Source organism: Podarcis raffonei, chromosome 5, assembly GCF_027172205.1.
Source record: "Podarcis raffonei isolate rPodRaf1 chromosome 5, rPodRaf1.pri, whole genome shotgun sequence".
NCBI classification, from domain to species: Eukaryota; Metazoa; Chordata; class Lepidosauria; order Squamata; family Lacertidae; genus Podarcis; species Podarcis raffonei.
The window spans coordinates 33713732-34000085 of record NC_070606.1 but is presented as its reverse complement, the minus strand read 5'-3'; the positions used below and the strand labels follow the sequence as shown (position 1 = coordinate 34000085).

At 42.2% G+C, this 286354-nt stretch overlaps 12 protein-coding genes across 31 annotated transcripts in view; 7 read left to right on the top strand and 5 right to left on the bottom strand.

Moving 5' to 3' along the window:
- The window catches only part of CISD1 (CDGSH iron sulfur domain 1), a 6665-nt gene extending 6510 nt beyond the window's left edge, over positions 1–155 (bottom strand). Inside the window, exon 1 of the mRNA XM_053388593.1 lies at positions 17–155. Coding sequence (XP_053244568.1) covers positions 17–47 — 31 coding nt within the window. The 5' untranslated portion in view covers positions 48–155. The remainder of the gene's footprint in view (positions 1–16) is intronic.
- Positions 156–1752: 1597 nt separating this feature from the next.
- UBE2D1 (ubiquitin conjugating enzyme E2 D1) lies at positions 1753–27213 on the top strand. Of its 3 annotated transcripts, none has more exons than XM_053388590.1 (7): positions 1753–2024; positions 17968–18031; positions 18123–18154; positions 20401–20478; positions 22071–22176; positions 22508–22601; positions 24384–27213. In XM_053388590.1, exons 1-7 carry the CDS (start codon positions 1947–1949, stop codon positions 24427–24429), a joined length of 498 nt encoding a protein of 165 aa, XP_053244565.1. In that variant the 5' UTR covers positions 1753–1946; the 3' UTR covers positions 24430–27213. The 3 variants fall into 3 exon arrangements, with proteins under 3 accessions (XP_053244565.1, XP_053244566.1, XP_053244567.1); XM_053388591.1 differs by having other exon boundaries at positions 1756–1970; XM_053388592.1 differs by lacking the exon at positions 17968–18031 and having other exon boundaries at positions 1756–1970.
- Positions 27214–30221: 3008 nt separating this feature from the next.
- TFAM (transcription factor A, mitochondrial) lies at positions 30222–38413 on the top strand. 2 transcript variants are annotated; one of them, XM_053388583.1, is made up of 7 exons: positions 30228–30385; positions 32757–32890; positions 34191–34261; positions 34432–34581; positions 36067–36162; positions 36771–36827; positions 37665–38413. In XM_053388583.1, the coding sequence occupies exons 1-7, from the start codon at positions 30321–30323 to the stop codon at positions 37917–37919; spliced, it is 828 nt and encodes a 275-aa protein (XP_053244558.1). In that variant the 5' UTR covers positions 30228–30320; the 3' UTR covers positions 37920–38413. The 2 variants fall into 2 exon arrangements, with proteins under 2 accessions (XP_053244559.1, XP_053244558.1); XM_053388584.1 differs by lacking the exon at positions 36067–36162 and having other exon boundaries at positions 30222–30385.
- A 1477-nt stretch (positions 38414–39890) lies between these two features.
- On the top strand, positions 39891–45611 carry DNAJC9 (DnaJ heat shock protein family (Hsp40) member C9). Its single transcript, XM_053388585.1, has 5 exons — positions 39891–40133; positions 42127–42267; positions 43348–43602; positions 44280–44366; positions 45094–45611. Exons 1-5 carry the CDS (start codon positions 39954–39956, stop codon positions 45211–45213), a joined length of 783 nt encoding a protein of 260 aa, XP_053244560.1. The 5' UTR covers positions 39891–39953; the 3' UTR covers positions 45214–45611.
- On the bottom strand, positions 45483–65953 carry FAM149B1 (family with sequence similarity 149 member B1). Of its 8 annotated transcripts, none has more exons than XM_053388556.1 (16): positions 65794–65953; positions 64003–64098; positions 62908–63040; positions 61480–61622; positions 60945–61064; positions 59414–59584; positions 57850–58037; positions 57298–57431; positions 56733–56786; positions 55284–55396; positions 54352–54576; positions 50332–50449; positions 49713–49843; positions 48668–48749; positions 48430–48595; positions 45483–47160 (listed from the first exon to the last, which is right to left on the bottom strand). In XM_053388556.1, the coding sequence occupies exons 1-16, from the start codon at positions 65841–65843 to the stop codon at positions 47090–47092; spliced, it is 1995 nt and encodes a 664-aa protein (XP_053244531.1). In that variant the 5' UTR covers positions 65844–65953; the 3' UTR covers positions 45483–47089. The 8 variants fall into 8 exon arrangements, with proteins under 8 accessions (XP_053244531.1, XP_053244532.1, XP_053244533.1 ...); XM_053388557.1 differs by having other exon boundaries at positions 45483–47157; XM_053388558.1 differs by having other exon boundaries at positions 48430–48564; positions 49718–49843; positions 65794–65951.
- A 71-nt stretch (positions 65954–66024) lies between these two features.
- Positions 66025–76824, top strand: ECD (ecdysoneless cell cycle regulator). Of its 2 annotated transcripts, XM_053388565.1 has the most exons (14): positions 66025–66039; positions 67004–67212; positions 68021–68138; positions 68460–68547; positions 68857–69035; positions 69777–69969; positions 71739–71867; positions 72161–72286; positions 72905–72990; positions 73828–73934; positions 74081–74264; positions 75607–75674; positions 75977–76194; positions 76410–76824. In XM_053388565.1, exons 2-14 carry the CDS (start codon positions 67014–67016, stop codon positions 76632–76634), a joined length of 1920 nt encoding a protein of 639 aa, XP_053244540.1. In that variant the 5' UTR covers positions 66025–66039; positions 67004–67013; the 3' UTR covers positions 76635–76824. The 2 variants fall into 2 exon arrangements, with proteins under 2 accessions (XP_053244540.1, XP_053244541.1); XM_053388566.1 differs by lacking the exon at positions 71739–71867 and having other exon boundaries at positions 66032–66077.
- Positions 76825–76883: 59 nt separating this feature from the next.
- Positions 76884–92129, bottom strand: NUDT13 (nudix hydrolase 13). 5 transcript variants are annotated; one of them, XM_053388578.1, is made up of 10 exons: positions 91514–92124; positions 89949–90051; positions 88958–89097; positions 87549–87656; positions 86289–86395; positions 84475–84600; positions 83344–83455; positions 81548–81702; positions 80544–80768; positions 76884–77440 (listed from the first exon to the last, which is right to left on the bottom strand). In XM_053388578.1, exons 1-9 carry the CDS (start codon positions 91554–91556, stop codon positions 80574–80576), a joined length of 1089 nt encoding a protein of 362 aa, XP_053244553.1. In that variant the 5' UTR covers positions 91557–92124; the 3' UTR covers positions 76884–77440; positions 80544–80573. The 5 variants fall into 5 exon arrangements, with proteins under 5 accessions (XP_053244553.1, XP_053244552.1, XP_053244555.1 ...); XM_053388577.1 differs by lacking the exon at positions 76884–77440 and adding an exon at positions 77643–78845; XM_053388579.1 differs by lacking the exons at positions 76884–77440; positions 91514–92124 and adding an exon at positions 91369–91500 and having other exon boundaries at positions 80338–80768.
- A 4660-nt stretch (positions 92130–96789) lies between these two features.
- Positions 96790–126702, top strand: P4HA1 (prolyl 4-hydroxylase subunit alpha 1). Of its 3 annotated transcripts, none has more exons than XM_053388570.1 (15): positions 96790–97055; positions 101572–101693; positions 103444–103540; positions 104062–104213; positions 105413–105550; positions 106560–106802; positions 109328–109536; positions 109677–109853; positions 113394–113464; positions 118956–119055; positions 120478–120535; positions 123240–123301; positions 124110–124178; positions 125059–125155; positions 125619–126702. In XM_053388570.1, the coding sequence occupies exons 1-15, from the start codon at positions 96805–96807 to the stop codon at positions 125687–125689; spliced, it is 1917 nt and encodes a 638-aa protein (XP_053244545.1). In that variant the 5' UTR covers positions 96790–96804; the 3' UTR covers positions 125690–126702. The 3 variants fall into 3 exon arrangements, with proteins under 3 accessions (XP_053244545.1, XP_053244544.1, XP_053244543.1); XM_053388569.1 differs by lacking the exon at positions 120478–120535 and adding an exon at positions 120366–120419 and having other exon boundaries at positions 123236–123301; XM_053388568.1 differs by lacking the exons at positions 113394–113464; positions 120478–120535 and adding exons at positions 111962–112032; positions 120366–120419 and having other exon boundaries at positions 123236–123301.
- A 13176-nt stretch (positions 126703–139878) lies between these two features.
- PLA2G12B (phospholipase A2 group XIIB) lies at positions 139879–151754 on the top strand. 2 transcript variants are annotated; one of them, XM_053388588.1, is made up of 4 exons: positions 139879–140434; positions 144510–144586; positions 146900–147065; positions 150427–151754. In XM_053388588.1, exons 1-4 carry the CDS (start codon positions 140197–140199, stop codon positions 150543–150545), a joined length of 600 nt encoding a protein of 199 aa, XP_053244563.1. In that variant the 5' UTR covers positions 139879–140196; the 3' UTR covers positions 150546–151754. The 2 variants fall into 2 exon arrangements, with proteins under 2 accessions (XP_053244563.1, XP_053244562.1); XM_053388587.1 differs by having other exon boundaries at positions 139881–140434; positions 144510–144598.
- A 1285-nt stretch (positions 151755–153039) lies between these two features.
- OIT3 (oncoprotein induced transcript 3) lies at positions 153040–187238 on the bottom strand. The gene is made up of 9 exons (XM_053388571.1): positions 186811–187238; positions 182257–182631; positions 178726–178836; positions 174982–175104; positions 172486–172608; positions 168095–168255; positions 164847–165262; positions 155615–155714; positions 153040–153749 (listed from the first exon to the last, which is right to left on the bottom strand). The coding sequence occupies exons 1-9, from the start codon at positions 186878–186880 to the stop codon at positions 153576–153578; spliced, it is 1653 nt and encodes a 550-aa protein (XP_053244546.1). The 5' UTR covers positions 186881–187238; the 3' UTR covers positions 153040–153575.
- Positions 187239–193927: 6689 nt separating this feature from the next.
- Positions 193928–284278, bottom strand: MCU (mitochondrial calcium uniporter). 2 transcript variants are annotated; one of them, XM_053388575.1, is made up of 8 exons: positions 284013–284278; positions 210691–210760; positions 207977–208147; positions 206965–207069; positions 200446–200606; positions 198891–199094; positions 197813–197929; positions 193928–195888 (listed from the first exon to the last, which is right to left on the bottom strand). In XM_053388575.1, exons 1-8 carry the CDS (start codon positions 284154–284156, stop codon positions 195766–195768), a joined length of 1095 nt encoding a protein of 364 aa, XP_053244550.1. In that variant the 5' UTR covers positions 284157–284278; the 3' UTR covers positions 193928–195765. The 2 variants fall into 2 exon arrangements, with proteins under 2 accessions (XP_053244550.1, XP_053244551.1); XM_053388576.1 differs by having other exon boundaries at positions 193928–195892; positions 284013–284275.
- LOC128413983 (tigger transposable element-derived protein 1-like) lies at positions 271500–274359 on the top strand. The gene is made up of 3 exons (XM_053388586.1): positions 271500–271775; positions 272255–273040; positions 273974–274359. The coding sequence occupies exons 2-3, from the start codon at positions 272516–272518 to the stop codon at positions 274214–274216; spliced, it is 768 nt and encodes a 255-aa protein (XP_053244561.1). The 5' UTR covers positions 271500–271775; positions 272255–272515; the 3' UTR covers positions 274217–274359.
- Positions 284279–286354: the final 2076 nt, after the last annotated feature.

The window sequence follows — 286354 nt, the reverse complement described above, 5'->3', positions numbered from 1 at the left end:
CCTTGCACGCTCTTACCCCGCACGGAGGAATTCGACCCGAGCCCCATGACTGCAGCCCCGGACGCACGCCGCGCGGCCACCCTCTGAGGCTCCGGCGAAGGGCGCGCGAGGCGGGGCGAGGGAAGTGACACCCGGCGGCGACGCGCCTGCGCGCCAGGGCTTTTAACATGGCGCCGGCCGGCCTCTCTGCTTCAAGGGGCGGGGCAAGCGCTGCAAAACCACCCAGCGCGGCTCTAGCAGGAAGGGTGGAGGGAGGTCAGGGGTCGGGAGTGAAATCGCCTGCGGCTGGAGACTTAGAGACCTCGGGGGTGGTCGGGAGGATTAAAGGAGAAGGGGAGGAGGAAGAACAGTCAATGCCACCCTGAGCATAAATGCTGCAAATGCGAGAAGCAGCTGAATAAATGAGCCGGGAAAGATTTGGAGGACAGATTTGCTTCAGGATGAGAACAGAAATCGTGCTCCTGCGGCGCGGCAGCAGCGGGAGGCCCCATTAGCTAAAGTGGTGCTTCAAGTTAAAAAACAGTTTCAGGTTAAGTACGGACCTCCGGAACGAATTAATTACTTAACCTGAGGCACCACTGTGCCCAGATTATTTGGAAAAGTAGATCTACTATTATGTAACGTGTGAGGATGGGCTGAACAACCCCAACTTTCACACATATGCAGCAAAAAGAAAAATAAAGAAAATCAGTAGAATAGCCTATGCAGTCTTCCAATACCAGTTATGTAGTGTGCAGGATAGTGGTATCTATGGTTTCACTGTTGTGGTGAACTAATGCCAATTTGCATATATTAAGAATGAAATCTCATATTTATTATTTTGTCTTCACCGCATGTTCCAAGTAGCCCTGCTACCTCTTTCTTGTAAAAGGTTCTGCTTTACAGATACATGACACACAAATTCCATAGCAGACTTCCTCAGCCTTGTGTCTTCCAGATTTTTGGATTACTATTCCCATCATCCCTCACCATCAAGCTATGCTGGCTGGTGCTGATGAAATATCAAGTCCAAAACATCTGGATAGTACCAGGATGGGAAAGGCTGCTTAATGGAGATGCTGATTGTCTGTCTGCCATGCAATACTGTTGATTATTAGGCAGCTATTTAAAGGTACAGAAAGTCTAGCAGGAAAAATAAGTAAATATTGCTTTCAGAGATTCAAGGGTGCAATTTCAGAACCCATAGGTGCATTTCCACTCACTGTACTGCTTGCTTCAAGACAACTGAGTTACTTGCACAGCGTCAAACAAACTATTTTCTAAGCCAACATCAACTTTTAAATAAAAGTATCACACAGCTCTCTTTGTCTCTGAGGCCTCTGTGTTTTTTTTAGACGAAAAGAATTGTGCCTTGCTCTTTACCAGTTGCTGGTTTCTCTCATGATGCACAATAAAATTCAAGCTCCATCTAATGGCTTCCACCGTGTTTCCCTGTTGACCTGCCTCTTCTCGGAATATCTGCAATAATTACTTATGGAGCTTCAAATCATATTTTGCTGAGGAGGGATGCCTATGATGCCATGTAGCGGCAAGTCAGCCCTAATGCTCTTAACCTTTAAAGTCATCCCCAACCCAGTATTTTGCCGCGTGGGGGGCTGCTCCCGACCAATTCCGGGTCCTGCCGTCATCACCCACCTCCCCGGAGCAGAACCGCGGGGGTCGCCGCAGCTGCAGCCGCCGGGGCGCCTCTGGAACTACACGCCCCAGAATGCAGCGCGGGGGCGTCAGGAGGCGGTGGGCGGGGCGTGGAAGTCTATTAGTAGAAGCGGAAACAAAAGACCCTTCGATTGGGAGCGGAGAGGCACCTCGGCCTCGGCCTTAACACGCCCCGTGAGAGCCCGGCCCCCTCCTGGAGCAGCCAACGCCGTCGCCGCCTCCTCCTCCTCCTCTCTCTTCCCCCCTCTCGCAGCTTCCCCAGACCGGCCCGCCCGCATCCCCGGCTCCCCATGGCGCTGAAACGGATACAGAAGGTGAGAGCACCCGAGTGGGCCGGGCTGGGCTGCTGGCCGTCCGTTGGGAACTGGGTGAGCTTCGAGCCGCCCGGGCCTCGGGGGGTTAGTAATAGACAGGCGAGGAGCGCGCTTTGGGGCTGAGGGGATGCGCAGGTCTCGCGAGGGGCCGGAGGAGGTGGGGGGAGTGATGGCTGAGGGGGGGATGTGGGCCTATATGGAGGGGCTTAAGGGCGGTGGGGGGCTCGGTTGAGACCACCCTCCGCCCCCCTTTTTTTAAATATAGAAGATGGCATGTATATTTTCACGGACACCTTCAGGGAAGCCGTAAGGGCCCCGTCTTATTTCTGCAATGGTCTAGGCAAGCGCTTGGGGGTCACTGAAAAATCCTTCGTTAAGCTGACAGGCCCCCCCATAGGCAAGCCTTATATATTCGCGTTTGTACCAATACAATGGTATAGCAGCTTTTTTTCCTGGACTGTACCACTTCGGATGGGAGGGAGGCAGAGGGGTACAGCGTGTGCTTATTACCTACCCTCCGCACACAACACACACGCATCACATCAGAACAGGAAAACAAGGGTTACCGTATCTAGTTAGGCCATCGAAATGCTTTAGCATCCAGGATTGCTCTTTGCATTTGCGTTTACGTCATGGTCATAATCAGCCGCCTTGTGCCACCAGTTAGTGGAAAGGTGAGATATAAATTCAACAAATAATAATAAATCCCCAGGAGAGAATTTGCACATACAGAGGCTCCCGATCCACCAGCAATCTGAATTAATGTAGCCCAGGAACAAGAAGTAAAGTCTTAGTGAATTTTCTTATTCCAGGCTGCCAAGTGTGGAAATGGATACAAAAGAATGCTTGGGGAAATGCATACTGAGACGTCATTATGTTGCTCCACAGGCATGTAATAGATTTTTGTGTGTGTGGCTGGGATAGTTTGAGAAGTTCATTCTGCAGCTTCTCCCCACACCATGGTCAGCATTTGGGAAATTGGGCCAATGCTGGCAAGGGGAGTTCAGTGTGAGTTCTTCCAGCCATGTTCTGGACTTCTTCCATTACAAAGCAGGAATAAGTATTGATGCAGTAGTTAGCATGCAGCTAGAACAGTATGATATTTAAACCTCACTAGTTCACATTCAAGCCAATTGTCCTGGAAGGTTTGGAGGACTCACACCAGTGAGGAAACTAGATAAGAACTCAATTGTCTCCAAAACAACAAGAAGCTCCAGATTTCACCCAAACATAACTAAGTTCAGTGCCACCTAGTGAGTAGACCATATAACGACACAATCCACACATTAATTAAAAATGTGTTAAGTGGGTGGGCTCCTGCTCTACCATTTAGCTTGTAGCTTTGTTGAAACACTAATCCTTAGTAGCAATTGGGAGTGTACATGGATACCGTGCTGGCAGTGCTTTCTGGTTGATGTAATGAGGGCAGAGAGAAACTTGTGGCTTGGGATAACAGGGTGTAATTTTGTGTATTCCCCTAAAATGGATGGGGACAGATGACAGTTCCCATCATCCTGACCATTGGCCATACTGGCTGGGACTGATGAGAGTTGGGAGTCTAACATAATCTGGAGGACCACAGGTTGCTCCACCTCTGCCCCCAAATATTAGGGGTCTAAAACCTGCCTCACTGAAAGAGCATTCTGTGGTCCATTTGCTTTGAAATTTCCCTCTGTTCTACCTTTTCCCTTGGTAGTCATCATTGCTGCTAATGCCATTTATGGAGGGAGGATTTCTTGTTTCTAACTTGTTTTCCACATGAATGATATGCTTCAGTACTTGCTAATCGTCTAAAAAAAGAAAGGGATATTAAAATGTCGTCCTCGTCAAGTGAATGTTAATAGTGAAAAGCTAGGGAAGGTGAAGGACTGAGAAACTGAAGGTTTGCCAAAAAGGAGGCAAGCTCTATAGATTTTACAGCTATCAGTAATTGGTGTCACTTAACACAGTTTCTTTGTGAATGTAGATAAGGGGAACTACTTAACACCATTTCTGAAATTGTGTTCAACGTGCAAGAAGAATTGACATCTCTGACTCATTGTCTACCCAAGGTGATGTCTCATTGCAACAGACGCAGTCAGTTGACTTTTGGGAGATTCTCTTTGACAGGAGATCTAGGACAGGAAAAAGTACTTTGTCATACATTGCATATCTAATTTATGGAATTCACTGCCATAAGATGTGCTGATGACCACCAACTTAGATAGCCATACGTTTGTCTCTGATCTCTTTTGACAGCTATCAATGGCACCTAGTTATGAAGGCTATATGCTGTTTCTAGGATCAGATGTAATAGGCCTCTGAATAAGAGTTGCTGGGGAACAACAGTGGGAGAGGCCTTTTGCCCTGTTTGTGGGCATCCTACAGGCTTCTAGCTGGCCACTGTGGGAAACAGGATAGGGTTTGGCTTGATCCAGCAGGGCTGTTCTTATAACTCTTCAGCTTTACTTTGTTGTTCTGGGAGCAGCTTACTGCTTAGGGCATTTTACAAATGTGCCAAGGCTGCAATCCTAACTACATTTACTTGGAAGTAAGGGGACTCACTTCAAAGATACAATAGTTAGGAATGGGCATTTAGAATACTTTGGGTATAGGAAATATTCCCTTGCAGACGTTCTTAATGCATAGAGCAGGAGTTCCCAAACTGTGGTCTGCAGACGAGCTTCATTCAGGTAGTCTGCAGCATGTCTGTAAAAATACAATTTAAACTTGTACAACAACATCTGGCACAATGCACTACAATTGCTATGATAGGCAGGAAAAAAATTAAGTGGTTCACCAAAACCTTCAACAATTTTCAAGTAGTCCATGGGAGAAAAGTTTTGAACTACTGGCATAGAGAGTGAAATAGGTATTTATAATTCAGTTGCACATTTTAACAAGGTATGAGCAGAACTACCTGAGTAAATTTTGGATGCTGGTATGATTTCTACAGTTCACCTATATTGAGGGGTGCTGTGTCTACTAGCTTCATTGCCTTTCAGACTCTCCCTTAAGAGATTTGTGGCACACTTTAAAGACCCACAGTCCAACCAAGGTAAATACCAAGCAACACTGGATTGAGGGGCATCCATCATGTGTGTCTAGCACAGATGGAGTAGCTCTTATTCCAAGGCATCTGATCAACAAAGGAATAGTATTTCCACCCTATGCTGGATTTGAAATGTTCATCACAAGGGAGGCAAACAGCACCCTTTGCTTCCCTGTATTCTGGAATGAGCCTGGATAGTTTTAGTCAGTATCATAAGATTATTCATGATTGGTCTGTAGTATTCTCTTCTGTTGTATTCTCAGCACTTTTCCCATCTTGGTCAGCTGAACTTTAGGGCCTTAGACAGAAGTCCTTATCATTGTAAGATACTTTCTCTTGTTACACTTCTGATAGATTTGTATTTGACCAATAACTGATGACACTTGATCAGTCAAACTTCAATCCTACTACCTGGTCAGTGACAAGGAGCAAACTATATGTGACTGCAACTCTCCATTATAATTTCAGTGAAAGGCTATGGCTGTCATTTTTTACACAACCTCAGGGTAAGTCTAACTGAGACTTAATTCTGAGTACTATGCATAGGACTGTGCTGCAAGACTATCTTAGTTACCCAAGCTTTTAATTAAAAGCATTTTTTTTTACTATAATATAAAGGGTTTTATAAAATAGTATGCTGCATTTTGATATTTGACATGTTTTTATTGTAATGCTGGTTGTAAATAGCCCTGAGGCCTTTTCATAGTGGAAAAGTAGAGTAGGAATCTTACAAGCATGTATTTAAATGGATTTGTATTAAAAGTTGCATCTTTTAATCTGCTTCGCTGTTGGCCTTATGCCTTTTACGCTATTAAGCTAGATTAGAGAGTTTGGTTAATGTATTGGTTCTTAAACTGTGGTCTGGGAAGTGTGAGTAGTTCCTTGTGCTTCTTTAGTTGTCCTTCAAAATACCAGAATAGAGTAAGATTTTGGAAGCTTTCTTTGAAATGGCCTCTCTGCTGAAGAGGCAACTCTTTTAAATTAATACCGTATATATTTAAAGTTCAATTTCCGTTTTGAATATGCATCACCCACATTCTGTGGTAAGCATCTATTCCTGCCATTTTCTTGTCCCTCCGTTTTTCTAGTTGTATTCTTTGGGGTGGGTGCCTATCAGTTTTTGCCTATGTTGCTCTCTAAGGCACTGTGTGTGCTAATAGCATAGTCGAAATAATAATGAATACAGTTGTAGCTTAAGACAAGGTTGCTTTTTGAGTAGTGCAGGTACCTGAAGAGGATGCTTCAGCAAAACTACCATTGTGTGCCTTGCTTGCCCCCCAATTGCATGCAGAACTTCACTGCATTGTGTGACCAGAAATATAGTTAAGTTTCAGTTTGAAAGCTTTTTATTTATCTCCCCATGACATAGCTAGAAGGTAAGAAAATGTGGTGGTCTGTGAAGAACAAGCATATTCTGAATGGTGTTCTTCAGTACAGCAAAGGAACCACCAGCTAGCTTCTTTAGTGCTGAAATAAACAAGATGGATAATATAAAAATCTTGCACAGTCTGCAGCTTGAATGACAAATGGCGGGGCAAATCATTGCTGTTCACTCTGTTGCTTGTAAGACCATGGCAGCTACCGCAGTGTCAGCAATGTTAAATAAATAAGTGTCCTGCTAAAGCAGGAAGGGAGATGACTGGAATAGTGGATGACATCATCAGGTCCAAAAATGGGCCCCTTTCTGCCTCTCATCAGCCAGCATCCCCAGTGGTGAGGGAGCTGCTGCAGCACTTCTCCTTTATTTACCATGGTGTAAGGTGAGAAGTCCCATGTTGCAGATCTTCTTTTTCCAGGTCTGGCCCACTTTCAGAAGGACTGGCTATGGCATGGGCAGGTTGTTGCAGGGTAAGCTTCTCACCTGTGGACCAGGACCAGCCATTTACCTAAGCAGTAGAGGAAGGCTCAGTGATTCACTGGCTCCGGGTAACAGAAGAACCTACTCTGAAAACACTGTTGCTAAGCATCATCTTGACTTCCATTCTTTTCTCACCCCCAAAGCCCTCCTAAACAGGCAGGGCAAGTGACTGCAAGCCAGACTCCCAAGTGATAAAATACTAATGAGGAATGCAGTAAATCTGGCTGTAAAAGAGCAGTGATTTAGACAAAGGTTGTAAAATGGGGGGGGGGGAGACATTTGGAGAGCTATTGTCGATGCAGCTGCCCTTCAGGGTTACGGAATCTTACACTTTCCGGGACAGAATCTTACAAGGCAACACAAGCATCCCTCCTAATTGTAGATGACATTATGCTTTAACACTTGCAGTAAGGCTGACATGCTGCTATCATAAATGGCAAATGCGGTTTGTGTTCAGCCTCCAATGCTTAACTATGGTTATGTTCTAGAGCTGGAAGTAATATAATAATTAGCGCACTTCACCCTCCACCCAGCTGTCAGCTGGTGCTTGAGAAGCTTTGCAAAACAAAATACACTCGGTACCCTCTGCGCCTACATAAACTAATAACAAATTAAAACACACTTTTACAAGCGATGGGAAGGGGAGCCATACCAAAGAGTAATTTGACAGTGAATCCCAAAAAGCATGTGGGGAATGATTTATATCTGAAGATACGTTCCACGTTAAGGTGCCTGTCAACTTAAAATGAAGTGGTAGGATTTCTGAAAGTGGGATGTGTCTCAGCACAGCCATAAGGATAAGGGTTCAGGAGGGGTTGGAATATCTGCTTGATAACCAACAAAGCAGGCTTATGTTCTCTATCTGCTGCCTTAAAGGCAGCCATCATAAAGAATTTGCGGTAAGTTTAATAGAAATACGGTACATTTGTCTTTACCAGTGCTTTCTATCTTCCACGAAGCCTTTCCCTATCTGATGAGGAATGCCAATGTGAAAGGTATAGAACCTCTTCTGCAGTGCTGAGGATACCAGAACCATGTTTTAGGGTGCATTGTCAGAAAGGCATTGGCCAAGCCAGTTGGCCTCACCATCAAATTGTACGCGCAGAAAGTTCCTTATTAACAAGAGGCTTAAGAGAAACTGAGCACCGTGGTTGTCAAAGTATGGGCCACATTTGCAAGGGCAGCGTACGATAAGCAAACATGTAAGTTGTGTGAATTATATAGCCAAACAAAATGACTTTGAATGATTGCATGCAAGTCAGAATAATACTTGGGTTTCTAAATAAAGCACAAGGCTTTTAAAAACAAGGTGGTTGGAAAAAATGTATAGATCCATGTTAAGTCTAGATTGAAGTGTTTAACAAGCACAGAATCTAATAGTTCCAAATTCCATCTTGTGAAATTACTGGAACCAAGTTAAATAATGACTTACACCAGTGTTGGTTGTAAATATTTTTAATTAAGAAGGGAAGAGATGTAGCAGGGAGATGTAGCCAGTTGAGATGTCATGGACAGTGTATTGGATTTGGACTGAGGAGAGCCAGGTTCAAATCTTTGCTCAGCTGTTCACTAGGCAGCCTTAGGCAAGCCACTGTGTCTTGGTCTAACAAGGTGGTGGTGTGGGTAAAATTAGATAACTATTTATATACTCTCCTGGGTTCCTTGGAGGAACAGTGACATACAATTTTAAAGTATAACTGTGGCTCCTCGAATGTCTCACTGTTAAAGAGATGTCCATTCACAATTTGTTTTTACGTTCTATGGGGAAACATTTGTAGAATTCTGGTGTAACACAACTGCCAAATAAACAGCTCCTAGTCATGGAGACTAAACTGAAAAACATAATGCTAAAATACTAAAGGATCTCATAATCAGAGGGTAAGAAAGGACAACTCAAAAAGTTCAAATATCGAGAAGTTTTTCAAGCCATGGTAAAAAAAAATATGCTGGAAGTGAACGATTTTGAGTAATATGTAAAACAGCTGAACATGACTAACAAGTGCGGTTTGGCATCTGCTTCATTTAAAAAAAACACAATGCATATTATGGTTATTCAGCAAACCTCTGCAGATTAGCAGCTGCCCTCTGGCACTTGTTACTGAAAATGTATATGCAACTCTGCTCAACATGTTCCATCTCAGTGTTATAAAAACAATTAATCTTGGAGGAGTTCTGTATTTTAAAAATAGCTGGGGGCATTATAGAGTACATGGAGCTCAAGTCCCTGCTGAGATTAATATTTCTACTAATGTACACGTCTTAACGTGAAGTGCCTGCTGAGAGGTAAAGCTGCAAAGTTATGCTGAACGTTAATCTTTCATATTGTGTTTTGTGTGAGATTGCATTATAGTAAGTTTTTTATGTTTAATGAGTATTGTCAGAATACTTTCAAAAATTGTATTATAGGTTTCTATCTCAGATTGCCCTGTATGAGGTCCTTTTCCAGAAATGGGTTTTCTGTCATAAAAGCACAGCTTTAATACTAATTTGATCCACCTAGTGATATATGGTGTATTCAGGAAAGTCATTATTTAGAAGAGTGAGCTAATATGTGAGAGAAGGTGTGCTGATAATTTGAAAGGACCCTGTGCAACTGGCAGCTGGTGACTGACTTGATGAGGAAATGAAGTAGACTTGTCAGCAAATGAATGCACTAGATAGAGCAGGGTATTATAATCAGCATGATGGCCTACCGAGGTTGGACTCCCAACTCCCATCAGCCTTTGCAAGCATGGCCACGAGTCAGGAATGATAGGACTTGTTGTGACTATAAATTGGAAGCTCCTGTGTGGAACCAATGCAGACCGAAAGCAGCACAGCTTGCATTTGGCACCAAATTTAAACAATGCCCAATGGAAGTCAAGCTTACAAAGGAACAATCAAGAGCGCAGTTTTAAACTCTCAGTTGGTGCTTTCCAGCTGTGGCTTTTACTTTGCCCATGCCAGATGCCATACGACATCCAGATTGGGAGGCCTAGCAAGCCTAATGCCCTCTAACTTAATGTGCTTCTGGCAGTTGTATTCTAGACTGGTTTCTCCTTCCTGTGTAACATAGGTAAAGAGTGCGTGAAACCAGGATCTTGGATTTAGACCAGCTAGCTTAATTGATTTTAGAGTGCAGGTCTTCATGGAAGCCTACTGCTTGCCCAGTTAAATAAACTATTACTGATGTTGCTATTGCAGAGTCTTGAGGGCCAAAGATGATTTGATGTTAAATACATGAATACATTGAACAAGTATGTGTTTTCCTATGACAACATCCCTAGGGGCCCCAATCACAATCAGAACTGCAGGGATTACTGGTTTAACTACACACATACTGTGATTTGATTGAAAAATCTCTTGCCTGCCCAAGATGATGTTAGCCATGGAAGTAATGCTTTCCACTGCCACCAATGGTAGCTTTCCTCCTGAAGTTAATAGCAGCTTAAGGGGCATGTCAGAGGGGAGCATTGAACCCTGTCTCTGCATGCCCCAGTCCTGCTTCCCCCCTGCTTGTGGTTGTTGTTAAAATATAAGCTACACATTAAATACACCAAAATACACTGGGAAAGTGTGTGAAAAGGGTACATCCCATGGATTCCATGCATCATTCTTACACATGGATGAATTGTTCATGCCGATTAATAACAACATTAAGCTTTTCTATAACATCCCTAATATTTTCCATAGGTCTGTATCTGGTCAGAGAGGAAGGTGTAGTTTGTTCATGAGTGTCCAGTGGCTGGGAATTTGATGTGTTGAATCTACATTGGAGGTTTGGGGGAGTGGCAAGAAAAATGGTTGAAAAGGAGGGAACTATAACATTATTGAAGCAGAATCTGTCTAAACAATTTGCAGCCCGGCAGTACCATATATGTTCTCAATCCCATCTCCCTACCTTGGGTACACTGGAAGTATTTTTGTGGTGTAAATTGAAAAAGCGCTGTTGTGTTTTCTCAACTGTACTGAAGTGCCAAGTTGTTCAGTAAACCTCTGGGAACTTTGGAGAGGTTATTAGGGTGCTAATTTTAAACTCTACAGGCTGTATTTGTGGTTGGCAACTCAGTGAATCATTCACACAGCTCATCTGCAGAACCACTGTCTAGGACTCGGTGGGCAGTACACATTCACATTTCTATTACAACTTCTCTTGTTGAAAATGCTACAGCAGAGAAGATGCTTTGGCCATAAGGAGTTATTTCCTTTCTGCTGGAAAGAAGAAAGGAATTAATTTGCTCATAGCTCAAATTTTATTCAGAAATACTTCTTTAAAAATTTCATTCTAGCTATTCTTATCAGGATTATGGGGGAATATTTGAATCCATGAAATATTTCTGGAAAGTATATTTGCAAATAATTATTCATGCTGGAAGTCACTTATTATAGGGAAATGCATTTGATTCTTAGGTGTGAAATAGTCCTGATTTTCTTTATTAGTACCCACCACTGGGTATGTCATTTGCAACACAAAATCCCATCCTTGTGACACAAAACCAGCACAAAACTTTGGCATAGGTTTTGAGGTTTGCAGATAACACAGATGATGACATAAGAAGAACCCAGCTTGATACGGCCAAAGGCCCATCTAGTCTATTATCCTTTTCTCATGGTTGCCAGTCAGATGCCTATGGGAAGCCCCTAAGCAGCACCTAAGTGCAGGATCACTCTCCCTGCTTGTGATTCCCAACAACTGGCATTCAGAGGCATTCTGTACAACATGGAGATTGAGAGCCTCATCCTCCATGAATTTGTCTAATTCTCTTTTAAAGCCATCCAAGGTGATGTCCATCACTTCAGCTTGTAGGAGCAAAATAGCCATTACTTGTTTTCAGGGCACTGCAGAGAGGGCTCCTTGCTTGTGTCAGACAGACCAACTCCAGTGTCAGATAAGAGGATTCTGAGCAGGAATTATAGCTAACCCAGGCACAAGTAGCAGCACTAACATGGTGACAAAACAAACACCACTGCTGTCATTTTTATCAAAAGTGTGTGCATGGGGAGATAGAAACTGAAGCCCTTGGTGATGAGAATTCAGCTGAAAGTGTTACACCATTTCCTCCAAAGAAAGCATCCAGTTTGGATTCAAATGTGGGTCAAGAAGACAGCTGTAGTATGGGCAAGGGAGCAAAAACTTAGACCAATTTTTGAATACTGTTTTTCATATTGTGAGTGGTTAGAAGCAGGCAAGGACCAGAACACACTCATATTTTTGCAAGAATGGTCCTACTCATGATAAGTCATCTAAATCAGCTGCTGTGTCATCCTTTTAAAAAAAACAGACTCTCAAGCATTATGAAACTAGACAAACTCATCCTCCGTCTGTGAAAGCATAAGATCCCACCAGTGCTCTTCTATGAATGTATATAACAAAATTACCTGGTGATTCGTTAAGCAGAGAACATCTTTTCAATGTGGCTTATTTCTTCATTGTGAACCACTCAATGGCTTTGAAAGCATAATTGAAACAGGAGTCATGATAAAGAAAAATAAACAAATACCACTTTGCAGCGTTAGGCCACAATTTCCCAGTGAATCCCCTGGTGATCATTTTGCAAGAGTACCTGAAACGTTGGAAAAACTGAATATCCAGTATAGAAAACCCCTTGGTTAGTTGGCATAAACAGATCATACAACCAATAGAATGGAATGTAGAGTTTGTCTTGTTAAGTTCCAGGATACTGTATCAGTGCTGATCTCAGTTCATTGGTTTGATTATGAGGTTGAATCCAAAGTTGTGCTTAGGTGCCAAGGCAGGTTTCAACAATTTAAATAACTTACAGTCACAAAAATAGGGTGGGTTCCAACAATATACATCTGAGGAGTCAAAGGCCAGGGGAAAGAGGTGTGTCTTCAACATTTGCAGAAAGCTTTATACTGGAGTTGTCAGATGCACCTCAGTGGAGAGGGAGGCATATGACCTGGACCTAGACAATGCTTCTGAGGGGGCTTGAACTACAAAGAGGCCTTCTTCTGCTGATCTTAACACCAGAGAGTGTCTTAAGGGAAGGACATGGTCTTTCCTCCATTTGGGGCCTAAATTTAGGGCTTTAAACAATAATGTGAGCACTTTGAATTTGGCCCAGAAACAAACTGGCAGCCAACACAGCTGTTTTAAAACAGGGGTTATGTGATACCTAAATCTGGCTGCGGCATTTTGGACCAGTTGAAGTTTGAGTCTTCTTCAAGGAACGACCACAGAGAGAGTGCATTACAGTAGTTCAGTCTGGAAGATACCTGAACATGGAGTACAGTAAGCAAGTCATTCCTCTCCGAAAGGAGCCGTAGCTGGCGATCTGGTTGGAGTTAAAAAAAAGCACTCCTAGCCATCAAGACTACCTGAGCATCCATTGGCAGTGTTGAATTCAGGAGTATTTGCGATGCTGCACTCCAGGGGAGTGCAGGCCTGGCCAGAATAGGCTGTCTCCCCACCTCCCGGACGTGAGAACTTGGGACACACAACACTTCGGTCTTCTCAGGATTCCACTTCAGTTTATTGTCCCATATACAGCTTATCAACCACCTCTCCCGCTTCAGATGGAACACAGAGACAGAGCTGAGCGTCATCTGCATATTGTTGGCACTTCATTCAAAATCTGATGACAACTCCCAGCAGCTTTGCCTAGACGTAGCATGGGTGACACAAGACAGCTCTCGTCATACAAAACCGTCTTCCGTGGCTACAATCTGGAAAGGTTCCTGGGGCAACTTTGCAGGGTGCTTAAGGGACAAGATGGCTCAGATTTTTGGATAGTTTTGAGTGCCATGTCCAATCAAGGCATCCAGAGCCTTGTCTCTTCCATTTGTACTGGATCAGCTTGGATTATTGCAGCCTGAGGATCTGAGCAAGCTGCTTGAAGAAGTGCAGCTAACTGCCTGCCCCCTTGAGCTTTGCCTGCCTTGGCTTCTTAAAGCTAACCATAGAGAGTTGATTGGGTGGGTCTTAGGGGTGATGAATGATTCCCTGGAAAAGGGGCAAGTACCATCTGGCCTTAAGGAGGGAACATGACAACCCCCCAGAGGAGAAGACAAATACAGCACATAAAACCTATAAAACGATTAAAAGAGGGTGAACCCTTGTCCTCAACCTGTCCTAAAGATGCATCCCAAAAAGGGGGGGAAAGTGCTTTGGTATCACCCCTTCAGGGCAGCCTGCACCGGCACCAGTGCAAGGTGTGATGGTTTGGGGGTGCCCTGAGCAGCTGCAGGCACTCAGGCAGGTGGTAGAAAGCCTCAACAAGGCCTTATCCTCCCAGAACAATAGCCTCTTGGAACCAGCTGCTTCTGTAGGGAGCCTGCTGGCAGACTCTGTGCCTCTCCCTAACTCTGCTAGCTGCCTCCTTTCCGCTCGCATCTCTAAGCTCATGAAACATCACAGGAGCTATTTCCTTGAATAGGCATTTTGATTCTCAAAATCCATTACTTTCCCTCATGACAAATTGTTCATGCCCATCGGCTACTCAAAAATAAATGGTTAATTTCAATGTACAAATCAGTCTTTGGCTGAAAAGTGCTTCTGAGTGTATATTAACTGTTAAGCCCAATGCAGAAAAAAATTATGAGCTTATTCAGGTTCCGATTAGAATTGGCCAGTTGCCTTTGTATATAATCTTGTTTTCAAGTTCGTGTACCATTATGAATGAGCACTACTTTTCTATAATTATATAAAGGAGCAATTTCTCCTAGCAGTGTATTAGTCAAAATTTACATCTTCACTGTTTAGCATTACATTTTCCCACAATCTGTGTGGTATCCTATTCAGAGGAGGCCCATTGAAATCAATGGTTTATCCACAACTAAAGTCTACGAGCCTACTTTAAGTAGAACTTAGTAGGATACCACCTTTTGTCTGTTAGGCTAAAAATAGTTTTGTTGTTACTTGGTGCAAGCTTTATGTACCTGCTCTTCTGAAAAGGGTCACAACAAAAATGTTTAACAAACCCTTTTTTCAAATTTACTGTTCGTGATGTTAAATGGAAAATGATACGATCCATCAGTTTTTATTTATCGTCTCTGTACTCACCTTGATGCAAACTAGTTTCCTCTTTGCTATGTCCCAATATGGCAGCAGCTGGGAATTATTTTTTTAATTAACAGAACCCATTTAAAGAGCTGTACCGCCAGTAGTTAAAGCCTTTCTTTCCTGAAAGGCAGTGCTAAATTTGGAACCAAAAGTCATGACTAGAGTTTATAAGATGAGCATAATTTGTAACAAACAGCATCAAGACTGAGTTTCAGGCAGTTCTATAATTACAAAAGATAACAGCGCTGTCATCGCCAGCAACATTAGTGAATAGTTATTTAAACTATTTTAAAGGTTTCCCAACCCCCTAATTCTCCCTTCCTCCCCTTCCAGTCAGCTTCAGTTCAAAAGGCAGTACATTTGCTATCACAAGGCACATTGAGCAATTACAGTGAACGAAAGTTAAGTATTTCTGTTGATTTAAACTAGAGACTATCATTGGAATAAAAGAAAATAAAGTACTCAGCTTTGGCTATATCATACCCAGTTTGTAAAAGCTTCCCTGTTTGGTCACCTGGGAATGATGCTTAATTACCATAGGTGAGCAGGACATGTATAAGCCTGACAAAATTTGCACTTCTCTCATACTTATTTAAATTATTTTGAAGAATCCTGTTTTTCCAAATGGCAGCCAGAAAAACATCAGTTTGCCCTTCTCCAAACAATCTTGGGGAAACTATTGGCTCTGTTATCTGAATATAGTAGCCGGCGTGTTACTCTCACATAATAATTTCCTTGACCTTCAGAAAAGAGCTCTCACCTATCTACTTGCAACTAATTTTATTCAGAGAAACGAGTTGCATGCCAGTCCACTGAGGTCATTCGAGTGTACACTTGTCCGAATAAACCAATGGCAAAATCTTTTGGAAGTGCAGTTCCCTTTTTAATCTAAGTGGCTCAGGTTTCACTGAGAGGGGAGAACAAGTTATATGTGCAAAGCCAGATATTACCAGTTCGAGAGAGGATCCACTAGTGTCAGATTTCCAAGCACCATGAGTCATGAACATTGAAGCCAGCAAGCTGTTAAACAAAGCATGAGAACTCGAGGCAGAGGAAGACATCTTTACAGTTTCCAGCTTCAGATGAAACCAAACATCCCTTAAATTGTTCACTTCTCTAAAAACTTAACTGTACTCGGTTGAAGCCCAGAAACATCTCAATTATTCAGGGGTGGCAAGATTCTTTTCACCTACTGGAGCTCAATACCTGTGCAAGCAATGCTACGAAAAGCTTCCACTCCTGTGGGGTTCTCTGCTCCAAATCCTGCATGTTCCACATTATACCATTAGTTATTCAGCAGAGTCCCATGTGAGTCCTACATATGCCAGTGAGTCCAATGCAAACAGTTCCAGGATACTGTTACCACTCCCATCCATGCCTTCTATATGCTCTGCTTGAATGAATATTCCCAGAAGAAATGTTCATGTGAATAATCCTGAACTGTCATTTTTCCTCAAGCATAGCTGGAAATCTATTTTGTACCAATAAGGATGAACCCCTGGATGGCATGGTGTTATGTTTGCTCACCTTCCTGCTGCTTATCAACCGCTGGTTGGTGAACCACATATCCAAACCAACTATTTTGCATTCCACCAGTAACTCATTAAACTTACGTTTGCAGTGGGAGAGCAAAATGTCCAGAGCAGTATTCTGGAGAATTGAAGTCAGCTGCAACATCCCTATGAATGGCACCTTCAAAAATGATGTGCAGAGAATTCAGCTAACTGAAAATTGCCCATCTAAGTGATCAGCAAGTAACTTTGAGAACTTAAAAACCTAAAGTGATGAGGCTAAATGTACTCAAGAAACTGCCTCTTCCCTATATTCCACTGAGAACACAAAAACCTGATTGGTGCTCTTTTGAATATCTATGAGGGCAGACATTTGCCAATGGCCCTAACTAGGTTGGGGTGAGGAATCTTTTTCAATCCAAACGCTGAATTCCTTGTGGAAGCAGAAGTGAGCAGAGCAGTTAATTTGACTCTTGTAGCCTGTCCTTCATACAGTAGGCTACATTTGAGCTGTGCAAATACTGGAGGTTTCTGCAGGTGCGCACACATTCAAGCAAGCAAACACACACACACACACACACACACACACAGACACACACACCACACTTCTTTATCTAGGCTAGGAAGATGCAGTTAAAGGACATACTCCAACCAGGGAAAAGTACCTGTGGGTGCAATGGAGGGCCAGAGAGAGATGTGGCCTGAGGAGAGGGTGTGCGCTCAGATATAGGTGCCTGAAGGTTTGTATTTGGCCTCTGGGCCTGAGGTTCCCCATGTCTGTGCTAGACCAGGGCTCATCAGTGTGGTGCCCTCCAGATGTTGCTGGACAACAACTGCCGCCATCATTGATCATGGTGCCTGGTGCTGATGGTAGTTAGAAGGGCACCAACATTAGACCTCAACAGACATAGTTAGTGAGGAGAGAGCTGAACCAGTGTTTCAAGCTTCATTTGATAAATCGTAACTAAGCAGAAGTTTGAAAGGGGAAGTTCATATTGTGGAAAAGAAATGGAGGTTATTGTTTGGGCTTTGGAATGGAATGATACATTACACACGGAGAAGGAACCCCCAGAACAGCACATGGAGGAAGGAGAGGAGGGATCATTCTGTCTGGCATTCCGCACCATTTATTGCAAGCCATTCTGGGAATCTTTTTGGCTGAATAGCAGAATAAACATGCTTTAATAACGATGCATTGTGTGTTCCTGTTTGCAAGTCACAGACTAGATCAAGCTACAATATTGTGGTCAACTTGAGTTTCAAGTCCACTTACCAATGTCCTACATCAGTTTTTTCCCATTTGAGAACTAAAATATTGTGGAATGCATACTTTCTTGTTGAATAACATGTTAATGGAAATGAAGTGTAAATTATATGCAGTAAAGTATGGTGATCAGCTGCCTAATTTAATTGTAGCGCTTAATGCTGAATTGGTTGTCATTGTATTTGGAAAACTCTGTCTTCATTGAAATTTTTCTTTCCTTTTTGTTGTAAATTGTGGGAGCACTTGATCAAACCTAAAGAGGATCCACATTTGGATAATTAATCTTGGGTTTGTTTAAGTAACATTGCAAATGTTTTCATGTTTCCTGTAGGAGCTAAGTGATCTGCAACGTGACCCACCTGCACACTGTTCAGCAGGACCTGTTGGAGATGACTGTAAGATCTTTATAGTTGATGGCAAGATACTTTTGCCTATTTTGTTATGCTTAAACACTTAATAAAGTGAATAATATTTTGTGTTTTTCAGTGTTCCATTGGCAAGCAACAATTATGGGACCTGTAAGTATGCAATTTATACATAATCTTCTGATTTCTCTTCAGTAATAAGCTTTAATGGATTTCTGTATTCTAGACAATAGATGTCAATGTTTTCTAGATTATAGAGTTATATGTGAGGAAGAAATAGACTGTGATTATTTGTGGACCAGAGATGTACTTTATACACAATGAGAGATACCCTGTCACACTTTATACACGTTGGCCAACATAGGGAATTAAAAAATAAACTCCAGAGCTGGACTGGAGATTAAGCCATTCAAGAACTCTGAGCCAAGGTACTGTCTGCTTTTAAAGCCTGAATCATGTTTTTCATATAAGAGATAAGTCCAAAGACTGTAATAAATAGGACCAACAGATGGGATTGCAGAGACCTATGGTAGTGGAGAGCTATGTGAAATAACAAGTAATAATAATAATAATAATAATAATAAATTTTATTTATATCCCGCCCTCCCCAGCCGAAGCTGGGCTCAGGGCGGCTAACAACAATAAAACAATACAAAAGTACAACACAAACAACACTCTAAAATCATTCATTATAAAATTAATAAGTAAGCTAACAAAGATGGGTTCAAGGACCACTTGTGTTTTTATTTGTGATCAATCTACTACTAGGTTTATATCCAGCTGTGGCAGAGTAATCCCTATTTCAGAATTCCCTAATTCATATTCCTGTACTATGAAGTCATACATTGTTTTATGTAAATGTACTACTTTCCCAGTCCAGGAGTTGCCTTCAGACAAGTGTTCTTTTAGTAAAGCATAAGGCATGCAGAAATTATGCATAAAAATGAATTTATAAAATCAGACTGATGAAAGGTTATTTTAGTTATGGAATACATATAACCACATATTATAGATTTTATTTCTATTGCTGAGCAAGAAACTGCTCTGTTATTTCTCAACACTAAAAAGCTTTTGATAAAATTGAAAGGACTTTCCTATTTCAAACTTTTGAACACCTTCTATTTTGGAGAAATATCTATGACATGAGTGCAAGTTATATACAGAAATCTGAAAGCAAAGTCTATATAAATGAGACTGCTTCAGAAATACTCAGTTTTTCACACAGAGCTAGAAATGATTATCCTCTAGCCCCACTCGTATTTGTATTGACAACAGAGCCATTTGCAATCAAAATGCATATAAGACAATTAGGGGGGTAAAAATTAATGAGTAGGATACAGAATAGAGTTGGTACATAATCACATAGTATCATAACATTGGTTATATTTTAATAGCAAGGCTTATAATTATGGCTTATAGAAATAATTAATTTGCCCTTTTTATATTCCTTTGTAGCAAGAAGTACAGTATATTTCTAATCATTATAACCTTTCTCTTTCAAGTTTCAGCTTGATTACAGTTTATTTTGATTAAGCTTGTATTTTATTGTATTATCTTCAACACAAAAGTAGTATTGATATCATGATAGGTCAAATATGAGCAAATAGAGCCATATCTGGATAGGAATTACATAGGCATGTTTTCAAAACCTAATTTGCTAATTAATATATACTTTCTGGTATGTGCCTTCATAATAAAATTGGCTGTTATTCCTCTTTGCTTTTAAAAACCTCAAGTTAAAAAAATGCATATAGTCAGAAATTTGTGTGTGGTCTAAGGTGTGCAGAGAAGGAAGTGGCCTAAAAAGAACATACTGAGGAGTTGTTTTTTTAAGCAATACACTTGTTTCTCTATGGTTAAAAGTGATATGGCCATTGAGTTCATCTCACACACACACACACACACACACACACACACACACATTCTTCAGTAATTTGAGCTGCATCCTCCTGATCAAAAGGAAGTGGGGAAAGATACTTTAAATCTGCCTCTCAAATGTGCATCACATTGTGGTATTCTTCAGTTTCTATGTGTTCAGTGCTCTGCCTTTTGAACTTCTTTAACTTGTTTTTCTCAGGTAATGGGGATTTCTGCAGAATATACTTTGAAACCTCTTCTGGGTTATGCTTCTATACACACTAGATCTGAGCCTGCAAACACTTTCTTTTTTAAAAAAGTAATGAGCAGAATTTGCAAAAATTCCATGATGACCTAATACTACATTTTAGTTTTTGCATCATGCTCCGCATGGTGTGGGTTCCTGTAACATAGAGTGTGGCGGCCACAGATTATGTCTGTTGAAGAAGAGGAGGACTAAGGCTTTGAACTTGGGCAAAGTGTACTAGGGAGATACTGGTGAAGAATGAAAGCATTACCTTGTTAATTTGCTTGCTTTCCAGCCTGATAGTGCATATCAAGGGGGAGTCTTTTTTCTCACAGTACATTTTCCAACAGACTACCCATTCAAACCACCAAAGGTAATCTTTTAAATGTGATATGTGCTTTTCAGAATTAAGTGTAATGTGCAAATATAAATGAAAATTAAATGTAGCATGCGCTTTTTAGAATAAGGTTTGACATCTGTTTTGATGTATCCAAGCTAAATACATTGGAAGGATCAGTATAGAATAGCATATGTAAAGGTAAAGGGACCCCTGAGCATTAGGTCCAGTCGTGGTCGACTCTGGGGTTGCGGCGCTCATCTCGCTTTATTGGCCGAGGGAGCCGGCGTATAGCTTCTGGGTCATGTGGCCAGCATGACTAAGCCGCTTCTGGCGAACCAGAGCAGCACACGGAAACGCCGTTTACCTTCCCGCCGGAGCGGTACCTATTTATCTACTTGCACTTTGACGTGCTTTCGAACTGCTAGGTTGGCAGGAGCAGGGACCGAGCAACAGGAGCTCACCCCGTCGCGGGGATTCGAACTACCGACCTTCTGATCGGCAAGTCCTAGGCTCTGTGGTTTAACCCACAGCGCCACCTGCGTCCCTTAGAATAGCATAGATAACTTACTGAAGCAAGAGAGAATTAAAGAGGGCCTAGCCGAGAGCCTTGTGAAACTCTTAAAATGAGTTATTTATTCCAGGAACTCTTTCCACACACAGCTTATTGACCATGGTAGGTAATAGGTAAAATAACCATGATGTAGGAAATTCTGTGAAGTGTACAAAGCGTACACTTGGCTTTTGCGGAATACCGATCTGGCCTATTGTTCTGTTAAAACACATTTCTAACCATGCTTGTGATTTTACTATTTTATTTTACTTTGGATGTAAATCACTTCGGGGCTTTTTTAGTTGGAAGTGATGTATAAATTTAATAAACCTAAACCATTGGTCTCTGCACAGAGCTTCTTTGACATTATTGATCTTGGTACGTTTCCAAAGAACCCCATTTTCCTCAAATGCATTTTTAAAAACTATTGGTCTGTAACTCCTTTAATAAGCAAATTGCTTTAATGCATCTTTAATAATAATAATAATTTTTTATTTATACCCCGCCCTCCCCAGCCAAGGCCGGGCTCCGGGCGGCTAACAAGCAATAATAAAAACAAGTTGAATGAATACAACTTAAAAACAAGATTAAAATACAACAATTGAAATATTGAAACATTAAAATGCAGCCTCATCACAGGAGGAGAAAGGAAAAAGAAAAAAAATCTTTGTGCTAACCCATTGCTAATCTTAATTTTTGACAGTCTTAACTTTGCTAGAATTGCATATATAAAGTTAAAATAGGAATTACTGCTTTAATCTGTTTAAGTGATCTGTTTAAGTGGCCGTATGTTTTCTGTGGAGTTTGCATTTAGGTGCTGCTAGATGAATTGGATCGTCATGTTCTACATAGCCCATAAGGCACTTTTTATATCATCTTACCCAGGGAACAGCTATAGCTAATACTCCTTGTGCATTCGTAACAGATTGTGTAACAGAACGTATCACTACTTGTTATCAAGCCAAGGTATTGGGCTTTTAGAGATGTCAGATGGAGAAATAAAATAAAGAATAAGAAAAGGACAGTGTGTGTGATTAGAACTCTGTAAAAATATGTAACCATTCTTCTGTTGCAGATTGCATTCACAACAAAAATATACCATCCAAACATAAATAGTAATGGGAGTATTTGTCTTGATATCCTGAGGTCACAGTGGTCACCTGCTCTGACTGTATCTAAAGGTAACTATTTGGAGAAATACTATGCCCAATTTAACGCCACCATCCCAGTTTCTGATTATGATTTATAGCTGAAAATGCATCTTGTTTAAAGGAAGGCATTATCTAGACAGAGGTGTTTGATCTTCAAAGTTTTCCACAGGATCTTATACCCAGATGCATTGGCTGTGTGACCATGTACATCATCTACTATTTTGGAAGACATATCGTTCAATAAAGTTTGAAAATCTGCATTACTATAAAGGAGAAAAATTTTGCATCTACCTCTTGACCTTTACTATCACATTCATGTCATAAACACTCTTTAACTGATCTTTTTTTCTTTTTAATATAGTTCTTTTGTCCATATGCTCTTTACTTTGTGATCCTAATCCAGACGACCCTTTAGTACCAGATATTGCACAAATCTACAAGTCAGACAAGGAAAAGTAAGTATGGATATATTTTTTAAAAATCTGAATCAGTTGGTTTTTATATTCTTAGCCTCTCACCACACTTCGATTTGACTACTCTGATAGGGTGATACGCAACAGAGGAGCTGCATTGATTTCAGCGGGTGTACTCTTGAATAGGACTCACGTTGGATATCACCCATAAGGTTTTTTTTAACATAAAAATGGATTTTTAAAAAAGCTTACAAACAATTGTACTACTTCAGAATGTTTACAGTGTTCCATTTTGACATCTTGCATACTTGGGCCACTAAGGACATAAGTAGAAAATTTTAAATTTGCATTCCTCAGTTTGAAGCAGCAGTTGGTCTGTAGAATTATTTAACTTGTATACCATGTCAGCCTTGTTCCTTCCTTTTTTCTGATGTATTACTTATCCTAAAGTTCACTGATCTGCCAGCTTGGCTTTAATGTTTGAGCCAATTTCTAGATAACAAACTGCTTTGCAAAGTTCTGGACACCCGCCTTTGTGTCCCTACAAATGTTTGGAAGAGAACCTCATTGAACTTTTTGGGGTGTCATCAAACTGACCTTGTGTTCAGTCATATCATCTTTAGTCTGTGGTTCAGCATACTTCCCTTGCTTTGAGCTAGACCTTAAGCTAATTTAGACTAGCTAAGAGGTTCACTGTCTTTACCTGTGTGGCATCCTAGTTTGTGAGCAGATTGAGATGGTTGTTATTATAGCTGCTTGTTTGACAGGCTGTAAGTATCGTACTCAGCCTAATGAAGGTAACTAGGCTAATTCGTGTACACGTTTGATTCAGGAAGATGGCACGTGTTGGATAATATTTGTTGTAATTCAGTTTGTAAACGTCTGTCTCTTAAATTGTAAGATTGAGAAAGGGGGGAAGATGTTGAGGTATAGCAATATGAATGCATTGTAAAGGTTACAGATTGCTACTCTAAAGTCTGTACAGTACTTCGGAATTATCCCATGTTGTAATCTCTGTGCAGCCCTGTCTGTATCTTGCATAGTGGTGCTGCCCATTATCAGGTTACTGTCCATCAGTTGCAATTCATGTCTTGTAGTCAACTAAATCCAACTCAGAGTAGATCCACTGAAATTAATGAATCTAAATTAGTCATACCCATTAAATTCCACTAGCTTTGGATAACATCCCACATCACCGTGTTCACAGCTTTTCAGCTGGGCTAGCAAACTGTCTATTCGGCTTGTATCCTAAGCTCTGACGGACCAGGAAGGATGCAAATGTACACACTGATTGTGTGCAGACAGCTATGATATTATACAATGGAAGCAATAGGTGTGCATCATGGGGTTCTCTTGCCTTGGAAAATCATTAATTATTAGCTGCATTTCCAAATCACCCTTCCTTCCAAAGACTTCATGATGATATACAAATAATAATAATATTAAAACACAAAATAGAAAATAATAAATAAGACATAACAGTAACCAACACACTTTAAAATACTGTATCTATAAAATGCAGAACCATTAAAATGCACCAAAACCATCTGCTACTCTTAGGTGTTAACATTAAGACTTTGCACCGTCCATAGACTGTTTTGCTTTCTGCTCAGCACTTGCTCTTTTGCCCAAATGTGGGCCTGGGTGCTTGCTGCTTATCACTGCTCAGGTTGCCCAAGTGTGCTTTGAATCTATACTTTGTTTTCTAAGCAAAGATAAGTAACATATAACCAAATAAGATTGTTAAATAAGCCATTGAATAAATTTGTTGGCAACACTGTGACTCCTAAGCTTGTGTGTTTTCACTTTTATTTTATTTTCCAGATACAACAGACATGCAAGAGAATGGACACAGAAATATGCAATGTAAACTTTGAAGACTTTTTCATATATACCAGAGTACTGTAAATTCTAGGGTTTTTTCAAAATTAGAAGTAAATGGAGCACAGTTTACTGTTTCAGTGTACCATGAAGCCCTTTTTGATTTTCACCCATATAAGTGTGTTTCTGGAACAAGGAAATAACTACGAAAATTAACCTGAAGACTGTGATGAGAGTATTTATCCTTTTTGTATGCTTTGCAAAAGACATTTATTATGTTTTTTAAAGATATGTGGACATCTGTCTCCAGCCTACAAGATCCATAATGCAGTTGTAGAGCAACCAAATTATTTTTGCTGAAAAACTAGGTGTTACATGAGAGATATTCTGTGTGTCTTTGAGATGTCAGTCCTGTAAGTCTGTGTTTGAATTTCATTCTTTGTTAGTTCATTGTATAATTTGTATTTTTTTACTGTATAGACTATATTTTATTTACCATGCAAGTCAACTCACTTTAGACTTTCTGCACAGTATTGAAAAAAAAATACAACTGCTATTAAATGAGTGAACTATTCCTCCCCAGAGGAATGCTCTATAAACTGATAAACTTCTTAAAACAAACTTTGCACTCTAATTCTCAGTATACTGATTATGGAGAAACACTTGGTTTTGATTCTGTTGCATACTTAATTTTATTGCAATGTGAACTAATTGCACTACTCTGTAGAAAGAAATGTAACTAATTTTGTTCTATTCACAGCTGACTTTTTTATCCCATAAGGGCAGTATAATCTCTGACCTTTTAACAAAATTGACTTGAAGCTTTTCCATATAAATAAAATGTGTTTTTTACTACTTGTCTTGGCTGTTCTTTAACTCTTGCACATCCTTTACATGTGCTTGCTCTGAAAAGATCAAGTTAATGTTAAATGTGTGAATTGCTATTGGGAGGAATTGGCCTGTGTGTTTGAAATTGCTGTGAACTGATATTATGGTAGCTGTTGCATAACTTTACATGCAAATTCATTGTGTTGTGTATATGATCTAAGTTCTTGGATCTTGTACCCACTACAAAAACTTCTCTCTGATCTCCAAATCTTGCTTAAATTGATAACAACGAATGTTGAAATGTCACTGACGCTTCTTCTCTTCCTCACGTGTATAACAATATATTGATGTTATACTTCCACAAACTAAGCTGATGCCTCTAAACCATTATATGTATACTTCACCTTGCATGTAAGGAGAAAAACAGCCTTGGGGACTTTACAAATAAGAGTGCTTTAATTTTTTAAAAAGTATGTTGCTTCTGAGGTAGTAAATGCTTATTGAATGCATTTATTTTGTGGCTGTAGCAATTCTAACTAAACACAACTTACTTGACTAGGAGGTTTTGCCACCATAAACACCATTTGACCCCTTTCAGAGAAGGGAATAGAGTCCTAGTGTTTGGCTACACCAAGGAACAATTAAACAAAAAGCTCACAACTGGAATAGGTAGAAATGTGGCAAGCATCCCAGTGGCTATTTTTTGTATTACTGGAATTAAATAAAATTAAAAAAAACCTGTGCAGCATTTTAATCTTGAAACTCTTGGATAGTTCTGACAGCCTAGGAAATAAGTCTCTACTTATCGTAATGGTCATCTAGGCTTCAGTTGTTTACCTCAATCTGTACAATCGTAAGATGGAAGCTTTCTGAAATAAGCACTGAAAAAAATTCATTGCATTCTGTAAGTGACTTTGCTTGCTGTGAAAGAAACAATTTCTACAAATAGCCAATAAGTGTTTCAATTTAGTATATGATTGCTTCAATGTACTTGAAAAAGGGGATGCCATAGCTTGAAAAGCAAAACTATTCACCACATTTTGACATGAATACTAAAAAATTACCCCTTGGTAAAATATTCTGATGGAGTGATTTCCCAAACTTTTTTACCCCTATCTGTCTTAGATGTTTATGATAGGCTTGTCCCGGATTAAATAATTTATAGTCCTTTAATCCCTTACAATAAACTCTTGTGTAATTTGGTAGTTTGATTTGCATGCCTGTTAAGTGAAAGAACATTTAATCTTCTGCTTTGCTAAAATTATATGGAGGCTGGTTTGAAACTGTTTAGATGTTACTATGCTTTGAAGTATGCATCATACAAAAAGGAATTTACTTACCATAATGCAAAGTCTTCAGGCTGAGCAAAAGGTGCAGATCAGCAAGCCTCTTATTCTTGCTTCATAAGAGTTATTTGTGAACAAATGTGTTGAGCCCATACTTGTCTCTCTCTTCAGTGACATTTAAACCTGAAGTTCAGAGACTTATTTTACATACTATCCGGCCAATCGTAGCGCCTTTAAGAAGACAAGAACTCCATTCTCTTGGCTTTCTTTAAACCACAGCTTCTGAGGGTGTTAAGCATTCCCTCTTAAGTATTTTTGTATTTCCTGGTAAATGTTCTTTTGCTGTTTAAATGATCCATTGTGAAGGTTCCTTCCCCGCCCCGCTCCTTGTATCAAACATTTGCTCAGTCCTGGTGCTTCCATTATGGTGGCATAAATGTTGTCTGTGCTTCAGTCCCCTCCACCAAATACCAGTTTATACTGTACAATGCCTTAGCGAGGGCACTAACTGAGCCATCTCATTCTCTGTATATTCCTCACTTGGCACTATTGGCATGACTAAAGCAAAGGATCTCTGTATCACTGAAATTCTTGAAGTGTAATCTTTAGTCATTCTAGTTGTTAAATAAGGCGTACTTTCTAGCTACTTCTGATGTGGTATTTTTTTTGCCTAAAGATGTCAGCTGAGGCTTGAATGAAAATAAAGATTTGATTTGAAATCTGAGTGTGTCAAGTTTTATTCTTACCTTCACCCTTTTGAATGAGAAAAGGAGTGGTAGCACTTTAAACTTGCAAGTGACAGTTGTCTGGTGGAGGGTAGGTGTGGTTTTGCTATCCAAGCTGTTAGAGGAGGCTCCAAGTTCTTTTGGAGCCGTGTACTAGAGTGCTGGCAAAACAAAACATTACTGAAAGTGCCAGGTTCTATATATGTAAGATGTGACTCAGTAGCTGTGTTGAACTCTCTTGTATTCCCATGGTTCTTTCCTTAAGGGTATAGCTTGTTCTCACAGACGCAAACCAGGACATAGCTGTCAACATTGCCCTTTTAAAAAGGGAAATTCCCTTATTCTGAATAGGATTCTTCGCAAGAAAAGGGAAAAGTTGACAGCTATGAACCAGGAGCGTGTCACCTAAGGCGGAAACAGCTTAATATATTGGATGCACTTAAAGTAATGAAGACTTCCTGTTACATGCTTGTGGAATTGGGATTAAAGCCTTTCCTACTATATAAGAACACTACTAGTTTAATGTGAAAGTGCATGTGTATGCAGCATTAATAATGCTGTTGTGCAAATCTATGGTGCAGCCATATTTGGAGTACTGTGCCCAGTTCTGGTCGCCTCAGCTCAAAAGGGATATTGTAGAGTTGGAAAAAATTAGAAAAAGGCAACCAAAGTGATCAAGGAGTAGAGCGATTCCACTGCAAAGAAAGGTTGCAACATTTGGGACATTTTAGTGTAAAGAAAAGGAGAGTGAGTGGCGACATGATAGAAGCTTATAAAATTATGCACGGCATGGAGAATTATTTTTCTCCCTCAGAACACTTGAACTCGTGGACATCTAATGAAGGGAATTGCTGGAAGATTTAGGACAGATTTTTTTAAAAGTACTTATTCACACACCGCATAGTTCAACAATGGAACTTGCTCCCTCAGAAGGAGGCAGTGATGGCCACCAACTTGCAGGGCTTTAGAAGCTGGTTAGGCCAATTCAATCAATACCAGTCACTGGAAACCATTGGAGGGGGAGAATGGGCCCTTGTGCTCATGTTCTGCTTGCTAGATTCCCAGACATCTGGCTGGTCACTGTGAGAACAGCTTGCTGGACTAAATAGGCCATTGGCCTGATCCAGCAGGCTCTTACATTCTTATGCAAAGAATAGCTTTGAACCACTCTGATCTTTTCTAAAAACTGCCTGAGACCGCTGGGTATAGGGTGGAATATAAATTCAATTAATAATGTTGTTTAGTCGTGTCCGACTCTTCGTGACCCCATGGACCAGAGCACACCAGGCACTCCTGTCTTCCACTGCCTCCCGCAGTTTGGTCAAACTCATGCTGGTAGCTTCGAGAACACTATCCAACCATCTCGTCCTCTGTCGTCCCCTTCTCCTTGTGCCCTCCATCTTTCCCAACATCAGGGTCTTTTCCAGGGAGTCTTCTCTTCTCATGAGGTGGCCAAAGTATTGGAGCCTCAGCTTCACAATCTCTCCTTCCAATGAGCACTCAGGACTGATTTCCTTAAGAATGGATAGGTTTGATCTTCTTGCAGTCCATGGGACTCTCAAGAGTCTCCTCCAGCACCATAATTCAAAAGCATCAATTCTTCGGTGATCAGCCTTCTTTAAGGTCCAGCTCTTGCTTCCATACATCACTACTGGGAAAACCATAGCTTTAACTATACCTTTGTTGGCAAGGTGATGTCTCTGCTTTTTATGATGCTGTCTAGGTTTGTCACTGCTTTCCTCCCAAGCAGCAGGCATCTTTTAATTCCGTGACTGCTGTCACCATCTGCAGTGATCATGGAGCCCAAGAAAGTAAAATCTCTCACTGCCTCCATTTCTTCCCCTTCTATTTGCCAGGAGGTGATGGGTCAATTAATAATAATAATTAATAATTTGCAAAAGCAAACTTCCTGGGACATCATCCATTTGTCCGGCTTTGCTTTGTACTGGCTGCCCAGGTTCTCCTACCTTAAGAGAATAGCCAGGCTGGGTGAGGAATGGGGTCAGGAAAGGCACGAGGTTGCTGTCAGTTACTTTAGAGCAGGGATGGGGAGCTTGGGCTGCGAGAGAAGGGGGTGTCCGGGTTTACAAATGGCAATGGGCAATATATATTTTTCCCGGAAGAGAGCGAGCTGAGAGGGTGCTTAGTTTTCTCCTGACGCAGCTATTAACGTGCCCAGAGCTGCAACCTGCAGCGCCCAGACACCATCCTTGAGCATCACCGTTATATTACTGCAGATAAGCAGGATTTCCCTCCTTTTTTGCTCTCCCTGCCGCGAATCCATATTGATCCAATATTGCCTTTATTTCTCCCCTTCTCCTCCTATTAGCAGCGAGGAATGAGAAGCGCTCCGACCTCTCATCTGACTCCACGAACCAAACCCTCCTCCCTTCGCAACTAGCGAAAGGCGCGCAACTAAACCCGCCTTTTCCTCACAGCCAGCGAAGGGCACGCTGGCTCCGCCCACCGGCCACGCTCCAATCAAAAACTACCTTCCCACCCGGATTTCCCGCCCTCCCCTCCGCTCCTCAAAACATTCCTCCCCGCCGACGGGATGGACGCGCACGCGCAGAAAAGCATCCGAGCCCGCGTCTGCCGCTTCCCCAAGAGAAGCGGCGTAACGAGAGAATTAAAACACCCGCGGTTCCTGAACTGAGCGGAACAAAGGTTCCAAGCCCTGACTAACTAACCAGTTGCGTCGCAGATAACTCTGTTCTGCTCCCCCACCCCAACATAATGCCTGCCCCACACTAACATGAATCCTGGCTCTGCCCAAGCACACCATCCCTATGTTTATATATTTATACCCTATGCTCTCGTCCCCGCATATGGTGGCGCGCCGAAAGAGAACCGGAAGTGAGGTCTTGCATAGTTGTGTCGCACCCCCTCCTGCTCGAGGTTCGCGAGCGCACGCACTCGCAGGTGCCTGTCATTCTCCCCCCAGTCCCCGCCCCTCCCCCCTCCCGGCTGCGACTGCGCGGATTGCAGATAAGCAGAGCGTGGGGTCGTTTCATCGGCTTGCCCACAATGCCCCGCGCCAGTGGCGCGCGATGGTTCTGAGGCTCGAGGGCTGAGGCGAGTCGAGCGGAGTCGGCGCTACTATGGCGGCGGCGCTGCTGTCCCGCGTGTGGTCGTCGTCTGTCTCTGGACCACGTTATTTCCTCAGGTAACACTGCCGCGGCGGGGCGGCATCCTCTCCTGGCATCTCCCCACTCGCTTTTCTCGATGAAAGAAAAAGCCATTTTCGGTCCTACCCGGTGCCCGCTGACCTGTGAGGTAAAGGGAGCTCTGTGTCCTTCGCTGCTGCTGCTCCTCCTCATGCCGTTGCCAGATCTCAAGGTTTGATCTCGGGGTGTCTGGAGACTCAAGTCTCCCTCTGGATGTTTCCAGGGGTAGGAGTTGAAATAGGAAGGAGGGGAAGCTGTTTTCCAGTTTTCTGCAAGGTGGAGCTAGGATACTTAAAAATAAAATCTGATATTCAGTGAATCGTAGAACTCAAGAGATGGAAGGGGGTCCAAAGGGTCATCTAGACCAGCCCCCAGCAATGCTGCTGCCCCGTATGGGGGCGGGGGGAAGGATCGAACCTGCATCCTTGGCGTTATCATCACCATGGGCACGCTGGTTTGCTGTTTTATTCGGCAACTCTGTATTTCTTTGTCTAGGCTACCTGGTTTTCTTTTTGGGTGTCTACATGCTCTTGTGCAATAAAATAATTATTTTTTAAAAGTTTCAACCACCCTTTGTTTCTCTCCGTTGTGTTCTTACCAGGCTTAGTACCTGTCTTGGAAACACTGGTGAAAGTTGGCAGGCAGGGAGATAGTAACTTTGCACTTGACGTGCATATGAATGAGATCTTCAAAAATCATTCCATGTTCTCTGACCTGATACACGCAATCGTGGGCATTTCCAGTGGGGGGCAGCTGCTCTCCCCCCCCCAATCAAGTAAATAAAAATAACCAATTGTGTCACAGATAACTCAGTTCTGCTCCCCCTCCCCAACATTATGCATGCCCCCCAACATAAATCTTGGCTAATGCCCAGGCACACCATCCATATATTTATCTATTTATATAATCTATATCCCGTGCCTTCAGTATAATTGCATCCTCCTTGGGAAGAACCCACACAACCAGCACATAAATTTGTTTTCAGCCTTTAGTGTCAGAGTCTCAAGAGGCTTGATGACTCTTACCTATTAGAAAATTGACTTGAATTTCTGAGTGCTATGGAGCAGAAATGTATTTCATTTTCCCTGCTCAGAATATGAGCCAGAATTGGCTACTGCCCACCTTGTGGTTATATCTTTTGATTAGAAAGGATTTTTGTTTGAGACTTGGTTCTTGACTGGAGGGGAATCAAAGTGAAACCCATATTTTCCTCATCATTTCAGCTGAAATTTCTCACCTATTTTCTTCTAGCTTAATTCTCCACCAATATGCTTCAGCTGAGTAAGTTGGTTCTAACTTTTATTAAGAAAAAGAAGCCTTCAACAACACAAAGTAATGCTGTGGTTTTTATTAAGGGAGCATGGTAATAGGGTTTTATATTTAGTTAATACAGTGGTACCTCAAGTTAAGAACTTAATTCGTTCCGGAGGTCCGTTCTTAACCTGAAACTATTCTTAACCTGAAGCACCACTTTAGCTAATGGGGCCTCCCGCTGCTGCCGCGCCGCTCGAGCACGATTTCTGTTCTCATCCTGAAGCAAAGTTCTTAACCCGAGGTACTATTTCTGGGTTAACAGAGTCTGTAACCTGAAGCATCTGTAACCCGAGGTACCACTGTACCTTTTTATCTGGTCCAGACTGTACATTTCTCTTGTTCACCTTCAAAGCTGTTGGTCTGCTGAAATTAATGGCATCCAAACAAAAATAAATTATTTTATTTCATAAAATTTATACACTGCTTTAAAAACACACACCTCAAAGCAGTTTACATCATCATTAGCTAACTGTAGTTGCATAGGACTTGTAGGGGGGTAATTAAGTGTGTGTGATTGCATCTGATCTCTAAACTGAGCTTGATCCTATGACAATTTGTTACAGAGGATAGAGGTGAAAGCAGAGCTAGCATTAGCTGGTCTGCTGTACAAACCAAAATCATAGAGGTAACTTTGTGGCAGGTTTTTCTGTTTGTGTCCACTTGACCCATTTGGGCTTGGTCATACAATTCTTAGGTGAGTCTAGGAAAAGTTCAAGTTCAAAATGTGCCCTTGGAAGTCTGCTAAATGTGGGATTGGGTAGAAGATAGATTGATTGCATTTATATCCCATCTTTTTCTCCCAATGAATTCAAAGTGACATAGTTCTCCTCAACCTTATTTAATCACAACAACCCAAGTGGACATTTAAACCCTGCTCTCCCATGTCCAAGACTCTAACCACTATACCACATCAGGCTGTTATTTTTTATATTTGTGAATGTAGCTGCATTATTCATTTCCACTAGATTTCAGGCTATTCTTTTTTCCTTGGAGTAATGTCTGATTTTATCTGAAGCTTCTGTTCTATTAATAGGTATCAATTTTGCTTTTTTAAAGGTGCAGTGCAACTTGTTCAGTAGAGAAATGGTTTTCAAAACAAAGTAGTTCAGATAACCGTCCAAAGCAGCCACTGACAGCATACATTCGCTTTTATAAAGAACAGCAACCCTTTTATAAGAAACAAAATCCAGGTAAGGAATTCACTAAGAATGAGACTTCACTGTAATAAAAGTTTTTGTTGTTTTGTAAAATATGTTAAAAGACTGACTGGCCTTTTATTTTTTTTGCCAGGATTCTCCTAACTTGCTTGAATCGTTGGTTTTCTGTGTGCAGCAAATTAATCCCCAAAGCCTCTTTTTTCATTACATTTATAGCCATTGTGTACACTTGTATTTAGATAATCTGTGAGCTCACATTCTGCAAAAACCGATAGGTTGTACTGTATTTAGAATGCTGGAAGGAAAGAGCCAAGTGGAAATGGTATGTTCCTAAATTTGGCTAGGTAATCATAAGTATACCACAAAATCAGTATGTATATCACTTTGCTGAGTAATATACTCAAAAACAATTCTGAAATTTTACTTTACCCTGTGAATCAGCAGAGAAGAGGAGAGAATGAATGCAAGCAAATAAATAACACGCCTCACTTATTTAGGCTTCATTTCAGTTTCGGGTGAAACAGCCCAGAAATGGCAGGTTTTGAGGAATTGTTTGAAGGAATAGAGTGGTGTCACTGTGCAGCAGTTCTGGGAATAAGCAATATAATGGACATATATATTTAGGGAACCAGAGACTTGCATCCAGAAGTATGGAGAACTTGCACGAGTTGATTAGCTGCTGATATTATGAGACTTCGTGTTGCATGTAGACACATTGAGAGTGGAAGTATGGCCTGTTCTAGGTGTGATTCCACTCCTTCTAAAGGACCAGGTTAGCAGTTTAGGGGTGCTGCTGGATATCCAGGTAGCCTTGCTGTGGCTAAGAGTGCTTTTGCCCAGCTTCAGCTGAAGTGAGACTTTTTTGGTCACAGCCCAGTTATTAAGGTATCTACTGGGGGGGATTTCATCAGCCCCTGGCTTTGGTAGGTGGCCAAGATGATGTTATTTTGCCAAGATTTTGATAGTATTTGATTGATTAATCCTTTTTGAGACTGTCTTCTAAAGTATTGTTTTCACTATTTTTATTGCTCTGTTTCTGTTGTATTAAAATGTATGTTCATAATTGTAAACCACACTTTTGAGAACTCTAAGGCATTATATAAATATTTTTATAAATTCTGTGTTTTGACTTCTGAGTAACAATGGTGTTTAGTACAATGCACACCAAATTTTAGCTTTGTTTCAAATAGTTTGGCTATACGTCTGTCAAACCCAACTTGTATATCAGTGATGAAGTTAATTTGAGTTTGTTTATTCCTTAAATTTGTTTTTCAAATTTGACACTAAATTTAACAGGATCTTCATCCTTGTAGTTGTTTTTTTTACTCTGCAGACGTAAGTGTTGTGGACATCACAAAAAAGATAGCACATGCTTGGAGGGAGCTGCCAGCATCTGACAAACAAGTAAGCATGGATTTTGGTGTTCATGTGAACAGAATGTTATTCTATTTTACTAATAAAATTGCTTCCTTGGTTTGAAGAGACCTCCTTAATGCCTAGGGTTCTGTGTTATTTGAAACAGATATATATGCTTTTCACAAGTTTTAGTAAAATTGTGTTTGCTCATATTCTAGCCATATGAAGCAGCCGCCAAGACTGACAGACAGATCTACAAAGAACAAATGATCAAATACAAAGCACAACTAACTCCTGCCCAGGAGGCAGCTTTGAAAGAGGAAAAGAGAAGGAGAGTGGAAAAAAGAAGAGCAGCAAGAAAAAAGAGGGTTAGTACCTAAATAATCTTTATAATTTTATTATCCACCCTCCACCAGTAGGTCCCAGGGCAGGTTACATTTTAAAATTCAGAAATAAAAACAGTTAAAACAAATTATTCACAGGAACAGGATAGGTCATGAAATATGATGATCCCATTGTCCAAGTACCTGAAGAACGCTTGCCACATTTTATTAAGGTTTCAGTACAAAACACATGATGCTCTCACACCAGTTACACTTGAAGGTGGTTTGTCTTTTGATGTTACAAAACTTTTTTCCTTTTGTATACTTACAACTGGTGCCTAATATTTTATGATTGCTACTTACGAATAGTATAAAGGGAAAAGCTTTAAATTATTCTATTTTTTTATTCCAGAATATATAAACCACTCTACATTCAGGAAGTAAACAAGTGGTGTACAAATACAAATAATAAAATGGTATTAAAGCATAAAAACTAACATTGGGATAAAAGCTAAGTGTTTGAACTTGCTTCACTTCTAAGGGAACAGATTTTTTTCCCTCTGTACATCTACCAATTTAAACTTTGATTTGATTGTGGCTTTAGGGGGATCTCTGTAAAATCATGCAGATTCTATAACATCTATTTTAGTTCTGCTGGGTCTGAATTTTACCCAAAGCCGCTGTAAAAGCAAAATAAAAACAAAAAGCACCTTTGCATGTGCACACCTGTCTGGAGCAGGGAAGTGGGTAGAAAAGCAACCAGAGCAGGTGGTACCTACAGCATCCAAACGTGCTCAAGAGACAAAAAGGTTTGGGGGGCCCTGATTTAGGGCTTTAAAGATTAAAACTACCTGTTTGAATTGGGCATGGAAACACACAGCCACCAGTGCTGTTGGCACAGAATTGGTGCTGTGTGCTTCAATCATAGAATGATAAGAGTTGGAAGGGACCCAAGGGTCATCTAGTCCAACCCCCTGTAATTCAGGAATCTCAGCTAAAGCATCCCTGACAGATCTCTGTGTCATCGTCTTCATGTCAGCAGCGTGGCTGGCCTTTCCCTTTCCCTACTGTGGTTTTACAGGACTCAGCATAAAGCACTGCAACACTATACACAGAAATGGTAATGGTTTTTTAACTTAAACCAGTTTTATTAGGAATCTTTGGATTTTAACAAGATATTCTTTTTAATGTGACTTGGAGAACTCTGATTTCAGTTCTGTCTTGGAAATTGGTACGTCTAGTATGGCTAGGATTCAGATGTGTCTGGTGTTCTCGCATGCATGGGGCTTTTCGGCGTCCACTTCTGTCTGGTGGCCTCTTACACCCCTCCTTCAAAAAGCTTCCACCTGAAAGGTCAGAGGGTCCTTCAGAGCAGCACGCCATAGGGTACAAGTCTAAGTCTTGGTCTATTGAATGTCCAAGTCTGCCATTCCCTGAATCCTAGACATAAATGGGTGTGTGGGTATTTTCTATGGCTGAACTTAATAACACCTGAGAGAACTGCTCACTGATATCCTTTTGTCATTTTAGCAACTAACAATGCTTGGAAAACCTAAAAGACCTCGGAGTGCCTTCAACATTTTTATGTCTGAACACTTTCAAGAAGCTAAAGGAATCTCAATTCAGGTAAACCAAGGGAGGTTGTTCATTTTAACAGCTACAAGGATGAAGATTCTGTCTTTCGTATTGAGAATGAAAATTAGAACTGATTTAAAGGCTATTTCCCATTACTGCCATAATCTGTTGAAGATCCAGTAGGAGTTTTGCGGTATTTTGAGTGGCTCACGGGTTTTCATAGCAGTGTCCCTGACCAAGAGTTTCCATACAATAGCTGTTGAACAGCTTGTCAAAGATCTGGCATTATCAGGCTACATATACTGAAATTCCAAGCTAGCTTGATAGTTGCAGCTAATGGATATGAAAACTTTGAATGTTGCCTATGAGTAAGGGCCCAATTCGTTGGGACAATGGGAGATCCATGGCCAGCTCTCCTGCAGGTATTTTAAAAATAAAACAAGTGCAGCTGTAAAGGGGGGGGGGTTAAGTCTTTCTCAGTTGACTTAAATTGTTTAATAATATATTTTGATTGGTTTATTCTGAGTAAGACTGACTTTATGTAGCACCCATATTTTGCATATCTTGCATTATAAATATATGGCAGGTGGGTGGGTGTAGGGAGATTTCTGCTACAGAACTTCAGCAAATATCATTGTATGTTTTCGTTTCTCTTGTAGGCAAAGATGAAAAATTTATTTGAAGAATGGCAAAAAATGAGCAGTTCCCAAAAGAAGGTATTGTCATAAAAGTGACTTTGAATTCCAATAAATTGACATTTAAATTTAGGAATTTGAATCTGTCATGCTTAAATGTGCAGCCAAGTGTTCTAGTAGTGACAGTCAAGGTGCAGTACAGGTGTGAAATAATTCAATACATGCCATTCACCTATAGTAAGAACTGGCCGTGGAGACCAACCACTTGCGTCCAGATAACAGTTCATTTTAAAATTAAAAGCAAAGTTTTCAAACTCCTCTGGCTCAATAATGACTCAATAATGTAAGCCAGTACATTGAAGGACAACATCATTGTTACTTGTTAAGTCTGAATCAAGTCAGTGTATGAATATGTTTGTGTAGCTGTAGATATGTTTAGAAATCTAAGCCAAATCTTAATACTTACTTACATATGGCTGAATTACTGTTTCAAATTCTGATTCAAATTGTAATATTTGAAATACAAATCAGAATGTCAGTTACCTATTTGGCACTTTGTGCCACCAAAAGTTTAAATGCCTCAGGTTGTGTTCCTGAAGGAACTGTATGAGTAATCATGCTTTCAGGGCTTGATCCTGGCATCACTTTAAGCCATACGTGAAACTGTGTCTTAAAATGCATGTGCTTGTCATAAGGAAGATTATGCGTCATAGCAAAAACAAGGGGTCATAATAACCAGCTTGTGTTTTGCTGCATAAAACAAACATGTGTAAATACTTTTCACATGAAATATTAGTCCTTGAATGTTTCAGAGATTTCTCTAGTAGTGGGAAGTAAATTCCTGACATTTCTGTAGTATATTATCTTAGTACAAACAACTTTTCAGTATGTGAATTCCATTTCTTTGTGCATATCCAGACATATCAGCAACTTGCTGAGGATGATAAGATCCGTTATGAAAATGAAATGAAATCATGGGAGGAGCAAATGGCAGAAATTGGACGCGAAGATCTTATACGTTTTAAAAACAGAAGGAAACTATCAAAAAGAAAGAAAACTGAAAAAAAGGTTGCTTCAAAAAAGAGGGCTACAACATTAAAGAAGCCTTCGGGAAGCAAAGTTGCCTCAGCTGCAGCGAAAAAGAAAGTAAAGGCAAGGCAGTCTGAGGAGTAAGTTGGAAAATACTTGGATTTCATCATTTCTGATTGCAAGTGGAAAGAGACTGAAGTGAAGTCGATTCATTAAAGGAAAGACTCCCAAATCAGAGGTTAGACTTATTTTGGAAACTGTCAAGTAAGTAGAGTAAATCAAGATTGAGAGAATTTAAGCAGTGATTAATCACGAGAGAAGAGGTGCTTTTTCCATAAATGTGTAAATAAGCATTCTCTTATAAATTTTCTTTTCGCAGATCCTGTGATCTGTATAAATTCATAATGTCTAGTTGCTAATTAGAAATAGAAATTTAATGTAGGCTGCAAGTTTATTGTGTGTTAAATGCATGTAATCACTGGAGAAAGCATGTATATTTGCTGATTTCAGCCTTGTAATTAAAGAACTACTGAACTTACAGATTTTCAATAGTGTTTTTCAATTTTTATACGTACCGACAATGCATACTTTTATTTATATTGCTTAGAAAAAATAAAACTAGCAAGTTTGATATAAAACACTTTTTCCTCTCTTTTTATTCAAATCAGAACAAGGTCATTTCTGTCTAAGATTGTTTTCAAAATTCATTTTATTGTATCAAATAAACCCTTATTTTAAACATAAACAAGTTTTAAAACCCAACTGGCATATTGATCCAAACACTTGCACCGGCATTCTTGCTGCAGTCTTGCAGGCATATCCAACTCCCAAGAGACACCGATCTATACTCCCAGTATAAAAAAAACCGGCAGTGATCTACCCATTGTCATTGGAGGGAGGAGCATGCGTGGGGAGGGCGGATTGCCCAGAGTTGTTGAGCTTTTTTGGGGAGGATTTATTAGCTTCCCCCCCATAGCTTTTTGTACACGATATGAATCCTGTGATCTACCAGAATCAGCTGGGGATCTACCGGTAGATCACGATCTACATCCCTCTGCTATAGTATCGGGGGGGGGAAAAAGGAAGCTACATATATCCTGGTATTGTCTACTCTGATGGCAGTGATTCTCCTGAAGTTCAGACAGGAGTTTTTTTTACAGCACTAGCTGGAGAAACCAGGAACCATTGGATCAATGGAGATTCATTCATAGAATCCGAGAATTTTAGAGTTGGGAAAGGACCCAAAGGGGCATCTTGTCCAACCCCCTTCAATGCAAGAATCTCAGCAAAAGAATGTTTAACAGATGGTCATCCAACCTCTGTTTAAGTACCTACAATTAAGGAGAGCCCACCACCTTCTGAAGTAGTCTATATTCCATTGTCAAAGGTTCTTCCTAATGTTTAGCTGGAATCTTTATTGTACTTATTGTTATTTGAATCCGTTCATTAAAGTTTCTGTGCCAAAAACATCATAAAAAGCAGGTAGCAAGAAAATTAGAAGAATGTCAGCAACATATTTAAAAGCAAAAATATATATGGGGGAACTAAACACCAAAACAGGGCTGTCTTCAGATGTCTTCTAAAAGTAAGATAGTTGCTCATTTCCTTGAGATCTGATGGGCGGGCGCCACTACTGAGAAGGCCCTCTGCCTGGTTCCCTGTAAACTCACTTCTCGCATAGGAACATGGGCGTAGGCAGGTGTGTGTTTTTTTTAAAAAAAACCTCAAATTTGCATTGATTTGTATTGCTTTTTACTGATGAGGGGCAGCTGCCTCCGCTTGGCTACGTCCCTGTATGGGAGAATCCCGGCCAAGCATCTCTCTTCATTTTCTTACGGGTACTGCAGCCTATGTGTCACTCTTCACCTTTTTGTATATCTAGGGTTAGTCCCTCCACTTTCCTCCTCCTATCTGCCCCCACCTTCTCTTTAATTCTTGGCCTTTCAAGTTCGCGACATCTCGCGGGACGGCCGTAAAGCAGCGCGGGGAGGCAGGAGTGGGCGTGGCGGGCGGGAAAACGGACGGGCGGACCCGGCTGAGAAACAGCAGCCCGCGCAGCAGCAGCAGCAGCAGCAGCAGTAGTAGGTTGTGTCGGCGGTTCCCTTCGCCGAGAGCGGGAGAGCGCGCGCGAGTGTGCGCAGGCGCGGTGGTGGTCTCTCCGCGCGCTTGGGCTCGGGGATGGGGCTGCTGGAGCTTTGCCGCGGGGCCTTCGGCGCCGCCGACCTGTACCAGGTGCTGGGCGTGAGGCGCGAGGCTTCGGCCGACGAGATCCGCCGCGGCTACCACAAGGTCTCACTGCGGGTGCACCCGGACCGCGCCGACCCGGACGGGAAGGAGGCGGCCACCCGGCATTTCCAGGTGAGGGGAGGCGCGGGGAAACCCGCCTCGGACTCGCCGGCTGGAGGTTCTGCGAGTTGGTTAGCCGCGGGACCCGGGTTCAAATCCTGCTCTGACTCGCTTGGCACCAAGCTCGACTTAAATCATAATACAATGCAGTAATAATAATTTATTATTCATATCCCGCCCATCTGGCTGGGTTTCCCCACCCACTCTGGGCGGCTCCCAACAGAATATTAAAAACACCATCAAACATTAGAAACTTCCCTAAACTGCAGGTGCCTTCTAAAAATCAGGTAGTGACTTAGACCACTTGCACCCTCCGCCTCATTTTGTAAAATTGTGTACAGCCCTGGGTTCCTAGGGTGGAAATGCGACCAAAGTGGGATCCACCAAATAATAAGAATAAGTTTTTTATATATAATAATGATGGTGGTGATGATGATCTTATTATTTGTACTGCACATATCTGATTGGGTCACTCCAGCCACTCTAGCATCTTCCAGTACAGTGGTACCTCAGGTTACATATGCTTCAGGTTACATACACTTCAGGTTACAGACTCCGCTAACCCAGAAATAGTACCTCGGGTTAAGAACTTTGCTTCAGGATGAGAACAGAAATCGTGTGGCGGCAGCGGAAGGCCCCATTAGCTAAAGTGGTACCTCAGGTTAAGAACAGTTTCAGGTTAAGAACGAATTAAGTACGTAACCAGAGGTACCACTGTATATAATTTCATCCATAGATCTCAGGATCTCACAGCTTAAGATAAAAAACAAAAAATGTGTTTTTTAAAAAAACGAGAACAAAGCACAGCTCCATGAGGGTCCTCTTGTTCTAGGCAGGCCTGCAATAGGAGCCCTGCTCTTCCTTGGCCCCAGTAGTCCACCTGCCTGCCTCCTTGCTTACAACCAGTCCAGGGGCTGGTTCTGCCTGTCAACTTCCTCAGCAGGGAGGAGAATGGGACAAAACTAGAAAGAGTTGCCTCTGCCTGCCCCCACCTACTGTTGGTGTCCCTGCCTTCCACCCTATCAGTCTCAAATGGCATTGATTAACAGGTTAATTTACAAGCGTATCTCTACATACTTAAGAAGTCCCCCTCCCCAACTTGTGTCTTTATTGGTGGGATGGGTGTTCTGCTTCCAGTCTGAGAAACCACTTCACCTTCGTGTTTAGAGGGGGAGTGTAGAACCTGCCACATTGTGTTGCAGTGCTCCAGTTCAGGCCTGGTGGGAAATGCATGAGCCAAGAGGACCATTTCTCCCTTTTTTCCAGCCCATGCCCTGCTCTGTGGCCTAGCACAAGATGGGTGAGGATTGGGCACACTGCTAATTCTGAACCTGAGTATTTTATAGCTATATAACAGGGGTGGGGTGGTTAATGGTTATGCATGGTAGAAAAGGGAAAGGTTTACCCAGTGGTATTATTCTAGAAAAAGAGGAGCCAGAACTCACCACAAACGCCTCCATTTTTCTAGCAATTGTGCAAATCCTGAGAGGTGCTGGAACATCCTGTGTTTGCCTTTTCTTTGAAAATTTGGATGTATGACAGCTCATGTCAGAAGTATAGATTTTGGCAAATTCCCTTAAAAACACCTCAAAAACTTATTTTCTTGAGATTTTGCAGAAAAAGCTCAACAACTTTTGTGTCTGGATTTTCACTTTTTGAAATATGGCAGCCTTAGTTCAACCTAAATCCCACTTACTATAAGCTGTTAGGACTTGAGAAGTCCAGTTTCCTCTTGTGTCCTACCAGTTTTGGTTCTCTCTAATGTTTGGTGTTATTTTGGGGTTTTATAATTTTACCCTTCTGTTTGCCTACGGAGTCCCTCAAGTATGTTGAAACCACTGTACAATTTTGGGGTAGTCCCATTTTGTTTGTAAACTTACTGGCACCCAACTACTTGGAAATTCCACTGTTAGAGGGAATGCTAACATAACCTGAATAAGAAAGAAGCCAGTGGGATGACATGGGTTGTGTCTTACTGGAGTAGTGAGGTCTTGTCTCCTCTTAGATCCTGGGCAAGGTGTATGCAGTACTGAGTGACCAGGAACTGCGGGCTCTGTATGACCAGCAAGGGATTGTGGATGAGGAGTCAACTGTGCTGACTCAGGACCGCAACTGGGAAGAATACTGGAGGCTGCTGTTCAAAAAAGTAGGTAGTCTTCTTCAATGTGATGATGGTCCTTATCTCACAACTGGAATGATAATATCTGTAAAGAAAGTGCTATTTCTTTTATCTGTAGGGCAAATGTAACTTCTGTGGGACCTTTGCCCTCATCCCCTTTATTTTATTTTCATCTGCGGGATGGGTTGTTATTTATGATGCCAAATTTTTCTCTGGCTGCAAAAATCGATTTTTGCAAACCTGAACCTTATGTGATTTTTTTTGTGTAATAACAAAATACGACATTCTGTTTTCACAGCTCAAGAAGTTCAGTGCCCTTTCATTATTTCTTTAATTCCTGGATAAATTTCCTTAATGCTGTTGTAGTAAATGGAGTGCAGCTAAAAAATTTTTGGAGATGGCATGGCAAGGAATGATAGCTCTGAAATGCTTTAGTGCTGAAATATCCTTTCAAGTTTGTACACCATGGGTTGTATCCAACAGTGAAATACTCAAGGGTGGACCTATTCAAATCAATACACTTGAGTTAGTCAAGCCCATCAATTTCCCTAGGTCTAAGTATGACTTATGGATCCTTAATCCCCCACCCCCATTTGCAGGCCAACTTTGACAGGTGGGCAGGACCCTTTGGGTGTCAATGATAAGTGGCTGACACCTGCCAAAGTTCAAAGGAGCTCATTGTAACCAGATTGATGGTTTTGGAGATGTTCTTTCAGCGCCAGTCTGATGATTGGTGCTGGGAGCTTGCCTTCGAAGGGGCTCCCAGTACCCACCGATCAGCAATTACAGGGAGCCCCCTTGAAAACCAATTGGAGAAAGCAGATTGGATTCAAGCTATTTTCTCCAAATGAAGCATGTTTCCTCTGCAGATGAATACAACCTGTGTGTGTCCCAATCTGCTTCATCTTGCTTTGCCTCGCTTTGTATACACTTCCTTCCATTAAAAAGGCCCTGTACAGATGAATTTGAATTACAGAAAAGTAAAATTTTGAAGTAACAATGAATTTGGGATGGAAAAATGTATGTGTGTGTGTGTGTAACTTGAGTGTGGTAAAAAGGATTGTCGTTCATGGAATTCAACTCTTTTTGTTGTTGTTTTAAAATTAGATAACGGTAAAAGACATTGAAGACTTTGAGAAGAAGTACAAAGATTCTGCAGAAGAGCTGGTGGACATTAAAGCAGCATATGAGGATTTTAAAGGCGATATGGACAAAATTATGGAATCTGTACTGTGTGTTGATTATACAGATGAGCCGAGAATAAGAGAGATTATCCAACATGCCATTGATTCTGGAGAACTTCCATCTTACAAAGCCTTTACAAAAGAGTCTAAGCAAAAGATGAATTCAAGAAAAAGGAAGGTAGGTTTGCAAGAGGCAAAAGACTGTGACAAAATGTGTAATTCTTACCATCAACTAGAGTTATGAATGTTTCACTGTCCGTAAACATATTTCCTATTTCACGTAATGTACATTTTCAAATGTAACATCCTTTCAGGGGTTGAACCAGTGCTTGAGTTGCAGAGAGAACACAGCCTGTTTTCTTCAGCTACTGGTTTCTGGAAGTTTTATGAAGGGGAAACCACCCCCAGCCCCCATTTCAACCCAGTTCTTTGAGAGAAGAGAAAGCCTGTATTTCTTTATCTTGATGCATTGAGTGAACACGCCAAATTCAGAACATCCTTATGGAACAGAATCCTATTGGTTTTTGATCCTTCTTTTATAGTAGCTAGGTATTAAATGAGTATCATCTAGGATTTTATGATATACTCCCATTTATTTACTATTTATGATGTGGTAATAATCCTTTAATGTAAAACACTAGAATCTACCTACAAAGCAGCAAAACATTTGCTGGCCTTTCTTCTCTCTGGGACTCATAAGCAAATTTTCCTAACATTGCTCAAGCCATCCTGCAAATTTGTTGAAAATGGCCGGGTAGAAATGCTTACAATATAATATTAACAAATAAATTGCTTGCTGCTGCAGTAGGTTAAGAAAATTTAGCATTCGCTTCAACAACTGTGTCATTGTTTCAGGCTCGACAAGAAGCTAAAGAGGCAGAAAAATCCAGAGAAGAACTGGGTCTTGGTGAAGGGGAAGATGACCTAAAAGCACTAATTCAAGTAAGAGTGGAGTAAGCTACAAATCATTCTAACAAGTTAGATAGCATTACCTTTTGTTAGGTTAGAGGGAGCCTTTAACTCTAAATGATTTAAGCCTCCAGCATTGCAGAGCTAATTTTAATGTTCAGGATAGCAAAAAGCAGTGAGGTCCCCTTGGGATTTTTTTTTACAGAGACTAGTGTTATTTAATTTATTCCAAAATGATCAGGAGTCGCAGGTGAGCAATGAGACAGCCAGATTTACAGATGACACTAAATTGTTCATGATAGTGGTATCCAAAGGCGACAAAATTGCAAGTGAGATTTAGTGTGTATAATAAGTTGTAAAGTGATGCATGTTGGGACAAAATAATAACAACTGTAATTTCACATACACGCTGATGAGGTTTGAATAGGGCTGTGACTAAGGGGTTGAATATTTAAGGGAATTTGCGCATCAAGGAGAGGCAATGTGTGATCTGATTTCTTCATCATAGTTAACTGCCAGCCAACAGTTGTCCTTGAGAGTTGCATTTTTAAATAGTTCGTCTTCAACAGTATTATTCATACTTCACAACAATCTGATCTTTTTCAAATATTCTGCAGATACACTATTTTAAAATATTAATATATATTTTCTTATGTATACCACCTTATTAGTAACTTGAATAAATGCCAAACCTTTTGTAGTCAAAACATGAGAAATACTTGTAAGCTTGTTTAACCATCTTGTTTTTGTCATTTAACAGAGCAAAAATGAGAATCGAAAAAAGGATATGGATGATTTTCTGGCTCAGATGGAAGCAAAGTATGGAACCAAATCCAAAAAAGGAGGAAAGAAAACAGCACCCAAGAAAGGAATGAAATGACTTTATTAATTTTCTGGTTTCATTTCATTTCTTCCATTAGCATTAATCTTGCTTTGAGACAGCCAAGGAAAGCAAGATGCTTTCATCAATTCATTGAAACTCACATTGGGTAGAAGACATTCTGAAGAGGCAAGCTGCAGAACTAAAGCTGCTATTAAATGCTTCAAGATGCCACAGAGGATTCAAGGTGGCGTTTCGGACTGCAGCAGTACAGCAAGATTGCTGTGAACAAAAAAGAAACTGGTAAAATGAAAAAACATCGATCTTAAAAAAAAACTTCCCCTTAGAATTAATGTAAAACGGTATCGTATGTTGCAGGAATATGTTTGGGCAAGGACTGTCAGTTTGATTTTATAAAGGCATTTATTAAACTTAATAAAGTATGTTTTTGAAAAGTGTGTGAAAAGTCAGAACTTGCCCATGATGGGCTGTAGCTAAAATGCATCAGTTGGAGAAGGAAGGTAGGAGGCAGACAGGGGGAAATGGTAAACTTAGGTGTTTGTTGGGCTCTGTAGTATGCTATCTAAAACCTTGCTTCACTGTTGCTGGTATGTGTGGTCTGGGAGTCCGTCCAACAGTAGAAGCAAATTAGCAAGCTGGTCCTGCCTTCTAACTGTGCAGGAGGGGCAGCCTGAATGGTGGAGAATATCCCCCAGACTTTAAAAAACAAGAGGACAATATTCATGCAGTGAGCGAAAAAACAGTGTGTGCTCCGGGTATGAAATGTCTTGCCAACAGTGTGCCACTTATGCCTATAACTATGAACATACAAACTTTTCAGGGCCAGAAGCTATAGTGATAGAATTGGAATAATGCTGGGAAGATCCAAGTTAAAATCCCTGCTGTGCCATGAAGCTTGCTTGGGTCAGTTACTCTTGACTATACCATTCTCAAAGCCAAGATCTACCCATTGGGATTTAATAACAATTCAAATGCATTTTAGAAAATATTTTTTTATTTGTATATAAAAGTTTTTCCGTATTACAATTTAATAAGAATCTGTTCCCACCAGTTTTTTACAACTTTCACATGGTATCTAGAATATAATGCAAAGCTATCTTTAATTTACATAACTTCATACAATTGTCATCTGGCACTTACTTTGTCTAGTAAGACCTAGAACTATTTTTTTATGTTACATTAAAATTACAGCAGACATTAAATGCAACATTCAATGTAGGCAATGCTTTTTCTAAATATTTCCATCTTAACAAAGTGTTCTCTCCCCAATGAGAGAACATTAAAACTGAACCTTCCTGCTGTACATTATGTGTGTACCAAACATCTTGCTTCATTTTAAACAAGGGAAAGTAAATACTGAAAGTATAGATGGTAGTACACAAAACTGTTGCACTCCCAAGTTTTAATCTTGGCCACCTTTCAGACATCATCACCTGCAGCTTTTTCTAAGTATGCAAACAACTGGCATTCAGAACATTTTATACAGTTAAGACAAAATACTGGAAGTGTGCCCAAGCACACTTATTTAATTTTACTAAATATATTGCATTCAAGTGCCAATAACTGGCAAGTCAATTGGTGTTACAACATTATCACTGTTAGAGAAATCCAATTCTTTAGGCAGACATTCTTTGTAATAGATTGTATTAACAATACTAGAGGTTAGCAGATTTCCTGAACACATGCTTTCAGCACCCAACAGAATACCATAGCTGATTTACAGGAACAAAAATAAGAGAGAACCTTGTAGTCTTTGGCATTTGTTTTAAGTCAATACAAAAATAAGACGTTTTGTAAAGAAAGTTTTAAGACTTCTTCTGTAAACAGGTTTGATATTGCTACAGTTGAATACTGATTGTAAAAGCTTCTACAGTCATTCCCTCATCTTGGAAATAGATGATTTATTGCCAAAACATTATAGTCCCTGTCTGCTTCTCGATCCACCTCGGCTGTGAGTTCTCACAGAGCCATGTAACTGAAGACCTACTGAGCAAAAACCAGATAAAAGGTGTGAAAGCAACGGTACTAAAAGCAAACTTCATGCATGCAGTAATGGGCTGTATCCAGCACTGCAGGGGACTTCATGTGCAGAACAGAACTTCCTCTTCTGTCCCCTCCAGCTCCCCATGCACACTCAAAATCAGTTCCAGAGGGTTGGGAGACCCTCCAGGGGAGATTTTTGGGGGCATGCTGGGGAAACAGGAAACCTAAGTCCCACTGTACAAGTGCCACCCTGCTGGCACATCACTGGATACAACCCAAAATTATGCCCACAAGTGTTCATGCCACAATAAACCTGTCGATGATTCAGAACAGCACATGCTCTTGTGGTGTGATCCTCTCATGCCAGTGTACATCATAATGTATATGGGGCCCTCAATGACACGTACGTTTCCAAACAAATTTTGACCGGGATGCATTCTAAGATGCCCCAGGCATGTGAAAAGACTGTACCATTTGAGTTTGCTCTCAGGCCCACTTTATACAAGGGTATAGCTGCTTTTCAGGAGTTCTCATATAGCTTCCTTTACAACTTTGTGATGAGAGGGACCAATGACAGTAATTACATCCTTCAGCAGTACAGAGAGCTTGGCACAGGAAATAGCCACATCATCAGTCCACCCCACCCCACGTAATCACAACATTACCCAAAAGGCACCAAAGGCACCAAGAGAACAGCAACCCCCCTGCTCCTGCAATGGAGGGACTAGACCTCAATTGGAAAAGGAAATTAACAGTGCTCTGCCCTAAATTTGGTTCATATTGCTGGATTAAAAGACAGAGCAAGACTTCTGTGTCTTTAAAACAGCAAGCACAGCTCCTTCACACTGGGTGTGATCGAAGAAGCTTCATCTTCTTTCCATACAAGTATTTGAAAAGACATGGCAGCCCTATATCAATTTCAGTCTCAATTCAAAGCTACCGCTATCAATCTAAAAGGCACTGTCTATTAATATACATTTGGAATATGAAATTCACATTTGTAGGGCTGAAGAAGTGTGAACTTGGAAGACTTCCGTGGCTGTCATGTATGAGGGTGTGTGCCATGGGTACTCGGCTAGACTGAAAGAATAAACACAGCTGGAACCCTGCTTTGTATGCTCGACAGTAGAAACGACAGGAATATAACCTAAATGCACTATTCCAGGCTCAAAATTACACGTTTGACAAAATGGCCAACAACTTCAAAGAGAATGCTAAGTATTTTATGATTTGCAACCAAATAAAGGGCGTCGGTTGCCTCTTACTTCTTACCCAGCGGAGGTTGGTCTTCTTTGTCCTCCTCATCCTCATTCAGAAAATTACCAAGAGCCTGGTGCTGGAAGGAATTAATATAGGAAGAGCTGGATATCCCTAAACTGACTCCCATCACTCCAACATTTATAGCATCTGTAACGTAATACGAGATTTCATTCTTAAACTGTGGCATATTATTAATATAGCTAGCGTACCAAAGCCATTTTAAGCAAGACATGCTCCACTTTGCACGTACCTGTGCCAGCAGATCCTTTACTATTTCGTGGTTGATTAGCATAATCAATAACAGTGCAAGAACGACGATACTGCGAGTCTGGCTAAAAGCGCAAAAAAAAAAAGTTAAAGAATCATAGAGTTGGAAGGGAGCCTGAGGATCAATTAGTCCAACCCCCTACAATGCAGGAATCCTGCCCCCAGCTGGTCCTGGGTAGACTTCAGCCACTACCAACCAGATGCACTGACCCATTGCACCACTGGAGGTACCATGTTTTGGATCAGGCTATTGCAAAATCAAAATACTCAAAGCACACAATCCTTCCCCATGTCTGGTTCTCCTGTAGCTCTGCTTCTTCCCTACCCCAAAGCCGAGCAGCACTTTACGGGGAACAGGCTGTACTCTTTCCACATCCCCATCTACTCTTCCTTCTCTGCACTATAAAGTTTCTCAAAATCTCAAGTAACTTAAGCATGGACAGAGAGGGTGTAATGTCCTGGTATGCTGCTGCTTCCACATACTGAGAGGCAGAGAGTAATCATTGTGTAAAGCTACTATTATGAATCTGACAGCCACTCTGAAGGCTCTCATATCTAAGTCAGTCAGTCAACCAGTCAGTCAGTCACACACACACACATTTGTTTCTCACATTTGTTTCCCATAGTTCTGAAACTAAGCCAAGGTACATGGAACTGAAGCAATCCCATTTTCTACCTCTGCCGACCTACCCATGTTTCCATTCCTTGCTTCCTCTTGTTTCCCTCTGCCTATTTTAGATGGCAAGTCCTTGGTCATAGGAATTTGTCAAGTTACATGCACGCAATGGTGTTCTATAAATTAATTAATATTCATGTGGAAGCCACACAACCTGGGACAATTAGAAGGGACCTGTGCAGATCCTAATTCATTTCCTTAAAATCTACCATTGAGTGCCGAAGGATTTTGTACCCACACTTAAAATAACAGGGAAACCTGCAAGCAAAGGCCTATGGATTTTGATACTGGCCACAGATAATAGCAAGATGAATAGCTACGCTTTGCAGGTTTGAATGTAATTTGAACACACCTTACCCAAAATGCATGCGATGTGTTGGGCCTGGATAAACTATCAGGTAATAAAAACCTCTCATGCACTGGTTGATGGTTAATTTCATCTGCTATTGCACTGCGAGCCCGGCTAGCATTCCCCCGAGATTTCTGCATGGTGAAGAGAAAAAAGCCATGGGTTTTAGATACAAATTTACACTAAAAGAAATGCAAAAGCTTGGAAATACTGGTATCATACCCTCTGCATTAAGGCAGTAACAGACAGTGGTGCAGTTGATTAATCTGATGAATAACACAGAGAGACAAACCTTTTCACTCTCCTGGTAAACACACTGCATGAAGCATTCTGCTTCAAGGTTGATAGTCTCAAGAAGTAAAAACAGATCACTCACAACCCAGAAATTAGATATAACTACTTAAGAATTAATAGTTGCTTTGAGGGTTGGTGTGGGTTTTAGTTTTAAAAAACGCACAACAATTATTTTTATAATATTCTCTTGTAAATCATAAACATTCATTCAAACAAAACAAAACAAAAACCGATTCTTACTATCTTACAGTAAGGACCACAAGGCGAGGCTCGAAGAATCCCCTGTCATTCTAAGACCAGAATTGTTTCAACAGAAGAGGTGGCTTACCATTTGCTTTTGAGATCCCAAATGATCTGCTATATCTACAGTACTAATTGGAGGAAGGAGGTTATTTCTGCTCAGTGGCATTGGGGAAGGTGATGACAGTTGCTCATTTGCAGTGGACCTGGAAAACACCAATGACAATTACTAAAAATGACATTTGCACTGGAAATTACAAGACTGATGTGAATTCAAGGTAAATAACAAAAAGAAGTGTCCATGCAAGTTGATGAAAAATACTGGGTTTCAGTGTGGAGAGTCGATGAGATTGTGGCTTAAATGGTGAGCTCCACGTGAGAGAAACTCCAGCAGAGATGAGAAATGGAGGAATCGGCATGCATTTTGTAGACATTTCTCTCCAATACTGAACCATCACCAGTGAGGAATACAAAGTGATTGCAGCTATTTCAAGCTTCAACACTTTTCCTAGTTTAAGGCTAAAGGAGGAAAATAACTGTCTTCCACAGGTAACCTGGCACCCTTCAAAGCTGATTTATTTAAATTATTTCATTGCAATTAACTGCAACACAACTTCAGGACTGCTTTCAGTCTATGAAATGCCTTCCTTGTTGAGTCCTTTCAAAACGCTGCTTCTCTTTTACCTCTAAAAATCAATGGCCAACGTGACCTAACGGACGGATTTGCCTCAAGCTTAACATGTATCTGCAATGATAGCCTAATAAGTCTTATCAAAGGCCTAGACTTCAGGAATGGATTGAGGCAAAATACTCGCTTGCCATCCATTATTCAATCACGAGAGAAGAGAGTGATATGTGTGAGCTGAAATACAAGAAACATACCAATGGAACAAGGCAAGCTTTTACTAGCATCTGAAGCAGGTATCGTCACACAGTGAAGCTAAGTGTCTGACATAATATGCATCTTGATATATGACTGAAATGGATGAGACAAGTTGTGTTAAACTCAACTCAAGTAAGACAGATGCTTGTGGGCAAAGGGAAGCTTTTTGCAGATTCTGCATCAGCCTCTTTAGTTGTCAGCACCTGTCCATTGATTGTGTAGGTGGTGCACACTTTGGGACCAATCCATCTTGTGTCCAAGTTTCAACTGTGGTCACATTTACTTCTTCTAGGTCTACACCTTGGTTACCTTGAGGGATGAATACTGCAGGGCTCTCTACCTGGGGCTGTAGAATGGAAAATACAGAGTAGCTGCAACTGGTCCAAGCTCAAGTAGCCAATCTCTTTCAGCACCGCTATACTGCCTCTCAATTTTATACTGGACTCAAAGGAAATCCTTGTTCTGCCTATAACTTGGCCCTCTCACTGCTCAGCAAGCACCCCTCCGTGGCAGAGCTTCTGTAATATTTTTTCATTATATTTATGAGCCACTCTGTATCAATGTTCTTTGAGCAATGAACAAATAAAACAGCTTCACAAAATCAAAGAACACGACGAAACAAAGACTAAAAGCCAACAGCCAAGGGAGCATGATGCAACTCTAAACTTATCTGCTACCATAAAAGGGGGCGAGGGGAAATATCCCGAAGAGACAAAACTCTAAACTTCTAAGTAAACAACAAGAACAGAAGGACTGCGGAGAGAGAATTAATTATGTGTTTACAAAGAACTGAAACTATTGCACAGATTCTGTTCTTACCTCTCTCGCCCTGACCTAGCCACTGTGATCCACGCGACAGTCACCTCCAGACTGGATTATTGTAACTCGCTCTACATGGGGCTGCCCTTGAGACTGACCCAGAAACTCCAGCGGGTGCAGAATGCTGCAGGGGTCCTCGCTGCGAGATCACATTCACCCGGTGCTATACCAGCTGCACTGGCTCCCGGTGGAGTACAGGATCAGGTTTAAGGTGCTGGTTTTAACCTTTAAAGCCCTATACGGCCTAGGACCCTCGTACCTACGGGACCGCCTCTCCTGGTATGTCCCATAGAGAAACTTACGGTCTTCAAATAAAAACATCTTGAGGGTCCCAGGCCACAGAGAGGTTAGGCTGGCCTCAACTAGAGCCAGGGCTTTCTCGGCTGTGGGTCCGATCTGGTGGAACACTCTGTCACAAGAGACTAGGGCCCTGCGGGACTTGACATCTTTCTGCAGGGCCTGCAAGACAGAGCTGTTCCACCAGGCCTTTGGTCAGGGCGCAGCCTGACTCCCTCCCTCGACAATCTGCGCGGAGGTTGCCATTGGTTTGATTTGAATTAATTTTATAATGAATGATTTTAGAGTGTTGTGTTGTGTTGTACTGTTGTACTGTTTTATTGTTGTTAGCCGCCCTGAGCCCGGCTTCGGCTGGGGAGGGCGGGATATAAATAATGGCATAGTGTGGCTATCCACATGCAATGCATGCAGGATAAACTCGCTCTGGAGGTGGAAGTGCTGTTCCTGGGCTCCTTTGGGAGGAAGGGTGGGATATATAAATTTAATAAATAAAGGTCCCTCGGCGGCTTTTGAAAAATGTACCATGCCCCAGAGGAACAGAGCCTCCACCAATCTTTGTGTTTTGTAAAGAAGAATAAATTTTAAAGGTTTATGTAAAGTAGAGGATCCGCTCAATAGAGTTACCCTCCTTGTCCTTATTTTAAAGGGTTTCATAAACATTCCTGCTCTTGAGCAGTACAATGGTGAAATGCTTTACCTCAAAAATAGTAGATCATAAAATAGAACAGATGTGAAGAACTGGATGGGAAGGGGAATTGTGTTGCCCAGTACTAAAGATATAATGGGCACTATCTTTCAGATGGCTATAATAAGCAGCCACATTTTATGTAGTACAGTGGTACCTTGCTTCCCAAACAGCTTAGTTGTTGAATAAATCGGCTCCTGAACTCCGCAAACCCAGAAGTAAATGTTCTTGTTTTTGAATGTTTTTCAGAAGCTGAATGTCCAACAGGAGGCTTCCAACTGAGTGCAGGAAGCTCCTGCCGACAATCAGAAGCCGTGCCTTGGTTTTTGAACGGTTTTGGGAGTCGAACGGACTCCAGGAACGGATTAAGTTCAAGAACCAAGGTACCACTGTACTCTATTGCTGGAGAAAGTCTGCATTTTCCTTGCAACAGTCTATCGTGACTTGGGTGATAGGGAAATGGTGATTCCCTGCAAAAGAAGTATAAGCTGGAGAAGCGGATATTTTGATTCTCTACATCATCAAATACTAAAAAGGTAAAGGTAAAGGACCCCTGACAGTTAAGCCCAGTTGTGAATGACTCTGGGGTTGCGGCGCTCATCTCGCTTTACTGGCCGAGGGAGCCGACGTTTGTCTGCAGACAGTTTTTCCGGGTCATGTGGCCAGCATGACTAAGCTGCTTCTGGTGAAACCAGAGCAGCGCATGGAAACGCCCGTCGGAGCGGTACCTATTTATCTACTGTATTTTTTGCTCTGCAAGACTCGCTTTTTCCCTCCTAAAAAGTAAGGGGAAATGTGTGTGCGTCTTATGGAGCAAATGAAGGCTGCGCAGCTATCCCAGAAGCCAGAACAGCAAGAGGGATTGCTGCTTTTACTGCGCAGCGATCCCTCTTGCTGTTCTGGCTTCTGAGATTCAGAATACTTTTTTTCTTGTTTTCCTCCTCCAAAAACTAGGTGCGTCTTGTGGTCTGGTGCGTCTTATAGAGCAAAAATATGGTACTTGCCCTTTGACATGCTTTCGAACTGCTAGGTTGGCAGGAGCTGGGACCGAATAACGGGAGCTCACCCCGTTGTGGGGATTTGAACCGCGACCTTCCAATTGGCAAGCCCAAGGCTCAGTGGTTTACACCACAGCGCCACCTGCATGCCAACATCAAATAATAATTGCACAAATAAAGTGGTAACCAGGAAAGGCTTCAGCTCATACATGAAATCTTACAAAAGAACAGCTCAGAACATGGTCACAATTTTCACAGGCAGTGTCTAGTGTCTCCTTTTGCAAAACAGAACAGATTAGATAACAAATATTACTTATCAGACTGCCTGTCTCAGCCACCCCACCCTCAACTTCCCTAAGATCTGATGTTGTCACGCTGAACATTTCAAAAGGCAGAGATTTAAGCCAGAAGTACATATCAACCTACAGTCGTGTTCCCCTGATGACATCCTCCATGGGTCTCGGTGTCCCTGAGCGAGAATGGCTCGTGTTGATGGGGTGCAGAGTACGTGGTGGAGGGTTGCGCCTTCTAGCAGACTGTGCAGAATAGGACAGAGAAGATGTACTGAGCTCAAGTGGGCGATTTGGCCGAGCTCTGGTTGACAGGATAGAAGTGGAGCCTGGCCTCATAAGCAATCTGTCATCCAAGTCTCTGGCACCAAGTGGGGGAAAGCATAGGAGCAAAATGAAATATTCATAAACTGATTTCGCACCATCCGCATCAATTAACGAGGCACAATACCACTACAAAGGCAGCTACTGCACAGCTATTCTGCTCTATCTATAAAGCCCGTGTGTACAAAGCCCATAGGATGGACTGAAGGCACATGAGGTCAAAGCTAAGCAGGTTCAGTTCATGGCTGGATGTGTGAACCACAAGTCCACCACTTTTGGCTCCATGACAGAAGAAAGGCACAGTATAAAATGAGTTTTTTAAAATGTGCAAGGAAAACAGATTCCATCCTAGCATTATTACCCTTTGCATTTGCATTTCAATGAAAAGGGGATGCTATTCAAACACCTATTGTGGTGCAGGAGCCACTAGACTTAGCAAATCCACTAGCATATTAAGTATGAATTTTACATCTTCTGCATGTTGAGAGGTGTAATTGATTTCTATGTAGGGGGTTTGATAGTAACCTGAGCTAGTTCTTTAGCCCAGCTCAGTTTTAGACAAGCCAAAATGGACTAGAAGCATTCAATGGTTCCTCCACAGCTGTGGGTGCACAGAGCAGGAGGAAGGAGTTTAAAAGTCAATATAAACTTAGAAAAACTTGAATCCCAACACTACTGCTTCCTTATATCTCTAACTCGCAGGGCAGCTTTCATACAGAACAAACAAAAGAGGGCTACTCTTACAATATTTTATCCATCAGAGGCAAGTTCCTTTGGTGTAAGGGGATCCCATGAATAACCATCAAACCATTCAAATTACGTTGTGGACCACCGCTCGTTCCTTGTGAGAGATTTGCCTGCAGGTTACAAGAAATTAAATTTGCCCTCAGCATTAAATGAAAGATGTGCATTTGTTAATTTCCAATCTCGGCTCTTACTGAAAAAAGGATTGGAAAAGAGTAAATGTCAATGGACTCAAGAAAAACAGTGCATACCCTCAATTTGTTCATAAGTAACACGTAACAAGGCATGAATGGTCTTATAAGCAGTTCTTATATCTTTTTAAATTACACACTGTTTATTATATAACATGGATTCGTAACCAAGGTAATTTAATTATCTAAGCTTAGCATAAATTAATCTGGACGAAATACTTTCAGCAGAGAAAAATTGTTTAGGTAACATGCATAAGCAAACATATGACAACATGGTTAGATTTCTACTTTGTGTATATGCTACCAACTAACTACTCAGTCATGACTGCATGATAGATTGATTTCAGTGGACCTTGTCACCAGCTACACGTGTTCGACTGCTGAAATTCTCATTGATGACAAAGCATGCATTATCTTGAGGTAAATCTTAGGAAACAGGGAGAGGGGGCACTTGCTGTTCTCAACTGCTGAACTGGTCCCTGCTGCAAATATTGGTAGCCACATCCTGACCCAGTGGCAGAGAAATCAAACTTGAGCATCAGTAAGTCAGCTGGGCTTACAACTGTGTTTCACAACCACCTCTCTTATCAGGTTAGGAGAAAGGGCATGGTCCCTCATCCCCCCCCTCTTTGTGGCAGGCCTCCCCCAGCCTTGTAAGCATTTTCTCACCTAAAGTATATCTGGTTACAGCAGCTTCTGTACTGAAAAGACACAGTGCCTGTCATAGCCCACTGCAGCCTTCCCTCACTTATAACTTCCAATGCAATATAATACCACTCTAGAGTTAGCTGACCTTTAGGAGTAGGTTTTTGAAAGGTCAAAAGGGGGACTAGGAAAAGTCCTGCTTAGTACTGGGGTGCCAAATCTATAATCCTAAAAAAATGTAAGCACAAATCTCGTTGACGTTTGTTACTGAATTTATTCAGGATCAGCCTAAACCTGCTAAGATGGAATATTATTAATGTAAATTGCTTAATATACTAGTGAATGAGGTTTTCTCCCTTCCCCAGACACTGCATCATATGTCCCATTGCCTCCTTAATAACAAAGGAATCCAAGAAACAGCGTGACCCAAAGCTGTCTAATTTGGAAGTAGGTTCTGCTGAAATTAATGTACAATACTTCTGTGGTAATGAATTTTGACTCAAAATAGTTCTGCATCATCTGGGAAAACTCAAAATCATCATCATCATCATCCACCCGCCATATTACACTGACAGGAGAAAGAAAAGAGCTATACCCCCTGCATCATACATACTTCCGGTGTTTTTCTCTTCTTTTTGCTTTTGCGGCCACATCGGTGTTTTGAGTACTATGCGTACAATAAGGTATACATGAGGAAGACAGAGGATTATACAGGGAAGTGAAAGGGGGAAAATAAAAAAGGAAAGAAACCGAGTTAAAATGGAACAAACACTAGTTAAACCTTGGGTTCTTATCTTTATTATGGAGAGTATGCAGAGCAAGAACTAGTACACATTAAAAAAAAACCAAAGGTAATTAACAGAGATGCTTTATACATCCAAGCAGGAAAATAAGAGTGCTCTCTGTTGCCCACTAAGCTGGGAAATGATTGAGTTGGTATCTCCCATACCAGTCCTCTAACTCTGTATACCTCATATTTCATCAAAGCGCAAAGAAGGAAAGTATTTTCAAAATAAGGTAGATAGAATTTTAAGAGTTGTGACAGTATGTAATAAAGTGAAAGTTTTGCAAGGACAGATATAGTCAAGCCATTGCAATGTCTAATTTTCAGGCAAGTTAACATGACAAATTTCCTTGCCTAGACACCATCTCAACCTGATGTGTCTTCTTAAACTTACCAGATTTGAAGGGATGGAGGGCATCTTAGTTTGCAGCATTCGAGGTAATAACAGTGGCAAAGGCTCAAACTGCATAAAAGGACTTCCTGAATCTGTCCGGTTTGTTTCAACAGTTATGACATTCTTCTCATCGTCTACCAGAAATAGGACAAACATAAATCACTATGCACTGTTCACTTTGGATTCTTACAAAGCAAAATTTTAAGAAAGGTGACTTTTATCTCCTTGAAAAGTACATAAATGGGCTTCGTACTCTTTTGATTTTAATCAGAGACATTTAAAAGAGCTAGAATACATGGAGTTCAATGCATGTCAGTGTACCAAAATATCTGGCCATTAAAATCCACACAGGATAAGACTTCCCAATGCAATTTATAGCAAACTGCAAGAGTCTTAGACTATGACCCACTGGACTGAAACTGTTTCTAGGCATAAGGAGTATTTTTTTTGGGGGGGGGGATATAGCTTGCTAAGTATTTAACACTACATTTTGAAGTGGGCGGGGAAAACTTTGGAGAATGATATCCACTGCATTTTAGCCTTGAAATTTACCTGAGACTGACCCTTCCCAGTGTCTACAGATTAATTGCTCCATATGGCCCAAGACTTCACTCCAGACATCATCAAACACATAGGAAAGGACAGCATCTCTCATGCAGTAGGATGGCGAGATAGGAGGGAAACCTAATTTCCGTCTGTCAGGTGAAAGACCCATTTTCCAATCATGCAACTCTTCTTCCCTTTGAATGAAACAAGATAATGTTACAGTTCTGTTTTAATTTTATATAATCAAAGCCAGAAGTGACTTTGTGCCTACCTGACAAATTTAGAGCTGATGGGTGGAATTCAATGCTGAACTCTTCTAATGTTCTGTCTGAGCAATCCCTGCAGCTTACCAGATGGAATGATCCCCCCTCCCCCGTCACTGCTCTGGGGGGGATTTTCCAATGCCCCTAAGAGGTGGGGAGAGCAAACCCTGTTGTGAAAGTCTTTGCACAGGGCTTCTCCTGACAGAGATGGTTAGGTGACTCCTGCCCTTAAGAGTGGTAGTCAACAAAGTTTTACTCAGAGCAGACCCACTGAAATTAATGGTCTTAACTTTGTCATGTTTATTCATTTCAATGGTTTAATTATAAACCAATAATTATTTTTGTATTAAGTTGCTTTAAATAAAATTATGCACAAGTTGCTTTAAGTTGCCTCATTTTAAAATATTCCACCTTATGTGTTTTCTGTAACTTCTGTAAGCTTTTGTATTACCATGTCATAATACCATTAAGCTTTGTCCACTAATAAACCAAGTGATTTGTTTCAGCTATAATCATGAGTCTGTGGTTTTCCCTGGTTAAGATATACTCCCCGTTGCAATGGGTTCCTGCTGAGCAATTCAAAACTTTGATAGAGGGATTCAATGGCTAGCCAGGATTTGGCACAGTACTCAGTGGCTATGACTGGATCACAGAATTAACACTCCCTACCTCCATCCCAAAGACAAATAATCAAGACAGCTAGAAGGAAATACTACAGTAAAGATGAATAACTGTTCTAGAAGGCAGCATTCACTAAATGCTGACCATATTCCCGGTCAGTCCAGTGGCTGGAAAACTCTCTGCACTTTTTTTTTGGAACTTTGTGAATGATAAATAGCAAGCAGTACATTTCCACTAGTTATGCTAGTAAAACAGCATTGGATCTACCATGTTAATAGACATTTTACTCAAATGAGACAAAAATAAAATGTGCAGCTTGAGTTCAGGTCCTTTGGCTCACAGGTTTCCAGTGTGTCCTCTGCCATTCAGCAACTTGTTCACCTAGTACTATACACATTACATGATAATCAGCATTAAGAACAACACCATGATGCTGGGGAGGAATAAACTGCATTTTAAACTCAACAGCTATTTAGTGAGAAAATCACCAAATCTATAGTGTGGCACCGACAAGGATTTACAAAACTATTATGAGAACTTCAGTGGAAGAACAACAAAAACAACAAAATCACTGTGTGATTTATTATTTTCTACTGTTAGGAACAAATTACATTTTAGCAATTAATTCCAAGTCACTAGCAGCAAATATCAGTGCAGACTAGGTTAAACAAATATTCAATACCTACACATCTCTGCGATCAAATGCTAAATATTCCTCCATTACACCTTCAGAAACAATCACTCCACCGTCTCCTTCTTCACTCTCCAATAAACACAATTCAGGTGGTTTTGAAATGCTGTCTTCTTTACATATAGGAGTAACAGAAACAGGAACCTTTTTGCCCAAAATACTAAACCTGAAAAAAATGGCAGTAAACAAGAAGGATCACTTTTATATCTCAATGGTACAGTTATGGTACTGGTGACATGGGCAGATTTTCCCGCTCACCCATGGAGGCTCTTAAGCTCTCCCAACAGCAATGGACAGATATCAAATCCCAACCATAAAATGAAAGCTGAAAAAACTTATTCAGTTTTAATAATCATGATGATGATGATGATGTTAGGCTTTTGAGTTCTTATTTCATTTTAGACAACAAACTCAAAAAACAGACCTAATTATCCTGAATGCAATTATACCTTCTCTCTTCTTTTTAAGCACTAAGAGTAAAGAAATAATCTCAGAAACATTTTTCTTAAATATTCCAGAAAGTAGTTGTGGAGAAATTAGCTTATGAGCCCTCTGACATTGTAGAAGCTAGTACAACCAGCAGTAGAATGCTAAGATTGTTTAGAGATTCATTTAATTCCTTTATTATACTTGGTATACCTTCTGAATATGGGAACAACTACCATCCTCTGGTCCATGGGGACATGAAGAGTCGGACACGACTAAATGACTAAACAACAACCATTCTGCCAATGCCGTACAAGCTATCATTACTATAATGCCCCCCCTTTAAAATGACGACTCCTATATGATATCATAAATGGCTACTGAAGCTCACATAAGTTTTAGAAACAGTTTGCCATATGGCATGGAGGGCAGATGTCTAAGGAAACAATAGTAAAGTCTCCATTTGCTCATTTCTTTGAATCCTAGCCAATAACTCCAGTGTTTGCTAGGCATGTGGACAATATCTGAAATGCATTAATGCTGCTTGCAATATACTGATGCGATAGCTACTTTCAAAAATCATGTTCTGAACGGCAAATATATTTCATAAATAAAATAGTTACAAAGAAGAATTTCTTATCCCAATGAAAATAAGGTGGTTAGTTATGCTATTTTTTAAAAGTCATTTTATGCTTCATCTGACAGCAGCTGACGGTACAATCCCATGTATGTATATAAGTGTAAAGGTATATAAGGTAAAGTGTATATAAGACTGCAGTCCTAAAGTGCAATCCCATGGTCCTGCAGGGGCAGGGCGAGGGGAAAGCATTCAAAGTGCGATAGGATTTAGCGGGTTTCCCTCTCCACAGAAGCTCCATATGTGGGGCATGAGGTCTACCCACTGAGGCCTCCTTGATGCAAAATGTGGGGTGGGGAGCTTTACAAAAAAAAAGCCCATAAGGGGAAAGCTCAGTAGAGCTTTGTACTTGGCAGTTAATCCACCACAAACATTCCCCTCACCTTGCCCCAGTAGGTTTGCTCTGCCAATCATTCATTGATAATGGAACCCTTCTGCAGAATTAGAGATCACTGATACTTACTCACTCGGATCTTTCTCTAGTGATGGGGTCATATCTGATGAACCTAAGGTGCTGCAAGTTGAACTCGAGTACCAGCCGTAACCTTCGTCTGTGGGAATCACTACTTGTTTCCCTACAATCCTGATATTAAAGAGAGAATTATAAATTTTTTTACAAATGGCTTTGGAGAAACTGGCAAAGTATGCCTAATCCACAAAATAAGACCTAAAGCATTCAGCAGGTATACAAAACCTACAACTCAAGGAAGGAATTTACTTGTGAGGGAAGGACTCTCCTGAAACATTATGTTAGTATGTTCCAACAAAAGCACTTCTTACAGTTGAGTCATTCAGCATCAAAGAAGAGATTTGGAAAGAAACAGCGGAATCAGCCACAGTGTTGGTACATAATGATTCACTCAGGAACAAGAGCAGAGAGGGCAGCACATTTAAAACAAAAAATGAACCTCTACAGCAGTTGTGAAGAAGCTGAAAAGTACAGCTTTGTGCTGTTTTCTAGTACTGTGAAATACATCACTAACACATCATGAAAATACCTGAGATGGGGAAAGCTTGACATCCATTGTTGGCACTCCTCCTCTAGGCCTTCAACATACATGCTTGTTTTCTGTTCATACAAGAGCTCATCAATATATCTAAATATTTGTTGTACTTGCCGCGTGGCAGCTTTATCAAATTCCTGAACAGAAATTAGGGAAGAAATAAAAATGGGAAACAAAATTACATCTTTGGGGGATTATGTGGAGCAACTAGCTTCTTTCACAATTTAGCAGGATACTCAGGACTTTCTTCATAAAGCAAATATAAAATTAACCTTGTAGCACACACTCGCATGAGAAGAGATGGGGGGATTTATAATTCATTTTTCACTATGCCTCCTCCAGGCACCACACCTGAAGGGTTAAGGGGTCCTCGGGGGATACTCAAGGCTTTAAATCCATGTCAATGAGGAAAGCATATGCTTAGTGGCCAGAGAATACTGACTGTGTGCTAAGAGTGTTTTTTTTCTCCTAAGGAAACCTAGGAGGGAGAAACAATGGAATATCTATCTATTTTTTAAAAATAAATACATAAACAAATATATTGGGAGGTTATGACTGACAGAGTGACACACTGAATAGGAGCACTCTTTGTTGCAGGGCCCACTAGGAAAGAATAAATGAGTAACCTGAATGCAGAATTGCTAGTACAACTCAAAATGTAGCTCAAGGCCAAAAAGCAATGGAGCTGCACCAAGTACATTGTTATAGGATGGGAACTAAGTCTTCTAGAATCTTATCAGGAGGCCTTAAAATTGAATGTTCTTGTTCCAAGAACTATTTAAAGCAGTAATATATAAGACTTGAGTACATCCTAAGCCATGAAGGTTTTAATGACTGATTTGCAGGCAACTTTATACATTTTAATCAGCAATACAATAACAAAACTAATAAAAATGAAGAGCAGAAAAGGGAGGGATTGGGAAGAATCAGATAAGAGAAGGAGTTCTTCAGTCCCAGGTACAATCCAGGTAAAAAGATTATTTAAGTATAAGAAACAATGTGCCAGATTGCAATTCTAATTTTCGAAGGATCTTGTTTGTTAAATTATCCAAAACCGATAAAGAGGAACTACACTAATAATTTTTATCAGAAACTCTTCTAAAGTTATTGGACTCTGAAACCTGCAAATATTTTTAAGATAAAGACTGTTCTTAAGGATGCTGAATTCTGTACCAACTTCCAAGAATGAATACACACAACTCTATTAGGACTACAATATTTTTGCAGCATTCACTGCAAAAAAATCATGTGCATGAGTGTAACTGAAATATGCCAACGCTTGTACCGGCCTGCCTACTGACTCATAAGTGTATTTGTTAGGACCAATGTGTGAAATTATGTGAAGGACAGAGGTCTAAACTTATCAATAATATTTTTCAAAGGATTATTCTCATTTTAACTGAAGGATTATAATCTACTCACATCATACCCCCAAGAAAAGACTGAGCTGTCTTCTGTAGAGGTGCCTGTGAAGCTCTGACTAGCTGACCATGAGTTTCCATCGTCTACTGAAGTGACAGATTGGTAGTTTGAATCTTTTGTACTTTCAGACTCACTAAAAGGTATAGGGGGAGTGGAGAGAGAAGAGAGAAAGGGAATCTTAAAATAAGAAAAGTCATATGAGTTAAGCTTTCCAAAGTGAATAGGAAATATATGGGGAACAGTTTAGATTCTAGTGGGGAAGGTATCTCTCAAATAATGTAATTCTGTGGATACACGTTAAAGGTACCATAAAATAGACACACTTATAAGTTCTGCTAACGATAAAATATGTTTTAGCCCAATTTATTACTATTGGACTGAAGAAGGAAGCTAAAGTTACATCACCAAATGAAGTTTAGTAACAATGAAATCAAATTATATTGTAACTAACAATATTATATAAACATCATGAAATAAAGATTGGTAACAATGAAATCACATTATATTGTTTCTAACAATATTATTTAAACATCAATGTATGTGAAGAATACTTAAGAACAGTTGTTGTTGTTGTTGTTGTTTGTTATCCTGGAGCCCCAAGTGGCAATTATACAACTAAAAATGAAACATGCATATCAACTAGAAAAGAAAGACTTGTTTTTAAAAGCAACTATGATCTAGTGCAAGAAAATAGGTCCCTCTTCTTAAATGGGGTTTCCGTGTATTACCATGTTCCCATTCTAGAGCACTGGAAAAAAGAATGCCTTTATTTATTTTCAATAAAGTCTGTAATTAAAAAAAGGAGAGAGAAAGACTATCTCTTGCCTTTGGTATCTGATGACACCATGATGCAAATTAAAGCATTAGGTTACGCCTTTCCAAAAGGGCATTGCTGGCTTCTTAGGATTAACATTTGACCATGGCCAAACAACAGACAGTCACTATTTGACTGGATGGTTAACAAGTGTCCCAGACCTACTAAAAGTGGAGGGGGAAATAGCCATAGGAATGAAAAATGAAAGCAGTCAACAGAAATGTATTTTCCAACCTCTTCTCACAAACCTCCCCCCACAAATATTTACACTATCTGAATACCTTGAAATGTCTTCCTGACTTTCAGTAGATGGATTACTGTCATCCAGTGAGTCTGGCAGGGGATGATGTTCTAAGGAACTTTTTGTAAGTCCTCGGCTAAAAAAAGGGTGGGGGAAGAAAAGTAAAAATGTGATTAAAGTAAAGGTAAAGGGACCCCTGACCATTAGGTCCAGTTGTGACCGACTCTGGGGTTGCGGCGCTCATCTCACTTTATTGGCCAAGAGAGCCGGCATACAGCTTCTGGGTCATGTGGCCAGCATGACTAAGCCACTTCTGGCAAACCAGAGCAGCGCACGGAAACACCGTTTACCTTCAGTGGAAATAAATTACAGCCTCTAATAGTGACTTTAATGTCTTCTTACCAACAAGCAATCAGCATTAAAAATTGTTGGGAACTGTTTCTTATTAACATAAATACAGTGGTACCTCAGGTTACATACGCTTCAGGTTACACACTCTGCTAACCCAGAAATAGTGCTTCAGGTTAAGAACTTTGCTTCAGGATAAGAACAGAAATCAGGCTCCGGCGGCACGGCGGCAGCAGGAGGCCCCATTAGCTAGTGGTGCTTCAGGTTAAAAACAGTTTCAGGTTAAGAACGAACCTCCGGAACGAATTGAGTACTTAACCCGAGGTACCACTGTATGTTAAGTTTTTAAAATATACATTCAAGCCTGTCATACCAGAAGAATGCAAAAGGTTTTCGTATGACATTGATTGGCTCTCTAGCCCAAGCTACACTTCTGATTTGAGTGCCACACTTCCATTTTGAGCATTACGCTGACAATTTGAGTGTTACACTGCGGTCTATCCGTTTTTGCTATTTATTTTGCATTTTTGTTTTTGTGGCTTTTTTTTGTTTTGTTTTTGTGACTGTGTGGAACCCAGTTCAGCTACTGATTGATTGATTTTGTGACTGCAGTACATTGTTTACTGCTTCCATTTTATGGATCAATGGTCTCGTTAGATAGTAAAATTCATGTTAAATTCCTGTTTTAGGGGTTGTTTTTAAAAGTCTGGAACGGATTAATCCATTTTGCATTACTTTCTATGGGAAAGCGCAACTTGGTTTTGGAATGCTTTGGTTTTGGAGCGGACTTCCGGAACAGATTTAGTTTGAGAACCAAGGTACCACTTTAAAGCTGAATTACTGTGTTGTGAAATGATGCCTGTCTCCAAAGCGGAAAGTTTGGGAAGCTCTGCCCTAGGTGGTAGCAGTGGCAAGATTTTATTGATGTCGCTGTTACGCTGTTATCTCAGCCTTGGTTTTCAGGGAGGTGGTAAATCAGCTCCTGTGGATTAGTATGGCAGATTGTTCCTCCACCAATGAAAAAAAACAACAACACTCTAAGCCAGGCATAGGCCAACTCGGCCCTCCAGATGTTTTGGGACTACAATTCCTATCATCCCTGACCACTGGTCCTGTTAGCTAGGGATGAGGGGAGTTGTAGTCCCAAAACATCTGGAGGGCCGAGTTTGCCTATGCCTAGAATACAGGCTTCAGGGTGAAAGTTAGGCTGGGACCTTTCTCTCCAGCAAGGCGGCTTTCCACGTGGAGGGGCCTGTTTTTGGTGGGCGCGAGGGCATCCCGTTAGGGGAGCCTGCTTTCCCCCAAGGCACTCCGGAAAGATACAGCCCGGACCCGCCCCCTCCCTCCCTCCCGAGGCCTCCGTCTCCTCCGGGACGCCCCACCAGGCCGCGCCGGCAGGGTCGCCGTCGGGGAGTCGGAAGGGTCCCCCGCCCTGACGGAAGGCGCCTCAGGGTCGCGACGCCAGCAAGGAGAGGCCACTCACATCCCCTGGGCGTCGGGGGCCACCGGCTTCCGTGTGTATCGCGAGATCATCCTCCCGCCTCAGCGCTGCATCTCGGTCCCTGTCGGCGCTGCCGGCTGGCCGGCTCGGCCCTCGGCCGCCATGGCGACGCCCCGCCCCGCCTGCCCTTCCGGTCCGCTCTAGGCCAGCGGAAGCCTCCGCTCTGTGGTGGGGGAGGGCGCGCGGCGATGACGTAACAGGGCTCTTGCGGCGGCAGTGGCAGCTCAGGTGAGCGGTGGGTCGCCCAGTGGGGAAGAGAGTGTGGGGTGGGTGGGTGTTTTCGTGTACACTATCACAAAGGTAGATATTCTATTGATTACACATGAGCAGCTATGTGTATGTGTATTGACATAGAAAGGGGCGGTGGTGTTTTCTTTTCAAATGCTTTGTTGGCGCACTTTGCAAACAGGCAGAAGTAGAGGAAATTCAAAGCGACTTCACTCAGTCACTTAACAGCTATTCGGGATGGTAAGCTGAATGGAGGGCGGGTTAATGGTTTTTGTGTGTGTGTCCAAATGATAACACAGATGAAAAAAATATCCTCTCCGGCTTTTAAAATTTAGAGGTTTCCTTATGGCAGATTCTTGTCTCTGGGACTCTTGCTGTTTTGGAAGTCAGGGGAGAATTGATTAAAAAGTGCTCGTTATGAAATGTCTGGATATACCTGTCCTTGACCTAGTCAGGAAAATTAGGAGTGTGCATGTTCTCTCAATAAAAGCTTGACTTGTTAGAAACTGAGATATGAAAGCTAGGAGCTAAATGGCACCTTAAACCTAGGTTATGGGCACACACTTTTTATAATAAGAATACAAAGCTGAAAATGAATGAACTGCTGCTAAAATATTATGTTTATTTTTCACATGGTCTAGTTCTTCCCCTGCCCACCCCCCTAATATTCTTAAGTGAGTCTCTTATCCAGTCTTAACAGAGTAGCTGGAAGTGGGAAAGCAGAAAAAAGTCCTCTTTTCCTTCCATTTTTACCTGAAATCTTAGGTGCAATACTGCGCCCAGAGCTCAGAAACTGTTTGCCCTAATGAAATTCCTTGTCGCAAAATGCGCCTAGAACAATGGGAGTTTCGAACACTGCTTGAAGGTGCTGCCAGCATTTTCAGTGTGGTGTGTGTTGGAGGAGTACTTATTGTGCTTGTGTAAATTGTCTTGAAATATTTATTAATAAGTGGTGCCTTTTCAGGAAGTACAGAATGGAGAAACTGAACCTTGCAGCAACAGAAGATGCAGTGCAGTACCGGTTGTTCTTAACACATGAACCAGAAGACCCTGCACACTGTCAAAAAATTCTTCAACAATACATTGAAAGAATATTAGCACACCTTGCACCCATGCTGGTTTCTTATATTTGGCAAAGCCAACCATTTAATCTGAAGTACAAACCTGCCAAAGGTAAAGCTATTCCATTTGCCTCCATTCTGTTTTGATGTTTGTGAATCTAGAGCAGGGTCTCCCAATTCTGTAAGAAACAATAGAACATGCAGGTAGTGATTCTGTAGCATTATACAGGCAGTTTTGAGCTTTTATACTGAATTATCATGATTTATGCTGACCCAATTGGACACTAAACAGTTATTCTGTGCAACATTCTGAGCAGCAGAGTAAATTTTTATGCTGTTCATAATTTTATAATGAATATTGGATTACCTGAAAATTGTCGAATTTTTGCCATACTGGATATTTCTGTATGGTTTTTGAGGCCCTTATTTAAATGTTTCCTATGCTCTTAAAACTATGTTTATTTTTCTATTATTATTCAGAAACAGCAAAGTCTAGTTTCAATTATTCAGAAGAAACGCAAATGAACATAAATCTCTTAACGGAATGATCAGCCTTGTCGTAAGAGGAATCAGAGCTCCTCAAGCCTTCTCTTATTGCAGCCTTCTCTTGATTACATTTCTATTTACTTCTAAAATAGAATACAAATTGGTTTTGTTAGAGTTACCATCTATTATTTACATTGTGTTTTGCAAAGAGCAGTTTTGACAGAGCCCTGTCCCAAGGAGTTTACAGTTTTAAAATAGACACTTGGGGGATGGAGGCGATGGCAGCATAGGATAAGATCATACTATGAACTTCAATGAGTATACTTTGGCTGGATTGCTATAAGGTATTGGGAATAGAGGGTAATTTCAAAGGCTATCTGGAAAATAGTCTGGTGGTAATATACTGTAGTCTCATTTCCCCTTCTCTTTTTTAGAACATATTCCTGCTCATATTGGTGGTCTCACAAAGTTTGGGGATAATATTGAAGATGAATGGTTTATTGTATACCTTATCAAGGAAATTACAAAAGAGTTTCCAGAATTAGCAGCCAGGTACCTTTTCATTACCAATTTTTACATTCAGAATTTGAACACTTGCTGATTAAGGTGTCACTTGTGGAAGCAGCTTAAGCTAAAATTGTGCATGTTTTCTATATGTTAAACCATTAGATTTATATTATACTAGTGTCCAATGGAGGGGGGTATTCAGTTAAGAGTGGGCCATAGTTTGATTACATCCAAGTAATTTATAGTTTTTTCTTTCATTCTTGCTAAATGAATGTTTTATGTTTACATAGGAGTAAAGCTGCAGTCCTATACACATGTGCCTGCGTAAGCCCCATTGAATTCTGTCATCATTTTCCATTTCAATAGGGTGGATGATAACGATGGTGAATTCCTTCTGATAGAAGCAGCTGACTTCCTTCCCAAGTGGTTGAATCCTGAAAACAGCTGCAATCGGGTAAGAGAGATTTAAGTGTGCCAGCTACCAAACCAGTGCTAAACCTGTGCCTGTGTTTATAAGGGCTATGCTTAATTAACCTGTTCAAAATGGTTTTATTTTTTCCTGTGCTGCCTCAGAAATGCCCCCCCCCCCCAAGTGGCTCAAAATGCTTTCAATGTTTATCTTACAGAAAAACAATGTTGAAGACTTTTAACGTTGTGGGGTTTCCGTTTTGTTCTCTTGTTTCTGTAAACTATGATAAATTGTGAATGTGTAACTTGGATGAAGTACTTTCAGACTTAGCAAGGAAATTTATGTTTTTGTCAGGTGTTCTTTCATTGTGGGGAATTATGCATAATTCCATTGCCAAAAACTCCTGAAGAAGAGACCTTATTACCTGCTACCAGTCCTACAATTCCTCAAGCGCTGAAGTTGCTATCTGCCCATTCTGGTGGCTTTGTGGCTGCAAAATCTATTAGAACAGCAGTATACAAACGCATCAATGGGTAAGTGACCTGATCTGAAAAAAATGTTTCTATTAAGAGTGTCTGGAATGCGTCACATACTGCTTAGGTGTCCCATGTTATGGTGTGTTTTCTATGATAAAGGCATGAGAGTTTTTTCCTAGGCTTCCTCTCAGTGTTGCAGTTTGTTGCATGTTCTGAACAGATTTCTAAACAATATTGTAATGGAAGGACTGTGTAAACATTGACATCCAAAGCTATGCTCACACCTAGCTTGTGCAAAAAAAAAAGAGAGAGAGAGAGGTGGAGAAATACATTGCTAAAATCTGGCAACTCCAGTCTTTTAGTCATTTGTCTATGAGAAAATAGCATTAGCAGATTTTAACACATAGTGCCCCCCCCCTCCGGCAGAGCAGACAAATCACAAATGATACTGAAGAAAGAGTCTCTTTGAATAGAAAAAAAATTCAAGTCACATGGGCTGCAGCCCAATACTAACTTGGGAGTAAGCCCCATTAGACTCACCTGGGTAATTGTAGGGTTTGTGGAAGTCTGGGAGAAAACAGATTTTTCTTTGACTCTTTCCAGACTTTGAATATATCCAACACTGTGGATAGGCTTGAGTTTTCCAGTTGGATTTTATAAATATATTTTGCTACCTTAAATCTGACATACAGATGTATGTTGCTAGACCAAAGGAGAGAAATTACCTTCATATAAACAAGGTTTATACGCTCAAACTATGTGTCCTAATCAGCATCTTGTTGCAATTTTGTGCCACAGGTATCCTGAGCGAATCCAGACTTTCCTTCACCGGGCTCACTGTTACCTTCCAGCTGGTATTGCAGCAGTACTGAAGCAATGTCCTGCATTAGTATCTGCAGCAGTCCAAGCTTTTTATCTGCGAGACCCCATTGACTTAAAAGCATGCCGCATTTTCAAAATTTTCCCTCCAGATACACGCATAATGACTTCAGTAAGTGATGATTCTACAAGTCCCATCCTGTGTGCTTTACATAAGGTTTTAAATGGGCTTTCATGCCATCTTTTTCCTGTGTATAAGATGAGTAGAAATGCAAACATTTTTGAAACTTCACCTATTGAAATCTACTTTTGTGAGAAGCGTTAATTTTCTGTCATGGTTTAATAGAACAAAGAAAATGTATGAAAATAGAACATGAAAACACGAAGTAGGCATGGCCCAGGATCAAAAGAGTCCTGTGGTTTTTTCACATCTGAAGCTTTAGTGATTTTTCTTTTCTGTGTCTACTCAGGGCAATGAGTCATTTTGTTAATGTGTGGGAGGGAATAGAAATGTTAATGTGTGGAATAGAAAGGGAGGCCCTGAGCAGAAATCTGCATGCGGCTCTTTTGATGCTGGCCATAACATTTTATAGCATTAAGAGAGAGTGATGCTGATTAATAATATTATTTATTAATGAATTTATATAACATTTTGTGACAAAATGGGCTTTTGAGCAGTTTTTGAAGTATAAAAACCAGTTACACAAACATAAAAATATCTGTAATTCAGGTTAAAACAATTCCATTAAAACACAGCAATTAAAATGGGAAACTCAGGTTGCATGATCAAGGGAATCCCTGTGTAAGCAGGTGTGTCTTCAAAATTCAGCAGAATGCCATTACAGATCGGGTCTCATATTTTAGCAGGGAGTACATTCCGTAATAGTACCACCAATGAAAAAGCCTGTCTCTGTGTTACCATCAGCTGATCATAATCAGACTTCAGCATCTAACAGATGTACAGTATTGTGGCTTAAGCTTTACAGGCTCATGTTACTCAAATTCATCTTAGTGCATCTGATGAATCAAGCTGTGGGTTATCAAACATCATGAGTCATTAGACAGGAAGTCCCCAATGTGTCAAACAGTATATATTTGGAAAATCGTGTGTGTATTTTTCCAGTTTCCATAATGCTTGAAATACTAGTCAAGGTACCGTATTTTTCGCCCTATAAGGCGCACTGGCCCATAGGACGCACCTGGTTTTTTTTGGGGGGGAATGAATAAAAAAAAATTATTTTCCCCCCCAGCTGCAGGGCTGGGGCGGGGGAAGCCTGAGCTTCCCCCGACCCCAGCCCACAGAACAGGCTGCCGCCCCAAGCCTTGCACGCCCGACGGGAGGTCCCATTGGACGTGCAAGGCTTGCGGACAGCAGCCTGAAGCACGGGACATGCTCTGCAGCTTCCCCCGACCCCAGCCCACAGAACAGGCTGCCGCCCCAAGCCTCGCACGCCCGGCGGGACCTCCCGGCGGGCGCGCAAATCTTGTGGACAGCAGCCCGAAGCACGAGGCGTGCTCTGCAGCCCGCCCTGTGCTTCGGGCTGCTGGCTGCCACTCCAAGCCTTGCGCGCCCGGCGGGACCTCCCGTCGGGCGCGCAAGGCTTGCGGACAGCAGCCCGAAGCACGGGACGACCTCCGGAGGGCGCCCCATGCTTCGGGCTGCAGGCTGCCGCTCCTGCAAGCCTTGCGCACCTGCGGGAACTCCCGCCGGGCGCACAAGGCTTGCGGATAGCTTCCTGAAGCGTGGAGAGCGAGAGGGGTCGGTGCGCACCGACGCCTCTCGCTCTCCAGGCTTCAGCGAAAGCCTGCATTCGCCCCATAGGACGCACTCACATTTCCCCTTCATTTTTGGAGGGGAAAAAGTGCGTCCTATAGGGCGAAAAATACGGTACATTCAAATGAAGCAGCTGCAAATTTAATAAAATGTTGTGATCATTTCAGGTTACTTTTACGAAGTGTCTGTATGCGCAGTTGGTTAAACAGACGTTTGTACCAGACAGACGAAGTGGATATTCATTGCCTCCTCGTTCGCATCCTCAGTACAAAGCATACGAACTAGGCATGAAATTGGTAAGCCTGTACTTGATATTTCCACACACAAAACTTTTGTTTGGCTTCATTAAGAACTCTCTGGAGACAGTTTTCTGAAGATTTGGTATTGTTTGTTTGAGAGATTTTCTACCCGTGTTACCAAGAGGGTTGCAAACATGTTCCTGATTTCAGTGAACGCTTGTCAGTTTCTTATATAAAAAATTTTTATTTGTTTTTAATTGTTTTAGCTAGTTGTATGTTTTATTAATGTATCTAACTTTATAAGTCTGTGACTGTAATAAATCACTCCTTTTACTCTGTATCTCTTACAGGCTCATGGTTTTGAAATTCTGTGTTCCAAGTGCAGATCACCTTCTGATGATTCCAAGGAACACACGTTGAATGTTCCACTGTGGGATACCTTTCTCAACAGTCTCAAGAAAAACAATTATTTTAAGGTGAGATTTTGCAAAAACCACTTTACCATTTAACTTTGTGAATTGCATGGCACGTGTTGCAGCTATAATGTCACCATAGTTGCTTTGGGCCAGGCACGTGCAACTCCCAAGAGACAGAGATCTACTCACAGTAGAAAAAGATTGGCTGTGATCTACCCATTGTCTTTGCCAGGAGTTGTTGAGTTTTTTTTAGAGGAGGGTTGACCAAAGGCGATCACTAAACTTCATACCGCGATCTACCTGGGACACCCCCGCGATCTACTAGTAGATCGCTATCTACCTGTTGGACATGCCTCCTGGGCCATTGACCAAATTTGTATTAAGCGCTTTGAAGATGAAACAAGATTTTTTCCCGCCCAGGATTCTTCAGGATCTTGGAGGGCGAATATAAGAGCTCAACTAGAAGGTTCAGTTTCTCGTAATTAATCTGTTTCTGGACTTCAGGCTATAGATTAGGAATTTGGCGAGGTGTTTAGAAATCATTTCCCAATCCGGAGTGTTATTGTGCATTATAGAGTTCATGAACCTCCACACACATACGTTGCATTGTTGACCTTTTCTTGTATACCTGTATCAGAGCAGAATGTATTAACTTGCTATTATGTTTGAATTTCATAGGGAGAGCTGGAAGGTTCTGTGCAGTATCTCAATCTGTTGCACAGAGCAGAAAATTATTTCCGACATACTGTAATCAGCCCACAAAGGTAAGAACACCAAGGTGGCTTATATAAATTTCGCTGTGCTTAGCTTTTCTAGTTTCCTTAAATTCTGTGTATTTTCCTTACACTGGCACTTAATGTGTATGTATACTGCAAATGTAGATTATTCAGTGCTGTGAAATATTTATTTCTAACATACAGTTCCCACTAGATTATACAGTCATGGAATGAGAGAATGGTAGACTTGGAAGGGTCCCTGAGGGTCATCTAGTTCAGCCCCCTGCAATACAGGAATCTTAACAAGATTATACATGACAGATGGCCATCCATCCTTTGCTTAAAAACCTCCAAGGAAGGAGAATCCACCACCTTTGGGGAAGTCTGTTTCACTGTCAAATAGCTTTTATTGTGTTTCCCCTTATTTTGATGTGGTGAACATACATCCGCAAAAAGAAATTGTGCCATCTGGAATTGTTGACAAATATTTTTTCTAAGAATGTACCAACACTGTGTCAAAAGTTTTCTGTTAGTCGGATTAAGACTGCCTAAACATAGTTTATAAACACTGAACCTTAAAAATAAGTACTACAAACGTGCTGAAAAAATAAGTATAGTAAACTAGTACAGTGGATAATGTTCTGCAGAGAGACTTCAATCCTTTCTAGATTTTTTGCTACAGCTGGCTTCCAAACACATGTATACATACCAAAATACTCAAGATTTTCACACCCGTACATGGTTTTTCCTACACCTGTGTATGTGAAACATAGCATGTAACAATTGTGAATGTAGTGAGCTCTACAACTAGAAAAGTGGTTATAAATTGTGTGTGCCCAGCAAATTTTATTTGCATTTTTAGAATTGTGTTGTCTTCTTTGGTAGTTCAGTTGCCGATAGCCCAGGTGAAGAAATTCTGAACATATTGAAAGCAACTTCCTTTAATTTGGAGGATTTAGGAAAAGAAACCACCAGCCTTCCTCCAGAAGATGGTAAGAAGAGTGAATGAAAGAGCAAAGTCACAACCCGAACATCTTGAAGACTTTGTGCCTATTTACCATGTCTTTCTTTGCTGTGATTGTCAGATGCAACAAGTGGCCACATTTTAAGCAGCATGTATTGTGTCCTTCTCTTTCAGATGACAGTTGGTTGGAGATCTCTCCAGACACACTGGATCAAATTCTTAAGGAGGCAGCGGGCACAAACAAATCCACTTACACCTCAGACGAGGAGGAACAGAACTATGACTTGTCGCAGATCACTGAAAACATGAAGGCTTTTATATCTAAAATCTCAACTCACGAAGGAGCAGAAATGCCATGGTATGCTTTTAAGTACCTAATCAAGCTTCTGTGTAGTGGGAGTCATTTCATTTGTTGTTCAGTTTTCCAAGCAGACATAGTGAAGTCAGAGAGGCTTAAACTTCCCTAAATTTTGCATCATGGAAAAACTTTTAAGCATTTACAAAATTGCCAATGGGTCCTTTAGTTACTTTGTTAAATTGGCTCATCCGGAACTGGTTAACTGTAGCAAAAATAGGAAATGGAAAAACTCCAGAAATGCAAAACCTGTTCAGAATTAGAGATGGTATAGAATCTATGGATAATATGGGGCCTGTACAGTTTGGTTGCTCTGTACAAGTTGTTTGGTCTCCTACACACACACACACACACACACACACACACACACACACACACACACACTATTTCTCCATGAGTTTGGCAGTGGCAGCAGCAGCAGCAAAGCAAGCTTTCACACACTCAGCAGTTGATCCACCAGGTAAGGCTGATGGATTGTGTAGTGTGGCTGGCTTGTTGGCTGCAATAAGCTGGAGAAACTGGCGCCAGCTCCCCTAAGCCCCCATAGAGAGGGAAAGTACTATGGATGTGATGAGCGCAGACATTTTTCACTCATATATTTGATGGATTGGGTGGGCTGGAACACTCCCGAAAGATGTGACGGAAAGATACAAACAACAGGTATTTGGAATTCCCCCCAAAAGGCCAGAAATATACAGGGAGAAGACTGCACAATTTTTATATGATACATGTCTGTCTGGTCAATGTGCATGACTTTAAAAATACGCAGGCCCGATAAGTTAATGTTTAGGTGAAGGCTGTCTTCAGTCAAAAGTCTTACTTTGAAAGACTTTGAACCATCCTGGTTGGCAAATTCTGCCAACCTTCATAGGCAGACTACGCATGGATGCATGTTTTTTTCTTGAATAGTAATGTTACTGTGCTGCAACAAAAACAGGAGTTAGTATAAGCTTTGGACCGTACAACTGAAGTATCATTTATGCTGATTCTACCACTGTATTTGTAATTATTTCTGTGCTTTTCTGTTAATATACAATGGGCTGGGTCCAACGGTCCCTGATGTGATTTTTCCAGATTCCTTCTGAAGCCCCACCACCACTACCCCCCCCCCAAAAAAATGTCTGGGCGGGTTGGATGACATCTTAACAGAGTGGGAGGTGGCACAAGGGACTGCTGTGGGGGAAATCTGCAAAATTTGCTTTGCTGTTCCTGTTTGCAGAAGCTTCCACTGGATTAAAGCTCTTGCAAATAGGGCTCTGCTGAATCCAGACGAATATGTTCTTTCTCAAATACCAAACACCAGATATACCAAAAAAAATTGCAATTATGAACTTTTTACTTTCAGGTCTTCTGCTGAGGCCTCTGTCACTTTTGATGTGGACTCATTCACAAATGCATTAGATAAAATACTGGGTGAGTTTACTGCTGGTGGTGGAAATTGAGAGATAGAAGTATCTTGAAATATAAATCATGTTATCCTTTTTCCTGAATCTCTTTATTACCTGCCTTTTACCCTACATCCCCAGGTCAGGATATATAAACTACAATCCAATCGCAAAATGAAGTATAATCAGCAAAAAATAAAACAGTAATAAATACATAAAGCAGATATAACATTCTTCCCAAAGTATTAGCAACCGGTTTTATTGGTTATTCAAATATATTCTCATTCTCTCTCTTTCTCCCTGGGGGCATTGATTCTATTATATTTCTAGGAGCAAATTCAGAAGAGTTGGACTCTGATGATTTAGAAGAGGAAGAGGAGTTTGAATTCCTAGACAGTGATGAAGAATCTGAGCTAAAAGCTGAAAGTCATGGGGAAACGGTATCACAGATTGAAACACCTGGAAGTCTCAGATCATACATGGATGAAATGGACTCTGAACTGGCATCCACCAATATTGGAAAAAGCTTTACTAGTCGGCCCAAAGTGGTATGTTTAACTTAGATTTCCTATCTAGGGACCATTAGGGAGAAGAAAGAAGTATGCAAGCATTATGTTGTTCCAAAAACCCTACAATTTAACCTTGCATAGTGCTTCTAACATTTGGCTATCTCTGCCAACAGCTATGTGATTTCATTAAAGATCTCTGCATGCAACATAAATAAAAATGTAATTGAAATTTCACTGTTTACCTTTTTCTACAGGTTGGGTCTGGTAAAGGATCTTCGTCCCAAGACCCTGACAGTGATTTTGAAGACAACATTGGTTCAGAAGACACTGACTTGGCACCTGTGGATATAGACTTGAACCTTGTGACTAATCTGCTGGAATCATATAATGCTCAAGCTGGACTAGCAGGACCTGCCTCTAATCTCCTGCAAAGCATGGGAGTACATTTGCCTGAAAATACGGACAAAAAATCTCACTAGCAGTTCAGATGGAGAAATCTGGTTACGTGTCATAACAGAAACCCAAGAGCAGTTCTTGGATTTTTATTTTTTGAGTGAGGGATGAAAGCTTTTCAGAACCCAGGAGACCTAGTATGCAAACTACTTTAAATACATGTGAGCAGCATACAGTATTCAGTTTCACTTGCTACCCTTGCAGAACCAACTTTTTTTTTTAAAAAAAAGTCATGGGTATATACAGTGTAAGAAATTAAGATGGAGGATTGAAAATATTTTTCTATGACTTTTTATATTCATTAAATCACATAAATGTACATTTTTTCATGTTGTCATTTTAGTACTAAAAATATTAGAAGGGCGCAGAGGGCTTTTGCAAAGACAGTGTTTGCAAAAGATCAAAACACCAACTCTACCCTTTTTTTCTTTTTTGCTTACTAGTTGTAATAACTGGAAATTTGATTATCTTTCAGTGCAGCTTCTTTATATTTATCTCCAATATTAGATAATTAGGCATTCAGTGATTATGCAGGAAAAAGCTTTCTGCATATATCTTTGTGGTTAAGCAGTTCAGAGAAGGCAACATTAATCTGTTGAGCTGATCGCGGCTGTTAAGGTTTTCTTTGTGTTCTTTGTACAGATATATTTTCTGTTTGTTTGAACAGCACTTGGACTAGGATTGACCTTGCTTGCCAACATTTAGGCTGTCAGTAGCCTATTTTACATAAGGAGTCAACTGTAGGTTGAAGTCCTGATGCAGCTGAGTCAGATCTGACTTCTGTCTCAAGTCCTAAGTATATCCCTTTTGAACTGGCTCTCATCTTCCCCATCTGCAATATGAACAAGTTGATTTAATAAGTTGCCAAATGATGTCATAATCTCTCCAGCATGTGAAAGTAAACTAATTTCAAATGAAATAACTCACTGTCTGTTAAAAGTAAAACCAAGCCAGATTACTGCCTTTTCTTCAGGCTCTTTTTTCTCCATACAAAATTAAATAATTGTAATGGGGGAAATGTTTTTCTTTTCTCCCTTCATTATAGTTTGCATTAAGATTGTTTTTATTGTCTTTCCAACACCCCTCACTGTTAAAACTCAACTTTGATGTAGGTAAACATTCAAAAACAGCTGCAGGCAAAAACAATGAAGGTTCCAAAACAGAGATTCTCAACCTGTGGGTCCCCAGATGTTGTTGGACTACAACTCCCATCATCCCTGAGCTCTGGCCTTGCAAGCTAGGGGTGATGGGAGTTGTAGTTCAGCAACATCTGGGGATCCACAGGTTGAGAAAGGCTGTTCTAGAATGCTCTTATCGTCTTTCTGTCCTCAAGTAGTTACTGGAAGTATATTTTAATTTTGATACTGCTTTTTCATATGCGTCAGTTATACATGATGAAAGTTTACAGCTGAAAGACAAACTGCATCCTGAAGTGGGGGGGGGGGGTGTCTCAAGTGCAATGCTGCTTCCTGCCTTCCCGTGGTTCCATGTCACAACTCATTGTTTGGCGTTAGTGGGAACAGTGGAGAACTTAAGTCTTCAACTGTTTTGTCCAGGAGTGGACTCTTGATTCCCAGCAGTCCCAGTCACTATGGACAATGGTCAGGTATGATGGGTATTGCAAGCCATGAACAATGAGTGGACTACAAGTTACTCACCCCGATTTAGCAGCTTTCTGAAGCGTAAGGTTGCCACCAACTATTAGTAGCTTCAGTAGTTGCTACTGAAAATGGGTGGGTGAAAGGAGAAATTACTTTTCCCACTTAAGAATGACTAGCTTTCAGTTGTACCATGGAAGCCAAAAGCCTTGGCTCCCGAACAAATCGGCTCCCGAATGATCGAAACCCAGAAATGAGTGTTCCAGTTTTCGAACGATTTTTGGAAGCCAGACATCCTGCAGCCAATCAGAAGCCATGCTTTGGTTTTCGGGTGGTTCCAGGAGTTGAACGGACTCCCAGAACGCATTCTGTTTGAAAACCAAACCACTGCATTTCCTTTTGTAAAATGGAATGTAGGGGTCTGTTTACAAGGTTTAAGTTTTACTATAAATATGATCACCCTGCCTGAATTATTTTCTTCTATTTTCTTCTGACTTTTCTATTAAGTACCAATAAGTATCTGCTTCTGACCTTCCTCAAAAGAAGGAATATATCAAAACATTTTACCACAATAGGAGGAAGTACTGACATTCATTGCTAAGCTTCAAATCCACCCTTCTCTTGGAACGGAACACATCCCTAGAGAGGGGGGGGTGTTATGCAAAAACAAAAAAATAGTATTACAGCTGCTCATAACGACTCTCAAGATAGCTAAAATACTTGCAGAGTCATTTGCTTGTCTTTCAACATGCATGGAAAATTAGGGCATGGTCTACCTTAAGCATGAATATCAATTAAAATAAATCTTAACAGTTCATTTATCAAACATCTATGGTAAAGAATGGACAATTGCTCCCAAACTTAAGTATAGGAGGCCGTGGATGATAAGTGTAACATTTGTTGAGGCCAAAAGAAGCCCTCCACTCCACTTTGGTTCCAAGAATCTCATAAGGTCTTTTTCTCAGAGAGTGGCAGGCCCCAATACAGAGTTCTGTTGGGTTGAAACATCTACTGATCTTTCCTGAGGACAGGGCAGTTGCTGTGCCTTCCACATTTTGACTGATAAGCAGGCCCCTGAACTGAATGTGACCTCTATATAACTGATCTGAGTTTCCATCTGGAACATTTAATTAAATAAGCTGTTGAACCTAATGGGTGCTTCAACCGCATTTATCACTGCAACCTTATTCCAGCTTTATTTTTGCAGCATTTTCGAACAAGAACGCAGTTGAACACTCTGGCTTGGAAGCAGTGTATGGGCAATATTCCCAGAAAGAAGAAATCTGGGCTGATGGAATCCTTTTTATTTGCAGGATGAGAGTGTTCTACACAGACAACGCCCAGGACAGGAAAAATTGTGAACTACCATAGAGAAACAATGAAGCAAATAATAATAATAATAATAATAATAATAATAATAATAATAATAATAATAATAATTCTGGTTTGATATATCAGTTCCTTAAAAGAAGTAGGAAACAGTTCAAACCTCAGAGAGCTTATAGCAATAGCAGTAAATACAGGCAAGTCTAATTACTTTCTGCCAGGAAGATGGAATTCAGTTGCAGGCTGTCACAGAGGAAGTGAAATAGAAGATGAGAGCTGAACGCCTTTACTAAAGTGAACTTTACAAATAACTGTAGAGTATTCGTTTTTCAGCTGCCAACTGGCTTCAAACTGTTTAGAAGTTTGTACAATTAAGCAGCATATAAATGTCACTAAATAAAATAAATCACATTTCTGGTGGCGTAAGCTTTTGAGAGGCTTTTGTTTTTAATTGGAACTTTGGCATTGTATCTAGCAAATAACTTTACAAAACATCGTGAGAGTCTTTAGACCAGAGCTTGCCAACATGTCTTTGCCCATGGGATCCATGCCCCTTGCTCCTTTTCCCACTGAATTTGGGCCTGAAATACTCATTTTATTGTTGCCAACAGCAGAGGCTGTGGGGTGGGTGGGGTGCCCACAACAATTGCAAATCATAGAATCAAATGTGCTCATGAGCCCGAAAAGGCTGGCTACCATTGCTTTAAACTTAGGATCAATTCTGAATTACCAGTTACACTGTAGAAAAGCACTTGGGAATGATTTCCATCAAGAACTGAAACACTGGAAGTGGCAGGGAGGAAACGCTGACCCTTAGAAGCATCCTTCCCCCCCCCCTTACAAACCCATCCAGGTGATATATATACACCTTCAGGATCTGACGGACAAATTCTTTAGCCTCAGGCAAAAGTGTGAAATGGAACCACCCTCTCTGCCTATAAATGTCCTGCAGAAAATCTTAACATATGGAGTCACTGAAATTAGGAGGCCAACTGGCACTTGGATTTTTACCTGGAGCAGTAAATGATTGAATAAGTGTCTCTAAGTAGGCACAGGACCTTGCTTTTTGACCCATTCCTGAATCAGCTGATGGGCTATGGCTTGCTTAGGTGGCACCCAAAATGAGAGGTTGTCATCCTTGTCTTTGGAAGGTTTTGGGTTCCGCCCGAGAGCCTTCACCACTTCCCCATGGCTGAACCACTCAGCAGCTTCTAGCTCCTGTCTGTTGATACTAATCTGCAAATGAAAAGTTTTAAAAATAAAAACAGCGTCATAATGAGAGCTTAGAGTAGTGTTGTAGTTAATAGACAGGATGCCTCAAGTACCAATCTTGCCCCTGTCACACAATCACCTCGTGGCTAGACAATGGACTCCTGCCTCTCCCCCCAATCAATGTGAAGTTAATAACAATAACCTATCTTAACAGCAACTCCTGCAGCCTGGCTGGTGCCAAACATATTTCTCTGCTTTCCTTTGGACCACATCAGCAAGACTGGGGGGGGGGGCTTGTCATCTGAGAAGCCCAGGACCTCAGAGAGGTCACTTCAGTGCTGCTAACACAGCAAGTTTATCTCACCCCCAGAGGCACACTCCATTGTCTCTCGAGCCAAACAGATGCCAACAACGACAAATATGCATGTGTGTGTTTGTGTGTTTACACACATATCTATTAGAGTCAACTATTTACGACAGTGAAATAACTTCTGCTTGCCAGGCTGCTTGGATAGACAAGCAGGGCTGGGAATACGAATGCACCTTCATGCTCTCCAGAACCGTTTTCGGTAGTCAAAACCACAGAAGAACCAAGACGGCGAAGAATTTTACGTCACTGATCATATATACATTTAGATAAGCCAAATCAATAAAGTTTGGTTCAGTAACCTTGGGTCCCCAGATGTTGTTGGACTACAACTCCCATAATCTCCAGCCAGTTTAGCCACTGGTCAGCGGTGATAGGAATTGTAGTCCAACAAGGTAAGTGGATCAAATGAAAGATTCCACCACCACCTCCTTACCTTGCTCCGTTGCGGGTTCACCAGGGCATGGCAGCCAATCATTAGCGTGCTGCTTGGGAATGGCCAATGCTGAGATGCAGAATAGCTCATAGACTCCACCTCTAACCCCACCTCTTCAGCCACTTCTCGACGGAGTGTCTCTTCCAGAGTTTCACCTTGGGAGTAGAAAGAGTCTCTAAGGGCTGCATCATATCCTGAGAGAATGCTTACAAGTTTTCTTTTGAGAAGGCATGAGGATATACCTCACGATAAGCATTTCTTGTTTATGCTTAATGGATTTCCAGCCCACCTTTTAGGTTAAATGCCCTATTTTAACACAGTTGAAGCAGGGTTGGTCAAGCATAGTCAGTCAACCAACTTTTTTTTATCACGAAGGCTTGATGCTGGTGGTGTCTGAAGAGGTGGCTTGCTACCTGGTGGTAAAACTGCCTTTGAAAAACCAGCATTTAATAGTTGCTTACTGTTACGTTTTCTTCTTAAATGAAATGCAGACTCGTCCCTGTTGAGTTAGGATAAAAACCAATGACAAGAACTGTTCCGTGAATTGTTCACATCTTTGAAAAGCCTACCTAACATTGTTAAGTCATAATAATTTATTGCAAGTCTTTAAAAAGTTAATTCACTATTTCACAATAGCAGTTAACTTACTTGTTTTTGACAAATAAACACAATGATTAAACTTGGTGATAATAAAGATAAATTAAAAAATGCTTGATGGGACGGCTGACCAATTTATTTATTTTTTACTGGTCAAGTGCCCAAGTAAGTTGGAAGAGTTGAGACTTGATCTTAACTATGCGTTCTGACAAGTGGAGAATTTACTTGGCTGGTGGATTGCTGGAGAGCCGCTGTAAAAAGTGACTCTGGTGTTTTGGATCAAGGGAACCAACAGAACAGGGGACTACCAGTGGAGATACACATGTTTCCTTTACAGGCTAGTTTCCCTCAGTACTTTAACAGAGCTCCTTTCTTCAGCTAATCTTTATCACCACCAGCACTAACTGCTAAATGCTAAACACGGGAATCTAAAACAGCAGAATATGGCTTCCTTCTCATATCTACTTGCACCTTTTTCAGACTTCATCTTCAGCAGGAAAAATGCAAGAGTAATGAAGTTCCTTCCAGAAATCCATTTTGCCTTTATGGTATTAATCCACTTTTACCTTTGAGCTGCAGCTCTTACAGTACTGTGCTATTTGGACCAATGGTGTGACACAGTACAAGACAGCTGTTATCATGAGTCCTAAAGCAGGACTCAGTCCAAACACCAAGTTAGGCCAAGAAAGGAACCCAATTTGGCCTGCAAAGCTGTTTTCCCCACACCAAGGCTATGTACCCCACACCTGACATCATACGTGACATTAACTGAGGGGCAGGTAGAGACACGGTTGGATTGCCTAGGCAACCAAGTTTTTCATAGGGAACTCAATCACATAACCACTCCCTGAAGAAAGCAGGCTTTAAATCACTGCCCATCCAGCACTGATGCTGAAAATATAATTGCAAAAAGCCTAACACAAGTGTTTCTCAATTTGCAAAATGTCCATCAAAGTACTTCAAGAGCTGACTCAATTATTGTTAGTTTCAGAGTAAGTGCAATATAGCCATTAATTGTTGCTTCCCCAGGATCGTAAGTAACGTGCCAAACAATGAGCAAATTCTTGTTAGGTTCCCCACAACTCATCACATATCATCTCTAGTGAGCAAGTTTTCTACCACATGCTCTGAGGCAGCAGGACTCTAATTAGAATACTGTGCATGCAAACTTAACAGTCTGGTGTCACATGTTTCCTTACCTATATCACAGAAGCCAGACAGAGCACTGTACATCCCTTTAGGAAACGATGCTTGCCGTACGAGAAGGCATCGACTCCCATCAGACACCAAAGTAATAACGACTGGAGACATCTTTTTATGTTTTTTAAAAAAGCAAAAAACGACAAGAAATTGAGAGAGGGATCAGACCTGCTAATTCCAATATGGAGTACAAACTGCAACCACAGGAGTGGGATGTGTGAAAAATGCAAGCGATCATTACAAAGGCCCCCACACTTACACTTTCCTGGCTGTTATGGGCAGACCCTGGAGCAAAACAATTGGCAGTTCAGAACACAGGATCCTGCTGCGGACTTTGGCACCATCCCGACTATCAGGGTCCACCTTAGTGCTCTTGGGGAAACAAGAGATGTGGAATGCATCTCTGTCTCTTTAAAACTTTTTCAAATAGTAGCTATGCAGGTGGGGTGGGGGGCTGGGTGTGTTTGAAGATGCTAGGATTGGGATCCAATCCATGGTACTGGGGAATTCTGAAGGAGGGGGCCTTGATGGTTCCCCTGTTACACAATGCTTCCCTAGAGAAGCTTGTCTGACACCTTCACTAACATATTTCAGGCACCAGGCAAAGACTTCTCTGTTCCCTCAGGCCTTTGAACACCATCTTAATCCTTTAAAAATATTGAGAGTGACATTTTTATGGCTTTTATGATGGTCAGAAGGTGCTTTGTCCTTTTAGATTATTTTAGTTGTTTGTGATCAACTTTCTCTGTACAGTTTTGGCTTCCATATTATTTGACAACAAACAACAACAACAATGCATACTATGATTACAATTAATTGCTTATTTTGTTTTTGTTTTAATCACGGTAAATGGTTCAATTGTACATCGCCCAGAGAGCCCAGGTAACTGGGTGTCCAGTGAATATAATAAATTTCTGCTCCTCTCTTGGCAACCTTTCAAGGACCATGTGCCACCGGTGAGGGGAACCAAAAGTAGGTGGAGCACTGGATGCAAATTTTACCTTTGTACAGTTGGCTAGTTTCTAGATACACCCACACACCCTTCTCTGTCCCCCATCCAGACAAGCAAGATGCAGGATCAGAGTTCAAAGACACATGCCAGCTGGACAAAAATATTTGAGGTTGCCCACCTGTGGGTAATAGATTATTTCACTGCTCTGACAAACCCGTTTGCTTCCAGCCAAGTTCTTCACTGTGAGCTGTCCTGTTTTCCCACAATACTGGTTGTTATCATGCCAACGAAGGAGAGCCTGAGCCTATAAACATCAATCAGGTTATGAAGAACGCTGAGAGGATACAAACTGCAACCCATTTGTTAACCGCCCCCCCCATCAATACTTGGTTTACAAAATAAGAACAAATTGCTCCAGGAAATGCATATTTTCTTTCCATATGGCACAGGTGTGAGGAATCTTTGGCCTGCCAGATGTTGCTGAACCACAACTTCCATCATCCCTAGACATTGGCCATCTTGGGGGGCTGAGGGAAGTTGTAGTTCAAGAACATCTGAAGGTTCCCCACACATCCTCTAACAGTAGCACAACCTCTAACAGAAAAACCCTCAGGTCAAGTAGGCTAGGCAGAGGCTTGCCCAAGAATAACCACTGAGCTTCATGGATGAGAGACAGATCTGAGATTCTCACAACCAAACACAACACTCTAGACAATACACCATGCTAGCCCTGTAACAAAAGGAGCCACCCACCATCTTCTTTGGCCTCCGTGTCCACTTGCTCTCAGGAGCAGGCTGCTCAAGTATTGCCGGGGGGTTTATAAAATCAGAATAAATTACTCCCCAATGGATTGCTTTCCTTAATCACCACTGCAGCCCTTTGAGGGCTTTATTGTCTTCAAGAGCCCACTTTGATGCCCCTCAAGTAAGAGCATCACAACTGTGGAGTGTATGCACATCTTTGGCCCTGGACAACCCAACTGCCAGCTCCAGTAAGAGTTGGTTCTCCCGCAGTGTGGTGAATAAACAACAGCTGACATTGCCGTGGGCTGGGCACACTTCAACCAAAAAGATAAAACCATTTCTTGAGGACTTTGATGTGGGAAAGTGAAATGTGGGAACCAGCCCCAAACTGCAATAACTATAAGAAGCGGTTCAGTTTCACCCTCCCTCTTACATCAATGTGTTCTACATGGGAAGCTGCATCATAGTGAATCAGGTCCGTCTAGCTCAGTATCTTGTATACACTGACTGGCAGGAGGTCTCCAGAATTTCAGGTAGGGTTCTCTTCCTGGCATCTCCTGCCTGGAGATGCCAGGAAGTACACCTAGGATTCTAAGCCAATGTTCAACCACCTAAGGCAGGGGTCAGCAACCTTTTTCAGCCGTGGGCCGATCCACCGTCCCTCAGACCATGTGGTGGGCCAGACTATATTTTGAGAGTGGGGGAAATGAACAAATTCCTATACCCCACAAATAACCCAGAGATGCATTTTAAATAAAACACATTCTACTCATGTAAAAACACGCTGATTCCTGGACCGTCCGCGGGCCGGATTGAGAAGGTGATTGGGCCGCATCCGGCCCACGGGCCTTAGGGTGCCTACCCCTGACCTAAGGGATTGTGTGGTGGAGTCTCTAGCAGCAAGTGGCAGCCTGTCTCACTATCACAGAGGGGCAAAGCATGACAGGCCCCAGGTTCTTTGGCTAAAAATATTCGGCCCACTCTGATCAGGGTCTCTGAATGTCATTGGGTCAGCTGGGCTGTCCTGATAGCAGGCAAACGGGCCTACGGTGATGGAAGGAGGGTTGGAGGAATGAGGCAGAGATGATAAGGCTGGAAGGACATTTGTGAGGAGAATAAAAAGTGGGAGAGAAAAATGAGTTCACAGGGCCAGAATCTGCAGAGGTAAGAAAAACTGGATTTTCAGCTTTCTAACAGTAATATAATACCCAACACAAGCAGTCTCTGTGTTTACACGTAAAATCCTACCGTGGAAATCAAACTGGCATCTTCTTCTTCTAACTGGAAGAAAGCTTTCCTCATTTCCCCAAATGATCCATTGAGTTCAGCTTCAAGGGCAGATCTTTCCAAGGATCCTGGAATTCAATAAATCTGTGGGAATTGGATATCTCAGTTACTACGCCTACCCCCACGTACCCCACGCCCTTTGATCTATATCAATAGCACATGATTATGGCACTGTAGCTGATAATAATAATAATAAATTTAGTATTTACACCCCGCCCATCTGGCTGGGTTTCCCCAGTCACTCTGGGCGGCTCCCAGATGAGACTGCTGCTGTCACACAGGCATCAACGTCATCTCAAAAGCAGTATATTCTTACAAAATGAAGACATATTAGGACAAATCGACTTCAGTGAAAAGCGGGTGTGAAAAATATAGGCCTGTATACAAGTTTGAAGGTGACACCATATTATTCAGGATGGTGAAAGGGCAACTTTTCTGCGAAGTGTTCCAGAAGGATGGCTCCAAATTGAGTGAGTGAATGGGCACCAAAATAAGAAATCAAATTCAATACAATTAAGCATAAAGGGATGCACATTGGGGCACATTACTGGGAGCTGAAGAACTGGCTATCTCCCACCTCGGGATTAAAGCAGGATATATATGTATTGTTATGGGTTAGGGGGCCAGTCTGGATGATATCCTTGGATCCCTTCCAGGCCTGTGATCCTGTATCCGGTGAGGCTTAGAATCTAGTAGTAGAACAGGTTGCTGAACTTCTCAGACAAGTTTCCTTGCCTTCAGTGTTTCTCATACTTGGGTCACCAGCTGTTGCTGGACTACAACTCCCACCATCCCTAGCTAGAAGGACCAATGATGAGGGATGATGGGAGTTGTGCTCTCATCAGCATCTCAACTAAGCAATGGCACTCTCCAAGGAGGGATGTGGATAGGCTTCCTTGCTCCCTGCACTTGGCTAGATGCCACCTCATCCTAGGTTAGAAGAACAATAGCCAGAGTTGTGTCTGGGAGTTTGCTGGCTGGTGCTGGAAGCTGGAAACCTAATCAAGAAGCAAGATCTGTTGGGTTGTTAATGCTGTGAGCCCCTCCATCCTATGTTCTTTCTGTGTGTGTAAACAAAGCCACTTATCCTAAAAATACCACAGTCGCCACTGAACTTCATTCCAAGGAAACTGAACCCTGGGTAAGTGCAGGAACCCCTGCAGTCTTTCGCTGCTTGGAGATTCGGGTTGCATGCAACAGTATACAAAAGGTCATTCTAACCTAGGTCCAAAGCAAAATACGGCCTGCACTCATTTGAACATCCAACCAGCATGGAATCCTCTATCTTTTCTTCGCTCTGTTTGAACTTCTCTAGAATCCTCTTAATTTCTGAAAACCAGACAAACAGAGGAAGAGGAAGCTTAGAAAGGCACATCAGCACAACATTGGTTAACATTTCTGTAATCTGGGACAGCTGTAGGGATGGGCGATGTCAGCTTTTCAACATTGCGATGTATCACCAGCCAAACATCGAGATATGACGATATATCGCTATGTTGAAATGGAGGAGATGGAACACACACACACCAAGCTAGGAGAGGGTAAAGACGAGCACCACCGTCTCCTTGCTTGCTAGCTTCCCCAGCACCACAAGTCCCTTCGTCTCAGGGCAGCCTATTCTCCAAGGAGCTGATTTGCCCTCTGGGCTCCAGTGCATTCCTGCCCAATCTGAAGTCTCCTTCACCACCCACCCGATTCTCCACACTCCTTCACCGCACGCCCAATCTCACAGCTCTTTCCTTCACTCACTCACACCCTGATTTCAAGCATCCTTCACCACATGCCTGATTCTCCCTGTGCCTTCCTTCTCTCACACACACCCTGATTTCAAGCATCCTTCATCACTGATGTATCAGTACATCGCCCAGGCCTAGACCGCTGTCCTAAAACAAAAGCCACAGGTATATTTTATAAATCCCTACCACAAAACCTGAAGTCGTTTTGAAATTTGTTTCACAGTTGAAAATTTCATAGGAACATAAGCACAGCCTTGCTAGATCAGGCCTGTGGCACCTCTAGTACAGAGGTTTTCAACCTTTTTGAGTCCATGGCTCCCTTGACCTACTACATTCTTTCTGCGGCACGCCTGTGGGGCTCGGAAACCCAGTTATGTCACCCCTTGCCATCATGCTTAAAAGTTTCATCAAGGAACGCCAGGAATTTAAGTTTTATTAGAGTGCTGATACCTTCCTGCTGAAAATTTCTAACCCCTGACTTCTCTCTCTCTCCCCCCTCCCATTTAAACTCAGTGATATAGAAGCCAACCGCAAGAGAAGGAAAACCCAACGACAGACAGAGACAACAAATTTTAGGTTTATCCCTGTCCTCTCTCATCCTTCTCACTGTTCAATTCTCCAAGGACAACACTGAGGCTGAGGTGGAAGGAAGCGGACAGGCAGTGCTTCCCGCTGGACTGCTTGTAAGTAATAAGGCTGGCAGGTGGGGGCTGGCTGGGGGCAGACTGAGGTTAGTGAGGCAATGCCTTCTTTGCCCTAACGGACCACCTTCCACTGCTTAATCTACTGTTCTCCCGGGTTCTCTGGGAGCAGGCACTAAAAGCATCTTTAACACCTTAACAGATAGGACATTTCTCACGAAAAGGAAGGATTGTTGCAGAATAAACTTGTTACCTGCTGCATTTAACTTTGGCGCCAGGAGCATGTTTCCTTTCTCTTGCAGTAAGGGAGAGTAGTTGTGAAACAGGAAGAAAGTTCCCAAATTAGAGGCTTTCCTGCAAGCGTCATCGTTGTCTTTTAGTTCGGACATATACCTGCAGGTAGAAAAGGATCAGAAAGTGCAGCACATGAAGAAGACTAACTGTGCAAGCCTACGCATCTGTTCCTACGGTATTTTCTCCGGGCGAGTTTCCCACTGCAGCCCAACATGTAATTTCCTTACTTACTTCTACACAGAAGTAAGTCCATCTCAGATCAATGGGGGTTATTCCCAGTACAGTGGTACCTCGGGTTAAGTATTTAATTTGTTCTGGAGGTCTGTTCTTAACCTGAAACTGTTCTTAACCTGAAGACCACTTTAGCTAATGGGGCCTCCTGCCGCTGCCGTGCCGCTGGAGCACGATTTCTGTTCTCATCCTGAAGCAAAGTTCTTAACCCGAGGTACTATTTCTGGGTTAGCGGAGTCTGTAACCTGAAGCGTATGTAACCCGAGGTACCACTGTACAGGGAATATGGGTACAGGGCTGTATCCAAAGTATTCTGTGGCAGAACCTGTTGTTGCATTCTCCATCTTTGTGCTCCAGATACTTGAAAAAATACTGATAATACAAGGTCTATTATTGACTGATTGATTGAATTTATATCTTACCTTTCCTCCCAAACAAGCCCATGCCAGCAAACGTATCCATAATTTAGTAACAACAGCAACAAAACCCAACATTCTAAAACCTTCTAAAAACAATTACAGTGAAAACGAAAAACAGTTACAACTAAAAACAACTAAAATCTATCCAGAGATTGCTATGAACCTTAGTCTTCAGCCACCAAATGTCTGGGTAATTAAAACAGTAAGCCGTAAAAACATACTGGAGTAATTCTAGCTTTATCCCATTAACAACAAATTCTAGCATATTGGGCTCAAATTCCCCACAGGTTAAGCATTTACCTCATTTTCTTGACATAGGTTGAATGCATCCTGGAATACAGAGAAGAAGCTCTTCTATATCCCACTCGATAGACCAAAGTGATTACCATCTTGTGTGCCATAGCTTAAAAACAAGAAAAATACCATACTATTATTAATAAGTCATACATATGCACAGATATACATCTTCAAGGATATATATGCACACACACACACACACACACACACACACACACAACTTATAATAACCCTGATGGATCCTCATTTATGAATGAGGAAAATCAACACTGTGAACCCATATTGCATTTTTGGGAAAATCAAGTTCTTTCAATATTCAATAAAAATGAATAAAAACCCGATTTACCACAAGCATGCCTTACTGTCTTTTTTCTCTCTTGTTCTTGTAAAAACTGTAAGTTAAACCATTAATGCAAACACCCACATTTTCTGTCTGCTCACCTACAGAAGGTATCATTTACAGTCTCCATTTTTTTTGCCAGTAAAACTCTTGCTACTGTAACTATGCATGAAATGAATTTCTTATGTTCCACCTTAGCTGCACCATCCAAACAGAACAGGAAAAAACAAACAGGGTGTCATAGAATCCTGTAGTATCCTCAGATCTTTACTGTCTGACAACTCACATTTGAGAAGAAACTGTACTTTGCCCTAAAAGTCACAGACAGAAGAGAGTTCAGGAACAGCTGCAGAAGCTCCAGCTCTTCCTACTTACCAGGAAAAAGTCCTTATTTTCTGGTAGCTCTCCCTCCCCATGGAATGTATTTTAAAAAGCACAAAGGTACATTAACTTTCCTTCCATTCTATCCGCCAATAATAGCTGCTGGCTGCATTACAGTTGCAGCTATTCTATCAAGCAGGAGATTAAAATGCAATCCTATGCATGTTTACTCAGTAGAAAGCCCTTGACTCCCACTAAATTTGATGGGATTTATTTATTATTTCTGTTTCTATACCATTTGCCATTCAAAATTGCAAAGCGGATCAGACATAAAAGTATATAAAAATATTAAAAAGTATAAAATATGCAATAACAATGGAAATACTGTAACTTCAGTTGCAAGATGATTTACTGACATGGTGCAGAGTTAAGAGTATCTGATTTGGGAGAAACCCAGGATGAAATCTCTACTCAGTCATGTGACTCACTGGATCAGTCACAGCCTCTGAGCTTACTCAGTACTTCTACAGTAGTACTACAGTAGGCGAACAAAAGTCTTCAGGCATATGCAAAAGTGGAAAGAGAGAAGCACTCAGAAATTAATTTTTAGTTTTGAAAACAAGATGTGTTCCTTATTACAAATGTCCTATTTCTATCTGTGCAATGTCAAAGAGCAAGAAAGAGTTATATGTAAGCGGGATTTCTGTCATCAGTGAAGGAATTCAAAGTCCCAGGAAGGCTCTGTGGCGGGTTCTTCCATACCGTAAATGTTAAATCAATCACAAAGAAGTTGAACTTCAGATCTCAAAAGTGCAGATTTGCTTTTTTCTCCAAGCTGCTTCTCAGTCTTAAATCCCTGCAGGGTCAGACAGTAGTCAAGAATGACAAATGAAAGCTTTTCACTTACTGTTATATAAAAGCACACGGCAGTTTCCGTCGGCAGGAAACATTTAGCAAACACTCCACACTGATTGGCGCTCGGTTCAGCTTCTCTATTAATCCGAACTACACTACCCATAATCCTTTGGCTCAAAATGGGCCTCTGGGAAGTGTAGTTCAGCAGGTACAATTCCATTAACAACATAACCAAGAGTGGAGGTACCTATGCTGAAAGTGCTCTAAAGTGCTTACCAATGTTAGTAGGATTTGGATAGCCCCTTCCTCATTTTCCTCCAACGTTGGTTTAAATCAGGGTTCAGCAAACTTTTTCAGCAGGGGGCCGGTCCACTGTCCCTCAGACCTTGTGGGGGGGCCAGACTATATGTTGCCATGATTATGACCCACATTTTTTGCAAAAACCCTTATTGGGACCAACCCCAATGTTGCACAAATGTGATTTGGGGGGGTGTTTCCTCATACACACACGCTGCTTCCTTTGCGTTTTACGCGTTGACAGTTATTACTTCTCTCGTAAGGCGGGGTGGGGGGCTGAGGTAAGTGCACCATTCCTGTCAGCCTTGGAGAACGTGTGCACATGCGTGGGTGAAAGGAAAAGCTGTTGGCCACGCTAAGTCAGGCTGGCGCCACTCAAGCAAAAACGTTCTTTTCCCCGCATGAGGGAAGACTAAAGGACCCCTGACCATTAGTCCAGTCATGACCGACTCTGGGGTTGCGGCGCTCATCTCGCTTTATTGGCCGAGGGAGCCGGTGTACAGCTTCCAGGTCATGTGGCCAGCATGACTAAGCCGCTTCTGGCGAACCAGAGCAGCGCACGGAAACGCCGTTTACCTTCCCGCCAGAGCCGTACCTACTTATCTACTTGCACTTTGACGTGCTTTCGAACTGCTAGGTTGGCAGGAGCAGGGACCAAGCAACGGGAGCTCACCCCATCGCGGGGATTTGAACCACCGACCTTCTGATCGGCAAGTCCTAGGCTCTGTGGTTTAACCCACAGTGCCACCCGCGTCCAAGGGAAGACTAGGCGGCTGCTATTTACCTTTCCATGGCTTGCACCATGTAGCTAACAAGCAGCCTCCCCAGTAGAGCACTGAACTGCTTTGGAGTGCAGCCGCCCAGGTGCTCCCCGCTTCCTGTAGCAGGGAGCACCGCCGCCACAGACACCGGCGGGCGTCGGTCCCAAGACACCTCCGAGCCCCTGCCGCCGCAACTGCCCTTCCTGAGGTCAGTCGCCAGCAGCTCCATGGTGGAAATCCGAACTGTGGCTCCTTTTCACTCTTCCCCACCCCGGAAGAAAATATTGCTGCATGCGCGCGACGGACGGAGAAGGGGCTTGTCTCAAGCAGCCACCTGTCTCACTTTTGACCCCCAAGCCTGGCTGAGTCACAAAAACCATCACACACACACGCACTATGCTGGCTGCCTGGATTCCTGGACCGTCTGCAGGCCGGATCTAGAAGGCAATTGGGCCTGATTCAACCCGCGGACCTTAGTTTGCCAACCCATGGTTTAAATTTATGCAATGCTTCACACAGCCAAAAGGACTCCTGAAAGGCATCAGTACACAAAAAATAAAGCTAACAATAGAAAATGTGTTAAAGCAATGCAAATGTACTAAAAGTGTTTCTCCCAAAAAATTATCTACCATATAAAAAAACACCTTCATCAAACACAATAATGAACACCAAAAATTATTATAGCAGGAAATTATTGTTAGTAATTACAACACAAAAATAAATGAGCAAGCCGCTTTTTAAAAGCAACAACAGCAAAATATTTGTCAACCTGTGGCTTTCCCGGAGGCATCTAGTTGGGGAAAAGGATGCTGAACTAGATCTTATCTTCCTCTGCCCTTACGTTAGTAGTGTTTACGCAGAATTGCTATACTATTGTTTTCTATTTTCCCAATAAGACTGCCAACTCAAATTTCTGGTTTCTGTATTGAGACTGCAGGTGACCTTTCTAGTTGTGATAGTGGAACTCAGAGCCAGGCCCTGGGCAGAACCAGCTATTTATTTATGGATCCAGATTTTGGTGCGGTTTGGAGCAGAACCCAGAATAAATGCGTAAGATGCCACGCAAATCTTTTTGTATTCATCTGATGTAAACCATTAAGGCGGGGGGGGGGGAACCAGCCTTAACTGCCTCTTGCTTCTCTGGCAACTGGCCCAGCAGCAAAATTACATTCACAGGAACAAATGTACCTGCTTTGTACCAAGCCAGGTAATTGGTCTTTCTACCTCAATGTTGGAGACCTGCTACGGCGGGCAGCAGCTCTCCAGAATTTTAGACAGAGAATTTCCTCAGTTCTACCCAGGGCTTTTTTTCAGCCAGAACTCCTCAGAGCCTGGAGCTGTTTGAGTACTGCAACCAACACTGATCTTACTGAATGAGGAGTCAGTAACAATATTCAATCTATAGGGGGGGGGGGAGAGTTAAACGAAGTCTCTGAAGCTGTGTAGATTAAAACAACCACTTTGAGGATGCCATTTGTATGCTTAAGGCACTCTGGCTGATGAATTCATAAACTGAAAATAAAAATAAATAAATGTGAGTATTTACAAAGTATATTGATAGTGCCATCCTTTTTGTTTTGTTCTCAAAGACAGTAATAAAGGTTGCCAGGCATTTAACTGGAAGATATATATCCATACACAATTTTAAAAATGAGCCGTTACGGGGATACGGCACACTTGTTCTTCGAATGATATACAGCACTGCCGAGTTATGCTTGAGTGTTTCTCACGAGTTTCTTGAACATAGCAAACACTATCCAGTTAATCCACAAGGCTAATAGGATTAACTGAGAAAACAGCTCACATAAATCTCTTTATAACAAACAAGACTAGAGTAGTGTCTATGATAAAGGAAATGTCTAGCTTGCTTGGCAGAAAGATAGATGGAGCTTTTGTCTATTAACATATAATGCTTCTAATACAGTTTACTTGAAAAATTACTTACTGTGCTATACTGTGGGTAAGGAGACTGGTTTTAAAAGCCATTATGGTCACATTGGCACTATGCATTTAACTCAGTATGATGCCCCATTAACAGTCATGGCTTTCACCAAAGAATTCTGGAACTATAATTTTTTAAGGGTGGTGGGGGTTGTTGGTGTTAGTCTGGTAAAAGAAAAAAATAAAATATATTAAAATAAAAAGGAGAATTCCCTGGCTGCCTAAGATCCAGTTTTTTGGGTGAGTACTCTTTGGTGAGGAAGCCCCAGCAGAGATTTAAAATCTCAAAAATGCACCAAAGTAAAGTGTGGAAATATAGGTTGTTAGACCTTTAACCCTTACAAGTTGCTTCCAGAGTTCCCCACTTCCCTTAGCATAGAAAGAGACTACACATTTGGGAAGTTAAAAAATGCTTTACTTACAAACTCTCCAAAGGTCATATTCATGTGCTTTCCTACACGGCACTACAAAACACAGGCAGTTTAACTGAGGTTCCAAAAAGAGGTAAATTATTTGTATAGAAACACAAAGATGGTTTGCTTAAACCAAGCGGTCTAAGCCTGGAGCATCCAGCTTTGACCTCATCACTTGGTGCAAGTGGGAGCACAAAGGACAGGCTACTCTATGGCTTTAACCCCTTCGTGCATTAATTAGAGTTAAGCATACTGGTTACCGGTATATGAGGCTGATTTATCAGTTACATGACCTCTATTCCCTTCAGACCATTGTAGCTCTGTGAGGAGAACAGCAGTCTCCTAGCACTGCTTATAAACCTTAAACCACAGTTCTTATGATTCTTTGGGGGAAACCAAGTAGTATCATAGTGCCATATATTTTAATATAGTGCAGATGTGGACTATATGTGTGAAGTTCTTCCATAAGCTGGGCCCCGCAGATGGTCCTGACCCCAACATGTGATTTCCCTCCTACCGCACCATAACATCCACCTGTTGAGTGTGGCTTTCTGAGCAGGGGAAGCCTATGCACATAGGGTTCCATGGGAACTGTGACCCCAGTCATTGCTGAGATGTCCTATGCTCAGTGTGCAGACACTGAGGACAGGGCCAGCTGTGCAGCTCCACTGCCACTTCCAGTGTGGACCATGTGTGCACATATAATATCTAAAGTAGCTACTGTTGGGCTAAAGGTGGGTCCTGGCCTAAGAATGTTAATGACTACTGCTCTAGGTCATACTATGGGAACATCCCCGTGGAGCATCCTCCTAAAGGAAAAACAAATACGCCTTTTCGTTATTTAAAAAACCCCAAAGTAAGAGTTGCTTCTGTGTAGTTAAGTCCCACACCGCACTGGTAACATCAGAAGGAAGGATTTATATGGACTGAGCAAATTACATGGTTCTTACTGTTGTTGTTACAGTGGTACCTCGGGTTATATATGCTTCAGGTTACAGACGCTTCAGGTTACAGACTCCACTAACCCAGAAATAGTACCTCGGGTTAAGAACTTTGCTTCAGGATGAGAACAGAAATCACGCAGCAGCGGCAGCAGGAGGCCCCATTAGCTAAAGTGGTGCTTCAGGTTAAGAACAGTTTCAGGTTAAGAACAGACCTCCAGAACGAATTAAGTTCTTAACCAGAGGTACCACTGTACTACTACTACTAACACAACCATGAAAGCAAATCTCACAAGGCAGCAGTTACTGCTGGAGTCAGTCCCAATGTAATGTCCTGAATATACAAAACAGGCATTAAGATACCAGCACACCATTATTATTATCATTATCATTATCATTATTATTATTATTATTATTATTATTATTATTATTAATGGGTGCCGATTGTGGGGTGGGTACTCCTCATGCCTGCAAGCTTCAGCATCAGAATGCCAGCCCCTTATTCCAGATTAATTCTAGTTCATCCAGGCTGAACTTTTCGGTGGGGGGGGCGGGAATCCAAAACAAAACCCTGTTGCCAATAACCCATACTTGGCAGTACTGTATCTGAACAACCCACGTACGCTTACGGTATTAATCTTGAGCAACCCTTCACCCCTAGAGCAATCCATGAAACCATGAAATGATCAGTCCGTTTTGAGCTACCCAGTATGCCCTACAGAACACTTTCTTGTCTGCAGAAGCCTGGCGACGTAGGAGCGTTTTCAGCGCTATTGATGAATAATAACAATAATAATAAATTAAAGCTCTTTCCCCCACGCTTTTCGCCCCGTTATGAAGTATCACACCCCTGGGCATGTTTCCTCCTGCATAAGGAGACCCGCTGTGTTCGATGGGCAATTCCGCCGCGCGCGGCCCCCCCGGAAAAAACCCTTTCCCAATTAATTCAAGGCGCTAATTGTCCCCCACGAGAAGAGGAGAGAGGAGGGGATGGAGCCGGGTCTCGCGCCTGCGCATTCGCCGGGGGCGCTGCTGCTGTGCCCGGCCTCACGTACAGCTCGGGCGGCCGCTTCCCTGGCCGCGTTCCGAAGGGGCCGCCTCCCAGGGCCGGCGGTGGGCGGGATCCCGGCCCGCATAAGCATTCCGAAAGGGGCCTTGCTGCGTGCAGTCCCGGACCGGGCGGAGAGGCGGACAGGGCTCAGCAGCGGCAGCAGGAGCAGCTTGGGCGGCTTTCCTCCGAGGTGCGTGCAGGGGCTTTTCTTCCCATTTCCCACCCACTTCCCCCAACTCCTGGTCGCGTGCATGGAAGGGTCTTTTCCCACTCCTTTTCCCACGGGAAGGGAAATAGCTGGCATGCCTGGCTTTGCAGCAGCAGCAGCAGCAGCAACCGCAGCAGCTAACTTCCCCATAAAGTATGTCGTACTTTTTATTTTATTTTAGGCATTGATTTTTTTTTATTTTTAAAACAAAAGCACACAATCCCCACAAGTGTGCTTTTAACAAACAGTCCTCCTTTGTGGCTACTTTGCTCGGCTCCCCTCTCTGCTTCCCCACCACCACAACCAAAGGCATGCTGCCTGAATAAGTCTCCTTTCGCCCTCTTGCTGGGGAATCCGCCCGGCTCCCTTTCCCCCAGGCACTTTCTCTTCCCTTTCTTTTACGCTGCTGATGTGCTATGGACTGAGTGCGATGGACTTGGCACAGCGCTCTCTGCCCCTCTCCCCTCCCCCCAAAATAAAATTTAAAAAGTCCCTGGAAATATTTGCCTAGTAGCAACTCGCCCAGGGCAGCCCAGTCTTGTCAAAATTCTTGCACAGATCCGCCCATGTCTGTGCCCCAAGGGAAAAATGGGTTTGGGGCTGACGTGGATGTGGGGCTCCCCCCCCCTCCCTCTTCACCCTCAAGATTGCTCCTAAGCCTCTTCAGCAATTGAGCTTCAGAGGCTGTTCATTTTGCCCTATAATGAGTGGCGTGAGTTTCTTTAATCAGTAGCATATCCTGAGAGTAGTGTATGAGAGAAACTTGATTCCTTCCTTCCTTCTAGAATCTCCATCTCTGGCTGTTACTCATTGAGCGGATGATATTCATCCAAGTTTGCATGCGGTGCTTCTTCTCCTGATATCGGCGTTCATGCAAGGCCTAACAGTTGAAACTTTTTAAAAAACAAGATACATGACTTAACCAGAGAATAAGTTTTACTTCGCCAAACATGCCTTAGTTTCCAGTTATTTCTTAAGCGTGTTATACAACTTGTCCAGCAGGATTGGTTTGTGCGGAAATTCCTCAGCAAGCAATGGTTACCTCTCTCCCTTCCCCTTTGTAAATTGATCTCTTTGCAAATAAGAGGGTACAAAACTGCAAGAAGGGACTGAAGAGCCAATAAGAAAGAGAGCTGTTTACACAGAAAGTTGACTGTTTCGATAAGGCTCTGGTACTTTCTGTTAGACTTCACTTGGGAAGATTTTTGAGATGAACGAGTGTCCGTTACGTGAGTGGGGGAGGGTGAAATACGTGGCAGTAGCATTTTTTTTATCAACCTTTTGCTCGCTTCACAAACTTTTGAAGAGAAGCTATTTACGCTGACTGGTTACTCATGCTTGCTAAGTATGAATAGAATGCATTTCTAAGCAGCTCACACAGACATGAAAAAATCTGAGCTTCGATGTAGGGGATATGCAGAGTCAGGGGTTTTTTTTGGCTAATTTTATCAGGGACTGTGCTACTTGATCAGCATTCAAATGTTTTTGAGTGTCTGAGGAGTATTGCATCACACTTGGGTCATTCAAAAGTTTGTCGAACTTACTCAAAGTCTAAATATGAGACTTCAGCAGTGAAGTAAAAGTGGGTTTCCTGAAACTCGTGTGGCGTAAGAGGCTTTATGGACGAGATCCCGCATCAACGTACACAATATTCTCTTAGCAGCCAAGCTTATTTAAATTGCTAGAGGCAAGCTGTATAACTTTTTTCCTTGCATAAAATAATCTAAAAAGACCACCTAGCAAAGGCTGTGCTATGCTCATGCCACCAAAGCACTTCCATACTGGAACGGGGTGCGACTCTTGAAACAGTGTTAGAATACAAAGGTAGGTAGGTAGGTGAAAAAGACACACTGTCTTCTCTAGTTGAACTGTCCTGGGAGAAGTTTCATGAGAATGAAGGAAGCATGTGAAGAAAACATCAGTGACTGCTTCATCTGAACTCTCTCCTACAGGCCCTATATTGGAAGGGTCCTAATTGCTTGCTACCTTTTGGTATTTACTTATTGCAGGTGTGGAGAACCTTGGGCCCTCCAGATGTTACTGAGCTACAGCTCCCATTAGCCCCAGCATGGCCAATGGCCAGAGGGATTACGGGAGTTTTCGTTGTTCCCCCGTACCTGATTTATTGTGATTACATTAATGTATTTTGATTTCCCTTGTAAGGGTTTTGAAAGGATTTGTACCCTTAAAGTAATCAAGCAATGTTGCAATTTCTGTTTACAACAGGGGCTTAATCTATTTGCGAGACCCAGAAAATAAAAATAAAAACCCTATGTAACCCTCACATGCTGTTTTACAACTACCATGTGTTTTATCCAGCTAAGTTTGATTCAGAGTAGATCATTGAAACTAAAGGACCAAGGTTCGTCATGTCTAGTAACTTCAGTGGGTCTACTACTCTGAGTAGGACTAGCAATGACCACAAACCCTGTATGTTCAGTTTAGAAAAGTTCAAAGTGTGAAGCAGTATGTGAAAGGTCTACTACACACTGTGCTAAAGCAAACACTAATGATGCTCCAAGAATTTTATTTTATATTCTCTGCTAATGAATGGGAGGCGTGTTCAGCTTCTAATTGTCCAGTAGCAATGATGGAAATGATTGGGAGCATTCCATGTGCTTCATTGTCCAGCTCTTTAATACTGTATTCCTATGCTGTTCTTAAAAACGTGAGTATCCGTTGTATAAGTGTGATGGGGATTCAGATGGGCTTTACGATATATCTGAGACCAAACAATATAACAGACATTTTGACTGATGGCCCATTACTATGAATGCACAAATGTTTCTGCCTGTTATTTTAAAGGGAAGCTTCCAGTGCCCTGACATTCCTGGATAGTTAACGGCAATGTCAGCTTCCAACTTCAACATAACTGAGACCTTCTTCTAAATATAAAATACTATTGGGAAGTTGTATTACCCTGAAACTCTGCTGCCTGACAAATTATCAGCCTACTTATTGCCTCTCACAAATACACTAATGTATTTGTGGGTTTTATTCTTACTTGTGAGGTGAATTTTCGCAATGGGTTATGTGGTTGAGATTCGCATGAATCCCAGTTTTGTGAAATTACTCTCCAAAAGCCTTGGTAATACATTAGAAAACTATTTTCTGTTTGTTTACTGGCATGACAGTAATGCCACCTTACCTTGAAAGGCCACATTATGTGTCCATGTGATATGTGATTTTTCAAACCACTTGGGGATTATAAACTCACAGACTTGAGTAAAACATGTACTCTGGGGCTGAGGCTGGCTTGCCAGCTGGTTGTCAGCTACCCTTCTGTGCCTCTGTGGATGGAAGAAAATTGATCTCTTAGCTTTGACTTGATACACAAGCTCAGAAGGGGTATATTAAGGCGAGGATAGTAGGCAGTAGAGAGCTAATTGCCTGAACCAAGCAAGGGCTCACTAATATTAACCAGGCAAGGATGTGGATGAGCAACACTCACTCATAAAGAGGTTTGGGTAGAGAGGGTAAAGGTAAACCAGGGGACATTGACAAAAGCAGTTGGATGGGAATATGGATGTGGTTGACAGGAAGCTATCTGGCCGTAAAGTTCCAGACAGATATGTATTCTAATTGAGAGACTTTCTCATTGTATCTTTCATATTAGTTGGTAGAACTCAACATCTCCTTCCCTCCAGACACTGACATGTTGTTTTTATTCTGTCGGTACCTAAAAGAAAATTTTCAGGAATGGCTTTGCATGGGTGGGAAAGCATAGCAGCACCCTTCTGGTCTTGAATTGCACATTTAACACAATTCAGTTGTACCATTTAATGCAATGCAATTGTTGCATTGGAGGTCATCTTGTCCCAACACCCTGACAAATAGACATTCTGTTGCGGCAACAGAATGACCTCTCCTCTCTGCCGGCTGTGCACTGTTCTGGGGGTTCTGCTTATGCCACAGAGCCAATTTCAAGGAGGGGGGGCATGGGAGCACATTGGGGAAGGAGAGGGGATAAGCTATCTCCTGCTAGTGGAACTACTTAGTTGAACCCAGCCACCAGGGTCCTTGTCTGGTTATTTCACAACATTTATTTGCCACCTGTTTGTAATAAAGCATCAACACTACAGAACTTGACTTTAAAAAGGACAGAGGCAGTACGTTGCTTTTACCTTTAGCACTCCTAAGATTAAACTACAGGATGCTTTGGAAACAACCTCCATGATCTCCTCTTCATTTACAGAAGTAGTGCAAGCACAGCCGGTACCATCAGTAGCTCTGGGAAACGGTTGTTACTCATGTGCGTTAAGTCCTGCAGGGGAGATGACGCTCATTTATGCATGACATGTTACAAGCCCAGTTTGCTTGGCGACAATCCAGAGGTGCTGTTTGCACATCTGTCAAGAGACTTGGCTGCCCAGGTGGTTTCTTGTGTGCACGGTTCTGTTAGAAGCATGTAAATGGCTCCTTTGCTTTGTTCTCAAGAGCCTCGTAATTGTTAAAACTATGCCGTATTTTTAAAAGTGCTGTTTTATTTCTCTTTCAGGCGTTTGTTAAGGCAAGAGCAGAGCAGTAGAACAATGATGCCCACAAAATCATGTTGCCTTCTAGTCCTCTGTGTTGTGCTTCCCTCTTCATATGCCCATACAGATTTCTTCACTTCCATTGGTGAGAATACTTTTGAGCAGAACTGTCAAGCATTTTTTTAACAATTCAGCAATCATGATGCAGAAGTGATTCATTCAGTTGCGTTGTTCGTTTATATCATTTATGAGTTGCCCTTCCAAGATCTAGTGAAGAAAATGGAGCTAAAATATGGCCAACAATAAAGTCTAAAAATTTAATAAAAATCAGAAAAATGCCCACAGATAACTTTGAAACACGGCAGCAAAAAGTACCCAGGTATCAGTAAATAGGTACAGTGGTACCTCGGGTTAAGAACTTAATTCGTTCTGGAGGTCTGTTCTTAACCTGAAACTGTTCTTAACCTGAAGCACCACTTTAGCTAATGGGGCCTCCCACTGCCGCTGCGCCACCGGAGCACGATTTCTGTTCTCATCCTGAAGCAAAGTTCTTAACCCAAGGTACTATTTCAGGGTTAGCGGAGTCTGTAACCTGAAGCGTCTGTAACCTGAAGCATATGTAACCCGAGGTACCACTGTATTCAAAAGCACTGAAACAGTGCTGTGCTTAGCAAAAGAAGAAGTTGGTAGTACTGAACATTTAGGAGAATAATATTTGTATTTTATTTATGAAACTATTTATTAATAATACATACTCATGTATTCAGATCTGCTGGTCATGCACTCAAATTAGTTAAACGTGTAATATGGTTGTATATCTTACCTAACTTAACCTTGCCAATATATTGGGGAAACCCTTTTGCCTGCCGCATGTGGCAATTGTTACAAGTTTACTTGGGTCACGATTCTAGCCTGAAGAGAGGAAGAATTCCTAATAATAACAATAATTTATTTATACCCTGCCCATCCGGCTTGGTTTCCCCAGTCACTGTGGGCAGCCCCCAACAGCAAATGACCAACTGTACAGTTGCTCTTAGAAATTAGTAGTCCTATTGACTTAAAATAGCAATTCTATTGACTTTTCAAAAGGTAAAGTGGCCCTAGGGAAAGGCAATTTGCACTGTTTGTATAATTGAAAGGAAGATTTTTTTGCATAATAGCTAATAAATGGAATGTGACAAATATTTGACGCTTGAAAACATAATTCCAAACCCAACCCCTCTTAGTTTCCTAAGCCTATGTGAAACTAGTAAATGGCAAGGATATTTCAGTTGGATGTTTGCTTTTTGGTGTTATATTCATGATTTGATGTTTTATCAGTTGGGGGGACAACTTGGGTTTCAAAGTGGGGAGGTGACTAGCTTTTCCAGAAGAGTGAGAAAGGGTATGAGTCTTCTTACCATCTCAGTATCCACTTCTGAATTCCCTTTTCCTTGGCTATTCATATCAATATTGTGTCCTACAGAAAGCAATTTGGAGAGGAAGGGAATCCTTGATAGCATAAACTTACCAGTAATTCTTAATGTGTTGTAAAACTGCCACTGAGAAACTCTCTAATGTGGAAAAATCACAATCCACAGGGAGAGTATGGAGTGATTTTGCAATATTTGCAAGACATTAGTTCAGAGAAACAGACTGCTGCCTCGCAGCTTACATTCTACTTGATACATATTGGTTACTTACTGACAATTAGTTTTGCCATGTAATCAGAATATATTAAGAATAGCAGGGAGAAATATTTCCCTTGCACCTTTTTTGTAAGAATTAGAAAGTGTAAAGTAATTGCAAACTCCTTGTGCATTTGGGTTTGTTGGTTGTTGTTGTTTTTTAAAGCATATTGTTAAGATTTTGTAATGGATCATAGACATAATGAGTGAATTAAACTATCTTTTTAGGTCACATGACAGACTTAATTAATACGGAGAAAGACCTGGTGACTTCGCTAAAAGACTATATCAAGGCAGAAGAGAGCAAGCTGGAACAGATTAAGAAGTATGTACAGGCTTTAACACTAGTATTTAGTGGGTGACAAAAAATTTGCCCCAGGCCAAATAATATATGGCTTTTTGTGGGCAGAGGAATATTTGCTATTTCTGCAAAATGTTGGCTCTAAGCCATCCAGAGTTTAAATATGGGCTGTGGATAATAAAAAGAACTTTACTTCCTTTACTTCAAACCTTTGGAAAAAGTACAGAAATGTATGTATGTATGTAAGTAAGTATGTATAAATAAATAAATGTACATTATTTATTCAGTTTATTAGTCACTTGATACACAGGGAATCTCCAAGTGACTTACAGCGTTTAGAATGTAGAGAAGAAACTATTAAAAACTAGTCGCATTATGAGCTAGCTTTGAAAATCTGTGCTTTTTATTTATCTTTAGACCATACAATTTATTTATCTTTTAGATCATGAAACAATATAAGGTATCCAATGTCAATTCACAACATTAATGTTGGCACACGGAAAGTGCCTTAGTAAAAATATTTAGGTTGCATTTTGTCTCTCTAGATGGGCAGAGAAACTGGATAAGCTGACAGACACTGCAACGAAAGACCCAGAGGGGTTCTTGGGGCATCCTGTGAATGCATTCAAATTGATGAAGCGACTTAACACAGAGTGGAGCGAGCTGGAGAACCTAGTCCTGAAGGATATGTCTGATGGTAGGCTTTTAAAAAGCCATTGTAAAGGCTGGCTTGCATGCTGAGAACTGTGTGGGTAGTGGATAATTCAGTGAGCGGTGGGCCAGAAAATCCCTGGTTTCCGTTCTCTTTAGCCATTTTAGTCTCCAAAAAGGTCAATAATTTCATACTGAGGAGATCTGAAATCTCAGTGAGATTTGGGATTTTGTGTCAGCAGTAACTCATGTTAGTGTTGTGGTACCTGCTAGAAGCCAGAAGTCTTTGTGGTGAATAGGAATAGAGTTTCAACACTGTGCTGTGTGTTTTTATGACATGAGTGAGAGGAGGGGAAAACCAAAAATCCAGGTGTAATTCACTTCTGCACCACCTTGTCTGTTACCCAGGTGAGGGGGCCACCTTTTAAATAAACCACGGAACCAAGGAAACTAATTCAAATCCAGGAGAGACCCAGTATTTATTAAAACTATTGCCTTGCCAGCCAGCTGCTCAGCTGCTAGTTGGAAGGATTGCCCCGTGGTATATCAGAGCAAAGCTTATATAGGCGACTAACACACAGCACACAGAGTCCTCAAAGCATCTTTAAACATCCTCCTACATACATCAAGAAAGGTTACAGGTCATTGTATGTAAAATACCCATGGCTTCATATTGGTATCTTTGACCCTACAATTACCTTGGAGTGGCCCAAATATGCCCAGGCCATTTGGTCTCAAATGTCGCACTTCTATCACCGTTGCCCTAGCAACCAGGCCTTCAACACACACACACACACAAAGGTTTACTTGATTTTTTTGCTGTATTCAGAGATGTAAAGGGGCAGCTGATGGGTAATATTATCAGTTATTGAGGGATGTTATCTAGAGATTAATTGAGAACATAAGCAGCAATGGGTTCATCTTGGACATATAAGGGGAGTGGGAAGCTGGTTTTGGAAAATTGTATTAAATTGAATTAATTCGGCAAGATTTGTAATTATTTGGAAAACCAATTACAATAATTGGCACAAAAAAAGTAATCAAGGAGATGCCGGATTTCACCCTGGTGCTTTACCTCATGCCTCATTCTCCCTGTTCCTTCCTTCAGACATACACACACCCTAATTTCAAGCATCCTTCACCACATGCCCAATTCTCCCTGCTCCTTCACACACACCCTGATTTCAAGCATCCCTCGCCACACTTGAGAATTCTATGGTTCTAAGAGCTTCTTTCTTTCTTTAGGGTTCATTTCCAACATGACTATTCAACGCCAGTATTTCCCAAATGATGAAGATCAGACTGGTGCTGCCAAAGCTCTCTTACGGCTCCAGGATACGTATAATTTGGATACAGACACTATATCGAGGGGAAATCTCCCAGGTAAAATTTTTGTAATTTTTGTAAGTATATGGGGAAAGACTTTTAAGAAAACGACTTTGCAGAAGCCAATTGAGGGTGTGGGTGATTAGGGAGGGAGAGTTTGTTTCACATACCGTATTAAACCATGGTTTGTTGCTAAAAGACTGACCCTTACGTCCACCTGTACCACTATTTTCCTTCCTCTTCCCCTCCCTTTGCTTGCATGTTTTTTTAAATTACAGGCTTACTCTTTCGCTCAAACCATAGCTATGATTTGTGTTCAACTTCCAAATCACTGCAGAGGGCAGGCGGTTAAAATCTATATTACTCCCATGCCAGGATCCCAATCTAGATTAGGTCCCCTGCAATTTGTGTTGTCAAAAAAGGGGCCATTAAAATTGTTTAGGCAATGCATATTGCAGGTTCTGGATTGTGAAGCAGTAGGAGACAAAATGTTACAGCCCTTCTTTAACCCCCTTCTAGGGTCCAAATCCAGATTTGGCCCTCAGTGCCTGCTTTTTGCATTGGACCGTGGCAAACACTCCTATTGGAGCAATTGGGATTAGTTTCCCACAGTACAAGTAGCAATAGTGTGTTTGTTGTTGACTGAAAGTGTGAGGTGCCCCACCTGTGTTTGGTTCTATTACCCCTGGGGGAATGTGGCCCTCTCAGGGCAGGGGGAGGCAGATTCCACACCCTAGGACTTAGGAAACACAACAGTTTAGTAGGGCACACTCTTTGGGCTGATTGTCTTGGTGGTCTTTAGGATCCCTATCTAAAAACCACTATCATTATAACATTAATGATAAATGCACTAATTTACAGTCAATTGCAGCCTATACAAAAATTAAGTAGCTATAGTTAGCACGAATTTTGCGCAACTTTTATTTTTTCCGTTATAGGCTTTGTAAGGTGTCATTAATCACATAATAAAAATAGAAAAATGCAGCTTCAGCAGAAGAAGAAAATCAGTGCAAATGATTCAGTAATGCAACTTGATTCAACGTTATTGGCTTCTTGTTTCCTACAGGAGTGAAACATAAGACATTTCTAACAGCTGAGGATTGCTTTGAGCTGGGCAAGATTGCATACACGGAAGCGGACTACTACCACACTGAACTGTGGATGGAGCAAGCTCTAAAACAGCTGGATGATGGAGAGGTTTCTCCTTCCATTGGCAAGGTTTCTGTTCTAGACTACTTGAGTTATGCTGTGTACCAGCAGGGAGATCTGGAGAAAGCCGTGATGCTTACCAAGCGTCTTCTTGAGTTAGGTATGTTAAAGAACTTGTATGTTTCCTGTGGGTTGCAGTAACTAATTTTGTGCACTAATTTTGCTGTGCACCGAAGATCTGTGTGCTGATTAGTGCAATTTTTGCTTCCTATCTCCTCTCTCCCCCTCCCCCTTTTCTCCTGGATGGTTTGGAAATCTTCCTGATGGGATGGGAGTGTGGGATGGGAGGGGGCTTCTGAAGGAGAGAGGAATTGCTACCAAAACAGGCTTTGTCCCTGCAATTTGTGAACTTAAGGAAGTCCCTGGAAGGACTTCCCATTCCCTCTCGTCTCTCCAGTGAAGTTTTGAAGAGGTACAAATGGCTGCAGGTGGGGAGTGGGAAACTTGCCTCCCTTTTTTTTAAGTTAATTTATCTCAGGGTTAAAGGCATTGTTGTGAACTTCTTAAATAGTAAGGTAAAGGTAAAGGGACCCCTGACCATTAGGTCCAGTCGTGACCGACTCTGGGGTTGCGGTGCTCATCTCGCTTTACTGGCCAAGGGAGCCGGCGTACAGCTTCTGGGTCATGTGGCCAGCATGACTAAGCCGCTTCTGGCGAACCAGAGCAGCACACGGAAACGCCATTTACCTTCCCGCCGGAGCGGTACCTATTTATCTACTTGCACTTTGACGTGCTTTCGAACTGCTAGGTTGGCAGGAGCAGGGACCGAGCAACAGGAGCTCACCCCGTCACGGGGATTCGAACCGCCAATCTTCTGATCGGCAAGTCCTAGGCTCTGTGGTTTAACCCAGAGCGCCACCCGCGTCCCCTCTTAAATAGCAGTTGTCTTCAAAACAATAGCTTTTCCTAGTGCCAACAGCAGTGGCATTCTGTATTGGGCAACCAGGAGCAAGATAATCCGGCTCTGCTTCCATTAGCTGATAGCTTTTGTGCATTCAAAACAAGTCTGAACATAAATCAGATCAATTCTGAATAGGTGAGGAGATGCGTCTGTATGCTCCTGATGGCATAAACGGGAATGCAGCAGGGCTTAGAAACCTCCCTGCAGCTTGCTGCTCCTGTTTGCTCTCCCCATTTTTTTCAGACATACTGAGACTGCAGGCCCCAATAGACCCATTTCAGATTGTCATTGTGATTCTGGAAGGGACTAATGTATTCTCATTGGAATCTGATTCAGATGTGGGGAGCCTTCCAAAAGCCAATCCCCCCATGTCAGTTCCTGCTCAAGCACAAGTTTTAGATTCCACATCTTCTATTCTAATTTATATTACTACTATTGGTTTATATGCACAAAGACTTATTTACCCAGGCATTTAGCCATTAATTAATCTATGGCTTGCTAAAGCTGGGGTGGGGGGGTCTGTTATTATGATTATTTTATTATGTTGTCTGATACTATGATTTTTATTACGTTTTTATTATTAATGCTCTGTAATGTGTTCTTAATGTTGTACACTGTCCTGAGATCTTTTGATAAAAGGTGGTATATAAACCGAATTAATAATAATAATAATAATAATAATAATAATAATAATAATACTTTATTCTTTGCTTGGGATTGTAAAAAGACAAAGTGACACATCTCTTAACGTTCATTCTGATAGTAGCAACTCCTGTTTTTCTAGCATCTTTTCCTAAAACACCCGGATTGCCACGTTGGCCTGCAATACATTCTTGTTATGCTATCATAAAATACTTGTTGGAAATGGTGCATTAATTCATGCAAGGCTTTGTAAATGTATATCTGCTATTGCACCGTGCTTTATGAGTAGGATCAGGTCTTTACTGCTGCTTGGTGCATGATGACCTTCTGTTCAACGTGTTAGTGGTGGTTTTTTTGTTTTGTTTTTGTCAATTGTAATAATGTGTAAGTGTCTAAAGTTTCACTTTTTTGTTACAGAGTTAAACTACCAGAGGGGTCTTAAACAATATGATAGTACACCAAGTGTTTTCTATTGAGATTTTCACCTCAATCTTCCTGTCTGCTTAGGTCCTTTTTGTTGTTGTAAACTTTCAGAGGTAGCATATGTGGTGACGTCCAATCACTGTTGGACTCCCATTACCCCTGGCCATTGGCTATTCTTGTATCCAACAACAAATAGAGGGTAGCACATCAACTACATTTCTAGCCTTGTCTGTGCTAGTGTAGTGTTACAGTTTCACAAAAAGCGTATCTGCTGGAAGAGTGTTTCTTGCAAACATCTAGAGCTCAACAAACATTTTTTCTAGTCGTTTAAAATTTCTACGAGCATAGCTGTAATACAGCCCTAGTTTACAAGGATTGGAGCGATTTAAAGAAGCATTCATTCATTCTGAGTTGTTTCATGGAAAGATTCACAACTGCTGTGAAAATACCACTCTGTCAATCATTTGTTTCTTTGACTTAGGAACTTCTCCCTTTAATGAGAATATGCAACTAAAACAGCTGGCAGAATATGAGTGAGTTAGATGTTGGCAATATTCAGATTTAAGCGTATGCTTAAAAAGAAAATAAAAGTTAACCATGAAAAGCAGGTTTGTTGAATGGTTAGCCTTTCACAAAGGGGCTCATTTCTTTTCCAATAGATTCAGAACACCAGAGAGCTAATGGCAATATGAAATACTTCGAGTACATCATGGAAAAAGAAAAAGAAAAAGAAGCAAACAAGTCTATTGCCCAAACCGATGGACAGACTGAAAAGGAAAACAAGACTCAGAAAAGGGGACCTGCCAAAGATTATCTTCCCGAGAGACAGAAGTATGAAATGCTGTGCCGTGGGGAGGGTCTCAAAATGGTAATTAACATCTTTTATGTACAATTTCTAAAAATGGCTTTAAAATAGATGGTGAAAATCTGCTGGTTCAGCTATATCGTTTCAGATATTTATGCATTTGTTTACAAACTTTTAAAAAACATTTTGCTTCAAACTTGCAGACCCCAAGAAGACAAAAGAAGCTTTTTTGCCGCTATTACGATGGGAATGGGAATCCCAGGTACATCCTGGGCCCTGTTAAACAAGAGGATGAATGGGACCGCCCTCGGATTGTTCGCTTTGTTGAAATAATCTCTGATGAAGAAATAGAAACTGTCAAAGAGCTTGCAAAACCGAGGGTAAATAAAGAATCTCAATCTGTCCATGATAACTTAAATGATGCTACAAATGCATGAGCTCTCCCAGCCAGCCTTGTTTTCATGATGGCACGCTTTGCTTTGGATAAGACTGTAATAAAATATTCCCTCTGCATGGTATTAAGAACTGACACATTAGAATAACTCCGTGTTAGAGCACATGCTGCAACTTACGGAATTCCCTGTTCAATCCCTGGCATTTTAAGGCTTTTAAAAAGGATTGTTTTTAAAAGTTCATTTAAAATAAAAGGAGAGCCACTGGCTATCAAAGTTGGCAGTACTGGGTTAGGTTGACAAACAGTCTGACCTAACTTCCTCTGCAGGTCTCAGCAGTTAAGCTGGGCAGGCCTTTTTGTGGCTGGCTGTGAAAGACAATCCTGAAAAACTATAGTGTGGGACTTCACAATCTTTGCAGCATGCATGAACTGCCTCTGGATAAAAATAACTCCTTTGTATTAATATACTACTACTACTACTACTACCACTACTCTTAATTGTTTTAATTCTGTTTGCTAAGTACATTAGAAGTATTGATTCAGCTGCAGTTGTAAGTGACAACACCTATGATGGTAGATCACCGGCTTTCTTGTTACTCTGCAATTATGAAGTTACAACATAGTGTAAGCCGAATGGAGTTTCCCTTGGCCCAAGTTTGCACATGGCCATTTTGCACATAGTCTGGACTCCCAAATAAACTTAAGGGAAGACAAGAGTTTTAAGTGTAGGATTGAGTGCAGGGCATAGTTTCTCAACCATCCACCCAGTGCAGATTTTCATTCTTTTAAAAATGGCCCCAACGATGGCCTTTAATAGAAAACTTATGACTGATCCATTTTAGACCTATATGTAAAATCTTGTTTATACTTTGTATGTGGACACGATTAATTATTTGGTTTGGTTTTTAGGAAAAGATGACTTATTCCCCCAGGTCAAATAGTTTGGCAAAAGATTTTCTCAGCCATGGCACAAACCTCCCCCCACATGCCTAGTCACCAGGGCGTGTCTGTCCCCTTGGTCAAAAGATTGATTTCAGGCACCCCATCTGAGAAATGAGAAGTTACGCCAAAGAGCTAGTTATTAGATGCAAGTGCCTTCAGGGGTGACCTCTCATCTTCTAAAGGAGGAGATGCCTGCTGTGTTGAAAGAGCATGTGCGTCTCTCATGCGCTGTTTTTGCCTCGTCAGCACCAGTCCATCAACAATTTGTGAATAGGTGCTGCCTTGGCTGGTAGAAGCATGTGAGTTGCAAGCTTTTTTTTAACCTAACTTGCACCATCTCTTTGGGAAAGGAGAGGTTGTTCCTTGTTGCCTTGATCAGAGGGGTGCTTAAGAGGTAAGTGGCACATGCCAGCACTCTGTAACTCTTCCCCATGTCAGATTAGGAGTACCAGTACCCACCACTGCTTCTTCCCACGCAGGTGGACATTCCTTCTTTTAACAAAATGACTATTCAAGAGGTGCCTGCCTGTAAGAAGCATGGTCACATCTTGCATTTCAAAGCTGTATCAGCCCCTGAGAAACAGTCTAGAGTGAAGCCAGATGTGAGTTGTTTGTAGACCAGTTCGGTTCAGTATACCTGATCCAACAAAAAACTTCATAGAGATGCATAACCTATGGCGCAAATAGGTTGCTTGACTACAACTCCCATCATCCATGATCATTGGCCATGCTGGCTGCGACTGATGAGACTTGGGAGTCCAGCAACATCTGGAGGACCACAGGTTCCCCATCCCTGTAGGTATGTCAGATACCTACAGTAAGCTATCCTGTTTGGTCGTAATTGTACAAGCCAAGCTGATAAATTACTGAAACCAAAGTAAAAAGCTGGGTATAAGGCTATTGGGAGTGCCCTGTTATTCCAAGCTAGTTGAAGGTGAGTCGCGTTCTTACACGTTACAAAAAGAGAAGTACCTGCTTGGTAATGGGTCTTCTCCATACAGTATTGTGCATGATATTATACTGTTGCTATACATAGCTATGAGAACCAACCTACTTTAGCCTGTGCTCCATAATTGGGTTCTGAATGGTCGGATTGATGTGATGCAATAATATACATTGTAATGCAACTATTCTGATTGGTTCGCTTCACAGCTGAGGCGAGCCACCATTTCAAACCCCATAACAGGCGTTTTGGAGACTGCACATTACAGAATTAGCAAAAGGTAAGATTTCACTTGCCGTATATTCTTTCCCTTTAATGAGTGCCTCTGCGGTGCTCATTAGGGGAGAAAACGACCAGAAAACACAAGAGTTTGATTATTATTTTTCTGGTCCATTTCTTTGCTCTCTGCAGATATTGTAACAAACTGTTACTGCTGAGTTTCTCAGATTCTTCCTCTAACCAGAAGTCCTGTCCTTGTATGCCTATTTAGGATGTATTCCTAGTTTGTTCCAATCTGCCTCAGAGTTTTCTTGGGTAGAGATTTCAGTTTTTCCTTCTGCAATATAGAGTGCCATTTTCTCTAACAAAGTCTTCCATGTCTTGGTTTTTAAAGGATAGCCTCCCTGTCAAAGAGGCATGCAGAGTTATTAAGTTCACTAGTAAAATGAGCTCTCTGCTTCCTGTCTGTGAAATCTACAGAGAAGTGATCTTGGCAAGACAGCTCTTCAGCTATTTGTATTTAAGGATATTGAAGCACTTCTGCACATCCATCGTAACAGAGACTATCATTTTATTTTCCATGACTGCTAATTCCAGTTTTGTTTTGCTAGAGCCAGGTGACACATTCCCAGAGAGACTTCTACTGGTTGTGGGAAATGATTAGCAGACTTAATTAACCTAAACTACTGGCTTGATAAATTTTAAACGAGTTTTCTCTTGGCAATTGCTCACACTTACTAAAAAAGCTGTGGGGTTTCCCCGTTTATCGTGACACAATATTAATAGTAATTAATCACAGCTTAATATTTATTTACACCTAGCTCTTTTGTAAAGCTCTTGTGCATGGCAGTGATCAGTTCCCCCTCTGTTTAGCTTCAGCTGCTCCCAGATCATTCACTGACCACTACAAAAAATCATGAATTACAATATTTATACTCTGGGCAGTTCATGCAACAGTTAACGGAAATAACCCTATTGTAATACCTTGTGAGGTAGGTTAGATGGTGAATGGCCCAGGGTTGCTACAATGAGTTTAATGATATCTTTAAATATATATGTATATCTCCTGAGTCTCGTGCAAAAGCTTTATCTTTTCTTAAAAAGCAAAACTGAGGCAGCAATGCAAAACAATAAACTTCTGGGTACCGAGAAGTTCTCTGTGAAACTCTGCAAACAATTGGCTTGCATAAACTTTCCATTTGGAGGGAAAAAGTGAAAGGACAATCTAACCAAATTTACTGAACCAATTGAGATTAATTGGGTAGTAACGGTAGCAGCCGCTACTGTAATCCTTTTAAATGTTCTTGCTGATCTGAGCATTACATTCCATCCAGACCAATCGGAACCCTTCTAATTGCCTGTGGCTTGGCCCAGAAGAAGCTTGCTACTAGAGTAAGCCCCTTGTCCTTTCTCTTTTTGTAGCTGAGCCGAGCTACTGTGCATGACCCCCAGACTGGGAAACTGACCACAGCACATTACAGAGTCTCTAAGAGGTAAGGGGACGCTGGTATGTCGATAAGTTGCTACAGAAATTCTCTTTGCAGTGGCTTGTGTCAAACTTGGTGTGGGATTCTTTACCTTCCCCCCCTCCTTCAACTGATTGCTAACTAGATGAAAAGGATGGGTCCTTAAAATAGAACACTAACCTCTGTGGCTCTGGACGTTTGGAAGGCTTAAAGGGGAAAATCCTCAAATTTAAACTCTGTGGGTAAAAAACCAGTCAAAGTTAAGCACTTCAGGAATGTCCTTGTTTCTCCCATGCTCAAATCAGTGAGTCTTAGGTTGCAATCCCATACATGCTTACCTGGAATAAATCCTGTTTTAAGCCTGTGAGTTTACTTCTGGGTAGACATGTATAGGATTGCTTTGTTAAACACTTCTGTATATGTGTCGATGCATAAACCTTACTTTCTTATCTGCATGATCCCACCAGAATTAACACTACATTGTTTTATTTTAGAAAGAATCCATGTAAGCGACATGCTATATAGCATCTGCTTGCTTTGACTTCTGTGTCAGGATGCCTGTGTTAATCTTAAGCACTTCCTAGGAGGCACATGGTAAACAGGAAGCACATTCTATGTTCATGGTAGCTTGAGATTCCTAGTTCAGATTCTATTTTTAAATAGTTAGTGTACTAAATATAGTAGTCGTCTTTCCCCATCCTTTTAAATGTGTATGATTAAAAGTTACTGTTTATGGGGGGGAAAATCCTTACTGGCTTAAGGGGATATTTCAGTGAGGCGCTTATAAATACTGTTAATAGTTTGTGAAATCATTCAATTTCATGGGTTTCTCGTCTTATAAAAAAGTATGGCGTAAGCAGCCTCAAAAATTATTTGCTATTATAATACGCTTGTCCACAAAAAATGCCCAGGGGAAAAAAATCTAGCTTTTACATCAAATGTGTGTAAATCAGGATTTGTGCAGTATGTCCAGTACTTCCTGAAAACATAACATGAGATTTTCAAGATGGGAACTAGCATGCAAGAGCACGTTGTTGGTCTTGAGCTGTTTAATGGATCAATACTTGATCCTCATACACACCTGTTGCAAAACATGGGGAATAGTTGTCTCCTGTTAAGGTTGTGTCTATCCAACACTTTTGTATAAGAGCCAAGAAGATTTTTAAAGCAAAGACCACCCATTAATATTAAACGCCTTCTTGGAGCTTGCATCGTGTGTGTTGATTCGAGGAAAGAGACCTTGACCTTCAGGGATTTGTTACATTAAAAGCCACAATTCAGGAGCAGGCAAAAATGCAGACTGCTTTCCTTTAGTAATTAATTGTTACGTCTGCTGTTTCATGTGTGTGGTTTTAGTAGTGATAAAGTGTAGGAACTAATGTGTGAGTTGTTAGGTATAATTTGTGTCTCTGTAACCTCCTTTTAGAGAGAGCTGTTCTTCTCCTGGTGGTTTAAATCACAGTAGAACCTATTGTGGACACTCAAAATATTTACGTCAGCTGCAGTTAATATCCGCCAGTGGGCTGTGCATTCTGACTATCCCGTTTGAATCTGTTTTTGCCTTGTGCAGTTCTGTGAAAAGTTTCACACACCAGGCAATATTAAGAAGACAGATTTTTTCAAAACTGAAATCTGTATTGGTGAAGCAGTAGGTTTTCGTTCCTATCAAGGATATTAGTATTTTTTTTAAAAAAAAAACCAACAAACTAGTAAAGCCACATTTACAGGGAACCCAAAAACTCTCTCGTGTATTTTTAATAGAAGTCTGCTTCCTCCTCCCAAACATTCCAAGCACTCTTTCCTAGCTAACACATTTCTATATTAACGGCATTCCTCTGCTTATGACAGGACTACTGTTTGTGCTGAAGTACGTGGCAGGCTGCATGACGGTGGCATTTTGCCAGCAGTGGAAAGCAGTATTTAGAGCCAAGCCATGTGTATGTAGTACCATAATATTTCGGCCAGTCTGACTTTCAGGAAACTGCTGGTCGTGATGTATGCCTGTGAAATAGCCAATTACTCTACAATATAGTTTCCTCTCTAGAAAGAAAGGGGGGGGGAGAGACATCTTTAAAGGAATTTATTTAGACCATGATGGTGGAGTCTCCACCAGACAAATGCATGTCTTTCAGCATTACTTTTTAAAGTTTTAGGAACAGTCCTTCCTAGTAGTGCCGTTTTTAAAAGCTTCAGTGGAAAGATGCTGAATCTTTTAAGGAATGAAAGTAAATGTTGATGGAAGTGAAAGTACCTTTCTTGAGTATTAGTTTATTTCAAAAGGAGAGAACCTCAGAAATATTGTTATGCCCACTAAATTTAACTTTTAACAACATTCAACATGGAAAAGCTTTTTTGATGCTGTCGAGAGCAATAATAGCATATTGCAGTGTTCAGAGAGTACAATTTCCCCCACAAATGATACAGAGGCATTGCAGGATTATTTTAGCTTCCACATGACTGTGAGCTGAAATGAAAAGTGTTGACAAGTGATCTTCCTGGGAAAGGAAATGGGAGGATATGCTTGTTCCTCTTGCAAGATAGCGTCTCTCTCTCTCTGCCCCCCCACTCCATTTCTGATGGCTACGCAATTGATGGGTATATGTTGACTGAGCTGAAGTAGAAAAAAAGGCATTAAAACAATTAAAAGTTGACATTTTTACGAATTAGGCTACAGGAGAAGGCTGAAACATTACAGCAGGCACAGTAATAGAGAAGCAGCATTGAAACCCCTTCTGTAAGTCCGTTTGACTCCCGGAATGGTTCAAAAACCAAAGCGCGGCTTCCGATTGGCTGCAGGAGCTTCCTGCACTCAATCAGAAGCCGCGTCGGACATTCAGCTTCCAAAAAAACGTTCGCAAACTGGAACACTCACTTCCGGGTTTGCGGTGTTCAGAATATAAGAATTAAAACACAGTATAAAATTGCTGTTAAAAAGAAGGAGCTGAACAACCTTATTCTGCCAAGCTTTCATTCAGAATCTAAAACGTGATTTAGAGCCTGCCTCATACCTAACAGCTCTCCATTCTGGCTGGGCCTGACAGAAGCTAAATAACTGTCCCCAATCGAAAACCATGGAATAATGTATGACTGCCAAGCCTCCCTACCCAGAAGAGTTCCAGAGCAGCTTTGTATAGTCCCTGGAACAAGTATCAGGAGATGAGGTGTTCCATAAGAAATGCTGGGCTAGGCCACAGACGGCTTTGCAAGTAAAAACCAGCACCTTCAATTGAGTCCTGGAACAACTGGCTGCCACTACAATGGTGGCTTCATAATCGGGCAGAAGGGGAGAAGAAGCTTAGTGGCTGCAATGTGTGGAAAGAGGAAGATGCAGGAAGTTACTGTGGGGATGGCTTGTGTGCAACCGGGGGGGGGGGAGTGTTGCACAAATGGAGGTAGGAGGAGACATGGACGTAAGGGTGAAGGTGAAAACAGGTACAAAGCTGGGCTGCAGAACAGAAAAGAGAAAGTAGCTGCATGGGGTGAGAAGGGGAAGCCAGCGGATTAATGTAGGGGTAATGAAGAGGGGTTATTAAGTGGTGCAAATACTAGTTTTTCATTGTAACTAACTTCGCTTGCTGTAATACGAATTTTCTTCTTTAGGAAATAAGTCTTGCAATGGGTAATGCTTTACGTGACATGACATTGTTTTTTGTTATAAGAAATATATTCTCTGTCTATATTTCTTATGCTTGCAATTGCTCTGTATGCTAACAGTCGTTCTGCTAGTTCCCCCCCTAAACTTCCTTGCCTACTAACTTTGGACAAACATTCAGCTCTCACTTCTCCGTACCCTTTGAGATTCTGTAACCTGTGTGGTGTCATATTTTACCACTCTTGATTAGAGATTTGAAAAGGAGGGTACTAAACAAACTCGAGTGGTAGTGAAAATACAGTTTAATCCTTTCAAACTAGTATATATACATGATGTGTTTCTGCAAGGGATCTTTGACCATCGATGGTGCATAAAAATCACGTTTGCTAATCGAACAACTAGCTTTTGATTACTGTTTGGTTTTTAAGGTGTACGAACCGTGAAACTAGGGTCTTTAATGTTGTCCAAGCTGCTAGAATATGTGGGGAGTAAACACCTTAACAGAAAATTCAGGTTTGAATAGAAAGAGGCAGAAGCTGAGTGGGCACTTTAAAAAAACCCTGTGTGTGTCTGGTAGGGCAAAGAATTTTGGCAGGAAGAGAGCCAAACACTTAACAACTTCTCCAGTTTCAGATAAGATTGTGCTATTCCTCTGCCCCCAGCCCTCAGCCCACATTTAAATGAACGCTTCTTCTGGACACTACTTTTTACTTGGGAGTAGTCCATGTACTTTACTGCTTCAAACAGTCAACCCCATCATTACAGTCCCTGGTAGGAATGGAAATAAGTTATTGTGACTAATCTAGTCTTGAATCCAACTCTAGTCCATGAAATCTTATTCCACAATAAAATGTGTTTGCCTGTAAAGGTGCCACAAGACACATTGTTGGTTTTTTGTTGCAAAAACACGGCTAGCCCTCTGGAAACTAATCTCGTACAGTGAATTGTAACCGTGTACAATGGTCACAATCCGAAGCACCACTTATCGGCGATGCTGCTGCTAGCTCAGTAAAATGGTTTTCAGGATAATTAGTAATATATATAGGAGAGCCCACACCCCATGTGGAGCAAGGGGGGCAGGTGGAATTTTTCTACACATGGGGTGAGAGTGGAAAGAAATCTTGTTAAGCCACCAGTTGCTTCTTAAAATACAGATGGACAATACAGGGTTTAGTCCATTCATCCTTAGCTGTTTGTTGGACAGCTTCTAGGGCAATTGTTTCCGCCAGCTCTTTAGTGCAGAGATGGGAATTTTGAGTGTAGTTCTGGCATGGAGAGGCTTCCTGTTTTTCGCATATATCAGCATCAACAGCTGAATCAGTGTAAGTAGGGTTCAAGTATACACCATGATGTATATGCATATATAAGAAAGCAAGATAGAGCTTTTTTCACAGTCAGGCTCACTGGTTTGACAGGAGAGAGAGTGGGTGGTATTTAAGTTTAACTAAGAGGAGACCCAATGATATCAGTGGACCTAACTTATTAACTAATGGACCTGTATTAATTTCAGTGGGTTTATTATGCGAGTTAATTTCAACGGGTTTATTATGTGAACTGTAATGTGCACCACTGTAGCATTTCCTTCGCAATCATGGTGAATCAAAGAGGGTCTGTCACACATTGCAATACTGTGTATATCATGCTCTCCCAAGTGTTCTTTTGGGTCATAACTTACTTCTCTTGGTGGTGGCCAACCAAAGGGGATTGCTTTGAAGAAATACAGCAGAGCTGCAATATATGCCAATAGGGCTAAATTTGTTCATTAAGTGGAGTTACTGAGATGTCAGCTATCACATTTAGTGTCAGCATTTGCCTGTAGGCATTTTTGCACAGTTAAAAAGACTCTTTTTGCACAGACTCTTACTAGTCTTGAAAAGTGATGCTCTGATCATACTGGTCAGGAATAATATCTGTTTCCATGTTTAGTGCCTGGCTGTCTGGATATGAAAACCCTGTAGTAGCACGTATTAATGCAAGAATACAAGATCTTACAGGACTGGATGTTTCCACAGCAGAGGAGCTCCAGGTGAGCTGAGGAGATATTGAAAAACCCAAATGCCACCCCCAAACCCCACGCTACTTGAGTATTAAGAATCTTGCTGGCATCAACTCATCTCATACTGGTTTAAATACATATTCGAATATGTTGTTTGTGTCACCCTCCCCATTTCTTAAAAAAGGATCGTTGGTTCAAATTTTCTTCTTCACATTTGATTTTTGTTTGTTTTGCTGTTGTCTGCTGTGTTAGCAGATTATAAAGTGGCAAGCATGTAACTGAACCCGAAAAGTCCACTTTCAGAGAAGCAAATTTAGAGGAGAAAAGCAATTCTGTCCGCATGTTTGCTTAGCCCTGGCTCCGTTTCGGAGGGGTGGGAGGGGGCAGTGTGGCTCATGTCATGGCTTTTCATTGAAATGAAAAAAAATATTGAGCTGTTACCTGTGTTTGTGTGTGGAATGCAGTTAGCCACAATATTTAAGTGTATGGTGAAAAATTAAAAAATGCAAACTCCAGTTCAGAATTTCCTTGGGTGAGTTCAGTTGAGCAAAACAGGGAAAAGATTTTTTTAAAGGAAAAGAAAAATGTTATATTAGGGTGGGAGCTACATTGTGAAATACATTGTTTTAATACTTTGAAAATCATTTTTAATGGAAAATGAAGTTGGTGAATCCTCAGTAAGGGCAAATGAAAGGGAAACCTCAGGCCGTTGCTTAATTTAGTTCCTAATTTGGAGAGTAGACTCAAGTTGGTGGCACTACTAAAGAGGGCATAGTTCAGCCTTTATTGGTTTGTTAATTATTTGTACAGTGGAACTTCAGCTCCCGAACGCCTTGGGAGCTGGAATGTTCAGGCTCCCAGACGATCAAAAACTGGAAGTGATTGTTCCGGTTTTTGAACGTTCTTTGGAAGCCAAACGTCCGACGTGGCTTCTCATTGGCTGCAGGAAGCTCCTGCAGCCAATCAGAAGCTGCGCCTTGGTTCCCAAATCATCAAATGGACTCCTGGAATGGATTAAGTTCAGGAACCAAGGTTCCACTGTACTTACAACCTGTCCATCACCAGATGGCAGGGTGGCAGTGAGGTTGGGACCATGTGGTTGCAGTGGGTGGGACCTGCCAGTCAGGTGTTCCTGATGGTGCACCTTCATAGCTCCAGCCTTGCCACTGCCTTGCAGAATCGGTGCCAGTTCTGGAAGGTAAGCTGCGCCCCACCACACACATTGCTCCTGGGCCTGATTTTATGACGCTCCTTGTTAGCAAAGCATCAATGTACGTATGAAGCAGATACTTCCTCTCTCACCCTGGGTAGTTCATTGGTTGTTTGTTCTTCTGCTCTAGGTCGCCAACTACGGCGTAGGAGGCCAGTACGAGCCTCATTTTGATTTTGGAAGGGTAAGTCTTTCTCTGTCCTGCCTTTGTGCTTTACACGCACTGTGTTTCTTTCTTCCAGGTAGCAAATTATGGAGTGGGAGGACAGTATGAGCCCCACTATGACTTTGCCCGGGCAAGTAAAGAGATGGGTGAAGAATGAAATAGTCTGAAGCCTAGGCCTTTCGGCCTGTGGCACAAATGTTTAATTGAGTGTTTTGTGTTACATTCAAGTCTTCTAATCCGTGTGAAATGATTAAAGTCCTCTAAACCACCATTTGAACAACAGAGAATAACAAATATTACCAAAATGTTAAAAGTGAAATGTTGTTAAGTGAATGAAAGGATTAATGGGGGAAACTGCAGGAAATGGTGGCTGGTACATTTAAGGTGATGGTATTAAAAAAACCCCAGAGCTCTTATGTCATAGTGATATATCTGCAACCAACCATAGGGTGAAAGGCTTTTTTAAAAAAATCCAAATGGGTTTAGGCAGGCTTGGATATTTATGGGTTTCAGATCACTGAAACTGTCAACAGGTTTATACACCTGTTTTAAGTTGTTGCACAAATTAGAGGAACCAAGTGATCTTGATGGGATAACATCTCTGTTTCTCTTAATGTTAGCTTATATTTACTTCTGGGTGGGCTGCCAGATTTTAATTTTTTTTAATACTATCTTTTATTTTATATTGGGACAAGGCTGCAAGAAATAGGACAAATGTTCTCAAATGGTGGTTTACAGGGCATTTATGTGTTAAATAACACCGTCAATTAACGTTTTTGTTTGAGCCCACCATACATTTATTAAAATTATTGCCTTAACATAAATCTTGATTTCCATCCCCCCTTAAAAAATTATATACAGTAAGTCTATATTGGCTTATATGATGCATGTTGTTAATCGTTTTTTCCTCCCATGCATGCGTTTAGAAAAAAACCTGCTTTTGAAAGAATATCTTTGCTGTGCAATCCTGTTCAGTAAATCTCACTTTACTAAATGGAGCTTCCTCCCAGATACATATGTCTAATAATGCACCCTTCCAGCATATTTGCAGAAGTAAAACTCATTGACTTAAAGTAAGTGTGTATAAGAGTGCCGCCTTAATATACTAAAATAGCATCCAATAATATAATGTGTGGGAAACACTGGATTCTTCCCAAGCATGTACATGTGAAAGCAATTAGGGTTGAGCAGTGGAAAAAAAAATCCCTTCTAATTCTAGGGGTGAAAAGCACATTGTTTGCTTTGACATAAATCATTTAAATTGCCAAGTATATTTTAAACTTCTGGTTGCCTTGAGCTGCAGTTGGTGGTCAGCATACAATTTCTTGTTGCCTGGTTGTTCTATGTGATTTTTAGACCAATTCCTCTAATCTGCAGATGTAGGAGAGAGCAATGGAAACTTGTTCTGCCTAAAAAGATTATGTGCCTTCAAAAGTCATGTTACTTTTCTAGATTGTGATGGCTATCTTCATGGGATTTCTGAGACCATGTTCCCCAGAACTTCATGTATTTATTTTTAAAAAGCATATTTACTCTGTATATGCATGCAACCGCAGGTGGAAGACATTTTACACCAGGCATAGCAACCTTCAGCCCTCCAGATGTTTTGGACTACAATTCCCATCATCCCTGACCACTGGTCCTGTTAGCTAGGGATCATGGGAGTTGTAGGCCAAAACATCTGGAGGGCCAAAGGTTGCCCATGCCTGTCTTACACTATTTACTATATTGCCCACTATACATTGGACCCAGGAGATGATTTCTCACCTTACAGAAAAGATGTCTCTTCCCAGCAGAGTAGGTTCTTAGCAATGTAAACACTTCAGTGACTCATAAAGTCACCCTTTTTCCTTTAGCAGCCAAAAAGATCAGAAAGAAGACCCTGGACAGGCAGTGAACTGTAAGGGAGACGCAGAGATCTAAATAGAGACCATTATTTGTGGCACGATATGCCTTTTGCTTGTATTTATTTTTGATTCAGATTTGTCATGGCCAATGGCTACCACATTAAAGTTATTTGGATTGTATTGTATTTACACTGCTTTTCATCCAAAAAGGCTTCCAGAGCAGCTTACAGATCAATTTTTTAAAAAAGATAGCCCTTGCCCTCAGGCTTACAACCAAAAAGTCATGACACACAACGAAAAACGAATGGGGAGGGAGGAGGAAACATGTAAGCTCAGGCATCCATCCTTAAAGTCACAGTTCTTATATTGATCAGCCGGGATCAGAACTGTTCAGATAGCCTGATAGAAGGGCTGCTTTCTAGGTGACAGTTGAGGGAGAGCAGCTGAACTCATAGCAGAACAAATGGAATAGCACCGCTTCCCATCTCTCCCTTTGCTCTGCAGCCTAATGAAATTATACAACTGTCAGTGATATCTTAAGCATCAGCAATACATCAACAATAACTTATACAGTGTCCAAATCTCATTCGTGTTGGCTCATTCCATTCTCTCTCTCTGTTATCCATCACTGGAAGGCGCTAAGAGTTCTCAGTCGCAGCATCAGAGAGATGCCGTGTTAGGATAACCTAGTAAGTAAAGTCTATCCAGGTCCCAGGACACCAGAAGCATACCTTATGCTTTAAGAACTTTGTATGCTGATAGTGTAAAACTCAAATGCTGAAAGGACATCTTATTTGAATGGATACCTTTAACTTCTGGGTGAAATGTTTGATAATTTTCCCGGTAACTACTACTAATTTTCCCTTACTTACATCGTGCATTCTAAAAATTAATATTTGTAAATGTCTACCCTAGCGCTAACACTGTGTGCCATTGTTGGGTTTTGCTTGTACAGTAAGACCTTGTACTGCATGTTTTTCTACACAGAAAGATGAACCGGATGCCTTTAAAGAACTGGGTACAGGCAACCGAATCGCAACATGGTTATTCTATGTAAGTAAGATACTTTGGAGGCAAGATTCAACCATGTCACCAAAAGAGCTTCTCTCACACAGTGAAAATTATGAGGAAATGTGTGGTTCTTTTCATAATTCTTCTGTTTGTGTTATGGCAGCATAGCCAGTAGCTGTGCATCAACTCTCACCTGATCACATGTTTCCCATGTTGATGCTGCTTCCTAGCAGGTGGGGAAGGAGGGAGGAGAGTGACAGTGAGGTCAGCATGGTGCATTTTCCCTGCACCAACCTCACCTTTATCTCCCAGTACGCAGAAGTAATGTGGGCCACGGGAGGTCAGGCGAGCATCACTGGATTGCCTGCTGCTAGGGACCATAGTGCTTCAATTGTTTTGTTTTTAAAATGGAAAACTACAGTGTACCACATCTTGAGAATTGAAAGACAGGTCACAAACCTAAATGAATGAACTGTCTGTGTCTAGCTAGGTAGCTTTGTCACAAATATCCTCTGTCTCTTAAGGCTTTTAATACAATCTGTACTTGCCCAGGTATCATTCCAGCATCCGCAGCGTATTCCCCATAGATGATGGGGTTTCCTTTCATGTACAGGTTGGTGATTCCTGTACTAGAATGTAGTGCTGTGTGCTTCTAGTGGAGTACTTTAGATACCTATGTGGTACAGGCAGACCCCTTTAAAAAAAAATTCAATCTGCCTTATTGTTCAAAACGTCAACGGCGAAAAATATCCCTACAAAGTGCTGCAGTGCCCTTGAGATCAGTAGTGAAATCTGTGGGATTACTTTTTGGAGTGGCTAGCTTAATGGCTCACCCCATTTCTTTTGTCAGATGAGTGATGTGGCAGCAGGAGGAGCGACAGTATTTCCTGAAGTAGGAGCTAGCGTTTGGCCTAGAAAGGTAGGTGAAATACCTGTATATCATAGCTGACAGTCTCCATACTGTTCCTTCCACTTAAAAGCCATCTATGCTGCATCATATAATGAAGCTGTGTGAAATGTTCTGAATGAGAAGATTGGTACTTACGCATATCCTGGCTTAGAGGTAAAGTGTGCATTAGGCTCCCAGTACGTTTCTGAGCACAATTCAAAGTGTTGGTGCTGACCTTTAAAGCCCTAAATGGCCTCGGTCCAGTATATCTGAAGGAGCATCTCCACCCCCATCATTCTACCTGGACACTGAGGTCCAGCGCCGAGGGCCTTCTGGTGTTTCCCTCACTGCGAGAAGCCAAGTTACAGGGAACCAGGTGGAGGGCCTTCTCGGTAGTGGCACCCGCCCTGTGGAACTCCCTCCCACCAGATGTCAAAGAGAAGAACAACTACCAGACTTTTAGAAGACAACTTAAGCCAGCCCTGTTTAGGGAAGCTTTTAATGTTTGATGCGTTAGTGTATTTTAATATTTTGTTGGAAGCCGCCCAGAGTGGCTGGGGAAGCCCAGCCAGATGGGCGGGGTATAAATAATAATAAATTATTATTATTATTATTACTAGAAAAATTTTCCGATGCAAACTGAAACATTTTCAATGTGAAACAGCCTGTGCAGATTAATTGAAAATTTTACAGAAAACTCACATTGCTGCCAGGGGCTCAATAGGTGATGTGTGAGCATAACACTGAGGAGCACTTAGAAATCACAGGGGGGGAGTAATGCTCAGTACATTTCCCACACTTTTGCTGTTGCCTGTGGTTCTGCCTCTTTTTAGCCTGCATTAGCTTTTCATTTTCCAGAAGTTAAACTGAAGGCAGTTTAATGTGTCAACTCCACTTTATATCTTCCCAGGGGACAGCTGTATTTTGGTACAATCTTTTTCCAAGTGGTGAAGGGGACTACAGCACAAGGCATGCTGCCTGTCCAGTATTAGTTGGAAACAAATGGGGTAAGTATGAAACCAGAGAATTTGCACAGACATAGCTGCTGCATTTTGAACCATTTGCACATAGCCAAAAGATAAGAACAACAAAAATATCATTCCTAAATGAAATGTGAGAGCGATGGGTAGGGAGATGAAACCTAAGCAAGTCCAGTTTGCCGGCTACTGTATAATTCATTGTAGGTAGGTGGGGTTTTCCACAGCAAGTTCAGTATTGATCTTTTCAGATCAATATTACCAGGTGTTAAATCACCTCACAGGGTTGTTAGTAATGGTAAAAAATAAATAAATCTCATTGTTCAACAATAAATAGGAAGTGATTTGTCATTCCATGTTTTTAGTTAGACTTTGGGAAGTTGCCATTCTGTAACCAGAGCAGTCTTTTACAGACTAATATGGATTCACTGAGTTTAGCCAGGTGTGAGTAACCGTATGTAAATGTGCCTCTTCTCTCTTCCTTTTCCTGTAGTATCCAATAAGTGGATCCATGAACGTGGGCAAGAATTTCGAAGACCGTGTAGTTTATCAGAGTCGGACTGATCCAAACCTCTCCCTTTTCTCTTCCTTTTTGTGCAAATTGCAACTTCCTCCCACGTTTTCCTTGATTAACACTGATAGTTTTACACTAACACTCCCCTACAACTTTTGTCTCCAGTGCCAACCAGTTCTTCATCTCTGGACCTTCTTTTACATAAGGACAAATGTCTTTGCTAATATACTGTTTTAAATTTTTTATAGAGAGAGTGTAATTGATTTTGAATGTTTTGAGTTTCCATGGCCAAAATAACTTCTGCCAGAGACGCTATAAACTACATTCTGCTGAGGGTAGAATGGATATGGACAGTCTGCCCTCAGACAATGACTTTGTTTGCTTGGAGGGTAAGATGCTATACATGTCTTCCACTTCTGTTCCTTGTTTTTAAGAATGCCTGACCATGGCTATAGAACTGTAGACAAGGGCTGTGAGCTGCATCCCATTGACATCCGTAGCAAAACTCCCCCACCGAATGAAAAAAAGATCAAGGGCTGTGTCCATGAGCCTTAACTTTCTGGGTGACTTTTCCAGGGTTGTGAAAGTTCAACACAGAAAGTCTTCCTTTTTTATATTTTAAAAAATGCCTCTTGGATGAACCTGGCCGGTGATCCTAAAAAAAGTGAGCCAGCAGTTATGCACATAACTATATAGTTGTTCAAGCAGTTCTGTACTTTTTGCAACTTTCCAAGAACAGTTTTGTGGGAGGGACAGGACTTGCTTTCCAAGTATGAATCTTCTTCTGAACCATATCACGATTCAGCTTCTTCCTTTTAAAAACCGATTGCTGCTTTTATCGTTTTGTAACTAGCGGAAAAACACTATGGATCCATAGAGTCAAGAACATCGTGGGCTTAAAACACAGCCTTGTGCCTTAGTCTCGGAGTCTGATTTGTATAAAAACAATTTGTATGATGAGAAGACGCACACTTCCATTCCCAAAATGCCAAACTTTTTCCCCAGCCGAGGTGTTTTGTGACAAAGATGATATATTTATAATACTAAATCCTTTTGAAAGCTTTTTGTTTCGTGTACTTTGGTATGTTGCGGACCCTGAATGTGTTCTGTTTCGGTTTACTCGCCTTTTACCTAAACAAGGGCTGCGTTTACACAGGATGTTAATTTGAACTCTGCATCATACACAGTTCTGAAGAGGTTTGTCATAGCCATCTTCCTCATTCTTCTGAGTAAGGGTTTTCATTATTATAGACAAGTCTCTGATCAGAGACTTTTAGCATGCCTGGTGTATCTTTGAGGCTTGCTATCAAATACAGCCAAAGTTGTGCCTGAACAAAGATGGATGATTTGGAATCCACTGTGTACACATTTACTCCTGGCAATAGTTGGATCAGTATTTTGGGACAGAAATGGCTGGTTCCTGTACAAAATCTCTTCTGACAAGGTGGGTAAGTGTTTCTGATGCAGCTGAACCTACCAATCGAAAGACCTTGCTTCAGCCTAAAATTCCTGTGGTAGCAGTAAATGACATCTTGATTCTGTGGTGTCATAAACAGATGCTGGCTTTCCAAAATTGCTGCAAGCTGTGGAGAGAGAGAGAGAGAGAGAGAGAGAGAGTATAAATGGCATGCTAAATTTGAAGCAAAGAGAACCATTTAATCCCGTACTTTCACACTTTAATACTGGCCAGGTTTTGTGGTGAAGACAAACATACAGTGGTACCTCGGTTTTTGAACCTCTCTGTTGACGAACGTTTCGGAACTCGAACGCCGTAAACCCAGAAGTAAATACTTTTGTTTTCAAACACGCCTCAGAACTCGAACCATGCCACACAGCTTCTGTATTGAGTTTTCCGTATTGGGTTTTCGAATGTTTTGGAACTCAAACGGTCTTCCAGAACAGATTATGTTTGAAAACCAAGATACCACTGTAATACAAAGAGAGAGCTCAAAGCTTGTACCTCAGTGATGGAGCAAGTCCTATGAGCTTTACTGTCAAAATAACTGATGTTCATAATAGTGTATCGAATGTTAGCTAGAAAAACTCTTTCCCTTATAATAAAAAAGCAAAAGCAAATCTTGCTCTAGGAATTAGAGGAGGGGATGCTTTAGTGACAGGGTGCAGGGGCAAAGGAAAGACAACTAGCACAATGTACAGCTCACTTCTGCGACAAACATGCAAAACTAGTTTTATTAAGACTCAGCCCTGGAGAGCAGTAGGTATGTTACTCTGACTGCAGTGCAGCCATTTCTAAAATGGCCCCACTGCCTTAAAATGTTAGCGCCTGTCTTCACAATTTTGGGTGGAAGATTTTGAGTGCACAGGGGGTTTGGGGTTTGTCTGATTTTAAACAAAAGTTAATTTTGCACCATAGCTCCTTGGTATATTTTGTTTCATTGGGAAAGTATGCCTCTTCCATTCCAAGTTCCTCATTGTGCCTTATTTGTGCCTTTCTGTGGTGCATAAGCACAAAGATCATTACAGGAATAATAAGGAACTTGAGTTAAAATGGGAGTCTACTTGAAACATAGTACAGTGGTACCTCGGGTTACAGACGCTTCAGGTTACAGATGCTTCAGGTTACAGACTCTGCTAACCCAGAAATAGTACCTCAGGTTAAGAACTTTGCCTCAGGATGAGAACAGAAATCGTGTGGCGGCAGCGGAAGGCCCCATTAGCTAAAGTGGTACCTCAGGTTAAGAACAGTTTCAGGTTAAGAACGGACCTCCAGAACGAATTAAGTTCTTAACCTGAGGTACCACTGTACCATGCCACCTATTCAGAAATAGGTTTGCCTGTGGATAGGCTCTGCAGCTTGCAGTTAAAAACAACAAGCCTTTGGAGTGAAGCTGTAACTGCAGACACAATCCAGAATGAAGAGAGCCCCAGTGTTGAAAACATGAAGCTGCTATGTACTAAGTCAGAAAATATTGCTATTTGGAAACCTTGAATTGGAGATTACACACATTGCCTGGGTGAACTGTAATAATCTAAAGACGGAATCCACATATATGAGAATAACTTTAATTAGTTCGTTTAAACTGTCATAGCAAAGGCCAGTCCTTTGATTATGTAAGGCTGTAGTTCCATGCCCATTTACTTTATGGTAACTCCTGTTGAACTCTTGCCACTCGATTTGGATGTAACTCTAACTATAGTACAGTGTTAATGTACACAAACCTCAGTTTCGAAAACTTCCTCCCCATCACCAAGACCACAGCACAGCCATAAGGAGGAGATAGGACACTTTCATGTTTGTTTTTATTTCTGTTTACAACCAACTGCAGTTTACCATTTACACCCAAACCCAGACAAACTGTAGTTAGTCTCAACTACGGTTTAGTGAGCGTGCCAACCTTGTAAACCATGGTTTGAAGTTGGCTTTTTCCTTTAACCACAGTTAAGAGTAACCACAATTTGTCCGAGTCTATATGTTACGGTAAACTGCAGCTAATTGGAATGATTAGCAAAACACCCCAAATTCCTTGTTGTAGCTGTCTCAGGGTGCCTCGGGTTACTTTAAAAGAATCAATTGATTTAATTTAAGCACATCTGTAAGCAGCGTGCGACAGTGACAATTTTAAGGTAAAGCAGTAAACATTGCAATGTACTTCAAACTGAAGCACTTATTTTGCTCTCATTGCTTTTAGTGCCTATTACTTCCAAGTGTAAAATACATCAGCTTAATTATATTGTGGAGTGCACTGCCAAAAGGGCATGCATAAATTGAGAAGTATTGCAGGAGGGATGATTGTGACAATGAGCCTCTTGGAAGATGCTATAGACATGAATTCACGTTCGATCAGGAGACTTTTATCCTTGAGGAAAATGTTGATGGGCTGATGGTGCCAACTTCATCAATCCTTTTAGGTATTTAAAATGTTCTATATTAGAGCTGCTCTGATACAGAAGTTCAACCATTTCTTCCTCTTGGCAAGTTAAAATTCAACAGCAGTTCTTATCCTTGGCTTTTCTCTCCATGGTAGAGAAACAGTAGTACTGCCAATCAGTTGGCACTCCATTCCTAAATACTCTGCCAAATGAGTCAGGATACACTTGGACTTCCATTGAAAAGGGGTCTTCAGTGATTTACCTCCATTTGGCACATTTTCCAACAGTGAAGTTGGAAAACAACTAGCTTTGGGGAGTTCTGGATTTCAAAACTTATTGGGGTGGGGGAAATGTGGAACACCTGATTTCACCAAAGGGTGTTCCATCTCTCATTACTTTTATATGACTGTTTAAAGGCCGCCAATCAAAGCTGAACCCTTTTAGCCTGGGGGAGAAACTAACATTGGTCCCATATGTTTGTTCAAAACAGGATAGGTGTTTGTTTGAACGCTATATTCAAACACTCTCCACTTTCTTGGTACAGTGAACATAGAATACAGAACAGTCTTCTTTGTGTGCAAAAGTAATGCACTTTCTTTCCATAATAAAACCCAACCCATGAATTGTAAAGGGTCATGGGGAACACAAAGGAACACACTGGGTTTAGGAGCACTGCTCCTGTCAAGTTTAAACTGCATAGTAGCACTCCATTCCCCAAACAAGTAAGAATGCATTTCTTTATTTTCATTTAAAAGAAGCAAGAGTTACTGCACAGTGTGATTGACTATGAACTGCAGAGAAATCTCGAGAGCTAAGCAGTGGGGCATCTTGATAGTGGATGGAAGCTTAAAATCTTGGTTTGGATTTTGCTAAAGCAAAACAAGCCATATAAGATGGAGAACATGCCAAAACCATAGAGATCTCTTGTTGATTAACTAGAGGTGTGATACATAAGGAAATCCATTTGTGTTAAAAGTGTTTTTTCTGGAGTTTGTACTTAAAGTAACGTTAGTTTTTTAAAAATTATATAAGGCTGTATTTCTATGCCACACACTTAACATGCATCACGGAAACATCTAAAGATTTTTGGGTGTTTGGATAAGAAATGTTGCTTCATCCATGTGGGTTGTTTTTGCAATCTACCCTAATATTTTGGATTTCTAGGCAGTCGCGTAAGATTTTAGGAGGCTAGACACTTAGGAGGTTTGCGTTTTGGTTCTTACTGGTTTATCAGCTCACTTCTTACAAAGTGAATCACCACGATGTTTGAATAAGTGAAATGTAAGAGAGTACTTCTTTTTCTGGAAAAAAGTTTGCTTTTATGCCTCCCTTTCCTAAGAGGGGGGAAACACTTCACTTTTGCAAATGGATAGGATCGTTCCTCATGGTGGAAGAAGAACAAGTACTAAACCTACTTTTCACTTCCATGACTAGACTGAGCTTAACTCTTATGTGAATGCACTTCTGTGTGGAGTATGAATGACAACTGTTTTGGCTTACAACGATGATATTTTGAGAAATTGCCTTACTGTATATATTTTTTTTTGTATTTGTTTGTGTGTGTGTGTGTATGGAAAATACCAGGCTCTAAATAAAAAGCTCTGCCATTAATAGGGACAATCAATCCTTCACATTGAAGTGTGGTGTGACTTTGCTTTCCACTGCATTTTGCATTTCATCCACAGAATCCAGTTCTTTAGTGTCTCATGACTTAAATTATGGACAATGCCAGATAGTTAAATAGTTTTGGCTACTTCCCACAGGTTCAGAGCAATGATAACATTCACCAGAACTTGATACGGCCTGCAGGAAAGAGGGGCTCTGTTTAATTCACAGGATTTTTCAGTGAAATGGACCAGAGATGGGATCTTGTGAGTAAGAGAGTTTTAACATGTTACACAAGCCTGTTGCCCTGTGATTTTGGAGTGGCTCGAAAGCAAATGGAGAGCTGCTCTTGCCATTGAGACAAATGGAGCGTTCTGGTTGGTTAGATAAGAGCTACGTCTGAGCAAAAATGGCTTGTTGCCATTGAACGGGAAGTTGCTTCACTACTTCATTTCAAACTGAACTGGTAAGGAAGGTGAAAATTTAAAAATGGGCTGCCATTAACTTTTCTGTGGCCTGAAGGAAGACTTAAGCAGAAGATGAAGCATCAGACCTGTTTCTAAGCTGGCCAGCTCAGTAGTTAGCACGCCCAGAGATTTAAACTCCTGAGCACCCACCTGAAGGTTGCAATGGGTACAAGCAAATTTAGTTCCTGTTAGAAACTAGATCTGTGACATCAACTCCTGCCAAAAAAAAAAAAAAGGTGCCAAGAGTGCCCTAAATATACAGCTAACCTTGGTCTGGCTTAGTTCGTTTTGATATTTTACAACTGTCCCTATTCTGTTTTTCATGGCACATAGGGATGCTGTTGCAAGCCTGTGGTTAAAAATGCTTCTACAAATATGTCCCTATAACCTAGATTCTGAACACACATACGATGAATATAGGCGTCAATTCTTCCATGCTGCAATGTTGTTGTGAGAGTAGAGGCAGCTGCATAAGGAAAAGCATAAGATGGGAGGCAGCCGAATCCCCTGGAAGTTTCTACTTTTCACTCGAAAACCTATTTTAAGTGTTGGCTGGTACTTAAAAAGTTCTTCAGTCAAGTGGCATGAAGCTGTGGTGAAGTGGTTTGTCTGGATTCTCAATAAAAGTGAAGACTTTCCTGTAGGTTCTGTTACCCAGTTTTTGGAACTGCCACGTTCAAAGAGAGATGTTTATGTAAGTGTAGCTTCTGGGCAGGGGGGAGTTAGGTCCTGATCCTATGAACTCAAGTTGCAAGTTGCATCTTATATAGGCCTTTTATCAATCAATCAGATTTCAATATCAAAAACTTGCTAAAATTCAGTTTAATTAAAGCAAGGTCATGGAAGAAAAGTTTGCCATTCCTTCCACCTTCAGCTACTTGCATTCTCCAGAAAGCTCCGGAAAGTTGGAGAAGCCCTCTTGACTAATCTGGTTGTGAGGCAATGCTGGGGTAAGAGGTGGTAAACTTTCCTTCTGTTAACTTCTGTAATTTATATTTGGATCCAGACCTTATTTGGGATGATTCCTCCTGCCCCTTCACCCATCTTACATTGTTCAGAAAGGCCTCCCAGATCATCCACATAAGCTTTTTATTGGGGGGGGTGTAGATGTCTAGTGATCTGCTGGGGGCAGAAGGGCCACACAACTCTTATTCTGTGAATTTAATTTTTTTTTTGGCAAGTTATCTTCAGAGCCAAGCTTGAGCCATAAGGTTTTGCTGGAGTGGCCAGCTGCTCAAAAGAGATCTCAAACAGTTCGTTTGCAAATGTTATTGCCATGAAGCCCAAATTTCTGTAGCAACCATTTCTTTAGGCTATATGGTATCAATAACAGTTATCTGGTTTCGCAAATCTGTAAGGCCTCAGGCACTTTCCTCTCATTCATATGATGTATTCAGCAGTGAGATGATTCCTTGTGCTGCTGCACACCTAAAGAGATTCTGTATCAACATGTTTAGAAATGACAGAGCCTGACTAATTCAAGGACACATGAAAGAGATTCTCCATGCAATTGTGGGTGCATGGCCAGCTGAGGGAGCTGGTGGACTGAGATTTTCATGTCTGCTAGTCTCTTCGCTCGCTCTCTATATATTTATCAGCGATGGAGCTGCAAATTACAAGCCTTTGAATTCCTCCAAAGGAACTATATCAGTCATCTTGGTTCTAGAGCAAGCTGAATATCTGTACCTTTTCCCTATCCCAGAGCATATCAGCAAAACTTACCTTCTAGCAGAAGCTGGTGCCTTAGGCCAAATGGGGCACTTGCCCCACCCTAACCCTCCCCAAGCTATACTGCAATCCTTTCTCGGTTCCTTACATTCGATACATAACATTTAGAGACACACTGACTTGTTTCTGTCCATCTCTTCTATTGGCCAATCATCTCTGGGCAGCACAACCAATCACAATCATCCCTATGCTGTCACCCCTGTCCCCAGGGGATTTTAAATAATAACAGGGGACCCCCTGGGGCCTCCATTTTGATTATGTCCCCCACTTTCCCCAGGGGATTGAGCAGGAGTCCATCAGAAATGCCATTGAAAGTTCCAGATAATTATGGCAGCGCTTAGGAAGAGCTTCTGCAACCGATCAGATGCAAGCATTTCAGTCTGAGCCAATCTGAAGTATGCATTTGCAATCTGTTCTTGCTTCCCACCAACCCCACAGTTTACGTTTCCATCTTCTCACTTTTGTGAGCAGCAGGCTAAAGCACCTTGAAGCACTATCCTCTGTGAAGCCAGCCTGCCAGCCATTGAAAACCATAGCAATACAGTGGTACCTTGGGTTAAGAACTTAATTCGTTCTGGTGGTCCGTTCTTAACCTGAAACTGTTCTTAACTTGAGGTACCACTTTAGCTAAAGGGGCTTCCCGCTGCTGCTGCCATGCAATTTCTGTTCTCATCCTGAAGCAAAGTTCTTAACCCGAGGTACTATTTCTGGGTTAGCGGAGTCTGTAACCTGAAGCGTATGTAACCCGAGTGTAACTGAACTCTTTGTGAGTTCAGTTCGTTGTTCAAATGGGCAGTGAGGGGCAGGTATGTTTCTGGCCTGGAGGGGATGAGAGAGAAGGAAAAAGCTGTGGTGGGGTATTTTGTGTCTTTGCTGACATTGAAGGGGGGGGAGAGGAGAAAAGCAAAGCTGTCCAGGAAGGGTGACCAATAAGCCCTTGGCACTGGGTCAGGGAGTTATGCAAAAGGGAGCACTTTGCCAATCTGATGCCAGATTTGATAAAATGTCAAAGGGGAGAGGGATAAAACAGCCTTGTATTCCCATACATATTTAGCTAATCTGGGTAAAGATGATTATGATCAAGCTGTGCAGCTGAAACCCCAAAACACACACAAACATGGAAAGGAATTCCTTTGAAATTAGTTGATTTGCCACCACTTAAACATTGATTTGAACTGAAAGTATCCAGATTAGGCTGCGACAATCTCAACCGATTAGGAGATAGTTCTGATTTTTGGTTCCTAGGCCATTTTTTAACTCCGTCCTCTAAAGCAAGTAGTAAATACACCGTGGTGTATTTAGTTAGCGGCCATAGGGGCAGGTGCTAATGAGCTGCCTGTCTTTGGTCTACGACAACCATCTTGCATCGTTTAAGCTTTATCACAACAGTCACAAGCTCACACAACAGCCAGTCTGTTTTTTCAAAGCGCAGACTGCACTGTGGCATTCCCCGTGAGACCACAATAGCCACAGGTGACATCTGCAGAGAAAAGCAGAGGAGCTGGCAGAGCTGACTGGGAATTTCCCAAGCTTCAGTTCACGTTCTGTTGACATTCGTCTGTCCTGAGAGAGAATGAAGTGTGCCTCATGTCGAACTTCTGGAGAATCACAGCACCTGCTATGGCTGCAGAGACCAGGAACACAGAACTGCTGCCTCCTGTATCATTTCTGCTGCATTAACAACACTAAAGTGACTTCTTCAGGGTAGTGTGTGTGGAACTCGTGGGCTGCCCAGGCGACACATCCCTCCTCTGAGCCTTGTTGCTGTAATCCAAAGGAAAGCAGAAGGATATGTTTGGCACTTACTTGGCTGGAGGAGTTGTCGGAAGTAGTCAAAGAAGGCACCATCCTACCTTCTTAGGGAGTCCACTCTGGATATGTGTAGGGTTGACTCCTTAGCCTTTTCTTCTCCCAAAGATGTCCCACAAGGCAACAGATCCAGATTTTTCCCTCATGGTTTACTCCCCAAGCCTTTCTCACAAATGAGTACAGCCACAAGAAGGCAGAAGTTTAGGATCGGGTCCATGCAGAGGACAAGGCTTGCCAGCCACTGATAACACACTCAACAGGTCTGCATTTGGCACTGCAATGCACAAAATTGAGATGTGAAGCTTTCATGAGCCAGACTTGTTCCAGTTTTGACAAAACTGTATTCTAGATATGGAAAGCAGACAGGTTGTTGCCGTTGTTTCTGTTTGCACCCCCTTCTCAGAGGACGCCTTGCAGCATTGAATCTTTATCTCTCCTGCACTCATTGTTCATCCCAATGTAAGGAGGAAAGCTTTTAATCGGAAGCAATCATTATGGTACAGCACACTCTTTATTAAAAGCCATACTGGATTAACTTGTTAAACACGACTGCACAAATCATTTTATTAGTTGCGTTCGTAGCTGGAAATGAACTGCTAGATGTGCTATCTGAATATTTCCTTAATTGAATTTGGGCCCACAAGTGTTAACTATATAAACATTACAGACGTGGCAATACAGCTGGAACCTTTTGAACCAGTTTATCATCATTTCGTTTCCCACTGCTACAGTGGTAGCTCAGGTTACATACACTTCAGGTTACAGACTCCACTAACCCAGAAATAGTGCTTCAGGTTAAGAACTTTGCTTCAGGATGAGAACAGAAATCGGGCTCCGGCGGCGCGGTGGCAGCAGGAGGCCCCATTAGCTAAAGTGGTGCTTCAGGTTAAGAACAGTTTCAGGTTAAGTACAGACCTCCGGAACAAATTAAGTACTTAACCCAAGGTACCAGTGTATTTTTAAAAAGATGGTTTAAAGGAGCAAACATTGTGAACAAAATAATATTGCTTAGGTCATCATTTGATAATGAGGATTGGCCAATTGACCCACCTGTTTCTCTGAACCTGCATTTTTTTCCTGCTGCCAAATGAAACCAGTTGCCTGTGAAACTGTAAAAAGCTGAAGCTTATCCGCATGTCTTATTCCTGGCTCCCACTTACTCTGCAAAGACTGCAAAGGCCAATTTGTCTTCTAGGAATCCAATTGGGATAATTCATTTTATCCTATATTTGGTGGTGTTCAACTAAGCTTTACTCAGAGAATACCTGCCGTAATCAATGGAACTGACTTAGCCATGTTTGTTCATTTCAATGGGTATACTCTGAGTAATGCATAGTTGGCTACCACTCCATCTCATTTCTTCTCTAAGTTAGAAACGAACTCCTCTTTTAGAGTAATCATACAGATGTGGTGTTGTTTTTAAATCCATACAGTGGATGCATCTTAGAGCAGGATACCCACACTCATGTAGTACTGAAGATATGACTGAGGTGCAGCTTTTTAAAGGAACGCAGGAAGTTGCCTTCCACAAAGTCAAGTCATTGGTCCATTTAGCTTGGTGCTGTCAATGCAGACAGCCAGCAGCTGTCAGGATTTCAGACACAAGGCTATGGCAACACTTTGCAGGAAGTGCTTCATTCTGTAAAATGGGCCACATAACTCATCAGCACCTTCAACTGGCAATTTGGCTGCTGCCTGGTGCCACAGGCACTTTTGAATCAAAAGTCTTCACAAAAACTGCTTTTACTGCAAGTGAGTGGACCTAGACTGGAAAATTGGTGTTCAGATCCTACCTGGCCTCAAAAAGGCAGCATACTAGGGGATTATGGGCTGTCCACAGTTCCTCATCCTACCTTACAGGATTGTTGTAAGGAGGGCCTTAACGTTGGCTTCACTCTCCAGAGGAAGGGTGTGATACAAACGCCAGTTATGTGATTCTTCATCATTCTTCGTAAGGCTGAAGAGTAACTGTGGCGCTATTATTAACACAACAAATTACCACCCCGTGCATTGAAAGCACATTCAACACACGTGTCTTCCCCCCAAAGAATACTGGGAACTGTAGACTGTTAAAAGATGCTGGGGATTGTAGCTCTTTGAGGGGGAAACTACATCTCCCAGGATCCTCTAGGGGAAAGCCAAGGGCTTTAAATGTGCACAGAATGTACTTTAAATGTGTGCTAAAGGAAGCAGCAGAAAAGCATGGCTGGTGATGAATTGCAAGACTCTGTTCGTAGTGTTCTCATTTAATGGGAGAAAAGAGCGAGCAAGCCCTGTTCTAATCATGGTTTAGTGTTAAGAGGAGAGCCATGCAAAGAGACATGTTAAATATGCATTGAATATATTAAATTGTGTTCAATAGATGCACATTTGATATTTGGGGCTTACAGGCAGATCCATATAAAGCAAAAGTGTCAACCTGTATATAAGGATTCTGAAAGCGGTGCCGTTGTGGCTCCCTCCTGAATGCAGAGAGATGATTCAGCTCAGAGGTACTTTAATTGCTCCTTCAAATGAAGCAGGCTGGGCAATATGACTCTTGAACCTGATTTTTTCCTCTGCCTCAGCACTTCCTGATAACAGATACTCAAAATAAAAAAAAAGGAAACCCAGAGGGCATTCATAATCTGCTCTGGATAGGTCCCATCAATCTGATAACTGCTTTAACTGGAAAATATATGTGAATAAGCAGGAGATACGAAGAGGTTCTTCACAGAATATACGACGGCTTTTTTTTTTATTATCATGCCACCTCTAATGTTACGCTTTTTGCAAGCTTTCATGACCAGATCTAAATGCGTGACTTTGCAGAAAATTGGAAGCTTGGGTCAGTCCATTAAAAGATACCATTTTTTTTCTTGCCTTCATCCTGGAGACTAGGGAGAAGCACAGCAGCAGTGTCTCTCCTTAGTGCTAGGCAGACTGAGGGATCGCAGGCCTTCCTTGGCTGGTATGTAGAACGAAGGTATCCACTTAGCAGCAAATTTGTCCCTGATTTTTGGGGCTTCTGCTGACTCTGGTATTGGGCAAGTTTTCCATATAATGCCATTTGCCAGACAGTAAAAAGATGTGTTGTTTCACATTTTCTCAAACTGCTGCCTTCTTGTTGGCTGCTCCCAGACACTTGAAGTCCCTCCCTAGAGAAGTTAGACTGGTTCTCCTTGTTGTCCTTCTGCTGGCAGGTGAAGACTTTCATGTTAAAATAGCCTTTTGGGAATGGACTCTTTTAAAGGAAAGGGCTGGTGTTGTGATGTTTTTATTGCAATTATATGTCTGTTTTAATATATTGTATCTATCAGCTATCATCTGTCAAGCTATCTAGCTGTATCTATATCTATCTATCTATCTATCTATCTATCATCTATCTATCTATCTCTATCATCTATCTATCATCTATCTATCTATCTATCTATCTATCTATCATCTATCTATCTATCTATCATCTATCTATCTATCTATCATCTATATCTATCTATCTATCTATCATCTATCTATCTATCATCTATCTATCATCTATCTATCTATCTATCTATCATCTATCTATCATCTAATATTATTTGACTTTTAAATTATTGCTTCCCCTCCCTTATGTTTTTAGCTGTTTCTATTTTAGCTATAAGCCTCCACGAGTCCCAGTTGGTGAAAAAGGCATCATCATCATCACCATCATCATCTATGTGTGCTAATTCTCCCTTTTGCGTCTTTAAAACAGAAAATAAAGTCAATGCTGGGTCAGGAACTCTCTGAATAAATCTGGTATCAGCCAGCAGCTATTATGACCCAAGGCTGATGAAGTTCACTGATATGTATCTGGGTTGCCCCATGCCTTACAGAGAGAGAGAGAGAGAGAGAGAGAGAGAGAGAGAGAGATAAGACTGATTTTGTTTCCTTCCTAACCAGTCCTGAGCAAGGAGAGCAGTAAGAGTCACCTTCAAACACTAACAGACGTATTGTGGCATAAGCTTTAAATTCTAACCTACACTAACTTTACATACTGCTTTATGCTGCAACAAATCTGTTAGGCTACAATCCTATATGCACTTCCCTGTGAGTAAGTCCCATTGAGCTCAGGTACAGGAGACAGGAGACTCTTGCAGCTGTGCCGTTTATGATGCTATAGCTGCTGTTCGTTCCAACCCTTTTTGAAGCAAAATTGTAGCAGGCTCTTCACACCACCGGTTGCATGTTGATGTTATCATGCTTTCCCCCATCCACATACAAGTGTTCAAATTGAGGACAATTCTGTGACTGTAGTCACACCCCTTCCATTTCCTTGTTCCTTTGACTGGTGTATGTCAGCATTATGAGCGCACACATGTGTCTGTAATGACCGTAACTTGAAATACCTGCACATAGTGGAGCTACCGTTCCGGGGTGATTTAGCAATCAACACCTCTCCTCAGGGAACTCTGGGAATTGTAGCTCTGTGAATGGAAGAAGGGCCTCCTAACAATTCTCAGCTCCCTTAACCCTTACAGGTCCCATAATTCTTTGGGGGAACCATCGCCAAGCAGTATGATAGCTCTTTAAATGTGAGAATGTTGTCTGAGGCTGAGGAGAAGGAAGTTGGCAAGCAGTACCACCACTAGAATGGTTGCAGGTAGGAAGGAAGGCAAGTGAAGACCGAAAGAGGGCAAACTGAGGTAGACTAGGCTCCACTGATCACAACCTCATCTCCCTGCTTCATATTTTACTTGAGAAGCGCTGGAGTAAGGGAAAAGAAACAACAACAAGGGGAGAGTGAGGTGGGTTGATGGGAGATGTTCAAGGAGCTTTGGAAGCAGGTGTGTTTTATGCTGTTGGAGTTCTTCTGGGGTTACAGGACCTGGCCTGTGCCATCTTCTGATCCAGGGAGATCCTGGGAGCAAATAAAAGAGCCTTAAATATTGGGCAACAGACCCATTGCACTGAGTTATGCTTCGACCAAAGTATCTGAACTTTGTGCTCTCTCTTAACTGTGGTGACCTCATCCTGCTGCCCCAGCAGCAGCGTTTAAAGTCCACCGGAGAAGGGTGTACACACAGGCCGTGTAAAACTTTCAGAGCAGCTTAGTTGTCATTTTTCACTAACCCCTCGCTGTCTCGCTAAACTTCCCCTGTGCCTGGATTTGCTTCAAAATGAAACTGTTCGGCGGCTTGTTGATTCTCTGCATGTCTCTGGCCGTGGGGACAGGCACTGAAGAGACAATTCAGGACAATGCAGCCCATCCATCAGCAGTGCCCGAGGAAGCCTCTTTTTCAGATTGGGGTATTGGGACCATCCGGGATGGCTTTGAGACTGTGAATGCCTATTTAGACTACGTATCAGAGCTGCTAGGAGGGAAGAACGGTGTCTGCCAGTACCGGTGTAGATATGGTAAGCTCCTCTTCTTTCACTTGTATTTAGCACTTGTTTCATTCCAGTTAGTGAAAGCCTGGGCAAATTCAAACCTATATCAGCTTCTCAATAGTTGACCAGAATATTGCTTTCTATATAAGAGGCCTGCTGGGTGAGTCCATAGGTCCAGCCAGGGGTGAATCTGCTCTGAAAGTAATGAAGATTAAGCTTCAGGGCCCATAATCCTGGACTGGCCCCAGAAGCGACTTTAGTCCACAATGCTTTTTTAAAAAAACGATTCTAGTAGATGCAAACTGAGTCGCACGACTCAAATTGATTATTTTGTTGTTGCTGCATGTATTTCAATAACCCCAAAGTTTGACAGTCAATAGCACAGATGTTGTAAAGGTAAACAGCCCCACTGAAGAATGTAACAGTGGTTAGTTCATTGCTGGTTGCAAAGGGCCCCCCCATAACAATTCAAGTTTCAGGGCTCCCAAAATGTCCTGACCCTGTTCTCACAGTGACCAACCAGATGCCTGTGGCAACCCTGCAAGCAGGACCTGAGCACAGCAACTCTTGTGGCTGGTATACGTACTTGGAGGTAGAGCATAGCCATCTTGTTATCATTTTTTTATTATCGTTGATGAACTTGCACACTTTTGGCTAGGCGTATTTGTTAATCTGGGCTACATACTGCTTGAAGTTTCCAATCCATCATCATTAACATAGTTTATGTAAACCTCATTTCACCTATTTAGAATGGATAAATATATCCTTTGACTTTTCCCTGAACCACGCAACAGAACCAGGCAACTTCAAAATTCAGACCTGGACTAGGGCAGCCTTTGCCAATCTGCTGTCCTTCAGATGTTTAGGACAACAACTCCCATCACAGACCCTCCAAGTGTCCTTAATTTCCAGGGTTGCCCCGATTTAGAGAATCCATCCCAGTTTCTGATTTGATCCTAGAATGTCCCGCTTTTCCTTACAATGTCCCTATTTTCACTGGAGAAATGTTGGGGGTATGGAGTCAGCCAGCCCCAAGGTGCCTGAAGGCAATCCTGTATTGGGAAGGTTTTTTAAAAAAAATGTTTAATGTTTTCTTATCTTTTTATATATGTTGGAAGCTGCTCAGAGTGGCTGGGGCAACCCAGTAAGATGTGTGGGGTATATGTTGGAGGATACGCCATCATCCCATCCGTCCAAAATATCTGAAGGGCAACAGGTTGATGAAGACTGGACTTTGAGAATCAGGCTTCCAGGTGCTGGGTTAGAAATCTCTTGCACCAGCTAGTGCTACATGGGCAGTTCCCATCTGCATGCAGCTTCTGGAACTGCGCATGTGGTTTGTGTCACGAGATAGGAAGCCTTAAGCAAAACAGTCCAGACTGCTGGTTTGGTCAGCTCGGATTTCTTCTTTAGGAGTAGAAACACTAAACATTTGCTGTCTAGAATGGTTTGGGGATAGTGAAGAACATCCACAATCTCTTTGGAGGCCGAAAACTTTGTGCTTTTTCTTGTTTTGTTGAGACTAACAAGTTACAGCCATACATTTTGCTTTTATGGTGCCTCCCACACTCCATTAACCTCTGAAATTGGTACCAATGGAGTCCCCAGGAGCTGCTAATCAATTTGCTGCTCATTTCTTCCCCCAGAGTGATCGGTTGTTATTCACCTTGATTTTTCTTTTCTGGGTCACAAAAACTCCTCAAGGCTTTGCATCTTAAAAAAAACCCAAGCAGACTGAGTATTTCTGTAATATGTGCAGCTGCCCAGTGCTACAGATGGTTTGGGTTCAATTCACACATTACAGTGGTACCTTGGTTCTCAAACTTAATCTGTTCCAGAAGTCTGTTCCGAAACAAAAGCATTCAAAAACCAAGGCACGCTTTCCCATAGAAAGTAATGCAAAACAAATTAATCCATTCCAGACTTTTAAAAACAACCCCTAAAACAGCATTTTAACATGAATTTTACTATCTAATGAGACAATTGATCCATAAAATGAAAGCAATAATCAATGTACTGTACTATAAAATAAATAAAATTTTATTTATAGATGATAAAAACTAATTTTTTTTCTTACCTGCACTGATGATAGCCATTGTTTGCATAGGGGGCTTTTATCCATTTCTGCAGTCACACAATCAATCAATCAATCAATCAATCAGTAGCTGAACTGGGATCCACACAGTCACAAAAACAGATTAACTGAAAAAGCCTCAAAAACAAAAGGGCAAAATAAATAGCAAAAACAAAAGCACCAAATACAAGCTCCAAATGTCACCTTAGAACACTGCAATCGGAAACTGATGGCTTGAATTACAATGGGGGGGGGGTTCAAATTATCAGCGCAACAAGGAACACAGGGGGACTCAAAACGCAGCATATTCGGCTTCTGAAAAAAGTTTGAAAACCAGAATACCTACTTCCGGTTTTGCAGCGTTTGGGTTCCAAATTGTTCATGAACTAAGCTGTTTGAAAACCAAGGTACCACTGTACATTTTAATGCAATGCAAACAAGTACCATCATCAAAGATTCAGCTGTTCATCAGGTGTACATTCAACTGCAAACCTGGGTTAACAGCCATGTCATGTGTGGGACATCCTTGAAGAACGCAAGAAGAGGCCTGCTGGATGAGGCCCCGGGCCCATCTAGTCCAGCACCCTGTTCTCACAGTGGCCAACCAGGTGCCCACAAGACAGGATCGCACAATGCTCTCCCTTGGCTCATCCACCAAGGGGATGGGGGACCGGTGCCAGTAAAAGAAGGGAGGGATTTATCCTGTTATGATATGGCATCTGACATGTCATCGAGCGTTAGGGCATCTTGTCCCTCCATTTGTTCTTGGAATGCTGACAGCTAGGTTGGCAACCAGCGAAAGTTTGAAGAACTTTCTGTCTGTATCTGAAGTACAGGGACTTCCACAGACTATTTGGCTCCTGGAGAGTAAATAATGCAATACCTCAGACCACTCTTCCACCCCCTACCACTCTGAAGTGCAATAAAGAGAATAATTCCTATATTTTCAGGGTATGCGTGCCATTGCTTAGGCAACCAAAAGGCATCACACACACACACAGGGAATATTTACAAGTTTGGGGGAGTCCCAAGTTTTTAGAAGGTACAAAAACCCCGAGATGGAAATGCATTGTGTTTCTTGACCTAGTTGCATTTCCATTGTATACATAAACTGGATCATACAGAGAACAGAGAACCCACAGTATTGGGTTGTTGGCATGCAATGCTACTTATGGGAGACACATATTTGCTCATTGACTGTTGACATCTTTTGAAATGCTACATTTTACATCAGATAAAATAAAAAACAAGATGTCAGGACTTGAATTTTTTGACAGGAAACGCCCTTTCAAAATGAGTATTTAAATTCCGAATGTGAAATGGATGTTTTACATGTTGAGTGTTGGAATTAACCACTTTGCTAGATTTTTTAAAACACCTTTGCAAAATTAAATTTTAATTGCAATTCTAGTCTGTTGTAAATAGCATGAAATAAAGGATATGGATATGTATCAATATGAATGACTGCAACTTTATATTATGAAACTTGTTCGGCAACAGACTATGGGGGACGCTTGAAACAGTGCCAGTCATGGGACTCCAATATCCATCAACAAGGGCAGGGCCCAATCCTGCTTGTTGTAGCAGTGACATCACTCATTACCCTCTACTGTGCAGCAGCACTTCTGTACGGGGGCAAAGCTTGACTCCTATCTATGATGGCCGCCTGCCATCTTACATCACCCAGATGCAATGCCCTGGCCATTAGATCAATGAACACTAGAGGTTTCATTGACCTATGGGCCAGGGACTTACATCTTGGGCCACTTAAAAGATCAGGTGGCTACCATAGATGGATTCAAGTTTCACCACCGCCTGGTGCTAAAGGGCCCTTCAGCTGTTGCTTCTAGTCCTGTTCCCAAGGATGCCCAACTAAATTGATTCCTTGCTCTTTGGCAAAGCCAAGCCAGTCCTTTCCTGATGCTCACCAGCCCTGCAATAAGCTTTGTACAAAGTCCTCCTTTCCAAGGCTGTCACATCTAGAACTATTAATGCTTTCTTTGGGTGTGTTATCCACTTGTCTTACAGGGAAAGCACCAATGGCCAGGCCAGATTACAAGTCTCCAGAACCCAATGGCTGCAGCTCCTATTTCCTGGGTCTCAAGGTACCCGAAAGTGTATGTACTGCTAACATCTCATTACCCAGTGAAATGATTTACTAACCACACTTGCCTTTTCAGGCAGGGTTGTGATTGCTTGGTGCTTTTTGTCCCTTGATCTGTCCAGGCTCTCCAAATGGGAAGAGCGTCCCGCTCAATGTTTGCCCAGACAGCCACTCTCATCCTGATGTCAAGTGCAAGCTGTCTGCCTTGTGTGTGCCAGAGGTGACGGCTGGCTGCTGATGGCAAACAAAGCGATCACATCTCAACTGACTGCTACCCGTATAATTTACTGTTTGATTGGCCAGTCACCCGAGCATTTAGCTTCCAACTGTTGGTGGCTGCTGTGGTGAACAAATAAATCCTGTGGATGGGGACTGCATAAATGGATGCAGGATTCACGACTCCAATTATCTCCATAATTACAGAAAGGCAAAAATGAAAGAAAGCGGGATCTGTAATAAAAATGAGTAGAAAAGCACTCCAAAGAGCTGACATGGTACCTGGATGTGGACCAGATTGGAATGCATGAGTTGTAACTGATGGGCTTTGGTCCTAAATGCCAACTGGCACCATCGCCTCAGAGGGACTCAGCATCTGGCAGTTTGAGGCTGATGGGCAATATCTTTTTCTTTTCTTCTTCTTTGGCAATCACTCGTAGCCGATTAAGATTGTCTTCCATAAACAGGATTTTAACAGTGGGTTTGTAAGTGACTGTGGAGGCCAATTCTGGATCCACACGTCCTTCCACAGTGGGGACATAGGCTTCCAGGTGGGAGTTGGTCATGGTGAGGGTTTGCCAAACGTGCCTTCCTCTTAGCACGTTTCTCCCTTTCGTTCGAGTGTTTTGAGTTCGAGTGTCTTCAAAGCCCATGACACCTTTGGTAAAGGCTGTTCTCCAATTGGAGCACTCTCAGACCAATGTTTCCCAGTTGTTAGTTTTTCTATCACATTTTGTAAGATTTGCCTTGAGAGAGTCTTTAAACCTCTTTTGTTGACCACCAGCATTACGCTTTCCATTTTAAGTTTGGAATAGAGTAGTTGCTTTGGAAGACGATAATCAGGCATCCGCACAACATGACCAGTCCAACAAAGTTGATGTTGAAGAATCATATATAAATGACATTGTCCCCCTGTTCTGTAAACGTGAATTGCTCCTTGTCAGTGGAAGCCTCGCCATACGTGGCTTGATGTTTCCTTGGAGAAGATTTGTCCTTCTTTGATGCTGGTCAGCAAATGAAATATATTTCACTGTGTTCAGGGTGTTATCTGACCGAGAAAAGAAATATGTGTGGTTCATTGACATATTCAGGTCATCTGTGGCGACGGTGGATGATGACAAGCCTGTTCTTGTATTAACTGCCATCTCTGTAGTCAAAAGCCATGGGCAACCACATGTTAGGACAGCCTTCCCCAACCTGGTGCCCTCCAGATGGTTTGGACCACAGCTCCCATCAGCCTTGACCAGAGGCTGATTTAAGACAATGGTAACCAACAAGGTGCCAAGTTCAATCCCTGACATCTCCAGCTACGTCTGGGAGAAACCCCTTCCCGAAACCTTGGAGAGCTCCTTACGGTCATTGTGGGCACTGCTGAGCTTAGTGGACCAATGGTCTGATTTGGTATGAGGTGGCTTCCAATGTTACTCCTTTGAGGGGAATTGGGAGCCTACAAAATCTGAAGGACACAATGTTAGCTCTGCACAAGGAACTACGGCATTGTTTCCCAAGACAAGTGACATGGCTATTTGATAGGCATAAAAGGTAAAGGTAAAGGTACCCCTGCCCGTACAGGCCAGTCTTGACAGACTCTAGGGTTGTGCGCTCATCTCACTCTATAGGCCGGGAGCCAGCGCTGTCCGCAGACACTTCCGGGTCACGTGGCCAGCGTGACAAGCTGCATCTGGCGAGCCAGCGCAGCACACGGAAACGCCGTTTACCTTCCCGCTAGTAAGCGGTCCCTATTTATATACTTGCACCCAGGGGTGCTTTCGAACTGCTAGGTTGGCAGGTGCTGGGACCGAGCAACGGGAGCGCACCCTGCTGTGGGGATTCGAACCACCGACCATGCGATCGGCAAGTCCTAGGCGCCACCCGCGTCCCTTTGATAGGCATAGCTATTGTTTAATCTCACTGCAGCATGTTTTTCTCATCCTGCTGGTCTCCTAAGACCCATCAGTATCAGGCAGTTCAATCCGTTGCAGCTAATCCATGCAAAATTAAATTTTATAAACAGCATTCAGAGGAGAAATATGAGGCGAGGGGGGGAAGCAATGTTGTGTGTCAGAGAATCTTTTCTTCCCTCTCCTTTCATGTACAGCTGGATATGGGTATCCCTGCCATGACTAAGTGTTGCAACCAGCTGGATATATGCTATGACACCTGCGGGGCCAACAAATACCGCTGCGATGCCAAGTTTCGCTGGTGTTTGCAGTCCATCTGCTCCGACCTCAAGCGCAGCCTTGGCTTTGTCTCCAAGGTGGCAGGTGAGTTTCCCACCCAGGGATGCATTAAGTGGAAGGAAGTGTAACTCAGTGACGGCTGACTTCCTAAGCAGTTGGTGGGAATGAGGCAGTAGGGAATGTCCTTTGAAGGGGTGAAACTTATTTTTTTCAAATTTCTTCAGTCTCAAAAACATGTTTTTGGGTGTGAGGAATTCAAATTGGCTATTATTTTTGTGATTGGACAACATTTAGCTTGGTAAGTCTACGCTTGATGAAGAAGCACATAAACTGCTTTTGGAAAGCCAAATAATTTTAATTTTACCTTCTGAAAATGCCAAGTAATGGTGTTTCAAATTATATTTTAATAAGCACCAAAGATACTTGCTAACACCACAGCCAGGCAAAAATGGCACACACTTTTACACAGCATCAGCAGGAGCTGTTACAAATGGAAAGTGGACCGGGCAAACATAAGCTGCATAACATACATTTAAAGCTGTACACTACCACTTTAAACAGCCATGGTTTCCCCCAAAGAATTCTGGGAGCTGTCATTTGTTAAGGGTGCTGAGAGTTGTTAGGAGACCCCAGTTCCCATCAATTCTCAGAGTTGCCTAGGAAGAGGTGTTGGTGGTTAAACCACTTTGTGAACTGTAGCTCTATGATGAAATAGGAGGTCCTGTAACAATTCTCAGTACCCTTAACAAACCACAGCTCCCAGAATTCTTTTGGGGGAAGCCATGGATGGTTAAAGTAGTAGTGTAGTGCTTTAAATGTATGTTGCGATGTGGCCATAAACATGTAGTCTGTGTCTGGGCCCAGGCAAATGTTGGGTTCATGAGCTGCCAATTAGCTACCTCAGTGTAAAGATAGGAAGATGTGTCCATGTTGGTTGTTTTTTCCCATTTCTCCAGTCTTAAATTGGGTTACTCGTATTTCTACATATGTTTTCAATCCTTTCTTTTTTTAAAAAAAGAAGTCTTCAGGCATATTTGTATGCATTTCTACGTGCGGTTCTCCTGATGCACACCTTGTCACAGTCAACTTTTTTTTTTTAGTTTATTCATTTTCGAGAGCAATTTCCCCCAACAGAAGGCATGTTACCTTCACTGTGAGTTTTTATGCGCAGCTTTCATTAATATTACATTTTTGTACATATTCTTTGGCTGGAGAAATGCAGTGCAAAATCTGGAGACGGGCCAATTTCCAAGAAGCATTTCAGTATTGTAGTGGGAGAATTTGGGGATTTAGCGTTAAATGCAAACTAAATCAATTTCTCCCCCTTCACTCCTCCTGTGTAGATGAGCAGATTTTCAGAAAGATTCCCTAGGAATCTTAATAAGTGGGTTGGGGAGGGGGAGGAGTGTACTGCCTAATGTGTGCTACTTTGAAAAATATTGTTCCCACAGTGTCTAGCCTTTCTCTCTCCCCCTCCCCTGCCCATTTACCCCTCTCTGGTTCAGCTTCCAGCAATTAGATGGCAAAGGGGTCACTAATTTATTTTCCAAGTGTAACAATTAAGATAAATGGGGAAGTTCAGAGCTGCTGATGCAGCCTCTCAGCAGATTCTCTAAGACAGTTTCCCTCATCATTGGCTTCCTGTCTCATTAGGATGATGGAACGGGTGTGGTTTTAGTACTTATAGGTGTACACAACCTACTAGAAACCGAAGGAAAAAAATCATGCCAGTTGCCCTGTAGAGATTATATGCTGTGAGCTTCTTAGCGATTCATCACTTGCATCAGGGATGGGGAATCTGCAGGTGTTGCTCAGCTTCAACCATCCTTGACCATTTTCCCCGTCAGCCATTCAAACCTTTCAGATATACCAGCTTCCCATTTTCCTAGATTTCCTCTGCACCATGAGGATCAAAACTTATATTAAACTGAAGTAATGAAACTCCCCACTTAATTATGGGTCTTCCCCTTGCACTCCTAGATCCCATTTTTGCCAGGGATGCAGGAACCTTTAATAATAATAATAATAATAATAATAATAATAATAATAATAATAATAATATTAATGTACCACCCTATACCTGGAGGTCTCAGGGCAGTTCACAGAATAAAAGCGAAATATAAAACTGCAAAATACATAATCAAAACAACAACAACCCAATAACCGCCCCCCCAAAGCCACAGTTTAAAAGGGCATAGAATGTCAATCAAATCAACCAAAGGCCTGGTTAATGTTTTTGCCTGTTGTATAATGAAGGCGCCAGGTAAACTTCCCTGGGAAGAGCATTCCTCAGACAGGAAGCCAGAGCAGAGAAGGCCCATGTTATAAATGTAATATCTTGTTTAACTGTTAATAAGAAAGGGAACAGTCAAGTATAGTAAGGGTATGGAACCTTTCTCCTACAGCCCAAATTTGGCCTGCCAGACTTCTCCATTTGGCAAGCTTTGGCATTTGGGGCAAGCTACGCCCACCTGCCCTACACCTGATGTCAGGTATGAGAAAGGCAAGGGCGGAGCTTGGCCAAAAGGGGCTTTGCAGGCACTTAGTGCCTGAAAAGCTCCTTGTGCAGTGCTTGCAAAGCACCCAACAACCAGATGTTGAGCGCTTCAGAAACGCTACGCAAAGGGCTTTGCAAACCCTATGATTAATGCTTGGCAAGCGCTGAGGGGAGAACTTGCAGAATGCTTTGTGCAGCACTTCCCAACCAGCCCGACAACCCGCTTCTGAAGCACTGGGCTTTCAAAACTTGCTCAGTCCTAGGCACAGCACCCAGCTATCAGGTGGTTGTTGGGTGTTTGGGAAGAACTGGGCAAGCCCTTTGAACGACCTTGTCTCCATCGTCATGGGTCAACAGTGACCGGCGTCAATAACCCAATATCATCATGACTTCAGATGATTGACAGGTGGGTGGTTCCCCATCACCACCTGGCAAAGTTGGCCCAAGAGGTTCAGGGGAGATAAAGATATGGCCTTCTGGGCCAAAAGTTTCCCCACCCCTGGACTATAGTGTGATATTCTAGTGAGCATCCACAAAATAGTCTTTGGCTGAGCACAAACATGACAACATTTTATAGAAAGGTGAGGTAGAAATCCTAGCAATAAACAAAGAAATTTGCAATGCAAATGACAGAACTGCTTATCAGCTACACGAGACACAGGAAAGTGGAAACTGTAGCTTACCACCACAGAGCTACAGTTCCCAGCACCATTCCTGGGGATTCTTTAGGGGAAACCATGCACTTTAGATGTAAGGGATGTCTCCATAGCCTAGCACTTCTCAGCTGGCAGTTCCAATTAAGTTAAACTAGCTGCCCTTGGTATGATGGATCATGAAGCTGTCTGTATGACAAGCAGCTGCCTATAGAGAAGCAGACCAAACCTCAGTAGGCACACAGTGGAAATTGGTGATTGGTCCTGACATACTCTTCTTTGTCCTCTGTTCCAGCATGTGAATCAGTAGCCGACGCCGTATTTAAAACAGTCAGGACTCTGAGCTGCCGCCCTTTCATGGACAGCCAAAGAAGCGCTTGCATTTGTCAGGAGGAAGAACGGGAAGAGTTGTGAGGTGAGCGTCAAACTGCCTGACAGCGATGGCTCTGGATTCATGCGCCCCTTTGCTTAGAAGCGGGTCCGGTCTCTACTCCCTACACAGGTGCAATTTTTGGCAGCGGTTACATTAGAGTAGCAGATCATTGCGATCACTGCAATTGCCTTAATTGCAGCTTGAAGACTGGAACCGATTGCCTTGGCCGGGCACTCTCGTCTGTTCCATCTGACAACTTCTTTGACCTTCCCAAAGCATCTGTTTGGCATAATGACAAACCTCAGTGAAGACCAACTGCGATGTGTGTGTGTGTGAGCATTCCAGATGTGACAAAGGATACAGAGAAAACGTGACATTGGCTATAGTACATTTCCGCAGCAAATATTCACACAGCCGACTGGCTGTTATCAGCAGACATTTAATGCTGCCATAGTGGTGTAGAGCCAGTCAAGGGTCATGAGAATCCCATTCTATTGGAAAAACAGGTGCAGGGTTGCACCAGTAGTCCTGGATCATGGACTACTCAACAGCACACAGAATGGCTGGTTCTGGGGATTTCCCAAAAGACAAAAAAAGAGGGAAGAATGACAAGATCAGTGTGGGTTTTGAAGTTACTCTTAATTTTATTTCCATTAAGGCATTGCTCCACTTAAAGAGAAGCAACATACATATTGCTTAATAACAAGAAACAAAGGTATATTGACTATTTGAAAAGTTTATTATGGTAGGCCATTGTAAAACTAACTTTTATTAAATAACATATATAGTTCAAAATAACATCAGAGCTTGCCAGTAACATTTACGATGCACTCTTCTAGCTACAAAGGATTACTATTATTTTACAACTTCGGGTGGCACAACTATATATTTTTTTAGAACCATCCTCATTCTTCTAAAATATAACTCTTAGACCCTCTGGGTTATTTCTCTGTAAACACAAATTGCCACTTGTCCCAAATTTGAACGTTTTTGATATTTTGCCTGTTGCCCTCTGATAAAATAACACCATGATTCCTTTTCTAAACATATCCTGCTGCACCTAAACTTATGTTCTCTGGTTCTTGATTATCTGAAACTCTTGGAGCTGTTTTTAACACTGTTGAACTTGTCCATCCATTTACATTATGAATGCCTTACAGAATTTACTCTTTTCAGTACAGTATTTACTCTTTTCCATGATCCCATAACTAAATAAATCCCCCCTCCCTATTTAGGCTATCCTGAGATAAGTGTGTTGTCTCCCAATATTTCATTCCTCCATCTGGGTTGATGTTTGGTAGGTCCATGAGTTAGTTGTTGAGCTTTGTGGAAATTCCCCCCATACGTCAATTCCACCTCTGAAATCCCGGTAATGGCAGCCCTACATCAGTTTCCTATACTGCCTTTTATCATTATATTTTAAATTCCTAACAATAGGTGTGCATGATGAGAGCAATATGATCAAAACATTACAAAACATAAATGCTCTGTTATTTGGGATGGAGAATGGAGATTCACACTATAAGAATGCTACAATTAATGAACTTCCTAGTAATACACAGTTAGCAAGTTAAAACATATAGAATTTTCAGCACCTAGTTCCGAAGCTTTTTTTTTTTTTTTAGTGTAGATTATATAGTTTGAACACATGGTGCATATATCTTACATCGGTGCTGACAGTGAGCCTATGCAAGGCATTTGGCTACAACCAACAAAATATTTATTAATAATCCTTACAAAAAGTAGAGAGAAGATGCAGGAAGAGGACAATGCAAAGGCCTTAAAGGGGAACAACACGAATTCTGGACTTTCCTGGCCAGGGCTTGCCAAAGGCATTTTCCTACTTGTGTTGAAGGACAAAAGGGAGCCTTCACCCCCATTCTATATATTGACTGGAAGTTTAATTTTACTACACCTGAAGGCAGCATCTCACCTGAAGGCCCATTCCCCAGCATCTGCTGCATGAGGCAGCTGCCCCCTTCTGCCGAATGGTAGGACTGGCTCTGATTCTAGCATAAGTACTTTGTGGGCTATAGAGAAAGATGTTCCCCAACAGTATCACTGAAGTCCACAAAATTTATTGAATAGGAAATAGAGACTAAGTTGGTAACCCTATTCACACTTACTTTGGAGTAAGCACTATTGGACAAGGTGGTACTTACTTCTGAGCAAACAGTAATAGAGTTGCAGTGCATTTCTTTTCACTGAATCCAGTAACTTGAATTAATCCTATGAACTTCAGTGGTCATGCAGCCATCTTTTACTGGGTGAGATCTATCACACTGACATTTGGATTGGTGTTCATGAATCTGTCGCTGTGAAGAGCTTCAACACCTTTCCAGACTGCAAATTACTATGCCACTGGTTCATCTGGCTTTAGGAAAGATTTTTCTAGGTCATGATGATATAGGATCTCACCATTTAAATACTATAAAGTGGTTCAAAACTCCTAGATTTTGAACCACTCTGCACTCTCAGCACCCCTTAGTTTGTGTTGATTTCAACACCTAAAAATGATCAAGTGTGCTAGTTGGTATGTTGCAGACAGCGTCTCCCTCCTCTATGTCAGTGTAGCCTTGTAAAAAACCCAAATTCCTATTCATGAAAATGTTATGGATCTGGACATTTTACATGCTCTTTGAACTAATGATTTCTAAGAAAAATTGGTACCATTGTCATCCCTGTGATTCGAATGGCCCATTTAAATTTGCTTCAACCATCCATTATCAGACATCAAACAGCATTTGGATGAGATTGCATCTAATCTCACCTTAGCAAAGATCATAGGCTTTCACTGGGGAAAGAGGAAATCACATGGTTTTGTTTTGTTTTGTTTTGTTTGTTGCCTTTATTTTCTTGCCAAACACAGATGACTGCTCACTATCGAAGGTACATAGGAGAAAGCATCAGTGAGACAGCATGTTCACAAGATAAGACAGCCTTTGCCAACCTGGTGCCCTCCAGATGCTTTGGACTACAACTTCCATCAGCCCCAACCAGCATGGAAGCTGTAGGCCCAAAAAGGGGGTCATAGTCTGGTGGGATCTAGGTTAGTGAAGGCTGAGATAGATCTACTCCACATCAATTCTAATGGGACCGCCTGTGAGGATGCGATTAGCCATGTGACTGGCTTCCTCTTCCTCTGACTCTGCCCATCTGCGCATCCGTCTGCGGCAGCCCTGGGCACAGCGAGACCTCTCATCCATCACTCCACACACAAGGACACGGCAGTGGAGGAACACTTCCTGAATACAAAAGGAGATAAACAAATATGAAGGATCCCAAATGGCCTGGGGGAATCTGTCACACACATCTGCAGAATCCAGGGATTTGCTAGGTAAATGAAGCAATTCAGGTTGGTGGGGGGTAGCAGTATTTGTACAGAAGCCAGAAACTCAGAAAACACCCTTTTTTGCCTCTCAACCACATGCAACCTATAGGCTTCTGCAGTGGCATGTCTGAAACAGAAGTTCAGAGAAGCAACCTGCTAGGCTTGGAGCTTTTTAGGCTATGAGGCTTACAAATGATTCTGCCTGGGGCTTAGTATTCCTTCTATCTTCAGTGTCATCTGCTCCTGAGAAGAAGAAATCGACTGAAAAGGCTGCACTGGGATTTTATGCCATAAAACAAAGCAGGTCAGGTATTGATCCAGCAGACACCTCCACCCCAAATCGGCAGACTTATGTGTACATGTTTTGCATATTATTTGCATTGAAAATAAGCTTAAATAAGAAATAAAGAAAATCATAACAGATAGGTCACAAAGTTTTGATCAGGGTGGTGATTTTAAAACCAGACAGGTTGTAAGTAATTTTAGGTTGCAACAGTATTCAATTTCTGAACAGGAGTTGAAAGTGGTGTCAACAAGCTAAACAGATAACATAGTTTCAGCTTCTGCTGCACTCAACAAAGTTCTGTCTCTTTTCCAAGTAGAGGGAATATCTACACCAGTGGTTTTCAATCTTTTTGAGTCCATGGCTCCCTTGACCAAGTACCGTATTTTTCGCCCTACAGGACGCACTTTTTCCCCTTCAAAAATGAGGGTTGCGCAGAGCTGCCTGCACTCCCGGGCGGTGCACAGCTCTGCGCAACCTTCGGGAGCCTGACTCTTCACGCCTGGCTCCCAAAGGTTGCGCAGAGCTGCCTGCGTTCCAAAGCCTGGGGTGTGCTGAAGAGCGCTCCTGGGCTTCGCGCAGCTCTCCGCAAGCCTGGGGAGACCGGCGCGGCTCCCTAGGCTTGCGGGTAGCAGGCTGTTCTGGGGGCTGGGGTCGGGGGAAGCTCAGGCTTCCCCCGTGCCAGCCCCGTGCCTGGGGGGAAAATATTTTTTCCCCTTTGTTTTCCCTCCAAAAAACTAGGTGCGTCCTATGGGGCGGTGTGTCCTATGGGGCGAAAAATACAGTACATTCTTTCTGCAGCAACCCATGGGGCTCAGGAACCCAGTTATGTCACCCCTTGCCTGCAGAGTTGGCAGAGCCTCTCACCCTTTTCCAAATACCACCCCTTGTGGAGTGTTTCCTCAGCCTCCTCTCCCCTCTCCTTGGGAGTCCTCTGGGCAGCCACAGCTGCCACCCCTGGTCTCTGAGCTCCACCTCCAAAAAGAGGTGCCTCCTCACACTGCCCCACAGGGGCTTGGGAAGCACTCCTGTCAGCCCCAGAGGCACCAATCGCCTGAGGAGCTTGTAACCAGGGCTGCTGCAACAAATAGCTGTGGAAGCCTTTGGGAGGCAGAAACGTGAGAGGGCATCAGAGGAGGGAGTAAAGGAAAGAGGGACAGAGGCCAGTGCTGCCCGCGACAATATTGCATCATCCTATTGCATTATATGTGTGTGTGCATTGTATACATATATATATTCTCAATCACCCTCTTTGTCATTCCTACACTGTCAGTATGAAAGTATGAAATAAAAGCAGAAGACAGGGAACCAGCATTAGGAAAAGCATCTCTAGCAAACTGTTATCCTTATGAAATCCCTTATGAAGAACTGGAAGAAGGCAATACATCTCTGATTTGCATCCTTCAAGGGCAGCTCCTGCATCTATTGTCCATGCATGTGTCAGATGTTTTGCTATCAAACTGCTAAAGGAGCAGCTGCTACGCATTTTCACTCACCTTGTTGTCCTTACCCACAAATTTGAACACTGGTACTTGGAAGTGCTTGGCCAGATGATCTTTAGATGTGTATTGCTTCACAGAGTCATCAGAAACACAGCTGAAGAAAGAGAAAAATGTTAATGGTTTTCACAGACATGGGTGGGGGAATCGCAACACGTTCCTCCAAGAACAGAGGCAGCAGGGTAGAGAAGCTGACTCTCCTTGCTTAATAGATGTGTTAGTGGCATAACATCCAAAAATGAAGAGTGGATGGAAAAACAGAAGTGAGAATCAATAGCACTGCCAGAAATTGGGGGAGGGGGGAAGCAGCCAGAAAAATTGTCAGAATGCACAGTGAATCTCTGAGCATGCTCTCTCCCTCTCTCTCTCCCCCCCCCCGAAAGCCAAGTAATTGGCCAATGTATTGCAATCAAGATTATCCTCAGTTCACCTTTTTGACCAGAGATACACAGACAATAAAGAGCTGGCTCAAGCAGACATGAGCATTTAGTTCAAAGAATATAGTTTCAGAACTAAAGGCGCTCTGGAAACATCATCATCTCTTCCTTCCCTTTCTGATTATTCTCAAAAACACCAAATTATCACAAAAATAAAGTAACTTTTCACAGCAGCCTTTTATTTTATCCTGTTGATTCATTGGGTCTTGTAACAGCTTTGCAGCTTGGATTGTAGGTACTAAGGCAGGAAACAAACCATAGTTAAAGGTGGCTTGAAAGAAGGATATGCACAAATCTTGAAGGTCTACATAAAGACAGGGTTCTGTCTTGGGCCCGGTCTTATTCAACATCTTTATCAATGACTTGGATGATGGACTCAAGGGCATCCTGATCAAATTTGCAGATGACACCAAACTGGGAGGGGTGGCTAACACCCCAGAGGACAGGATTACACTTCAAAACGACCTTGACAGATTAGAGAACTGGGCCAAAACAAACAAGATGAATTTTAACAGGGAGAAATGTAAAGTATTGCACTTGGGCAAAAAAAATGAGAGGCACAAATACAAGATGGGTGACACCTGGCTTGAGAGCAGTACATGTGAAAAGGATCTAGGAGTCTTGGTTGACCACAAACTTGACATGAGCCAACAGTGTGACGCGGCAGCTAAAAAAGCCAATGCAATTCTGGGCTGCATCAATAGGAGTATAGCATCTAGATCAAGGGAAGTAATAGTGCCACTGTATTCTGCTCTGGTCAGACCTCACCTGGAGTACTGTGTCCAGTTCTGGGCACCACAGTTCAAGGACACTGACAAACTGGAACGTGTCCAGAGGAGGGCACCCAAAATGGCCAAAGGCCTGGGAACGATGCCTTATGAGGAACTGCTAAGGGAGCTGGGCATGTTTAGCCTGGAGAAGAGGAGGTTAAGGTGTGATATGATAGCTATGTTCAAATATATAAAAGGATGTCACATAGAGGAGGGAGAAAGGTTGTTTTCTGCTGCTCCAGAGAAGCGGACACAGAGCAATGGTTCCAAACTACAAGAAAGAAGATTCCACCTAAACATTAGGAAGAACTTCCTGACAGTAAGAGCTGTTCGACAGTGGAATTTGCTGCCAAGGAGTGTGGTGGAGTCTCCTCCTTTGGAGGTCTTTAAGCAGAGGCTTGACAACCATATGTCAGGAGTGCTCTGATGGTGTTTCCTGCTTGGCAGGGGGTTGGACTCGATGGCCCATGTGGTCTCTTCCAACTCTATGAATCTATGATTCTATGATTCTATAAAAGCTGAGGATCATTTTTCAGCCCAAGGGCTGCATTTGAACCTGGGATAGCTCAGTAGATAGAGCACGAGACTGTTAATCTCAGGGTCATGGGTTTGAAATGATTCTTGGACTAGATGTACATTTCTACATTTCTGTGATGATGATGATGATGATGATGATGATGATGATAATTTACCCCACCCATCTGGCTGAGTCTCCCCAGCCACTCTGGGCGGCTCCCAATCAAATGTTAAAAACAGTACAGCATTAAATATTAAAAACTTCCCTGGACAGGGCTGCCTTCAGATGTCTTTTAAAGATAGGATAGCTGCTTATTTCCTTCACATCTGAAGGGAGGGTATTCAACAGGGTGGGCGCCACTACCGAGAAGGCCCTCTGTCTGGTTCCCTGTAACCTCACTTCTCCCAATGAGGGAACCGCTAGAAGGCCCTCGGTGCTGGATCTCAGTGGCTGGGCTGAATGATGGGGTGGAGACGCTCCTTCAGGTATACAGGACCGAGGCCATTTAGGGCTTTAAAGGTCAGCATCAACACTTTGAATTGTGCTCGGAAACGTACTGGGAGCCAATGTAAGTCTTTCAATACTGGTGTTATGTAGTTCCAGCGGCCACTCCCAGTCACCAGTCTAGCTGCCACATTCTGGATTAATTGCAGTTTCCGGGTCACCTTCAAAGGTAGCCCCACATAGAGCGCATTGCAGTAGCCCAAGCGGGAGATATCTAGAGCTTGCACTATTCTGGCGAGACAGTCTGCGGGCAGATAGGGTCTCAGCCTGCGTACCAGGTGGAGCTGGTAGACAGCCGCCCTAGACACAGAATTAACCTGCACCTCCATGGACAGCTGTGAGTCCAAGATGACTCCCAGGCTGCACACCATGATTCCATGATTTCCGTCTCGACAACTTCCCAGGGGGCACATGCCAATGGAGAGTGGGGCCAGAGGCAACAGGGAACAGAGCAATGGATGCGAATGTTACCTTTGAATAGAAGGCTACTTTCTATATTCAAACCCACACACCTCTCTATGGCCTCCATCCAGGTAACGTCCAGTTAAGCAAGAAACATTATCAGAGTTCAAGGCAAATTCTAGCCAGGAAGGGGGAGAGAGTCGCACGAGCCAGATAAAGAGGTCTGGAGGACCACATTTTGCCTTCAAGTCCTTGCTCTACACTTCTTCCACACAGGCCTGCCAAATCTAGTTGACCAGAGCTGCCAATGAGTCAGTCAGATGCATACTTTGCAAGGCAATGCCTATTTCAAGCTGTATTTGGCTCCCACAAGAACTATTTGTCTCTCTCCAACCAGATATTCTTGGGGATGATTATACCTCTGAGGTTTGGGGGCCTGTGATACCAAAAAATGGATGAGTCATACAGTTATCTTAGTAGGTTTTCATCTGAACATGACACGGCATCTTATTCTCAACCCTGTTAATCCAGAATTGAAACTAGTGGAATTAATTCAGAGGAAGTAGATGAAGTATGCACTGTAAATGTCATTCCCTTCAAAAGTATGATATAATAGTACGGAAAATGCCCCAGCTATGAATTAATTGAGAAGAGGGCAATCCAAAATTATGTGATGTATTGTATCTGGTGTTTTATTATTACCGGAGCAGTTTTATTATTACCCTTCCCTTTTCTGGAAGGGGATTTTTAAAAAAATAATAATTGATAGATGTTATTTTTCAGTAACCTGTCCTTAAAAAAAGAAAAAAAAGAAGAAAGAAGCCATCTGGTTTTGCAATATAAGACAACATGGCATTTTTCTTTCCAGCAACCTAATCTCAGGAATGTGGACTTTGAATGTTCTAAACGCTGTAGATAGGAAGAGGAAAGAAACAGACTTGAACTATTATGCTCTTCCCCTGGGTATAATGATATTTAATACTTGGACTTATGGCATAAATAGCTAATTAACTGCTTATCCAGGGGTGGGAAAGAAAGGGCTCATTGGGCAGGATTTAATTACATTTTTAGTCATAATGCAGCTCCCTACATTATCACCAAAAAGGAGGAAATGTTTTAGTTGACATATGAAGCATGCTCCAAACCTTGTTGTTGCAGATACATATCCCAGGCACTCACTGTCTAAAGGTTAACATACCGTATATGTAGAGAAAATTAATGTACTGTTGTGATTTATGTTCCTCTGTTATTCAAAGCTTATCCCGTATTACAACAAACTAACACCTCTGGGACATGATGTGGCATTTGAAGAGTGGCTGGGGCAAAGCAGTCAGATGGGTGGGGTGTTTAGAGATATATGGGAGAGACAGCAAGCAACTGGGCACCTGGAATGTAGATCACAACTACAAGCTTTGCCTGAATAGGCAAGTGTATGAATGAGTTGTGTGAGGAAGACTGAGTGGCAGCAGTTTACAGGGACGTCATTTGGATTGTGGAGGACTACCAATGTTGCTTTAGGACTAGAAAAACCTGGCTTCCGCACCTCCATGATACCTGTTCAGTGAATTTGTGAATAAAACCGAAGTCTCCAGTGTGTTCTCTTCTAAAAATGACTGATTGACTCTTGCCAATAGGAAGATTACCCTAAAATAAGAGTGTAACTGAAGTCTATTATCATGACGCTCTTTCATCTCCTCTTCTCCAGGCTAAGCATTCCCAGTTCTTCCAACTGGTTTTCCTCGGACTCAATTCCCAAAACCCCTCACCATCCCAGTAACCACTCCCTGAAAAAGCTCCATTTTGTCAATGGGTTGTTGTTGTTGTTATTATTATTTACAATATATGGTTTCCAGAAGTGAGCACTGTAATTCGGGTGGAATTCACCGAACAGTTGCCAATGGCAGAAGACATCTGCAGGGATTTCTGTTTGTACATCAGGGTCCCCCCTATGAAATTGGCTCTAGGTGGGTTGGCAGCCCACACCTCACCCCACTGAAAAGGATGTGGGGGTTGTTCCATCTGGCAAGCTGAAATGCCTTGATGGAAGGCTTAACATTGGGCGACACTGAATTTCTCCCTCAGTTCTCCAGATGCAGCCTGAACATGGTGTATAAATTCTTTATCGCAAGTGTTTATTTTTCAGACTCCCTAGGATGTTGGCCCTATCAGTGCCCAAAAATAGATGTTATATCTGAAAACAGCAAATTCTGCTTAAATCCAGCAAAGCAGAAATAAAGTTCCTTTGCAGGTTTTTTGTGCGTGGAAATAGCCTACATATTTGAGGGTTGTTTACATGCAATCTAATAAAGAATTATGAAGTCGGTATCAAGCAGTTATTCACAGACCACAGGCTACGTGCCTGGCAAATTTTCAATTTAAAAAATGAGTTTAGGGTTAGCAGTTTTAAAATTGCTCCAAAGGCAGCGGGTACAAAGATGGATCTCTAGAGGGAATTTATAAAATTTATGAGATGCATCTAGAAAAGACAAATACCCACATATCTTAGAAGACAAGGTAAACACCAGATGCTACCGAAGTGTTCATCAATAAGGGTGCCCTTGAAGGCATGGTTGGTTCTTAATTGATTACAAAAGTGTACCGTTTAAAAGAACAATCCTGAAAGGAAATTTCATTAATTGTTTGTAATGAAAGTACCTGTATATCAGACTGCAGAGCAGAGGGAAAGAAGAAAATCAAAACTACTACATCATCGCTGCTGGGAGACCAGCCACCTATGCTCTCTCTCTCAACTGCAGCCAGTCTCCTTGAATTGTTTCCATCCCAGCTTAGTGTTATAAGAACTGCAACTTTAAGAAGTAATGCACAAGCTTGCTTTTCTCCTCCTCTCTTCCCATTCCTTCTGCTTATGTGTCATGTCTGTCAAATAGTACACCAGGTCTGTTTTACTACCGATCTTTGTAACCTGCCCTGAGAGTGGTTTTCTGACCAAAGCATGTGGTAAAAATGCTTTAAATAAATAAATAGGCCTAGTGGCTTAGGCCTTGCATGTGATGAAGTGGAGACTAAGTCATGAAATATGCCACAATATAACATTATTAGTCTTCACAGTGCTTCAGGACTTTCTGCTGTTTTTGCTGTGACAGATTTTAGCCTTGCTCCCCTCGGGGAACTTGTATTTTATACAACTTTAAACCCCAAGGGTACAGCAGTATAACAGTCAGTTTTGATTATACAGTTTGGGGGTATGGATGCTTTTTGCTTTGCTTTGCTTTGCTTTAAACAGCAGGTGAAGAACATGAAAATAAATGTCTCAGAGTCACTGCCTAGCAATTGTGTGTTCATTTGACAAGAGAGGAAATGCATGATCAGTATCTATTGCTGCTCTGGAACACTCCAGACTGAAGGTGGGGGATTGGCGGCGCAATCGTGTGGCGGTTTAATCAGAAGGAAGTCCCATTATGAGGCTTATCACTAGTAAACATGTTTAGGATTGCACCCCAAATACTTCGATGTTCCTCCATTTTAAAGACTCCCCTCACATAGACAGAACCAGTACTGTCATTAGGCCAACTAGGTAGCTGCCCTCAGAGGCATGCAGTAGTACTGACCTTTGAGGGGCACAGTTTTATACAAATTAGTTTTATCATATAATCTTCTGTTGTCCATTACATTCGGCTTCACGGTCCAAGTTTCTGGCCCCATATTTATCGAGAATTGCTGACGGACCTCAGGAAGCCCAAATAATATACTTATTAAACGACGAAGATACAAGTAGATCCCTTGCAGTCGCTAGATACCTGATTAATGTTTTATTTCAAAAGAGGAGAAATGGATCACTGTATGACTCTGACAGCTTAGCTAAACTTAAGAACCATCAATAAGTGCCAGAACTAAGACGCATACCCCCCAAAATCTGATGGATTTGAATTGTGGTTTACATAGAGGGAGCTTATTGTGTATAGTGTTTACTTAACTGAAGTAAAATTGGTTTTATATGGGTGTTTTAACTTGGAACTGTTTAAATTGTATTGTTTATGGATAAATTTTGATGTATTGTTTTCGATATGGGCCAATGGCCGCAATAAATCTATATATATACAAATTAGTTTTTGATATCTCTTATAAATTTCTGATAATATTTTACTTTTACTTCATATTTTGAAGAATTTTTATCATTTCTGAAGCAATCCATACAAAGACATGTTTTTGGAAAAAAGAAATTAGGGTGAAAAAACGATCTGAGGAGAAACCAGAGTAAAAAAAAAATTGGTGGTGGTGCAAGTAGTTAGCTTTGTCTAAAGCACAAGATAGTCTGCACATAGATACCAGCAAGAGAAGTTAGTCCTCCTGCCTGACTTGCTGGTCTTTTATGTACAAAGCGAAGTGTTTTATGTGAGGAAACATCCAACCAACCTGACTTGCTTGCCATCTATAGTGGAGCAGCAGGCTAGCAACAGAAATATCTCACAAGGCTCCCAAATGTGTAGCTTGGGAGGGAACTTAATCCTGCAAGCAGGACCTGTGTATGTGTGTGTCTTTTGAGTGCACTTCACAGAGCTTTTGAACACTTCTTTCCAATGGCAACGGAAGCGAGAGGCACTTTCAGCTCTTAGCCAGGAAGGGGTCTCTCTTGGTTAGTCTTGTATAGTTGGAAGGGACACTAAGTCACCTTGAGCTGCAATGCAGGAATCTCAGCCAGATCATACATGACAGGTGGCCACTGAAGGAGAGTCCACCACCTCTCGTGGGAGTCTGTTCTACTGGCAAATAGCTCTTACTGTAACTTATTTCCACATGAACCCCACCTTTTTTCTCTGACAGACAATCTGGGACTAGGCACAGATTTCATCTGTTTCCGTATAAATTTTGGGACAGATTGAAGCAACAGCTGGTATAAGTGCCCAAAGATTTAAGCACTCTCCTTCCTAACGCTGAAACATGTCTAATCGTACCCCTCTCTCCCATGCATTAAATCTGTGAAACTGAATCCTGGTTTTGGCCATTAGCTGGCAAAATTGTTCGTTTAATCTCAGAGAATTATTTCCAACTTTGTGACACTGGCAAAAATAAGAATAAAAGGTATGTTGAAGCCAGCCTTATGCCTGTTCCATCACACCCAGCCTCCATTTTGCTGTCTCAAGATGCCCTCTAGAGGATAAAGGCAGCAATGGGGTTGCAGGACACACATGCCATAAATATACAGTACCAGAGCCTTTTAACAGGAGGAGCTGCTCATCATGATTAACATGGAGTTCTGGAAGCCCCAGAGCTCGGCTTCCTGTCTTCTCCTATGCACTTGTTGTTCCTCTTTTTCTCCTTGCTGCTGCCGTTAAAAATACATACAAAGCATTCACAATGTTCCAAGTTGCAGGCAGCGAGTGGATGTTTGGAGCCTGAGGTTTCGGAGTGCCTGAAGGAATCCTGGTAGATTTAATGAGCCACCCGTATAGAAAACACAGAAGTCCTTGGGCCAAACAGTAATAAGTCTTGATGTAGTGATACTGACATACTGCTAACTGCTTGAGGAACAATTCAATTAAAAGCCACTACACATGTTGCTGCGAACATGCTCTTTGCTTTCGCAAAATGACTCTCTCGACCCCCCAAAACTCTCTAGGCTTGCATATGACTTCACACTTGATGGTGAAGAATAGGCCTGAAGGCCTTTGAGGGCAATGCCAGGCCACTGCAATTTATCCTTGTCCCCATCTGCAGGAGAAGCACATTGGACTCGATGGCCCTTGTGGTCTCTTCCAACTCTATGATTCTATGAAGTGGGAAGCATAGAGTTCATGATTGGAGAATGGAAGCATTTCTGTTTCACTCTCCGTTTGGTCTCTATGTGCAGAAACAAGTCACCCAAGTCTCCAGAATGCTTTCCTCACAAGAAAACTGACCCTGCAAGAGTCTACCCAGGAACTCATTCTTGGGAAGATGGAGAGCATGGAACTATGTATATATTATAGCACTTGGTCAAATCCTTTCTGCTGACTTATATCTGAAGAGTCCTATGCCCCAGCAATTGCTATGGTGGGGATTGTTGCTACTGGGGGTGGGGAATGGAATGTGTAAAATGGCCTCTTCAAATAATGACGGTAAGATGCGAAAGAAGTCCAGAGTACTTACTGTATGTACATCTCCAGTCCAGAGGGACTTATTTTATAAAGGAATATTTTGCAAGGGGGGAAAGTCTCATGCCTCATTGAGGGCTTTAAGCAGGCTTTCCACTGAAGTAATCCAATCACTGAAGATCACAATTCTGCTAATTGGTTAAATATGCTCTAATGGTGGGTCACCAGATGGCCTACAAAGAAGGGCAAATGGCTTTAACTCTTGGCACCAAATTAATTACCAGTCATTACAATCACAGGGAGAGTTGGCTCCTGTAACTGCAGTTGTAAGACATCCATTTGCTCACCCAACGGCTCCCTCTGGTTCCTTTTTATGAAGTGGGTAGCTTTGCCTGGGTAGCCATGACAGCTGGCGACTGTTCTGACGGGCAGCAGAAAAAAACCATTTTGCCTTGAGAAAGGGGTGGCACTTTCTGTTATCCTCCATGCTCTGAGAAACCCAAAATAGCAACGAGAACAGGGGTTTTTGAACATCAGGGAAATGAAAGAAGCAGCGCCAACACTCACCCATCTCGAATCAAATAGTACTTCAGGATCTCGTCAGTCTTGGAGGTAGGGGTGGCGAAACAGCTCTCCACTAATGTCTCAAGACCGCTCACATGCACCAAGGGCTCAATTCCAAAATACAGAGAATCTCGGAGTTTAAGGGTGGGGCGAGCATCTCCGTAGGCCTCTTCAAACTCATTGTCTTTGAATATCTCGAGGGTAAAGGGGAAGACCCCCCGGTTGCGGCTCACGATCTCAAGCGGCGAGTTCTTCACATTGGGGACGTAGCCCTCTGACATGGTGTAGTGGCGAGGGAATTCACAGGTCACAGGGATCAACAGCTTCCCTGTGCGGACAATGATGTCACCATTGCTGCCAGGCGTTTGCTTGGGCAAGCCAGTCACCATATTGGTAGCGATGATTTTGTCATTTACCACCTGGGGCAGAGAAGGAAAGATAACGTTGTGAAGCCAGATGGACATAGACGAGGAAATATGTGAAGAGGAACAATTCTATTATGACTGAGCGAATCTGCAAGAGTGCAGGGGAAGAGGGACAGAAGACAGCTTCCTAGGAACAAGAAACTCTACAGTACTGTCAAAATTTGCTTTTAAAAAGCATTCTAATTATTTTATTTATTGAATTTATATACTTCCCTTTACCTGGAGGTTTCAGGGAGGTTCACAGAAAAGATCAACATAAAAACCACAATATATATAATCAAAATAAAAACAATCCTATAATGCCCACCCCGCGACATTTTAAAAGGGCATAGGATGTCAATCAGATCAACCAAAGGCCTGGTTAAAAAGGAATGTTTTTGCCTGGCACCTAAAGGTGTATAATGAAGGCGGCAGGTAAACTTCCCTGGGGAGAGCATTCCACAGATAGGGAGCCACTGCAGAGAAGGCCCGTTCTCATGTTGCCACCCGCCAGACCTCTTGAGGAGGAGAAACACAAAGAAGGGCCTCAGAAGGTGATCTCAGGGTCTGGGTAGGTTCATATGGAAAGAGGCGGTCCTTGAGGTATTGTGGTCCTGAGCCATTTAAAGTTTATAGGTCAAAACCATCACTTTGCAGTTGGACCAGGTAATATGCTCAAACCATCTTGCTCCAGTGAGCACCTGGCCACTGAATTCTACACCAGCTGAAGTTTCCAAAGCGTCTTCAGAGGCAGTCCTATGTATAACGTATTGCAGTAATCTTACCAGAGCATAAGGTAAAGGTAAAGGGACCCCTGACCATTAGGTCCAGTCGTGGCTGACTCTGGGGTTGCAGCTCTCATCTAGCTTTATTGGCCGAGGGAGCCGGCATACAGCTTCCGGGTCATGTGGCTAGCATGACTAAGCCGCTTCTGGCGAACCAGAGCAGCACACAGAAACACTGTTTACCTTCCCGCCAGAGTGGTACCTATTTATCTATTTGCACTTTGACGTGCTTTTGAACTGCTAGGTTGGCAGGAGCATGGACCGAGCAACGGGAGCTCACCCCGTCATGGGGATTCGAACCGCTGACCTTCTGATTGCCAAGTCCTAGGCTCTGTGGTTTAACCCACAGTGCCACCCGCATCCTAACCAGAGCATGTTGTTTAGTCGTTTAGTCGTGTCCGACTCTTCGTGACCCCATGGACCAGAGCACGCCAGGCACCTCTGTCTTTCACTGCCTCCTGCAGTTTGGACAGACTCATGTTTGTAGCTTCGAGAACACTGTCCAACCATCTCGTCCTCTGTCGCCCCCTTCTCCTTGTGCCCTCCATCTTTCCCAGCATCAGTGTCTTCTCCAGGGAGTCTTCTCTTCTCATAAGGTGGCCAAAGTACTGGAGCCTCAGCTTCACGATCTGTCCTTCCAGTGAGCACTCAGGGCTGATTTCCTTAAGAATGGGTGCGTTTGATCTTCTTGCAGTCCATGGGACTCTCAAGAGTCTTCTCCAGCACCATAATTCAAAAGCATCAATTCTTCGGCGATCAGCCTTCTTTATGGTCCAGCTCTCACTTCCATACATCACTACTGGGAAAACCATGGCTTTAACTATACGGACCTTTGTTGGCAAGGTGACGTCTCTACTTCTCAAGATGCTGTCTAGGCCTGTCATTGCCCTTCTCCCAAGAAGCAGGCGTCTTTTAATTTCGTGGCTGCTGTCACCATCTGCAGTGATCATGGAGCCCAAGAAAGTAAAATCTCTCACTGCCTCCATTTCTTCCCCTTCTATTTGCCAGGAGGTGATGGGACCAGTGGCCATGATCTTCGTTTTTTTGATGTTGAGCCTCAGACCATATTTTGCGCTCTCCTCTTTAACCAGAGCATAGACAACAGTAATTAGGCTATCCCTGTCCAGATAGGGGCATAGCTGGGCCACCAGCCAAAGCTGATGGAAGGCACTCCAGGCCACTGAGGCCACCTGAGCCTTGAGTGGCAGCAAAGGATCCAGGAGTGCCCCCAAGCTACGAACCTGCTAGAAAAAACCATGTTTCTAGTCTGTATGCTAACCAAGATAAGAGGGAAAGTGTGTGAGCATGCTGAAATGTTAGGGATGGCCAAATAAGATTTCCAGTGGTTTGTGGATGTTTAGCGAAACAGGTATGGAATATGGAATATCAGGGAAATAGAAATTTCTCCCAAATTTCAGAATTGAATGTGTGTCAATTGCTATAAGAAAAAAAAAGAGAGTAATCACTCCAGCTGTGATAATTTTCATTAAAAAGCTTGTGAGAGGCACAATGCTGAGAACAGGATGCTGGATTTGACGGGTGTCTGAGTGATCCAGCAGGGCTCTTCTTATGTACTTTAAAAATACATAAGAACCTTGCTTTAAATGTACTTTAAATACAGAAAAGAGAGTAGAAACTCAATTACATAGCTATAAGATTGATCAGGAGCAGCTGAGGAAGCTGAGAGCTGGTGTCATTATTCTGTCAGCCAACAAAGGGCAGCTTCAGTCTCCTCTGTTGCCAGGTGAATAACAAACTATATTTTCTTAAAAACTAATTTTAACAGAGGTGTTTCTTGTTCTTTTGCTTATTTAGTATGCTGTTGGGTGTAAATGTGTGGCTCATACTGAAATCTAATATAAAAGAAACACTCATTCCTGGAATTGTTCTGGAAAGGTTGAAGTAAAACCAATGTAGATTTGCAGTGTGTAGATTTGTAGTGTGCTCTTGAGAATATTCTTACATACACCAGAATTGCACAGATTCAATGTTATAGGGTTGATAGTCTCTAATGGAGATACATCCTTCCAGCCAACAGGAAAAAGCTAATATTCATACGTACATCTATAGTTGTACCACAGGATTTCAGGGAGAAGATGATGTTGACATGTGTCCCATTGGATACCCCTTTGCAGGAACCATTGATGAGTGAGAGGTCCATCCCTCCAACTAGATCCTTAGGGATGTTCACCTCTATGGAGGTAGATCTGCATAGGACAGGGACTGTAAGAAAGAGCAAATCTAGTGAGTGAGCTGGAAATGAAACTTAGAGAAGCTGCATGAGTCCTCCTTTGATGCCTCTTTTATCTGCAGCAAATGCTCCCTGATATAGGTTCATCTTGCCTGGTGGAAACCTGGCTTTGATCTGCCGGCTTGTAAAATGTGATGATTATTTTAAGCTTTAGATTCGGCTTCTTTAATCCCCCAGAGACCTGTCTGTCTTCTCTACTGTGACATCCTCACCCCTCAGGATGAGAGCTTAACTGTGCTAACGTTGTATTTCTGAGATCTAGTAGTGTCATGTGCACTTTTGTGATGATTCAGTATTAGAGGGAGGTATTTTATTTTTATCCTAATCTTCCACAAATCAAGATCGCTTCCAGATGGAAACTCTCCTCCATTTGTGGCGATGCTGCATATGGCTAGCATTGCATTGGCACCGATAACCTGATCTTCACAGATTAAGAAATTGCCAGACTACCATTGTAGCATGAAGGCAAGAAGATATATTATTGTATATATGAATAATGGAAAATAAATATATCATTGGTCAAGAACTGTGAAACCAATGGCACAGTTTTATTTCATATTTACCTCAGAGAAAACATGTCTGGAATTCACTGACAACACATAGAACATTCTGGAGAGATCCCTTGGGGTAAACCGTATTTGATGGATTCCTACACACACACACACACCAAGTTTACTTTAATTTATGTATCTTACACTTGGCACTTATTTTGTTATATAATTAGACAGATGAAATGTTTATTAATCTTGACATGAACTTGACTGATCTGCATTGTATTGTTGTATTTTGTTGTTTAAAAGTCATTCTCATTTTAAAAACTGGAAAAAAATGTTTGTTTGTTTGTTTTAAGGCACTGTGAAATGAGTAAAACAGAAAGTTTGACAAAAGACTAACGGCACTTTTCCATGCGGTGTGACAAACTACTTAAAGAAAGGAGGAGAATTCTGTGACATAGCCTAGCCAGCTGTTCGTGACGGAGTGTGCTTCCATTGTTCAGTCCTTGCTCCTGCCAACCTAGCAGTTCGAAAGCACGTCAAAGTGCAAGTAGATAAATAGGTACCGCTTTGGCGGGAAGACAAACGGTGTTTCCGTGCGCTGCTCTGGTTTCGCCAGAAGCGGCTTAGTCATGCTGGCCACATGACCTGGAAAAACTGTCTGCGGACAAACGTCAGCTCCCTTGGCCAGTAAAGCGAGATGAGCGCATTAACCACAGTGTCGTCCGCGACTGAACTTAACAATCGGGGTCCCTTTACCTTTTTAAAATTTAAAAGGTCAAGCAAATAAACTATATTTGGATAGCACAAGCCCCTTGTGTGAGCCTAAGCAGCTTTTTGGATGTAGGCCAGTGCCTGTGTCAATTTTGCATAAGGTTACATTATCTTTCTATCTCATGAGTATTCTGGACAGGCAAAGAGCCACTGGCCAATTTGTCTCCTGAAAGGATTGCTCTGGGAGTACATTGATTATTCAGCCTGCCTCACCCCATATTGCTGACCTTAGTTATATATGTGAACATTTTACTACTAGGCAATAGCACTTATCATCAAGTCTAATTATCCATGAGGGTGTTGGATTATTCTGGCCCTTATAGTGGTGTCTGGAGAATAAAGTGTCCTCTAAGAATCAAAAGTTGCCCATCAGCATATATACAATGAAGGAACATTTTCAAGGAATGTTGCCCCATCCTCACAAATATCCTGATGGGTAAAAGTTCCAGTTTACTACTGACTGAGGCAGAAAACTCACTTCATATTTACCCATTTGAGTTTAACTAGTTTGTGTTCTTTGTTGCCATCACTATACATTCTGTGAGGAAACATTTGAAGGAAAACAAACACTGTCATCCATATTTAGGGAATTTTCTGAAACACAATCTTCACTGTTTCACTGACACATAATTTTCAAGCTTGAGTGATGAACAGACTATAAATTATTTTTAGTGCGGAAAGGTACAGATTTATGAATCCTGCTAATGTAACAGTTAGCAGGCATTGATTTTGCCAGGTTTTTCAGAATCATGAAAACAGGTGCTGCCCCCATTTAAAGTTGATGCATTGATTTCTGACTCCTGGTATCTTGGATAAAATACGGTTTTCTTTTTCCTCAAATGTTACTGTTCAAAACTTTTTAAACCATCTGCCCAGTCCAGGAAATAGTTTTGATAAGAAAACAATATGCTGAAGTGTGCACACACGTATGCAGAAGAGTAATCTTCATGCATTTCCCTCCTGGCTTCATCAAGGGTGCTGTTGTGACTGAAGCATACATAATTTTATTTGTATGCCTCCTTTCAGACCATGCTCAATGTGGAAAAAAATATGTAAATGCAACATTACAAAAGTAGCCATAAACAATAAATAAAACATCAGAAAATGGACAACCGGACTGAACAATTTCCACAAAAATCACCATTTCCACATAAATCTAAAATAAAGTTAAAAAATCAACAGCAGCAACAGCAAGAATACCCACCACAACCCACCCCGTAACAACAACAGCACAATCCAAGAAACAGAAAATGAAAAGGCAAAGGTTCTCTGTCTTTCAGCAACTGCTCTGGTAGATACACAAGAATGAAGAGGAATCTATGTATCACAAATACCAGCGAACAAACCAGAAAGCAGGAGGTTGCCGGGGGGGGGGGCGAAGAGAGACGCAAACATTACTTTCAAGCTTCTGAGGGATAATTTGGAAACCATTTCTAGTAATGCCTGGCAGATGGATAACTTTGCATAGATGAATTGATCAGCTCATAGACCTGATTTAGGACATTTATTAAGTCATTCAATAAACTCTTTGATAAATGAGTATGCTTGGTGCTTTTCTCCTGTTTGGATCCCAGTTTGAGGGCCTGTCTCTCATTAATCAAGTAAGGCAAAGGCAGAAAATATGTATTTCTTCTTGGAAGCAATTTTTAAAGTGTGTGGGGGGAGACGGGACATAAGAAAGTGTACTATCCAGACCTCTTTTTTTCCTCATCCAGCCTTACAGATGAAGGCCAACTTATGTTTCTGAGGCAAATCATAGAATGGCAGAATCTTAGAGTTGGAAGGGACCCTAAGGGTCATCTCAACTAAAGCATCCATGACTGATGGCCATCCAAGGTATGAGAGAAGAAAGACTGTGTTGCACCTGTAGCAGCAAAACCAGATGCCTTCATCTGCCCCACCTCCAATAAAACATGTCTCTCCCATACCGTTCTCCATAGCCATAGCAGGCACTGTAACTCTCCCAACAGTTTGAAGACGCACTCTTGCCAACATTCACAGGCACTGTCTTTGTGCCCCCTCCCCTCTCCATATCTGCTGTCCCAGAAACGTACATTTCTTTCGGTGCTTTCTCAAACGTAAACAATTCCTAGCTGATCAAGGAATATAATAACTCTCTTTTCAGCAGTATTGAGGGTAATGTTGACTACTAATTTACAGGAAGAGTGTAAAGTGAAACATTAATTTGCAAACTGCTTTGGATAACTGCTGGCCTTGTTACCAACTATATCACCATGCACCTAATTAGAATTAATAAAAAGCTGTATTTATGCAGTTGGAGGCAGGGTCTACATTTTATGTTCCCATAAACTATTGTATGTGTGGTCATAAATGTGTTTTGCTTAATAAAGTGCAGTGGCTGCTCCTTAAACACATTTGTTCCAGAGGACAGCATGTGAGAGTTTTCCAGTTGCACTAGATACTCAAGCTGATGAGCCCACTATTGGGCATATGAGACATTTGTCCCACGTATTGTCCTTGCAGAAGAAACTACTGCAGGATGAACCCGCCAAATGCCTCTGACAAATGCAGGGCAGCATAATTTCACAGGTGGGTCAGCATTTTGCTGTGACAGGCTGGTGTCGGATACTGTGTTTGCCCATCAAAATGGGAGGTCGAGCAGGAGTGAACTGTAGCAGAACCACCACTGAACAAGGGAAGAGGGATCCATGGTGAGCACACAGCCAAGACAAGTGTTGAGGAACCAAAACTAGGTCAGGGAACATAACTGAGATCTTCCCCAATGTACAGGGCTAGATGGAATGGGTTGATCTGTTGATCTGATCTCAGCGTTCAGGAGGTTCTCCTTCAAAATATATTTCATTTCTAATAGGGTGGGGGCAAAGAAATCAGGTGGTGCATTTGCTCCACAGCAATGTTCTCCTGCACCAGCCACAATGTACTATTTGTCGCTAGCTATCTCCATTGTCCTACCTTGACAAGTGTGGTTGTCATCTGACAAAACAAGACCGCGTGGGCACTCACACTGGTAGGTGTCTTCTACTGTGATGCAAACATGGCTGCAGCCCCCATTGTTGTTGTGGCAACCTTCAATTTCTAGGATAGAAATAACAGTCAGACACACAAAAATCTTTGCTCAACCCAGATCGGCTTGAGATGAAAGTCTCTATCTGTCCATAACAAGGGGATTTTATAGCAATTGTATCTGTGGTATAAACCTTCATACGTTATACATTAACTTTTGCAATCATTCTGGGCAAAATCTTCTCTAAGCCGCATTGATATGAATGGGAACTGTGGAAGAACACGGATGGGAATTGTGAATAGAGCATGAATGGGAAACTGTGACTATGAATGGTGGAAGAACATGAGTAGGAAGTAGGTCGTGCTTTTTGTGCAGCTCTCATTAATTTAAATGGCACTTGTACATAAGACTTTCTCTGTTGGATGTTACAGCAATTTGGAGGAAGAGGCAGCAAACAGCACACGCACTTCCTGCTCCCTGTGAATCAATGTACTGTCCTAATCTGCAGACACCCACAATTTCTCAGTTTTGTGTGTTTTCTTAAAAAAAGAAGTTTTTAATATTTTAAAATGTGTAAAACTTAGGCTTCACAACTTGTGTTTTTAAGTGTACAGTGGTACCTTGGGTTACATACGCTTCAGGTTATCAGGATGAGAACAGAAATCGCGCGGCAGCAGCGGGAGGCCCCATTAGCTAAAGTGGTGCTTCAGGTTAAGAACAGTTTCAGGTTAAGAACGGATCTCTGGGACGAATTAAGTATGTAACCAGAGGTACCACTGTACAGTTAATCGTTAAATGCACGCCTAAAGGAGATCCTGCCAAGTTTACAGTTGGTAGCAAATACGGACCAGCTACCATTTTAAGGCAGCCTTTTCCAAGTTAGTGCCCTCCAGTTAGTTTGGGCTACAACTCCCATCCTGCAGGCTGGGGCTGATGGGAGTTGTAGTCCAAAACATTTGGAGGCCACCAGGATGGGAGTGGAGAGTGGGCCTTGGGGCAGTCTCTGTACATACGGAAATAATGAAAAATTTCCAGGTAGTTTTCAAAACATCCAAGGCATTTCTTAGACTGACAAGGTCTTGGCAGTTCAAATGAGCTTTAAATCAGTGCCCATGTGTTAGGCTAGGAAACCCACCACTCTGAGATTATGACCATTAAAACCAATGGTATCCTTTGAATATTTTGTGGCTGTGCAATGGATGTTGGGGTGGTTGCAAAGTGAATTATATCTTTCCTGGAATGGCTCATAAACCACATGGCATATCAGTAAATATGAAACCGACCAACTCGATTGTATATTGCTCAATAAATTCCTTGGAGAGCATTGAACGCATGAAAAATGTCACCTATTACCTCAGAGTCTTAAAACTATCTATATAGCAAGCACAAATTTCCCAACGTTTACTGAAAAGGAAACAATTACTCTTCCTAGTAAAAACAAAACAAAAAAATAATGATTAAAATGGATGCTACCAGTGCTTTCCCCCCAAAGGCCAGAATGTTAGATTATGAAGATACTAGTACTGTATATAATTGATGGATGTGAAGAGGATGAACTAAAGGGCCTTCTTCCTTGGTTACACCTGTGGCCCCTCCACCATTCATTCGCAGACAACAACCCAGGGCCAAGCTAGACCCAAATATAAATCCGCCAATTAAAAAAAAAGTGCCAGTTTTAAAAAAAGTGGAAACAGCATTGGTGGAAAGGGCCAATAATTACTCGCATAGCACCAATAATTTACCCAAGGTAAACAGCACTTTCAGAAGAGATTTTATTCTTGGAAGTTTAATCGGGGAGACGGAAGATTAAATCCCACTTTCCTGCCTCAGTCCCAAAGAACTGATGCTGGTTACATTTATTTAAAATCTGCACAGCAAATGTAAAGTTGCACTTAACATCATATGACATTGATTTCCAGCTGGGAGGCTATGGAGGAAGTGTTTAACAATACAGGGCTCAGCAATGGTACTCTAGTTCCTATTGTGGAGTTCACATTTCTGTTGTTGTCCCATTCAACTAGTTATTATTATTTTTAAGGAAGACAACTCATGCTGTAAGACAGGGATGGGAAACTTGTGACCTTTCAGATGTTTTGTTGGAGCCATACATACATCATTATATTTGTATGCCAGCTTTCCATAGCCAAAACCATGCTTGAGGCTGCTTACAAAATGAAAAGAATTACACAAACATAACAAAAGTAGTCATAAGTAATTAATAAAACATCAAAAAGTACACAAGCAAGTCGAACAATTTCCACATAAACCATGATTATAGACACAAAAATATACAAATAAATAGCATCAGTAACAGCAACCTCAACAAAAACCCCAAAACAATACCCCAGCCAAAGAGTCTGTTCACCAGTCTCAGCTTTTGTAGCTGGAGTCAGTCCCAGGTGTAAAAAGGCCTGCGAGACCTGGAGCAAGGGATCCTTACTCACCCTGGCAGGTCTTTCCATCCTTCCCTAGAATTCGCCCAACTCCACATTCACAACGGTAGGAGTTCTTGAGGTTCACACAGAACTCGCTACAACCTCCGTTATTCTGTTCACATTCATTTTCATCTGTGGGGAAAAACAGGAGCCACAAATCCACAACTTAATAATATGAAGCTGGTGATTAAGAAGTGTAATATGCAAGCCAATTGCTCCACTAATGAAATCTGAATCAGGGAATCATTTTTTTTCTTTAGGTGGCACAGGCTAGCAGTAAGGATCACCTTACATGTTATGAAAGACAGCCAGGATTCTGAGTCTAAAGAAACAGCCGTGTTCTCACTTGCATTACACACATGGGCATGGGCACACAAAAATAAACGGAAGAGTTATATAAACCAGATGTCTGTACCATCGTTTGTTTTTGGGTGAATCTACTACATGACACAGCACACATGGAGTATACTGAGTACTTTGGGTCCAGCTTGAATATCATTGAATCTGGACTCAGCTACATTAGTCAAAAACAGTGTTTTGAATGCATTATAAACACGCAACACCAGATGGCGGTGGAGGGAGGGAATTCTAAGTGATTTTCCATAGCGTTTTTTTCTTTTGTTATAACGATTTAATTTCTGACTTATTTATAGTAGGTTTTTCCTGTATGTAGATCAACCCCTATATTACATTTTCTGTAGAGTAATATAGAGGAAAATCTGCTTAATAAATGTTGGAAATCCCTGTACCCAATTAAACTAATGTTAGAAAAGATGAAGGGGAAATCAAGACAAACCAAACCACTGATTCCTAGATGAAAATATGCTATAGTTTTTCAGCTTCCATGAAATTCCAGAGGGCTGAGAAGAGGGAGGTATTCAGCATATTCTTGAAAGTGATCTTCTTTTTCTAGTTAGATAGCTCAATGAAACCTTTCCAGGGCATTTTAATTCAATGGGGTTTTTTGCCATCCCGTTTGTCAGCTATGTGCATAAAGACTCGGAATTAGGCTCATAGGGTGAATGGCGGAGATGTTATTAGGACAAGAGATTCATTAGTACCCTATTATTAGCATTCTATTAATTAGTAGTGCTTACTAGGCAGCAAATCCCATTGAAATCAGTAGGAATTAATTCTGAGTAGGATTGCACTGTTAATCAATGATGAAACCCAGAGAACCTCTATGCTTGTGTCTATCCTTGGGTGGAATTCCATTACATATTCACAAATTCAGGTACTCAATTAAAGTTCATTTGGTGTTCTTGCATGACAAATGGGCTTTCCCTTAAAAGGATTTTTTGAGAGAAGGAATGTGATGCAGAAAAATGTAGAATAGGTAAAGGGGCCCCTGACCATTAGGTCCAGTCGTGGCCGACTCTGGGGTTGCTGCGCTCATCTAACTTTATTGGCCAAGGGAGCCGGCGTACAGCTTCCGGGTCATGTGGCCAGCATGACTAAGCCGCTTCTGGCGAACCAGAACAGCGCACAGAAACACCGTTTACCTTCCTGCCGGAGTGGCACCTACTTATCTACTTGCACTTTGACGCGCTTTTGAACTGCTAGGTTGGCAGGAGCAGGGACCGAGCAACGGGAGCTCACCCCGTTGTGGGGATTCGAATCGCCAACCTTCTGATCAGCAAATCCTAGGCTCTGTGGTTTAACCCACAGCACCACCCGCGTCCGCCTGCCATGGAAACAAATTAGAGCGAATGCTCAATAAATAGCTGGCACCATCTAACCTCCCTACAAACTTTGCATATACAGATCAGGTTGAACGCTCAGTAAATATCAGAATGACGAATGCTCATCTGAAAGCAACCCCAGATCTTCAAAAGCTTTTTAAAAGAAGAGCTGTTATATACCAGAGCTCACGCTAGTATGCAGTGTGGCATTAATCCAAACTTTACAAGCCATAAATGGCTTGAAGATTGCTGCAGTAACTTAAGAAACTTGAAAAAAGGAATTTCAGAAAGAGCTGCTGAGAATTAAGATTCATAGCATAGAGCCAGGGAACTGCATGTTGAATGAAAAGCTAAACCAGTTAACTTGATTGATGAAAGACCTCTCAGATGATGGTGCTCAATGCTGTGGTAGCATTGCCAGACCCCAATCCGGCTAGATTCCCCAGGATCCTCAATTAGGAAACAGGGAATGCAGAAGGAAAACTTGAGAATGTGGGAAGGAGGAAGGCAATGGCTTTTGAAATATACCTGAAGTTGTTATTATGCAGAACTTAGGAAACTAATTAGGAAGGCGAGTAAGCCTCAGAGATCTCAGGCAGAAGAATGAGAGGATTGCATTAATAGAGTTTCCCTAATATATGCATTTTAATCCATGCTTATTTGCTGGAGAAGTGCCTCACAAAATAAGGAGAAGTTGCCAATTTCAAATTGCAGCTGCGTTTCAGTTCACAGACTGGTTCATGAAGTGCAAATTAGGTATTATTATTATGAAACAGGCACTGCTGCTTCTTGCAAAGGAGGCAGGGCCAGCTGGGCACTCTTGAGAGCACTGCCTCTTTGGTTTCCACTGCTTCACCTTGCCTCATGAATGGACCGGCCCTGGTGGCTGCAGGCACATAAGAGACAACCTGACCCTGAGTGAGAGAGGACTTGAACAGATCAGCAGAGGAGAAGTCTCGAATGAGAGGCGGGTGTGTGCTGGGATTGTGAATATGTATGAGACTAGCTTTACACTAACCTTGAGATGTTATTTGGTCTTTGCAAGCAAAGCTGCTGCCCTTTGACTGGCTCTAAGCATTTACTGTCTGACACAGAGGTTTTAGATGCTTCCGCACAGTCTCCAAGATGCCAGGATAATTAAGCCATGGATGTAATCATGGCAGCATGGAAACAATGCGCAGCCCTCCTAACTAGCCCCCGAAATATTGCCTTCGTCCACTTTTCTCCTCTGCAAGCTGAGATCTCTTCGGGTTTTCCAAGGGTGCAACGACAAACTTAAGCGCAAACAGTTTGTGCTGGCTCAACACCCAGTTTAGTGATTGCACATTCATTGGGTTGGGGTTGCTGCAATTCAGTTTTGGTATTTGCTCTGGGCCAGTAGGGACCGTATTTGAAAAGTCTGATCCCGCGCTGGAGCACAGCCACACTCTCCACTCCCCATATGGAGACAGCCAATCTGTTTGTGCCCTATGTGCATAGGACTTTATACATTTGGACTGTCCACATGGTACACCGGCTCTGTGGTTAGAGCAGATCTCCTGAATGCCTGTGCCCATGCTGTGCCAGAGAGAGGGAAGGTAGATTACTGGGAAAGCACCTAGACCTTAAGAGAAATTGGTTTATTCCAACCTTTGACTATTGAACTGTTCCTATTCTGGATTTTGCACAGGTCTATTTACAAAGGATTTACAGTATGGGTAGCTAAGATTCACGACGCAGTGTGTTTTTAAGATGTTTTCTTTTTTTTTACTCCTACGTTCTTGTTTGTTTCCTAACTTTTTCCTCTCTGTTTCTGTAGTGGTTGTTTTCCAGTCCATTCTCATACACTGATTATTCCCGGTGGCTTGTATTTCCACTAGCAAATGGCAAGCATGACTTGTGAAACGTCCATCCAACACTCTGAAACTGATCATGAAAAAACAATGAACAGAATTATGAAACAGCACAGGGGGAATCCTTCAGCTACTTGCTCATTTCTTCTCTCTCTCTCTCCCTCCCCCCCCTCTCTCTCCCCACCGCCTTGATACTTCCCTTTTGCTTATTTTGTCTCCTCTTCTGCGTCTTTCCTTACCAAGGCAGGTCTGTCCGTCAGGTCCCAATATTGTTCCTAAAGAGCATGTGCAGTCTCCAGTGTCCAAACAAGAGCCCCGGCAATCTATCATGTCACAGATGTCGTAGAAATCTGTAGAATTACAAAGGAGGATTGTTAAAGATACAGGAGTAAATCGTGTCCTCCCTAAAAGAGGGCACGTGTTGCGGTGAGACCTGGAGACTGAACCCCTGTGTTGTGGGTGGATTTGATTGGTTAGCCACAACACCCAATTGGTAGGTCCCTTGATGATGGGTTCAATCTGACCAATGGGGCGCAGTCCAAATGGATCAAGGGACCTATTTATACCCATGCACGTGACCCATGCACGGCTCATGCATTCAGAACACCCACCCACCTCTCCCTATTTTTAGGGCATTGTGCTTTGACCTTGCTATGCCATCGTGTGTTGTCTGTCATTGGGACAGGGGCACGGCAGGAATTTCCCCACGTGGCTGATTGGCTGTTGCCATTTGGGTTTCGCCTGCCGTGTAGCAAATCATCACAACTTGTAGGGTTGTGAATAGGCACTGGTTCAGGTGATAGGAATGGGGGAGCAGTCTCGCCATCCCTATGTGAAGGGTATTCCGTTAAAGGAATCCAGGGACTCAACTGGTTTGGTCAACCCCTGAGAGGGGGTTGTGCCCTTACCTGAGTCCAGGTGGGCATCAGGGTGGTGAACAGAGTCTGTACCTGGCTTTTCACCTTTCCAGGTGTTCACCCAAGGGCTGACCTATGCTGGTGCCCTGGGCCAGCGCTGCCTGCAAGGGTGCAGGGAACTAGTCAAACCAGAGCCTATGCAACCACTCACCTTCTGTAATCAATAAAGTTGTGGCCTAAATTCTGCCAAAAACCAAAACTAAAATTTGAGTCATGTGTGAATTTATTTAGTGGGGAGGTCTCTGGGTCTGAACATGCAATTACCTTCCATGTTCACAGTTACATTAATAGGGTGCAAGTGAAGGGCTGAACTAGATGCAACAGTGCTAAGCTTGTATGTCTGGATCAGGCACTACACCAGTAGATATTTGAAGATGGCTACCTTACCTCCTCTGTGTCTATTCTTATCCAGGCTAAGCATACCCAACTCCCTCAACCTTTCCTCATAAGGCGTTGTTTACAGATCCTATATCAACTTGGTCACCCTCCTTTGCTCACGTTCTAGCTTGTCAATATCCTTCTTTGTAACACACGTTGAAAAGAATATTTCTGATGATATATTCTGATTATTCTGGGTTGCGTTGTTTTGTTTTCAGCAGGGATGATTCCTCAATATCAGTTGAAGCAGTTGGATTTGAAAAGCTCATCCAGCTGAAATTCTCTGACTGGTATGGCTATTAAAAACACTGGTGCCCAAATACTGACCCTCCCTGAGCCATGGAGTCTGTATTGATTTGATTCTAGTACTGGCAAAACCCTTAATCTGTGCAACCTCATTTTGATAAGGTTTTGAGCATGAAAGGAGAAAATCAATACATTTGTCTTCAGGAAAACATTTTCCAAGGTGAGGCATTTTTAAAAGGTGACATACAGTTTGCATCTTTCACATTCCTGATTTGCAGGAATCCCAAATAGCTCCAACATTTATTTGCAATAGAAATCCAGTTGTCAGTGCCTCGGGATTATTTAACAACTCACAGATTTTATGATTGGAGGCGATGGCTGAGGGCACGTTGTATGGCCTTGTGCATTGAATAAATCAAACTGACTTGATCACTGTATCAAAGCCAGTCCGTGTGTATTCCACTTTCAAGGTAAGAGCCAGAACAGAAGGCTGAATTTGTCGTCAATGCAATAAAAATGATTTTTTATTAACTGGGAGGAAGGGAGTGTTTTATTCAGCTTTTAAGAAAATTAACTCCTTTCTTTTAAAGTGTCAGTTTAATTCAGTCAGTTGTACAAAAAACGTGTTCAGTAATAACATCTGTCAATTGAGAGCAGTGATTCAGATTAGAAAATAGGCCAGTATTTTAAAAAGTTACTTTAGGTGTTCTCGAAGCAGAGATGAGAAATCTATTGCCCTCTGAGTGTTGTGAGACTCTTAACTCTAACCAGTTCCAGCCAGCATAGTCAATGATCAGGGATGATGGGAATTGTAGTCCAGAAACATCCTAAGGAATTCAGGACAGGATATGTGATCCCTTACCATCCAAATTGTAAACTCACAAACCAAGTGAGGTAGATTTCACTGAGAGCTAGGAAAATAACACAAGGTCACTTAGTGAGATTCATGGTTGGGCATCAATTTGAACCCAAGTCTTCTCCAGTTTAAGGGCAAATTGATAGCATGTTGGAGATGCATGATCAGATTTCATAGGAACAGACATCTTCCCAAAACACATAGCAGATTTGTGTCTCAAATGTGAAGCAACTTAAACACTTACAAAAAGAGCCAAAACAACAGAGCTGTATAAAACACACAAGACAGCTAAAAGCAAGCAAACTACAGTACAGTGGTACCTTGGGTTACATACGCTTCAGGTTACATATGCTTCAGGTTACACACTCCACTAACCCAGAAATAGTGCCCAGAAATAAGTTTCACTAACCCAGAAACTTTGCTTCAGGATAAGAACAGAAATCAGGCTCCGGTGGCACGGCAGCAGGCCCCATTAGCTAAAGTGGTGCTTCAGGTTAAGAGCAGTTTCAGGTTAAGAACAGACCTCTGGAATGAATTAAGTACTTAACCCGAGGTACCACTGTATCTCATGAAGTAATCCAGCAATGCAAAAGCTTTCCTTAAAGTGAAGGTCTTGGCCACACCTCCAGAAGTTGACAAGGGGATGAAGCCAGCTGCCCTTCTCTAGGAAAGAGTTCCAGCAAGAAGATGCCACTTCAGAAAGGCCTTTCTAGCACCACCATAAAAAATGAGGCCTCCTCAGCTGATTGCAATGCACAAGGGGGAATTGTTTTCCAGAAGAAATAAATTACTAAAATAGATTTCTCAGTGATAAACTATAAATACCAATGAATAACGCAACAGGAAGCTATTAACTCGATTGCCTGGGGATGCAGAGATGAACTGGAAATCCAGCTTTAAATTGCTTGAGGAAGGAGGGGGAGCTTTGTTATATTTTTTATATATATGAATGAACACAACTTTATATGAGAAGTCCCCACAGTGAAATCAGCAACTGAATGAAGGGATTTTTCATACATGACAACACAGGTACCGTAGAACTTCATTTAAGTTATAGGCATTATTACCGTATTTTTCGCTCTATAAGACGCACCAGACCACAAGACACACCTAGTTTTTGGAGGAGGAAAACAAGAAAAAAAATATTCTGAATCTCAGAAGCCAGAACAGCAAGAGGGAGTGCTACGCAGTGAAAGCAGCAATCCCTCTTGCTTCTGTGATAGCTGTGCAGCCTGCATTCGCTCCATAAGACGCACACACATTTCCCCTTACTTTTTAGGAGGGAAAAAGTGAGTCTTATAGAGCAAAAAATACGGTATATGCCCAAGGGGAACCCCTCTTTACAACTAAAGAAGTTTGGGGGGGTCACTTACGCCCACAGTAGGCATGGAAGCAGACACTGGGCTTGGTTAACTGGTAGACATAATAGCCTCCTGGGCAGGCCTTGACCTCCACCGTTGTGTTCCACATGCAGCAGTTTCCATTGAAGGTTGCACAGGCCTGCCTCTGGACAATGCCGTCTGACTCCTGAGGGTGGCTACCATTTAGCCATATTGGAGCATGGGTACCACAGTGGTTTTCCGGGATGCAGAAGGTGGGCATGGCATCGCCAGCCATCCCAGTGAAGCGGTACCATTCCCCGTCAACATGGCTGTCACACTCGGGCTGGTCGTGAGAGCCGTTGAAGTGGTGTTCAGTGTTCCTCCAAGGTTCATTCAGACTGATGTAGGCAGAGCAAGGATCAAGAGCTGCAACATGGAAAGAAGAGAGAGCCCTGTGGCGGTCAGAAGAACAACAGTATACAGGCCAAGAATATGTGGGGAAAGGCTTGTGAAACGAAGATTAGCAAAAGGCAAATAATCAGTCGCCTAAGGCGGAGAGGGCCAAATTCTCTATTTTGGAGCACATTCTATCCATCACACAATAACTCAGACCCAGGACTGACCTTTGATTCAGAGTCACAAACTGTCCTCAACCTCATTGTAAAGCTGATGCCCACAAAGCAGGAAGATCTTCTCCCTTGCAGAGCATGCGCACTCCAGCACAGCCTCCCATTTACAAGTTAGCACCCATTAAGTTACACATTACAAACAATTCCATAAAAAGAGATGCAATAATCTCTCCCTTTATATACCCAGCCAATCGCTGTGCTCTGCAGGAGAGAGAGCCCCCTGCAGATAACATCTCATCAGGAGGTCCATTCTGTACAATGAAGGAATAGGGCCTTTATCATGAGAGCACCTCCCCTTCAAAACTCCCTCCTGTTAAACATCTCTTGTCCTTTTGGTGCCTGCTGAAAGTCTCTCTTTTTCAACAAGCCTTTTGTTCCAGTCTGTGTCTATGTTGCAATTGGTGTGTGTGTGTGTGTGTGTGTGTGTGTGTGTGTATAATTGCTGTAATTATTTTCGTAGGGTTTTGTTGTTGTTAAATCATTTCAAGACACTTTAATGCCACACATTTCCCCCTCCCCTTCCTTAGCAAACCATTAAAACCAACATCATTGCTCTTGGTTAAAATTTAGTAAGGGCTCTGAGGGCTGCATAAAGTGATCTCACATACTGGATCTAGCCATTAGATTTATTTCCCATTTAAGGCATGGGACACCCCACCAAACACCTTTTTTAATTCCCTACAATGGTCTGCTCTTGCGTTGATGTAGTTTCTGGCTCTGCTAGGGGAGAGGGCATTGATAAGCAATGAAGGAACCTAGGACCCTGCAGATTTGCGGCTATTGCCAGCACACAGCCCTGCTGAAATCCCACCCCCTTTGAAGCACCCATGACGGTGGAAAGTTCCTAGGGAGGAATCTCAGCAGTGGGCCTGCTTTTCCAATGGTACCTGAGATGGCTTTCCAGGGACCACAGTATTTCATCCTAAACGTTTTAATCAAATAATACCTTTGTGTACCAAAGGCTACTCTTGTGACCTGGGACTATTTTCCAGCAAAGCAATATTATCCCCTACCCCACCCACCACTATATTTTAATTTTAAAACTTATCATATTTTACAAAGGGGTCTTTATAGTGCTGGCCCACAGTGCTGTTAAATTGCACTTAGAAATTGTCTTGCAATGTCTCAGCCTCATCCTGGGAGGCTGTCTTCTCTGTCACCTTTCTTTGTCCTGGCATATACATTGGGCCCTTCCTCTTCATTCTCTGGCTTGCCTCCTGCCAGTAAGAAGAGATTAAAATAGGTCTCTAAGCTCCCGTTTCTTTGTGTCTGTGCTTTCTGCTAGGCAGAATGGTGCTCTCCTTGACAATGGTTCACGAGAGTGGCTTTGATCTCCCCAATTCAGAGCAGAACACTTGACTCACGCTGCTGCCATCGGGCGCAGTGACTTGCAGTTCTCCCTCACCTTGCAAACCAATTTTCTACATACTTTCTGTTCCCTAGTATTTAAAGGTCTTCATAGACCTTAAAGACCAGCCCTGGTCCTTATTATGTTAATAATTTGCTTAGAGTTTCACACACACACACACACACACACACACACACACACACACACACAGCAAAAAATGATATTCAAAACATGATAAAATATATATAAAACCAAAAATGAAAACTGCAATAACTAAAACAGAATACAGCAGCACCAATCCTTTTATAGCCAAGGAAAAGTCTTGCATATAGGAATGCTTTCAGCTAGTGGTGGAAAGAATATAATGTGGTGACTTGGTGGATCTCGGTAGGCAGCGAAGCCTAGAGGGTGTGGATACCACCACAGAAAAGGACCTCCTGTGTGTTCCAAGCAACCTCCTTCTCCCTCTGATCTGCAGGTCTGGAAAGGACCTCATGGGAGGCTAGTTTCTTAGGGATGCAGGGCCCAGGTGTTTTAAAGGTGATACACAGTACAAACCTGAGAGCTAACCACAAACAGTCAGCACAGAATAGATATGACGAAAGTGGTGCTACTTTCCTTGTGACCCTTCCTTCTTCATAAATGCACCACAGTTCTGCACCAGGTAAAGCTGATGAACTACCTTCAAGGGTGGGTCCTTTCCATGCCCTCCATCTCTGCTTGTGTCTCCTGTTGCAATAAAGTTCTCCTAACTGGATGATGGTGAGATATCTCATTTAAGCACCATCTATTTATTGATCATGCACAAGTGCTGTTGCCTGCAGTGGGAGCTTTGTGTATGTACAAAGGGCATCTGAGTCAACCTGTTCCTAAGAAGCAGGATTTCATAGAGATTTAAAGTGGAAGCCGCCAGAGAGAAGAATGTAATAAAAATATTCATTTCACTTTTCATCAGGCCTGTATTTAATCTTCCCCCAGCAGCTTCTGCAGTGAAAGTTTGCAGCTTAAATCTTTGCATATATTTAACACCTGATTAAGCACCAGTTAACCATGACTGGTCAGGTCCACCATTAAAGCAGGATTTATGCTAATATTTTTCTGAGTAAGGCAAATCCATTACTTTTCACTATCCTCACTCTTAAAGAAGGCAATTGTTCTGGCTAGGCACACAGCAAAACTGAACAAATCGAGTTTTTCTACCTTTTGATGCTTTATTTCCCACTGGGCTTCTCCTGCTACTGTTGCATTATTTAACCCAAATTTTAGGAATTCTGCAATGTCTGTAGCGCCATTTGAAAATAAGAATATGCATTTTAACCTAATGAGAAAACAACTTGGACACAAACGAACTGTGATTGCTGACTGTTTATTCTTGCTTCACTTGCCTGTGATTATAGATATTGCAGTGACTGCAATTCACACTCATAAGAATTAATGGACATGTTATGCAGGAGAATCCACAATTGATCTCCTGGCTTTAAAAAAAAATCCACCTTGAAATGCAGCTCTGTGTATGTATTTCTCTGTGTCTGTGCTTATGACATTTTCTTAATCAAAGTCAACATACACACAAACACACCATTCACAGATTTTCTTGCTCTATGGTGGGAAAATACACAAAGCAATCATATAGCCAACATTATGTGATGGTTTGAATGTTAGGCTCTCAGTGGATCCAAGAATGGGGTGTTGGTATCTGTTTGAATTTTACCTCCTATCGCTGGAATTTCTCAACATTACCACCACATTTGAAGTTATGCCTCAGAACCCAAATTAAGAATTTGGTGTCCCATGCATACCTGTGGTTCTAAGTCCACCACTGAGCAGATTCTGCCTTAGTGGTGAATGGGAGCATGATAATCCCTCCTACAGATGCTGAGAAAGTGGGAGACATCCAAGGATGTTGGCCAACTTGAATAATTTGCTGGCTCAGTGAAACTTCTCTATCCTTAAGCCCCAAATTCCCAAGATCAGATTTGTGAGGGGGTGGCACAGGGATGCAGGTGGAGGAGAGGAAGGAGAAGCCCTCAAAGTTTTTATGACAACACCATGACAGTTTAGATTTAGGGGGGATATTTCGATTTCTTGAAAAGAATCATATTTCATTTTCTTTCTCACAAGCAGAATACATTTCATCTTAGGACTTTTGTAGTCCTTTGGGAAAGGTGTAGGATATGGTTTAGGGGGCGTTGGTTCTCCCTTACATGAAACAGAGAAGCAACTTAGAATCCAAGGCAGTAACTATATCATTTTTAACCCACCCTTCAGACAGGGTACATCAAATATAAAAACCAAACTACAATATATTCATTCTGATCAACAGCATGTAAAGTCAACCAGTATAGCCTCTAAAAAAAAGAAATCTAGGATTTAGGTTTAGGTGCCTGTGAGATTTACAGGGCAAACATAATATTTGGGGGAAGGCTCACATTTTCCCACCGGTAAGAAATTCAGGGCAAAGAGTGTTAGAGGAAATGCAAGGTCCTTTTGCAATTGAAATGCAATGCTAACTATGGACTATGTTCACTACAGCTCAGTTTGGCTGGAAAAAGACCTAAAAGGAGGGCAAAGTCACTGCAAGAACACTGACTGCCAAAGTGTCTAATAAATGGCTTTGCGTCTACTTACCCACTGTGTTCTCCTGCAAGGGCTGTGCTTTAGCAGGGAGGTACAAGGACAAAATGAGAAAGAGGAACATCCCCCTCTGACCAAGGCCACGTGCTCTGTCAAAATAATCCCTTTTAAGCACGCAACGTGGGTTCACCTGTATTCTCTCTCTCTCTCCTTGACACACCAAATGGGTTCTGGAGTCCTGAAGCAAGCTCACATGAAGAGAGAGTCTGTTAAGGGTCCTGGAGGTTTTATCAAAGGAAGAGGCTGTAAGGAATGCAGAGCCCAACTGCAACCTTGACCTGCCCCATAGCAGCTCTGCCTTTCAGTCAAAGAGGGTTATTTCCCCCACACGCAGATGCATTCATTTTGTTTCCAAGCCCATCCTCTGATTGTTTTCTTGTCCAAGTGCCCTAAAGTGACACACCTGCTATCTTATCTGGAAAGACCACTGAGGAAGGGAGACCCAGGCATCCTGCGGAGATGTGGGAAGAAAGGAAGATGGCTCCTAGCTATTATCTCCATCTTATTTTTTTTTCTGTTTCCTGTCATGAGGAAAGGAGAAGCAGAGTGTCTTAATCAGAGGAAATAGGAGAGCAAGAGACAATGAGACTTCAACCCCCCCGCAGCCCCCCGTCTGCCAAAATAGAGCAAAACATGCCTTCAGACCATACCCTGAGACCAACTTACCACTGAGGGAGGCTAGCTGGATGCCATACTAAGGTCCCTTGCCCCCCTTCAGGGCTGAACAGCTGGGCGAGGCACCCACACTTTCACTGATGAAAGGAGAGACACTCTTGGGCCCTTGTTGACACAGCTCTGTTTTCTGAGCCTCTACACACCCAGCTATTAACTCAGTGCTGTGTATTCTTCTCCATTTGCTGTTATAAATTTCTGAGGCAGGGGTAGCAGGTGTTCATAAACAGCATAATAGGGGTGCATTGTTGTTGTTTAATTGAAAGATTGTTTCATAAATTTTTTACCTCAAAATGAATTTGCGGCTGGACATATTATATATGTAGCAGCAGCAAATGAAGCATCTTCAGCAACATTTACTTGTTCAGCCACACTGGGGAAAGGTCAGTCTGCCTATTTTATGGAGTATGCTAAGGGCAAATCAAAATGTTACTCGTGGCTCTCATTCTAATGTCTTCTCCATTTAGCACAAGAGGTGTGAGAAGGAAGGTCAAAGTTCTTACGGCACAACCATTAGAAAGTGTCCTTGGTCTCTAATGATTGTGCAGTAAGAACTTCAGTGTTCAGCTCCCAAAACATAAAACTCCCATTGAAAGGTCACCCGTACAGCCAGCCAAGAGAAGTGATGTGTTGTTGGAGGCTGATATAGTCTTCGTTTTAGCATCAAATAAAATAAAAAATGACAACTTTCAGCTGAATTTCTGATCTGAAGCACGCACACACATAAAATGTTATTTCTCTTCACTGCCTGCCTCAGCTCATGCTTGATGGCTGGTATTATTCATTTTGACTAGTTGTATCTCTGTAGTAACTACAGGGTAGTTGATCAATGAGAAACCCATAGAATAAGAGGGGTCAGCAGCCTCTCGTTTGCCCAATCTCGAAGACAAAAATTGTGCAGAAACGTTGCCCTCCATCACCCGCTGATGGTGAGATTCCTAGCCTCCAGAGATTTCTCTGCCAGATTTAAGGATTGGCCTTTCAGTTACTTGCTTCAGAATAAGCACAAATGTACTTCTGTCAAGAGCTCTTCTATCACGCCTCCTCTTCTATCAGTGCCTCAGACTGTCCTTGGATCCACTTTATTCATTTATATCCTGTTGGTACAAGATAGTGCAACAGCACATTAAAACATACCGTACATAAAACAGAACATTAAAAACAACCACAGTTTCACAGTGCCTCTCTACCAGAGGCACACAACCATTTTCTGGCATCCATCTTAATTGTCCTGATTTGCTGCATCTATACAGCCAATTGAAGGAACTTTGCCAGCCTCGTTTTCGCTATCCCGTTTTGCATAAACAATGTGAAGTTTTCACCTTCTGTATTCCTTCACATTGGTTCAGGAGAGGGAAATGTGAGAAACAGCACTTTGCTGCAGCTCTATTTCAGGCCACCAAGAACCAGCCACATGTGGCAAGGCCTTGCCGACAGTCAACTGAAGGTTGCATATTCCAGATAAGTTTGGACATGCTTCTAAGATTGATTGCTGGGGGTCAAGGAGCTAGGAGACCTTATTTTGGTAAACAAGTTCCACTGGGGATTTATGAGCTCATATTCTATCCAGGCAAAAGTTAAAAATATACATGAACAAAACCACCTGCCTTTAACTGAAACACTACTAAAAGCAAAGATGGATACGAGGAAAAAATAATCCAAAGCAAAGGAGTGCTGAGGCAGCAAAGCATAAAAATGGATAAAATAAGGGAAACCATTAGTAGATAAGTTATGGAATTGGGAATAAACTCAACTCTCTTAACAATCTCACCTCAATGCCCCATCCTTATACTTTATTATGGAGGTTTTGGATATATTCATACCCTCCAACATTTCTCCGATGAATATAGGGACGCCCCAATTCATAATGATAATTTTACTATTTATACCCCACACATCTTACTGGGTTGCCCCAGCCATTCTTGGCATCTTCCAACATATATGAACAATAATAAAACATTAAACATTAAAAAAAATATATCTAAAACATATAAAAAACTTCCCTATACAGGATTGCCTTCAGATGGCTCAGAGGTAGGATACCTCCCTCCAACATTTCTCCAATGAAAATAGGCACATCCTAAGGAAAAGTGGGACACTCTGGGATCAAATAAGAAACCAGGATGGCTTCTCCAAATCAGGGACATCCCTGAAAAATAGGGACACTTGGAGGGTCTGGATACATCACAGTTTTATCTCTAACATTTTAGACTTAAACTTTCTGTGGTCTTCTAGATGTGGGTAAAGGTAAAGGTAAAGGGACCCCTGACCATTAGGTCCAGTCGTGACCGACTCTGGGGTTGCGGCGCTCATCTCGCTTTATTGGCCAAGGGAGCCGGTGTACAGCTTCGGGGTCATGTGGCCAGCATGACTAAGCCGCTTCTGGTGAACCAGAGCAGCACACGGAAACGCCCTTTACCTTCCCGCTGGAGCGGTACCTATTTATCTACTTGCACTTTGACGTGCTTTCGAACTGCTAGGTTGTCAAGAGCTGGAACTGAACAACGGGAGCTCACCCTGTCGCGGGGATTTGAACCGCCGACCTTCTGATCGGCAAGTCCTAGGCTCTGTGGTTTAACCCACAGTGCCACCCGTGTTTTAAATGTATCCCACCCCCCATCAATTGGTTTTAATGTCGTTTGTTTGTTGGTTGGTTGCTTTGAGCTGCCTTGGGCAAAATAAAGTGATTGGTATTATTTATTAAATAATATTAATATTATGGGATGTACCCATCAGTAGGCTGCCCACACAGAGATAGCATGAGAGGCAAAAGGAGTGATGAAGAAAGGGAGGCATGAAGGTCAAAGTAGCACAGCCTATCAACAAGGCTTTTTTTGGCTGTAACTCACCAGAACTCAGTTCCAGCACATCTCAGGTGGGCGCCATTGCTATTATAAGAGAACAAGGGAGGCATTCACTATGAGTTCTGGCACCTCTTTTTTTAGAGAAATAGCACTGCCTATGAAGCACAATAGGAGTCACCAATAGAGAGGAGGCTGCATACATAATTTCTTGCAGATGGCTGTACCTGGGAAAGGAGAAGGGCTTCCTTGGAATTTATTGAAAGGTTACTTTTTGTCACAACCACAGAGCAAAGAAGGAAAGGTGGACAGGAAGCTATAATTCCAACAGAGCTTTAAACACCCTGAAATGGAATATTCGCCTGAATATTAATCATTCGCAAATGTATTAGATCAATGCCACATCATAATAAAAAAAATCCTGGAATCAGGTATCTTCAGATTACAGCCATGAAATGAAACAGCTTGCTGATTCTAATTGTAGGCAAGCAGTCAAGTTGGGGGAAAGATTGCTGGAGATGGGGAAACAGCCACATTGACACGTTTGTGTACATACCTCTCTGCAAGTAATCTCACCAAAGGCATAGTTCTCACTGAGGTAGAAATCTGTGTTTCGGCTGGCATGTAACAGAATGCTACTACATACATAAATAAATGCATATAATAAATATGTCAGTTTAAGACTGAAGTCAAGGTTCTCACATGTTGGCTCATGCTCCACAGTGCTAGGAAACTGGAAGCCAAGTCCTTAGCAGTGGTCCATGATCAGTAATGTGCAATTTCATAAACTGGGCTTGCCTACACCTTAGTTGCACACCCACAAATTTCCTTGGCCTTTTAAGCCCATATCCCAATGGGGAGGAAGGATGCCTGGGACCAAGTGACGACACCTCTCACTCTCCTGGTCTTGTATTGCATTACGAAGCACTTGAGCCTTACTGTACTGCTAAAGGAATCCTCCTGTGAGCTGGGCAATGCTGGTTTGTTGCTTATACCTCTAGCCAGCATGATAGGTTGCACACTGGGAGATGGGGGTCTCCTTAGATGTAACAGTGGCCATTTTTCCTAGCATTATTGTGCTTGATGGTGCAAATTGTAACAAGGGGAAGGAGGGGAGTGCCTGCGTTGGCACAACTGTTGCACAATTGCCTTGTAGGAGAGTCATGCTGCACCTCAACTATCTAGCTATTGCTGCCCTGCAACCTTTCCATATGAACGCCCCTGGATGGGAGAGAATTCTGGAGCACCCAAGGAAGTACTAAAATGTGGGTCTGAGACAGCACACTCTGCACTTCTCAGCCAGATCCCTCTCAGAGAGTAGCACCAGCTTCTGGCTCTCCCTGGAATCAGAGCAGTCTGTCCCTCTCTTATCAACTCCCATGCCCTGTAGCATGAACCAAACAACCTAGGCACATGGGTGATTACCAGAATCCTAAAATTTGGCATTAACGTCAGACCCCAGCAGCCAAATTATATGTCGTCTTATTGAGAACAAAAAAGGAAGAGGACAAATGGACAAAGCAGACTGAAAATAAAAGGAGATGACTAATGCTGACCTAGTTAGTTACAAACCTGTGTCTGGTCTCCTCATGAGTAACACAACTAAGGTAGTCAGTTGCAGGTTTTTCTGATGGCCAATGAAGGACAAAAGGCAGCTCAGTTTTTAAGGACTTTCTCACCAACAATGGATTGAGTGACAGCTGGAGGTTTTAAATATCAAAGCACAGGTCACGTTTGGCCAGGTAGTGCAGGGGTCGGCAACCTAAGGCCCGTGGGCCGGATGCGGCCCAATCGCCTTCTCAATCTGGCCCGCAGACGGTCTGGGAATCAGTGTGTTTTTACATGAGTAGAATGTGTGCTTTTATTTAAAATGCATCTCTGGGTTATTTGTGGGGCACAGGAATTCATTCCTCCCCAAAAAAAAATAGTGCGGCCCACCACAGGGTCGGAGGGACAGTGGACAGGCCCACGGCTGAAAAAGGTTGCTAACCCCTGAGGTAGTGTGATACATGCTAAGAGTTGGGGAGACTGTAGACACCCCCTGCGGTAGGTGAAGATGGTTTTTGCTGCTGTAAAACCTCATTGCATTTTTCTTCATCTTCCTGCTTGACAGAACCCATCCTGGGATTGTAGATTTAGGAATTGGGGCTGGAAATAGGTGCCTGGGCACTCTGGCAAAATGGTGGGGAAGAGAGCAAGGCTTTTCTTCACAACAACAATGAAAAATGTCAAAGCAACTTTTGAAAACAATTCACCTGCTTCACAGATTTTAAAAGAGGCAACAACAAAAGGTGTATCTTGGTAATGTGGAGGCAGGTCATGTACTGGTTTTGAGCAGGTTTTGGCAGCTTATTCATTTATTTTTCAGTGCATTTGTGGGCCAGTGCTTTTTCCTTCCTCTAAAAGCCACTTCCACGGAAGATCAAGTTAAACAACTGAACTCGCAAATCTTAGCTCACACATCCTTTCTGTCGCAGAGAGGTGTTGGGAGTGTGTAATTTGAAGCAAAGATGTGTTATGGTGGAAGACAGTGCTTAATCTTATTGCTTCCTTGTCTATTTTATCCCCCTAAAAGCATCTCAGGTTCCTAAACAACTCCAGATGTCTAGCACAGTGAAAATCTCAACAGTGTAGGTAATAAACGAATATTTTTCACTTGTTTTGAATTTGGCACTGCAACATGACGGGCAAGGGTTTTCCTGACATCCAATCTTATTGTAGTCATTTGCAGGCAGATTGGTACAGTGAGTTGGCTGGTGCTTCCTGGGAGGAGCAAAGCACTATCGAGGTCAGTGTGGTGCAAATGCATCAGCCAATCTGGTGCTCCTTCAGCACCAGCAGCCACCACCCTCCTTCCTTCTCCTGGTAAGCAGCAGCAACTCACCTGTCCGGACATCAGGTCAGCACCTACATCCTACCACACCATCTGCTAATGACCGTAGAGCTGTACAGAAGCCTCCTCTGCGATCAGCAGGCATAAGGAAGGTGCAGGTTGATAGAACAAGTTCCCGCTTCCACTGTTAGGGGGTGGGGAACTTCAGGTGTTGCTGAGCCACAACTTCCATCATCCCTTAACAGTTGTGATTCCTGCATTGCAAAGGTTCGACTATCTGAGACCATTGTGGTCCCTTCCAACTCTTCCAATTCTATGACTCTAAGTCCAACAACTGGAGAGCAACAGATTCCTCACCCATGGGTTAAGTTAAGCTTCTGTATCTCAAGTTTATGGTCAAAGCTATATTGCAGGGCATTCTTCTTTACTGCCATTCCAGGGCAAGAATGATATCTATCAGTTGAGGAAAAGTCAGTAGAGTTACAATAGAGTTAGGGTTACAATAGAGATTATACTGCATACGGGAAATTGTGTGCTTATGTGATGATCACTGGCACACGGGTTGTCAACTCCATGTACATAAGAGGTACAATCGCTGAGAATGTACCGCCACATACTGTGATCTATTGGATGAATGTTGTTTCCCACACAGAACTACCATCCCTGTATGATTTTTGTAAAGCATGAGACATCTTGGTTTGGGTTTATTTGTAAACGAAAGAGGTCCAAACAGGCTGCCAAGCAAAACTTATCAAACACCGATTCACTCCTTTCAACTGGGAAGAAATCAGTTTCAACACAACAGTTCAAAAACTGAATAGTTATTTATTGTTCCAGAAGTACATTGCTCTTTTATACATATTTAATAAATGATACAGGATTTTACACATGTTCAGTATTTTACTTTATTTTTTAAGGACTTTTTCTCCATGCCCCTCCCTCGGCCCAAACACACATAAAATGTTCCTCTACAGGACTGCTCGTCTTCTTCCTTTTTTAAAATGCTGCATACAAAGAGGATAAAACAGGTTTGTTTTTGGTTTTTTTTTAAAAAAACAAACGAAAATCAAAAATGTAATTGAGAACAGAAAGACAAAAGGTGGGGGGAGAGAGAGAGAAAGAAAGAAAAAACACCTTGGAACATGCATCGATTCAGTCCAACATGCCATCGAGTGAGAGGAGGCAGCAACGGTCCCATCTGCATTTCCACATCTGCAAGGCACCTGGCGTCTGGTTTATATTTATTTTGTACACTTTAAAACATGGTTTCTCCAGAAAGTGGGAGCCTCTCGCCTTGACACAGTGAGAAGTAGTGAACTGAAAGGAAACACCCGGCCTTTCTGCGAATTAAGCTTAGAGCCCTTCTGCAACTTCCATCCTGTCTCCACAGTATTTATCACAGGATGATAAGAAAAGGCTGATTCCACTCCATGCAGGATGCAAGATCCGCTCAGGGGAGGTGGGGGGCGGAACCGCCCAGTTGGTTTGCAAGAAGTGGAGGGTGATGGAGTGCCATTTCCTCAACTTTTAAAATAATAACAACAATAATAAAAAAGGAGTTTGCAATCTGCTACTCCGCAGAAACCCTGGCTCCTAGGCACCGGGGCGTTCTTTTTAAAGCTACCAAAGAAAGAAAGGGCTTGTGAATCAATGTGGAACTCCGTGGTCTTCTACTCCAGGCCTTTGACAAAGTCTCCAGACCAGGCGACTTCATGAAAGACACATCATTCACTCTGCTATGCAAACATCACATTTAGTTATACCTGTCCTAATGCTTTTCTGTAAAGAGTCATGGTTTTGAGTCAAGTACCCAATTTGCTATATATTTAAACCAACCTTTGTGATTTGATTAATCCAGGTCGCTACCAGATTCTGGGGTGGAAAGAGTAGGGGGAGACTTCCCTCCCTTAAGACTGAATATGAAAAATTCTCTCATGCAATATCACCATTTATATCTAGAAGTACATCCAGGGCAGTGGGACATGTTCAAGTTTAAGAATGTAGGAAGTCATTCAAAGTGTCAATTATCAAACGTTCAGGGCAAGGGTTATTCCGCTTGTGATATCGATAAAACTGACTATAGTGATGTAATCATCCCATAAAGGAGAAAGTCTGCTTCGTTTTCTTTTAAAGTAAAAAGCAGTTTCACATGAAGGTTACAAAAGAGACACACTAGGTCCAATCTAGAGTGCATGTTCATGTAGGGCCAATTGGATCAGCAGCCATAGTTTCATAAGATGGTGCTTTTCCCTCTTCTTCTTCACTTTTTTTGATGCACTGTTATTATTTATTATTGGTATTTTGAAAGAGGAGAAGTCTTTTAAAAAGCTTAGCAGGCTGCTGGTGCATCATCAAGAGGCAGACACTGCAAAGCCGGAAAAATATGCCCCCTATGCATTCTGCTTATGAAATGCCGACTTTTTTATATATATTTTCATCCAGGAAGAAAGAACGTTTAAATGTGACGGTATTTGTCAAGCCCTTTGAAAAGACTTAACATCCCACAATGCCCGATCTTCTCGTTGAACACACTGACCCCTCCCCAGCCATGGTCCTTGTTCTGCTTTGAATGATTAAAAAGCCCTCTACCCCCGCAAGACCTCCCAGCTTCCACCAGCAATGCTTTAATTAAAGAGGCGAGAGCTATGAACCGTTTTGCCAAGTCTGCCAGGGTTCAGAGGACCTGGGCTGGTCAGTCTTTATCGCTGATTTGTCGGACAGGCAAATGCACCTGCAAGGGGTCTCGAAGCCTCTTAAGATCCAATTCTGCCTGAAAATTAAGGGGGGAGAAAGCCATAAGAACCACATTTCACCACAACGTCCTGAAATACACCCCTTCAGATGTTGCTGAATGACAAGTCCCATCAGTCACAGCCAATTGTCAGGAATGAGGGGTTCTGTACCTCAGTACCATCTGGGGGTTTACAGGTTAACGACTCCTGCTGTAAGGTAATGTGATCTCTTTATTGTTGAGGCTATAACTCATGGAAATTTTATGAAAAATAAGTAGATGATACCATCTGAACCAACATCATTCAGCCTGGACACTGAGGTCCAGCTCCAAGGGCCTTCTGGTGGTTCCCTCACTGCGAGAAGTGAGGTTACAGGGACCCAGGCAGAGGGCCTTCTCAGTAGTGGTGCCCGCCCTGTGGAACGCCCTCCGATCAGATGTCAAGGAAATAAACAACTTTCTGACTTTTAGAAGACATCTGAAGGCAGCCCTGTTTAGAGAAGTTTTTAATGTTTGATGCTTTATCATGTTTTTAATATTCGGTTGGGAGCCGCCCAGAGTGGCTGGGGAAACCCAGCCAGATGGGTGGGGTATAAATAAATTATTATTATTATTATTATTATTATTATTGCACAAGCACAATATTTATGATTATTTACATATATCCAATTGAAATAAAAAATACCCAGCCCTAATTAAGTGCAATAATCCCCCTCCAAGTAGACTGAACACTTATCCCCAAAGACTTAGCAATTTCAGTTGCAGCAACTGCGAAGTCAGTAACTTCCAAAGTGGCAGAAAAAATGGATTATCCCTCTCCTAGAGATCACACGCACCTCCCACCAGATAATGCTTATTTCCTGTATACAATGAACAACACAGCATTCTATAGAATCCAAGATTAATGTCAGGGGCAGAAAGAACAGCATTCATAAATGTAAGAAGTCTTGCCAAGTCTGTTTAAAAAAATGCTGGCAAGCCCCAACACTAATGATGTGCAGCCATGGTGTTAAGAGGAAGAGCCCTCAATTAGGCCAATTCTAAAGTTTGTTGGAATTATAGACCATGGTAGAGGTGGTTTTACTGACTAGACTGGGAAAATGATGGACAGCTAGCAGCTCTAAAAATCAGATACAATCCTAGTGCCAGCCCTTGACTATTTCCTCATCCCTACTCTTCTTCTCTTCTTCTATAAACATCAGTGAGCCACCCAAGGGAGTCCCACAAACTCACCATCTGCAGGTAATATGTACAGCCATAAACCATGGATGGATTAGGGCATATTCCATGGGCACCTCACATGGCCATTGGTCACTCAGCTATCACATCACATTGATGCACCTGTTGGATTCTCAGCTGAGGCATGCCAGCTACATGAAACTGCCACCACATGCATTCACATACGGTGGGCAAAAGGTTTAAGGTTTGGTAGCAACTACTCATAATCACCCATCAGGAAGAAGAGAGATTTGATGTGTGCAATCATTTAACATGGCACCCAACAGACATTTACTCTTTTAGCCCCTGCAAGACAAAAACAAGGACTTCCATTTCCCCACCTGCACTGTTGCAGGTTCAAATCAGCCATTTAAACTTAGGGCAGGATCCACCTAACCAGCACTTTCAGCAGAAGCCTTGAGAGCAAAGACTTCCACTTGTACAGCAGGGATTTCCCCACCCCCTTCCGCAGCCTCTTAATTCGGCTTGGGGGCGGGTTGGGAGAACCCTCAGAACGGTGTGGGGGGTGGAGAGGGCAGACTGGAAGAGCACAGTGTTGGATTCCACCTTTAGTATCTATGCCAGAATTATTAACACCTGCCATAATATGCTGCGCTTCATAATACATGGTGATAAGAGAATGTGAGAAAGTGCCTCACTCAGTTACCAAGATCCAACACTGGGGTGGGATGGGAGGGCATCTTCCCACCCCACCCCATTAGTTGAAATTACTTTCATTACCTGAGCAATAGCATCCTTGAGTTGATTGTATTTTTCTAGATCAAAACGCGTCTTTCTGGCTCCTTTATGGAAAAATAATAAGTACTGGCGGTCTCTAGCATCTGGGTATACATACTCCTGTGCAATTGAAGAGTGAATAAAAAAATAAAATGAAAGCATTAATCTATGAGGGTTAGGAAGAAAGGGGATAAAACTGTTGATTAATTAATGCGTGCATGGCTAAATATGGGAAGTGGGCAATAAATGCATTACAGAATATTGAAGCTTATCTACGGCCATGAACTCAAGTCTGGTTATCAGCTAAAGAGTGATAAGCTGTGAAGTCTTTTGGGCCTATTGCCCAGTTATCATTTTACATATTGCTAGATTCAGGTGAAGGAGTTAAGCTATGGCAAGGTGGGGGTTTTCTTGAACTTTTTGCCTCTTCTGGGATGTAGTAGCATGCAAGCTTTGACACTTTTGCTACTCTGAAAACGACAACTGAGCAGTGGTTCATCAGAACAACAGAAGGAAACAGATCTTTGGTTTATGGAGGAATTTGCTCCTCTCAGCTAATGCTCAGTGAGTTATGTCTGTTGCTATATCTGTTATAAATTGAATGTTATACAGTGGAACCCTGTTTGTTGAACGTAATCCATTCTGGAAGACCGTTTGACTTCCAAAACGTTCAACAACCGAGGTGCAAAGGGCTGTTGGCAAAGTCTATGGTGAAAATGGAGAAATGCACCTCAGAAGCCATTCGACTTCAGAGGTGCGTTCGAAAACGGAAGCAATTACTTCCGGGTTTTCAGTGTTTTATTTCTGAAACGTTCAGCTTCCGAGATGCTCCAAAACTGAGGTTCCACTGCATCTGTTATGTTCACACACACACACACACATCATCGCTTAATGTTGCATATTATTTTGCCACATTATGATGGTATACGGATAAAACAAGCCAAAGATTCAGAAGTACACAGGGTAGGCACCCTTGTTTTCAAGAAAAGAACAGCACAGACGAGGAAAAGTCATATTTATGAGAATGGGGTTTTCTGGACACCTGCTTATAATGTAGAATAAAACCAAAAGCAAGCCTCACCTGACGCGTTACTACGAAGTATGCGTACATTGCCATGGCGCTGCCATATGTGATGAAGTAGGTCACCGGCTCCATAATGTCCCAAGAGTATTCCCACCAAGTGAGCCGGGCCAGAATTCCAAACTGCGTGGCCATGTAAGCCAGCCCACCCCAGAGCACCCAGGTGGTCCTCTTCTCTGCTTTCCGGCGGATTTCCATCCTAACCTGCAGGACAAAAATGTTCAGAACTGTGTTGAGCTGTTGCTTCTCAACAAAGGTTAAACACAAAATAAGAACATACAGTAGGATTGGTGTTTTCAATGCTGATATTGTGAAACATTTCTTTCTGTTGACTACTAACCCCCTGCTGCACCCCTTTTCGTTTTGTTTACTATTTAAGACCATCACATAAGCTCTGTCTCGATATATAGATATAGAATGGGATGAACCAGAAAAATATGTAATCATATATGTAAATTATACACATGCAAAGAAGGGTGCAAGGTGGGAGAGAAGCTGTCATTGACCTGATTCATGCAACACGGTAAACCAAACTACAGTCGTACCTTGATAGTCAAACACCTTAGTTGTCGAACAAATCGGCTCCCTAACATCACAAACCCGGAAGTGAGTGTTCCGGTTTGCGCATGTTTTTTGGAAGCTGAAAGTCCGACGCAGACTCAAGTTCCTACAGCCAATCTGAAGCTGCACCTTGGTTTTTGAACCTTTTTGGAAGTCGAACGGACTCCCGGGACAGATTAAATTTGAGAACCAAAGTACAATGGTATAGCTTACAAGGACTGCCCATACATATTCCTTAGTGTGTTGTCCAAGCTGGAACTTGTGGTTCAGCTTTCTCTTCACTAACCATGAGTATAGCCAATAACAAACCTTGGTTATAACCAATAGATAGCAAGCTGAGCTACCTCCTAATGGGGCCTTGGTGTTTTACATTCTGAAGGTAGCCTTGATTTTAAGGCATAGACTATAAATTTTAAAGAGCAAGCGTGATGGACAAACTAATGCGACAGCAACTGAGCTGATCCACTTACTTTCTTGGTGGTTTGTGATGGTGGATCTTGAAAAACGGACTCCACACAGTTTCAGAGTAATTTATTACAGGGGAGTGCCAAAGGGCTGTAGTTTAGAGTTCATAGCACCACCAAAGGAATTGCTCTATGTAAACAAAGTCTGGGGGACAGGACCCAGGTGACTACTGTGACGTGTGCAATATGTATAGCGTATTTCCATTGGCAAGGATCTTTATGTTTAAATCTGAACTGCATTGTGGATTTACCCTGAAATGCTTAATATTAGTGCCAAAAACTCATTTCGCAGATGAAAAATAACTCACTTGGAACCCATTTAATATTTCCGTGCTCTGACAAAGATCAGAAAGAATTGCATAAAGTAGGTTTCCCTTTAGGCTACAAATCCAACTAGCAACACAAAGCTATTAAGCTCTACTTTTTCAACTGCATTTATTGCTAGCTTACAATGCAATTTGTGCTGTGCCATCGACTGAGCCACTCATCAAAGCAGCTTAGGATGTCACTCAATGAAGAGAGGTTCTCACCTTCTCCAGGGGCGCTAGTTGCTGCTTGAGGTCTTCTAGCCGTCTAACGAGCTCCTTCTCCTTATTCAGCTGGTGTTCCTCGATACACAGTGTGGTATATAGCTGCTGAACCAATGTCTTCACATCATTCAGCGTGGTTGCATCTTCGTGGCTTAAGAGGTCTAAAGAAGCAAACAGGACTTTTTAACGTTCTGTTTTTCACAGTGGTTAAGCCTCTAACAGCTTATTAGAACCAAAATGAAAAACTGCTCTCACTGCACTGACATTTACAGAACCAAATAAAATAAGAAAATGACACCCTGCTTCAAACAAAGGCTCAGCGGAGACTAATGTTTAAAGATACACACCAAATATGAATAACCATGTTCTTTTATGCTCGTTAATTCCAAACACTGGAATTAGGACTTTGCTTGCAATTGTGTGTGTGTTTGTGTATGTTGTGTGTGTGTGTGTGTGTGTGTGTGTGTAATCAAAAAAATATACTGGGTCATTTTTCATCATCAGCAATAAGAGGAAGAGGAAGGTCTAGGACTACTGATGAAAAATTAGCATAAATTTTGAAGCCATGTAAAAAAATATTCCTCCTGACCCTACCTTCCCAGGAAAAGCTGGGCTGGGGAAAACGGAAATATATGCCACGTCTTTATTGAATGTATGCAATTTATTTATTGAATATATTGAATTTATTTATTAAATAGTTTTTTCTGCTTAAACAATATAAAATGCATCATTTGTAATTTAGCACATAAAACCGCACTATTTGGCATATTCCTGAAGTTTACAAAGCATTCTATACAGGTTCAGTCAGAACCCACTCTGCTTAAGTTCCACACAGGTTTACATCTATAAACATATAAATATATAAGGTTCAATCCTATACCCACCCACTAGGCAGAAACCACTGAACTCACTGGTAATTACTTCAGAGTAACGATGTATAGGACTGGACTGTTAGTTTTGTACGAGCTAATGTGAATGTGTATGTCTACACAATACACAGAAATTATTGCTCAAACGCTGCGGATTCTCTTCCATAAAAATCTTCATGCTGCACATTTTGAGTGAATAGAAACTTGTATTAAAAAGTAGTTCGCTCTTTCCAAAAGAGAAAACGTTTCAGAGCAAGTTTTTCCAAGATCCCCCAAAGTCTTTGGAAAAACTGGAAGGGGAGGTGTCACTGGGAAGCCGGGGGGGGGGAGACCCCTGAATTTTTCCAATGGTTTTCTGGACCTTTACATCTATACCAAGTACTTCACTTTAATATTTCAAAATCTAATTTTACTATTAGGCCATGACCTCACACTACGTTCTCCTCTGCTTCCCTAAGGTAACCTGCATCTCCCACTGATACAAACAACTGGGTCCCAGTAACAAGGGTGCACAATGGTTTTGAAGAAGAGCCTAGGAGCGTCTCCACCCCCATCGTTCTGCCCGGACACTGAGGTCCAGCGCTGAGGGCCTTCTGGCGGTTCCCTCGCTGCAAGAAGCCAAGTTACAGGGAACCAGGCAGAGGGCCTTCTTGGTAGTGGCGCCCTCCCTGTGGAACGTCCTCCCACCAGATGTCAAAGAGAACAACAACTACCATACTTTTAGAAGACATCTGAAGGCAGCCCTGTTTAGGGAAGCTTTTAATGTTTAATAGACTATTGTATTTTAATATTCTGTTGGAAGCCACCCAAAGTGGCTGGGGAAACCCAGCCAGATGGGCGGGATATAAATAATAAATTATTATTATATTATTATTATTATTACTAGGAGAAATGAAAATGTAATAGGCCAAATGGAGACGCCAGAATTTAGTACTCAATGTTTATTAATATCAGGGACTGTTTGGTCTAAATCGGGTCTTCCTCACAGAGGGCACGTGTTGCGGTGAGATCAACGTGACTGACCCAAGGTTGTGGGTGGGATCGTTTGGATAGCCACAACGCCCAATTGGTGCTCCCTCATTGCTGGGTTCAATTTGGCCAATGGGAAAGAAGGCAGACGGTTTGAGGGACCTATTTATACCCATGCACGTGTTGTAGAGTTTCCTCTTTTCGCTCGTGCATTGGAACACCCACCCACCTCTTTCAGCAATTGACCTTGCTATGCTGTCATGTGTTATTGGGACAGGGGCACGGTAGGAATTTCCCCACTTGACTGATTGGCCTGGCCATTTGGGTTTTACATGCCGCATAGCAAATCGTCACAACTTGTAAGGTTGTGGATAGGCACTGGTTCAAGGTGGATAGGGATGCGGAGCTGTGCCAATCCCTATGTGAAGGGTATTCCGTTAAAGGAATCCAAGGACTCAAATTGGTTTGGTCAACCCCCAGTAGGGGGCTGTGCCCATGCCTGTGTCCTGGGGAGCATCTGGGGACAGAGTCTGCTCCCAGGCTCTTGACCTTCCCCAGGTGTTTACCCTTGGCTGTCCTATGATGCACCCTGGGTCAGTGCTTGCTACTGAGGGCGTAGGGAGCTAGGTGAAACAGAGCCTATGCAACCACTCACTTATCTGTAATCAATAAAGTTGATGTGGCCTAAATTCTGCCAAAAACCAAAACAAAAATTTGAGTCGAATGTGTCTTTATTTATTAGCGAGGTCTCGGGATCTGAACACGCAAATCAATTTAAGGTAGCTATAGTGAACCGGTACTTCATGCACAAATTAATTGGGATAATCAAGTCTCAGAGGGCAACAAAATCAACACTTATCTGATATTTCATATTGCATAGCAGCCTATTGTAACCACATTCTTTCAATATTACTGTTTACAAGTTTGTACATTTATCAAACGGTTAATGTTAATGTTGTTAAGGTTAATGAAAACACTTTTGCTGAGTTTCTACCTAACAATTAGATATTGTAAATTTTGTCAAGACAACGCAAACTAAAATATATAGAACCTTGCAAGCAGTAAATTTCAGCACACAGTCTTCAGGTTTAGCTTGCCTTTGTTAATTCTCAGTGAATCTACAAAACAAGCCAAGTTTGACAGACATCAGTTCAGCAGAGATGGAGGCAGCACAACATTTGAACCACAGCAATTCCTGTAAGCTCTAATCTTCTCTATCAATACACACAAAAGGTATAAATACCAGGGTTTTATTAACTACAATGTGTGTTTATATTAATATGCTTCAATCTAGCCAAGAAGTATGTCAAACTAATTTAACATGTGAGGGGAGAGACTTCATTAAGCAAGGTCTTCTTCCACCTGCCTTGCCCCACCATCCAGTCTCTGCTTCTCAGTTTGTATTGTATTATTTTATGCACTGTGGCTTGCCGTTGTTTTATTGGTTGTAGTTTAGAAATTATTTATTGTAATTGTTAAGAGTAGGTTTCTGTTTAATTTTTATATGTTGATATTTAATATTATTTTATACTATTCTAACGGGACGCGGGTGGCGCTGTGGGTTAAACCACAGAGTCTAGGACTTGCCAATCAGAAGGTCAGCAGTTTGAATCCCCGGGACAGGGTGAGTTCCCGTTGCTTGGTCCCAGCTCCTGCCAACCTAGCAGCTTGAAAGCACGTCAAAGTGCAAGTAGATAAATAGGTACCACTCCGGCGGGAAGGTAAACGGTGTTTTCCATGCGCTGCTCTGGTTCGCCAGAAGCGGCTTAGTCATGCTGGCCACATGACCTGGAAGCTGTACACCGGCTCCCTCAGCCAATAAAGCGAGATGAGTGCCACAACCCCAGAGTCGGTCACGACTGGACCTAATGGTCAGGGGTCCCTTTACCTTTATACTATTCTAATGATTGCTAGACGTTACTTTATTTGATGTAGGTTGCTTATTTTAAAGTTATGTTTTATTATCACATTTTTGCATTGCATTAGATTGTTATAAGGTATACATTCTTTGTTTCTTCAGCTTGTAAACCGCCTTGGGTATTGTAAGATAGAAAGATGGTATACAAATCAAAAGTGATGATGATGAACCATGCACAGGTGAAATGTGATGGAACTGGTACACATGATTAACCTTTTATTTCCAGAATCAGGTAGTAGTACACATCTTAAGAAACATATCTGATGTTCAGGTTTACAGGCCTAAAACTACTGCTGTTCCTACAATATTTAGCACCATGAAGGAATCGCTTCTCTATGTTCTGAGAAAGCTTTTATGTCTGGATTTAAATAAAACTAAATTCCAGCTTATGCCTCCTACATTAGAAACTCAGTCATAGTTACCGTATTTTTCGCCCTATAGGACGCACTTTTCCCCCTCCAAAAATGAAGGGGAAATGTGTGTGCGTCCTATGGGGCGAATGCAGGCTTTCGCTGAAGCCTGGAGAGCGAGAGGAGTCGGTGCGCACCGACCCCTCTCGCTCTCCAGGCTTCAGGAAGCTATCCCCCCGGCCCCGCAAGCTCCCAGAGTGATGCCGAAGCTGCGCTCAGCTTCGGCATCACTCTGGCTCCCGTTCTGGGGGCTGGGGTCGGGGGAAGCTCGGGCTTCCTCCGCCCCCAGCCGCGCAAGCTCCCAGAGCGATGCCGAAGCTGCGCTCAGCTTCGGCATCGCTCTGGCTCCTGTTCTGGGGGCTGAGGTCGGGGGTCGGGGGAAGCTCAGGCTTCCCCCGCCCCAGCCCCATGCCTGGGGGGGAATAATTTTTCCCCCTTTATTTCCCCCCCCAAAAAAAATCTAGGTGCGTCCTATGGGCCGGTGCGTCCTATAGGGCGAAAAATACGGTACATATTATTGTTCTAAAAATGGTTACTTTTTATACCTAACGAGAAGTTCCTCCATGACAGAACATGTGAAAGACTAAATCAGTCTTCCTTGACCTGGGGCCTTCCAGATGTTTTGAACTAAAACTCTCACTATCCCTTCCTACTAGCCATGCTGGCTGAGGCTGATAGAAGTCCATAGTATTTGGAGGGCAGGAGGTTGGGGAAGGCTGGAAGATTCAAAGGGCCCTCACAGTCCACACATTTTATTAATGGTCTTATTGTTCCCTGAAATTGAACCAAGACCTCTTCTGTCTCATCAGGTTCCTCTTTGGTCTCATTAGTATTTTGCAACAGCTTCTCTTTTCAGAAGTATGATTAACCTTTCGCTCCTTATTATTACACAGGATCTCCCCTGTTATTTGTGGGCACAGCCATGCAATCATTTTTTCTGGTGACATTCAACTTTTAAGAATTTCACAGATAAGTTCTAGCAAACAGCAAAACCGAAACCTCAGAAGTGCTTGACATTGTGAAGAGCACTTGGCTTGAACACTGCTCTTGACTCCTAGGCCAAATCAAGACCTAGGATTTCAGCAGACGGTAGGTGAAGTTGCCAGTTAATTATTTTTACTGCCTTTTTAAATATTCAAAGTCACAGTTGCCACATGGCTGATAGCATAGTTTTATTAATATACCTGATTTTTGCCCTAGCGATGTGCTGCATTTTGGAACCTAAAATTCACCCCTACTTTTGTTCCACAGCAGAGAGGAATTACGGTTCACACAAACTGAGAAGTGTTGGTGGTTCTACTGACTAGCATCTCTCTCTCTATCTCCCCATGTTCTATTACACACCATTCTTGAGGTTCCCCTGACCTTCAGAAGCAGCTTCTCAGGAGGTGCTGGGGACCGCAGTGGGGAGGTAGAAAGAGATGGAAAAACCCTGTTCCATGAGCAGAATACTGCTTGCTGTTCTTTGAACTGAAGTTCGTGTGTGTTGCGTTGGCACTTAAGAATCCCTAGCAGACTAACAAGCTGCCTTATACAGTGGAACCTCGGTTTTCGAAGGTAATTTGTTCCAGAAGACCGTTCGACTTCCGAAACATTCGAAAACTGAAAGCAGAAGCTTCAATACAATAGGGAAACTCAAAATGGAAGCCGGGCAGCACGTTTGGCTTCTGAAAATTGTTTGAAAACTGAAGCAGTTACTTTCGGGTTTTTGGCATTTGAAAGCTGAAATGTTCGACTTCTGAAACACTCAAAAACCGAGGTTCCATGGTAGTAACAACAATGTGTACACCTGGAAGTCAAGTGATCAATACACCTGTCATAAATTCAGTGATCTATATGGGGTGTCCCGTCCCCCCAGCATACTTTATCCTAGAGGAATCTCTTATAAGAGAGGACATTAATTTGCCACCAGGATTGTGGGTTTTCTCTACCAGATTGTCTGTCATTTCTTTAAGTTGAAGTCCTTTTTATAGAAACTGAGATTTTAAAAAAATTAAGGATGAGAAGTATGAATGAGAGGAGGCCATAAGAATGGATGTGTGTAGCGGGGGGTGGTGGTGGCAGAGATGTGACTGGAGACTTGGGGGGTGGAGCAAAGAACTAGGCAAGTCACAATAGTTCTGCCTTAGAGATGCTGGAGAAGCTGTTGTAATGTTTTCACAGTTATCTTCACATCCTGACGGTCAGGGAAAGAACGATCGGCTCAGAATTCTGAATGCATAGGTTTGTGGAAGATGAACCATCAACTAGTCTTTTTCAGTATGGATGAAATGATCTTTTGTAAAATTGCTAGATGGAGGGTTTTCCCAAAAATAACTTCTGGAAATACATCCCAACTGCATGAAGTCGTTACCTCTCTTTGGTGGACGAACATGGTAAGTCAAGTCATTAATTACTAGTTTGAAATCATCCAGGAGTAGGAGATCTATGCCTGTTGAAGAGGCAACACGTGTCCCATCTGAAAGGGGAAAGAGGCAAGAGATTTTATTAAGAACTATCCAGAAATTAATATCAATGTATTGCATTCCAGTGCAAAACAGTGTAGAATACTTTGTAAATATATATATGTTAAATTCACAACACATTTCCAGGAGTGCAACCCGCAGCTTCAAATTTGTAAAACGAAAGCTTCCCAAAATATGAGGCATGCTTGATATGTGTGAATTGCAATGGCAGGCCTATGTGTTAGAATGTTCCCAAAATGGTTTGAAGTGGGGTAGGATTTAAGCTGGAGTAGCAGCAATTTGGGATGCTGAACCCCACTCTCTGTCTAATTCTTTGTCACAACCAGTATTCTAGCACACAGGTTAACACCATCCTTATGTAGAGCTAGCCCATTTGTTTGTTATCCGCTTGGTAAACTATAGTTTGTGATTTTTCCAATAATCAAAGAAGATAGAACCAACCTAGAACCTACCACTACAGGCCTAGTAGTAAGCAGCACAGAATTACCATAAATGCTTACATCCTAACAACCTCATCTAGAAAGCAATTTATATCACAATACCTGCTATTCCAAAGAAATAAAAGTGACCAGTACTGTAGTTAACTGTAGCCACAAGAAACCAAGTATCCTTTTTATTAAATTAGCTTATACATTATTAATCTTAGGTATGAATAAGAAAACATCAAAGGGACGACATTTTCTAGAGTGAGGATTATCTTCACCCCCACCCTCAACATAACAGTTTTACAGGACATGTGAAATACTGCTAATATGATATAACATCCATATCAGTTTTACAAGCGGTTTTGATGAAAATGCATTAACAAACTAAAGGAACTATAAGCGCAGAAAACAAGTGCAGAATCTAACATTGTATTGTAGGTGTTCATCCAATTGCTTCAGTAATGCTGAGTGGTACCTGGTGAGTAAATGGCAACCCGGTCGATTCCCCGGTCTTCTGCTTGTAGTTGCCGTAAGAATACCCCAACAGAATCCGATATAGGCTTAAGTGTAAACTGGCACCGCTCACGCCGGGATGGAAGATTCACAGATATTACAGGTAACCCGTTTTGATAAACCACTGTAACGTCTGGGGGCAGGGAAGCAGACATTCCAAACAGATTACTTCAAGTATATCATGTAATTTAAAATAAACACTGTTACTAAATTCATAAAGCAGAGGTTCCAGCAGTTGGTTCTAGGACTCATTTGGGGGAACTTAAAAGTTTGTGTGCAACAGCAATGCCATTCTCAAAAGCAAAAAATAATAATTAAAAATGCCACACAGACTTTACATGCAAAGTCCGATCTACAGAAAACAACACCAGTAACAAGCATCTGTCTTGTTATTCAATGGCCCATGTAAGATGCTTCAATATTTAGGCAAATAATTTTAACTTCTCTTTAAAAAAATACCAACACAAAAGACACCCAGGAACAATAATAAACATTCATCTATAACTCGGTCTTTGGCTGATTAAACTATCTATGGTCTTTTAAATGTGTTTGTAGGAGAGGGGTTGATCTTGCTATTATGGTATTTTGTGTCTTCATTTTGTATTTTTATGCTGTAAACTGCCCTGTGATCTTCAGACGAAGGCTGGTGCATAAATTTAATAAATAACAATAACATTCAGTGCCAGGAGCTTTCCGCCATCTAAGTGAAGAAATGATTCTTTTTGCATTTTAAAAAAATCTCTCTATTGAAAATACCATGTTAGTAATGAAATTATAGAAATCTCGCAATTCATTCTTAATGGCCGATTTTTTCTTGAACTCAGTTTTAGCATGGTACTATTGGAAGTAGCTGAATGTATCCCCAAGGTTTTGAAATACTTTTCTCTTTGGTTAGCATTTTAAACTCCCTCCCTCCCTCTCCCTCTCTCTGTAGTTTAAAAATGAGAGTTCACTACTAAGTAGAAAACCATTTCAAAAAAATTTAGCATACTTAAAATAAATACAGAACAGTTCTGACTGCTGATCTGGTTCAACTATTTTTTGTTGGGGTAACAGCCATGTTTCAAGTGCCCAAGTGGACAGTGGGCAGGATACTTCAGGTTTCCCATCAGTATGACAGGTACACATTCTGTGACACTAGATAAAAACAAGGGGAAATATAAGCTCAATACAGACAGCATCTAGCTGACTCTATCTTACAACAGCTCTAATAATTCAGTAACATTTTAACAATGGGGCAATGCCAGAGGTTTGACTACATGATTCAGAGACTATACATTCTGTTGGAGGTCTATGAAGGGAGAGGGCGAAGGCGTTTTGTTTTTAAAAGAATTATTCTGGTTAGCTGAAAATCTCACTGGCTTTTTGCCACGCACAATGTTTCCGTATGACTCTGTAGACTCTACATTGATTTCAGAACTCCTTTGCAACATTCCCAGGACCAGATGTCCCTCAGCCAGAGAGTTGGGAGAGGCCATTTTGAGCAACTACAGCCACAACTCCTCTTACGCTAATACAGCTAAGGAAACTGGGGCAACAGCCGCCATGAATGTCTTTAGTCTGGAATTTACATATTTTTGGAGACGACACAAACCTACAGCAAAGAAAACCAAAGCCTGTCGCTTTAAGACCACATATGCATACTAGCCATATTGGTTTCAAACTCAAACTAAGATGCAGGAAACGCTAAAGCTCTTTAAAGTATCGGTTGTGAAAGGTACATATGCAAAGCAAAGAAGAAAAATGAATTTGAAAAAGGAAAATGGAAGTGATATGTTTCAAGTTGGTTTTTCAAGCAGAAGTCCAAACACAGTGTGATGGGATGATGAGCTGCTTGTGCGTAAAATCCTAGTCCCTCAGAGTTTGGCTAAGTCCACAAACCTCTGTCTGTGACGGAGCTCCTTAAGCATGGCTCCATCAGTCGCTCGTTGAATCGGACAGTGGGCGTTTACGGAACTTCTTCCAGCATAAAAGCTCCTTAACGGAAACGCGTCTTCTGGACTCTCGGCGTGACAGTTTCCGGCGAGGAGTGGGTGTCCCTACAGGAGGTCCTGAAACCTCCCCACTGTTCTCGCTTGAAGTGTCTCTGAGCCCTCCCTCCGACTCACTTTCCCTTGGAACTCCACTTCTCCCCCTGCTGGTTCCCTCCTCAGCTGAATGGTCTCTCTCACCCTCCGTGAGCCCTTTCACCTCCTGCGCCTCAGATGGCAGTTCCCTGACACACAGCTACGCGTCATTCTGAATCTCTGCAAGAAGAATTCTGACTGACCTTCAAGGAATGGAGTTGACCTTGAAAAGGTAGCCCTAAACAAGGCTGGCAAGGTGACATGAAGTCACCAAGAACAAAACAAACAATGGGGAAAGAACCTCCTTTAATTTAAGAAGGGGCAAAAAGAGAAAAAGGTAAGTGGCAAAGAAAATCACGTGCCACAGCCTTCTTGCAACAAAGCAGTGCGAGAATGTTAGAGTAGGTAAAGGTGTTTATTTTAACCAGCAAAGCATTTCATCAAGTTTTGAAGTGCTTCTGCCTACAAGTGAACCTCATTTGCCACAACTTCTATGGGGGGGGGAATACTGAGGCACACCCTTGATTTTAAAAAATACCAATACAGACAGACAATCTTTGAGCATTGGGGTAGGAATCTTGTCTTGAAGAAATTTATTTATTGTACTCACCATCAGAGGGCACTACAGTACTGCAATAGACCACTCTCATGGTCTGCCAAGCAGGAAGCCTTTGGTGTGCCTAGCAAAGGAAAACAGGAAGGAAAGATTTATTAAGAAAAACAGCAAGTGCTAGGTTATTTCAGATGACCCATGCCAGGACACCAATCTAGCAACATCCTACTGTAGGGAAGACAATGAACTGGTAGAACCTTTCAGGAGATATACTTCTTGTTGCCATCTGTCATTCAGTATGGATACAGTTCACGAGCCAATTCCCATACCTTACATTTTTTTGCTCATTTGAATTTAAAGCCGGTGGGTGAGGAGAGAGAATGGAATTGTTTGCAAGTCACAAAAGTACTATAAGCAGGGCTTTTTTTCAGCTGGAACTCACCAGAACGTAGTTCCAGCACCTCTCGGGTGGGCGCCATTGCCATTCTAAGAGAACAAGGGAGGCGTTCATGGTGAGTTCTGGCACCCCCTTCTCTAGAAAAAATAGCCCTGATAGGAATTAATTTCCATTTTAAGCCAAGGCATGAGTGTGCTAACAGGCTGCAAAAAGATTCAAAATGCAAAACATTATCTAAGAAAGAAGCACAGCAAGAAGAGTGAATCGCCAGCACCCAGAATCAAAGTGATACTGGTACATCTTTTAGGAATCCCAGCAGAAACAACTAAAAACATTTTGGTACATTTTATACAAGCAAACTGGCACAAGCAGAGACAGAGGAAAATGTTTGCGGGCTGAAAGAGTAACTACGTTAGGGAACGCTTAAGCAGGACTCCTTAGAAATATTGGTTAATCCACACCAATTGCACATTTCTGCTTGAACTGCTTATTCAAACAACCCCATTCAACAACAGAATTCAAATACAATTCCACGTAAAACCTGCTGCATCTGTTTCACGCTTAACTTATTTAATTAGGAAATCTGAATTTCATTCTGATGGAGCCATAATGGCACAATTACTGAATACGCCCACAAATGGCGGTAAATAAATTAATTTTAAAATCTTTTTATGGTCATGGCCATCTACTTACTGCAAAATGCATGGACAATATTGCTAAACCCTGACCTTCAGCCATTGCAATCTAAATCTTCATATAAAATTTTAAAAGCCTAACTATTCTATGAAGCTTACAGCTGCACTTTTATCTTAAACTTCTCCATGCAGCAGCGAGGCTCCTTTTGAAAAGTGCTTACTTGCAAATAAGGGTATTTAGGACTACGGCTTTTAAATTTCTAAATTAAATTATTAATAGAAGCCATTAGTTTTCAGGAGCTTCGTAGTGTGTTAAGCCCATACCTATAGCATCTCTAACGTCTTGTTCAGTGTGAAAAAGAAAAGGTGACTTGGAATATGGTAGCTGATGTTTACCCTGAAACAGTACATTGTCAAATACCTGTGATATGTTCTTCTCTCTGAAGTAAGGGCATACAATAGATGGGGCTACTTCCACAACTGCGGGTAAGGGAATGCAGTTTTCCTAATCTCAGAAATAGCCTTGCAATCTTGAATAGACCACTCGGATGAGCAGCTCACTACAGAGGGGACTGCAGCAACATCTGCACTGACTCAGCCTGGAGCTCCTTAAGAGGAAAGGATGGCTCATTACTTGAGTTGCCAGCGAACATCCTCTTGTTGCTCTGCATTAAGGTAGGAATCAATTTATTCAGAGGACACCAACTAGCTACTTGGAAAGAACAATTTCCTCTTCCATTTCCTAAGTACAATGCTGTATATAGAGGAGATTGCTCCAATATGCTGTAATTTCCATGCTAAAAGGTAAAGGTAAAGGGACCACTGACCATTAGGTCCAGTCGTGACCGACTCTGGGGTTGCGGCACTCATCTCGCTTTACTGGCCGAGGGAGCCGGCGTTTGTCCGCAGACAGTTTTTCCGGGTCATGTGGCCAGCATGACTAAGCCGCTTCTGGCGAACCAGAGCAGTGCACGGAAACGCCATTTACCTTCCCGCTGGAGCGGTATCTATTTGTCTACTTGCACTTTGATGTGCTTTCAAACTGCTAGGCTGGCAGGAGCAGGGACCAAGCAACGGGAGCTCACCCCGTCGCAGGGATTCGAACCACCGACCTTCTGATCGGCAAGTCCTAGGCTCTGTGGTTTAACCCACAGCGCCACCCGCGTCCCTAATTACCATGCTACCACACATCAAATGGCTTCACTGAACTACCCAAACTGACACGTTTCCTGTACGTTAACTTTTCTTCTGCCATGCTATGTTGCCTCATACATTTTAGAATGGATGCTAGTGGGGGTGGTTCTGTATTGCACTGCATTGCTGTACTTTCCTGCGCTGATTTTTCTAAACTTTTATTATTATTATTAATAATAATAATAATATTTTTTTATTTATACCCCACCCTCCCCAGCCAAGGCAGGGCTCAGAGCGGCTTACAAGCAATAATAAAAACAAGATGAATGATTGCAACTTAAAAACAAAAATAAAATACAACATTAAAATAATGGAACATTAAAATATTAAAATGCAGCCTCATCGCAGGAGGAGAAGTAAAAGAAAAAAGAAAGAGAGGGAGGAAGGGAATCAAATTGGCTCCAAGCCAAAGGCCAGGCGGAACAACTCTGTCTTACAGGCCCTGCGGAAAGAAATCAGATCCTGCAGGGCCCTGGTCTCATGAGGCAGAGCGTTCCACCAGGCCGGAGCCAGAGTTGAAAAGGCCCTGCCTCTGGTTGAAGCCAATCTAACTTCCTTAGGGCCTGGGAACACTAGGATGTTGTTATTTATGGACCTTGAGGCTCTCCGTGGGGCATACCAGGAGAGGCGGTCCCGTAGGTACAAGGGTCCTAGGCCATGAAGGGCTTTAAAGGTCAAAAGCAGCACCTTAAATCTGACCCTGTACTCCACTGGGAGCCAGTGCAGCTTGAAAAGCACTGAGTGAATATGCTCCCATGGCAGAGACCCGGCTGCAGCATTCTGTACCCGCTGGAGTTTCTGGGACAGCTTCAAGGGCAGCCCCGCGTAGAGCGAATTACAGTAGTCAAGCCTGGAGATGACCGTCGCATGGATCACTGTGGCCAGGTCGGGGCGGGAAAGGTAAGGGACCAACTGCTTGATGCGGCGAAGATGGAAAAATGTCGCCTTGGCTGTTGCTGTAACTTGCGCCTCCATGGAAAGGGAGTTGTCAAGGATTACACCCAAACTCTTAACGGAAGGCAATGGCACTAATTGGGCCCCCACAAGAGAAGGGAGTTGGTCCCTCATCCCCATGCCATCCCGACCTAGCCAGAGGACCTCTGTCTTCGAAGGATTTAGTTTCAATCGGCTCCCACGAAACCATCCAGCCACAGCTTCCAAGCATCTGGTCAGTGTGTTCGGGGCCGAGTCGGTGTGGCCATCCATCAGCAGATAGAGCTGAGTGTCATCAGCATATTGGTGACAGCCCAGCCCAAAGCTCCGGATAATCTGGGCAAGGGGGCGCATAAAGATGTTAAAAAGCATCGGGGAGAGAATTGCGCCCTGCGGCACTCCACACACCAAGGAGTGGGCCGACGACATTTCCCTCCCTAGTGCCACCCTCTGTCCCCGACCAGAGATAAAAGAGCACAACCAGTTACGGGCTATGCCCTGTATCCCCAAGTCTGTGAGGCGGTGGTCCAGAAGAGCACTGCCACCAACAGCAGCATCAGCATACCTGCAGATATATGGGTTGGCAAACATGTAGATATTACTTTCAAGGAGTTTGCTATTATTGCTGGGTAGGGGACATAGGAAGCTACCTTATACTGAGCCAGACCATTGGCCTGTCTAGCAGAGTAATGTGTCTTCACTGATTGATAGTAGTTCTCAGGGTCTCTGATAGGGTACATTCCCAGCCCTTCCTGGAGATGCTGGGGACTGAATCAGGCCCCTTCGGGGTGCTCTTCCACTGAGTAATGGCCCTGCCCCCCCAAACAGCTGGTTGGTACTCATTGCTGCGTCTCCAATCCCTCAAGGCACAACCAACTGTTTGCTGTTGGAATGAGTGGAATCGTAGATACTCTTTCATACGTGATGGTTGGTTTGTTGACAATTGGCTTCCCGCACTGCCTAGGAGACATCCCAAGTGGAAACAACTGACAGGGGTTCATTCGCATGATATCACTATACATGGGACAAGGTCTCCTTCAGATGTAAATTTGTGAAGCTCTGTAACCCTGAGGGGAGGCACCCTGAAATATTGTATTCAGGCTACTGATGGATCCACACTCTGCCTCAGTTTTATAAAATCTCAATTTCTTTGAACTAAACCTTTTGGTATTTGCTCCAAATTTTGCTTCAGCCCATTTTGCAGAAGACCTATAAGGTTAAATAAAAAAAGGGTATGTATCTGTACAAGATCGGCCACTGAAGGCTATCATGTTAAAAGTCATTGGATATAGTCCTAAATTTCATAACTACTCAAACAATCCATACGTACTTTCAAATGTCTAGTTTGTCCATACTACACAACTGCAATCCAGCTTGATTTATATTACAGTATATTCACTGCTACAGCTTCTGTCATAGTAATGCAATAGTGAATATGATGCTCGTGCAAGGTGGATCTAGAAATAACATACACCCCAATTCCTTCAATAGCACGGGTCTGAAATAATCTCCTATGTGAAGGCAAAAAGTTGATCCCTCCAGCTTGCTACCTCCCTTTCATTTGATTAACATGCATTCTCAATCGACAAAGTTATTGCTACTTATTTCCAGTAATCTTCCTTGCTACATTTATTTGCTCTGTTGGAATATCTGAAACTGCCTGAACGGGCTCTTCTCTATCCATGCAGTTTTGCAGCTGTTATCCCAGCTAGCCTAGAGCCTCTGCTTAGGTACATATGTTTGCCTGATGGAAATAGGGAGGCAGAATCATTAATTCTCTCTCCACCTGGGTTCATATACCCATAAACTAGATTGAGGCTGTGGCACCTGCTTTCCTATAAAATGTTCTTAAGAAGAGAAAAGATTGAAGCTATGCATGTGATCAGCATATTTAGCTGTTGATATCTAACTGTTGGTCACTTATTGCAACGTGGTACAACAGGTCCTGTTTTGAAAACAGCAGTACAGTGGTACCTTGGTTTAAGCACAGCATAGTTTATGAACAACTTGGATTAAGAACGCTGCAAACCCGGAAGTAGGTGTTTTGGTTTGTGAACTTTGCCTTGGAATGAGAACATGTTTTGCTTCCTGTTGAGTGTGCTCCATTTGTAAATTGAGTCCCCCGCTGCTATGGGAAAGCACGCCTTGGTTTAAGAACTCTTTGGTTTAAGAACGGACTTCCGGAATGGATTAAGTTCGTAAACCAAGGTACCACTGTAGTACAGTAAGATATAATCAAGGGATTTGAGATGCAATGCATGTCTGTTATCAGGTCAATTTATGCTACACCTTCACAGAAATGATCCAATCTCCATTTTTCTTTTCTTACTTAACAGCAATAAGGCCACTTCCTGGAAGAAACAGCACGTTTCTTCACTATAGTGTTACTCAAAGAAACATGAGGAAGTTCTTCTGATGGTGGCTCAGTATACAAGGCACCATACTATCAAGATGGGAATTCACCTGGGAACAATATGTAACCCGGGCATGATATGAGACCACCATCTTACTGAAGTTGGGAAGCACATGAATGCCACTTTGGGTTCCATGGCGGAAGAAAGGTGAAATATAAATATAAGAAAATTAATAAATAAATCCACTCTGAGGTCTTTGGAAAAGGAGTGGGATACAAGTGTGATAAAGAGCAAGGAATTTTAAAAAATCTATCTTGTATCCCAAAGGGTTTGAGCATCCTGCACAGATACTTAAAATTTCAAACACTAAACAATGGGGTATCTTCCCCATCCACAGATAGGGTGCTGCTGAACATGAGAATGCCAGAATTTCCATGCAGGATGTCACCATAAAAGTCTAATTAATCTAGCCTTACACAGAGGTGCAGGTTAGTTTAATCAGTCTTCTACAGTGGCCAGTCAGGTGTCTCGAGAGAGTCCACAAGCAGATCAAGACAGATAAAGCCATCTCATTTATTCCCACCCTCTTTTTTTACAGCAAATTTGCACGCTGCTTTTCCACACCAAAATGTCCAGTGTGTCTGAAATAAAATACACAGTATCAAAAGCAATCAAATGCAGAGCAAATGCCAACAGTAACAAAAACTAGGTGCAGACAGAAAAGGCATATATAATGCAGACTAATTAAATAAAATTTGAAAACATCTGCCAGGACAGATGAGTTTTCAAAAGGTAGTGGACAATCATTAGAGGATGACAGAGAGCTCTCTTGTGGAAGAGTTTCACAGCCTGGGAGCAAACATAGAGAAGGCTATCTCCTGCACCTCATTACTAGAGATGCCTCAGAAACTGATGGGGTACACAAAAGAGCATCCTTAACAGAAGTGCAGGTTCCTATGGGAGGAGACAGCCCTTTAGCTATCCAAAACAATTTGCGGCTTTAAAAGTTAACAGCCAGCACCTTGAGCTGAGTCTGGAAATGGATTCACACCAGTTGCTACTGTAACAGTTACTGCAGAACTGCAGCAACAGCAAGTTGAGCGAGGTGGTTTCCTAGCACTTTAGCAGCAGACCCATGTGGAGAAATCTTTATAGTAGTCGGAAGTGAAGGTAAACAACTACAACCACATCATTTGACACCTTGATCGAACCTATATTGTCTAAAAGCAGGCACAGGCAGTATACCAATCTTGTGTTGGGCAAAGCCATTCCCTTACGCCAGGGGTCAGCAAGGTTTATCTTGCCCGGGCCGGATCGGTCCCACGGAGATCCCTCCGTGGGCCGGATCATGTGTGTGCGCATGAGTGTGCCCCCTCCCTGGTGTTTCTCGGCATCTGCAAGTGTGCAGACACAATTTCTGTCACTGCAGAAGCAAGTTCCCGCGCTGAGCTGTGCCAGTTTAGTGCAGCGCGTGAGTGGGTAACTGGGTTCGGGGGCAGATCGTGGGCCAGTCAAACGACCTCCACAAGCTGCTTCCGGCCCATGGGCCTTAGGTGCTGACCCCTGTCTTACGCAGACAGAAGCACCTAGCAATCATGCTGCCACTTACAACAGAGGTTTCGCTCGGCTATCGTGAATGAACACTGAAGAAGCTCGATTGTGCCCCAAATGTTAAAGCAGCCGAGCCTGGAAGGACTGGAACAGCAGCGTGGGTATAGCAGACTCCCCAAATCAATCCTTTGCCTTTGGCATATGAGAGGAACATCAGATTAGGGCTCTATGCATGGCACACAGCAAGGAAAGTTTGACCAAGTTTTCTGATTTCTCTCCTCAGCTGTTTTATTTTAAAGACCAAGTGTAATGATAAAAAAAGTGCTTTACTAGGGGTTGTACTAGAAGACTTCCAGGTAAAGTTCCAGCCATGAAACATCTAGAATACGGGCTTAACAGACAACTATGCTGCATGAGAGAAAGTTTAGGATTCAAGCCTAGTAGCATATTTGTGAGCCACGGCTAATGCAAATTTGATTAAATAAGTTAATAGTGCAGCAACTATAAACACTGAGCTAAATGAATCCATAACCCTTGAGTGCTGCTCCTGGTCTCCCCAGGCCACTATGCCATACAAAGCAGACTCCAATTTATAAAAGCATCAGTGCTCTCTCATCTAAAGAGTGCTGAACAATTTTAGTTTCTGATCTTAAGGGTAACAGAACGTAACACCTGCTACCCAACAAGAATTCAGCAGAATAATGAAGCTTTGGACCAAATAAAACTCAGCGCACATTCCAGACCTCATTGATTATGTTTCACAACCATTCATTCGATGACATTTAGTTAATAGCCAGAAAGTTCTGGCATCAGTTCAGGAAGCAATACTAAATAATTATACCCAGATTTCAATTGAAGGCATGTGTTTACCTTTAAGAGCATCTGGTAACAGATCCATAGGGATAAGGAGGGTTTCATCAGTTTGAGAACATGCACAAGCTGTAAGAGTTTGGAAGTTTTATTCCCTCACTATCTGATTATGGATACTTGGCAGATAAGGTTCATGCACAGAGGCCCATTAACAGCTCAATGGTCCCAGCTAGGGTCTCTGGGTTTCATCCTAATGGTAAAAACAGCTTATCTCCTGCCTCACCTCTCACTGTCACAGTGGTAATGCCTATAGGCATTTTAAAAGTCAGAGCCCACAAGAAGCTTCCATAATTCAACCTCCACCCCATAGACTAGAGTAATGTTTGTAATCTAGACAGAATGTATCGGTCAGCATTTTAAACAGTATGCCAACTCCCAGTGTGGCTGGTATTGATTTAATTACCACCGTCTTTTCTTTTTTGATCAACGACTCCATTCTGACATAATGTTTTGTCCACTGCTTGTTCCCCCTTAACCATAGTGAAGTGTTAACATCTGAATAGCTGCTGCATAGTTAAGGATGGGATGCAAATCTGGATATGAAACCTCTGTTTGGAATGGGTTTGCAACCCACTGTTCGCATTATTCGTAGCAAAATCTTGCTTCAGTACAGAATGAACCATCATTTCCCTACCTTCCTAACCTCTCTGCTTGCATGATGAAAAGCAGTTTTCACGGGCATTTCCATAGTACACAGTCCCTTAGTAGGGTTTAACTCTTAGCTCAACATATAGTTTCTCTGCACATTCGTGCTCTTAATAAGGGCTTAGGCTACCAAACATGGCTACATATGATGTCTATACTGGTCCAATATATGCCAATTACATTCGCTTCTACCCAGTTTAGGTAGCCTATCTACTTCTGGTCAGCTAAGTTCTACCTTTCTAAGTTCAATGATAATAAAGGGTAAAGGTAAAGGGACCCCTGACCATTAGGTCCAGTCATGACCGACTCTGGGGTTGCGGCGCTCATCTCGCTTTATTGGCCGAGGAAGCCGGCGTACAGCTTCCGGGTCATGTGGCCAGCATGACTAAGCTGCTTCTGGCGAACCAGAGCAGCACACGGAAACGCCGTTTACCTTCCCACCAGAGCAGTACCTATTTATCTACTTGCACTTCATGCTTTCGAACTGCTAGGTTGGCAGGAGCAGGGATCGAAGAACGGGAGCTCACCCCATCGCAGAGATTCGAACAGCCGACCTTCTGATCGGCAAGTCCTAGGCTCTGTGGTTTAACCCACAGCGTCACCCGCGTCCCTCAATGATAATAGATTCATGGAATTTCTCAGATGTGTTTGTGAACACATGAAGACACACACAGAACAGAAACAGCAATCATTCCCCCCACAGAATTTCTGCACTTCAAGCTAACAGAATATTCCATACAGACACAACCTTACACACCTCTAATTTCCTGTCTTACGGTAAAGTCTAGCACTGGGACACTTAATTAACTGAATACTGAAGCTCTGGAGCTAGGTGTTCAGCTCCTATTTTCTGTGTGGGAAAATTAAAAGCTTTTTACATCATTATGCTGCAGGCCCCTCAAAAACGAATCCAGTCACGTCTGAACCAGAGTCAAGGCAATTAGCTGCCTATGGCTGAAAAGACAAATCTTGCTTCCAGCTCTGCACTGTGAAATAAAAATCCATTTTTGGCTCTGACATACAAGTACCTCCAAACCTGTTGGCCACAATCCCAGTAACATTACAGGAGTGCTGCAAGCTTTCCTAAAGCAATCTCAGTGCCTTTGGCTGTCAAATTAGTGATGGACTAAACCTGCATGTCATCTCAGCCTCTGCTTTCCTCCACCCGTGCTCCTTCCCACTCTTTAAGCAATCATATATTCTACAGCAAATGACAGAATTACAGAATAACCAAATTAGAAGGTTTACAGGAATGTGACGATAACTACACATTTACTAGGAAACTATATTCGCTTGAATGGGAGCAAAGTCTGAAGACAAGGCAGCTACATCTTCGGTTTGGATAGTTCTCATATACAGTATTGCAGGATATAAATAACCAGAGGGAGAGAATAAGCAGCTATCAGAAACCTAAGTTGTTCTTGCCCCCTTGAGCTCTGGTGAGGAAACAATGCATTTGCTCCAATGGCTGCAATAGCTTTTCTGAGAAAGCATGAATGCAGAAAGAGAAAAGAATGAAAATATATGCAAGCAAAGCCATTCTAAGCGAACGAGGGAGGTGTTCATAGTGAGTTCCGGCACCTCTTTTTCTAGAGAAATAACACTAGAAATACAGATAGAGAGGTGCCATAACTGTGTTCCAGTGAGTCCCAGCTGAAAAAATAGCTTGCGCGCTCTCTCTCTCTCTTTCTTTCTCTCTCTCTCTCTCTCTCTCTCTCTCTAAATATTTTCAGAGAGAGAGAAAGATGCCAATATTGGGGCACACCAGTCTAAGACTGATTATGTACCAGGGCAGCAACACTGGATAATTAGTCCCACTATAATCTTGAATACCAATTTTGTTCCTGTATCAAAGAACATTAATTACAGTCCTTTTTAAAGATCAAGCTTTTTGTTGCAAAGAACTAATCAATAGGCAGCTTGGTGGATGGCCTTTTTTGGCTTCCAGTCTCAGAAAAATATATTTAGAGTCCATTTCAATGATCTGCTGAGCAGATTCTACATTGCGAGGGCATAAAACTATTGAGGCGCTATTTATTCTCTTTATTTTAATTTAGGTAATTTATAATGCAAAACTTTCTGTAATATATACCATGCACATTTTTGTGCTTTAAATTTAAATGAGTTTCAGGTATATTTTATTTTGTTGACCTTTGTCTTACTATGGAAAATAGACTAATTCAATAAATTCCATTATATGGGTGTTGTGGCATGCGTACATATGTGCGCGTACATATATTTTAAGTGAGTATGGGCAACTTGTGGCCTTCAAGATGTTGCTGGACTCCCAGCCAATATGATGAGGGACAATTGAAACTGTCACTCAGCAACATCTCAGGGCCACAGGTTTCCCCATCCCCATTAGTTTTCAAGTACTCTCCTTTCTACACAACAGCAGCAATAAGAATTTGGGTGACAACTTTTTCCCAAGCTTACCCAAGCTGTGCACTGGAGCCTAGCATCTTCCTTGATGCAATCTGTCTGAATAATGACTCTGCCTTGCGCCTTTTCCTGGCCATCATAACTCTGTCTACTGCAGCTAGGGCATATATATTTTAGATAGCAAAACATTCTTGACATACCAGTGTCTTTACAGTACAGCAAACAAACAATCCTTTTGGTTAAAGTTATAGGCATGGTTCACTACTTAGGTCGAGCTCATGGACTGGTGGGAGACCCAGAGGTCGGAAACCATATCTGGGATTCCTTATCTATTGTAATTCTTGGTTCATTCTGATTGGTTTGCAGGGCAGTTAGATAACATTGCATCAAAGCAAGAGTGATCGTACACTTTCCGGTACATTTTCCTCATCTCAAAATGCTAGATCTTTGGGGGTTGTGGGGTTGTTGTGCAAGACCAAAATATGGACAGTCTGGAAATGCCCACAGATTAGTGTGCATGTAAAAGAAAAGAAGGAAACAAGCCAGAGAATTTGGACACAACCTCTGCTGATGTTCACTCTCGGGAGACAGGCATTAAAGAGCTCTTTGCCTGCCTCACTCCCTCTGTCTCTCTCTCTCACTCACACACACACACACCCCTCACTGTGGCAACATGATGCTTATGGAAAAAGAAAGCCCTCATATAGTCTGGTTTAACCATCATTCCAGTGATTATGTGGAACATGTTGCAATCTATCCTAGCACTGGTGCAACCCATCCCCAGAGTGGCTAGGGAAACCCAGCCAGATGGGTGGGATATAAATAATAAATTATAATATTATTATTATTATCCCCCAAATCAAATCTAGTAACTGAGTTCAGCATTACAATATAAAAAACCAAAAAGCCCTCTTGTTGTACCTCATTGTGAATCAAAGCAGCTGAGGTAAATTAGGGTGGAGTAGAACAAAACTCTTAGAATCACAGGCTATGCTGGTGACCAGAGAGGGTGCCTCTCCCAAAACTTAATTTACAACAGCATGCTTCATACATAGGGGGCAATTTGAAGAATCTTGTAAGGGGAAGAACCATGAAAGTAGAGCTCCAGCTCTTTGGTCTTCCCAAAGCTATCTTCTGTTTTCAACAGCAAGGGGCTTGGTGTCACTTATTCCTTGACTCAAACCTGGAAGCTGTCACAAACATTTCCCTGCCTGTGCATTTGCCTTGCATTAGTAAGAGAAGTCAAAAATAGGTTAGAATAATCTACAAGAGAAGCAGGGAAGAGGCAGAGAATGCAATCTTCCTGAAAAGGGGAAGCCATTATTCTGTTACAGTTATGCTTATTATTTACACAGCCAGTTCCATTTTCCTAAATAACCATTTTTTGTTCTTTGTCTTGATACTGAGCCATATAGTAGCCTAGCAATTGTTTCTGGGCTCTGCTTTTGTGGTCCTGGGACTCCAGCTGCTTCTGTGTGCCTGTCCTGCTGCTGCTCAAAATAAATAATAATAATAATAATAATAATAATAATAATAATAATAATAATAATAATAAAAAACAAGGCACAGCATCCCTTCTGAGGCAGGGAGGGAGAATGGAGAATAACTTCCCCCTCCAAGGCAGTGGTAGAACAAATGTTTTGCATGAAGAAGATGGTGGTTTCATCTCCAGCTTAAAAATACCTCAGGTGCATGGCTTGCAAAGTCTCCTAGGGCCTTGGAGCATCTCTGCCAATCAGGACAGACATACTGGGCAGCGGGACCAATGGTATTACTCTGAGTGGAGGAGCAATATGCTCTCATATACAGTGGTACCTCGGGTTAAGAACTTAATTTGTTCTGGAGGTCCGTTCTTAACCCAAAACTGTTCTTAACCTGAGGTACCACTTTAGCTAATGGGGCCTCCCGCTTCTACTGCACGATTTCTGTTCTCATCCTGAGGTAAAGTTCTTAACCCGAGGTACTATTTCTGCGTTAGCTGAGTCTGTAACCTGAAGCGCCTGTAACCCGAGGTACCACTGTATCTGAAGCAATGGCTGCCACGGGAGAAACTTCCTAACTGTAAGAGCTGTGCAACGGTGGGACAGATGACAGTGGAAAGTGGTGGGCTCTCCTTTGCAGCAACTGGGGACCTGTCGGGGATATCGTCATTGCATCCTGTATTATAGGTTCTGTGTTGATTAAGGAGGTTGAGCCAGATGACCTTCAAGATCACTTTCAGATCTAAAATGATGTGATTTGATATTCCCAGACATAAATTCTCAGTGCTCCCTAGAGAGGTGCTTGATGGAGAGGCAACCATTTAAGGGGGTGAGCATTTTCACCTTCCACCCCATCACCTTGCAGCCTCAAAAAACCTGTTGCCTAGGAGACAGGGCTACATGGAGCATTTGGTGGCAACACTACCATCTAGGCACTGAGTGTATATAGGGAGCTAAAGTAACCATCTTTACTTCCCCAGATAAGTAATAGGTGAGACCCGGGATGAAAATTGTCTCAAGTGGATAGGTGTATCCTACAACCACTGTCTGCTTTGGGGTGTTGTTGTTTTTTAAAGTGAACAATACAAAAGTTAAGTAAGATAATACTTGTGTGGCATAGTTTAACATCTAAGTAGGAACACAATCCTTCCTTAGATAGATAATGTAGCTTTCGGTTTTGCCGTGATAGAAAGCTGCTACTAGACTGGCCTGTGGAGAGATTGTAACTAATTAGAATGCCAAATTGATAGCTTTGAAAAACAAAATGCTGTTATTACAAGATAGTCTGAGACAAAGTTGAAGCTATTAATCTTGATATGGGAGGGTGGAACTCACCCTCCCCAAAGTAATTGAATTTTTGTATTACAGTCTACAGAATTTAACAACAGCTTACAGAGCCTAACAGTCTGTTACCACAACATTTGCACAAGTCCACATACGGACCATTTCAGCACCCAGAATCTTCAGACAGATCCAATTCCTAGTTCACAGAGTAGAACTACTGAGATAAGACAGAATTTCTACCTTGAGTGACTTTTGTGCTCTTAAATCCCCGTGAAGCGTAACAGCAGTTCGATCTAGAGTGTATGGGGCACAGAAAAACAGGAGAATGTGACTGTTTTATTGCATCCCCAAACCTATCTGCTTGCAGGTGGTATTATTTACCTGCATTTCCATAACTGACCTATAATAGAGAGTCCTCTACAAGGCTCACAAAGGACCTGAACCTCTGCTAAACAGGAAGAACAAGAGTTCAGCTGAAACCCTATATCTGGACTTAATTCAAAACAAAACAAAAACATGCATAGACACACATTATCGGACAGCATTAAAGAGCCAGTGCAAAATTGAGCATCCCTGTCTTCAGTGATTACAGTGTTCTTCTTAATTCAGCACTTTGACATGAACTAAGGTAAGATATAAGGCTGCTTTCTAGGCTGTCTTGTAAATCACTAAGTTACTACACTTGATACATACAAATAATTATAACAAATAATCATGTTTACCCAAACATTTTAAACATCTATCTTCTTCTTATCATTATTATTATTCTGTATATGAAAATGAACTAGTGCAGGGAAGCCATGAGTTAACTTGGAACATTCCAGTTACTAACTGTAGTATGCTTAAAGAATGAGCATGGTCCTAGAGATTTGCTTCAATATCCAGTGTATATTAAGTTGAAGGATTTATATTTGAAAATTCAGAACTATGTGACAGGTGCTCTGCTCTGTTCCCAGGCAATATGTACTGGATCCAATAAGGAGTAAAATATTCACATACCAATGAATATATTAGCTCCTGGAGAAACTGATGGGTTTAGACACAGCATGACCTTCACTTGTTTTAATTGCCAAATTACCAGCTTTAGGAAACCTTTTCGCCAAGCAATGACAATAGAAGGTCTACACTGGGTGAAGGGCTACAACACAACTATTTGCTTTAACATGCTGGTTGCAATTCATTTTCTATTTCCTGGTGGGCCTGAAACAGTAGTCGTCACACTCTTGGAATTGCATGGGAGCAAGCTTTATCAAGGAGATGTGGAATTTTCACAGTTGCACAGTCCCGCAACAATATACCCTTCTGTAGATTTGATGCAGCATGCACAAAAGCTTGGTGGAGGAGCCAAGTTTTGAACTGGTGAATTACCCAAGTGGCACAAAGGGGATGGGGGCAAGGCCACACACAAAAATGAAGGAAGCAAGAGGCTCTGACAGTGAAAGAGGAAGGGGAAAAGAGCACCAAGACTATTATGGGACCTGTGTTTCTTTCTTGCACAAATTCCAGCCGGAGGCAGACAGTGTTTTGTTTTTTGTTCTCCCCTTATTTGCAGCTTTGCATAAGCCTTCAGAAACTATTTGGTCTGCAAACACAAGGGCTGGTGCAATTTCTTTGCTTGTGGTCCAACAGCACAATATGTTTGCTTTATTAAAAAAAACCGTGCAGAATATTAATGTCAGACTCAGCAGAATAAATGTTCCAAAAAGACCATTAATTTGAGAAGAAAAGTAACAAGAGATGAAATATTCAAACTGTGCTAATATAAAGTAAGTAGCATAATTTCCAGTTATTGATGGCACAGCTTCTTGCAAAGTACTTTGGAGAGAGAACTATTCCTTGGTATAAGATAGGTGCTTGGTAAGTGGTAATTTTCATCAGTAAAGGCTGCAAATTATATATTGAACTCCAAGTGTAATAATTTGATCAACATATTCAACAACTATGAGGACAAAATAATAGGGAGCACTTTTTACCCTAACTGCTACTACTCACTAAATACCTCTTAGCCTTTTAAAATAAGGTTTATGCCTCCTTGGAGCACGCTGTTACTCAAGAGCAACAATTTACACAACCTCCCCTCCTCATTTAATGGCTCACCCAAAGGCCAAACTACATGTGACCTTAACTATATAGTTCTACCCCTGAGTTTTCCCACCACAACATGCAGGGGATCATTCCTGATCAAGTCCTGTGTGTGTGTGTGTGTGTGTGTGTGTGTGTAGCCAGCACACACCTGTAGTCTCAATATGAATCCAGCTCTCTCTCACACCTGCATTTTGCACTGAAACAAAGATCTCATTAATTTCAGCAGGACCTTCTTCAAGGAAATTGCACACATGGGGATTTCAGTCTGAATCAGGACAGCAGAGGCAGAAAAGTACCGTATTTTTCGCTCCCGACCATAGGACACACCTTGTTTTAGAGGGGGAGAACAAGAAATAAAATTCTCCCCCTCTCTGCTCAGCGCCCCTTCAGCGAAGCGGCAAGAGAAATGGAGCTCCTTCCATTTCTCCTCCAGCTTTGCTGAAGGGGCGCTGCGCAGCTCTCCCTCTCTGCTGAAGCCAGGAGAGTCTTGCTCTCCCGGCTTCAGTAAAAGGAACTCGAAGCCTTTGGAGCGCAGCGCGAGTTCCCGCTGCGCTCCAAAGGCTTCAGGCGGCTATCCCTGAAGCCTGGAGAGCGAGAGAGGTCGGTGCGCACCGACCCCTCTCGCTCTCCAGGCTTCAGTGAAAGCAACGTGTAGCGTCCAGAGCTCAGAGGGAGCCCTCCCTCTGCGCTTTGGAGGCTTCGCGTTGCTATCGTTGAAGCCAAGGAGCCTGCATTCGCTCCATAGGACGCACACACATTTCCCCTTAATTTTTGGAGGGGAAAAAGTGCGTCCTATAGAGTGAAAAATATGGTGCTTAAAGAACCCTGTTAGAATCCAAATCTAGAATAAGCTTCCCAGAGTCTAACAATTTGTGGAGAAACCCATGCATGACATTGTTCAGGTTGTGTGCAGTTTGGCCCTGAGTCACTATACTTTCTTTAACTCGGGCAAGACTTTAAAAAAGTCTCAATATCAGGGGACTTCATTGATATGCCATGGTGACCCGTTCATTGCAAAACAAACAAACAATTTCAGTAATCTCATATTTTCAGCACACTGTGTATTATGTATTTTATTATGCTAGACTTTCAACAGGCTGCCACAGAGCTGAAGCTATTTCAATGTGTGCAAGGAACACACCTCAAGTTGAAGTCACTATTAGGGACATCAGAGAATTCTGATAAAAAATAACAACAGGAGAATAAGCTGCCAGTGTTTGCTTAATTGCCTCATGTCTTTAACATAAATTGTTCCAGCAAATACAACTGGTATTCACTGTTGTTGTTTGGTCCACAAACTATATTTAATTGATTACATCCCCACATAGAAATGAATGGGGTGGAATAATCTAATGACAATGTACCGGTAATTGTGTGATTTAGCCGCAGCAAGCAGGGAGACAAATAATGTAGTATTTGGCGGAAGATGCAGTGGAACAGAAGCAGTGCTGCATGTGACAAATATAGGATGGAACAGAAAATTATGCCTTCTTATACTACACATACCAACGTGAAGTCATTTATTCATCATTTGACAGATGTAATAACTGGTTATGTTTATCCTAGAAACCAAGCCTTAGCTTTGGGTTGTTTTTTTTATAAAAAAAAAACAGCTTGTGGTGTTATTGTGAGCAGCTTCTTATTGGCTCTGCACTTATGAAAAGATGACAGCTTTTTCAAGCTTGATTAGGGTTTATTCTGCCCTGCACAACACTATAATTTAGAACTTAGTACCATGAAATCTAAAACAAATTGAGGATTTGGTGTGGCTTCTCTTCAAAACAATCTAACATTCTGTTAACATCAAACCAGAACTACATACTTAGCCAAATTGGTGCATAGTTGTAGCTGGGAGTAGCAGAGACAAGCTAGTTCATAAAGCCTGTAGGCAGGGCTTGTTTTATTTATTTTTGTACAGCACCTAGGAATTTTAAGCACTGTACAAAGTTAAAAACACACCCTACCTGCTACTACTCTGCTTAAAATTGTGTCCGCTGCTGTTCTGCAGCTCTTTTGAAAAAGAAAACATACCAACTCCATGTGCAATACAGTGGTACCTCAGGTTACATACGCTTCAGGTTACACACTCTGCTAACCCAGAAATAGTGCTTTAGGTTAAGAACTTTGCTTCAGGATAAGAACAGAAATCGTGCTCCAGCGGCGCGGCGGCAGCAGGAGGCCCCGTTAGCTAAAGTGGTGCTTCAGGTTAAGAACAGTTTCAGGTTAAGAACGGACCTCCGGAACAAATGAAGTACTTAACCCGAGGTACCACTGTACTTAGTAATGTGAAAACTGACAAAAAAAAGTCCTCTGGAAAAAGTAGCATATGTGATAAAGGAGTTTAGTCTGTAAGGTATCACATCATATTATTGATTATTATGTTATAATTTAGTTACAATAATAACAGGGAGAGTGATTTGTTGGTCCCATGGCCAATATACAAAAGACCTTTACCTATCTGATTTTAGTTCTCTTGCCAGCAGTGGAATTCAGAAGCTAAAAAGGCTAGTGCAATTCTAGGCTTCATGAACAGAAGAATTCAAATATCAGACAGTAACAGTACTACTTTATTCTCTTTGGTCAGACCTCATCGGCAGTAACTTCCCCCATTCTGGGTACTGCAGTTTAAGGAATGTGCCCATGGGAGAGTGAGAAAGACCAAGTCCTATGAGGAAAGGTTGAAGGAATTAGGTAAGACAATTAAGAGGCAGTTTGATACCCCTATTCAAATAGGAGGTGACACATAGATGATGGAGCAAATTTATTTTCTTTTTCTCCAGAGGGAGAGGGTGGGATCAAAATCAATGGTTTCAAATGACAAGAAAAGGAATTTCAAATAAGGACTTCTGATGACACAAGATGTTCAGACTGCCTCAAAAGGTAGTGGACTCTCCTTTAAGTTTTTTTAAAACAGAGGCTGGATAGTTACCCACCAGGGATTATTTAGCAGCAGGTTTCCTGCATCAGTCAGAAGATGACTTTTGAAGTGAAGTCCCTTTCAGCTCTATGATTCTGTTTTTGCATCCTTTTCTTGAGCTAAAAAATAGCCTTATGCAGATAATGAGGATCGTGAGATAAAACATTTCAACACATGAGTACAGAGAAAGGGGGACTGAGAGGCTAAGGTGACTCAAAAGAGATACAGTGGTACCTCGGGATGCGAACGGGATCCGTTCCGGAGCCCCAGTCGCATCCCGTATGGAACGCAAGATGTGATGACGCGTCTGAACACACGCAGGTCACGTTTCGCCACTTCCGCACATGCGTGTGACATCATTTTTAGCATCTGCGCATGTGCGAGCGGAGAAACCCGGAAGTAACGCAACTCGAGACGCGCTCAACCCGAAGCACATTCAACTCGAGGTATGACTGTACTAGAAAATTGGGTTGTTGTTTTTATTTTGATTATATATTTTGTGGTTTTATATTTTGATTTTATTCTGTGAACTGCCCTGAGACCTGTGGGTATAGGGCGGTGTGTGTGTGTGTGTGTGTGTGTGTGTGTGTGTGTGTGTGTGTGTACACAGCAAGTCAACAAAATACACAGTCTTCAATGATTTTAGGGGGAAATCATCTCCTTGCGGGGGGGAAATAAGTTACAGGAGAGGTGTAAAGTTCTATGCTTCTATGACATCTTCTTTTTAGCCATTCGTTTAACATCAGCCTTAACTTACCCAACCATGCGCATGCAGAAATATACATTCATATATTTTTCTCCATATCCACTTTCAATCAATACATGATCTGTTTGTTCATTCACCTTTTTTCTGCCCCACCACACACAAGCTATATTCATTCTTAACCACAACAGCAAATATCCTTTCCAGTTCTGCAGCTCTTTAGGCACCATTTTATTTAAAAACAAACAAACAAACATCAGGGTATATACAGTGATATAAGGCGGGTCATTCAAACTTTCCAAAGTGAAACACATTTATTTTAAATCATAATTAATCACAAACCTATTTCATGCCTCATTGACTCATGCTTATATGAGTTTAGATTGTGGCATTGTGCACTGTTCATCCATTAAACAAGGGTGGTGAATCTGTGGCCCTCCAGAAGTCAGTGGACTACAACTTCCATAAGCTACTGACCATGTCGGCTGGGCCAGATGAGAGTTGGTGTCCAACAACGTTCCCCACCCCATCCCTTCATTAAACCCTTTAAGCACACTTCATATTCCCAATCAAGGTAATGAAAGGGTTTTAAAAAGCAAGGTTGGCAAGGAAAGACTTGAAAGCCAGCACATTCATTCATTTGTGTCTTTGTTTGTTTGTTCATTCATTTTTCTTACATCTGTATACCACTTTTATCTACCAAGGGTCTCAAAGTGGTGTACATGGTTCTCTTCTTCCCCATTTCACCCTCACCACAACCCTGTGAGGTAGGTGAGGCTAAGAGATGGTGCCTGGCCCAAGGTCACCCAGTAAGCTTCATGGCTGAGTGGGGATTCGAATCCTGCTCTCCCCAGGTTAGGACCAACCATTATGCCAAACAATTTTGTTTTCATATTGTGTAGAATACACCAAATAAAGCACTTTTTTGGAGTAAAATATGCACAAATTGCCATCTCATCTGTCCTCCCAGTTGAACGACGTGGCCCAGGGAGAGAGGGAAAAATAGTGGAAGTGAACAGCTGGTTTTGCAAATGGTGTAAACAGGAACGGTTTGGATTCTTAGATCACGGACTGCAGTTTCTTGAAGATGGACTTCTGGCAAGCGATGCGCTGCACCTCACAATGGTTGGGAGGAATGTTTTTGCCAAAAATCTCAGAAACCTCATCAGGAGGGCTTTAAACTGACTAATGTGGGGGAGGGAGACAGTGCTCCTGAAGGTAGGAGTCTATCAATTGATGAAGATGATCATCCAAATGTCATAGACCAAATGGAGCAAAAAGCACGCAGACCTAGTGGTGGGAGGAAAAAATCCTTAAATAGGAGACACGGGGGAATGATTAATGGACTTCAATGTCTGTACACTAATGCGCAAAGCATGGGAAATAAACAAGATGAGCTTGAGCTCTTGGTACAGCAAACTAAATATGATATAATAGGCATCACTGAAACCTGGTGGGATAAGTCCCACAATTGGAATGTAATAATGGAGGGATACAATCTATTTCAGAGAAACAGACCAGACAAGAAAGGAGGAGGAGTGGCGTTATATGTCAGGGATGTGTATACCTGTGAAGAGATCCAAGATTTAGAACCTCAAAGCCAAAGTGAGAGCATTTGGGTCAAAATTAAGGGAGAGAAGAATAACAGTGACCTCATTGTGGGAGTTTACTATAGATCCCCAAGCCAAACGGAGGACATAGATGATGCCTTCCTGGAACAGATGGCCAAGCATGCAAAAGGAAGGGAGATAGTAGTAATGGGGGACTTCAATTACCCGGATATTTGTTGGATGTCAAACTCAGCCAAGAGCATAAGGTCAAACAGATTCCTCACTGGCCTTGCAGACAACTTCATTGTCCAGAAAGTGGGAGAAGCAACAAGAGGAACAGCCATTTTAGATCTGGTCCTAACCAATGTTGATGACCTGGTTAGTGGGGTAGAAGTGGAAGGATCATTAGGCGTGAGTGATCATGCTCTTCTGAAGTTTACTATACAGCGGAAAGGAGCAGCCAAGCATACTAGGACTCAATTTCTTGACTTTAAGAAAGCCAACTTCATAAAACTTAGGGAAGTGCTGGGTGAGATCCCATGGAGAGTAATACTAAAAGGAAAGGGAGTTCATGATGGCTGGGAGTTTGTTAAGAGGGAGATAGTAAAAGCACAACTTCAGGCAATACCAATGAGGCGGAAACATGGAAGGTGCCTAAAGAAGCCAGGGTGGCTATCTAAAGAACTTTTAACTGAGTTAAGATTAAAAAAGGATGTGTACAAAAAATGGAAAAGGGGGGAAACCACCAAAGAGGAATTCAAACAAATAGCCAGCACGTGTAGACACAAAGTCAGAAAAGCTAAAGCACAGAATGAACTCAGGCTTGCTAGAGAGGTTAAAAGCAACAAAAAAGGCTTTTATGGGTATGTTCGTAGCAAAAGGAAGAACAAAGAAACAGTGGGGTCACTCAGAGGAGAAGATGGTGAAATGCAAACAAGGGACACAGAAAGGGCTGAACTCCTCAATGCCTTCTTTGCCTCAGTCTTCTCTGATAAGGAAAACAATGCCCGACCTGAAGAATTTGGAGCAAATGATTCAGCAGAGGAAACACGGTCCAGAATAACTAAGGAGATAGTACAAGAATACTTGGCTAGTTTAGATGTATTCAAGTCTCCAGGGCCAGATGAACTGCATCCAAGAGTATTAAAAGAACTGGCAGATGTGATCTCAGAACCACTGGCAGTCATCTTTGAGAATTCTTGGAGAACAGGCGAAGTCCCGGCAGACTGGAGGAGAGCAAATGTTGTCCCTATTTTCAAAAAGGGGAAAAGAGAGGACCCAAATAATTACCGCGCAGTCAGTCTGACATCAATACCAGGGAAGATTCTGGAGCAGATCATTAAGCAAACAGTCTGTGAGCACCTAGAAAGGAATGCTGTGATCACCAATAGTCAGCATGGATTTCTGAAAAATAAGTCATGTCAGACTAACCTGATCTCGTTTTTTGACAGAATTACAAGCCTGGTATATGAAGGGAACGCAGTGGATGTAGCCTACCTTGATTTCAGCAAGGCATTTGACAAGGTGCCCCATGATATTCTTGTAAAGAAGCTGGTAAAATGCGGTCTTGACTATGCTACCACTCAGTGGATTTGTAACTGGCTGACTGACCAAACCCAAAGGGCGCTCATCAATGGTTCCTCTTCATCCTGGAGAAGAGTGACTAGTGGGGTACCACAGGGTTCTGTCTTGGGCCCGGTCTTATTCAACATCTTTATCAATGACTTGGATGATGGACTCAAGGGCATCCTGATCAAATCTGCAGATGACACCAAACTGGGAGGGGTGGCTAACACCCCAGAGGACAGGATCACACTTCAAAATGACCTTGACAGATTAGAGAACTGGACCAAAACAAACAAGATGAATTTTAACAGGGAGAAATGTAAAGTATTGCACTTGGGCAAAAAAAATGAGAGGCACAAATACAAGATGGGTGACACCTGGCTTGAGAGCAGTACATGGGAAAAGGATCTAGGAGTCTTGGTTGACCACAAACTTGACATGAGCCAACAGTGTGACGCGGCAGCTAAAAAAGCCAATGCAATTCTGGGCTGCATCAATAGGAGTATAGCATCTAGATCAAGGGAAGTAATAGTGCCACTGTATTCTGCTCTGGTCAGACCTCACCTGGAGTACTGTGTCCAGTTCTGGGCACCACAGTTGAAGAAGGACACTGACAAACTGGAATGTGTCCAGAGGAGGGCAACCAAAATGGACAAAGGCCTGGAAACGATGCCTTATGAGGAACGGCTAAGGGAGCTGGGCATGTTTAGCCTGGAGAAGAGGTTAAGGGGTGGATATGATAGCCATGTTCAAATATATAAAAGGATGTCACATAGAGGAGGGAGAAAGGTTGTTTTCTGCTGCTCCAGAGAAGCGGACACGGAGCAATGGATCCAAACTACAAGAAAGAAGATTCCACCTAAACATTAGGAAGAACTTCCTGACAGTAAGAGCTGTTTGACAGTGGAATTTGCTGCCAAGGAGTGTGGTGGAGTCTCCTTCTTTGGAGGTCTTTAAGCAGAGGCTTGACAACCATATGTCAGGAGTGCTCTGATGGTGTTTCCTGCTTGGCAGGGGGTTGGACTCAATGGCCCTTGTGGTCTCTTCCAACTCTATGATTCTATGATTCTATGCCAGCTGTACTAACACATGTACATGCTTATTCAGAAATCAGCCCCAGTGGTACTTACTTTCTGGTATAGGTATGGGACTTCACCCTAAAGCTGTGTTATGACTACATACAATACTTTTAGGCTTAAGGTTTGTTTCTTGAGCAATGCAAAAGCTCACCAATAAAAAATATTCTGACGAAAGCCTAAACAAAATTTTACTGACTTACACAAGTTTTAGATGTGCTATATAGTGAACACAAAGGGGAGCAGGTGGAGCTGTGGTCTAAACCACTGAGCCTCTTGGGCTTGCCGATCGGAAGGCTGGTAGTTCAGATCCCCAAGACAGGGTGAGCTCCCATTGCTCTGTCCCAGCTCCCACCAACCTAGAAGTTTGAAAGCACTGGTGCAAGTAGATAAATAGGTATCGCTCTGGTGGGAAGTTGAACAGCATTTCTGTGCACTCTGGTTTCTGTCATGGTGTTCCATTGCACCAGAAGCAGTTTAGTCATGCTCAGCCTGAAGCGAGATGAACACTGCAACCTCATAGTCGCCTTTGATTGGACTTAACCATCCAGGGGTCCTTTACCTTGACCTTTTTAGTGAACACATGGTGTGAGGATATCAAGATATACTCTTTTGTCAATGGAGAACCAAGCTTTTATCTTTGATTGAAGGCACTAGAATTTTATTGAACTATTTGACCAAACTCAGTTATTCTTGAACTACAGCCCAGAATACCTGGTGAGTCATGGAAATAATTTTAGTAACTATAGAAGGCATGATAAAAGCATTACTACAACAGTTTAATAGAGCTCAGCATCCTTTTATACTCATGCCTTTAACAGCATTTTTATATCTGGCAATGTTTTAATGTCAAAGAGCAAACTCAAGGAAATGTAGAATAAAAACACCTGATTTTAGCTAAAAGCCATGGCCTTAAAATAATTTTTGTATTTGAAAATCTTCTGCCCAATTAAACACAATCCTAATTCACAGAATTCCTGCTTGCAAAAATCATTTTGCATGATTTTACCAAGCATGTTCATGTGTGCCCATCTTTGCCACTAAGAAACAAGCTAAACACTTGCCTACTATAAATATTTAAATAGCTGCACACAAGCAGAGGTTGGGAAAAGATAATCAAAGTTTTCATTTAATGAAAGATCTGTTTTCAGTAGGTATTTGGGTGTGTTGTGACTTTGGTAAGTGACAACCCACACTAGTGATGACAGAGAGCAGAAGGAGGAGTAAGGGGTGTGCATATTTGCAGGGTGTGCTGTTTGGTTTTGGAAGCATACTTCTTGCCAGTTTAGAATTGGCAAGCTTATTTCTGGCTGAAAAAATATGTCCTACCTGATATAATCAAACAATCCAAGGACCAATTCATTTTTGTCAGACAGGAAAGCCTTTGTACAACTGGGATGTCCATGCGCATAGTTATAGGCACTGTCAATCACTTTCATAGTTTGTCATAGAAGTGGAATTTAACTTCAAAAAAACGAAACTTCCCCAAAATGAGGGAATTGGTAAAAAGGAAGTTGAAATGGAAAAGTCAAGAGGGTCAAATCTCTCCAGAATGCTTGAGGGTTGTTCAAAACCAAAATAACAGAAACTCAGCTGAAATTTATGCCACATGTGAGGTGAGAAGACTGTTTTATAGAATCATAGAATTGTAGAGCTGGAAGGGACCCTAAGGGTCATCTAGTCCAACCCCTGCAATGCAGGAATCTAAACTCTGCTTAAAATCCTCATGAGGAAGACTGTTCCACTGTAGCTGGTTGACTGACTGAACCCAAAGAGTGCTCATTAATGATTCCTCAACATTCTGGGGGAAAGTGGCAAGTGGGGTGCCACAGGGTTCTGTCCTGGGCCCGTTGTTGTTGTTCAAATTGTTTATAAAGTTGTTGAAGGAATTGTGAGGATGCTCGTCAAATTTGCAGATGACACCAAACTCGGAGGGATAGTTAAAGCCACAGAAGACAGAATCCGGATTCAAGATGCCCGTAACAATTTGGAGAACTAAGCCCAAATTAACAAAATTTAATTTCAACAGGGACAAATGTAAGGTTCTGCACTTAGGCAGCCACCTCTGGCACATGACTCCAGAAAGGCTGGTGAGAAGGGAATGAGAAATAGGAATGTTGGAAAAGGTTCTACAGCCTGCTTCTGAAAGCTTTTACAGTGGTACCTCAGGTTACATATGCTTCAGGTTACAGACTCCACTAACCCAGAAATAGTACCTCGGGTTAAGAACTTTGCTTCAGGATGAGAACAGAAATCGCGCGGCGGCAGCAGGAGGCCCCATTAGCTAAAGTGGTACCTCAGGTTAAGAACAGTTTCAGGTTAAGAACAGAACCCCAGAACGAATTAAGTTCTTAACCCGAGGTACTACTGTATTTTGTTTCACTCAGTTTCCCACTGGACAAACAATCTCTTAGCTCCAAAAGCATGTGCATGCCTTCTTATGTGATGCACAGACATATATAAGCTCTCTCTGGATAACATTTGAGTTCACCGCAGACAAATGTTTGCACGTTCCAACGTGTGATCTTTGTCCTAAAGGGCAATGGAAAGCATTCAGTTTGCCAAACTGGTACTATCTCTCATGACATCATGAATGTGGGGAGAATTAACTCCGTCCTTTGTCTTGGAGCACGAAACAACGGTATAACCACTGCCTGCCGCTGAACTGAAACCAAAAAGTGTTATATTGGAAGCAATCTTCTTCATTATGTTTCCAGACGTAAAGGAAAAGAAAGAAGCCCCTGGGATCTTCTCAAAGCCTTGACCTCTGTGAGAAGCAGAAGAGCAGCAGACTCTGTCAGGAATACAATCCTTTCTACTCAAGCAGCACTGCAGATTGTTAGAATTTTAATGTGCCCACATTAAATGATGGCTCCTGGCCAGCTTGGTATTCGTGTGTACTAACTTTCCAAAAGGCAGGGTAGTTTGTCTCCCTTCGCTAAATCACTCAAAAACTAGAGTGGGCAGATTGGCATTTTATAACAACAACCCCCGAACAATAGGGCATTTTAGAAATATGTATATCCCCTGACAAACTCATCAGGATAAACCAAGTCGTAAAATATTGAAGTGAGACATAGCTGGGCTTGCAGCTGTTTGGTCAGGTGTTGCTAATGAGGGATGAACAACTTTCATGCATGGAAGGAGAAGACGTTCTTGCTATATTTGCTACGGTCCCCTACAGAAATCCTCTAACATGTTAACATCTGAGCAATATTGCTAGCCCTCCCCTGAATTACAAGAGTCGGGTGCATTCTTCTAGTATTTCCTCCGTATAATAAATATACAAGAAGCTAAGGAAAGAGATAAGCCTGGACAAAAGGCTGCTCTTATTAAAAAAATCAACTGAAGAAAATGCGGAAGAATGTGTTATTAAAAATAAATAAAAATGAATCATTTCCCATAAAAGGCAACAACAACAAAAAGACATTTGAGAAAAACTGAGGAGGGGTGGGGAAAAGAGGTAAGGAGGAAAAAGATTTCCCTGGACCAGCAAATTTGCTTACATATCAAGGCTGGATGCAGAGGAAGAATTTACAAGTGACAATGGAGCAGAACAAATATGTATCTTATTTGAAACTATAACTTTGTTATAGTTCTCCTTCCTTACTGGGCCAATAGGAAAATTCATAAAACCCTATTAAATTTCCATACACTAACAATTAGCCAACACATTCTCTCGTTACTCCATATCATTAGAAACTCTGACCTCTAAAAGTCTTTTGGATTTGGTACCCTTCTCACAGTCCGTGTCTCTAAATAACTGACCTTTCCATATTCCCCACCTCTTACCACATGACAATCGAAACCAAGACAACTTGTTGCTATCAAGATTTCCATTCCATCTAATGAAAATAAAGGTGCATAGCAGGTCAGATATCAACCACAAAACAAAAAATCTAGCTTCTTTAGGGATGCTAGCATAGTATTTTAGTGACCCATCCCAATCTTAGGAAGCTCTATATCCCAAAAAGGAATTTAAAGAGCCTGAAACTTTCTATTTTAAGCTTGTATTTCCACAGAGGATTAATATAATTAGATTCTAGGAGAAATTGGTACGTCGTGATTCTCATAAGATAGGCTCCTCGGTGCAGGAAGGTTTCTGTGAATGCACTTCACTGTAAAAAAACTGTCTCACTCCTCAATCCTCATATAACCTGAAGGCTTTTAAAGGTTTCATAACAGAAAGCTGTGTAATAGCCTATGGCTAAACAATAAAACTGACCGATTAATAACAAAGCTGCAGAAATAGGCCGAACAGGATGCTTTCGGGGCATATATAAAAACAGAGATCACTATTATCCTAGACTGTAACATAGCTACAGTTTCTCCTCATCTCCTTTCAGTTTATCCTTTTGACAAATGCTTACAAAGTTACCATGTTTAAGGGAAAAGAATAGTCCTTAAATTACAACCGAAAACTAGCTTTGCTGCTTCAGCTATCGCTTTCAGTCACAGCCTCTTCCTCATTCTTCTACTGTGGAAGCAAGATTCTGCAAGCAAGCAAGAGAAACACAGTCCCAAATTATCCCCCCCAAACCTGAATATTAATTTCATTTATTTATTTGTTTTAGGGGGGGAAATATACTCCACTGAAATGTGCCCTTGCCATCTGTAAATCAAATCCATAGAATATTCAGCACAGCTCTGTCTTGAAGTGTCACTGGAAATTTGATGTGCACTTTTTAGGATTTATGGTAGATTCTTTCCAGCCACAAGTTTCAGAAGTACCATAACTCCCGTCCAACTTCTATCTGAGGGAGAAGTTCTAATATGAGGCCAGGAACATTGGCAGATTAATAGTTGGCAATGCATTTCTTTCTTTCTTTCTTTCTTTCTTTCTTTCTTTCTTTCTTTCTATCTATCTATCTATCTATCTATCTATCTATCATCTATCATCTATTTATTTTTGAAAAGCACTGCAATTAGCAATATTTATTGTTAGCTTTTAAAAATATTAATCTAGCAGTGGCTTCTTGGCTCAGCCAGCAGGATTTTACTCCTCTTTGATCCTTCTGTGATGTGCCACATTTAGCACCATGAGCAGCCGCAGAAAAACAAATTATTAAACTGCCAAACCAGAAATAGAAATATGACAACTGACTGTAAGTCAGTACATTCAACCTGGACCACTGCCAAAACTATTGTGCTTCACTGAATAATTTGTCCCCCAGTGGTAAAAAGTATATCTAGTCACAGGAGGTTGTGCCCTTATAGGCCATATATTACTCTGACAAAACACAACACGTAACACAACTGTTGAATAAACACAGTGGTCAGTAAATTGAACTTCTTAAGTTGGGTACTTCTGGTTTGTCATGTCAGTGTTTGCATTCCCAGTTCTAAATGCAGAAAGTTTTATGCATAAATAAATAATAATGTTTTGCTCAAGAGAAGCTGTGGAGAAAGTATAAATGTTTAAATTAAAATAATTAATGGCTTAAACACATTTGGAAATGTTACACATTAGCTAGAATTAGTAAAAATAAGATTATAAAAACAAACATAAACCTTATGATTCTTTAAATTATCACATAAACCAACAGTGAGCATTAAATAGTTTACATTCTGACAGTTTCCTTTTCAAACGAGAGACAGACAGATCATTTCACCTTCCAAAGCTCCCACAACATAATTTTTACAAGAAATTCATTGTATAGCTAAGTGTCAACTGGTGTGGAAATCTGACCATTTCACATCTGCACATGGCACAATTGAAATAAGGCCAGTATATGAACTGGAACCAGTTGACAAAATGCTGTTGATACATGCAGTTTTTCCATCCCTTTTGGGAGGATGAGGGTGCAGGAGGATTCAAAGTTTTGGAAATGTCATATACATATGTGCTGTTCAGGAGTTAAGAGAGGACTTTTATCTTAAATTTACACCCCATCTTTCTGCCACCATGGAACCAGAGGTGGTACCTATCTGGTTCCCAGCTGATGTCCCTGATCAGACCTAGACCCACTTTGCTTCAAGAAGATGATTGCCTTCAGATCTCACCTTGGGCAGGTGTGAGATTGCACCCTGTATGCACAGTATTCTGAGATTATAAATGTGCAGGAAAAGGCATTCTCAACCCTTCAATGCACCATTATAGAAACTAGGAAAAGGTTTATCAACCAGCGTTAAGAAATAAATAGTTACAGAACTCTTTAGATTTCTAAACCAAGCTATGGAGTTGAAATTCAACTTACTTTAACATATTTCTTGCTCGCCCTCCATCATAAGCGATACTAAGGTGGGAACAATAAATTCATAATAGGACCAATCAGAACAATACCACCACGAAACAAGAGCAGTTATAGTGACACCATCAGTAGATACAGGAAAAACATCCTGCACAATATTGAGCAGACAGCTTTGACTTTAGCTAACAAGAAAACACAAGAAGGGATGTCACCAGCCATATGTGGAGAGGAAGGAAATTCCAAACAGGGCAGCACTGCAAAGAAAGCCTCTTCCAAGTCATGACATAGTTAGGGTTGGCAAATCTCCAGAATTTCCTGATCATAGCCAGGATTCAGTTTTTGGAAATAGCATCTGGGCGAAAATTGCTAAAATGTCCGGGAAAATCCTGACGCATGGCAACCCATGGCCAGAAGTGTAGATTTTGGCGAATTCCATTAAATTTATATTATTTTTTTCAGATTCTGCAAAAAAAGAGCTCAACAACTTTCTGCAAAACTGAAAAAAGCTCAACAAATTCATGGGAAAAAAGCTCAAGAACTTCTGAAATATGACAACTCTACGCATAATGCATCTCACAATAATGGTGGGGAACCAAGAAAGGTCTCTGCTGTTGATCTTAGCATACAGGCAGGCTGATAAAGGGGGATATATTGGTAGTCAATGCTGAGCCACTTTAGCTACAGCATTCTGCACTAACAAAAGCTTGCATACCACCTTCAGAGGCAGCTCCACACTGCACACAATACAGTTAGCCAAGTTGGCTTAGCCAACTGAGAGGTTATCAGTGCATGGGTCACTGGGGCCAGGCTCTCTCTGTCCAGGAATATACTACTGCAGGCAAACCAATGGGTGCAAACCCTTCTAAAGGCAGGTTCTTCTAGACTTCAATCACACTTCTTAAAAGTAATGATTTCCAATCATTGCTTTCTACAGGCAGCGTAGGTGACACAACAACTAAACAACAAAGATTTGGGCATTAGTGAAGTAATGGCTGCCAATGTAAGATCTCCTTTCATTAAAAGTTAACTCCCCGCTCTGCAACACTAAGAACATTTGTGCCAGCCCCTTAATACCCTACACTTCTTATCTGCAAATGGAATAGGTTATGCTTCTTGGAAAGAAACCAGTGGCTGACCAGCATAGCATAAAGACTGCACTATACTGTTCTGCAGCTTGCACTTAACTCTTCTGTTTAAAACAAGTACTGTTGTTGCATGACATGTGTATCATTGTAAAAAATTCATCAGAAACAGGGTACAAAAATAGTAGCCATCACTTACAGCCAGTTTAGAAACAAAATGTGTCCAGCAGATATTGGAAAGTTAATAAATATTTAAGTGTGCCATGTTATAAAAGTGTTGAGTCTATCTTCATCTAGCCAGCTGCATTTTCCAAAACAAACACTCTACCAGATGTTTTGGGTTTTTTTTCTGCTGGTGAATAGATGCTTTTAAAGTACAGTGTAAGTGGTGCATTTGAATGCTCTCTCTCTCTGTGTGTGTATATATAATATTGAAGCTCAAATCACATAAAATGCCAATGAAAACTTTACAGTTATATCTAAGCGCGAATACTGAATTCAACACTTCACAGGGCCATGAATGCCATCTATTTACCTGGGAATAAGTCCCACGGAATCAAATGGCAATGCAGTTATGGCTAAGATTGCATTCTTAGGACTCAGCTATACGGCTGCAAATAAAAGGTTTTAAGTGTGTTTTAAGTGCAATATACAATGTGAAACTAGATGTCGACGGTGAGCCTTATAGAAAATTCAATGTATTTTTTAAAATGCTTTTTTTAAAAAAGCATTTTCAGAACGTTTTTTTATGTGTGTGTAGATTCCACCCTAGTCTGCTTGGCCTGAGTGGAAGGCAGCTGAGGCAAAACAAGAGCCCTCTTGCGCAAAATGGACACCCTTCAAGTGCCTAGAGCAGAAGGAAGATACAGAGGAGAAAGAAAAGGGGTGGAGGTGGCAAGATTATTGAAAAAGCAAAATCAAGGACCGCTTCTTGAGGATCTGCTTTGAAAAGGTGAAGGAGCCATCAGTACCATGGTGGCTTGCGCTGCTTCTTGGGCAGTTGGGGCTTCATAGATGAGTAATTTGCCTCCAACACAAGGATATTTAAAGTGACAGGAGGTGGGGAGAATCAGGCACTTTAAATTGCTGAACTTGCAGTGCTTTTATTTCTTAGTGCCTAATTCCTCCATCTCCTTGCCTAGCTGGCCACATGTAGGATGAAGCTGTACTCCTTCCCTCCCCCACAATGTCTAAACACATAAAATGAGGGATCATTATAATGGATAACAGAATGAAATGAAACCAGCCATGCCCAAGGTGGACTTGAACCATCAACCTTCTGACTAGTAGCTAAAAAATACACTAACCAATTGCACAACAAAGACACCTGCAGGATGCAGGAAGATGTGTTGGAAAATAAGAAGAAGCAGAACAGGACAGCTTATGTCACAACTATTCCAACTGCTCTTTTGAAAAAGAGATTGATGAGTGAATAATCTGCGACTATTGAGTAACAAGGCTTGGATGGAGCACTATAAATAAGCAAGCAGTCAGGAATCCCATTAATGCTTAGACTTGCATGATTTCTATCTTGCGAGAAAAACAGGTTCAATGGGAGGTTTGTATTCAGTCTGGTGCCCACACCACCTCCGCCGCAGCAATGACAAAAATAAGCAACACAAACACAGGGTGAGTGGGCTTGCATTCCAATTAATAGTGAAGTCTCTTTCAAGGCATGACTCATTCCTCAGATTTCATTCATAAAGCTTCCATTTTAACCAACTACAAAGCAGTGACCTTATTCAGAAAGCTCTAGGTGATAATCTGCAAATGCAGAAACGGGTGAATGTTGCCCCTTAAAAGCTGCAGCGTTGTGTTGTGTGTTTTTTTAAAAAAACCTATCTGCAGTGTAAAATAAAGAATTGTGCAAAAGCTGCTTGTAGAAAAGCACCAGGTTCCCCCCACAATGCTTTCTGCTTCAAACATGTCTTAGTGCGATTTAAATTGATTATTTACCAAAATGGCAAAATAGTAGCATTAATTATAAGCACAGAAAACATATGATAGGTGAAGTGCTGGGTTGAAACTGAAGAGGAGAGTTTTTCTCTAGTGCCTCAAGTAGCTTCCAAGCTTTTAAAACACTAGCCTGGGATAATACAGACCTCTTACAAGCCAATGAAGAAAAGCCTCAAGGCTATATCCAAAGCTCAATCTCCAGGCCTCCATTCCTTTCACACAAGGTGTACTTATAAAGAACAGTGGGACAGGACTGCGCTGAAAAAAATGTTATCTTGCCAAACACCTCTAACTGCAGAGAATGCAGGGCTTGGAATGCGGGGAGGAAAGACTGCCCCTAACTTTCAGGTCTTTGTTGAAGGCAGGTGCAGCAAGAGACACTCATGTTGCTTTGGGCTTCTTACAAAAGCTCAGCATGGAGTGAGATAAGATCATGAGCACTTCCTTTAGTTCCAGAATCTTAGCAAGAACTAAAGCTTCCCCCCACTACTTCACACAGACTTGGGAAAAGTAAGGAAGCAATGTAGCTCCCTCATACTGCTTTACTCTTCTGGAAGCCCGATACAGCACACACACCTGACCTATTTTTTGCATCTCGCCTCTCAGCTACTAGGTCTTCAGTACACTGCATATGAGTTAAGGCTACATAGCAGTGAGTGAGGCCACACAGGATTATCAATTAAGGGTCTATCAGGGTCGTGTGGACTTGCAGGTGGTCAGTTTTTAACAGCCTCTTGTGAGGAGGGCAAATTGCTTGCACCCCAAGTTCATACTACATGCATGCCACAAACAAGCTACGTTACACATTTAGTAATTCGGGAACGGAGTTTCCATAAGCATTAATACTGCTATTTTGTATAGCCCCTGCATCTGATGAAACGTAACCCAACCTATCGCACTGAACTTTCCATCCAAAAGGAAGTCTAAAGCTTTAAACACTTCACCTCCCTGCTGGGGGAGCAATTTGAAAGATAAAGATTTTTTTGGCACTACACAGGCATAGCTCCTGAACTGTTTGCTCCAGTGGCTATCTGCCAGTGCATTTGCTGTGTTGACTGTAACACTCCATCCATCACGTCCACTGCTTTACAGTGAGAAATTACCCAATGAAGTACTAAGAAGTGCTTTCTCTGGGATGTATTCAAGGAACAGCAGGATAAGGTTATCCAGGAAGGCATGTATTTCAAGTCCTGTCATATGCTAGGACACCGTTCTATACTGATGGCCGTGGACATCTCATTCCATGAAATAGGGCTCTGTTGCAGTCTGATTGTGAGCCACTTTGGAGTTCGAAAAGCAACATAAAAGTTACTTAAAATATATTGCCTTCGCTGATGGTAGAGAATGTCCACATTTGTTTTAAATTTCATTAAAGGTGGTTTTACACAGACATTATCAGACTCCAGAAACGTATCGCAGACAGTGTCAACTGCTGCTCACAATGTGTCTTTGAGAAAAGCAACGCATAGTCCCATTCAGTGGGCACACTATCGAAATGACCAACTTTACAAGTTGTTGAAAGGGAGAAAATGGTACTCTGATTAGGGTTGCAATATTTTATCAATTCACAATGAAACCAGTAAGACGCCACATACTATTTGTAAAAGTCACTCTCCTCTCCTCCTTTATAGAAATTGCCATTTCCAAACTGCATTGTGTTTGCACTGTATATGACATGCAAAAGAACAATTAAAGGCAGACTTTCTTCACTGCTATAATACACCCAAAAGTCAAGAAGTGTGCACGCACGTCAGCTGAACTGTGATTTGAGAGCCACATGAAATCTGAGCAGTTTTAAATGCAGCACTTGGGCAGATGTACCACAGGAGGAAAAGGAAACAGAAAAGAGCAGCAGAACACCATTATAAAGAAGGAAGCAGTTTTAACAGATCAGTAGAATCTGGTAGCTGCCAGTGTCAGAAGGATCATTACTGGAATGGAGTGTTAATTGTTGTAGACAGTTTTGTAGTAAATACAGAAAAAGGAGGTTGCATAAACCAGCTCATAACCTCAGAATAATTGCACTTTTACCAAATGCAACCTTTTGGTTTTAAAGCAAGCTTTTAGCCCTTATACCAAAAGAAAAAAATTGAAGTTCTCAATCAATCTCTGGTGAGATTTTTTAAACTAAATGGAGACTCAGCAGTTTTTTCACGCACCAGGGGGCAGAGATTTAACACCTTGCACAGTTTATTTACCCTCCTCCATGATGAGCAGAATTATGCAAAATTTGCAGACATGCAAATCTGATCATTTATCCAGGCTAGATTTCAGTTTTTCTTTTGCATGGAGAACATAACCTGGGAAAATGAATGACTTTTTGCTGGTTGCCCTAAACCAAGATTTTATCTGGCAGGGTAAGCTTGTCACAGTTTACTTGTTGACACTTAGCTTGCAGTTTCCTGCCTCCACTTCTCCACTTTCAGCTGAAAGAAGTTGACCTCTCTCACTCTTACAACATCCAGATCTATCACTGTGGCCTATCACTTCCTAATATTTGCAGGACTCCCAAGTTGTCGATGTAAGCTATTAAGGTACTTTTATCCAGACCAGACCAGGTCCTAAAAGAAATAATGTTCCATGCCAGCTGCAAATGCATCTACTCCTTGCTTTCATTCAAATGCCCTTTCTGTGCTTGAGGAAAGGGGTGATGGAGAAGCTCTGCAAATGCCACAATTCTTGCTACTTGTGCATAATTTATCAAATCACTTACGCCTGCTAGTCTTACTTGCAGCCGTGTGCTAATGTACCAGCTTCCAGAGGAACAAACTGCAGAATTGCATACTTTCACATCTAGGAATACATGAATGGCTTAGCAACTTTAAAAGGAACACTGCTATTTTTTCCCACCTGCTAACTGGATTCTTTCATTATAGTAACTCCCGCTGATCAAGTTGCAAAAGCACATCAGCATGCGGACACCTACTCAAACACACCAGACCTAGCAAAATGCACACGTATTTACTCTCAACACCACAACAAAAGCAAATCCATAGTAATTGCTTTATTTAACAGGGTCTAGTGATGCTGCTGGCTGTAAACTTTTTGTTGAAAGCCTGTTTCGGCAGACTGCAGCATACACATCACTTTCTAAATAGGTTTATTCTTTAAATACACTCGGTCAAGAGAGAATGGACCAAAGAGGGATGCAGCATAGATTTCGAGTGAATGCCCGGCCTCCTCATCTTGCACAGTCGTAATCCATTTGAACACTACCTTTGACGCTGCAGCAGCCATACCCACTAGGGCACCAGAGCATGACTGATGGTTACACAGAGTCTCTCACTACAGCTTTAAGAAAAGGCAAGTTTTATTTTTTTCTGAAGAAGGAAGGGTAATGTGACAGAATTGCAGATAAAAGCAGAAACTTCATGCTTCAGCAGCTCTCCATCCTAAAGGAAGAGAAGCCTATTGGAACCTGCACCTGGAACAAAGGAGCCACATCTGCCTACTGTAGCCAAAGTAATATACCTAATAGCTTGCTAGGAATGAGCAATTCCATTCTAAGATGAGTCGCAGAAATGTTCCTTTGTGATCTATAGATCTAAACTTGTAGGCAGCAGAATGCTAATTTGCAGCCTTACCAGCAAGGCCTTTAAGAAGGGATAAAATCTTCTGTGTTGTTATTCCTATAATAATTTGAGACTATTACTCATTTCTGCCTCGGAGCACTTTGAAAAGAGGAGGATGGTGAGGCACATCAAATTATCTCTTAAACAACTGAGTAGCAAAATGCTGGATGGGTACTATTCTATCTCCCAAACAGCAAACAGAAAAGATGAATAGGTTTACTCTAATGACGCGAAGTATAGGAGTTAGGAAATGTAAACACCATGTGACAAATATTTAAGAAACGGAAGTTATTATTCTTAAATGTTTCCTTAAAATGGGGAGGAAAGGAGAGGTATGTGCCATCAGATTTGGTTTCTGAGCTTGACAAGTTGGAATAGCATTAGTTACAGCTGAGAAAATCTGAGTTCAGTTCTCAGATGACGTTTGATATTCAGGTGACTAAGCAAGCAAAACTGCATGTTTGTGAGAGTGGAAGTCACCAGTTTCATTTCATGCAGGAACTTGCAGGAAGCAATGAAATGTCGCTGTCCAGCATGAGAAAAGATTGATCATCTCTTCTCCAAACTTAGTCCCATGAGGAAAATATAGTTTTCAGGAGGCTTCTCCCTCCCTCCCTCCCTCCCTCCCTCCCTCCCTCTCTCTCTCTCTCTCTCTCTCTCTCCTGTTCAGGAGGCTTATCTCCTATAGATCCCACTGTTTAGCTTTAGCTGATATGAAGGAAATAGACAGTTTTCCTGCAAACACCCACATTTATGAAGGGATTTCTGAAACTTAAGAGTTCATTTTCCCATCTCTTTTCTAGAGTGTCAGGTCAATCTGGTCCACTTAGATTCACATTACTAAATTTGTTCTGAAGCACCAATTTATTTAGAGAACAATTTAGAATTTGGTATCATCTAAACACAAGATATTGCTTCAACGGGACTCTGGTCAGTTCAACTAGTTTGAACTGAATTGCTGAACTAGTTTAGGAACTGCTCGAACAAATAAAGCAAGGTTCATTACCATGAAAATGTTTTGGTAGACTAGATACAAACCATGACTTTTCTGTTGCCTACTTCTAGCTTAAAACCGTGTGTACAAGGCAACAAGCCCCAATAGAGGCTGTTTTGAAAGATGAGAAGATATATTTCTGGACCAGAATAAACATGCAAGGTCAGGCAAAACAGCACATTTATAAGAATAATAAAATAGCCTTCCGAATATAATTGGGAGAATATCTCTGCAACAATAGTGCCAATGAAAAAATGCTGGTAATGAACGTTCCTAATAAACTAATGTACATCATGGACCCCATTTCATATTCAAATTGTGAGTGAGCTTTAAAAAATCTATTTCTATAATATATTACATAGCAGCAGCCTCTTATGACTCTAATATCTTGGGGTTGTTGTTGTTTTTTTAAAAGAAAAGAAAGTAACCAGTAGCAGGAAGCCTCTATCAGATCTGATATTTTGCCTGCATACCACATGTATATTTTACTGTTACTCTTAATAAACTATCTCCTTTTATAGAAAGGATGACAACCTTGAAGGCAAAAATAATGATGATGATGATAAGGGATCTCATAATGGAAATAAAGTTGTAGCTTTCATTCAATACAGCCGGTAACCTTGCAGGAGGAGCACCAAGGTTATGAGCAAAGCACTAGCAGTTGTACTGCCAGGGTTCTCCGCATCCACTGCTGCTTGCTTTGCTGAGTGTGTGATGTATGAGAGACGGGGAGATACTCTGTGCTGGATGGCAACACTCCCTCTGCATACTAAGCAGGCAAAGCGGGGGGGGGGGAGCACGGCAGCGGCTGGAATCCCCACTCCCCTGACTCAGAGAACTCCTCCATCGGCGCATATTTCAGCCATGCTTAACGCGAGTCAGAATGTGCACCGCACACCATTATTTTAAAATATTGTTTTCCTTCCGTCCTCTCCCCAGGATGCCGGGGAACTACCTTTTTGGTGCAGGGAACTCCCACACTCTGCCCTAGAAACATAAGGCAGTTCTGCAGTCCTTTTCAGTATTGAGAGGCTTGGAGCATTTCCAGCAAAGTCATGTGCACAGCTCTCCCCTGACATTGCTTATATTAAAGAAACCGTTCACCAAACTGAACGCTTGGCAGCTTAATGTGGGTTTCCTGGTGTAAAGAGATACCTTAAGAGAGCTGACCTTCTTCGCATTTAGATATCTTCTGTGGACATTTCTGGACTCACTACAATGTGCCATTGGAGCGTTTTATGTACACTGTCGCTGTTTAAAGCACATGCATCCCTCTATGCATAGCAATCATTCAGATGTCCTTTTAATATACAGTGGTACCTCGGGTTACATACGCTTCAGGTTACAGACTCCGCTAACCCAGAAATAGTACCATGGGTTAAGAACTTTGCTTCAGGATGAGAACAGAAATCGTGCAGAGGTGGCGCAGCAGCAGCGGGAGGCCCCCTTAGCTAAAGTGGTACTTCAGGTTAAGAACAGTTTCAGGTTAAGAACAAACCTCCAGAACAAATTAAACACCAAATTAAACATGTATTAACAATTTCTGTTAAAAATGTGGTATTAACAATGTGTCACCTATGTGAACTGCGTATTAGTTCATGCTTATTGAAAGAATAAATAAAAAGTGTTGCCGATCTCCCCCCCTCCCCAATGGCGACTAAACATTGTGTTTTGGCGCCCACAACCCAGGTCCCAGGAGCCATTTGGCTCCTGGCTTTTCTATCCCAGTTTCTAACACTGATTCGGAACCATATTGCCTCAGTCACAAGGCCAAAAGTTTGGTAGAATACATGCATATTTCAAACCACATTAGCTAATCTCAACCAGGATGGGAAAGTGCAGAAGAGAGAAGGTGGGAAGTTTAGGTGAATGTAGCAAAAGTATAGCAAATGTGTTTCAGTACAGAGATATTTAGTGGGAAACAAAACTGCATGTGCTTTCAAACATCTGGGCTCAAATTACAGTGGCAGCAAACTCCTGGTTCACTTTGGGGGAGGGGATTTAACAACAGTTTGCACCATTTGTGTAGGATGGGATGCCTACCAGGATGGTAGCTGCAGCTTTCTCTCCAAAATCCTTTGGGAATTAGGGGAGGAAATATGGTAAAGGTGGCCAGAGCTCCATTCTGCTGTTGCAGGCAAAACAAAGTCATTTTAAATTGTTATGGGGGTGGGTCGGGATGCATAGCAAGTAGCAGCCGCCACTTTGGCAAACATAAACTTTATCTCTCAAACTGCAAGGGGTTCAGAACCAGCTAGTCCAATTTGTGAATGGGAAGGGGGTGTCAATGAAAATGGGCAGCCATTAAATTCAGCCCTAGTTCATATATAAACTTGGTCAACAGCTCATTTGCTCTCTGCTTCAGTTCCCCATCTGCAAGATCCTAACAGGTTGCCTGAAAGCAGCTTTTAAATCTATTAGCCATGACAAATAGCTTAAAGAATCACTTTGGGGAACAAATGCAACTTGCCTTCACAAAGCAAAAAACACACACCCTGTATATTGTGTGCAGAGTCATTCACATTCAGACAATGTGCCATGAGACACAAATCTGGTGGCAGGTGTTTCATAGACATCAGACTGAGTTGGAGATATGAATTATTTTCAGGCAACAGTAGGATGCAGTGATGGTTTTGAATGATACTGTTCTTCCTTTAAATCAAAAAGAAATATTATCAGACTCTTATGTCAGGCAATGCTTGTAGAATTCACAGAAGGTGGAAGAAAAGCTATTGGGAAACTCATAAAAAGTAAAAGGGAATGGTAAATTGGCCAGAAACCTCTACCCACCAAGTGGAATCTATTCCCCAATACCACTACATATTTTTGTGAACAGAAATGTACAAATAATGTATCTCAGATTTTTTTAGTTGCCTGTTTTAAGACTCTGATTCACCAGAACCATTAAGTAAAATAATTATTCTGATTTTTTAAAACAGCTTCAGTAGTTTTATAGCCATTAATATGTTTCATTAGACAAATAAAGACATGGTCTATTTAAAATAAAGCTTCAGTGTGTAAAATGGTCTTCAATTGCAGTCCAAGAATGATCCATCCTCTCAAATGCAGCACCTAGCACTTGAATATAAATGTCACCAGTTTCTTTTTGTTTTTAAAAGAGAAGAGCATTTTTAAGGTCTGCTGTATTCATTTCCACAGATTTCTAATTCAATTCTTTGCCACAATCAGTTCATTTCTTCATTTAAACCTATCAAAATGCACACCATTATGAAGCAGATTATGTGTTATTGTGAATATTACCGTATTTTTTGCTCTATAAGACTCACCTTTTCCCTCCTAAAAAGTAAGGGGAAATGTGTGTGCATCTTATGGAGCATATGCAGGCTGCGCAGCTATCCCAGAAGCCAGAACAGCAAGAGGGATCGCTGCTTTTGCTGCACAGCGATCCCTCTTGCTGTTCTGGCTTCTGGGATTCTTGTTTTCCTCCTCCAAAAACTAGGTGCGTCTTGTGGTCTGGTGCGTCTTATAGGGCGAAAAATACGGTGCTTAGGTAGCCAGGGCTAGGTGTAGCTGAGGTAAAAAAAAGCAGTCCAGAAGCAAGCATAGTGCAAGAGGCAGGGTTTTTAAGTAGACACCCAGAGATTGGCAGCATGGGAGGTCATGATGAGGCAGCACAGGTAAAGGTGGTTCATAAGAGTCTAGGAACTGAAAGACGTATTGTTCCAGCAGCTACCAGACCTCAACTAAGGTCTCACATAGTCTGTTCTGCAGATTTGAGTGCTTAATCCTCCTGCTCTCAAGGTGTCTTGTACTCATGAATAGCTCTATTACTTTGGGTTCTCAAGAGTGTGTTCCTTCACTCACAGCCATCCTGGCCTGGACTCTAGAACTTTCTGAGGCTGGGAAGCAGTTCAGCTTCCTTCTCTGACTTGGAGGGCAGTTCCTCTGCTACATGTGAACTGGGGAGTCACCTCAAGGCTTGTTCCAGGCCAACCTCTGGAGACCATTGTTATGAGTTCTCCCTCTGGGCTCTAAGGTCAGATTTGGAGGGCTCTGTGTGCTCTGCAGGGTCTCCTAGCTTTAGGTGGTCTGAGTCTTCACTGGAAGAGCTGTCTGGGACTTGACCAGGGTCCACCAAAACATCAGTCATGTATTTTTCAGCCTAAGGCATGCAACAAGCTCTAGGTGAAGTGACTTAAACTGCAGCATTCAGCAGCTTAGAGTCCTAGTTGTGTGTCCCAAGTTCTGTGGGTCTTAACTAGCTAGTTTTTGAAGTGCCACATGCTTGCTGCAGCATACTATGCCCCAGTATTTTTTTTGGGGGGGGGGGTTAGCAGGAACTCAGGGGAACTTACCTTTTTTTAATTAAATAAAAAGAATTGTCTGGGGGGCCTGGAATGGATATACACCCAATGCCTGAGCCAAAAATCCACATGTATATGTTGTGGCCATTTCTAATCCAGATCATTGTCTGTTTGATTATATTAATTATCTCTTACATTTAGTTACTGCCCAGGGTGGGGTGGGGTGGGGTGGAGCTGTGACTGGGCCCGCAATGAACAAACAAACTTTGTGGTGCGTTATTCCCCCCCTTTTCCAGAAAAAAGCACTGCTAAGCCCCCTTAACACAGAGACCTATCATGAGCCAGTTTCTTGTAATCCAGTCCCACACCATCTCTGAAAATGCATGCACACTAAAAGCATCAGCAGGCAGGTGACTTGTCAATCACATGCCTTCCATGTCCTCTTTAATTCTCCCAGTTTCTTTTTGAGGGATAAGCAACAGCCCCTACTTGCTGCTTATTGTTTTATGTAGCACGCAGGCCACTTTGAGGATTTGAACCTCCTCAGAAGGCAAGCAGGTAGGTTTATTAAATTTTATGGCACAGGAGCAGCTAGGCCAAAGTGCATTGCACTCTACCCTTGTTGCAAATGTAGGATAATTATTTCATCACTGATTTGTTACCAATAATTCAAACAGCTTTAAGAAGACAGCTAGCCAATAGAGCTCAACAACCTGAATAAAGCTTGTAAATCAACAGCATTACCCAGAACTGACCTAAGGGTAGAGCAGGGAACTCGGTACACAAAAAAGCATGGCAAACACACTTGAGAATGGTGGACACACCAGGAAAGGTATTTTAATAGTAAATGGAATGCTATGAAACATGAACATGAGTAGGACCTTACTGTTCACAATATAAACCAATGGATAGGCATTGTGTCCAAACCTGAACTTTGTGTTCCCCACTTTAATGACACATTTTAACTTACTGGAAGTACTGATTTCAATCCACAAAGTTTATTGTTGATCTGGACTTTCCACAGTTCTTGCCACTTGGGCGAGTAACTTGAGGGAAAGTTTGCATATTTTTCAAACAGAAAGTCAGGACACAAATGTTTTTTAAATTAAAAATCAATCTAAGAGCAACAGAAGTTACACAGAAGAAACATGCGTCACACATAACCATGAAATAGTAAAAAAAAAATTCAAGGAAGGGAAAGCCAATTGCTGCATTGACATTTTAAAGACTTTTCCTGTTCTTATTTTACTACTCGTTTTGCAGACAAGTTGGAAATACAAGGAGACAGGGGGGGGGGGGAGTTCTATCAAGAAGAGAAATCAGAAAGCCGAAAACAATTTGCCAGGAAATATTAGAAATACTATTTGCCTATTAGTAATACTTCTGTTCTGTCTTGGAATAAACATAGATAACTAAGATATGGAACACACAAAGAGACTTGAGACCCAAAGTAGGGAACAGCAAAGTGCCCTTTCAGAAGCTAAGAAACATTGACTTTATTGGATGAATTCCCTAAGAAGTCATTAGCGGCTTCCTAGCAAGCACATGGAAAATACAAATAGATGTATTTTCACCCAAAATCAATATTACCTACAGTAATCTATACAAAAGATATCACACAGTTGAAGACTTGTTTTACTTCCTTGTATTTATTTCCTCTGAAATAAAAGGGAGGCACAGAGTTTAAGATTAATGGTTCAAATTAAGGATGTAATTGAGTCTGTAGAATCATAATATTACTCATGTGAAACATCTGAAGCTTTATGAATAGTAACCCTAAAATGCTGCTCCCTAAGTGGCAGGAAAATAAAGCATAAAACAGCCACTTATAACTAGTGGGAGCCGCTCAGAGTGGCTGGAGAAACCCAGTTGGATGGGTGGCATATAAATAATAAAATTGTTTTTGTTGTTAGTCTGCTAACAAAAATCGAAGAAACCATTCTCTGAGTCACTTGCCTCTCTTTGCACCATGAAGAACAAGCGGATGAAAGGATGGTGAAACAAAAGAAGAGGACAAGCAGAGAAGCAAGAGGAACATAGTAGCCAAATCCTAGGGATCAAGGTCTCTTTGGCACACACCCCATAAAATATTTGAGGGGCCTGAACACCCACAAAGTTGATGGGCATTGCCATTCAAATAATAATAATAACTTTATTATGTGTACCCTGTCCATCTGACTGGATTGCCCAGTGCATACACCATGTCTTGTGATCGATTCTGCAGAGCGGGGCTTACTTGCCCCCCCCAATCTTTCGCTCAAGTTGGCACCCCTGGTGATGAATAATAGGCTTTAGGATTTGCACCCCTTTATAGGGGAGTAGAAGAACAAGACTTTCATCTAATAGATCATGAAAGCTATTGGAAATAAGTAGGAAGAATTCCTTCCTCCTGCCCCCCAACAAAGATTGCTGGTTACGTAAATTGTGCTTGGATCTGAATCACTTCATTCTTCCAATGACTTCCATTTAGCATGACTCTGCAGAAGAAAGCCTCTCCAAACCAGGACATCTTCAGTTATCAATGTGGAAGCCTCTTGAGATCCCTAAATTCAAGTGAGGACAGTCATCTTAAGGTGGAAGAATAGCTACCAACTGACTGTATATTCAGGCCCGTCTGCACAACTGCAGTGCAAGGCATCAACAGGGAAAACCAGTTCTCAGAACCAAAAGGATTATTATCTTGTTAAAAACGGCAGTAAGGGACAGCCTAAGGGACGCTATCACCATGAGCTAATTGTTGGTTTGAGATTTTAAGAGACATTTTTGAGCTGAGTTAAGTTTCAAATAAAGCCAGAAGAGTACAACATTCTACTTTAAGCCTTTATAGTTGTACAGGATTGGTATGTACAGCAGCATATTTTGGCAAAAGAACATTTAATACCTTGTAAACATTTCATTCCCTACACTTGCAGATCTTCTTATATAACCTGAAAACTTGGGCTTAATATAATAAAAATTTAAACAAAAAGAAATCACATGTAGTACTTGAGGAAGGAGTGGAAAGATACCTGGAAGTCTCAGAGGACAGCAAGACCATACAGTGCCTCTCAGCCATTTGTGGGAATGCAGCTAAGTACTTTAGAATACCATTATAAAAGAGACAGAACTCAGCAGGTCTTCAGTTGATGTCCTGAAAGATATTAGGACAGATGAAGCTTGTGTGCTACTACCTAGCTCTGCTCAAAGGAACTGCATGGAAACCCACCACAGAAGTGTCCTCTCACCAATAGGCCATTGCTGGCTAACACAGCACAGCTAAAGAGACAATCCCCATTTCCCTTCTCCAGGCCTTCTCTTCATCATCTGCATTTCTGGGATGCATAACAACAAAAAAAGAAGCTCCAGCAGAGGTGCTACACTTCAGACAACCTCAAAAATCCAGCACAACTGTGGCAACTATCACTACCACCCTCTTCAGATCAAAGCTTATAGAGATTTATTGGGGAACAGGAGACTATCATTGACCTCGTAGTGCACCTATAAATTGAAGCCCACAGTAAGGGAAAGAACTTCATATCCTTTAGAGCAGGCATGGCCAAGCTTGGCCCTCCAGCTGTTTTGGAACTACAACTCCCATCATCCCTAGCTAACAGGACCAGTGGTCAGGTATGATGGGAATTGTAGTCCCAAAACATCTGGAGGGCCAAGTTTGGCCATGTCTGCTTTAGAGGAATGGCAGGATCCTGGTGATCACCATTTTGGGATTGTCCACAAGTAGCCAAATTTTGTGGGCTTCGAAACGACAGATGCAATTTTATCACGAATCTTTTCTCAAAGCCACAGTTACTCAGTGGATTGATTACCAGAGGCATCCTCAGCCTCTTCCAGCCTGGAAGTACATTGGAAAACATAAGAAACTGCCACGAGTACCACAAAATACCCATTTCACAGAAAACTGCTGATGCTCACCATTACCTTCCCCCAAAACAGGACCACCGGCTACACCTCTTCCAAAGATAAAAACACAAAGAGCACAGCCCCCAACAACAACAACAAAACAACCAAAGTTATCCAGATGTTTATCAGAGAAACCTTTATGAGCAAGAAAGCGTACACCTAACAGAAATGGACTCCTCTGAAATATGCAATAAACCACATAGACAGAACTGATTACATATTTGTTTAGTTCTCTAGAGAAAGTGAAGGGTACAATCTAAAGAGCAGTCCATGTCATTATTATCCAGATACATTTACTCAAGTTCCGTATTTCCAAATATTTTAGCTCATGTTGATATTCTGTGTTAATGAATAGAGCTGATGAAGAAACATTTTGCCAAGTCTCTGATTGAATTCACTTTGCCTAGGGTGAAGTGGGCAGAGTGAAATGTATTCTAGGTTGAGCTTTTCATTGGGTTTGTAACGTCTATATTTGAATTATAGACTTATAATAATAATAATAATAATTTATTATTTATACCCCGCCCATCTGGCTGGGCCTCCCCAGCCACTCTGGGCGGCTTCCATAAAAACCAAAAATACAGTAAAATATCACACGTTAAAAACTTCCCTGAACAGGGCTGCCTTAAGATGTCTTCTGAATGTCAGGTAGTTGTTTATCTCTTTGACATCTGCTGGAAGGGCGTTCCACAGGGCGGGCGCCACTACCGAGAAGGCCCTCTGCCTGGTTCCCTGTAGCTTTGCTTCTCGCAATGAGGGAACCGCCAGAAGGCCCTCGGCGCTGGACCTCAGCGTCCGGGCAGAATGATGGGGGTGGAGACGCTCCTTCAGGTATACTGGACCGAGGCCGTTTAGGGCTTTAAAGGTCAGCACCAACACTTTGAATTGTGCTCGGAAACGTACTGGGAGCCAATGTAGGTCTTTCAAGACCGGTGTTATATGGTCTCGGCGGCCGCCCCCAGTCACCAGTCTAGCTGCTGCATTCTGGATTAGTTGTAATTTCCGAGTCACCTTCAAAGGTAGCCCCACGTAGAGCGCATTGCAGTAGTCCAAGCGGGAGATAACCAGAGCATGCACCACTCTGGCGAGACAGTCCGCAGGCAGATAGGGTCTCAGCCTACGTACCAGATGGAGCTGGTAAACAGCTGCCCTGGACACAGATTTGACCTGTGCCTCCATGGACAGCTGTGAGTCCAAAATGACTCCCAGGCTGCGCACCTGGTCCTTCAGGGGCACAGTTACCCCATTCAGGACCAGGGAATCCTCCACACCTGCCCGCCTCCTGTCCCCCAAAAACAGTACTTCTGTCTTGTCAGGATTCAACCTCAATCTGTTAGCCGCCATCCATCCTCCAACCGCCTCCAGACACTCACACAGGACCTTCACCGCCCTCACTGGTTCTGATTTAAAAGAGAGGTAGAGCTGGGTATCATCCGCATACTGATGAACACCCAGCCCAAACCTCCTGATGATCTCTCCCAGCGGCTGCATGTAAATGTTGAAAAGCATGGGGGAGAGGACAGAACCCTGAGGCACCCCACAAGTGAGAGCCCAGGGGTCTGAACACTCATCCCCCACCACCACTTTCTGAACACGGCCCAGGAGGAAGGAGCGGAACCACTGTATGACAGTGCCCCCAGCTCCCAGCCCCTCAAGACGGTCCAGAAGGATGTTATGGTTGATGGTATCAAACGCCGCTGAGAGATCCAGCAGAACTAGGAAACAGCTCTCACCTTTGTCCCTAGCCCGCCGGAGATCATCAACCAGTGCGACCAAGGCAGTTTCAGTCCCATGATGAGGCCTGAATCCCGACTGGAAGGGATCCAAATGGTCCGCTTCTTCCAGGCGTGCCTGGAGTTGTTCGGCAACCGCTCGCTCAATCACCTTGCCCAAGAATGGAAGATTTGAGACTGGGCGATAGTTGGCCATCGTGGCCGCATCTAAAGATGGTTTTTTAAGAAGTGGTTTTTTAAGACTTGGGGTAATTGTATCCCCTTAAAGCTTTTGGTTTTTTCCTGCCAAAACTGAGAGCTTAGAACCAAGGGGCAACATCAGTACACATATACTACCAGAAGTTGACTTTTTTCAGTTGTAAACCAAGGCGGTTAGAACTAAAATGAGACATTTTGCAGCATTTTACACATCCTTGATACCTTCTGTCATCTCAGTAAATACTATTCAATAATATATTTTGCGATTTCATCTCTTTAAATTTGGTTTTACTTCAGATTCAAAGAAATGTGACTCTCTCACGGAAAGCTCAATTTGCAAATCTGGCTTCACCGAAGCCCAGTTTCTGCATTAACACAAATGGCATACTAAGAGGAAGGATGGAAAAGGATAAATTGCTCATTTTGCAGGAAAGATTTCCCTCAAGACTTCATGCTCATATTGAAACCCACTTGCACCCTTAACACTTCTATTCCACCTAACAGCTATCTATAGGAGCATTTACGCTCATAAGAACAAACTTGTTATAACCCAGGTTATTTCGCAAGAGCCATCTGTGCGCATTTATCGCCCAGTAACCTTGACAAGTTAAGATTAATGAAATAGCACCTCAGCATCTGTTGAAAGCCATCTTGAATGTTATGGTGAAACCCTGGGGTCCAAAGGACAACAAAGCAAATCCAGGAGAGAAAGTGAAGCTGAAGTTGCCATCTCAGGTTCACCTGTTTAGCAGTTTACCATGCCAAGCTTCTGTGTGAGGATCATGTATGTCAGGGGCAGAATTCTAATACAAGATGACAAGGAGTCACCCAACACAAACCACCAAAGTATGGCTCCTTGCAGGCCACAGGACTGGGGAAACTGGGGGTTAAACCCTAACTAAACCATGAAGCACACTGGGTGACCTTGGGCCAATCGCTATCCTTCGGCTTAGAGGAGGAGAGACACTATGTATAATATTGCAAGTTTCTTGGGGGAAAGGCAGGATACAAATGAAATAAACTGATAAATTTTACAAGCTCAGGCATTCTAGAGCTTGCTGTATAATAATGAATGCATATGTGAACTGCGTGTTGTTGTTTTTTGTACGCATCTAAAAGATTTTCAATAAAATAAGGTAATATAAACTACCCTAGCAGAATCGTTGTGGAGTGCGGGGAATCCATGTAAGCTGCCTTGATAAATATAACAACACAGAAAAATCTATTACTGGCTGATGTAAATGAGCGGTGGATTGCCAACTGTATTAAATGTGCATACCTTTCAAAAAGGGACATGGATGGGTAAATTTTTGCACAAGATCATTAGAAAAGCTATGGGGAAAACATTATTTTTCTAAATTTGGCTGTTTCCCCAAACCTTTAAATCAAGGCAGGCATCTGGAGAATAAAACAAAGGAAACTCCTATTTGTTTGAGTATCTAGGGAATAGTGTACCAGTTATCACTTGCCAGCAGTTAGGATTACTGCACTTCACAGAGACTGGTTTTACAAAATAACCATCTTATTCGTTTGCTTTCAGGAAACTCTCCTCCGAGTTTACATAACATCTCCTAGTGACCGACTCCACTGAACCAATAATGGCCAAACCTAAAAAGTAAACAGCATTTGGAACAGAAGCAGTCCTAATATAGTAAATACTGTAATGCTTGGACAGCCACCAAAGAAAGCTATATTAGTTAACCCGATTTCTAGCAGACACTGCTCTTTTCACTGGATTTTTAGTCTCTTCCTGTACAATGTAATTAAAAAGGGACACAGCTCCAATGGCACAGCCAAAATTCAAGACTCTAAATAGAAAGCAGCTGCAGGCAACACCGGGTTATGCATTTTAGAAGCCAAAAAGTCAGTCCACTACCGATTTGGTTACATTATTTGTTTCTTCAAACGACTATCAGCGCTAGTTTAAGAAGGTTAGCTGACACATCATAAAACTGAGTGAAACTTGAAAATTAAGTGCCCTTCCTAAGAACATGGTGGATATCCTTAAATATTCATTTCATGAAACTAAGCAAAGTTCACTTACAATAAAAGCAGAGGACGATAGCCAGTGGTGCCCACTGCCCAAGTGAAATACAAACTTGCACAGCCAACCTTTCCCTCTCCCCTTGAAGGCCTCTGTACCTCCTGAAAATAATCTTCAGTGGGTTAGGAGACTTAACAACATTGTGGGACAAACTATTCCACTGGATACCAAGCTTGCTCTTCTCTCTATCTACAATGGTTCCACAATGAATTTACTACATAAAGAACTCATTACATTTCTGCTTCCAGGGACCAAACTTACCACTGCCACATACCGGACAATTCTGAAAGCAGGTTTAATGCTAGGCTGGCACCAGTAAGTTTGAAACTTGGCCTTAATGGAAAAATTGACCCTCAAGTTCATTGGAGTAATTACAGCAGACCACCTTTGTGCTCTTTGGGTCAGTTTTCTCAATTATACAGATACAAAGAACCTGACTGGTGACCTCCAGATATGCATTAACACTAATTGAGAGAATGAAGTACAACCCAGGGTTTATTTACTGCTAGAGTTATGTATTCCTCTTTTGCTTGTATGGGTGATCATTTTTCCTGAAAACTAATAAAGCATTGCATTGGATTGTAGGAGAAGGACTCTCAAAATCAGGTTGAGAGTTTTTCTGAGAGCCAGTGTGGTGTAGTGGTTAAGAGCAGTAGTCTCGTAATCTGGGGAACCGGGTTCGCTTCCCCGCTCCTCCACATGCAGCTGCTGGGTGACCTTGGGCCAGTCACACTTCTCTGAAGTCTTTCAGCCCCACTCACCTCACAGAGTGTTTGTTGTGGGGGAGGAAGGGAAAGGAGAATGTTAGCCGCTTTGAGACTCCTTAGGGTAGTGATAAAGCAGGATATCAAATCCAAAACTCTTCTTCTTCTTCTTCTGCCACCCTATTTCAAGTGATCCTTCTCCCCTTGCAATCCCAAACAACTGTCATTGCACAATATTAAGTCCCCCTGACTCTCTGGAATTGATTGGGGGGGTGGTACTGGGAGCTTTGAGGGAGGGACATAGCCCTTGTACAAGCATGTCTTCCACACACCCACAATGATGGATATTATCCAGAATGGTTAATATTTGACCTTCAGATAGGTGATTTCATTCTTTCCTCAGTTCACTGATAAAATGCATAGCTCACAATGAAAAAAAGCAGAATGATAAGCAGAGAATAGAAAAAGCAACTAGAAAGCAGATGTCTTCCAAGTAGCAATGGAAGAGGTGGGAAGAGCTGCCATAGATATAATTAGGCAAACAGTTCCAGGCAAGGGGAATTGTCCCCAGAAATAAGAAAAACATGCTTTATTCAGGCAGCAAGTGAGAACACACAAGAGCCCAGACTGAAGAAGCCCAGACTAACCATTTACACAATCCATACAACTTACAAATGAGCATCAAAATCTTCTCTACTCAAAAGTTCTCTGCCCTTCTAACTATTGAACTAATCCAGCATATGCAGCAGAAAATCAGATGGGAAAACGTTACATTTCTTCAACAAGAAACAGGGAACTGTTGTCTTCTATTTGTGATCTTGAGTAAATTAGTGAATCCCACTTGGGGTTGTGGCCAGCTTGGCGAGATCTGAGAGGAGAGGACAAGGACAAGCACTTGAGCTGTTCCTGACATGATAATAGATGTTTCATGGGTGGTTAGCAGATGCAGTATATACTGCTCCTGCCTTCAATACTGACTTCGCTATACAGTTTCTTGGCTTCGTGGATCCTTAGCAGGACCTTTAGCATAAAAGTGAGAGAACACAGTTCTTGCAAAATTGTTACAGTGGTACCTTGTTCTCAAACTTAATCTGTTCCAGAAGTCCGTTCCAAAACCAAAGCGTTCCAAAACCAAGGCACACTTTCCCATAGAAAGTAATGCAAAATGGATTAATCCGTTCCAGACTTTTAAAGACAACCCCTAAAACAGAAATTTAACATGAATTTTACTATCTAACAAGACCACTGATCCATAAAATGAAAACAATAATGCACTGTACTATAAAATAAATAAGACAGTATTGTAGATGATAAAATTTAATTTTTTTATTATTATTATTACCTGCACTGATGATAGTCATTGTTTGGATGGGGAGCTTTTATCCATTTCCGCAGTCACACAATCAATCAATCAGTAGCTGAACAGGGTTCCACATAGTCACAAAAACAAATTAACCAAAAAAAGCCTCAAAAACAAAAAGACAAAATAAATAGCAAAAACAAAAGCACCAGACTCAATCCATTCCGGAAGTCCGTTTGACTTCCGAAATGTTTGAAAACCAAGGCACAGCTTCTGATTGGTGCAGGCGCCCCGGAAACAATAGCCGACAGCCACATCGCACATTAGGCTTCTGAAAAACTTTCGAAAACCTGAACACTTACTTCTGGGTTTTCGGCATTTGGGAACCAAGGCATTTGAATACCAAGGCGCTTGAGAAACAAGGTACCACTGTATTCGGTTGTAGAATTAATCCCACACTGCCCAACTGACTGCACTGTAGAGAACTGCCTGGACACTGTAACAAGGAAATTCTTGTTTTTCATAGGAGACAGTCTTCTAAAACTGGACTACAAGTTATAAAATCATACAATGTTTCTGTTTGCCTGCTTATTTTGAAGTGCCCACATTGCTACTTTTCAGATATTCAGGGTGAACAGGAAAGTAAAGTTCAAGTTAAAGAGTTCCTTGCCATGATTTATACTCGCTTTCGCTTCAAGTATTTAATAAACCAGGTTGTTGGGTTCTCATAATCAGTTTCAGAGTTTCCCTCACATTATTTGAATTTGGGCCGGCATTTAGTTCCTCGTCTACTGAGATCATCTCTATTGGCAAAGTATAAGAAATCTGTCAGTAAATGATAGTGTCTGAAAATGATTGTTGACATTTCCTGTTATTGGACTCTGGAACCAGTATCAATGCATCTGAAGCCCTGATAACAAGGTATTTTATCATCACTACAAGTGTTTTTGTATATATGTTTTTTTATCTGTAGTGACTGGGCCAAAGGTTTTGATCTGGAAAGAATGAATCTTCCTTCAATGTTAATTAGATCCCCAGCCTACACCTACAAACAAGGAGGATTTGAGATATAACATCTGAATTTAATTCATTCCACAATACCCTTTCCGCTACCCAAGCTTAAAATACTTTGGACAGACGTGTTCAATCTACTTTGCTGTTTATAATCTGATTCTTCTGAAAACATAAAATAAAAAAAACACCATTGATTGGCATTACAAGTAAATGGACGAAACCATTTGCATTTCTTGCCTGAAGTGGAGCATTATGGGCAAATGTTGCATGAGAATACTTGAGTTTCCCCTTGTTAGAAAAATAGATACCTATAGATGTATTTATTTAATAAAATTTATACACCGCTTGACTTCAGAACACGCACATCAAAGTGGTTTACAAAAAGATAAAACAATAAATTCAAAAAACAATAAATTCAAAACAACAAAACAATAAATTAAAAAAAATTGCAATACTAGAAAACATACTAAAATTTAAAATACTAAAAACAGATTAAAATTCCCACCAGCATCTGGGTAGGCTTGCCAAAAGAGGAATGTTTTCAGCAGGCACCAGAAAGAATAAAGCAAAGGTACCTGATTTATATCAATAGGCAGGGAGTTCCTAAGTGTAGCTAAGTGATTGCATTCTTACAAATGTGCAACTGGTATTATGTAGCACCAGTGGCAGTGCAAATTCTGTTAATCAAAGCGGTTGAGTGGGCACACGTGGGGAAAGGCATCTTATGTAGCTCTTTGTTTAGAAAGCTCCAATAGCCTTTGGTTTGATACAAAACACTTTGAAAACATGCCAATATATTAAATTAACTTTGGGTATTGCTATTAATCTGCATTGAAGATTTAATGACCTATCTATACAAAGAATGTAGATGTTATTACTAGAGAAACACCATTTTTAATATTAGTAGACTTTCCAACTATTGGTCTTGAGTATATGAAAAAGTGTTGCAAGCTTAATTAAAAGTTTGGACTGCTTAATTGTTTTAAAGAAACTGAAGCAACAGCATGATGACTATTCCATGACAATATGGAGCAGGAAGTCTTTTCCAGTGTTTCCCAAACTTAGGTCTCCAGCTGTTTTTGGACTACAATTCCCATCATCCCTGACCACTGGTCCTGCTAGCTAAGGATGATGTGAGTTGTAGTCCAAAAACAACTGGAGCCCCACATTTGGGAAACCCTGTTTTATGCCCTTCCTATGGGAAGTGCAGAGGAAGAGAATGCTAACAAGCTGCACTGTTTCAGCATAAACAGTTTTAGGCTCATTTGCTTATAACATATATGCTGATTTTCTCTGCAAGCAGAAAGAAGTCAGCTTTCAACAACAATAAAAACTGCATAACTATAAAAAGCAGGTAATTAAAACACAGAGCAGACAGAAATAATAAAACTATCCCACTATTGGAGTGTCTTAAGTGTCAGGTTTTTTAAAAGGCAAAAAACACATCACTAGTGAGGTCATTCCAAAACCTGGGTGCCACAACTGAAAAGACCCTCTTTACTATTAATATAAAATATTAAATTAATAATATTGCATTTATTATGCACTCTTCACCAGCAGGTCCCAGAGTGGGTTGCAACAATTTAGAATTAAGTATTAAAACAGTTACTGTCACCAGAATAGAGTTATTCCACTGGCAGATATTTGGATGGTGAGAAGAAGAAAAATTTCAGAAGCTAAGCAGAGTTCCTGGATGGGTTTGTATGGAAGAAAGGGATTCTCCATATATCCTATTTTCAGACAGTTTAGGGCTGGAATGAAGGACGTGTGGTGTTGGGCTACAGTGGTCATCAGCCCTGACCACTGGCTGTGCTACCTAAGGGAGTTGGCATCCCTAGTTGAGAACTTGCAAGGTCAAACCAAGCATCCTGAACTGAGCAAGAAATAACTTGGTTACTAGTAAAGATGGCACAGAACTGACATCATATCATCTGACCTGCTATCTCCAGGCAACAGTGTGACCATCCCATAGTAAAATGATGTGGCTACCCAGAAGGCTAGGTGATACCACAATTGCTGCGAGTATCAGAAATTTACTAACCAATGCCAAAGCCATAATACTTGTAATACAATCTGCGACGCATTGACAGCATGAAACACTAACTGCTATTGGATTTTAACAGAAACAAATTTGCTAAGAAAGCCAACTTCTATCAAGTAGTTAAAATAATAATATTTTGAATTATTCACATCAGTTATGGAAGAGGAACAGTCTTAACAAATCGTTAGTTCTTTGATTCCTTGGAGACAATATGCTTCATCACCCTTAACATTTTGAGCAGTACATTAAGTATTTTAGTCAGTCTGGAATAACTGTTGTCTGCTGCAATTCAAATGAACCTATGCACAATAAGGTTTTTTAGCTTTGCCCCTTTTACAGAAAAGCTGTTAGAAGTTTTAAACATGGGTGCATGCTTGCCAAATGTGTGTGTGTGTGTGTGTGTGTGTGTGTGTGTGTAAATTGTCTGTAACCTATGTTTTTGCTTCACGACAGTCATAATGCTTAAACTGAAAAATCCAGTTTTCAAGATGCTCTGGAGTATGTTTGCATTCCTGATCCCAAGGAATTCAGAACATTAAGTGTCAAGAAGAATTGAGTTCTATACTGTTGTGCTTGCATGCAACAAGATGTAGCTAAAGCTGAAGGCTATCTTTGCAAGAGTTAAATTTCATAAAGAAAAACCCCAGTATAGGAGGATTGTGATACACCAAACCTTTATTTTCCTTTATTATTTTTCAACCATTTTATACAATGAATGGATAAATCCAATTTTTTATCTCATTCAACAGGGAATTGAGTATCTGAAAATTTATCACAAACAGTAAATATAGGATACTGTCCACCAGCAAGTTAAGTTGTGCAAACCCCAATGAAATGAATGTGAGCTTTACAAGACTTACCAGGGAAGCAAAACCCTTACAAAATGTTTCATGTGATATTGCTAGCAAAGGCTGCTTTTATTGTGAGCCTCAAGATGCCATCAGGCTCCAGCTTGGAAGCTCTGACTTTCCATTCTCCTCCTGGGGGAGCGCATCTTGGGAGTCTGGGGAGGGTGCCAACCTACGGCATGGGGTGGATGAACAGGAATCAGAAGGGGAGGCAAGCTCAGCCTTGACTCCCCGGACAAGGAGGTGCCTCTGAAGAAGGGACAGACCCACCTACCTACCTAGACATAGTGAACAAGCTCCACATTCCTGCAAGGCACAGAAATCCTGTGAGTGAGTACACTACAACTTCAGAAGAAATTAATAGCTCCTGTGTGGTCTTGAATTTCTTGCCCTGGTCTTGAACTCACGAACTCTGGCTCCTACTCCTAGCCCATTGTGTCCTGCCGCCCCTTTGCCTGGTAAGAGTTTTGAGGCTGCAATAGCTCTCTACCTGCTACTGAGTCTGTGCTGTTGCTTTGTTTCAATAAAGCAATCCTTCGTTCCAAGCAAGAGTCTCTGCCAGTGCCGTCATGTGTTGGGTGGGAGCCAGGACAGCTTTCACCAGGAGTCCATTATTCCACTCAAGTCTTCCTTCCCCCTTCTGACAAGCATGGTGAGAGGATCCCCAGTCTTTCACTGCAGCTTGGAGCTGGGGTGTGTGTCTGGGGATCATCCCACAGTTGAACTGTGCTTGGAAACAAAGTGCACTATAGGGAATCTCTTTGGAAAGGCTATGGCCCCGGCTGGGGACTGCAGAGGAACTTCCAAACACTGTACAACCCAGCATGAAAACCAAGCATCAACATTTCCTTCTAACAGCCCAGTGCTAGAACACAACCCTCAGCTCCCCTTCTCATGTCAGGGAGGAGAGATGTGAGGATAAAGACCAGCAAAATCATGGGGGCAACCTTCTACCCTCACTTTGCAGCTTCAGCCCTGGAGCTAGAAAAGGGATAGGCCCCAGTTTTGTACGATGGTCAGGAACAATTATTTTTATTTATGAGATTATATCCCACCTTTCCTGCAAGAAGCTTAAAACATTGCACATTCTTCCCACCCTCCTGTTTTTCTCCTCACAGTTGTTTGAGATAGAGAGATGGTGATTGGACCGAGGTTATCTGTGAAAGGATAGAATACTGTACAGCTTTCCTTAAGGAGCAGAATCTACAGGAATCTTCTTAAAGAAAGTAGTTTCCAGTGCATGCGTTGTTCAACAATGAGATCATTACTAGCTGAAACTTGGGAATTTGAGTAAGGTAAAGGTAAAGGGACCCCTGACCATTAGGTCCAGTCGTGACCGACGCTCATCTCGCTTTATTGGCCGAGGGAGCCGGCATATAGCTTCCAGGTCATGTGGCCAGCATGACTAAGCCGCTTGTGGCGAACCAGAGCAGCACACAGAAACGCTGTTTACCTTCCCGCTGGAGCGGTACCTATTTATCTACTTGCACTTCATGCTTTCGAACTGCTAGGTTGGCAGGAGCAGGGACTGAGCAATGGGAGCTCACCCCGTCGCGGGGATTCAAACCGCCGACCTTCTGATCAGCAAGTCCTAGGCTCTGTGGTTTAACACACAGCACCACCCGCATCCCTCAGGGAATCTGAGTAACTTTCTTCAAAAACTGTCTAGGTTTGTAGAAGACTGATTGTTACCCAATGAAGCTTTTGTTCCTTTTATACTTAAATGTATTAACTAGCTTATACAGAGTCAGATTGATCAGTTACTGTTTGCTCCAACTAGCCACAACTCTCTCAGCAACCAGGTGCAGATTTGCACAGCCCCACTACCCAAAATCATTGAAATTAAGAGGCCATAGATTAATGTAGGGATCTTAAGCAAAACATGTTCTTCATGACAGAGTAATCCTAAAATACACTGTATAGACCAAACTTAACAGAAATACGTTCTATTTGTAATTTAAAAGGAATTAATCCAAATAAGTTTTGATTCTCGTTCTCTTTCAGCTCCATTATCTATGTTTTTCTTTTTCTTTTTCCTGACACTGGTCTTTGCCGACTGGTTCTGGATACTGCTGCTCCAAGCTTCCTAACATAAGGATGAAGAAATGCTTTTTGGCTACAACTTGCCAAGTAAGTCAAACTACTGCTGAGCCAGCTTCGTCTTAGATCAATCTAATCCAACATCCAATTAAGTTAATTACATTTGTAACCCCAACCTGAAATGGCAACATTCACTCCAAAGCAAGAAAGCACTGAGGATGTCCAAACATTACCGTATAGCCTAGCTTTTATTTCACCCTTTTTTCAGCTCAAAACCCTGAAGAGCTTCCTAAACACCATTCCTTTTGCAGCTTCGGCATTTTTAGAAGATGTATAACAGTAGCTCAAGGACTGCCTATCAGTGCAGCAGTCTTTCCCCTGGCAAGCTAGTCATTCAAAGCAATGACGACTTTTCAGTACAAAGCAATGCTAATCCATACTAATGTTTTAATTCAGAGATGTACCACATTTTTCGTCCCATAGGACGCTCTGTCCCATAGGACGCACCTACTTTTTTGGGGGGGGAAATAAAGGAAAAATTTTTTCCTTTATTTCCCCCCCAAAACCAGGTCGGGGAACAGTGGGATGGCGGCGCTGCGCCTCCCGGCTGTCCCCCGAGCTTGTGGGGCTGGCCGATGTCTGCCCGGCGCGAGGGGCGCTCTGCTTCAGGGCGCCCCACACGCCGGGGGGGCAGGCTGCGGACACCTGCGCAAAGCACGGGGCGTCCTCCGAAGGGCGCCCCGTGCTCCACGCTGCAGGCTGCCGCTCGCAAGCCGTGCGCGCCGGGGAATCTCCCCCCGGGCGCGCAAGGCTTGCGGAAACCTACGCGAAGCACGGGGAGTCCTCCAAAGGACGCCCCGTGCTCCGCGCTGCAGGCTGCCGCCCGCAAGCCCTGCGCGCCTGGGGTGATCTCCCCCCGGGCGCGCAAGGCTTGCAGAAACCTGCGCGAAGCACGGGGCGTCCTCTGAAGAGTGCCCCATGCTCCGCGCTGCAGGCTGCCGCCCGCAAGCCTTGCGCGCCGGGGGAAGTTCCCCCCGGTGCGCAAGGCTTGCCGACACATGCGCGAAGCACGGGGCGTCCTCCGAAGGGCGCCCCGTGCTCCGCGCCTCAGGCTGCCGCCTGCAAGCCTTGCGCGCCCGGGGGAACTCCCCCCGGGCATGCAAGGCTTGCGGCTAGCTTCCTGGAGCCTGGAGAGCGAGAGATGTCGGCGCACAGACGCCTCTCCTCTCCAGGCTTCAGCGAAAGCCTGCATTCGCCCCATAGGACGCACACACATTTCCCCTTCATTTTTGGAGGGGGAAAGGTACGTCCTATAGGGCAAAAAATACGGTATTTCTAACACTCCTATTTTCCCATTTGTGCTAATTTTGGCAACGTATAAATCTTTACACAGATATGAATTGCTTTGAAACAGTTGAATGTTTGCCTTTGCAGCACCCAAATCCAAGAGGATCATTGTGCATAAAAAGATAAAGGTTATTTACACAATTAAATCAACAAAGCTCTACCCATTGTGATTTGTATTATGAAGCTACTGGTTAACTTTTAATGGGAGAGCTGCTTTCTTCAGAAGTAACTGTGCATTGTAGGTGATATTACAAAATTGGAATGTATTAGTCAGCATTCTTCAACCTTGGGTTCCCAGATGTTGAACTACTACAACTTCCATCATCCCTGACCATTTACTAAAATGGTTGGGCATTATGGGAGTTGTAGCCCAGCAACAAACTAATGGCAGACTTTTTGCAGGGAGAATTCTATACCTTTTAACTTGCTAAAAAACACACACACATTTTGATGCATTCACAAAAAGATTCTGGCTGGAAGAAATCAGCTTGAAGTTTTAAGATTTGGGTTCTAATATTGTGCTGGCTCCAAATTAAGTTAGTTAAACTTAAGATCCCATTTAAATCCATGGGGCCTGCACTTTATTGACTTAGCATGGAAACCACTCATAGTTTATGAAGCTGTGGATGAGTGGACCCATCTTGCCATGTGCTTAGCTTTGGTGCCAAGTCCCTGATTTTCAGTGGGGCAGAGTTCCCCATAACATCTGAACCAGGGAAACATGGGCTAATGTCAGTTTCAAAACCAGAATAAGAAGCCGAGATGTGGTTCTGGTTGCACAACCTCTACAATCTGTTTTAGAGTGTCTGAACCCTGAGTGATTGAACGCTGAATGGACAGCAGTCTACTGTGTTGTTCCTGAATATTCATCCTCAAGTTAAGTCTTTTTTCCACACAGACTACCTGACCAGAACTGATTAGCTCTTTTGCCCTGTAAGTGCAGAGAAGTTATGAAGCTGGGACTAAGATACAATACAAGCTTCTGACTGTCCAGAGACTACCAACATCATTCCAAACAACTATCTGTCTCCACTAAAGGACCAGCTTCTCCTGGTCTCAGGTTCCCATAAATACATGAGACTCCAGTTTTGTCTTCCTGGAAACGTATAATCAGGAGTTGAAATATGCTCTCTCTCAAAACCTTTCTTCTGCACAGAATTTTGCATATTCTCTGAAAGCAGAGTCTGTTCAAGTAAGCAGCATGCAGCCAGCTAAATTAGATTAATTTATATTATTTGCATGATGCTAATTTATATTACATTTATATAACTTGCTTTACATAAGCAATTCAGTTCTGCCAAATGCCTAGAAATAAGTTTTTGTGGAAATTACCTTTAAAATGTTATAATGATCCATCATTTTGGGTAGTGTTTTATGGATCCATTCTCTGTTATTGACAGCCAACAATTCTTCAACTCCTGTGGTTTGATTTATAACTACATAACTTTTGGCTGGCTCTCCAACACTAACTGAGAGGTAAATCTCAAGAAACAAAGCCTGCTATACCTCTGCAGTCATTGTTTCTTAAAAGCTTGTCTTGTCATTAAGGGAAGTCAACTCATTATCAATTTAAAACTCTCATCTGCGGAGGCATTTTGCCTGGGTGGGGGCCAAAGCTATCAGCAAGCAAGAAATGAGATTGAAGAATAAGAAGAATAGACCAGCTTCAACTGTCCACTTAATGAAATACTAAGGAATGAAAGAAAAGGGGGGGCCAAAAACAGATATGAGGAATGTCATTCTTGTAATCAGAAAGTGAATTTATTGGACATCGTTAAGATCATGAAACTAACTGTTCCAAAATATTCAGAAATTAGAAAAGGGAAAGCTGTTGATCTGAAATATTCCGGGGAGGGGGGGCTCTTTTCCATTTTTACCCACTCTCACATTAACTTCTAAAGTCCAGCAACAGATCTATTATGTGAGGTTGCTGATCAAGATGCTTGATACTCAACCCAGCATATCACCATTTCCAAAACTTCTACAGTGGTGCCCCGCAAGACGAACGCCTCGCAAGACGGAAAACTCGCTAGACGAAAGAGTTTTCCGTTTTCGAGTTGCTTCGCAAGACTAATTTCCCTATGGGCGTGCTTCGCAAGACGAAAACGTCTTGCGACTTTGTTTCCTTTGTCTTAAAACCGTTAAAACCAAGGGTGCTTTGCTTGAACAGCTGCAATTGCGACTTGACTTCGAGGAGCAACTGTTAGCACGCGGTTTGGTAGCCTTTTCTCAGACTTTGCTCATTTTTGAAGCTTTTCCAAAACTTTTCCAGAACTTCTTTTGCATCCATTTGGTAAGTTAAACTTTTAAAACTTTTTTGGGGGGGTTGGATTTTGGGTTGGGGTGTTTGGGATTCAAGGACTTGGTGTTGGGGAGGTTTCTGCAGGAATCTGGGAGCTTGTGGGGTTTTTTTTTAATTTTTATGATTTTTTTGTGACCATTGGGCCATGTGGTTTTTTTAAAAAAAATTTCTGAGTTTGAATTTCTGTGTGCTGGGTGGCTGGGGGAACAGTTGGGGAGGTTTCTGCAGGAATCTGGGAGCTTGTGGGGGTTTTTTTTGAATTTTTATAAATTTTTTGTGACCATTGGGCCATGTGGTTTTTTTTTGAAAAAAATTTCTGGGTTTGAATTTCTGTGTGCTGGTTGGCTGGGGGAACAGTTGGGGAGGGGTTTGCAATTTCTGCGTGGTGGGTGGGTGGCTGGCTGGGGGAACAGTTGAGGTTTTTGAAGATTTTGGTGATTTTTGAAGCTTTTCCAAAACTTCTTTTGCAGCCATTTGAGGTTTCTGAAGACTTCGGTGATTGATTGTTGAAGCTTTTCCAGAACTGCTTTTGCATCCATTTGGTAAGTTAAACTTTTAAAACTTTTTGGGGGGTTTTTGGATTTTGGGTTGGGGTGTTTGGGATTCAAGGACTTGGTTCTGGGTTTTAATTTCTGTGTGGTGTGTGGCTGGGTGCTTTTGAATTTTTTGGATTTGAAGCACATCACTGATTTTTTTTTCTTTTTCTGAGTTTACGAAGGAGCTGTGCTGCCATGGGACCCAAGAAGACTGCTGCTGCAGAGGCCGGCGAGAGGAAGAAGGAGAAGGTGACGCTGGAAATGAAGAAGGAGATCATCCGGAAGCACGACGGCGGAATGCGTGTGACGGACCTCGCCAGGGAGTACGGCAGGAATCCATCAACCATCGGGACCATCCTGAAGATGAGGGAGAAGATCATGGCGACTGATGCAGCCAAGGGAGTCACCAGGATCATGAAGAACCGCCCAGCTGTTCTGGAGGAGGTTGAGAAGTTGCTGCTCATCTGGTTAGAAGAGAAGCAGCGTGCAGGGGACACAGTGACTGAGGCCGTCATTTGCGAGAAGGCCAAGGCCTTGCACGCAGACCTCGTCCGGGAACAGCCAGGAACCTCAGGCGAGCCAGAAGTCTTCAAGGCAAGCAGAGGTTGGTTTGACCGGTTCAAGACAAGATCTGGAATCCACAGCGTGGTCAGGCATGGAGAGGCTGCCAGTTCTGATGTTCCTGCGGCTGAAGACTTTGCAGCGGAGTTTCTGGAGGTTGTGAAGACGGAGGGCTACGTTCCACAGCAGGTCTTCAACTGCGACGAGACTGGGCTGTTTTGGAAGAGGATGCCCAAAAGGACTTTCATCACACAGGAGGAGGCCAAGTTGCCTGGCCACAAGCCCATGAAGGACCGTCTGACCCTGCTCTTCTGTGCCAACGCAAGCGGCGACCTGAAGATCAAGCCCCTACTGGTGTACCACTCGGAGAACCCACGGGCCTTCAAGAGACACAAGATCGACAAGGAGCAGCTGAGTGTCATGTGGCGATCCAACAGCAAGGCTTGGGTCACACGTGTGCTGTTTGTGGACTGGGTCAATCTTGCTTTTGGCCCTGCTGTCAAACAGTACCTGCTGGACAACGACCTGCGGCTGAAGGCTTTGCTTCTGATGGACAATGCTCCTGCTCATCCTAAAGGCCTTGAGGTGGACTTGTTGGAGGAGTTCAGCTTCATCAGAATCATGTTCCTGCCGCCTAACACCACGCCACTGCTCCAGCCGATGGATCAGCAGGTCATCGCCAATTTCAAAAAACTCTACACCAAGGAGCTTTTCAGGCGATGCTTCGAGGTGACTGACTGCACCACCATCACCCTGCGGGAATTCTGGAAGGACCACTTCGACATCGTCACCTGCTTGAAGATGATCACCACAGCCTGGAACGGGATCAGCCAGAGAAATTTGAATTGCACTTGGCGTAGCCTGTGGCCAGACTGTGTGGCACCAAGTGACTCTGATGCACCAGAGTCAACAGTGGTGCAGGACATTGTTGCCTTGGGGAGGACCATGGGCCTGGAGGTCACAGAGGAGGACGTCAGCGAGCTGGTGGAGGAGCACGACCACGAGCTGACCACCCAGGAGCTGGTCAAACTGCAGGCAGAGGCTGCGCAGGAGCGGGCCTCGCTGGAAGAGGAGGAAGCAACTGAGGAACAGCTGTCCTCCGAAAAACTGAGGGACATTTGCCAGAAGTGGAAGGAGGTGCAGACTTTTGCAGACCAGCACCACCCTGACAAGCACAAGGCACATGACCTTGGGAACACTTATGATACGACGGTCATGTCGTCTTTCAGGGAGGTGCTGAAAAGGCGGATGAAGCAGCAGACTATGGACAGGTTCTTGAGCAAGAAGCAAAGAGTGGAAGAGGAACCTTCTTCGAGTGGTCCCCCAGAGTCTTAGAAAATGTACTGTACACTTTATTGATTTTTAAATGTTTTTCTGTCATGTTTATAAACTTAATTTATTTTCCCTTCAATTTTTGAACTGCTCTTTACAGTACGTGTGACTTTAAAGAGCAGTTAATAAACTCTTGTTGTACCAAATTTGGCTTTGTTTGGACTTTTTTTGACCATAGGAACGCATTAATTGATTTTCAATGCATTCCTATGGGATTTCGTGCTTCACAAGACGAAAAATTCGCTAGATGAAAAAACTCACAGAACGAATTAATTTCGTCTTGCGAGGCACCACTGTATTTTCATATGCAAATTTTCTGGTAAGAAAGCCAAAAGTTCTAGTTCCTCAATACAGTCATTTTTATTTTCTCTATCAGGTGGCCAATCAGAACTGTGTGAAAACTGGCTCAAGGACAAGAGGAGAAATGTAGACTGTCCTGTCTTAGATCCTAGAACAGGGTTTCCCAAACGTGGGTGTCCAGCTGTTCTTGGATTACAATTCCCATCATCCCTGACCACTGGTCCTGCAAGATAGCGATGATGGGAGTTGTAGCCCCAAAACAGCTGGAGACTCAACTTTGGGAACCCCTGTCCTAGAAGTCTCTTAAAAACAGAATACCATTTTTTCTTTAAATATTAGCTCCACAACAGACAATTATTTGCTCTTAACACTCATGCAGAAGAACTCTAAGTGAGTTGCAAAAGCTATTAACAATACTGTTCATACAACAAAAATAATCTCAATTAGGCTACCTAATTTGAAACAATTCTGATTCTTGGCATGGTTTTGAGGTGGTAAATCAGCTAGAAAGAAGAATCAACTGAAGAAGACAAGCAAACAGTCTGCTTAATTTAACAGCTGAAGTCACAATAAAAAAGAAGAAAAGTTCAGAGCCCTCAAGCTTCAATAAGATGCTTCCCGGGTTACTCAAAACCATTTATGGCTTTTAAAAGACATAAAAAATAATCTGAAGAAGAAGAAGAGTTTGGATTTGATATCCCACTTTATCACTACCCGAAGGAGTCTCAAAGCGATTAACAATCTCCTTTCCCTTCCTCCAACACAACAAACACTCTGTGAGGTGAGTGGGGCTGAGAGACTTCAAAAAAGGTCACCCAGCAGCTGCATGTGGAAGAGCGGAGATGCGAACCCGGTTCACCAGATTACAAGACTACCGCTCTTAACCACTACACCACATCTGGCAGTCAACGAACATGTTTCAAAAGAAGTTTACAAGAGCAGCAGGTAGTACATGACATTTTTACATGTACTATGAAAACAGCTCCACCTTAAAATCAGAATGCATAACAAGGGTCATATATCAAGGATCAAGATGGACATTAAGAATGCTAGAGCATGGAATAAGTTCTTGGACTTCAACTCCAAGAGCAGTCTGATAGGAGCATTCTGTCTTTTCCTGCCAAGAATTATAAAAGGATCAGTTGGCAAGTTCACAGTCCAATACTTTATTAAATAGAAGTAATGTATTATTGCTATTAAGCTGAAAACATACTTCAGGAACAGAAGCTGGACTTGGAATTGACACATAACCTCTTTGGATAAATCATACTATTGAAGGATAGGGACAATTTGGCTTTGCCATAATTGCTAACTAGCTGAATACTTCTGTTTCATTTTGTAAAGTGTTCTTCAAGATTCAAGCTTTCTTGATACTGCACCTTTTAATTCCAGTATGCCGTATATTAACCCATTAGGAAGTCTGTTGTCCAGGAACTGCCACAAAGTTTATTCTATCAACACCATTGAGTTCTCTGCTATTTTAATAACCAAAAGCCTTGAGCTCAATAGGTATAAAGGTATTTCTTTTCCTACAGGTGGGTTGTAAAGTAAATCAACACTAAAATAATTGTGTTATTCCGATTACCAGTTGCATATCAGCAATACCACGCCTCTCAAGAAATCAGTTTTGCATAGGTACCATTGCTGGTGAAATTACAACATTAGCATCTGCAATGTGACCAAAATGCTGTTAGACTATGTTGTCCAGAACCCTTTAATTCCTCATTGAACAGTTACCTTCTGCTGCAGAGCAATTGCAACCACATGGCAGCATGAACAGCCATCCAAACAGCCTTAACAAAGCCTTGCCTTGAAGTTCCATGACACCAGGGACCAGCATATTTGCCAAATGAGATGCCTTGGGAACTTACGTTAAAGCAATGAGCCATCCAGAATAAGTCTCAATGCTTCTTTACAATTCTATGATTTTGTGTTTATTATCTGTGAACCTACTCAACAGTTCCACCTTAGTATTTCGACAACAGCAAGTTCACGGTGATCCATTATAGGGCATTACAGCTGAGCTTATGAGGCCCACAGAGACTTTCCAGAGGGATTGCTTTTAACTTGTTTGTGTGTTGAATGCTGCCATTATGGATGGTCAGGGATGCTTAAGTTTCCATTTGCAATATGTTTGCCTAATCCTTAGTCATGCCAGGGCAAAACAAAAAGAAAAATGGATCCAAAATAGCTTGGGAAGAGATTCAGTTTTTAGACATCCTAAGAATAAATAAGTAATTCAGTATTTAGGGTTCTTTATCTTTTTTTAATTAATTGGTTTGATTCAAGGTTGTATCCAACACCAGACACAGAGAGAGTGTTCCACTCATGCTTCTTCTTCCTCTCTTCTCCCTGTGCGCCCCCAAAATTAAATCCAGGGATTTCCCACCTCTGGAACAGGTTTTGAATGTGAGAGGGGATGCAAAGGAGGGGGAGTGCACAAGGAGAATGACCACATGGGCTACAAAATCCCGATAAGTAACAAAGTGTTGGTGCTAATATTTACTAGCAGTGAGTGAGGCATCCAGTTGTGTGATTTTTGTATTTTAAACAATATGCATTATTTCAGATATGTGGCAGCATAACTAGAAGATGCTTGTGTTTTGTTGTGACTGTGTTTCATCAATATCATCTAGACAAGGACAGGAAAAATCCTAGGCACTTGGTTTACCCAGGTGACCTCAACTTTGAAATGTTCATTTTGTTAAAAAGAGCAGTGGCTGTTACTTGAAAGCATTTAAAATAGTTTCCCTGCCCACACTCTTCATTCATTTCCAAATATCACCTAAGTGTTACTACTACTACTACTACTACTACTACTACTACTACTACTCTATGCCCTCAAATCGTACTGATTATTAAGGAATGTAGCACTCTGCTCCTTGGAGCAGTAACATTTTTTAAGCGGCACTCATGTGGGGAAACATACATTTGAAGTAGCCTTGGCTTGGCTTCTCTCACTCGTAGCTATTTCTGAAGCAGACATTATTCCCACAAACCACACACACACATTTCCAACAAACAGGGCAGGAATAAGAAAGTGGAAGTGAGTCAGGAAGTGCCATGTGGAGCCTCAAAAAAACCTGTGATGCAGCACCAGAGAAACTGGAGCGAACCTACTGCCTCTCACCCAGGCATCTCTCTTGCATGTGTAATGAGACTTGTGGTCCTCTGACCCACCAGATCCTTGAGAACGCTAACCACTTTCCAGATGTAATTGCTAATTTCTGTCAGATTCACCTCTGAAGCAGGTGGGGGTGGGGGGTGAAAGGAAAAGGAAGGATCCCCACCAAACAAAGAGTTGTTTAATATCCTCTTGCCTCATTCTGCAAAATGTCAAATGCAACAGCAGGCTGTGTGCACAAAGCTCTGAGCACACTCTACCACAAGCAGATGGTTGTTGCCATGGGTGGAGGGACATGAAGGGTGGAACAAGTTAAGTGAGGAAGCCAAGTTCAAGATGTTATTAAGTAAGGCATGTTTAACTGAGTAAGAAAGAAACCAAAATGAGTTAAAGCTGTCAAGGCAGATGAACGGTCAGGCGAATGGCTGGCAAACATATAAATTTGTAGCATAGGACAGAAGTAACAGAGCCTCATCACAGGTGAGATTTGGCTGATACATTTTATGTACATTTAGACTTTAACATAATTGTCCATCTGCTTTTTTGGGGGGCATGTCATCTCCCTTTCACCTCACTGTTTACAATTTTTCCTCTATATCTCTACACCTGCCAATGGGGGATAATACTTCAAACATCTGAAGAACTTGACTGCAGTCCGCTGAAAGATATGCCTTAAAGGTGCTGCAAGCCTCTGTTTAGATCTATGTTTCTCATGTCCCCCTCCTTTAAGTACACCAAGTTGTTCCATTATAACTTTTTACAGTGCCCACTGCTTTCAGCCAATCAAAGCATCTCATTTACAGGTTCCGTTTTTTGAGTTTTCCACAAAAAAGCAGCCAGCTGTTCCTTCCCTGTATCCCAGCTCACCATCAATATGCACGTGCAGGAAAACAATCCTTAATTATAAATGGGGGTGGGGTGAACTCAATGAAAATCTAGAAAAGCTTCACCAGTCAGTCAGGTAAAGCCAATGTAAAAAGTGTATATGTTATACGAACAGAGAATAACAAATAGCAGCTGAATATGCACAGTCACAAATCTTCAAGCCACACAGTTGACTACAAATGTATGGATCTTGCTTATGTGTAGTTTTGACAGCCCCCATTCTGCTCTTATTGAATTTGTGTCCATGGAAGAAATATGGGTTGACATAATCATTCTCTTTGGTTTACTTGCATTAGCAGATGAGTTCTTGTCCATTAGTCCAGTGTTCAGCAACCTAGAACCCTCCAGTTGTATTATCACTACTATCAACCCCAATCAACAGCAGCTTGCTGTGCTTGCTGGCGATGATGGGCAGCGTTCAAAACTAGCCAGGTGCCTTTTGCACCTGGCTGTCAACCAGATGCCAGAATGCCTGACATCTCCACCATCTGGAGGTGCATACCTGGGGATCACTGGATCTTGACTGTTTTCACACACTAAACACCACATCCTGTAGCAACAGGCCAAGATATATGTGGACTGTCCCTGGATCAAGTGACTTTTCTTCTTTAAGTTCTCAAGGTTCTTAACCTAGCTCAAGGGTGTAATCTGAACTAGCCAGATGTTTAGCTGATAATCAATCACAGTCAGTCCCATCATTTGAAAAAATAAAGACTTTAGAGCAGTCTTGTCCCAAAATGGCAACAAGTCATTCCGCTCTGGAAACTGTGACCTTGTTTTAAGGAGCCATTTGGCACCAGGCTTATATATTTGAGTTTCTAACACTGGTTGATGGGAGTTTTAGTCCAACAGCATCTGGAGGGCACCAGGTTGGCAAGGGCTGGGTCAGCATGCAGCAAAACAGACAGGAACGCATTTATCATTCGCCATAGCAAAATGCTCCCCCCAAAACCACACACACAATCCCCTTATTTGCGTAGAAGAAGAAGAGTTTGGATTTGATATCCCGCTTTATCACTACCCGAAGGAGTCTCAAAGCGGCTCACATTCTCCTTTCCCTTCCTCCCCCACAACAAACACTCTGTGAGGTGAGTGGGGCTGAGAGACTTCAGAGAAGTGTGACTAGCCCAAGGTCACCCAGCAGCTGCATGTGGAGGAGCGGGGAAGCGAACCCGGTTCATCAGATTACGAGTCCACCGCTCTTAACCACTACACCACACTGGAAAATCTCCACAAGTTTACTTGAAAACTAGGAATTACAGCTCAGTTTGAGTGAAATCACTAACCCTAGAGCAGATTCAAAAATTCACCTGGGGACATAGCAGAGCTTGTCCCAGAATGTACCCTTCCCCCATTTTTCATAGCCTTGACTGTGCTTCTCAAATAAAAAGTCTTCTCTTTTTGTGTGTGGAAAAGAATACTCTGCTATATGCCTGTCTGGTTTTTTGCTTTTTTTTTAATCTGCTCTTTAACTAGGCCTTGTTAAGTACTGTTTTCAAAGATTTACTTTGAATATGTCCCACAGGCATGATCTGAAGATACATGATGCAGCAGAGTTTCTGAATGAAGCTAAGGAGCTATGGATCTAATCAGGGGACTGTCAGAGAATATGCTTCTTTAGTTATAACTATAGATGCAGAATCTATTCCAACACAAATACCAGGAGCAAAAATGGATTCAATCAAACAGTCACAATTTTGCAGTGGTTTTTCAAAGGGTGCGGCAGGAAAGGATGGTAAGTGCGGCAGGAAGATTCCAGGACAATCAAAAGAAACATTTTAGTATAGTATAGTATAATACACCATGCTCATCAAAAACATTTTTCTATTTGCAAAATCAGAGCTAGAGCGACAAGTGATACTTAAAGCTTATACCTCTCATTGAGTTTGTATACATACTTAAGGTTCATATGTAAGAGGCTTGTTTATAATTATATTGTGATGAATGATTCCTGTTCTTATGTAGCTGCATTGTTTTATTATAAAATAGCTGTGTTCTATGTTATAGATCAATCCCTGCTAGGAGTTGCTTTTTGTTTTGTTTTCCATTGTTATCACCAAAAACCTTGGTGTGTTTTTGTTGTTTTTTATTCTGAAAGTGTGGCCCCAAGGTGGGAGGAGTTTGAGAACCACTGCAATTGTGTAACGCCTTCCTTTGGACTTGCTGGCTGTTTTGTGACATTTTGGTCAGTTGTAACAGTTGTCACTCTACTGTGACAAATGTTATCACTATGTACTCTTTAATCCATCCACCAGGAGGTGATATTTCTCTGGTGAACTGCAAATCCTGGTATGCATCTGCTAACCAAGTTGAGGTTTACAGGGCAGCTACACCATAGCCTCAATGTTGTGCTAAGCCAGGGCAAGGAGAAAGTCCACCCCTTACATACACAGGCAGCATGTTGGAGTTCTATACTCCTAGGCTGACAACAGATGCACTAGTTTTGTATGGTTTGCAGAAAGCAGAGGCATTGAAGGAATTCTTCCAGTTCCCAAGAAGTCACATGGTGTTCCCTCAATTTGTTTATCATTCATTACAGAAACCACATTCCTTAACCATATGGATAAAAAAAAGGATACCTTACGCAGTGCAAAAACCAGCATGCAGAAGATGGGCAGGATCTCAAGAACAAGCAGGCATGCGTAGGAGATGCCTGCAGGGTCAAACCCATATAACCAAATGCTTTTGAGAGTATACTGGTTTCTGTCATCAATAGTACAAACAGGACACAGCTGCCTATCTCTGGCTTTCCCAACCTGATTAAAAATCTGTACTCTGCCAGGTCAACTAGAGGAGGCTCTTCCACCTGACAGAGGCCATAGAGATCCATGAGCTGTCTGCCAGATACAGGTCAATCAACTTCAGCATTCCTTCCCATCGCATACTAGAATAGCCAAGTCGTCAGAGACTATCCTGGTCTCATACAAACCACCAGCACAATGCAGAGTGCCATCTACTGCATACATAGGATGATTGCTCAATGGGGAAAAAATGAATATAACCTTGAAACAAAGTGAACACACAACACAACTGGCCTGTTTTTCTCAAACATCATGTAGACTTTATGGCTTGAGCATGATTGATTGTGACATGGAGAAAATGAAACAAAATAATCTGACAAGAAGAGCATTGGAATAAGCTGTTTTGTGTTTCAAATGCATTCCTGATTTTATTGTTACACCAGCAGCCATGTTCATCAAAAACAATTTGATTCCCCAGCAACACAGTCCAGTAACAAAGATGATCCATTGGTTGCCTATGATCAGTGACCTATTAATACATCAATAAATCTCGCCCTTCAATATCATTAAGATTGGGGTGGGGGACAACACAATAGTTTACTTTTCAAAGCTTTTCTTATACTTAAGCCTAATGCTATTTTTCTGTTAGATTCTGTTATCAACATTTAGCTAAAGTAATGAAGTCTAGCAGATCCTGAATAAGATGATACTGTCAGACACCTGTTTCATTAGAATGACTTATTCTTCTGCATCTGGCCTAACATGCCATAACCGCAGGTCGCAAAAAGTAAAAGTTATGAGATATAAAAGCATTAAATGTCAAGCAGAACAAGGAACCTATTTACTTGAGATCTTGGTATACCAGATTTGCAAACTTCTACAACTTTCAAAGGAGGAAAATTACTAAGATCACTCGATGTGAGTAAGTTTTCATTACGAGCCACTTTACCATTTACTATCTTGTTGAAAATTTCATTTCTGCATAGCGGCTTTGACCTGTTTCACCGTTGCAAAACAAAAAGCGATTATGGTAGGCTATATCAAACTTATTCTGCATATGTGGTTGAAAGTCATTTCCCTGTACTCAGTGTTAAACCAACACAAAGTGCTTATAAACCTGACAGAACAAAATAATATAGCGTAGTAAATCTGGATGAACCGCATACATGGGGCCTTGTGCTCTTCTGTACTTCCATCAAAATTGCTTCTCTAGTGTACGTTTCATCAGCTTTATTTGAGCAACTTAATTAAAACGCTGGCTGGCCTTTTAGATCACAGGAGAGCAAGGACTTCCTAACAGGCTGCTGCAGAGAATCCTTTAAAGAGCTTTGGGTGGAGGGAGCAACATAGCAGCTCTGACATTTATCATTACATAAAAGTCTACATTGACTGAATTTCCCTAGACACGCTGAAATACGATCCACACTACATAGTTTAATTGAATGCAACCATAAGACCAGGAAGTGGGGCTTAACTAGGAAGACGCCAAAGCTTCTATAGTAGCCATGGGGAAGGAAGTACTCCACAAAAGTTCAGCAACAGGCCAACACACAAATATACAACCTTTGTATCATCTTTACAGTTTCGCTTGTGAACTTTTGGCTGCCATGTGCAGATTCCCTGCTGCCAGAGGTAACTGAACTTTCAGATCAGCTGGATTCCATCCCAGTCCTGAGTTCACCCATCCTGACAGACCAGTGCACTTCAGTCATTCGACAACTGGAACATTACAGGCAAAAAGCCTCAGACAACGGAGCGCTGCTGCACAGCGATTTGCATTCAGCTCAGCCTGGTTCTGCATTGATTCAGCTTAACAGATAACTTTCTCAGGAGAAAGGGCAGGGAGACAGAAGACTTCCTACAACTGGGAGGAATCACTGGTTGGAATGCAGCCACGACATACTGTCGCTCTAAGAAGCCTGAAGAGGGAGGGAGGCGGAAAGACCCCTGTGCCATTTCCCCACTGACTTTCCCTTCCTGGAACGAAGGGGTGAATTAAGAAGGAAATCGCCCAGCAGGCTTCCTGACCCTGTCCCTTTGGAATGAAAAATTGGAACCAAGCCAATGTTTTCCCCCCCCCAATCCAAAAACGCTCCTTCGCCAGCAACTTGTGAGCCCCCCCCCTCTTTTTCAGCCTGTCATCAAGTTAAGACGGGCCCACGTAAGGAGGGGCACGGCTGGTGTGCTAAGATAAAAAGGGGATGCAGCACCGGGGTGGATAGAGATGGGGGGGAGAGGGGGGGAGCAAGCAAAGACTCCTCCAAGTCACTGCTGCAGCAGTAGCAGCAGCGCCGGCGTCTCCCTCCTCCGCCTCTTTGCCCCTGCACGCCGCAGCCTGCAGCGCCTTCTCGCTCTCCCTTGCCAGCCAGCCAGCCAGCCGCGCGAGGTGCATTGATCTGTCCGAGGCGCCGCTGCTGAGGAGGAGCAGAGGCACGAAAGCTCCCAGGGAAACCCAACGGGGAGGAGGGAGGAAGGGGTCGCCCTTGCTCCCGGGCGGGCGGTCCCTCCGCTGGCGGGGCGGACCCTGGAAAGGGCTGGGCTGCCCGGGAGGAGGGGAGAGCCAGGAGGCTCCGACGGGCGGCACCGGGCACGTCCCGCGTCCCCCAATCCCCCAAGCGCCTCGCAGGAAGGGCAGCGGACGGGCGGCCGAGTCCCTTCCTCCCGCTTCTCCTGGCTAGCCCTGGCAATACCTGTCCTGCCGCCCCGCTCCCGTCTGGTCCCCGGCCTCCGCCCGGAGGGGGACACTCACCGTCCGGTGCCGCTGCTGCTGTTGCTGCTGACGGTGCCTCCCCAGCCCCGGGAAGCAGCCGGCGGCTGTCAGCGCCGCTCCTCCTCCGCCGGGGGTCCTCGAGAGGAGGAGGAGCAGCAGCGATCTGCCCGCGGTGGCCGCCATCTCTCAACTGGAAGCCGCCCCGCTCTCCGGCAGGCAGCGCTGCGGGGTTGCTGGAAGGGGGCGGGGAAGAGTCCCCGCCGCCGCCGCCGCCGCCACTCCCCGCGCGCGCGCGCGCACACACACACACACACACGGAACCAGCCAATCGCGCGGCTCCGCCCTCGCTGGAGGGCGCGGGCACGGCGTGTCAATCCCCGGCCAAGCCCGCCGCCAATCGCCGCCGAGGAGCTGGGAGGGGAGGGCGGGACAAGGCGCCTCGGGAGCTGTCCGTCAACGGGGAAGGTGGAGGGGCGGGAGAAACAGGGAGGGAATAACCGAGCGGCTTATTAAGAGGCGCGCCGAGCTCAGGTAGAGGCTGAGGGGTGCCCTGTGGAGACGCGTAAAAAGTGGGTGCTGCGATCGCAGCCTTGGGACAGCGATCGAGTCCTCAAAGCTGCAGTCCTGACCTCAGCCCCATTGAATTCAGCAGGAATTACTTCTGAGTAGACGTGGTGAAGGTTGCGCCGGGGGGAAATCTCACCCTTGGCTGCTGTTCGATGCCTGGCTATTGGGCAAAGCGCTCGGCAAACGCGAAGATCAAATGCGTAAATGCAGTCAGAAAGAAGCCAAGCGGCTCTTCTTTTGCCTGCCGTCTTAGATTGTACTTTGTCCCAAACGCCGTCAGGTTGCTTATGAAGGCATTTCGGTCTCGCCCTTTTGGTGCAGAATGCGCGAGATGCCTCGTTTTGCTGGATCCGCTCCCTGGCTCCCTCGAAGGTGTCGCCCACGCTTTTCTCCTCGGAAGAGTTCAGAGCAGCCAAGGGCGGGAGGAGCAGGGGAGCCACGTCCATCCCGCGAGGTTGTGGAGGCAGGAAGGCTTGTTGGCAGGCGGCAGAATGGAAAGGCGTTGCTCTGCCCCGAGGGGACCTCCTATCGTGAGAGATATAAAGGAGTCTCCCAGAACTCTGCATACGAGCTGCAGAATCCAGAAAAGGGAAGCCTAACAGTGCAGCTCTTAAGAATATCTAGAATCTGGCAAGGAGGAGCTGGGGTGATGCCTGTTCAATTTCAGATTAAGAGATGGGTTCCAATCAAAGTGTGCAATTTTACTGCCGGCCATTGAGTTCAATGGGACTGACCCCCTCGTGGCAATAGAACTTGCGGCTGCCATTGTGGAATTTGGCATCTAGAAGACGTAGACAAGAAGTGTGATGAATAAGAACATTGGTCCGTTTGTCGGTTCACAGAACAGGCCTGCGCAAGTCACTGTTTATTGAGTCAGCCATAGGGCAATTGACTTAGCCACCACTGACTTGGCCAGAATCGTAAATGTAAATATTATTCCAAACTCTGAGAGGTGAGGGATTCCAGGCATGTGCCCAGGGTCTGGTTTCCTTGGAATGAGGGACGGCAGAGACTGTGGTGTCATTATGACATATGGTTTGTTTGTGTACTTACACACACACACACATGCACACACACACACACACACACACACACACATTACACATATATGCAACCCAAACCTAAAATTGAGAGGCTCTTAGCATTAGCACTTGCTTCCCCCAGAGTCACAGTCTTGGAATCAAGCATGATTGTGTCTTTCTAGTTGCTGCCTGCCTTTGGCTCAGCTCTCACCCAGAGCACTACTTTTGTTATACTGATGGAAGTAACTATGGCCAACATTTCACAAATAAACTTGCCTGACCAGTACAACAATGGAATCCCACATTAGATTTTAACCCTAGCTGGATCCAGGACCCCAGAAAGTAGAAAGGACTCAGGCATCATGCAGACTATCCCTACTCAAAACACTGTTCATGATGCTGAGAACCAATGCGGTGTAATGGTGAGAAGGTCAGACTAGGGCCTAGGAGTACCAGAGTACAAATCCCTGCTCAGCTGTGTTAAGTTCACTGGGTAATCTTTCAGCCTAACCTACCTCACAGGGTGGTTGTGAAGGTAAAATGGAGGAAATATTATATAAAATTTAAAAAAATGACACCTGGAAATATTGCTTTGTGCCCTAAGCCTTTGGATAATACAAGTCTACTTGAGTGAACATTTCCACCCCCATTTTTCAGCCTGGACACTGAAATCCAACTCCGAAGGCCTTCTGGCGGTTTCCAAGGGCTGCCATTCATCCAGAGATTACTAGGATTTCAAAGGCGGAATTGACATCTGGGGGAAATTTCCAAAAGGTGGCACTTTGTCCTGGA

What these genes read in the sequence shown, in the direction of transcription:
- ECD (XM_053388565.1), top strand. Translation starts at nt 67,014, where the DNA reads ATGGAGAAACTGAACCTTGCAGCAACAGAAGATGCAGTGCAGTACCGG. An exon ending in GTATACAAACGCATCAATGG is followed by an intron (nt 69,036 to 69,776) that starts GTAAGTGACCTG and finishes TTTGTGCCACAG; the next exon opens with GTATCCTGAGCGAATCCAGA. An exon ending in GAAGGAGCAGAAATGCCATG is followed by an intron (nt 74,265 to 75,606) that starts GTATGCTTTTAA and finishes TTTTACTTTCAG; the next exon opens with GTCTTCTGCTGAGGCCTCTG.
- NUDT13 (XM_053388578.1), bottom strand. Translation starts at nt 91,556, where the DNA reads ATGTTTCCTGCCGACGGAAACTGCCGTGTGCTTTTATATAACA. An exon ending in ATGCCAGTTTGATTTCCACG is followed by an intron (nt 84,601 to 86,288) that starts GTAGGATTTTAC and finishes TGATGTTTATAG; the next exon opens with GCTCAGGCTCTCCTTCGTTG. An exon ending in TGAACCCGCAACGGAGCAAG is followed by an intron (nt 80,769 to 81,547) that starts GTAAGGAGGTGG and finishes TTTCATTTGCAG; the next exon opens with ATTAGTATCAACAGACAGGA.
- OIT3 (XM_053388571.1), bottom strand. Translation starts at nt 186,880, where the DNA reads ATGTTCCTCTTTCTCATTTTGTCCTTGTACCTCCCTGCTAAAGCACAG. An exon ending in TGACGGACAGACCTGCCTTG is followed by an intron (nt 175,105 to 178,725) that starts GTAAGGAAAGAC and finishes TTTTCCCCACAG; the next exon opens with ATGAAAATGAATGTGAACAG. An exon ending in TTGTGGGTAAGGACAACAAG is followed by an intron (nt 153,750 to 155,614) that starts GTGAGTGAAAAT and finishes TTTTGTATTCAG; the next exon opens with GAAGTGTTCCTCCACTGCCG.
- DNAJC9 (XM_053388585.1), top strand. Translation starts at nt 39,954, where the DNA reads ATGGGGCTGCTGGAGCTTTGCCGCGGGGCCTTCGGCGCCGCCGACCTG. An exon ending in CGGCCACCCGGCATTTCCAG is followed by an intron (nt 40,134 to 42,126) that starts GTGAGGGGAGGC and finishes GTCTCCTCTTAG; the next exon opens with ATCCTGGGCAAGGTGTATGC. An exon ending in ACCTAAAAGCACTAATTCAA is followed by an intron (nt 44,367 to 45,093) that starts GTAAGAGTGGAG and finishes GTCATTTAACAG; the next exon opens with AGCAAAAATGAGAATCGAAA.
- FAM149B1 (XM_053388556.1), bottom strand. Translation starts at nt 65,843, where the DNA reads ATGATCTCGCGATACACACGGAAGCCGGTGGCCCCCGACGCCCAGGGG. An exon ending in CCTCCATCCCTTCAAATCTG is followed by an intron (nt 56,787 to 57,297) that starts GTAAGTTTAAGA and finishes TTGTACGCATAG; the next exon opens with TACTCAAAACACCGATGTGG. An exon ending in CCTCTGATGGATAAAATATT is followed by an intron (nt 54,577 to 55,283) that starts GTAAGAGTAGCC and finishes ACTTGGTGCCAG; the next exon opens with AGACTTGGATGACAGATTGC.
- PLA2G12B (XM_053388587.1), top strand. Translation starts at nt 140,197, where the DNA reads ATGAAACTGTTCGGCGGCTTGTTGATTCTCTGCATGTCTCTGGCCGTG. An exon ending in CCAGTACCGGTGTAGATATG is followed by an intron (nt 140,435 to 144,509) that starts GTAAGCTCCTCT and finishes CTTGTCTTACAG; the next exon opens with GGAAAGCACCAATGGCCAGG. An exon ending in GTCTCAAGGTACCCGAAAGT is followed by an intron (nt 144,599 to 146,899) that starts GTATGTACTGCT and finishes TTTCATGTACAG; the next exon opens with CTGGATATGGGTATCCCTGC.
- P4HA1 (XM_053388570.1), top strand. Translation starts at nt 96,805, where the DNA reads ATGGAGCCGGGTCTCGCGCCTGCGCATTCGCCGGGGGCGCTGCTGCTG. An exon ending in GTGGGGAGGGTCTCAAAATG is followed by an intron (nt 109,537 to 109,676) that starts GTAATTAACATC and finishes TCAAACTTGCAG; the next exon opens with ACCCCAAGAAGACAAAAGAA. An exon ending in AAGAGCTTGCAAAACCGAGG is followed by an intron (nt 109,854 to 113,393) that starts GTAAATAAAGAA and finishes CTCTTTTTGTAG; the next exon opens with CTGAGCCGAGCTACTGTGCA.
- TFAM (XM_053388583.1), top strand. Translation starts at nt 30,321, where the DNA reads ATGGCGGCGGCGCTGCTGTCCCGCGTGTGGTCGTCGTCTGTCTCTGGA. An exon ending in GAGCAGCAAGAAAAAAGAGG is followed by an intron (nt 34,582 to 36,066) that starts GTTAGTACCTAA and finishes TTGTCATTTTAG; the next exon opens with CAACTAACAATGCTTGGAAA. An exon ending in CTAAAGGAATCTCAATTCAG is followed by an intron (nt 36,163 to 36,770) that starts GTAAACCAAGGG and finishes TTTCTCTTGTAG; the next exon opens with GCAAAGATGAAAAATTTATT.
- LOC128413983 (XM_053388586.1), top strand. Translation starts at nt 272,516, where the DNA reads ATGGGACCCAAGAAGACTGCTGCTGCAGAGGCCGGCGAGAGGAAGAAG. An exon ending in CAGCGGAGTTTCTGGAGGTT is followed by an intron (nt 273,041 to 273,973) that starts GTGAAGACGGAG and finishes ACTGAGGAACAG; the next exon opens with CTGTCCTCCGAAAAACTGAG.
- UBE2D1 (XM_053388590.1), top strand. Translation starts at nt 1,947, where the DNA reads ATGGCGCTGAAACGGATACAGAAGGTGAGAGCACCCGAGTGGGCCGGG. An exon ending in GGCCGTCCGTTGGGAACTGG is followed by an intron (nt 2,025 to 17,967) that starts GTGAGCTTCGAG and finishes TGTTTCCTGTAG; the next exon opens with GAGCTAAGTGATCTGCAACG. An exon ending in TACAAGTCAGACAAGGAAAA is followed by an intron (nt 22,602 to 24,383) that starts GTAAGTATGGAT and finishes TTTATTTTCCAG; the next exon opens with ATACAACAGACATGCAAGAG.
- MCU (XM_053388575.1), bottom strand. Translation starts at nt 284,156, where the DNA reads ATGGCGGCCACCGCGGGCAGATCGCTGCTGCTCCTCCTCCTCTCGAGG. An exon ending in TACTGTAGTGCCCTCTGATG is followed by an intron (nt 208,148 to 210,690) that starts GTGAGTACAATA and finishes CCCTGCCCCCAG; the next exon opens with ACGTTACAGTGGTTTATCAA. An exon ending in TCAAGGATGCTATTGCTCAG is followed by an intron (nt 195,889 to 197,812) that starts GTAATGAAAGTA and finishes ATTTTCAGGCAG; the next exon opens with AATTGGATCTTAAGAGGCTT.